General features: G+C 40.5%; 5 protein-coding genes and 1 pseudogene across 12 annotated transcripts; 2 read left to right on the top strand and 4 right to left on the bottom strand.

The window, feature by feature from the left end:
- Positions 1 to 48055: 48055 nt before the first annotated feature.
- Positions 48056 to 48627, bottom strand: LOC309798689 (oxaloacetate tautomerase FAHD1, mitochondrial-like; annotated as a pseudogene). Its single transcript has one exon. The product of its transcript is annotated as an oxaloacetate tautomerase FAHD1, mitochondrial-like (transcript).
- A 58871-nt stretch (positions 48628 to 107498) lies between these two features.
- On the bottom strand, positions 107499 to 109514 carry ADRA2A (adrenoceptor alpha 2A). Its single transcript, XM_082605373.1, has one exon. The coding sequence runs from the start codon at positions 109393 to 109395 to the stop codon at positions 108001 to 108003; it is 1395 nt and encodes a 464-aa protein (XP_082461499.1). The 5' UTR covers positions 109396 to 109514; the 3' UTR covers positions 107499 to 108000.
- A 26347-nt stretch (positions 109515 to 135861) lies between these two features.
- On the bottom strand, positions 135862 to 238372 carry SHOC2 (SHOC2 leucine rich repeat scaffold protein). 7 transcript variants are annotated; one of them, XM_082631784.1, is made up of 10 exons: positions 238288 to 238348; positions 203611 to 203682; positions 181454 to 182384; positions 166226 to 166363; positions 152470 to 152600; positions 147799 to 147987; positions 142266 to 142388; positions 140166 to 140303; positions 139727 to 139844; positions 135862 to 137960 (listed from the first exon to the last, which is right to left on the bottom strand). In XM_082631784.1, the coding sequence occupies exons 3-10, from the start codon at positions 182154 to 182156 to the stop codon at positions 137752 to 137754; spliced, it is 1749 nt and encodes a 582-aa protein (XP_082487910.1). In that variant the 5' UTR covers positions 182157 to 182384; positions 203611 to 203682; positions 238288 to 238348; the 3' UTR covers positions 135862 to 137751. The 7 variants fall into 7 exon arrangements, with proteins under 7 accessions (XP_082487910.1, XP_082487911.1, XP_082487908.1 ...); XM_082631785.1 differs by lacking the exon at positions 203611 to 203682 and adding an exon at positions 215415 to 215547 and having other exon boundaries at positions 238288 to 238311; XM_082631782.1 differs by lacking the exon at positions 203611 to 203682 and having other exon boundaries at positions 238288 to 238372.
- Positions 238373 to 239787: 1415 nt separating this feature from the next.
- On the top strand, positions 239788 to 257991 carry BBIP1 (BBSome interacting protein 1). The gene is made up of 3 exons (XM_082641582.1): positions 239788 to 239885; positions 251927 to 251997; positions 256400 to 257991. Exons 1-3 carry the CDS (start codon positions 239845 to 239847, stop codon positions 256564 to 256566), a joined length of 279 nt encoding a protein of 92 aa, XP_082497708.1. The 5' UTR covers positions 239788 to 239844; the 3' UTR covers positions 256567 to 257991.
- LOC309815079 (protein FAM50A-like) lies at positions 239798 to 249219 on the top strand. Its single transcript, XM_082641565.1, has 2 exons — positions 239798 to 239885; positions 245233 to 249219. Exon 2 carries the CDS (start codon positions 245369 to 245371, stop codon positions 246386 to 246388), a length of 1020 nt encoding a protein of 339 aa, XP_082497691.1. The 5' UTR covers positions 239798 to 239885; positions 245233 to 245368; the 3' UTR covers positions 246389 to 249219.
- A 75-nt stretch (positions 257992 to 258066) lies between the features above and the next one.
- Positions 258067 to 286926, bottom strand: PDCD4 (programmed cell death 4). Its single transcript, XM_082641551.1, has 12 exons — positions 286836 to 286926; positions 281517 to 281623; positions 276623 to 276925; positions 274939 to 275033; positions 273745 to 273858; positions 271384 to 271605; positions 269740 to 269837; positions 268688 to 268802; positions 266016 to 266123; positions 264499 to 264609; positions 263665 to 263804; positions 258067 to 258806 (listed from the first exon to the last, which is right to left on the bottom strand). The coding sequence occupies exons 2-12, from the start codon at positions 281557 to 281559 to the stop codon at positions 258746 to 258748; spliced, it is 1410 nt and encodes a 469-aa protein (XP_082497677.1). The 5' UTR covers positions 281560 to 281623; positions 286836 to 286926; the 3' UTR covers positions 258067 to 258745.
- Positions 286927 to 288358: the final 1432 nt, after the last annotated feature.

Raw genomic sequence — 288358 nt, 5'->3', positions numbered from 1 at the left:
AAGCCCAGGTCCATGACCTTGAACAAGTCACTTAAGCTATGTGAGCCCCAGCTTCTCCATCTGCAGATGGTGGAGTACACACCACACGGGCTGGTTTACAGGGAATAATGCAGGAAAGTGCCTGGCACAAGCTCACCCCTAACATTTTGTGCAAAGCACCAGCAGAGGCCCCCTGGCCTGTAGCTCACTGCCCTCCACTTCCCAGCCAGGTTCTATGCTACAGCCCTAGGATCTTGCACTAGGATCAAGGCAGACAACTCAGGACCTATTTGAAGCTTCATCCACACGCACTGAAAACACTGCCCCACACCCCCAGACCCTCTGGGCCTAGGGTTGTGCAAACTAGCAGCATGGTCTGACCTCGGGAATATGGATTCAGGGAAGACACCTGCCCAAGTGGGCAGGAAATTCTAGGGTTCCCAGTACTCGAGGAGATGAAGGCTTCAACAGGCATGTTCCATTGGGTCTGTTCCACAGACGCCTCCCCTCTTGGGGAAGGCATGGCGGAAGGACAGCCAGAGCAGGGCCCTCCGAAGTCAGGGCCCAGGGAAGGGGCCCTGGTGGCCAAGGTCCAAAGACAGGGGATCGAGTGCACAGCATTAACAATACTACGTTATACCCTTGAAAGCTGCTGAGAGAGTAGATCTGGAATGTTCTCACCACAAAAAAGAAATGGTACTTACTTATGTGACATGATGGAGGTGTTAGCTAAGCTACGGTGTTAATCATATTATAGTATATCTGTATCAAATCAACACATTGTGCACTTTAAACTTATACAATATTGTATGTCAATCATATCTCAATACATCTGGGGCAGGGGGGACAATCCTACTTGGCAAAGGGTTAGCACATTCCAAGTGCCCCAAAGACACATTGCTATTGCCAGCCCTGGCAGTGGCTTTGGCCTTGGTGCCACCATTGTCAAGCTCATGCTTCTTTATGCCCCAAGTTGGACACCACAGGCAGAGGCCCATGACATCCCTCACAGTCACAGTGTTGGTCATGTGGGTCCAGAGATGTTGAAGCCTTTTTTCCAAAGCAGCTGCAGAAAAAAAAACATATAGAAGCCACCTGGCTCCAAGGTGACTCTTAGAATACTTCAAGGCATTTTCTCATGTGCACTTTTAACATCTCAACAGCCCTGCAGGGAGCACGGCAGGGAGACGATCTCCAGTTTATTGATGAGAAACTGAGAAATGAGAGCATTCTCACTATTATGACACTTATCACTTTTTACCTTTTAAGGTTTGGAGTTGGATGGATCTGAGTTCAAATCCTGACTCTGGCACTAGGACCTGGGGCAGCTGTTCACTTCCTCTAGCCTCAGCTTCCTCATCTGTGAGATGGGGAAATGTATGCTCCAAGTGTTATAGAAATTGAAGGCAATAATATATGAAAGTCAGTTTACACAGAGTCTAGCAAATACTGAGAACTCAGTAAGTGTCACCTGTTATTATTTACCCTGTATTATTTACCTTAATGGGGAACATGGCTAATCCATCTGACTGCAAAGCCCTGGATAGGGGCCAAGAACCATATTCCATTTCAGATCCCCCTTTCCTCTAGGGCTGAGCACAACGTTTGGGGCACAGCAAGCAACTGATAAATGCTGGAAGAATAAATAAAATAATTTAAAATGACTAAGAAGGGGAGAAGAGAGAATGATCTACAAAAACCACAATATCCTGACCCAAGTAACCTCCAATCAGCCAAAAAGCCAGGTGAAAGGGTGGCACCAGCAAACCCTTAACCCAGAGCCCTAACTGCTTCCAGGACAGACCTATTGTACGCCAGGCCCGACTCCAGCTCCAGCGAGGCTGGAGAGGTGGTGGGAGAAGGTTTGAGAAGGATCTGGGAACACAGCTAACATTAAATGACTCATTTTCAAAAGTCACCAAGCTAAACTGGAACCATATAGTGGACCACATAGATAATATAAAATTTTAATGTGCATATGTCTATATTTATTTAGTTTCCTTGGACAGTTTGACAATCCCCTTGGGACCCACTTTATGACAGGAAAACTATTTTCAGATGGACATGTTAAGAAACCGAATCTCTGCTTAGGACCTTGGCGTGCAGCCCTGGGGCTCAGTGGATAGGGTAGGTCCTCCCATTGGCTCCCCCAAAGTGACCTGGGTACGGCCTCCCTTTGCCTCCTGCAGGGCAAGGCTAGGATTCTAAGCCAGAAAAAAGTTCCCAGAAAAGAGATGGGTCATGAAGGACGAGGGCCAGAAAACTAGAGGAAAGATCAAGTGTTTGAAGGAATCTGGAGAATGAAGTGCTTTTGTTTTCACAATAAATTAATTTAGGCAGCACACACATTCATTCTCTTTCAAGCATACTTTAGAAAAATATCCATATTAGCCCTGGAAAAGAAGAGTCAGGGTAATGCTCAAGTGACTCAAATGCTATCCACGTTTCCAGTGCATTTTCTGGATTTGAAGCAAGGTTGAGCAAAGGTGAGAAGTCAGTCAGAACCGAAGGCTTCTAAAAGGAAAAGCCCCACCCAATCAGAAAGGGCCTTGTCCCATCCTAACCCCCGCAAGTGCCCAACTGGTCACCTTAAATGTGAGCCTGCTGGGTCTCACTATGGACTCCACACCTCCCCAACCCACCCCTAGAGCCCTCCCTACTCTGAGCATCTACTGCAGTCACCAACAGTAAAAGTCATCTGAAGTACCTGACCGAGACTCATGTCAGGTATGTAATATCTCCCAGGAGGCTCCTGTTTCTCTTTCAAGAAGTGGGGTACACGGCCAGGCCTTCTGCCTTTGGTAGGCTGCAGGCCTCCAGATCCAGCACTAACTCTTCCCATCCTGGACACCCCTGTCTGCCAGCCTTTCCCATGCACAGAACACCCCCACCCCCAGCCAGCCCCACCCATGAGCTCTGTCTGTGCTCCTCCTCCAATCGAGTTTTTGGACCCTTCCCAAAAAACATACCAAGGTGCAGTGTGGGAAAGCAGTAGAACCTGAGGCAGGATGGAAGAAGAGAAAGGAGGAAGGAATTCAGAGAGCAAGGAGGGAAGAAGGAACAAAATATTTCTTGAGCATCCTCCAAACTGCTCCATGAAGGGGTTCATTTTATGCCCCATTGTACAGACAAGGAAGCTAAAGCCCAGAGAGCTTAAGTAACTTTCAAGATCACAAGCTGATCAGTGCAAGAGCTAAGAGTTTAATTCATAACTTCCTGGCTCCAAAGTTCACATCCTATATATTTTCCTGAAGAGTGAAAATGAATTCATTTCTGGAACTGTTAAAAATTAGTAAATTTCCTGGGAATACAAAAATCATCAAACCATGCAGAGTGATCACAAACACCCCCTGCTTACTGTCACATTTGCACCCAGCTGGACCCAAACTGAGGACCAGTGTTGCAGCAACTATGCCTCCACACTGGGAGTGACAAAGAAGTCCCGAGCTGCTTGTCACACCACCCTGAACCTCCAGTACATCTGGAAAAGACCAAACCTTCCCAGAAAGATTCATTTCCCCCTCCTTATTCAGTAATTCCAAGGAAAAGGAGGCCGCAAGTAGTCTTGGTACATACCTCAGGGTCTGGGTTTCATAAAAGTAGCCAAGGTCCCAACCTCCTTAGGATCTAATGAAAACTCTGAGGCCCTACATATATCTAGACAAAACTCTAATTCTAAAATATACATGTACCCCTATGTTCATAGCAGCGCTATTCACAATAGCCAAGACATGAAAACAACCTAAATGTCCATCGACAGATGAATGGATAGAGAAGATGTGGTGCATATATATATACAATGGAATACTACGCAGTCATAAAAAAGAACGAAATAATGCTGTTTGACGCAACACAGATGGACTTAGAGATTATCATACTAAGTGAAGTAAGTCAGAAGGAGAAAGACAAATACCATATGATATCACTTACATGTGGAATCTAAAATAGGACACAAATGAACCTATCTACAAAACAGAAATAAACTCACAGACATAGAGAACAGACTTGTGGTTGCCAAGGAGAAGGAAGGCAAGGGAGGAGTGGATTGGGAGTTTGGGGTTATTAGATGCAAACTATTATATATAGAATGGATAAATAACAAGGTTCTACTGTAGAGCACAGGGAGCTATATTCAATATGGAATGAATGAATGGAAAAAGAATATAAAAATATAAAAGAATATAAAAAAAGAATGTATACACATGTATAACTGAATCACTTTGTTATACAGAAGAAACTAACACAACATGGTAAATCAACTACATGTCAATAAAAAACACCTCTGAAGCCCTCATTGTCGCCCCTGCATGTCACTCTATTATGTAAATGTGTGTGGATGTAAATATTCATGTACATCGTTTTATTTTAAATCTATATCACACGTGCACATTTTGTTTTGTTTTAAAATCTATCTGTATCATATATATGTTTGTGGATATGGCTGTGAAACAAAATACACATGAAGTCCTCATTCAGATGCCTCTGTCTGGCTGACACCTTAAGTGTGTATTTATCTGCCTATGGACTAAGTCAACACCACACTACCTAAAACCTTCTTCGCAGGAAAATAATATAACAAGAGGGTCTGGAAGATGGATGAAAGAAAGCTACTTCATTGCACAGAAGAATGTGCCTTCTGGAAAAGCCTCTTTATCCCTCCTTTTCCTTCTGGGTGCTCAGGAAGTTCTATCAATATTTAAATCAAGGCAAGGTACTCCTGGGTTCTCTCTCAGAAATCCTTTTATCTTGGCTTGCTTTCTGAGCACAAATTGCCCAGAGCCTGGGAGAGAAAAGGCTAAGAGGTACCATCATGGACAAGAGACATGGGGTCTCGGCTGGTGTCACTGCCCCTCCCACAGGGGAGTCGGAACTCATAAACTCAGGCATAGCACCTCTGACTGTGACTCCAACTTGTTTTCATAATTGAAAAAATATGCATTTGTGATGTTCCAGGCCCCTTAGAGGCACACACATACAAATGTGGTTTCCCTACAATAAGACTCCTACGTTATGACTTTGGCACGAACTGAAGAGCAATCATTAAGACAGGTAGAGCAAGGTAACTTTATAAACCACTAATGAGCTTAGGATTTCTCTCCATAGGGTGTTCATTTTTAATTCAGAGTGTATTACTTGAGTATATCACTTTCTCTGTAATAAGAACCTCCCTCCCCATCACTCACTTTTCTAGTGTGGATTCAAAGCCAATAAATTCACCTCCTTGGAGGCTCCCCTCCCCTCATCTCTACATCCTCTTTCACATCCACAACCACCCAGTACCTTAGAGAAATATACATGTGGAAGTAGGATTTTAAGGAGCCAATGTGAAAAAGCAGGTGTGTGACAGGTGTATCTAATACCAAAGGGATGGAACACTTTACATTATCCTGATAAAGAGGAATCTGAGAAGTGACAGAGGTAGAAAGCTGACCCTCACCCCAGACTGCTGATGGGCAGGGGTAAAAGACTTGAAAAATCAACAGGAGTTGAGGTGAAAAGAGGAGAATTGAAGAAAAGCTGGTTGATCTAAGGCTGGCCAGATTTAAGAGGATGCAGGTTGAAGCCTTTGCCCTAAGCCTCTGTGGCTCTCCAGGTGAGCCCATGGGGCAGCAGAGAGCTGACCTGGGAGACCGAATGAGTGGACGTATTGATACATTAAATAATGTGGGACTGAACTCAGTGTCTTCAAATTTAAATATTGCCCACCTGAAACATTCTCAACTTAGAACCAAGTTGAGTTGTACAGCAAATGGACAGTCTCAGTACTGACACTGTTTGTTCAATGCCTGGGGTCCAAGACACCCTCTGAGGGAGCATAGAGAAAGGCTCTAGGCTCAGAGTATAGCCTAGCCCACCATGACCTCCTGCCAAACATCCGACTTCTGTAAACTTAGCAACTTTCCTGTCCTACCTGGATATAGCTGCAGAATTCTCCCTCAAAACTGGACTTCTTGGCCTAATTTGAAACCATATGTTTGTGTGTGTATGTTTGTTTCCTCTAATCTAGACTCTAGTGAAACAGTGAGACTGCTCAGAGAGTGAGTTCCTGAGAGGAGAAGGCAGGAAAAAGGAACAGACAGATCTTGCAGTGGGAGCAGCCGTGGGAGCTGACACTATGGGAAAAGAGCTCTTCTCCCTATTTTTTCCTCTTCTCCCTGTTTTTTATCCTCAAGCAACAGCATGTGCACGAGAAATCAGGTCTCTTAGGCAGGGGACACTAGGACCCGCTTCTCTCTCCAGCCTGAGAACTTCTAAGCAGCTCAGGAAGGACCCCTCCCAGAGAATGTACACTTCCAGCTGAGCCAAATAAGGAGAGAGCTGCAAAGCAGACATCCCACCATCAACAGCAGGCTGATTTTCTTCTTGAGGGCCTCCAAGCAGAGACAACTGACATGAAAATGAGCCTTGCAATTTTGCAGAACCACTGAAATGGATGACAGGTGTGAGTAATGAGCCATTAGGATGAGTAGGAAAGGCCAGGACGGTTCACTCAACAGAGGAAGAGACAAAATGAAGGTGCCTCTTTCAAAGGGACATGAGCGAGGCATATCTTCCGGTTCCCGTGAGAATCAGAGTTGGAGGGTGACATCTTTTTCCGGTCCCTACTGTGACTCCCAAAGGCATGCTTGGATATATAGCAAGAACCATGTCAAGGTTCATATCCTTTACCCAGAAATACCATTCCAAGGATTTTTCTAAAGGACATCTGTAAACTAAAACAAAAAAGGATATGTTATGGAAAAAAGACATTAACTATTGTAGTATTATCTAGAATGGCCTCAAACTGGAAATAACCTGTCAAACCAAATGAAAGTGAGTTAGTCATAGTGGTTTGTATTTGCATCATAGACTATTATCCAGCCATAAGAATGACAGTTATAAAGATTGCATAAAATATGAAGTCATGTTTCTGATGTAATTGAAGGTTGAAAAACGGTTTCTATATATTGAGCACTTACTAGGAGCTCCCTCTGTTACACAGTTTGCACGCATTATCTCTTTGCATCCTCACGGAACCCTATGGGTAGGGAGGGGGCTATTACTGTCCTCATTGTAGAGATGAAAAAATTAAGACAAAGTTGCTTAGTAGTTCTCCCAAGTTCACAGCAAAGCTAGGATTCAAACATAAGCTAACTGATACCAAAGCTATTTCTCCTCATTCAACATGCCCTAAAAGCCCTAGACCTCAGAGGACAATAAGCAAAGGTTATTATATATATGAAACAATTTAGGACTGAAACATATATTTATATAGCTTATATTTATGAAAATATGAGAAATAACAGATGTGACAAATAGAAAACAAATAGCAAGACAGTAGCCTTAAATCCAATCATATGAATAATAACATTAAATGTAAATAGTAATGTACTATTATAAATTAAATGTAAATAATCTAAACAGTCCAATGATAAGACAGAGATTGTCAAATCGGATAAAAATAAGTAAGATCTAACTACACACTGAGAAACTCATTTTAAAAGCAAAGGCCTACATAAGCTAAAAGAGTAAGGATGGCCAAAAAAAATGTATTTCTATATATTAACAACAAACAGTTGGAAATTGAAATGTTTAAATGCCATTACAATAGCATTAAACAAAAAAGAATTTAGGAATAAATATAACAAAACACTTGTAATATCTGTACACTGAGAACTACAAGCTTTACTAAGATAAAGAGACTGAAATACATGGATTAGAAGATTGATATTGTTTAGATGTCATTTCTCAACAAATTAACCTGTAAATGAAATGTTATGCCAGCCAAAATCCCAATGGGATTTTGTTTAGAAATTGGCAAGCTGATTCCAAATTTATATGGAAATGCAAGGACTTAGAATAGCCAAAACAATTTTGAAAAGAGTAACAAAGGTGGAGCATACACATTAACATATTTCAAGACTCACTGTGGAGCCACAGAAGTCAGAAGTGTGGTAATGGTATAAGAATAAACATATAGATGAATAAAGCAAAGAGAGTCCAACTGATTCTCAACAAAGATTCCATGAGAAAGGAAGTCAGTGGAGAAAGGAGAGTCTTGTCAACAAATGGTGCTTGAACAGTTGGCTATTAATAGGCAGACAGACAGAAAGAATAAAAGAAATATTCCTAACCCTATCTCACTCCATATACACAGACAATTACAAGAGCTAAAACAATTACATTTCTTGAAGAAAGCAAGACAAAATTTTATGACTTTGGATTACTCAAGACTTCCTCGATAGGACAAAAAAAATATATGAACCATAAAAGAAAAATATAATAAACTAGACTTCACCAAAATTAAAAACTTCTGTTCTTCAAAAGACTTATGAAAATTAAAACAATAGCATCATATTGGGTGAAAATGTTTGAAAAACACATATCTGACCCCAAAAATGAATACAGAATATATATTTTAAAAACTCAATAAGAAATAAAGAAGTAAAAATGGGCAAATAATTTAAACAGTTTACAAAAAAAAAGTTTACAAATAGTAAGCACATGAAAAGATGCTCACATCACTCACTTGTAGCCAAAATTAGAAGGACTGACCATACCAAGTGTTAACGAGTGTGGAGCAACTGGAATTCTCTTACGTTGCTAGTGGAAATGCAAAATGATACAGCCACTTTAGAAAAGAATATGGCAATTTCTTACAATGTTCAACATATACTTACCATACAACCCAGAAATCCCATTACTAGTTATTTACCCAAGAAAAATAAAAATCTATGTTCATTCAGAAACCTGTATGTGAATGCTCATAGCAGTTTATTTATAATAGCTGAAAACTGCAACCCACTGTCCTTCATCTAGAAAATGGATTAACAAATTTTAGTATATCACTACAGTGGACTACAACTCAGCCATTAAAAAGAGAACTACTGATGCATGCAACAACAGGGATGAATCTCAAAAGCGTTATGTTAAATGACAGAAGCCAGACACGAGGATTTCCATACTATATGATCCCACATACATCACATTCCACAAAAGATAAAAACAATAGGGACAGAAACAAATCCGTGGTTACTGGGCTCGGAATGTGGAGAGGGGACTGATTGCAAAGGACCACAGGAACTTTGTCAAAGTAATAAAAATGTTATGTATCTTTATTGTTTTGGGGGCTGCACGATCATATTCATTTGTCAAAACTCATCAAATTGTAAACTTTACAAGAGTGAATTTTGCTGTATGTAAGAATTATGCCTTGATAAACCTACATATAAAAGAAGTGATGGGGCTTCCCTGGTGGTGCAGTGGTTGAGAGTCTGCCTGCCGATGCAGGGGACACGGGTTCGTGCCACGGTCCGGGAAGATCCCACATGCCGCGGAGCGGCTAGGCCCGTGAGCCATGGCCGCTGAGCCTGAGCGTCCGGAGCCTGTGTTCTGCAACGGGAGAGGCCACAACAGTGAGAGGCCCGTGTACCACAAAAAAAAAAAAAAAAAAAAAAAAAAAAAAGAAGTGATGGAGTTTGTCAGGCATATTAAATATAAATATCACTTTACTTAACAGAAAATAAAATAAAGATGAGAAGAAGGCTTTTTGTGTGTGTGTGTGTGTGTGTGTGTGTGTGCCTAGCTTGGAACTCCCTTGAACCTCCTGAATTATTAGCCTCTGGGCCAACAGTCACCATTGGGCAAAGTAGTTTGCTGCCTGCAGAAACCTCTCTGCTCTACCTCCCTTAAAGAGGCTCAAAAGGCCCATATTTTTTAAAACGGCACGTCCTAGTTACTGAGCAATGTGTTCACAGTAAATAAATCACAAACACGTAGACTGAAATGGTTCTCGAAACAGAGACTAACATTGAAAAGGAAGAAAAGGAAATGAAAAGTTTAAAACAGCATATGTGACAATCAACCACGAAATGATGATACCAGAGAAAAATTATACTGTTCCACAGACGCCCCTCACCCTGCCTCTCTCAACTCACCCTGGATGAGAGGGGACCCATCATCAACATTTCTTCTTGGGGATGATGATGGGGGTGGTAACAGCAGCAGTGGCACAGTGCCAGGTATACCCTAAGCACTCAGTACATCTTCACTGACTGTCATATATTCTCATTCAGACCACAAGCCTATGAGCAGACACTTTAATTATCCCACTTTGCAGAGCAGGAAAATGAAGCAAAAAGATGCTAGGTAGCTTGCTCAAGTTCACACAGCTCTTAAGTAAAAGAGCTGCTGTGGTGGTTAATTTTCTGTATCAACTTGACTGGACCACAGTCAAGCCCTGAGAGTTGGCCAAACATTATCTGGGTGTGTGTGTGTGGGAGGGAGTTTCTGGATGTGAGAGTAACATCTGAATTAGTAGACTGAGTAAAGCAGGTTGTCCTCCCTAATGTGGGTGGCCTCAGCCTATCAACTGAAGACCTGGATAGAAGAAAAAGGCTAAGAGAAAACTCCTCCTTCCTGACAGATGGACCTGGAACATTTGGTCTTTTCCAGCCTTTAGACTCAGACTGAAACACTGGCTCTTCTTGGGTCTCAATCCTATTGGCTTTCAGACCAGAATATATCAATACATCATTGGCTCTCCTAGCTCTCCAGCTTGCTGACTACAGATCTTGAGACTTCTCAGTCTCCAAAATTATGGGAGTCAACTCCTAATAAATCTCCATATTAGAAGGAGTTGATACATGAGATGTCCCAAGACTGATAGAGATGTGAGAGAGGTGTGTGTGTGTGTGTGTGTGTGTGTGTGAGAGAGAGAGAGAGAGAGAGAGAGAGAGAGAGAAAGAGAGAGAAAGAAAGAGAGAGAGAGAAAAAGAAGGAGAGAGAAAGAGAGAGAAAGAGAAAGAGAGAGAGAGAGAGCGAGCAAGCCTACTGGATTATTGGATCTGTTTCTCTGGAGAACTCTGACTATTGCAGCTGGGCCTTCAATCCATGTATGTCAGACTCCAAAGCAAGAACTCTTGACAACGTTGCAATTCTTCAGATACAATATGTCAATGAAAAATCAACTTGTTTTCCTAAAAGTTGAATATCTTCTCCAAGTTCTAGGATGTCCAGAGTTTTGTTGTTGTTATTTTACATCTATCCTTTACTTTCCACAGCTTCTAAAACTCAAAAACATAAAACACTTTGATCATATGTGGCTGTCCTGTGTTGGGACCCACAGTTTCTCATCCACTTGTAATAACTTCAAAGTTCTCCCTAAGTCCCAAGTCCTGATAAAATGAGGACCTCCAGTTTAATTTGAACTTTTTGTCCAAAGCAATCACATAATAGGGAACCAAACACTGAAACAGGAGGCAAGGTGGCTAAGGGGTAAGATTAAGATCTAGGACAACATAGAATTATGGGAGAACTAGAAAAACAGTTCCCATTCAGTCACCTCTAAGCTCTGTGACATATAATCATACCCACCAATCTCCATCTTCACCATCAACATCTACATGGAGGCATGAGAAGAATATGGATTAGAAAAATGCCCAGGAAATGAACCAGGAAGAAAACCCATTTTACCACCTGGATCTCTGATACAATGAGAGAAAACAACATGAAACATTTTCATCTCAGCCAGATCCTCCCAGAGTGGCTCCTCCAGCCTTCAACGGTGGGGATCTATTATCCATGAATACATCTAATCTTCTAAGATGGCCTGTTTCTGGACTCTCCCACTCCTTAGGTCAGATGCTTACGCTCTGCTAGATAAAGCGGTACCTTCTTTAAAACACCTCAAAAGAGTAATTGAACTTGTAGAGTGCTCAACATTTCTCATTTCTGTATGATCTCATTGTCTCTGTTCTATGGCCCACGTGACTAGCTCTGGCCAAAGAGTTGTGAGCAGAGATGATGCGTCATTTGCAGGCCAGGGCATTTTTTGCTGAGTGGGATGTTCCCTTTGCTGGAAAACTGCAGTGTTGGGGAGAGGTTACTCCATCAGCCTGAGTCTCAAAAAAGAAGAGACAAGTTCTAAGTTCCCCAAAGATGTGCAGTGGACATGTGCTGTGAGTTGTTACAGCCGCTAAGATTTGGGGGTTATTATTGCAGTGAAACAGAGACTATCTTAGATGGTACAAGTTGTTAAAACTACCTCTTTTATGCCTCAAAATGTATATTCATGAATTAGATAAGCTAGTCCTTGGTGACCCTTCTGAACCATTCATGAGGTTTAGGCCTTGATCAAATCCCTCGTCGGATTTGGTATTTCTAGTCTGAAATACCCTAGCACTTAAAGTCCACCCTGATTAATCTCCTCCACCATTATCATCGCCGAGCCCGCTCATGCATGCACTCTCACACACACGTGTACACCTGAGCACTCACATGCACTCATACACGCTCCCACATTTACACATCCTTCTCCATTTAATGGTGCCAGGTTGTCAAGGACCTGGCAACCTGATACCTTCCTTGTTACATTGGTTGAAAGTGACTTCACAGAGCTACAGAAAGGATTTAACATAAAAGGAGTGTCCAGAGAGAGTGGCCTCTGGCCTCTTCCATTTTACAGCTATGTGACTGAAGATGGGAAAACACAGCAGAAGGGGTTTGTACTGCTGAGTCAGATAAAGCAAGACAAATTACAGGAAGAATGAGATGAGCCCTGGAGTCAGGGACAAAGAAGGGAATAAAACTGCAGAGCCTTGAACAAATTCCTAATCAGGAAAATCATCAGATATTCCCAAACCAGGCTGCCCATCAGAATCCCCAGCTAACACTTGGTAAAATGCAGTTGCCTGAGCCTCATCCTGGATGCCCTGAATCCGAATCTCTAGGGATAGGAACAGGGAGTATCACATTTGTACAATCTTGCGGGGGACTCTGATGATGAACCAGCTTGGTGACCCACTGGATTAGGAGAGGTATAAAGCCCCTTCTAATTGTGAAACCTCATGGTCTCTAATTAAGGCTAGGGATATAAGAAATCAGTGTCCCCAGATGTGAAAACAGGTGCTAGTCTGTACTCAGGTGAACCTTGGTTCATTGGGTGAACTAATGAAAGGCTTTGATAAATGTGAACAGTAAAATGTTTGCAGAAAGGATAAAAAAATTAAAAATGGCCTTGTTGAGGCCAAGGTTAGACATGAGGGAGAACTTCCTGGAGTTCTATCTTCCTGGAATATGAAGATAACCCACCAGAAACTAAGCTAGGCTGCATGTGGTCAGTAACCTGCATTCCTTCAACTGGCCACATTCTCTAGTCCAGGAGGGGCAGGCTTCCTGTGTATGTGACCTGTGCACTCACAGAGGGACTCGCTCCCAGAAGGGACCCCGTACTTCGTTTATGCTCTACGGTTGCTGTCTTGAAATTCTTAATAATTTTATCACTGAATGTGCGTTTTGTAAGTGAAGTCTGATGTGACAATGGAGGATACATACGGGCAGAGAGGATGTACACCAGGCAGCAATACAGGCCAGGGGCATCCAGGATGTCATGGGACCCTGTGGGGGAAGCCAGGGCTGGGACCTGAGCCCAGGTGGGGACGGCAAGGGCAGTTACAGCAGCAAGAGTGGCTGCAACAGCCCAGGAAGTAAGAGCCCTGCTCACCTGTCAGTCCTCAGAGCCCAGCCCTGTGACATCTGCATAAATATGAACTCCCTGTCCTGGGTGCCAGGGCAGGAACTGCTGGTGCTTAGGCAATAAACTTTGTCAGTAAATTGTCACAAAATAAAAATGTACACATGGACATTGCAATAAGGCCTATCCATGAGTTATTAGGATTCTTCACAGAATCCAGTTTTGAAAACTTCAACATCGCAAAGCAAATATCCACAGGCTTAGAAATAGAAATTGAATTTAAAGGTGGTCACATTCCACGGAAAAGAACATTTTCATATGAAACTTTAAAATAACCAATTTTAAAAGAAGGACAGTTTTTAAATTAATTCATCCTTGGATGAAGAAAGACAATAGATGACCTAAACAAGCATTTTGAAATATATATGAATTGTGAAGCCACTTTCAGTTGCTTATGGAATCTTTACAAGTTACAGGAAATGTCAGAGAAAACATTAAAATGACACTCTGAAAATTTACATTTAAAATTAAATCCGAATTTACACAGAACTAATTTGTATGAAGAGTTAAATCTTTTTAGAAAACCTGTTAGGCCAGAATCATCAGCTCTAGATATACCGGTCTATATTTCAAAATAATTTTTTAGAAATTTATCCTAATGCTATTATAGCCAATAAGATACGCTTAACTCCTAGTAACAGTTACATCAGCAGAAAGATCCATCTTAAAATTTAATATTATCAAAACTTATTTGTGATCTTGCACTTGCAAAGAGCAACTCATGCTGCTTTCAATTATATCAATTGAAAATGAAATTGCTAAAAGTATACATTTTCATAAATCTGACAAATGGATTTCCAGAAAAGAGAGCCAGAAAAATCTTATGGTCAATCAAGATATCACATTGATAAGGTATTATTTTTTATTGTAGTATATAAAATTATGGCAACAAACCTATTTTTTACTATTTATAATTGTTGTTACTGATATATCACAATTACACCATTATGTTTTATAAGTAATAACATATTTTTAAAGGAAAAGGTTGATGTTTTAACCCCTTTAACTGTATTTTTTTTTAACAAAGGACCCCACATTTTCATTTTGCATTTGGCCAGTTATGTCACTACCCTGCTTGAAGGGTAACTATTCTGAGGCTTTGCAGTAAACTTCAGGATGGGCCTGAGATCCCCATCTTGCCAAAGGTTTTTATACTGATTTCATCAAGTACAAGAGAGTACAGTGTATCCTGTAACCTGGAAACCAGGAACTTTATAGCAGCTATGTTCTCAGTGTCTACACTCTTAGGCACTCTAAGGCATCCTTGACTTTGGGTTCCTCCTTTTGCACTAAAGCCCTCATCTTCTGAAACAGAAGGAGCTGTATTTCAAGCTTTCACCCAGTGATTCATGAGTCCAGCATCTTTAAATAAAAACAGGGCAGGGAGGGGAGAAAGCATCAGACGTCTTTGAATTTGGGCCAGTATTTCCAAACGCAAAATACTCAACAGCCAATTTCCCCTGGCTTTGTAGATAAACAACAAGATGACCTTTTATGTCAGAAAGGAACAGTGAAATTTCCATTTCCTTGTGGAACATTGGGTTTGAAACGAAATTTTTCTTTGTTTCTTCAAGATAACAACCCACAAAATGCCCCAACAAACGCAAATTATGGAGTTCCTATAGCCAATCTAGATATTCAAACAAATGATTTTGCCTCTTTTCTAAACAAAATATTACAATTACATCCTTAGGAATGTTTCTCTGCAGGAGTAGCAATCCCCCCTTTCCCTATAATGTTGCATCCTGGGGCTCCTGAGAAATGATCCCTTGTCCAGTGACTGGGTATTGTGAAAGCAAGCCATGCCCCACTCTCCTTCCAGCCGTTTCAGAATGAACTGAGGCCATTTCCCTGAATCCTTTCTGGGAAGGGAGGGTCAGGGAGTCAATTTTTCCCATGGGAGAAAAATGAAGCCATTGTCCATTCTCTGAATAACTTTTGATCCATTCTCTCTCCTTTACTGATTCCCCAAGTTCCCTACAAATAAAATCATGATTCTCATGCCACACACCAGTCTGGGGCTAAACCAAGATGGCTGTAAGAGTCATGTTCCCACCTTCCTTCAAAGAAAACACCTGCTGCCTCCACGAGCTCTAAATTTCAGGGTGTCCTGGTTATTCTTTTTACAGGATTTCTTTAAATAACAACTGTTCAGGGTGGACTTAAAATAGAACTTGAGTTACAAAATTTTGGTTTACATGCAATCTTCCAGGACTAGGTCAAATACATACAATGAGGGGCTTCCCTGGTGGCGCAGTGGTTGAGAGTCCGCCTGCCAATGCAGGGAACACGGGTTCGTGCCCCGGTCTGGGAGGATCCCACATGCCGCGGAGTGGATGGGCCTGTGAGCCATGGCTGCTGAGCCTGTGCGTCTGGAGCCTGTGCTCCGCAACGGGAGGCCACAACAGTGAGACGTCTGCATACAGCAAAAAAAAAAAAAAAAAAAAAAAACCAATGAGGTCCATACATGATTATTTTGCTTTTAATCTCTCACGAAACTTTTAGTTCCATAATAAAATGTTGAGAAAAAATACTTTTAAAAACTTTGCTGGGGGCTACCCTGGTGGCACAGTGGTTGAGAGTCCGCCTGCCAATGCAGGGGATGCGGGTTCGTGCCCCGGTCCAGGAAGATCCCACATGCCACGGGGCGGCTGGGCCCGTGAGCCATGGCCGCTGAGCCTGCGCGTCCGGAGCCTGTGCTCCACAACGGGAGAGGCCACAGCAGTGAGAGGCCCGCGTACCGCAAAAAAAAAAAAAAATAAACTTTGTTAGGTTCTGTTTAATTTGCTTTTTTAAAAAGCCCTGATATAAAAGCTCTTTGTCAGAGTTCAAAATGCCAGGGAGTTCTCTGCCAAACCATCCAATATGGTTTGAGAGAAAGAGAGGAGCAGGGGGAGAGAGAGAGACGTTGACCTTGAGGATATGAGAGGAATGAATAAAAGTGCACTAAGTGACCTTAATGTCTTTCTCTGATCTTTGACATCCATCCCATCTCCACCTGCCTTATCAATATCAACATTCATTGCAAGCCCACTGGACCTAAAAGCCTCTGTGTTCCCACCAGCGCTAGCACATGAGCAATGAATCAGGCACTGCTGGAGGTACAGTGTCCATCTATGAAATTGCCAGAGGTAAGTGGACCCTAGATTGATAAGAAGCACTGCCATGACCACGGGAATCCACACAGCCAGACACGGGAGCAGTGCTTGACCCAGAGCAGCCATAGATATCTATTTTTGGCTAAATGAGTAAGGGGCCTTTACCATCTAAAGATATCACAAACATGGAAAAATTCCACCCAAAATTTGGATTGGAAGAGCAACAGACCAGTGGGCCAGACAAAAGCTATGTCAACTCAAAGGAAAGAGAGAGCTCGGAAGATGTTTTAGGAGGAGGGCGAGGCTAAGAACTTCACCCAAAGGTAATTCCAGACAGACCTTCTTTTGTTCCCTTGTCACACTGAGACTGGGGATGAAGATGATACCTAGAGGATTGCGGTGAGGCACTTTATAGATACCAAAAAAACGGCTCTGCTGGTGGGAGTTACCCTCAGCATTATACATCTCTGTTCACTTTCGGTGCCGAAGTGTGGAACTGCCTACACCTCCCAAGGTTTAGAAACCACAACAAAATCGTGATGAAACTGCTTCCTTTGTAAAGAGCTGGGAAACGTACACAGCATAGGAAACTGTCTTCAGAACCAGCATTCCTGCTGACTCACTAATGGTAAAAAGAGGAGGACTAAAGAAAAGAGTCTTCACTCCCATCCACAGCCAAGCAAAGTAGGCTGCAAATGAAGTCCATGCAGCACCAATGAGCTGGGCGGGTGATGGTGGCTCGGGAAGACCCTTGAATGGCTGGAGGATGAACCTTCTGCACTCGCTTTGTTGAGGACTGGCTCCTTGTTCAAGCCAGAAAATTACTCTGTTTGTGAATAATACGTAATTGATCTCTTTTCTTTTCCCTTTTTTGCTTTAGTAGCTAATATATCATTTTGAATGAATAGTTTAAAAAGCATGTGAGGCTGTCACGTGACATACTAGTTGGGTACCCAAGCAAACAATCCATTCACCAAAAACATCTCCAGTACGAGCCACATTGCCAATGTGATCCCTGCCCTCTTAAGTGTACTCACCATGCCCAACCTGGACCTTTACATGGAGACTTGTAAAAAAATTCACTTGTCAACCCCTCCTGCACACACACACATGCACACACACACACACTCTCTGCATGATTCATTTATGCCTCATTTGTTTGTTTACAATAACCAAGATGATACTGGGAAACTGAAGAAAATTTGGAACTGGACCATCCTTACTTGTTCTTATCATAACACAGACCACACGAACGAAATTCAAAAGGAGTTACTTCCCTTAAGAGAAGAAATGTGGGCTTGCTCTTTTAAATAGAGATTTATGAAACAGCTACTTTATAGTAGCTGTTTTTTCTTTTTTCCTAGTCATCTGACTTCTAATCTCTACTTCCTTTGCGCCCAAATTTGCCACCTTTGCATAACAGGGGAAGGAGGGTAGAGATTGATAAGCCTTACATTTCAGGGAAAAAAACCCTTCAGTCTCTTCCAGTGAAATTTTACCTGCCTGACTAACTGCTGGCTGCCATTTATATGTACTTCGTGCTGTGTTTTCTCCACCTTCATGAAAATATATGAAAGTTCAGCCTCTGTAGAGACATAAAACCATAGGATTTTTAAAATGAGAAGAACCTAAGGGATCCTCTAAGGATGATTACTCACCCTATTAAAAGAATTAGCCATGGGGTCCCTTAAAAGGACAAGGTCCTTGTGTGCCTTTAGAATGGAATTACAAAAATTCACATAGATAGACTCACTTTTCCTGGAATATGCCCACTGTATATAGTGAAGTGGACCTACAACATTATTTGGTTTATTTTGTGAGAGCTATAATGCAAAAGGATAAAATACAAAACGAAAGTTCGGTGCTCATCTTACCATTGAGAAAAATATGATGATTAACTGCTCTCAAGCCTGGTCCCACCCCAGGGCCTTCTCATTCCTCCTCCTTCTACCTAGAACACTGTTTTCCCCAGAATATGAATGCTTGACTCCTCACTTCCTCCAGGTCTCTATTCAAATGTCCTCAAAGAAAGTTTCCCTGGTCATTCCAGCTAAAGTAGTTCCTCCCATCCCCCTCTCCCTCATGAAGCCTTATTCCTCTTCATTGGACTTATTGCCACCTGGCTTATTAGAGCTCTTCTTTCATTATCATTTGCCCCTGACTAAAGTATAAGCTCCATGAAGACAGGGATTTTTTTCTGTTTTGTTCACCAGTGATATTTCCAGCATCTAGAACTGTGCCTGGCACACATATACATTAATAAATATTGAATGAGTGGATGAAGGAACAAGCAAGCAAAGGAGTACTTGGATAGGCCTCAAGCAGATTCTGGAGAACCTTCAGAATCTTCTCACGCTGCCACACGTCTGTGACCATCTCAAATGTGACTTTCCTATAATGTGAAGGAACTCTCTTCTTTGACAATTCCCTCCTAGATGGTGGTGGGTATGAAACAAGTTGTGTCATCCCTCTGATCTCTATACATTTCATTTATCAGATTAACTGATTAACCATCTTCCCTCCCTATTTCCTCAGCTATTCAAAAACATGCCTGCTAAGTGCCAGAAAATATATATGAACAAACAGGGAATGACTAAGTAGTATAGTAAAAGCCAGGATAAGAGCAAGTGTCAAGGAGGGAAATGTGAGCCAATCGGGGGTCATGTTCTGAAGGATGAATCAGGGTAGCCAGACAAGGATGGAGACATGGGCATTCCAGGAGGAAGAAACAAAAGACGCACACGTATTAGAGCAGCAGAAATGATGAAAGAAAAGAAACTAGCTAAAAGGTAAGGCAAAGAAGAAGAAGAACAATAGATGAAGTTTGAGTTTCTTGTTTTGGGTGAATGAAAAGTCTTTTGTGAAGTTCTAGCCCCTAATTGCCTATGACCCAAACGCAGACTGTTCTGTAATGATCCCTATTGTTCTCATATGTGTAGCAGCCACCACAGCCCGTCCTGGGCATAGCTGCTGGCAGCCACTATGAAAGGCAGGACAACTGGCATCCCAGGCTGTGTGAGGGACTGAAACTGCTGCCTGGGCAGCCAGTTCTGAAAACTGTCAGATAAAGATAAGCCTCACCTGGCTAGACTCTCGCAGCCATGAATTTGATGATAACCTCGGTAGAGATCATCTGCCTGGTTTTATTTTCTGGTCCGTGAACAAAGAGAGGCAAGAAATGATACAGAGAGTCGTTCAGGTCCTCAGGTCCCCTGCAGCTCACCTTAGGCCTGAACACACCCAGCTCATAGCTTTACATCTGATTTTATAAAGAAACCCTATAGGCAACTAGAGAAAACCTATCCTGTATCAGACATGATACCCAGTGCTCTTGAGGATATTATCTCAATTAGACCTGATAATAGCCCAGTGAGGTCATTATCCTCATTCCCTGTCTTACAGGTGAGCAAACAGAGGCTCTGCAGATGTACCACTGCTTTCCCAAGAGCACTTAATTATTGAGTAAAGAAGCTGAGAGCCTCAAGGCTAAATATGTCTGACATCTAAAGGCCATGCTTTTCTGGTTTACATCCAGCTGCCTGGACAGCAAGATACTTATCTAAAACCAGAGGTATTTATTTGGTAAGATGAAAAGTCAGGATATGACTTGAGAGAATGGATAAAAGTGCAGCTGTAAGGGAGGACACGACGTTTGTCCTCATGGAGCCCCAGGGCCCCAGTGTCCTACCTGCCACAGCCCAGTGGCCCCTCTCCCCATGTGCCAATGCTTCATCAGGACTGAGGCCAAGTCCCTGGCCTTGTTCTTCAGTCCAAACATACAACATCCAATTAACGCAGTATCCTAAGGAGTTTTTAATGATGAGGGAAATGGTGTTGAGACAAAATAACTGAAACAAAGATATACAAAATCTAGACACAATAGGGGTTTTTTCTTTTTTAAAAAAAAAATCTGTTTCTTTCATAGGTCTTAAATATGTGGGAATAAATAAATATGCCTTGATAGAGTAACTGGGAATACATATCTCCTTTTACTGTAAGCAACTAGGTAGTTGGGAAAATATACAAACAATGGTTTCCAAATATTGAATGACAGTCATTGCAGGGCTATGATCTCTGAAAAAAGGAAAATAAGATCAGCCCTGTTTTTGCCTTAGCTCTTGACCAGAGGAACTTTATAGACCACAGAAAGGGAGGAGAGTCCCAAGCAGGTGGACAATCTTGATGGACTGAGGATACAGACATCTGAATTTGAGTGGGCTGGGACAGCTGGACTTTGTAGAGGCAAAATTCTAGAGAGGAGAGAGCTAGGCAGAGAGAGCTTCAGAAAACTCCTCCGAGCCCCCTTCACTTTGCTGCCCAGTATTAAGGTGTGCATTAATAGGGTGAAACTCCAGAGCCAGGAATATAATGGCCAGGGATTTGTAAGCTGAACACTTTGACAGCTGAAAGGACTGAAAGAAACTTACGTTCTGACCAGCCAGGGTAGTGACTCATCATTGATCACCACTCAGTAGAGAGTCCAGGAGGACCATGCCCTAGCAGTGGGGCTAACCAGATCTAGAGTAAAGGCTTCTATGGAATTGCCCTAACAAAACTGAAAACAAGCCCTGAAAGAATTAGGCTGTTCCCCAAGCAACATAACTCCCTGCCAGAACAAAGCCTCATTAAATGACACTCATTAAGGGAAAACAAAATGAAACAACAACAATGTTATGGACTGAATTGTATCCCCCCCAAAATTCATATGCTGAAGCCTTAGGCCCTCTCAATGTGACTGTATTTGGAGATAGAGCCTTTTAAGAGGTAATTAAGCTTAAATGAGGTCATAAGCCCTAATCCAATATGACTAGGGTCTTCATAAGAAAAGGAAGAGACATCAGGGGAGCATGCACAAAAGGAAAAGCCATGTGACTCAACTGGAGAAAAATCAATCAAATGAAACAGATCCAGAAGTGATGGAAATAGCAGGTAAGATTTTTTTAAACATCTGTTAGAAACATGCTCAAGAATAAAGAATAGCATGAGCATAATAAGTGCAGATATTAAAAACATAAAAAAGAGAACCAGGGCTTCCCTGGTGGCGCAGTGGTTGAGAGTCTGCCTGCTGATGAGGGGGACACGGGTTCATGCCCCCCGGTCCGGGAAGATCCCACATGTCGCAGAGTGGCTGGGCCCGTAAGCCATGGCCACTGAGCCTGAGCTTCCGGAGCCTGTGCTCCGCAACGGGAGAGGCCACAACAGTGAGAGGCCCGTGTACTGCAAAAAAAAAGAGAGAACCAAAGGGAACCTCTAGACATGAAAAATATATCAAAAGGGAAACATTTACTGGATGTAATTGTATCAGAGTTCTACAGAGAAACAGAACCAATTTGAGATCGATAGGGATTGATTTTAAGGAACTGCCTTGAATAATTATGGAGGCTGGAAAGTCCAAGATCTGCAAGATTCGCTGGCAGCCTAGAGACCCAAGGAAGAGTCAATGTTGCAGTTCAAGTTTAAGGCCATCTCCTGTTGAGAATTCCTTCTCACAGGGGAGAAGGAGGTCAGTCTTTGTTCTATTAAGACTTTCAATTGATTGGGTAAGGTTCACCCACATTATGAAGGGCAATCTGCTTTCCTCAAATTCAAGAATTATGTTTTTAATCAAGAAGACATAATCCTAAATGCCTACATACTAAATAAGAAACCTTCAAATTACACAAAGCTTCAAATAATTTAACAAACCAAAAGGAAAAACAGACAAATCTAAAATTATAGAGATATTAATAGTCCTCTTATTAATTAAAGTAGCAAAAAAATCAGTAAAGTATATAAAAGATTTGAACACTTTGCAACAACTTAACCTAACTGACTATAGACACTACACCCAAGAGCAATAAAATACACTTTGTTCCCAAGTGCTCATGGAAATTTCACTGAGATAAGTAATCTTCTGGGCCATAAAATAAATTTCAATAAGTTTAAAAGGACTGAAACATGCAGAGTAGGTTTTCTGACCACATTGAAGTTAAGTTAGTAATAAACAAGAGAAAATATGGAAAATCTTCAATTATTTAGAAATTAAGTAAATGGACTTGTAAATAACCCCTGGGCCAAAGAAGAAATTACCAAGGAAACTAGAAAATATTTTGAACAGGATGAAAAGAAAAACCAATGTATCAAAATCTGTGCAATACAGCAAAGCAGTCCTTAGAGGGAAATTTAAAGATGTATCCAAGAAAAGAAAAACAATCTAAAATAAAAGGTCTAAATTTCCATATTAAAAGCTAGAAAAAACAACAAAAGTTAAGTCCAAAATAAGTAGAAGAAATGAGATAAAGAACAAAAATTAATGAAACAGAGCTGACAAAAAAAGAGAAAAATCTATGAAACCAAAAGCCAGTTCTTTGAAACAATAAAAATAAATGAGGAAAAATAAAAACAGAAAAGAATACCCAAAAATGTTAACATTTCTTTTTCTTGGACATTTAGATTATAGTTGTTTAATTTTATTCTTTATATTTTATATTTTCTAAATATTTTTAATGAGCACAAGATATAGTCAGAATCAGAAAATCAAAACCTTATTTTTAAAATTACCACTTCTGTGTTTATTTCAGAAGAATTTCAGTGCCTTGCTCTCCAAGGAAAGACAGAACTGTCTTCCCTAAAGTTTGTTGAAACTTTAGGGTAAAGTAACTCAGAGAGGGAACACCTCCTACCCAGGTTTGCCACTTAAGGAAAGAGATCCCCACTCTACTCCAGATGGCTCCAGTCCTGGAATGAATACACCTGCTTCTGCTCACTACACTACACCCTTTCACCTCCTGGAGAGCCTGATATACAATTAGTCCTTGTAACTCACCAGCACTTCAAAGTAGAACTGACCTCCTTCTCTGTGTATCCCTCTCCTTCTATTCTCTTACTCTCTAAGTAAAGTCTGAATTCTTCCTCACCTAGACAGGCTTCTTCACACCTTCCACTCATCCTATCCCACTGCAAGTCAGATCCACTGTTCTCTACCTCTGCCTCAGAACAGCTGTGACTTCCCCTTGAGAGGAAGCTGTCCCACTGTATTCTGCAATGCATCTTCATCAGTATTGAATGTGATACTAGACCCATTCTTGGCAACTTGTGTCTATTTCCAGCTGGTCAGAATTTTGAGAAAAGGAGAGGCCTTGCCTAACCTCCTTTCCAATATATTATTGGATTCATAATCTGTTCCACCAAGATCACGTAAGTTTTTCCTGATTAAACTTTACATGTGTGACAAATGAAGCTAATTTATGACACAACCTCTAGAAAAACAGGGTTTTATCTAGATACTGTAATGCTAAAGACATAAAGGCAGAGTATTATAGTTGGTAAATTTGTTTCTCACAGGGGCATAGGTTAACAAGTCTAAAACTACTTATACACTAGGATTGAACAATAAATAAACACATTGAACATAATGAGAACCATGTTTTTCACTATGAGAGAAAGAAGATAAACCACAAGCCGGGGGGTGGGGGGTGTCTAAAATGAGCCCTGCTGGATTTGAGTCAGAGATATCAGTAGAAACTCATGATTTATTCAAACACATATACAAATGAACACAGAAGTAAATGTAGATATGGAAGAGTAAGTGTGTGTCTGTGTGTATGTGTATGCTGTATATATCATTTCCTAGCTCTGTCCACTCAGAAAGCCTAGAATCAATGACATCCCAGTGGCAATGAGCACAGCTAATACCCAGATCTTGTTTTCTAAATACCATTTCCCAATAAAGTGCCTGAAGCATCTCACAGTTCTATAAAGTAAGAAACTGCTTTTTTTTTAAAAAAAGAGACATAAACCAGTTACAGAAAGACAAATACTGCACAATTCCACTTACATGAGGTATGTAAAATAGTCAAATTTCATAGAATCAAAAAGTGGGGCCTCCCTGGTGGCGCAGTGGTTGAGAGTCCGCCTGCCGATGCAGGGGATACGGGTTCGTGCCCCAGTCTGGGAGGATCCCATATGCCGCGGAGCGGCTGGGCCCGTGAGCCATGGCCGCTGGGCCTGCGCATCCGGAGCCTGTGCTCCGCAACGGGAGAGGCCACAACAGTGAGAGGCCCGCATACCGCAAAAAGAAAAAAAAAAAAAAAAAAGTGAAATGGTAGTTGCCAGGAGCTGGGGGAGGAGGAAACGGGGAGGTACTAGTCATTGGGCAAAATGTTTCAGTCAAGCAAGATGAATCAGTTCTAGAGAACTGCTGGACAACATTGTACCTATAGTTAACAATCATGTACTACAGAAAAATTCCAATGTAAAAAAACATAAGGAATGAGAGAAATAGAAAAACACTATTAGAACACTACAGTCATAGTTGCTGCAGACAATATCCTTTAATGAGTGTTAAAATTAATGGGTGAAATTTTAAGGAGAAACAGCATATTTGCATAGCCTCAAAGTATGTCTCCTAAAATATTTGTTAACTACTGTGGAAATCTTAATACGTCCACAAATTCTTTGACACTTCTCCCTTTAGAAGGTGGAGTTTACTTTCCCTCACCTTGAGTGACAGCTGGACTTAGTGGCTCACTTCTAACAGACAAAGTATGGAAAGGGAAAAATAGCAATTTTACAGTGTAGAAACCTGGCAGACACTACCTTCACGAAGTGATCAAAGTTAATAACACCAGCGTCTTGTCATACTGACATCATGTAACCCACAATCTGATGTAATGAGTTATCATTTCTGAGGTATCCTTCCCCAATATCTATAACCTTAGTCTAATTATGAGAAAATAGCAGACAAAACCAAATTGAGAAACACTCTACAAAATACGTCACCAGCATTCATCCAAAGTATCAAGGTCACGAGAGACAAGGAAAACCCAAAAAAAACTGTCAAAGGCTGGAGGAGACTAGAAAGACATGACAGATAAATGTAAGGTGGTATCTTGGATTGGATCCAGGAACGGGGGGGAAAAGGGGATACTTGTGGAAAAACTTGGGGGATATGAAAAAATGTCTACAATATCGTTAACAGTATCGTGCCAACAATAATTTTTTAGTTGTAAAAAATGTACCATGGTTATATAACATGTTAACATTAGAGGAAACTGAGGGGAAAATATGTGAGATCTCTCTGTACTATCTTCACAATTCTTCTTGTAAATCTAGAATTACTGCAAAAGGAAAAAGGGGGGAAAAATATGGCTTCAATCAGCAAATCCAAAAGTTCAACTTTGAAAGATTAATAAAACAGATAAACTCCTAGGACAACTGACCAATAAAAGAGAAAATACAATGAAAAATGAAACAAATGAAAAGAAGATCTACATTGAACACTACAACACATTACGAAATAGGTAAAGAAAACTCAAATAAATGGAGGGCTATATCATGTTGGTGAACTGGAAGAGCCAATGTCGAAAAGATGTCAAGTTCCAAATTGATCTACCAGTTGTGAGTAATCTCAATCAAAATTCCGCAGGTTTTCCTTTGGAAATTGCCAAGTGATTCTAAATCTATGTGGAAATGTGCAAAGAAAAAATCTTGAAGAATAACAACGAAGGACTTTTATTACCTGAAGTCAAACCTTCGGTAATTAAGACAGTGTGGTGGTATTGGCATAAGAACAGACAAACTGACCAAAGACACAGAAGACAGTCTAGGGACATAAACACACAAAGATGCAGTCATCTGGGCTATAACAAAAGTGAATATGCAGCACAGTAGGAAAGGCCACTCTTTTAAATTACGGGTTCTAATTCAATTGGATATCCATATGGGGAAACATGACCCCTACCACACACCTCTCACAAACATCAGTTTCAGATGAACAGTTGGCCTAAATGCTGAAGGGAAAAACATAAGATTTTTATAAGAAAACACAGAGAATATTTTTATTACATCAGACTAGACAAAGATGTCTTAACCAGTATCACAAAAAGCACTAGCCAGGGGACTTCCCTGGTGGTCCAGTGGTTAAGAATCTGTCTTGCAATGCAGGGGACGTTGGTTTGATCCCTGGTCAGGGAACTAAGATCCCACATGCCGTGGGGCAACTAGGCCCACGTGCCACAACAAATGAGCCTGTGGGCCACGACTAGATAGAAGCCTGTGCACTGCAACGAAGAGCCCACATGCCACAACAAAAGATCCTTCATGCCACAACTAAGCCCAGATGCAGCCAAAAAATAAATAAATAAATATTTTTAAATATATTTTTTAAAAAAGGCACTAGCCATAAAGGAAAAGATTGATAAATTATACTACATTGCAATTGAGAACTTTTCATCAAAAGACATCATTAAGGTTTTTTTTCTTAAGCCACAGATATATGTATTTGCAATACACTTATTTAACAAAAGACTCATCCAAAATATATAAAGAAATCCTGTAATCATTAAGTAAAAGACAGCCCAATAAAATAGGCCAAAGACTTGAACAGGTGCTTCACAAAAGAGAATATCCAAATTAGCTAACATAGATGAAAAGGTGATTGGTTTCAGTTAGTCATCAGGGAAAAGCAAGTTTAAAAAGCTACAGATGGGCTTCCCGGTGGTGCAGTGGTTGAGAATCCACCTGCCAATGCAGGGGATGAGGGTTCATGCCCCGGTCCGGGAGGATACCGCATGCCGCGGAGCGGCTGGGCCCATGAGCCTTGGCCACTGAACCTGCGCGTCCAGAGCCTGTGCTCCGCAATGGGAGAGGCCACAACAGTGAGAGGCCCGCATACCGCAAAAAAAAAAAAAAAAAAAAAAAAAAGAAAGCTACAGATACCGCCATGCCCCCACCAGAATGGTTACAATGAAAAAGGCAAATCACGCCAAGTGTGGGAAAGGATGTAAATCAACTGAGACTCTTATACACTGCTGCTGGTAAGAGCACAAATTAGTACAACTATGTTGAACCATTTAGCAGTAGCTGCTAAAATTGAACATATGCATTCCTACAACCCAGCAACTTTACTCCCAAGAACATACCCAGCAGATATGGGTACATATGTTCACCTAAACACATGGTACAAGAATGTTCATCGTACCATAATAATACCCAAAAATTCAAATAACCAGGACGTCCATCAAGAGTAAGATGAGTATTCATAAAAATACAATTGCATGATGTTGAACCAAATAAATCAGAAACACAGACTTCCGGGTAAGATGGCGGAAGAGTAAGACGCGGAGATCACCTTCCTCCCCACGGATATACCAGAAATACAGCTACACGTGGAACAACTCCTACAGAACACCTACTGAACGCTGGCAGAAGACCCCAGACCTCCCAAAAGGCAAGAAACCCCCCACATACCTGGGTAGGGCAAAGCGGAGAGATCCCCACACAGAGGATCAGTGCCGAGCGGCACTCACCAGCCCGAGAGGCTTGTCTGCTCGCCCACCGGGGTGCGCAGCGCTGGAAGCTGAGGCTCGGGCTTCGGTCAGAGCGCAGGGAGAGGACTGGGGCTGGCGGCGAGAACTCAGCGTGAAGGGGGCTAATGTGCCACAGCTAGCCGGCAGGGAGTCCGGGAAAACTCTGGAGCTGCCGAAGAGGCAAGAGACTTTTTCTTCCCTCTTGGTTTCCTGGTGCGTGAGGAGAGGGGATAAAGAGCGCTGCTTAAAAGGGCTCCACAAACGGGCGCGCCACAGACGGGCGCGAGTCGCGACTGAAAGCGCGGAGCCCAGAGACGGGCGTGGGACGCTGGGGCTGCTGCTGCCGCCGCCAAGAAGCCTGTGTGCGAGCACAGGTCACTGCCCACACCGCCCTTCCGGGAGCCTGTGCAGCCCGCCACTGCCGGGGTCCCGGGATCCAGGGGCGGCTTCCCTGGGAGAACGCACGGCGCGCCTCGGGCTGGTGCAACGTCACGCCGACCTTTGCCGCTGCAGGCTCGCCCCGCACTCCGTGCCCCTCCCTCCCGCCCGGCCTGAGTGAGCCAGAGTCCCCGAAGAGGCTGCTCCTTTAACCCTGTCCTGCCTGAGCGAAGAACAGACGCCCTCCGGCGACCTACACGCAGAGGCGGGGCCAAATCCAAAGCTGAGACCCAGGAGCTGTGAGAACAAAGAAGAGAAAGGGAAACCTCTCCCAGCAGCCTCAGAAGCAGCGGATTAAAGCTCCACAATCAACTTGATGTACCCTGCATCTGTGGAATACATGAATAGACAACACATCATCCCAAATTGAGGAGCCAGGAGTCAGTGCTGTGCCTCTGAGGTGGGAGAGCCAACTTCAGGACACTGGTCCACAAGAGACCTCCCAGCTCCACATAATATCAAACGGCAAAAATCTTCCAGAGATCTCCATCTCAACACCAGCACCCAGCTTCACTCAACGACCAGCAAGCTACAGTGCTGGACACCCTAAGCCAAACAACTAGCAAGACAGGAACACAACGCCACCCATTAGCAGAGAGGTGGCCTAAACTCATAAAAAGTCTGCAGACACCCCAAAACACACCACCAGACGTGGACCTGCCCACCAGAAAGACAAGATCCAGCCTCATCCAGAACACAGGCACTAGTCCCCTCCACCAGGAAGCCTACACAACCCACTAAACCAACCTTAGCCACTGGGGACAGACACCAAAAACAACGGGAACTACGAACTGGCAGCCTGCAAAAAGGAGACCCCAAACACAGTAACATAAGCAAAATGAGAAGACAGAAAAACACACAGCAGGAGAAGGAGCAAGATAAAAACCCACCAGATCTAACAAATGAAGAGGTAATAGGCAGTCTACCTGAAAAAGAATTCAGAATAATGATGGTAAAGATGATCCAAGATTCTATTTCCCAGATCCAAAATCTTGGAAATAGAATAGACAAAATGCAAGAAACAGTTAACAAGGACCTAGAAGAACTAAAGATGAATCAAGCATCGATTAAAAACACAATACATGAAATAAAAAATACTCTAGATGGGATCAATAGCAGAATAACTGAGGCAGAAGAACGGATCAGTGAGGTGGAAGATAAAATAGTGGAAATAACTGCTGCAGAGCAAAATAAAGAAAAAAGAATGAAAAGAACAGAGGACAGTCTCAGAGACCTCTGGGACAACATTAAACGCACCAACATTCGAATTATAGGGGTTCCAGAAGAAGAAGAGAAAAAGAAAGGGACTGAGAAAATATTTGAAGAGATTATAGTTGAAAACTTCCCTAATATGGGAAAGGAAATAGTTAATCAAGTCCAGGAGGCACAGAGAGTCCCATACAGAATAAATCCAAGGAGAAATACACCAAGACACATATTAATCAAACTGTCAAAAATTAAACACAAAGAAATCATATTAAAAGCAGCAAGGGAAAAACAACAAATAACACACAAGGGAATCCCCATCAGGTTAACAGCTGATCTCTCAGCAGAAACTCTACAAGCCAGAAGGGAGTGGCAGGACATAATTAAGGTGATGAAGGAGAAAAACCTGCAACCAAGATTACTCTACCCAGCAAGGATCTCATTCAGATTTGATGGAGAAATTAAAACGTTTACAGACAAGCAAAAGCTGAGAGAGTTCAGCACCACCAAACCAGCTTTACAACAAATGCTAAAGGAACTTCTCTAGGCAAGAAAAACAACAGAAGTAAAAGACCTACAATAACAAACCCAAAACAATTAAGAAAATGGGAACAGGAACATACATATCAATAATTACCTTAAATGTAAATGGACTAAATGCTCCCACCAAAAGACACAGATTGGCTGAATGGATACAAAAACAAGACCCATATATATGCTGTCTACAAGAGACCCACTTCAGACCTAGAGACACATACAGACTGAAAGTTAGGGGATGGAAAAAGATATTCCATGCAAATGGAAACCAAAAGAAAGCTGGAGTAGCAATTCTCATATCAGACAAAATAGACTTTAAAATAAAGACTACTAGAAGAGACAAAGAAGGACACTACATAATGATCAAGGGATCGATCCAAGAAGAAGATATAACAATTGTAAATATTTATGCACCCAACATAGGAGCACCTCAATACATAAGGCAAATACTAACAGCCATAAAAGGAGAAATTGACAGTAACACACTCATAGTAGGGGACTTTAACACCCCACTTTCACCAATGGACAGATCATCCAAAATGAAAATAAATAAGGAAACACAAGCTTTAAATGATACATTAAACAAGATGGACTTAATTGATATTTATAGGACATTCCATCCAAAAACAACAGAATACACATTTTTCTCAAGTGCTCATGGAACATTCTCCAGGATAGATCATATCTTGGGTCACAAATCAAGCCTTGGTAAATTTAAGAAAATTGAAATTGTATCAAGTATCTTTTCTGACCACAATGCTATGAGACTAGATATCAATTACAGGAAAAGATCTGTAAAAAATACAAACACATGGAGGCTAAACAATACACTACTTAATAACGAAGTGATCACTGAAGAAATCAAAGAGGAAATTAAAAAATACCTAGAAACAAATGACAATGGAGACACGACAACCCAAAACCTATGGGATGCAGCAAAAGCAGTTCTAAGACGGAAGTTTATAGCAATACAATCCCACCTTAAGAAACAGGAAACATCTCGAATAAACAACCTAAACTTGCACCTAAAGCAATTAGAGAAAGAAGAACAAAAACATCCCAAAGTTAGCAGAAGGAAAGAAATCATAAAAATCAGATCAGAAATAAATGAAAAAGAAAGGAAGGAAACGATAGCAAAGATCAATAAAACTAAAAGCTGGTTCTTTGAGAAGATAAACAAAATTGATAAACCATTAGCCAGACTCATCAAGAAAAAAAGGGAGAAGACTCAAATCAATAGAATTAGAAATGAAAAAGGAGAAGTAACAACTGACACTGCAGAAATACAAAAGATCATGAGAGATTACTATAAGCAACTCTATGCCAATAAAATGGACAACCTGGAAGAAATGGACAAATTCTTAGAAAGGCACAACCTGCCAAGACTGAATCAGGAAGAAATAGAAAATATGAACAGACCAATCACAAGCACTGAAATTGAAACTGTGATTAAAAATCTTCCAACAAACAAAAGCCCAGGACCAGATGGCTTCACAGGCGAATTCTATCAAGCATTTAGAGAAGAGCTAACACCTATCCTTCTGAAACTCTTCCAAAATATAGCAGAGGGAGGAACACTCCCAAACTCATTCTACGAGGCCACCATCACCTTGATACCAAAACCAGACAAGGATGTCACAAAGAAAGAAAACTACAGGCCAATATCACTGATGAACATAGATGCAAAAATCCTCAACAAAATACTAGCAAACAGAATCCAACAGCACATTAAAAGGATCATACACCATGATCAAGTGGGGTTTATTCCAGGAATGCAAGGATTCTTCAATATACGCAAATCAATCAACGTGATACACCATATTAACAAATTGAAGGAGAAAAACCATATGATCATCTCAGTCGATGCAGAGAAAGCTTTCGACAAAATTCAACACCCATTTATGATAAAAACCCTGCAGAAAGTAGGCATAGAGGGAACTTTCCTCAACACAATAAAGGCCATATATGACAAACCCACAGCCAGCATCGTCCTCAATGGTGAAAAACTGAAACCATTTCCACTAAGATCAGGAACAAGACAAGGTTGCCCACTCTCACCACTCTTATTCAACATAGTTTTGGAAGTTTTAGCCACAGCAATCAGAGAAGAAAAGGAAATAAAAGGAATCCAAATGGGAAAAGAAGAAGTAAAGCTGTCACTGTTTGCAGATGACATGATACTATACATAGAGAATCCTAAAGATGCTACCAGAAAACTACTAGAGCTAATCAATGAATTTGGTAAAGTTGCAGGATACAAAATTAATGCACAGAAATCTCTGGCATTCCTATATACTAATGATGAAAAATCTGAAAGTGAAATCAAGGAAACACTCCCATTTACTATTGCAACAAAAAGAATAAAATATCTAGGAATAAACCTACCTAAGGAGACAAAAGACCTGTATGCAGAAAATTATAAGACACTGATGAAAGAAATTAAAGATGATACAAATAGATGGAGAGATGTACCATGTTCTTGGATTGGAAGAATCAACATTGTGAAAATGACTCTACTACCCAAAGCAATCTACAGATTCAATGCAATCCCTATCAAACTACCACTGGCATTTTTCACAGAACTAGAACAAAAAATTTCACAATTTGTATGGAAACACAAAAGACCCCGAATAGCCAAAACAATCTTGAGAACGAAAAATGGAGCTGGAGGAATGAGGCTCCCTGACTTCAGACTATACTACAAAGCTACAGTAATCAAGACAGTATGGTACTGGCACAAAAACAGAAAGATAGATCAATGGAACAGGATAGAAAGCCCAGAGTTAAACCCACGGACATATGGTCACCTTATCTTTGATAAAGGAGGCAGGAATGTACAGTGGAGAAAGGACAGTCTCTTCAATAAGTGGTGCTGGGAAAACTGGATAGGGACATGTAAAAGTATGAGATTAGATCACTCCCTAACACCATACACAAAAATAAGCTCAAAATGGATTAAAGACCTAAATGTAAGGCCAGACACTATCAAACTCTTAGAGGAAAACATAGGCAGAACACTCTATGACATAAATCACAGCAAGATCCTTTTTGGCCCACCTCCTAGAGAAATGGAAATAAAGACAAAAATAAACACATGGGACCTAATGAAACTTAAAAGCTTTTGCACAGCAAAGGAAACCATAAACAAGACCAAAAGACAACCCTCAGAATGGGAGAAAATATTTGCCAATGAAGCAACTGACAAAGGATTAATCTCCAAAATTTATAAGCAGCTCATGCAGCTCAATAACAAAAAAACAAACAACCCAATCCAAAAATGGGCAGAAGACCTAAATAGACATTTCTCCACAGAAGATATACAGACTGCCAACAAACACATGAAAGGATGCTCAACATCTTTACTCATTAGAGAAATGCAAATCAAAACTACAATGAGATATCATCTCACACCAGTCAGAATGGCCATCATCAAAAAATCTAGAAACAATAAATGCTGGAGAGGGTGTGGAAAAAAGGGAACCCTCTTGCACTGCTGGTGGGAATGTGAATTGGTACAGCCGCTATGGAGAACGGTATGGAGGTTCCTTAAAAAACTACAAATAGAACTACCATATGACCCAGCAATCCCACTACTGGGCATATACCCCGAGAAAACCATAATTCAAAAAGAGACATGTACCAAAATGTTCATAGCAGCCCTATTTACAATAGCCCGGAGATGGAAACAACCTAAGTGTCCATCATCGGATGAATGGATAAAGAAGATGTGGCACATATATACAATGGAATATTACTCAGCCATAAAAAGAAATGAAATTGAGCTATTTGTAATGAGGTGGATAGACCTAGAGTCTGTCATACAGAGTGAAGTAAGTCAGAAAGAGAAAGACAAATACTGTATGCTAACACATATATATGGAATTTAAGAAAAAAAAATGTCATGAAGAACATAGGGGTAAGACAGGAATAAAGACACAGACCTACTAGAGAATGGACTTGAGGATATGGGGAGGGGGAAGGGTAAGCTGTGACAAAGTGAAAGAGCGGCATGGACATATATACACTACTAAACGTAAGGTAGATAGCTAGTGGGAAGCAGCCGCATAGCACAGGGAGATCAGCTTGGTGCTTTGCGACCGCCTGGAGGGGTGGGATAGGGAGGGTGGGAGGGAGATGCAAAAGGGAGGGGATATGGAAACATATGTATATGTATATGTATAACTGATTAAATTTGTTATAAGGCAAAAAATTAAAAAATAAATAAATAAATTAATTAATTAAAAAAAAATCAGAAACACACAAAAGTATAATTTGAAGTTCAAAAACAGGTAAAACTGATCTAAGGCATTATAAGTCAGGGTTGTGGGTAATCTGTGTCAGGAGGGCAGGTGGCATCCAAGGTGCTGATAATATTCTGTGTTTTGATCTGGAGCTGATTCGACAGGTATGTTCAGTTTGTGAATATTCATCACGTGATACATTTATGATTTGTGTACCTTTCTAAATGTATGTTATACGCATGAATACGTTTACTGGGGGACAAAAAGTTATATACATGCCTCTAAAAGGCATGTATATAGGTTACCAAGAGAGATATGAGCACCGTCCAACACACACTTTACTGATCAAATGGCATCCAAGAGGCTGTGTATGGGGTCAGCCAGTGGAAACAAAACTGGGAGGAAATAAAGATCCCCAATCAGCCGGGATGTAAGCCTCTGGTTAGTACAGCTCCTTTTGGCGAGCAGTCCTTGACTCAGTCATCCCACCTTTCCCATTTCTCTCTCTCCTTTTCCATCTCTAGTTTTTCTGCACTAGAATAGGGTTGGAGAGAGACACCTCACACTGGACTCACTCCATCCTGAACCGTGTTTCCTAACCACCTCCCAAGTCAGGATGCCAAAGTCTAACAAGCAGCTTTCTGGGGGGAATGCAGTGCCAGGAAGACCAACTCTAAAGACCAGAGAAAACAGAGGCAGGTCACCAATGTGCCCGCCAAAGCCCTTCATGGAATAAACACCTGTGAAGCCATTGGGAAAACATGTTCTTTCTGTCAGTAAGAAACTTGAGGCCCTGTCCTTCACCCTGCTATCAATCAAAGTATCTTGGGGATTTCATCTCAGAATAAATATAAGCTCTGATGACACTTGGGTCTTGCCTCTGGACTCTAAAGTCAAGATTTAAGAACAATGTGATGCAGGAAGCTTGGGGATTAATTAGGATTATCTAAATTTATCCTTAGATCACCAACTAAGCTCTGATTTAATGCCAAGTTCTTTCAAGGAGGAATGCTCAGAACCATGTGACTGGCCTGTAGTAAACTGGAGTTGACCCTCTGTGACTCCCTTAGAACATGTGTCTCTAAAGTGTCCCCTCCATTGCCTGGCCTCCTGTGGCATTTCATGAGTCAGAATGTCCCAGGAACGGAGATACTTCCTGAGCTACCAATATGCTGGTGACCATTTTGAATCCTCACTTGGCACTTGTTGATGTAGCTTCCTGGTCATGGTCACTCTGGGTATTTTTCCAGAACATGCTCAGGATCAACTTCCCTGCAATGCCCTTCCAATCACCCTTTCCCCCACCCTGTCCCTCCCCATGGCACCTGTGCCCCCTAGACACAGTTCTATCACTGCAGGGCTCACATGATGGCATAATTCCTTCAGTGGCTTTCTCCCCTACTGGGCTTTGACCATTACAAGGGTGGGGACAATAACTTATACATCATGTTATCCACAGCTCCCTGCACAGTACTTGGTATCTTTATTGCTCCTTCTGATAACACATGTAATACAAGGCAATATGAAATTCACATCTCAGAGAAATACAAAGTGTAGGCAATGAAACTTCCCCCAGAATCTTTCTGTCACAAGATAAACCACTGTCAGTTTGGTGCGTATTTTGTCAACAATTTGTGTATCAAAAAATATAAATTATTAATAATTATAGTTTTTCCTTAAGATGAAACCATTGCCTACATGCTGTTTTGCAAATTGCTTTTACTACTAAGTAGCGTAAGACAGGAGCACACTTCCCTCATGGAGTACATGGCTCTGCCTTATTCATTTAAACAGTTGCACAGTACTCCATCTTTGGGAGGTCCTATAGTTTACTTACCTACTCCTCTATGGAAGGACTTCTGCATTATATCCATTTTCCTTGTTATACAAACAATACCACTGTAAACTTTTTTGTGTGTATCTCTTTGTGCCCACAAGGGAGTATTTTTCTGGTTTACATTCTAGAAGTTGAAAGGCTGGGTCCTTACAGCTCTCCTTTCCCTCTGCAGAGAACTGGTGCAGTGTCCATAGCAAACAGTGCCCCAGAAATGATTGTTAACTGACCAAACAATGGGAGTCAATAAAAGAAATGGTCTTAAGAATACAATTTCCGTACCACTGCAAAAGCAGCTTCTGGAAACTGGCCCCTTGTGTTGTATGTGGTCCCTTAATATACAAGGATACACATGACAAACTCCTCCCCGCTAGGCTAAAGGCAAGGTCTTATTTGAATTTGTTCCATTCAGCAAATATTTTGAGCCTACCCTAATCTAGAAGCAGGGGATACAATTACCAGCTGTAATTTCTGGTAAAAATTTGATGACTCCTGCTGAAATACTAAGCATCGTTTACCAACTAATTTCCCTTTATGCCTCGTTTGCTAGGAAGTGCAACACTCAGTGCTGATAAGAACTCGCTTTGGCCTCAGATTTCTGCAATATGCAGTCACCCTCCTTAGTTTTCATTGCATTGTTTTCTTACATTTTTTTAACCCATATCTCTACAGTTCTATTGTATATGCAACGGAATTCAAATTCATATCAAGGGTAATAACAATAACTAATTACTTTATAAAGAATTTACATGTGTCATTTCATTTAATCCTTAATTTTTAAAAGTTGTCATAAGGGTAGGACAAGGATTATCACTGTCATCTCAGATTTTCAGTAAACCGAGGATCAGGAAGATTAAGTGACTCACCCAAGACAACGTGGCCAAGAAAACACAGCTTTGAGAATCTAACCGGGGTCTCATAATTTTGTAACTGAAAAAAAAAAAGAAAAATGAACTTATGCACCGAGTCAATACGAACACGCTTTACGATGAAGTACACTCACCTTCTCTCACCCGGGCACCCACCTTCTCTAAATAAACAAATAAGAAGTTCTTGGGGGAGAGGCAGGGGAAGCAGAAGGCTGCCTCAGTATGTACCGAGACAAACAGTGCCCTCCACCTTCACACACGTCGCGGTCTTTAACCGTGATTTCTCACTTTGCACCATAACACAGCTATTTCTCTGTCTCTTATGACTCCACCTAATTATTCCAGAATCTTCTGGAAATGTTAACTCACATGGCAGAAGGAGTGAAGAGGGAGGTTGGGGGAGGGGGTTACGTAGGGAGAAGGATCAGGGGTGGGGAGGGGAGAGAGAGAGTAAAAGGATAGTCAGCCAGTGAAAGATCCTTTCCAATGTCCAGACAAAACCTTTCCTTTTCTCCTTCGTTTTGCTATTTTGATGGCTGGGAGGAGTATGCTTTTTACACTGTGGCAATACAAGTAGAACTAGGAGCTTCATTTCACAATTTATGTAGCAGTTTCAGATCATTTTGAAAATCTATTAGAGTTGCAACAGTTAAAATGTTTTCCTCCCGGGAGAGTTTTTAGGAGGCATGGACCTGCCACCCTCCCAGCATCATGTATTTATGACCTGTATCCTGGGCATTTCACAGGCTGGTTTCTATTCATTTCCCCTACCAGCCTCTCTGAATACTTGACTCAGGGCTTTTCCCTGCTCACCTCTGGTATCATTCTTCTCTTTCCTTGGAGCTCGCTTACCTGACTCTCCATTGACTTTTGAAACCTGTGGATCACTCTCTAGATGAGACTTCAGATGGTCTGTCTTCATCCGCTCCCTAGCTGATGACAAGCCCTGGTACCACGGTGCCTTGTGACCACTGCCTGCTGCCCCAGCTCTGTAGACTCTAGTATCCGATGGTGATGGTTAATTGTATGTGCCAGGGTCTCTTTCACCCTCTCTCTCTCTCTCTCTCTCATCCACTTTGAAGGGGTTTCAGACACCTGTCATTCAAAGTCCAAGCTGGTGGAACAAGTGTCTGGCACGTTTGTGGATCCCGCATTGCAGCTGAAGTGGTAAGGTTCTTTAGGCAAGGGACATTCAGAGTCAAGAAAAACTCGCTCTAGCAAATGGTGAAATTTCCAAAATGTGTCTTTCTGGGACAGATCTGTGCTCCACGCACCGTCTCACACATCACCTGCCTTCTCAACAGCTCCTCCTGGGTGACAAAGCAGCTTCGGCGCCACAAGTGCAGAACCAAACTGGCCTCCTCCCCCACCTCCAACCATCTCCAGGTTCCCCATTTCAGAAAACGGCATTTCTGTACGTTCAAAGAAGAAATGCTGGAGCCATTCTGACACCTCCTTCTCCCTCAATCATGAATTTTACCTGCTGGATATTTCTCCAATATATTCTTTACTCTCCAACCTCACTACCCTTTCAAACCGCCACGATCTCATGACTCAGCTCTAATGGCCTCCTGGCCGGTCTTCCCACTCCTCACTCTCGACTCTCTTCAATTAGCTTCAACATTAGAACGCGCTTTTAAAAACACAAACCATTGCATAAACACCCCCATGGCTTCCTACTGCTTTTAGAATTAAGTACACAGATTTGGCTTTGGCTTACAGAGACTTGCATAGGTCTGACCCCTGCAAATCTCTCCCATAACATATTGGCCTTCTTTTCTTTGCTCAAATGCACTGTGTTTCCTGCCCCAGAGCCTTTGCACATGCTGCTTGTTGATATCTGCATGGAATGCTCGGACCCTATTCAACGTCACTCAGCCAACTCCTCATCATCCCTCAGGTCTCAGCTTAAATGGCACCTTCTCAAGGAAGCTTTCCTGACCCTCTGTAAAGAGCTCTCACAGCATCTTGTATTTTTTCAGAGTATTTATGAAAACGTAATCATTTTTAAAATAATTAAATGCCTATCTCCCCCTCCCTCACCCCAATTCCCAAACTGTAAGCTCAGTGAGGGCAGAGGCTATACCAGATGATATCCTACTTTCTATGTACGCAACTGTGAACAAGATAGACGCAAAGAAAAATACTCAGTAAAGGTCCTTGGGAGGACAGATGGGAAATAAAGAGGGAGAATCAGTGGGAAGGACAGTTGGTTCTTTTTTGAACAAATTTCTCCTTTATGCTTGGAATACAGGAAAAATAGTTTCCTAGAAGACTTGAAGGAAAGTTGTTTTTGAAGAAGTATGTGCATTTGTTGTTTTTGAAGTATGTGCATTTGTGTATGTATAAATATCAATATATTTTCTTTCTTCCTCATTACTTTAATAAGGAAATCCAAAAAATCCAAGCTTAGGCTTACACATAAAACTTGACAAAAATGGAACCATTTGAAGGAAAGGCATCAATTAAAAATCAAGACCGTGTTCAGAAAACTCAACTCACTATGGCAAACCACCAGTTTCCTGGATTCCAAATAACAGGAATAAGCAAAGAACTGAAGAAATCCCTGGTGTCTATTTCACTTTTTGTGTGATAATCTTCTTTTAATAACTTTTTCCCTCTTCCAAAAACTGCACAGGTCCTTTGGGGACACTAAAAGTTTTCCAAATCTTTGGTGGCATCAGTGTAGTTCTAGAATTCACTGTTGTGGGACAGCATCGAATCTGTCAACTGAAAATGAGAAATGTCCAAACAGCTGCCAGATTGGAAAGTCTGTGCAGCAGGGTTCACACCAGTCCAATGTTACCTGGGCTCAGGGCTGCTGAGGGTAATGAGACCACATGACAAACATCCAAACACATCCATCCCACAACCAGCAACCCCGCCACAGCTGTCACCCTGAGAGATCAAACACTCCTAATATACAGCTGCTATCCAAACTACCTCTGCAACTATCTTTACGTACATACCCTAAAAGTAGTACATGGCTACTTTTACCTGTTGAGGTTCAAAGAATGAGCCCTTGGGGAAATGTCTAAAAAACATTTGGGGTCAAGCCTGGTGCCTAACTGGAAGGTCAAGCAGAGTAACATAATGTTTTGGTTTTCACAATACCTCCTACATATTATCAAGGACATAGAGAGTCCCTTATTTCACTTGGCTTTTCTACAGGCACTGCCCAAAGAGGATTCCTTTTCTGCACGCATTTCTCAAAAAATTGTCTTGAGCTGTAGCAGCATGTAAGAAAACTGCCCTTACGTTTTCCATGGAAGTATGGACCACCTGCATTAGAATCATGGGGTCGAGGGAGCTTGTGAAAATGCAGATTTCACAGCCCCATTCTGAATCTGAGGATATTAAAATGAATCCACTGATGGAGAATAACAAAGGAGCCCAACAAGGCTTCTGACAGGACCTAAAGAATAAGAGGCACTGACGTGGGAGAAGGAGGATACAGAGTGCTTGAGGCAGGGGAAACCAACGCAGGAAGACTCTACATGGGGGCGGGCGTGCTTCAGAGACTGGAAGGGGGGTGTAATGGGAGGTGGGTGAGAAGGAAACCAGATCGGACGGTGCAGAAGGGGCGGGCTGGGAATGGCGAGTCATTGAAGAATCTTAAGCAGTCGAGTACCGCGGGTGGTTTGTGTTTTGTAAAGACCGCTCTGATGCTGAGTGGAGAAGACATTTGGAGGTGCGAGAGACAAACTCAGAAGACCATGCAGATCTGGAGGAGGCTAGTAAAAGTGGAAACAGAGAAATGTACAAGTCCCAGGGATGAGGTGGAATTGACACACACTCACAGACTGAAGGTCAGGGTAAGGGGGAGGAAATTTGGGACAACAGCCAATTTTGCAGCTTCTACAAAGGGAGAGAAGTGCCTTTTGCTCAGATGGGCAAGGCTGGGCATCAAGACATCCCCTTGGACCTGTTCAGTGCGTTAGGTCTTACCTGTAAGGTGGAGATAATTCCACCAGCCTGATGGCTTTTGTAATGAATGGAGATAATACATGCAAAGCTCTTTAAGAAACAGTAGGAGCTCAATTAATAAAAAATATTTTATTTTTTTTAAATTAAGCATCAGAATATTTGTTGGTACACTGGACACGTTTAGGCTATAGTTCTTCCTTTTTTCTTCCTAAAAACACCATTGTCTTGAAGCTAAACTGAATAATGCCCGCCACACAAATCCAACCTCAGAGATCTCGCACAGAGATTTTCTCTGCCTTCACCTAACTCCAATATCCAATACCTGACACCACACACTTGATTCACTTTGTTCTACTTTGTTGTCAGGAAACATCAGAACCATAAGAATTATGTTCCCAAGGACATGTGTGTGGATGCAGCTCGTCAACTGTCAATCTCACATGCCAATGGCTTCTCCCCCCTCTTTGGTCTCACCTCTATACTTCAAGCCCACAAGTCTTCTCAAGGTTTCCCAGTACAGAGCCAACCATCACAATTTCACCACCCCTGAGACTTAAAGATGTTGCAGAGAAAATTAATCTCACCCTTCAATGGGGAGCCAAGGAGACCCTTGCCCCTGGCAATGAGACAAAGTAGGTGCTCACGGGGAAATCCCTGAAGTCCATTTTAAATGCCTTAATGTGATCAAGAATACAGCCCTGTTCACACCAGAATTCAGATGGGCTCTGAGCAATTAAGCAATTCCAAAATTGTTTGCTGGAAGAACAGGAAGAGTCACTGGGGGAGCAAGCGACACCTGATCCCTGACACTGGGGGACAGTTCAGCTTCTGTGCCTTTCATCAGATTTCGGAAAAGTAGGCTTGACATCAAAAGCCTTTGGCTGCCAGAAGAGGAGGAAAGTGAAGATTGTAGCTGAAGGGACAAGTAAAGCCAGAAAAAGAAACCATTCAATAACTCCTAGAAAATGACATGATTGGGGACAGAGGCTGAGAGTTCATCACATCAGCCTCAGCAAGGACCAATCAAGCCTGTCTGTTCCAGGACCACAAGCACGGGGGAGTGAGGGGCAGAGTAAAGCCTTTGGAATTCTCAAGAGCCAGAGAGCTCAACCCAAAGGAGGGAGCAGTCCTCACCAAGGGACCAGGCCATTACCATTCAGCCATAACAACTAGATGCAGGTGGAGGGGTGGCAGAGGGCAAGAGCAGGCTGGCAGAGGTGCTGCTAAAGAGGCTGCCAGCCCCTCCCCATCCACCCTGATGGAGTGGACTTCCCAGCTCTCCAGGTAGATTGCCTGCATGCTGGCCTCTCTAATCAGGGAGAAGGCAATGGTCAGGCTCAACAAACATGCAGCATCACTGGGACTGGTACAAATGTCATTCTACAGCTGTAGTCACTGGTCAAAGGAATGTGAGACAATCCCATTGTCTTCTCCCCAAAACTTCTGCCATAGGGCATTTAACCCAGGCCCTGGTCACAGTGTCATATCACCAGCATCATGCTAAACAGAAGGGTGTCAATCCCATTTATAAATCATCTTCCAGCCCGAAGCCATTCAAACATTCGATAACCTTGATGATCCCCTGTCAGGACTGCACCTGTGGAAGGAAGTCAACACCCAGCAGAGTAACAGTAGAAATAAGCCTTTCCAGCCTTTCCTTTGGTATGGCTATTACCAAAGGAGCATGACTCATGTCTTGTCAAATGAAGTTTGACAAGGCAGGGGTTGAGGAGTTTTTATTTTTCATTTGAATTTTTGAGACACAGCAGGATGTAATCAGCTTATGCATTAGAGACACCTGTCTGGTTCTACTTGAGACCTCCGTTTGCTGTACTTAGCCCAGAGTCCTTTTTAATAATACAATAGGATAAAGATTCAGAAATACGCATAAACACCAAAAGATGGAGAGTGGAGCCACCCCCTTTCCATTGCCCTCCCCCTACTTCCCCTCAATCACTGATTCCCTGCCTCCCAAGAGTAGAGGCCCTGCTCTCTCTCCAACAGGTGAGAACTGACAGCCTGTCTACAGCCAAACTACATCTAAAGGTCATGGCACCTGGAGGGGAAAGAGGAGGAGCTTCCAGAAAAAGGAGGGGAAAAGTCCTTCAAGATTGGGGTCTTCCCTGCACTGCCCTGGTTATGGATTCCAAATACTGCTGCCGCTACTGGACACCAAGGGCCTGGAAAAAGCATTCAATTGGTCATTCAACGGGTATTTATTGAGCACCTACTTTGTGCCAGGCCCTTTGCTAGACGCTCAGGAGATAAAACACGATAGATACGCAAGTGACATGCAAGTGGGGATAGAGAACAAAAACAAACCAGCTCTATTTTTAGTTTAAGGAACCTCCATACTGTTCTCCATAGTGGTTGTATCAATTTACATTCCCACCAACAGTGCAGGAGGGTTCCTTTTTCAAAGAGAAAAACAAATACCGTATACTAACACATATATATTGAAAAAAAAAAAAAAAGGTACTGATGGACCTAGTGGCAGGGCAGGAATAAAGACACAGACCTAGAGAATGGACTTGAGAACAAGACGGGGGAGGTGGAAATTGGGGCGAAGTGAGAGTAGCATCGACATATATACACTACCGAATATAAAATAGTTAGCTACTGGGAAACAGCAGCATAGCACAGGGAGATCAGCTTGGGGCTTTGCAATGACCTAGAGATGTGAGATAGGGAGGGTGGGAGGGAGGCTCGAGAGGGAGGGGATATGGGGATATATGTATGCATATGGCTGATGCACTCTGTTGTACAACAGAAACTAACACAGTATTGTGAAGCAATTATACTCCAATGAAGATCTATTAAAAAACACACACACACACAAATGAGCAAGGTTAGATGGAGAAAAGGTTAAGGACTATGGGGGAGACAGTGATGGAAGAGAGGGTCACTGGGGGCTGGGGGCTTGCTACAATAGCCAGGGAGGGCCACTCTGAGCACATGACACCTGGGGCAAAACCTGGAGGCTATGAAGACGGCAGGTTTCAGCAAAGGGAGCAGAAAATGTATCACTGGCATCAGTAGGCACAGCAATGGAGCCATTCCCAGCCATGCAAGGTGAAAAGAGACAACAGACAGATGTAAGGAATTATGCACAAGGCAGTTCTGCCTCATCCACATGCATGGCACTGTGCGCACATGTACATGCATATTTGCATATAAGACGTCCCATGTTCCTTCCACGGCTGGAGCGCCCATCTGGCTTTATTTAGCAAGCCCAAGGCAGATCCAGAGCATGTAAATCAATGGCCAGTTCACAGGCCACGGAAAACCATCCTGCACTAACAACAGGGCTTCCTGCTCTTCTTCACTCTGAGGGTAGAATCACCGGATCCTCTTCCTGTTGTATTGGGAAAACCTATTGGGCACGCACGGAGAGCAAGGCACCTTTCCCTCCAAACGGTCTGGAGCAGAGACAGAGAGCTCCCTCACATTTTACAGTCAGCTTGGGGCTGGATTTATGCTGGGTCATTGTGCCCCATTAAGGTTTCCATGGTTACACCAAGCCCGTGTTACCTGGACTTTTGATGTGCTGGTCGCAGGGGCAACAGCTGCTTTGCTTCTTCTGTAATTTGTCAGGAAAGTGGCAGAGAGGTGAGGTAGAAATGCTGGCTAGGACCCCAGGGTTTAGAGAGACTGCAGGTGGACAGGGCACACCCCCTTCCAATGAAAAAGCAAGGCTCTTCCCTAAATCCACTAGCCTGTGAACGCCAGCAGGGCAGGGACCCAGACTGATAAATCTTAGTCTCTCCCAGCACCTAAAACAAGACCTGGCGCATAACAAACTCTCAATAAGCGTGACTGATTCATTTTGTGGCAAGGGAAATATTCGTAAAAGAATTCAAATGAAGAATCCACCTCGTGCACTACCTTCTTTAGAAGTCAAGGGGGTAATGAAAAGGTTACAAGGAAAACTATGCGGCTCTCACTGCAAACTGGAGATCACAGCGAGTGAAATTTCTCCAGATAAGGGAAAGGCTCTGAATATGTGGGAAGGGAGGCAAGTCAGTGTCAGCCTTCCGAGAAGCAGACAACAAGACAGCGTTAGATGAGCAGAGGTTTATTTAGGGAAAATGCCTGTAAAGGATAAAAGGGGAGGAAGCAGGAGGGGAGAGAAGAGCCTTCAGACCATGATGCAGGCCGAACCCCCAGGAGAGGAGGCGGGGGGGTGGGGGGAGGGAAAATTAGACTTCAGGGCAGCTCCGGGAAAGCCTTGGCCAGGCTGATGGAAAGGCTCCGAGAAAAGGCTGTCTATTAGAAGAGTCCCACGCTGAGGAGGAATGGCCAACTCTAGTGACCCTGCTGCACTCAGTCAGGGGCTGGGTGGGCCCAGGGGAAATGTGGTCTCACCATGAATATGGTGGGGAATCCAAAGGCAGGCAGCTGAAGCTGTGCAGCAGCTGTGCTCCCCGTGCCCCAGCAAGGAGATCTGAGCAGGGCACCTCCATGACCACCCCCGCAGAGTGGGGGAATATTTGGGGTGGGAAGGGGAGTCTGGAACCAACATGGCTGGAGGTGTGGGGAATGTCTTCAGGCCACAAAGGCAAGATGAGGAGGCGGCTGGGAGGCTGTGCCTATCCTGGCTGGTCGCCTACCCGTGTGTGCTCTGCCTTTCCTGCTGAAACCCAGAAACACCCTAGACTCCCTTGCAGCCGGAAGTGGCCATGTGACCCAATTCTGGCTGGAGAGATGGAAGCATGGAAGCAGAAACCTGCTGGATGTTGATAAAAAGGGACCGGCTCAACTGGCAACGTGACTGATGCTCTCCTGCCTTCTCCTCCTTCCTCTGGAATATGGACCTGAGGCCTGCAGGGGAAGCAGTCCTCTCGCTACCATGAGATGATAAGCCTGAGCGTGAAAGCCATGTGCCAGAGACGGCAGAGCACAAAGACAGAGGAAGCCAGGAAAACCTCCACCAAGGTGGAGCTGCTGCCCGTGGGAAGCCCACCTCCCGAATCCTTGTTATAAGAGAAAAATAAGCTCCCATGGGATTAAGCCCTGCGAGTCAAGCCAGCACTCCATGCAGCCAAGCCCAAGTCCTAAAATAATCCAGAGGAGATTCAGACGGAGAGTGAGCAATGGAACTCCTTGTCTTTGGACAAGACATTCAGTAAAATCCCCTCCCCGATGTCTTTGGATAGCCTTGGCAGGGTCAGAGAGGGGCTTCTGGAGGGAGGTGGGCATGATGGAGTTGCTCCGTGTTTAAAGCATGCATAGGGCAAGAGGCTGTCTAAAAGAAGCAGTCACCTGCACTATAAATGAACAACTCCCAAACCCTGCCCTCAAGTAGTTTACAATCTAAGTGAGGGGGAAAAAAGCACAGAAATTCTACCTTAATCTAAATATTAATCTTTACATTCTGTGGCTTCGTCCCCAGGCCACTCTTACCCCCATGCCCACCACCCATGACAGACATCAGTAACAGTCTCAGGACTTTCCCCTTTGGGCCTAGGGAAGGCCTGGCATCCTCCCTGCCCTCAGGCAGCCCCTACCACTCAGGTGAGGTTGGCCCTTGAAATGAGACCTATTTACCTGGCTGGATGTTATATGCAAACTTGAAGATTTTAGGCCACGGAAAAGAAAGTTGCAATATGCTTTTCCCTCTTATCTCAACAGACTTAAGTAGGACAATTTTCCCCTAGGGATCCCCAGAATATGATTTGCCTTTCAGATACCAGTGAACATGAAACAGGCACTCAAACCCACCCATCTCTTTGTGGCTAATGTTAGAAAGTGATCCAAGTGATCCAGTCCTTCCTCTGGTCACCAGAGGGGGAACTCCTGCTTCTAAAGCTCTGGGAAGAGGACTAGACCAGGGCAATTACCGTGACAAACACTGTACATTCGCAGTGATGGAAAGGAGATTTCCAGGCCACACTTCACTTGTCACAATATCAATCTCAGAATGTTAGCAAAGACGTTCACTTACCATCACTGCTCCGTGGGGTCAAGCACTGGAAATCTGATCAGTTCTGTGTTCTATGAAGGCATGGCTCATGGTCCAGAAAGTTAATTAAGGCCTCCAAAGGAAAGAGAAAATTCTGGTCTTTAAAAAATGAAACCAACTGCCCTCCCCTCCCCTCGCATCCCCAGGAAACTCACCTGGAATCAATCTTCTCATCTAAGTGCAAGTTCCACATACTTTTCCAATTGCCACAACAAGAAGTTCCCCATGGACTTTTTCAGTTGTTTCTTCAATCTGGAGGAAAAAAAATTGATTAATAATCATGTAATTACATTTCCAATTCAATGACCATTATCACTGGATGGGGCTACCTTGGAGCTTCAAAGATGAAGTCCATCTGACAGTGAAGAGTTTAGTAAAGGGTGTCACTGGTGATGAGGGGAGGCCTTACGAGAATCACAGTCACCATCTGGTTATATGATTGGAGTCCTACCCTTTTGCAGACTTTCTCATTTTTTCTTTTTTTGCGGGGAGGGCAGAGTAAACAAAAGACAGAGTATTTATCTGGGAAACAATAGTTTAAAAATTATCCCGAAACCAGAATCTATGGGCCAGAATACACCCCCTAAGCAAATGAGTGAGGTCTTCATTAATTGCTCACTTATTAAATAAAACTTTTAATTAACTGACTGTGTAGTGTTTTCCCACATTTCCATGATAAGAATCACTTGGAGTGCTAGAGATTAATTCCATTAACTAATACATGGGGCCTGGGATGGGCCAGTAATTTGGAAATTTTAATTTTACAAATACTTCCAGATGATTTTAATGATCAAGGAAAGTTGGGAAACACTGACGAAACGTGCTTTTCTGCTTTCTTTGCAGATTTTAAGTCTTGAACACCTGGTCCCAGAATGACCCAGTGAAAAGTCTTATCCAGTCCAGCTCTAGGAAAGGAAAGTAAGTCTTCTGAACATTTGGTTTGTTGATTCCTAGAAGACACTGTTTCTCGTTTCCATTTCCGGCCCAGCTCTTCTAGATCAGGTTTTTCCTTGAGTTGAGGCATAGCAATCCAGTCATTTTTAAAGACTGGTTTCTTATTAAAGGATTATCACATTTAATTAAATAACCTTTTCTTGCTTTTGTCTTGTTCCCTTTTCCCCTGAAACTTCTGTTAAGAAGTTAGGGTGCTTTGAAATATAGACTCAATATTCTGGCCTTTCCACCTTAAATCTCATACTGACGACCCTCTGTATACCAGCCTGGATCTCATTGTTTTCTTTAACAGGTCCCACTCCCTTTGGCATCCCGGTCAAGATAATATCTCCTTCTTCCAAGTTCATTATTTTCGAAACGTAGCTGATGGTGTAGGGGGATGGAAAAAAATCATGAAGGATATTTCACCCGCCTGCCTGAGTTAGCCATTGACCTTGAGCCAGAGCTTCAGGCTTTGAGGGTCAGGAATCTTCTCTTTGGGCACCAACACTCTGACGGGGCAGGAGGCCGTGGAGCTCTTGGCCTGAGTTCCAGGCAGCCCCTTCTTCTTGCACTCTTCCTGCGTGTCCCTGGCGTTCACGTCCAAGCACAGAGCGTAGCCGGCCACTCAGTCCATGGCCGCGGCCTCCTGGCCGGCGCAGAAGCGCTTGAGCATCACCACCCCCAGCTGGAGCTCGCGGTGCAGGCTGTACACGTAGGTGGGCACGAGGACCGGCGAGCGCGGGCAGTGGAGGCTCCGGGGAAGAGCTCCGGCTGGCTCTCGCTGCAGGGCGCTCTGCATCTCCCCGACAGGGGCCGCGCGGCTCCTGCCCGCGCACACGATGCTCATCCCCCACCCTCAGGAGCGGGACGGCGGCCTGGCGGCAGCCACAATCCTGCCCGTGGCCCCCGGAGTCACGTGGACTCTGCCCGGCCGGCCATCGGACGCCTACAGCTGCCCAGAGAGGACCGACTACCTCGGAGTGCTGTCCCCCTGACTCTGCCCTCGGTGCCTGGGAGTCGCGGTGCGAGTCCCCTTGGGAGCTGCTGTCTGGTGGCTCCCTCGGCGCTGCCCGGCCTGGGGACGCAGCCTGGTCCCCGGAGAGAGGCGGAGGCTCCGGCACAGCTCTCCAGCGGACGCTGCCTCTCAGGTGGCCCTCAGCAGCCCCACACCGGGCCTGCAGACTTTTTCTGAGAAAAAACCCACGTGAGAGAGTGGCATGGACATACATACACTACCAAGTGTCAAATAGATAGCTAGTGGGAAGCAGCCGCATAGCTCAGGGAGATCAGCTTGGTGCTGTGTGACCACCTAGAGGGGTGGGATAGGGAGGGTGGGAGGGAGACACAAGAGGGAGGACATGTATGCACATGGCTGATTCACTTTGTTAGAAAGCAGAAACTAACACACCATTGTAAAGCAATTATACTCCAGTAAAGATGTTAAAAAAAATAAAAGACCAAACTTACCTCTCTTAAGCTGCACAGACGAAATTAGGAAAAGAGAGGCAAACAGAAGCTGGTCCCATAGAAAATGTGCCTAAGAGAAGGTGGTCCAAAAGGCAGGCTGCTGTGCTCCGCTCTCCCTGCGCCACTTCCCAAGGCTCCTGCCAACACCCACATGGCTAAAATACCATCTCCAAGCTCAGAAAGTCTCACTTCCGGCTTGAATGCCCAGCTCCCTCATCAGGAATTAAATATCTTAGCCATTTGCCCCACCTGCTTAGTTCAGGTAGTAACTGCCCATCACTGACTTACCTCCTTCACAACCTCCACTAGGCTGTGTCACCTGTGCCGCTCTCTAGTGGGAACTCCTGTGTGTTAACCTGGCAAAGCAACAGCCCCAGTTACTCAATCAAACACTAATCTAGGTAAAAGCATCTATAGATATGATTAAAGTCTGTAATCAGTTGACTTTAAGTAAGGGAGAGTATCCCAGATGATCTGGATGGATCGATTCAATTAGTTCAGACATCTTGAGAGCTGAGGTTTCCCAGAAGCAGAAGGAATTCCCCCTGTGGAAGCAGGTTCAGCCCAGCCTGCCCGCCCTGACCACCCACCTATGGATTTCAAACTCACCTAGCCAGACCCACACCTATGTGAGCCCCTTGCAATAAATCTCCATACATATCTCCTACTGCCTCTGTTTATTTGGTTGAACCCTGACTGATACATATGACACATCTAATTAAGAATGTTTTCTTTCAACCCACTCACCTTCTTTTGCTAAAAGAAATGTATTTTGTGCACAAAATGTATGTGCCTATCATAAGTAGAAAACCAGTGTCACCTGCCATAATGGAAAGAAACCATAAAGATAAATACAGTAAAAACAAAAGCAATGCCATGGAATTCCAGCTGCATGCTATTGCCTGCCAAAGGCTCTGAGCGTGAGGCCCATCCTGCTAGTGTTAGAAAGAAAATGAGAGAGTGGTGATTTGTTGCTGGGATGTGCCTATATCAAGGACAAAGTCTTGGGGAGATGCTGATCAGAAGGACTGATAGAGAACAGGGGACGGAATACACTTCTCACCATGTGCTCTCTGGAATTTAATGCTCAAGCTGTGTATATCCCATCTGAATCCTCTCCTGTGCAACCAGAAGTTCCCATCCAACACTTGCAGAATCAACACTGCAGGTTGTGGAAGGGTGGTCTGGGAGCCCACAGATCTCCTTTCTGGTAATCGCTCAGTGTCCGGAGCAAGTGGTCCTGGTTCAACTGCAGGGAGTTGCCAACCCCAACCGCGAGGACAGCAGAATCAGCCCACCTGCCTCATGTTTCCTATGCACCTGAGAACAGAGCCCAGCAGAAGGCTCCCTAGTGACATATTAGGGTGGCAATTTCATGCACCTTCCCTGCTTCCCAAGGAACTCGCTCTGTGCCTGTCCACTCTGCCAAGGTTCTTTGGGGGCAGATTCATCATGTACAGTAATCAGATTCACAGCACACAGCAGAGCTTTTTTCTAATCTTCCACCTGTGTAACTGGATTACCTCTTGTTTGACAACTGGCTCTAATTGCTCACCACTAACCTGTAGGAAGCCAAGCCCGCGGAAAGACACAAGAGGTGCTCCTGAGTCAAGGACTGTAGTATATTTGGTCAGGCCCAAAATAGGCCAAATAATGGAAGGAAGATGGACTGAGGGTTCAAATTCCAGTTCCAGCACTTCCCAGTGGGGAGATCTTAAATTACACAAATTCGCTGACCCTCAGTCTCTTCATCTATGAAATGGACCCAATAATAGAACTGTGGTGGATGCCTGATATTTTGTCTTCTTTGGATTAAAGGGCCCCAGTCTGGGAATACCATCCCTTCCCAGTCTCACTCCATATGCTATGGATGGGGTGGACCTTACTCCTCCCCTCAAAGGACCCGGTATAAGCACGTGACCCAGCTCTGGCCACTCAATCTAGTCTACCTCTCTGGTTCAGGTTTGAAGACTACCTTTGGAGCGTGCAACCAAATATAGTACACTCAGAGTGACTGCTGGAGCCACTGAGCAAAAGCACTTTCTTTCTACTTGGGTCTCTACACTGGGAGGATATAAGCCAGAGCCACTGGTGGCCATCTACCTCACAGAGAGTTTCTGCTGAGAACAAAGTCAATATAAAGGAAGGCAAAGCAGTATGAGGAGAGAGAGCTCTGATCATATCATTTGAGCACCTGGATACAGCCAGGCCTAAAGCTATCCAGATTTATCCCAAAGACTTTTTTTTTTTTTCAGTTTCATCGTCCAATAAAACTAGCTTGGAAATTGAAGAGAGCTGAGTCAAGTTACTCTCACTTGCATCCTCACTAGGTAATTACACTTCCTAGGAAGATATGAAGGTCAAATGAGATGGTATAAAATCACTGAGCACAACTTGATGCACAGTAAGCACTTGATAAATACTAGCTGTGGTTTTGGAGGGTCTCAGTGGAAATAAGGCACCTAAAGTACTTCTCCACTTGCTCACACAGGGTGAGCTTATTCAATAATGGCGGTAGTAACTTCTCCATAGTAACCCCCTTAAGCACCGTTTCATTCATCCAGCAGCCCAACCAGCCAGTAGGCTCACATGAGCATATTGCTGAAGCTCCATATTTCAGGCTCCAGACATAAAAAGTTAATAAACCAAAAAACTATTTTTTGTAAGTGGCAAAGCTCACTGTAGTCACCACCCAGCTCTGTGTGGTTTGGTGGACCTCGGCAGAGCTGTTCAAAATGGGTAAGTCATTTTGCTACCGATTAAATCAAGACAAGCTCTGAAAAGTAACCATGAGGTTCCTGCAGAAGCTGAACTTTTTTAAAAGGAAAAAAAAGGGCGAAGGAAAAAATTCATCTTGTTTCTAAAATCCAGATTTAGACACTGCCAAGAGGTATGCATGACACACAACCCCACTACATCTTGATGACAAGAAAGATTTAATAATTACTTTTTTTTTTGAAGGTTGATGTACTTAACCATTCTTCCAAAAATACCAACGAAGGGGGGAGAGGAAGGAGCAGATGGAAAGTGACAAAATGTGTCAATTGCCCACATCATTTCACAACACCAGCAGTCAGAAGAAGTCAGTTTCCAAGTGATGGAACTGCCATCTTTGGATCCAGCTACCATTGGCAGATTTCACCTGTACCTGCTTCAGATGAGCCCCCTGCTTTAAAAGACAAAAAAAAAAAAAAAAATCTGTTAAGGGAAAACATTACGGAATGAGTGTTGCTAGATAAACTCTTTTAAAAATAATCTTTTGAAGGCTTCTGAATTCTTCCAAGGTCTATGTCATGGGCAGGCAACTTATGACCTTGGCTTTATCTTGTTAGGGTAAGGACAGGAGGGAGGTAAGAAATGAATATCTATTGAGTAGCTACCATATAAGTTCTCTCCTTTAATCCTCACCCCCACCCCATAAGATAGGTAGATAGTAACCCCCTTGTAAAGATCTTGAGTTCTAAATAGCTAAGCAATTAAGGTCACACTAGAGATGACAAGGACAGTCTTTGTCAGACTCCAAAACTTGTATGCCCAACACCACTGCCCACCCTATGAATCTCTTTTCTCTCCCATTCTCCCAATTATGTTCTTTCCTTTTATTCCTTCTCTATAAGAACTGGAGCTCAGTGAGAACATGAAACAAGTCTGTTCTGTCCAGAAAATATTTAAGGAAGGACACAGGAAAGCAAGAAGGAAAATTGGTCTAGCCAAGCCATTGGTCTTCAAAAGTAGCCCCAAACCTGGGTAGATGTGATGATCAGCACTATTTGAATGGCTTTCCTCTGTTTTCGTCTTTCAACCCTTTGAAGTCCATGAGGAGCCTATGTCGATTAGAACTTGCCAATCAAGCAAAATCTAAAACACAGGAGAATGAGCCTGAAGTTAAAATAACAGTTGTTGTCTTTTGACCTAGGTGCTTACCATCTACCTAGCACTTTTTTTAACCATTTCATTTATATTAACTCAGAGAATCTCCATAGCAATATTGTGATGTAGGTACTACTATCTCCACTTTACAGATGAGTAACAAGGTCCAAAGAGGTGAAGCCATGTGACTGGGATCACCCAGCTAATAAATGGTACAAACCAAAGCAGCTGGCTTTGGAGCCCATTTGGAAATCCATCATGTGAGTCCTCAGTGGGTAAGCATGTCCAATAAACTATGTTCATCCTAGACTTCAGGCACATCAGGGCAAGAAGACTTTGCCTGAAGAAACAAGGAGTCCAGGAAAGGAGAAGAGCTGCAGAGCTGCCCACATCCTCTCCAAACAGAATAAACCAGTGTCAAGATGGAAAGGGGCTTCCCGTACAGCCGCCCATCAAATCATCCCCCTGCCCAATCCCCAAAGATTCACGTGAATCTTGGCCACGGAAGGTAAACTTACAGAGCCATTAAAATGAAAACTGCTGGAACCCTGGGCAGACTCAGGTGCTACCGAAGGCAGCCCCTGAGTGCAGACATCATCCTCTGCCTCCTGGTGTTGGTCAGCTGGGCACAGACGGCTCAGCAGGGGCAGCCAGAAGACAGGAGGCAGAGCCGCCACTCTTGGCACCCCTGAGATGGGAAAACCAGAGTGGCAGAGATGGCAGGTGCCTTGGGTTACCAGGAGGCGAGCAGACGTGTTCATGAGTCCTTTAAGGGATGCTGGCGTCTCCATAGAACACATGAGGTAGAGACAGAAATTCTTATTTGTCACTATCATCAAGACCCTACTTTTAACCTGGGCTGGTATAATCTAGAATGTACAGTACCTTTATTGAGAAAAAATATAACAATAAATCAAGCATCAGACAGGTACATATGCACATGTACACACACACGGGTTTTGTATGCAGGTGTGTGTATAGACATTATGTGTACTCATGTTTCACTTATCATTTTAAAAAGTATGTACATTTTCTTCTCCCCCAAGTCACTGAGTTGTTTGAAAAAGTAGAAAAGAAATTCTTACCTCTTGTGATTTCTTCAGTTTTCTGAACAGAGAGCTTCTTAGAAGAGTCATTCAGGAGAGAACCACTTGGAGCAAACCTCTGGACACAAATCATAAAATGCATCTTGGCTGTTTTCAAGACCCTGCAGCAGCATCCCCCACACCCCTTCTTTCCTACAGCCCTCTTCCTTGATGGTGCACGTGCTTTTCCTTCAGTCCTCACGGGTACCTGCTTCACCTGCCCAATCTGCTTGTAAATCCCTTTGCCTAAGGACTGGCTCCCCTACTTATTTCACTCCCATCTTAGTGACCAACAAACAGAGATGAACCCTCAAATCTTTACTCAACATGTGGAGGTTGAAATTTGAAAAGGAGACCCCCTGGAATTAGCTCTCTCCGTGTCATCCCGTCCTCTTGTCTGCTTCACCCCTGAGAGGCACAATCTCCAATTCTGGAAGGATCTGTGGAGATGGTGTGAGCTAGAAACCAAACCAAGTCAGAGAAGCAGCGTTGAAAGGCGCCACGAAGGTCTCTCGTACCTTCGTTCTTTCAGCAAATGTTAATTGAGCACTTAGAGAATGCCAGGCAATTCTTAAAACCCGGTAGAAGGTCAAGCTATGACATTAGCTTATTTCCGCAGTTGTCAATCTCTTCTCTTTTTGTCCGCTTTTAAATCATTAGAAATTTCACTCACATAGTGAATCAAAATCTTCCTCCTGATAATTTAAATCCTTTGATTTGGATATTAACTTAAACTGCATTGTAATTAAATTATGAGGATTTAAGTGTAAAAACAAAACCTAAAAGGTATTGGGAAAAATATATAGGTGAACATATAATCTTAGGATAGGAGAGATTTTTCTAGATATGACATAAAAGGAAAAATTGAATAAAATTTTTGATGGATTAAAAAATAAAAATTTTATGGATTTGACAATATAAAAATTTGAAATATGCATACACTAACTCAAAGGCAAGAAGCAAACTGAAAAGAAATATTTGCAACCTGGATGGCACATAGAGAGCTAATAGCCTTAACGTTAAAAATGTTTAAAGTCAGTAAACAAAAGATAATACCAACAGAAAAAAAATGGGCAAAAGACACAAATAGGCATTTGTGAACATAGACTAAATATGCCAAATATGAAAGAAAAAATAGTTAACCTCACTAATAATCCAAAACAAACAAATTAAAATAAGATACCACATTTCACTTATCAATCTGGCAAGTTATTTTAAACTCATAATACCCAGTACTAGGGAGAATGTGGGGAAACACAGGTACATTAGTGGCACAGCTAGGGAACAGTTTGGTCATACGCATCAAAAACAACAAAATAAAACCCTTTAAAATGTTCATAATCCTTTAAATCCTAGAACTTCCACTTCTAGGACTTTATTTTAAAGAAATACTCAAGAGTGTGCACAAAAATTTATGTCCAAGGCTGTTCATTCCAACATTCAATGTGTTAGAGAAAAATTGAGAGGAAAAATGTACAAAATAAAATTTTGTAAATAAATTTTGGTAAATCCTTAGAATGCTTGCAATACCTGAAAATGGTGTTGCAACTATTATAGATAGGATGGATAAACGACAAGGTCCTACTGTATAGCACAGGGGACTATATTCAATATCCTCTGATAAACCATAATGGAAAAGAATATGAAAAAGAATGTATACATATGTATAACTGAATCACTTTGCTGTACAGCAGAAATTAACACAACATTGTAAATCAACTACACTTTAAAATAAATTTTTAAAATGAAAATGGTGTTGCAGAAAAATATATAACTGTGAAAGTTGTTTATAATAGTGAGCTATTAAGCCAGTTTTCTAAACTATATTCTTTCAAAAACTATATATTTATATATACACATGTGTTTGTGTGTATTTGTCTAGGGGAAAAAAATAGGTTATAACCCAATGGGTTAACAAATAATTGTGAGAGCTAGAATTAAGGGTAATTATGCACCACTACCATCTCTCTCTCTGTCCTCTGTAATTTTCTAATTTTGGGGGGGAACGAATACAAGTTTCTTTTTTAATCGTAAAATTTTGTATTTAACCTAAGTGTTTTAAGAAGCTCTACCACACAATTAGTCCATGTTAAGTCTTTCACAAAAAATAAAGCCCAGGGAATTTTTCCCTGATCTTATATAGTTGACTTTTGGGAACTAAATGCCATCTTTTGCATTTATCCCAGCAAAATTTCATTCATTTCTGACTTCCAGCCTGTTAGGGTCCTTTCGACCCCATGCTGCCATGGACACCTTAGCTTTCTGGCTCTGTACCTTTGGGAAATTTGATAAGCATGCTTTCTCTTCCCTCCTCCCCTCCCCACGGACACAGAATTGAGGACGGCCCACTGTGGGGTCATTTCCCCTCTCTAATCCTGCCTGGGCAGTGGGTCTAGAAGGATGAGAGACACAGCAATTTACCATGTCAACCCTCAAGACTGACAGGGAGCAGAATGGCAGAGGAGGAGAGATGGAATCAAAACAGAGGGATTATATGGAGGAGCCACAGAAAAACATTCTGCCTCAAATCTGATTACAAAGCCAAAGAAATAAAACCTCTGAGACCAGCTCTCCTGGCTGCCTGCTTCCTCCACAGACCCAGGCACTGTGGGCGACCCATTCTGCATCAGTCACTTAAATGGCAACGACATCTGACAGACAGAACACCAAGCCGTGGCCGCGTGTGTCCCTAACGTGGTTAGAGTTGGAGAAATTATTCATCAGAGAATATACTAAAGCACTTAGGATCCCCTGGATGCATTAGGGGCAGGTTCTGTCAGCCTCCGTGAAGCACCTCTGTGTGTTTATCCTGAAAACCCCTGAGCTGGCTCCACACTGATGCCCTCATTACTCATCTCCATGACTCAGCCATGTGGCCTCATCACAGCCCCTTGTCTCTCTTCATTGCCCTCCAGGACTCTTCGGGGCCACCTGCTTCCCTCTCCCGAGGTGCCACAGTCTCCAGTGAAGATGCAAAGGGCACCCACTTGCTGTCCTCCCCCGATCCTCCCACGCCCCCTGCCTGCCCAACCGGTCTCTGCTCCCCAGCATCTCCACCTGTCCTTCCTGTCCTTCCTGTCCTTCCGGGTCTGGCTAAAGCCCCTCCTCTTGATGTCTCCCCAGCTTTCGTTAGTGGAAAATATGCCCACTCTCAAGTGCTTACCCAGCATTTTCTTTTTCTTTTATTGAATTATAGTTGATGTACAATATTACACAAGTTACAGTTGTACAACAGAGTGATTCACCATTCTTAAAGGTTATAGTTTTTATAAAATATTGACTATATTTCCTGTGTTGTACAATATATCCTTGTAGCTTATTTTATACCTAATAGTTTGTACCTCTCACTCCCCCACCTCTATGTTGTCCCTCCCCCCTCCCTCCCTCCCCACCAGAGCACCGATAACCACTGATCTGTTCTCTATATCTGTTAGTCTGCATCTTTTTTATTATATTTACTAGTTTGTTGTATTTTTTAGATCCCACATATAAGTGATAACATACAGTATTTGTCTTTCTCTGTGTGACTTATTTCACCTAGCATAAGACCCTCCAAGTCCATCCATGTTGCTGCAAATGGCAAGATATTATTCTTTGTTATGGCTGATAGTAATCCATTGTATACATATATCGCATCTTCTTTAGCCATTCATCTGTTGATGGACACTTAGGCTGCTCCCATATCTTGGCAATTGTAAATAATGCTGCTATGAATTTTGGGGTGCATGTATATTTTCAAATTAGTGTTTTGGTGTTTTTCAGTTATATGCCCAGGACTGGAATTGCTGGGTCACATGGTAGTTCTATTTTTAGTTTTCTGAGAAATCTCCATACTGTTTTGCACTGTGGCTGAACCAGTCTACATTCCCACCACAGAGCACTTTCTTTTCTTTCTCTCCCACACTTCTGAAACAAACATGTAAGGGTAGTAGAGGGGTGGGTGGGGGGACAACTGTTGTGAGGGAGATTATCAGCTCATACAGAGAGGAAAGACCACCACCTCCTGCTCCTTTATGCTTTGCATACAGCATAAAACCAAGTACATGGCCTTGGTGTGCCTTGGCCTGGGTTTCCTGTGCTCTGATTCCCTGTGAAATAGAATGGTTTAACCAACATTTCCAACAACCATTATTAAACACTTACCTACCTAATATTCTGAAGTCTGAGGTTAGGAAAAGATCTCTATGAAAGAAACTCATTATAACTCATTATAATTGCATTATTGTCATCATTAGTAGTAGTAATCGCCTTCATGTACTATGCATCTTCTAAGAACCAGGTCCATTCTGTGTATTCTATGTATACTGTCTCTAATAATTACAATAATACCTCAAGGTAAGTCCTGACTTCATGTTAGAAATGGAAAAATTAAGGCAAAGAGAAGTATAGTGACTTGCCTAAAGTCTAATTACTCAAAATTTTTGACGTCAGGATTTAAACCTGTGATCTAACTCCATATTCCTTTTCTCTCCACTATTCAGTGTTTTCTGGTAAACTTTAAGACTCTTCCTGCAGATTGTGAATTACTGAGCTGTACTTAGGGATTTTTACTGGGGGAAGAACGGTGTCACGGTTAAGAACAGGATCCTGCAGTCTGGCATACTGAGTTTAAATCCTGGCTCCAGATGACAAGCTGTGAGACCTTGTTCAGGGCATTCATCATCCTCATGGCTGAGTTTCCTCATCTGTGAAATTGCAAGTTAGCTCAATGAAATCCCAGCTATCGCAGTCCTGTGTGCCAAGCACATTATGGCAATGAGCTCATTAATCCCTAAAAACAGCCTGACGAGAAAGGCATAATCCACTTGGCAGGGAGACTTTTGAGGTGAAGGGCTGGAAAGAGTTTTGAAATGACCAAACTTGAAAGATCCCTCAGAAATTTTTTTTAAAAATCCAAAAGTAGCTTGTAGGTAATTTGGAAATCATTTTGTGGTTTATAGAATGCTTACGATGCACACATGTTCAGAGACATTGGGTTTACCAGTTGTCCTGGCAAACTGGGAAAGATTTGTTAGAGCATGAGAGGTGGAAGGGAGCCCTGTGCTTTTAGTAGCTCATTTAAAATCCTTCCTTCAATAAGTCCTTAATGCCAATAGGTAAAAGTCCAATGCCTGAGCGTGCCCTACATGAATCCTATCAAGTTGCCTCAGGCCAAATTACCAGTCTTATCACCTCACACACTAACCCTCCATTCCTGCATATCGCAAGCTTCTACTCATACCCAACTCTAATGTCCCCTGCTTAGTAGAGCCTTCAATGATTTCTGTGGAGAGAGGTCATTGTTACTGCAGCCCTGTAACCACGGTCCTTTTGAATACCTCTCTACTGCAGCACTTCTTACATCGTGTGTTAATTAAAGGTTTATTTGTCTGTCTCCACTGTTAGTCATGGATAGTGAACTGCTCAAGGTTGGGGTCATGTCCTGGTCATCTTCCATCTTTGTATCCCTAGTACCTGCCCATGTCAAGTACCGAGGAAATAAATCAGTAAATAACTTTCAATGTTAGTGAAAAATATTACTCCATCAAACCAGAATTTTGTTTGGTCTTAATAAATAGTAGCTCCCTCATCCTTGTCGTCATCGTCCTCAAGCTCATTAAGATCCCAGCAACACAGCCTGCGTAACTGAGAAAACTTAGGACCCTCGATGGAGGATTTTCTTGCATTGTTCTCATAAATAACCAGTGTCAATCAAAAGGCTTTCTTAGAGGTCTCAGATATAACTACCTTCCTCATACAGCCAATCTGCTATGAGATGGCAAAAGCACAAGGACCATTCAAAGGTTGATTTATTGCTCTTGCAGGCACATGGAAGCCTGTGTTCACAGGGGCAGCATATGCAGTAGGCACCCTGGTAAATACTTGCATTATGATGAGTATTTATGGAGTAAAGCAGCTCGCCCATAGTGCCAGCTTGGAAGTTAACTGTCCACACACCTCTGGTTCAACCACCTCAGTTATGAAGGAAGAGGTGGTGTTGCAAGGAAGAAAAGCATTCAGTCAGAAGACCCAGGTTTAAGTTTTAGCTCTGCCACTTAGCAGTTGGGTGACTTTGGACAAATCACTTGCCTCTCTGGGAAACAGTGTTCTCATCTGTAAAATAGGGATGATTTCCCTTGCCTTGTGTGGGGATGCCACAAAATCAATACATCAGAAGGTATCTAGCATAGGCCTGATGGGGTGGTCCATGGACATCTGTAGGGTATGAACTTGGCTCTGTGGCTTTGCTCAACTTCTTTCATGACCCTCAACTTCAGGACCCAGAATTGTATCCCTATCCATCTACCAGCATCCAATACAAGAGGATGAAGGAAGAGTAGAAAACAGAACGGAAAGACTGAGTCCTTGGAAGAAAAGGTACTTTATCCAATTGGACTAGAGGTGGGACTAAGAGAAAGCATCAGGGAAAACCATCACATACACACACACTCCAGACACTGAGTGTGATACTGGGGACAAATTCAGAGAAACACCCAGTTTATTCTGGCTCTATAAAATCTGACAAAGTACTCCCCTTATGGAAAGCACTTATCATTTGTGCCCACTTTTATGTCGTGCACATTATTAAATTATATGTTGGCTTCACTTGGCTATATGTCAGTATGCATGCTGCATCTCATAGTGTGTTGCTTATTTGTTGGAGTCAAACAGTTACTATTTTTAAAAATCAAAGGGTATGTTGGCTCTTCTTCATATTTGTGACCAAAGCAAGAACAACTTAAAAAATATTTGGATGCACCCATTCATATGGCAATTAATCAACAAAAAATTGTAAAATAACAAGTGTTGGTGAGTATATGGAAAAATTGGAATCCTTGTACATTGCTAGTGGGACTTTAGAATGGTACAGCCACTGTGGAAAACACCATGACAGTTCCTCCAAAAGTTAAACATAGAAGTACCGTATAATCCAGCAACTCCACTTCTGGATGCAATACACCCAAAAGGATTAAAACCAGGAACTTAGATACTTATACACCAATGTTCATAGCAGCATCATTCACAGTAACCAAAAGGTGGATACAACCCAAATGTCCAACAAAAGATGAATGGTTGGGCTTCCCTGGTGGCGCAGTGGTTGAGAATCTGCCTGCTAATGCAGGGGACACAGGTTCGAGCCCTGGTCTGGGAGGATCCCACATGCCGTGGAGCAACTAGGCCCATGAGCCACAACTACTGAGCCTGCGCATCTGGAGCCTGTGCTACTCAACAAGAGAGGCTGCGATAGTGAGAGGCCCGCACACCGCGATGAAGAGTGGCCCCCACTTGCCACAACTGGAGATAGCCCTCGCACAGAAACGAAGACCCAACACAGCAAAAATAAATTAATTAATTAATAAACTCCTACCCCCAACATCTTAAAAAAAAAAAAGATGAATGGTTAAACAATATGTGGTATATGCATACAATGGAATATTACTCAGCCTTAAAAAGGAAGGAAATTCTGATACAGTGCTACAACATGGATGAACCTTGAAGACGTTATGCTAAGTGAAATAAGCCAGACATAAAAGGACAAATTCTGTATGGTTCTACTTATATGAGGCAACTAGAATAGCCAAATTCATACAGACAGAAAGTAGAATGGTGGCTACGAGGGGTAAGGAGGAAGAGGCAATGGGGGATTTTTGTTTAATGGGTACAGAATTTCTGATTGGGATGATGAAAAGTTCTGGAGCTAGACAGTGATGATGGCTGTACAACCTTGTGAATGTACTTGGTACCACTGAATTCTACACTTAAATGTGGTTAAAACAGTAAATTTTATGCTGTGTCTATTTTATCACACTTTTTAAAAACTTTAAAATATATATGGAATACACTTCTGTGACGCAGTGATTGGGATGGTTCTCAATTTCTCCTTAATTGTTTCAGTACAATAGCTGGCAAACTGGCAACGAGGGAAACGTCCCAACGTCAGTGCCTTTCTGGAGACCTGCATTTGGAAGGATCCTGAAGGGACAGTCTTTTCAATTCCTCCTCATGAATGTCCAAAACCCTGCCAACGGGGTTGGCAAAATGTTGAAGGAGCCCATTCCTTCTGGAGCCTGACACTCCCTGGGAGGTCCTTAACCGAAAACAAACCCACCCTATCATCCTATTCTGAGCTTCTATATCCGGTCACCAAATGGCCAGCTGGGGCCCCTCAGAATCCAGTTAGGTAGCCAGAACTAATTCAACAAACTGGTGATATAGACTTAATAGCTTAACAAGCTACCTTTCCCAGAAATCCTATTTACATTTTCATTGGGTTTTCTGGAGACAATAGTTTAAATTGAAAGAGCAAATAAAAATCTGCTCTCTCAACAAATATTTGTTGCTATGGGACACACAGTAACACAGCAACAGAACACTTTTCCTTTCAAGGCTGCGCAGGTCACATGCTACAGGTAGCTGCAGTTAAGGCATGAGTTCACTGGCCCCAAAGGAAAGAACAGAACGCTGGACATTGCAGAGAACCAAGGGCACCTTTCTGTTTTGTGCCACTCTCAGCCTATGATAGTGATGCTAGAGATGCCAGGAGGCACTCTCCTGGGCCCAGGTTCCCCTTTCAGAACCCATGTTGTGGCTGGACCACCACTGTGGTGCTTATTATGACTGCAAGACGCTCTCAGCAATAACCATCAGAAACTTTGAAAGAGATGGTTCATTACTCACAAGTCCTAGAAGGTACGCAGCACACCAGGGGCCACACAGCCAGGTCTCGTGGATGGTGAGGTCAGGGAGCCTGGGGTTCTGCTTTTACTGGGGTTGAGGGTGGGGTTCACTCTTTATTGGTGAATTTAAAACATAAGAGTTGGGGGCTTCCCTGGTGGTGCAGTGGTTGAGAGTCTGCCTGCTGATGCAGGGGACACAGGTTCGTGCCCCGGTTCGGGAAGATCCCACATGCCACGGAGCGGCTGGGCCCGTGAGCCATGGCCGCTGAGCCTGCGCGTCCGGAGCCTGTGCTCCGCAACGGGAGAGGCCACAACAGTGAGAGGCCCGCGAACCGCAAAAAAAAAACAAACAAAAAAACACACATAAGAGTGGGAATTAAAGCTCAGAAAGAAAAGAAAAAAAGAAGTGGGCAACTGGTCAGTTATCTAAACCAACCAAAGATCTCTGAAACAAAGGAATGTGTCAGAGGTGGGGGAATGTGGCCTGGGTCTAGTCCTGTGGCTGGCAGTGTGTTTATTCAACATGTTTATTCAAGAAGTGAATCTTTGCCATCTTTGGAGTGGATGCCTGAACAATCCAAGCTTAAATCAGGCACTCAACTTACAGAAAGAAAAACCAACTGGGAAGGCTTAACACTACCCTCTCTAAGCCTCTAAGCATGGGTCCCCTCACTTGTAAAGGAGACTCTTGGACTGCTTTCTCTCTGGGGCCTTTTCAGACCTAAATTGCACTGATTATGCTCTGCTATGATATTCGACAGCTAAGCTCCAGCCATACAAGCCTCTCAAGTTTCTCACCTGAGCTACATGCCAAACAGAGGGCTTGGTGAGTAAATAACACTGTCTTCCCACCCAGTTAATTCCATAGGTTTCCTGAACAAGCACAAGGCCAGTGCAGCTTTCATCCTCCGTGTTTGTGGTTATTGGATTACCCCCCCAGGTTCCAGCTAAATTCCATTAACTGAAAGCTCGACTTTTGAAACAGACTGAAATTTATTCCCAAATGAGCTGGGGCAGAGCCTTAGAGGCACCTTGTTTTTGCTGGCCAAAAGCAGGCAGGATGAGCATCCCAGAATGGCTTTGGTCCAAGAGGGTAAGGGGTTAATCCTTGAAGGAGGCAGGAAAGAATGGGGGGCGGAGATGGGGGTGCATGGATTCCACAAGGAGGAGGAGCCATGGTGAGCTGTCCCCCCTCTCCCAGCCCTCCTGGGCAGCTCAGGCCACGCCCTCCCAGACAAGCAATTCTAGTACAAACGGGTAAAGATTCTCAGGCAGAAGAACAGAAGAAAGGACTGAAGGGAAATCTTGGGCTCAGGGCAAGTTGCCCACCACCCACTCAGCTGACTGAATAACCCCGTCTAAGAGCATCAGAGCAGCTGCCTGCCCTCAGGCACTTGCAGCAGGTCCAGCATGTGCTGTACACTGGGCAGACATTATCTCATTTAATTTTCAAGCGAAATAGGAACTATTATCTCTTCTTTGTAAGTGATGGGACTGAGACACAAAGATGTAGGCTGACCATGCAAGAAGGCAAATTTGTAGCTCCTCTCAGCTACCCTCATAAATGACATTTTTTAAAGGCTCAATTCATGGCGTGCCTTTCACCCACCATCCACGAAGCCTTCCTCATTTTCCTAATTAGAGGTGGGTGCCTCTCTAAGGTCCCCCGACCTAGGACAGAACTTTCCCCTGCCTCCATCCTTAGAAGAGATGGGCATACATTTGAGGCCCCTCTGGACTGCACTTGGGTGCCAGGCTCATGTGTCTTGTCCATCTTGGATCCCAAGTGAGCTGAGCCCAGGGATGGAGCCCACAAGGCCACGTGGGTAACACAGGAGGAAACCATCAGAATACAGGATGTTTTGCCAGGGGTTCCTTCCCAGGGCTGCAGACACTGAAAGGACCACCAGACACCCTGGGGGAGAGCAGGGCTGACTCTTGCCTACTGCCTGTAACAAACACCAAGGCCAGACCTTGTAGTGTATGAGCCCTGGGTATTTTCTCGGTCTTATGGAGTCAGTTGCCTTGAAAATATCCAACAGCTGTGCATTCCACAGTCAACTGTACATTAATCATGCATCACAGGATCTGCTTGATTCTCTCATCACACTTTCTTTTCTTTCCCACAATCCTATCAGGTCCTCCTGCTATTGCTATTACCTGGTCAGGATCCCAAAGTCCGGAAATAAAAATGACTCACCAGAGAGGCCAGGCCAGCTCAGGACAGAGCGGGGGGGGGGGGGGGGGGGGTGTGGTGGGCAGGACGGGGCGGAGGGGCTAGGGCTGTCAGAGTGGGAGGAGCCTGTGAGGAAGCTTATGCAGAAGGAAACCATTGTGAAACGTTTAATTGTCGCACTTGGGGGTAATTTATTATCAGGAAAATTAAGTGATTCCATTAGCCTCCTGTCGCTTTCCAAAATAAATCTGTCAGAGTGGGATGAGGGGGGGAAAAGGAGATGAGAGCTGCTCTGTTTTAATTTGTTTTTCTGCTGATTGCCATATGGAGGTCCAGGCTCCATTTATCTATGGGAAGGGAGTTGGCGATGGTCCTGCGTGCGCCTCTCTGCTACATTCAGCCCCCTGCAGCCACATTTCCATAACAGAACAAAAACGAGCCCAGCTTGGGAAAATGGGACAAGTGCCCAGTCAATGCGGAAAGAGACCAGAGGCCTGAGAGGTGGAGGCAACTCTGCCACCAACTGGCTCTGGGGCCCTGGGCGACTCATTCCCGGCTCATACATGAGATTCTCAAATGGTCATTGCCCTCCCTGCCAACATCCCCTAAGCACCGACTGATTCAAACTTCCAATAATCCTTGTGCCTAAGTCCAGCACTTGGCTTATAAGAAGAGCTCAATCAATGGCAATGGTCTCCTTCCCTCCCCACCGCCAGGTATATTGCTCTCTGCGTCTAACAGATGTGGTCCTGAGGGAGCCCATGGTGGAGCCAGAACAGGGACCCACATCTAAGTCCTCAGCCAGCACTCTAAGCCCCTGCCCTGCACTGTCATCTCCTACCATGTGGGCCCAGGGAATGCTCTACAGGCTCCTCAGTCATCTACATCACAGCAAAGTGAAGTCCTGTCTCCGCCCTTTTGCTTTCTTCTTTATATCTGAACTAGTCCAGAGCCTAACCAAATGCAAAAGTGCTTTTTTGTATTCCCAGTGCTTGACACTCAACAGGTAACCCAATGTATATTTGTTGAATTAATTGATCTCTCTGTAATATGTATGTGTATATGTAATTCTCACTTAGCTGAATGGATAACCAGATCATAACCGAGGGACAGGGAACTGTGCCTTTTTCACGGAAAATCTAAATATCTGGAGGAGAACTGATGACGATCTCATAATTCCAGTAAAGAGAAGCCAAAGTATGCTCCTCTACCCAAGAGCTCTGATCTCCTCAGCAACTCCATCGTGGCTCCAAAGAGATGAATGCCACCAACTGATAAGGGTGCCAGAGGCCATGGGCCACAGAAATCTGCCTTTCCCAGATGCCCAGCCCTGGCCACGGACCCAGGGAGCAGCAATCTTTCTCCTGGCACAGTTCCCTGGTCGCTTCCTCATCTATAATGTGATAACAGAGCAGCAAGGCTCAGCCCCTGTAGGCAGAGCCCGGACCCAGGCACTGTGTGAGATCTTCTGGAGGGTTCAGTGCCAGGCAGTCAGGGCACTCCATGGTCCAGACAGGCACCAAGCTCAAAGCCAAGGAGGCCCAACTCGGCCACATGCAGAGGCCCAAGACACGTGGCTGCCTTTATCGAGGAGTTATCCTGGGTCTCCAGTCACATTCCATGTGCTGGGAGTGAGACTTCCCCACCATGGACAATGTGTCTGACCCCACTCCCAGCCCACCATCCGCGTTCACTCAGTAATCCACATCTGGAAGGAACATACGCCCTAGACACAGTCTGGGTGGTTCTGTAAATCAATAAATAGCTCTGTTTAGCATAAACCGCTCAAACTATTTGAAGATGTGCCTGCCAGGGAGCTAATGAACACCATCTGGGAGCGAGATCCAGGTGCCTGACCCAAGTTTTTCACATCCTGGTCCCCACTCTCCTAACGTGGGTGTGGAGGGTAGAGCCATCCCCATCTCTTGAACGATGGCTGCCTGGATCCCTTATCTATATCTGCCATGAGCTAGCTAGACAATGTCAAGCAAGTCCCCCAAATCAGTGTGTCTCAAATTTTAATGTGCACACAAATCACCTAGTGAGCTATTGTTAAAACATAGATTTTGATATTTTGATATAGGACTGGGGAGGGACCTGAAATTCTGCATTTCTAACAAGCTCTACTACTGGTTAGAAATGTAGATGCTACTGGTCTGCAGACCATTTGAGTAGCAATGCCCTAAACTCTCTGAGCCTCAGTTTCATCTATAAAATGGGGCTCACACTAGCTACCTCACAAGGTTGTTGGAGATTAAACACCATGACACATGAGAAGCACTCAGCAAAGTGTCTGGCACATAATGGGGCATGTAATAAACATGAGTTTCCCTGCCCTTCCACACCTTTCTAGCTGACCCCCGAGCCAGTGATTCTTGACCTTGTTTGGCTAAGAGACCCCTCAGAGAACCCAATGAAAACTAAAGGCTCTTTAGCAGTCAGGATGGGCAAGGCTGTGCTGTGGTAACAACCAAGTCCAGAATCTTCGTGGCTTAACACAACCAAAGTTTACTTCCTGTTCCTGCTACACGTCCAGCATGGGTCAGCAGGGCTTTTCTTATTATGGTCATTCAGAGACTCAGTCTGATGGAGGCTCCATCTCAACATACAAGTAAAAGACCATGACCATCCTGGTGGAGGAAAGGCACACAGTGACTCACATGTTGTCACTTACAGCGTCTGCTCAGAAGTGACCTATGTCACTTCCATTCACATTTCAAAGGACAAAACAAGTCCCAGGGCAATGCCTCATTTCAAAGAAGCCAAAGAAGTGCAGTCCTACCCTGTACCCAGAAGAGAGAGAGTCAGAAGTATTTGGTAAAGAACACTAAGGATCACCACAAACCTACTTCCCAGAAAAAAGAATGCAATATAGAAGCTTGCCCATAATTCCAGGAGGTCCATAGCTCCCCACCCCCCTCCAAAGCCTGGTCCACCCTTTACACTTTCTTACCATGGTCAAAGCAGATTGGGGAGAAGTAGTGCTCATTCATCAATTCGATAAATGTCAATTGAGTATCTACTATGTCAGTCATATTCTGGGTGGGAGGTCTATGCCCTCACAGATCTTATAGAGGGGATAAACAGACAATAACTGAGGAAATTACAGCAGGTAGTAAGTCCTGTCAAGGTAGCGAACAACAGTGTGATGTCACAGAGTAACTGGGAGGTGGAGAGAGACCTACTTTAGACAGAGTGCTCAGGGAAGGCCACTCTGAGAGGAGACACCTGAAATCAGAAGTGAAGGGTCACCAGACCTGCGCCAAACTAAAAGAAGAACATTCCAGGCAGAGGGAACAGCATGTGCAAAGGCCATGTGGCAGGAAGAGATCCGTGTACTGGACGGATGGACAGAAGGCCAGTGTGGTGAAGGCTTACTGAGTCAAGTGGGCAGTGGCAGGAGGTGTGATGGGAAGTGGATTCAGAGAGGTCAGCATGGGCCTGATTGTGCAGGCTCTGGGTGTGTGTTCATGCTACCTGACCCAGATCCTGGGTGTCCTTCCCCACTGCAAGGGGAGCCAGAGATATCCTGAAGACCGTGGTAAGGAATCAACTGTAATCTTAGGACAACACAGCCCGTAGCAGAAGCCAAGACTGTGAGGGCAGATGACACTAGTGCTGAGCCCAGTAGCCTTGGGAAGAAGATCCTCCATTAACATCTGCTTTCCCAATCTCCTCTCTCCCCTCTACAGGACCCACTTGAGGACTTCCTTCTATAACTCAACACATCTCTCTTTTCTCTTGTATGAAGACCCATAGTGCCTTCCTCTTCTCCCCTTGGCTGCACCAGACTGGCCTCTGTGTCTCCAGAACAAGTTTTCTGCTTTCTTACCACCAAGGTTATGATGTTCCTCCTTAAAATTCTGTTCCATGTCCTCCCTAACTGAACATGGACTATTCTTCCTGCAGAAAACAGCTTAAATCCCACCTCCTTTCTGACAACTCTAGGGATCCGCCCCCTCCCAACCGCAGCTGGAGCCAGCTGACCTCTTCTTGAAATTTTCCATCTTCCCCAGCAGCACTGACTTGGCCTAATGGCATTGGTTATTGTTTCACACACACTTCTTATCTCTGTGAGGAGGCGGTAAGCTCCTGGAGGGCAGGAGTGATGAAGATGAGCAGGTGCCCCTTGGGTACCCACCAGAGTGCCTAGCACAGAGTTGGTGCTCAGAAAATGGTTTGACTTGTTAAGACAGAGGCAGCAAACTGGGAAATGTATCAACATTGCCATCTGTGCCCAGGCCCCCTGGACAACAGGGTTGGGCTCATCTCTGTAATCCCAGTCCCCTAACACAGGGCCTGGAGCTGGCCAGGGCTCCATGAATGTTTGTGAAATAAACCTCCAGACTCATCTTAGGTTGGTGATGTGGGATAAGTGACTTGACATCTCTGAGCCTCAGTTTCCTTATCTCTAAACCAGAGATGATGAGTTCCTCTCACATAAGGTTATTCTGAAGACCATATAGAACATGAAAGGATTTTGGTAACTGTGGAGTTCTCACATACTATGAATGGCTGAATGGATCGCTTGTCATTTCCCAGTGGACACCACACCCAGCTGAGTAGGATGTGAACCAGAGAGTCGACTGGAGTACATCCTGCTTCCTACCAGAACAGGTCAGACCAAAAGCAAAGAATAACAGTGTTGTGCTTCAGAGAAGAGTGTCTGTGCTTTGAAGGATGAGTGCCTTCTCACCCACCATGTCTGCTATCAACACTGCTTGCCCTCTGATTCTTTTTCTTGCCCTTGTGGGGAGAGAGGAGGGAAGCTTGGGCAGTCAGGTCTCATGCTGTTCTCAGTCCCCAGCCTCCTTCCATCTTGTTTACATTTCAGGGGGCTTATTTGAGTTGGGTTGCTCTGCAGAGATCTGCTCTGGCTTCCCGCACATTCTGTACATCAGATGGGAGCCTGAGTGGCAGTGATAAAGGTCAACGAGTCCATCATATGTGCAGACAAGAGGTTTAGATCCTACAGGGCAGTGAATGATGCAGAACTGGAAGCCAGCACCTTTCAGCACCTACACGCCCAGGTGACATTCCCCCGGCAGACAGGGCTGAGGGACATTCTGGCTGTGCCGCGTAGGAACTGTGTGATCTTGGGCAAGTCCCTTAGTCCTGTAAAGCTTCAGTTTCCTCCTGGACCTACTTCCTAAGGTTGAATAAGGTACAAATGCATCCAGAGAATGCCTGGAGAGCACTTAGCATAGTGTCTGGCACGTGGAAGAGCTCAATCAATTTTAGCTATTTTCATTATTATACCATCAAGGCACAGGTTTAAGGTTTGAAAAGTATCCATTTGGAGGGCTGGAAGCTAGGACCCCGATGCCCACTCACACCTCCCCAAAGGAAAAGAGCCACAATCCCACAATGCATGTCCCTAAGACACTCCCCCATGCCCACTCCACACACTCTCAGAGACAAAGGTGTCCGAGCCCTGTGAGCTTCTGCTGTACAACATATACAGAACAAACTGGAAAGTCTCTACACTGGCAGGTTCCCAGTCCCTGGTTGCTCACGTAATGGCCACATGGCAGAACACCCCTTTTGAATAGGAAGCGAGGGAGGTGGCACGGACAAAAGGCAGAGCTCTCAGACGTTCCTATCCCAAAGCCAAGCCAGCCCAGGCACAATTCAGGACCACCATGGAAGTCTCACCTCATCAGCTGATGAACCAAGACATGTTGCCTTCCCCCCTACCCCGTGCAGCACCCATGTGCTGGTCACCCATCCGCCTCACTCATCAGACTCAGAAACCCTCAAAGGCAGAGACAAGTCTGCTCATCTTTAGGGACCCAACACCTGATGGACAATAGGCACACAACAAATGTTTGCTTAATTCAACTGAGTTGAGAGAATCCTATTTCTCTCCCCAAAGTGCAGAGAACAACAAGCTCTACCTAGTGGGGCACCTCCCAGAGAACTCCACCAGCTTTCCTGGGGCAGATGCATACCCAGACCAGTGACCAATCTTCTCTGCTCCATACTGGCATTTCGGTCTTGAGCTGTTAGTTACCTGTTCACATCTGCCCCCTATCTGGATGGATGAACTTCTGAAGAGTAGAGACACTCCATCTTCTGGAGTGGAGGGGGCAGGATGAGGCTCACCCATCTTATTGAGGCCAATCTGCTTTACTCAGAGTCTGTTGATTTAAATGGTAATCTCATCTAAAAAAAAAAAAAACCATAGAAACATCTAGAATAATGTTAGATCAAATATCTGGGTCCCAAGGCCTAGCAAATTTGTCACATAAAATTAACCGTCGTATCTTCTTTCTAACAAATTGTGCTTCCTGAGGGAAGGGCCTAAGCAGGACAAAGGTGAGCCTGAGGGCAAGGTCAACTAGGGTAGAGGGGCTGTGACGACCGACTCCAATGTGGTCTCAGGCAGCATCAGTAGAAGTCAAGGGACCTGTTTGCTTTCAGGGAGGCTAGACCAGAGCTGTCCTGATTCGAATGTGCATGTGAATTACCGGGGATCCCGGGTGGGGGCCTGAGATTCAGCATTTCTCACAGGGCCCCAGGGACTGCCTGCTGCCGGTCTGAAGGCCACACTTTGAGGAACAGGGTGGAGTGGTTAAGAGCACAGGCCCTGGGATTAGGTTCCCAGGTCCAGGCCCAGCTCTACCCCCTTACTTGCTATATAACTCTGAGTAAGAGTGGTACTTACCCTGCATGAATCTCAGTATCCTCCTCTATAAAGTGGAGGCTAATGATAGTACCGACTTTAAAAGGTCATTGTGAAATTAAAGAGGAAATGAACACGAAGTACAGTGGCACAGAGTTCAAGCCCAGTAAAAGCTGTTGGCTACGACCATTAATATACTATGTGTACCAGATTTTTAAAGAGTCCATGTCAAGTAAGATATAAATAAATCCCATATCCATTGATGAGCATGGCAAAGGGACCTAGACATAAAACCACAGGAAGAACAATTAATAAAACTGAGAACATTCTCCCTGGAGAAAAATAGACGTAAGAAGGAGGCAGAGGGGGAGTGAAGGCAGAAAAGGAAATGATCGAGGGCTCCCTGAACACACTTGAAATAGAGTGTTCGTGGAAATGAAGTGAGAATTATCCGGCAAGGCTCCAGAAGGTTAAACAAAGACCAAGAGATGGAGCTTCCTGGGAAGTCAAGATGGGATCAATAAGAAGACTTGAGAGTAATCGAAGCTGTCCAAAAGGGAAGCATGCTGCGTGGACTGAGAGATCCATCCGCCCCCAGAGCCGGGCCAGCAAACTGCACCACCACCCCTTAGTCCCAGGCCACGAGGCTGGCGTCACAAATCCACGGGACAATTCGTCAAACCCTCCAAGCACTTCTCGAACTTGGAGCAGCTGACATCAGTGGCTGTCCCTGAGAATGGTCTCCAACGCACAATCCTAGCACTCCAGCCCTGCTATGCACGGGCCTCTCCCGGGGGACACTTGGCACATTGCAAGCTTAGTCATGACGCCTCAGACAATTCATTCAGATTTCTTCAATTCCATTACCAGGCCCTTTGGGAGGAAAATAGGAAAAAGAATCAGTACATGTGCCGGCCGGAAAAGCCACGTGTCCAAATAGCCCATCCCCCGCCCCCCATGAAACCACGGGCCTGTTCTCCCGCAGCCTCCCAGACCAGGGCTGCCATGTTGCCAGGATGCTCCGGCAGCCACACTGCTTAGTCAGATGTTGGAACGCCTTGTCTATACCAGTCAAGACAGTTCCCTCAGTACCCTCTGCCCCAGCGCCTACCCTAGGACCCCCGGACGCCCACAGTCTAGCAACCAAAGGGTTAATGTCTGGCACACTGGGGGTCTGTTCTGCCCAATAGCCAGTGACCAGCTGTGGAATATTTTGCTCGTCATTCTGTACTTTCTGGATGTGCCCCCAGGACTCACCGGCCACGTGCTGCTCGTCTCTTGCACGTGGCTGATAATTCCCTCCATGCTGAGCAAAGCCTCCTGAGAGAGAAACCACTGCTTCCCCAAACACATGTGGCTCCATGCAGCCTTATATCCTCATCTCCTGCGCCCCCCCGCCACCCTCCCAGTACAAGAGAAGAAAGCCTGGGAGAGAAATAGGATGAAAAGGGCAGAACCACAGCAGGGAGGGGTGGATACCTGGGCCCAGCTGCAGGGTTGGGTGTTGGACCATCTGGGGAGACTCTTTGCCCCAACATGGGAAGGAACAGCCTTCCCTGTCCTCCTACCCCTCGGGGATGGGGGCTCATTTATTCTTCCTGCGGGAACAGTGAGTCACTCAAGGCCAAGGACAGATCTGGGGGTCAGGCAGATAGTCCTAACTTCAAATCCTGGCCCTACTGCTCACTACCTGTATACTTGTGAGGTAACTAAACCTCTCAGAACCTCAGTTTCTTCATCTGTAAAATGGGAATGAGAATAAGAATAATACCTGCCTCCCAGGGATGTCATGAGATTAAAAAAAGATTAAAGCACATAAAACACTTAGCCCAACCCTTGGCATTCCATACTGAATCAATGTGGGAGTCACACCTCATTGGAGATACCCTGGCCCCCAAGCCTGGCACAGAGCGGCCTCTGACTAAATGCCCATCAAACTGAATCAAGCTAGGTTCTGTCAGGAATACTCACCAGCTCCCAGGTCTGTCCTAAAGTGGATTCCAGGGGTGGAGGCAGCTGTGTCCTGGCACCCCCTCTCCTGTGTCAGAAGGAGCCAAGGCCAGGGAGATGGGGACCTCCCCATCCGAGCTCTCACGGGGAAGACAAGAGCTCTGCCGAGTTCAGGGAGCCCACGGCTCATGCAGCTGAAGCTGCTTCAAAGTCACAGCTCCTTCAGCCCAGGGGCCGGGGAGGGAGACCTCCCAGTAGGCCTCGCTCCTATGTCTATCAGGCCCAAGCAGCTTTAGCCTGAATATTCCAACGTCTCTCTGCCTGATGCCCTCCCTGTCCTCAATTAAAGGGCCTCCTCTGCAGGGGCTTCTTGCAGTGAGTCCAGAAGGGAGTTGGACCCACACCTGTCACAGTTGGCCCCATCAGGCTCCACTGACTACTTGACCGACCCATTGAGAAAGGCCTACAGGCGACTGTGGCCCTGGGCACTAACCCCCAGCTGGCCCGGGCTCCTGGCACTGGGCCTATTCAGACAACTCTGTTAACAGTCAGGCACCTGTTGTATGCCAGGCTCTGTGCCCCTTACCGGGGAGAACAGGGCACTCAGTCTGCAGAGGGAGGGCGGGAGCAGGATGACTGCACCAATGCCCATCATCTGAGGCTGCGGTGGAAAGGGCCACAGGGACCTCTCACAGATGCAACAACGATCTGCAGGGTTCCCGGGGATGCTCCAGAGGGGACACAGAACTAGCACCCCATCCGTCAGAGAGGTGCTTACAGGCCCGTGGAGAAGTGCTCCCAGGGGATAGGATAGAGACGACAAGAGAATATGGGTCATTCCTGGTGAGGTGGGGGTCACAGGAAAGGCAGGGATGAGCATCTGAAGCACAGGGACACTAAGTCCATGCACCTGGGATCCAGGGGTGCTCAGAGAAACACTGACTTGGAGAGAAAGACACCCACATGCAGGGATCAGGGGAAGTGGCCAGAGGAGGGAGCCCTGGAAGCTGCTCTCACACATGCTGTCCCCCTCCCATGGAGCAGGGCGTGACCTCAGACCCTGGAGAACCCTAAGTACTAGTGCAGGTACCCACCCTCTCCTCTGTGAGAGGCTCCTGAAGAGACCACGCCCTAAGAGGTGAGTCTGATTGCTTTCAGCCAGTCATGGTGGTCCTTTGGGCTTGGACATGTGATTCTGGCCAATGAGATGTAAGCCTGCTGGAGGGCCACTGGGCAAGGTCTCCTCCTTGCAGGTGGGTGATGGCCATCAGATGGCAACAACGTGGATATGTCACCTGGAGATACTGCATCCATCCAGTGACCCTGAGGGGCACCATCCTGGAGGCAGAGCTGAGAGAAGCTCAGAGCAGGTGCAGCTGGAGCTCAGGGGGCAGGGGGGATACCTCCCTGCCTCTGGACTCCTTATTATGAGCAGGAATAAATGTCTGTATGCCCAAGTCCATCCACTTAGAGTTTTGTTACCGGCAGCTGCAGGCCTTCTAAGAGATTTAGGGATCCCATCTCCCCTCCTGTCCCCACATCCAGCTTGAGAAACATCCAGAGCCTATCCAAGCTAGGGTTAGCAAATAAAAATACATGACGCCCAGTTAAATTTAGACTTTGGGTAAACAAGGAATAATTTTTCTAGGATAAGTATGTCCTGTACTATATTGGGGACATATTTATCCTAAAAAATTATTCATTTGTTTATCGGAAATTCAAATGTAACGGGGCGTCTTATATTTTCCCTGCAAGTCTACTCCAAATCCTTCATCTTCTCTTACCTAGTAGTGGACTGTGCTCCAAAATGGCTCCACTGCCCTGGGGGGCTTCTGGGGGGACAGCCTAGGATGTGCTCACAGAGCCCCACAGACCACCTTATGCCCCCCCCCAGTGCTATGGGGTTAGGGCTGGAGGGGGCCCAATACATGGTCCCTCTTCCCTACCAGAGCCTAACAAATGACCAAGAGACAGGAGTGGGCAGGAGAGGAGACCAAAATATCACCTTGATGGCTGAGAAAGCCGATTTGGGGGAATCATGGCTGAGAGCTGCAAGCACCTGGGCCTCCTAATACTGAACCCCAGAATTAGACAAATCACCTACCCAGCCCCAGGCAGCCCTGGACCCTCCAGCCCTACTGTGGGCGGAGTGGGGGAGGGGAACTGCCATCTCCCTAACCCTTAGCAGGACCAAGAACAATGGAGACTTTCTCCCTCTGACTTGCTTCACTTAGTATGATAATCACCAGTTGCTGTAAATGGCATAGAATGGATAAACAACAAGGTCCTACTGTATAGCCCAGAGAGCTATATTCAATATCCTATGATAAGCCATAATGGAAAAGAATTTTTAAAAAAAGAATGCATATATATGTATAACTGAATCACTTTACTGTACAGCAGTACTTAACACAACCTTGTAAATCAACTATTCTTCAATTTAAAAAAATCCTTCTTTAAAACAAAAACAACAACGATGACAACAATGGAGACTGAGGCAAGAGGAAATGATGAAGGTCCTCATGACCTGTTTCTTCTCCCAAGCTCACTCATCAGCTAAATCCTGTCTGCTTTCCTCCCACCCACTCCCTTGGGAGAAGAGAGGTCTGGAGTATTGTTCTAACAGGTGGGCGTCCACATGGAGGGATCACCCGTGGGGCTTGATCCCACCCCCTTCAGCAGCTCCAGGGAGCCCCGCTGCCCCCACCAGCAGCAGGCCACTCACACGAGTGCCCTTGGATGCCGAGGCCTGGCCCATGGACTTCCTAGTCAAAATGAGCCCTGGCCAACAAACAGAGCTCACGGCCAACCTGTCTTGACTCAATTTTCTCATCTGTGAAATGGGGAGAAGAAGAGCCCTTACCTCAGAGGGCTTGTTCACATGTAAGCCCACAGCCCATCAACCAACACAGAGAGCATTCGGCATGGGCTGTGGCTGCTTCCATCCCTGGCCCCATCCCACCAGGGGGGGAAGTGGGGGTGACTAGGCAAGGATGAGGCTCTTGAGGGAGGAGAGAAAAGAGGAAGAAAGGGGGGGCTAAGCTGACTTAGTGTGAGATCTGAACCTGGAAACCAGCACGGGGTTGGGCGGTTTTGAGGAGGAGGAGGGATGAACTGATGAATGGGGGCTGGTCTGGCCTCCAGGGTGAGCTCAGGGCGGAAACAATGCCCTGCAGGCAGCATGAGATGGAGGTCCCTCTGTCCCCCATCACACCCTCAGAACCACATGGTCTCAGAGTTCTGACAACCTTGGCGTCTCAGAATTCTGACAAGCATAGTGCAGGCTATGACTCAGGGCGTGGCTCCAGGCCCAGCCTGGGAGGTTCATGGGACCCGAACAGAAGCCACAGGAAACCAACAGCAGAGACAATGAAAGAAGTAAAGGGCAGCTGGATAGACCCGTGGATACCTGAGTTCATGCCAGATTCCAGATCAGGCATTCATTCCCTTGCTTCTTTACATATATGTTCATTCATTCATTCCACAAAATTAATTATCTCATCTGCCCTGGGCCCTGTGCTAAGCACTGGGGATATAAGGGTGAACATGACAACTATGACCCCTGCCTCCATGGAAGAGCTTTCTTATACTGGGAGAGTTGGACCCAAACAAATGCATGAAATAACTGCACATCATGGACAGTTCTGTGAGGGAAACATGAGAGCTGAGATAAAGAATTATAGAGTCCAGCTTTAAAAAGGTGATCAAGGAAGTCCTCGTCAAAGTGGTAACATATTCACAAGGATCTAACGGATGTGAAAGAGCCAGCTCTGGGAAGAGATTTTCAGGTAGATGGTGCAGCAAGTGCAAAGGCCCTGAGGTGGAAAAAGGCAAGAGGATTTAGGGCTGCAAGATCAATGTCCAGCCCTGTTCTCCATGTGGAGGCCACAGTGCTACCCTCCACACTCCACCCTGGTTAGGAATGACTCAGCCCATGACTGGGATGACACCTGCCGGGTGAAGGACCAGGAGTGCAGTCAGGGGACACGCTCAGGGTGAGGGCTCCTGCACACCCTCTCGTTTAGTGGGGAGTCAGTCACCACAAGGCAGTTAGAAAGCACGCATATTCCTGGATGCCCATTTGTGAGGCCACAGTGTAGGGAGGCTCCCATCTGTGATGGCTGGAAGCCTCTGGAAGGTTTCCTGGAGAAACCCACAGAGGGCCCATTTGGACAGGCTGGGGGTGTCCAAAATGAGAACAACACAGGACAGGAGTGAGTCCTGGCCATCTGTGGGGCAGAGAAGAAATTCTGGTGCCCAGGTCCACCACAGGGCAGCAATGATGTCATGGGGGGTGGGCAGTTTTCTTTATACTTGCTGGGGTGGAGGAAAAGGGAAAAAAGAAAACCATTAAGAGTGCTTGTTGGCTGCCCACTCATCTCCCAGCCCTCTTTTCCTCTTCCCAACCAAACCCAGATTGACACTGGGATGGCCACCCTTTACACACACACACCACGTGCTTTGCAGGAATTGAAACCTACAGCTCAAGGGGTAGGCCCCAAATGGGCTAAGCCAATCAGTACATTCTATCTCCTGGTCAGAGTCATTGGTCTGAGGGAGCATGTGTGACCAAAGCCCATCCAGTCAGAAGGATCCCCGAGACTCTGTCCTGGCCTATAAGCCCAGCTATGAAGCCTGAGGCAGCCGGCAGTCACTGAGCATCAGACAGAGAGGTGGAAAGAAGCTGAGCCCCTGGTGACATCATGGAAGCCCTGGATCAACCAATCCTGCAACTTACCCACCTCCAGGCTTTCTGGTTACATGAACCAAACATCACCTTTCACGATTAAACCAGTTCAAGCTGGGAGTTCTATTCCTTACAATGAATGCAAAAGTTGTTCCACATCTAGTAAGTACTGGGCCCTGAATTAAGCTCTTCATACACACTGTGTGATGTTGGAATTATCGCTCACACTGCACAGAAGGGAAACCTGAGGCTCAGGGAAATGCAGTAATCTGCCCAAGATCCCACAGCTGGAAGTAGCAGAGCTGATTCCAGGGCCTGGGCCCTGGCCCCTTCCCACCAGTTCCTTTAGGCCCTGGAACCGAGGGTCTAAAGCCACCCTAAGCCAGAGCCCTCACCCAGACTCTATGGAGGCCATTCCAGATGGAGGATCCCAAGGGCTCTGAGTCTTGTTCAGGAAACCTGGATAGGGCAGAGGACTAGACTTTGGGCTGGTGGAGCCCTGGGTTCTAATCCTGGCACCCCAGTCAGTGGCTATGTGACCTTGGGCAAGTTGCTTCTACTTCCTGAGGCTTAGTTTCCCCATGTGTGAAGTCAGGGTTAAAATAAGTCCCTATTATGTCACCTATTACTTACTTTAAAATACTTATGTATAAACAATGTGAAGTAAATGTATATGCAAGTTTACTTTCATCTTCACTCTGAGGCAATTAGTCAATAATTGCTGTTCCCTGTCAGGAATCCACACTCTAAGAAGGTGCTACCGGGCTTCCCTGGTGGCGCAGTGATTGAGAGTCCGCCTGCCGATGCAGGGGACACAGGTTCGTGCCCCGGTCCGGGAAGATCCCACATGCCGTGCAGTGGCTGGGCCCTTGAGCCATGGCCGCTGGGCCTGCGCGTCTGGAGCCTGCGCTCCGCAACGGGAGAGGCCACAACAGTGAGAGACCCGTGTACCGCAAAAAAAAAAAAAAAAAAAAAAAAAAAAAGGTGCTACCGAGGGCTTCAAATATCCTTTTCTAAATTTGAACCATAGGGTCTGTAGCCTGACCTAAAGGAGATCAGATATACTTGCCATGGGTGAAATGATAGGGATTCAAGGAACGGCACTGCTGGATAGACTGTCTTTGCATAAACAGGATTCAAGAATTCAGAAACCCAGCCACCTAGCAGAGGACTAGTGTTCCCTCTGGTCTTGTATGCCCCACTCCCTACCTAATGGAGGGGTCTGTTACCTAATTTGCCTAGAAGCGTGGCAGGTCCTGCCATCCAAACACTGTTTTGTCCACCTGGAGTGGTTTCATGCATGGAGCTGTCCCAGCACCAAGGACAGAGCAAGGAGCTCTCCGAGCTCATAGGAACAGGAGTGATGCTTTCATACACTTGCCTGCAGCTCTTCACGTGGCAGAATCTGGTCATCTCCAAGTAGCAAGAAAAAGATGCAGAACTCTGGCCCAACAGTAATTGTTGGAAGATGCATTTTTTTTTTTTTTTTTTTTTTTGCAGTACGTGGGCCTCTCACTGTTGCGGCCTCTCCCCTTGCGGAGCACAGGCTCCGGACGCGCAGGCCCAGCGGCCATGGCTCACGGGCCCTGCCACTCCACGGCATGTGGGATCTTCCCGGACCGGGGCACGAACCCGTGTCCCCTGTATCGGCAGGCGGACTCTCAACCACTGCGCCACCAGGGAAGCCCTGGAAGATGCATATTGATGGAAAAAAAAAAAAACCCTGACAAATATGGAATGGCCAAGAGGATTTAGGTGCCTTCCCAGCTTCTGCTTCCAGGTTGTTGGGGGGATTCATGGTAAGAGACGTCTGGCAAACATTGTAATTATCATCGTTCTTGTTATTATTCAGGCCACTCTCTCTGCACTGGAGGGAGGAGCTGAGAAAGGGGGGGAGGAGCAAAGAGGGGAGTTGTTTGCTAACTCTTAATGTCCAGCCAACAACACTCCCAGCCCCCAGAAACTGCAATACATTAAATATCAGGGCACAGGAGTTTTGAAGAACCCCTGGTAAGAGCCTACCCAAGGCCCTCCACCCTCATCACCCCAATCTCACAGCCACACAGGAGCTGCTAGAGCCCGCTTTCTCTGTCACCCACAAGCGGCACATGACATTGAGATATGGCTACTTTGATGTGGACACACTTTGTCATGGAGCTATTTTGATGATGATTATAAGAATAACATCAGAAACAATCATTGTATCATCCCTGGTACACAGTAAATGAAATGCGTTAGCTGTGTTCTTTACGTGAAGGTTCTCATGATATGATACAGTTTCTTATGAAATATACAATGGGGAAAGTGAGGCTTTAAAAAATTAAGAAATGTGCCCAAACTCACAGAGTAAGTGGCAACAGGGATTTGAACACGGGCAGTCTCACTCCAGAACCTGTACGCCTAACCACTGGTTTATAAAACACCAACAGAATTTGTGGAGGAAGCTGCAGAAGTAGACAATGAGACGCTAACGTTCAAGGAGAAAAATAAACAAACCAAAATATCCACAGAAAGTCGGAAAAAGAAGAGCTATGAGAAAAGAACATGCCATATATTCCCCATAATTAAATCAGTGTGTCACAGCATATACCCAGACAAATATCCCAATAGAACAGAATAAAAATGTGAGAAATAGACCCAGCTATGTATGGAATTGAGTATGTGATAAATGTGACAGATCAGTGAGAGAAATATGGATGAATCAATAAAACAGTATGGGGCCAACTGGGTGGCCATCTGGAGAAAAATCCATACCCCACACCATACGCTTGGAGAAACTCCAAATGGATCAAAGATTGAAAACTAAAAATATATGAAACCATAAAATGATTGGAAGAAAACAGCAGAATTTCTATACAGCCATGGGTAGACATTTCTAACCAAGACTCAAATTCCAGAAGTCATATAAGAAAAGACTAATCAATTAGACTAAAAAAAAGTTAAAACTTCTGCAGGGGAAAATGATAAGCAATGAAAATTTGGGAGGAAATATTTATAACCCATATCACAGATGGAAGGCTAATCTCTCTAAAATGTATAAACTCTTACAGACTGCTAATAAAAGGACAATAAGACAATGGATGTGAGTAGACAGTTCACAGAAAAGGAAACACAAATGACCCTTAATTATAAGAAACGATGCTCGACTTCATTCATAATAAGGAAAATACAAATGGAAAGTACCCTGAGATAATATTGTTTAATCTAGGAAGTTGGCCAAAAGCCAAAATTTAACTATCTGCTCTGTTGGAGAAAGAAGCTGTCTCATACATTACTACTTGCAGGAGAACCCCCATGGAGGGCAATTTGGCAATATCTATCAAAATTACAAATGCATGTACCCCTTAACCCAGTAACCCCACGTCTAGGAACTCATCCTACACACAGACTTGCAAACATGTGAAGTGACATATTTATAAGATTATTCACTGCCGCATAATTTAATATAGCAGAAGAAGATGGGGAACAGCCAAATGTTCATCACTAGGGACTCACTAAGTAAACTATGGCATTCTGTACGTCCACCCAATGAAGTATAGTGCAGCTGTTCGGAAAAAAAAGAAGAATGAGGAAGCTTTTTATGTACTGACACAGAAAGAACTCCAAGCTATATAATGATAAGGAGAAAAATGAAGAAGAGTGTTTATAATATGCTACCTTGGGTGTAAAAAACTGGGGAGAGGGTTTTTTTTTCAGTTTACTTGAATTTTCAACAGAAACTAAAACTTACAAGGGGAACATGTAAAAGTGGTTGCCTATTAAGAGGGGGCATGAACTGCACAGAACAGGGACTGAGGTGGGAGGGAGAGTTTTCACTGTCAGCCTTTACTTTTAACCACGTGACTACCTTACCTATGCAAAAAATCCAATTAAAAAATTCTCTGAGTCTAGAAGGCATGGTCTGCCTTGAAAAGAACTGTGAGTGTGGCTTTTGACACATGGAGTTGATTGGAATCCAATACCCGGAAAACTCACAAAGTTTTTGAGAGAAATGTATTGGCAAAAGCCCTGCCAGCCTCTAATAAAACAGACTGAGGCTGCTGTGGATGCAGAATGACCTCTAGATCCCCAACTTTCTCCAGACAAGAAACAACAGAAAAATCTAGGGTCAACTTTGGAGTGCCCTCTTCACAAATGACAAGGAAAAGAATTGCGTGCTATAGTGGGAAAGCCCAGCAAATGGCGAAATGCCCCACGGAAGGCCCTGCGCCCCACTGTCGGCCTTTCTCCTTAGAGTGGCAAAGGGGTCAGGAGAACTGGCTTCTGAGCTGAGGCCAGCACTCACCACTGTGCCCTTGGACAGGCTGCCCAGACTCTCTGGGCCTCACTTTCCTCACCTGTCAATAAGGAAAAATTCCTATAGCTCAGGCTTTTTGTAGCACAGCATGTAGCTGCTCAACAGAAGTCATCCGGAACTAGAGAACCAGATCCCAGGACCAAACCGGCTAACAGAGTGGTGCCGGGACGTGGGAGGTTCGGGCTCTCCTTCAGGAAGCATCCCGGTGCCCCTGGCATCTTTGCTCCAGTGGCTTGTTGCCCATGGAGGTGTTGGGAGTCCTATAGAGCCAGAGGGCAGGGACCAGGAGACAAGGGTTAGCAGGAGCCACTACCAAGGTAGACACAGGAGCCAAGTTTAAGGGAAGCTGCTTCAAAAGCCAAACCCAAAGGGCGTGAGGCAGTGGTCCACACAGACACGTGGAAGAGCAGTGGGACCAGAGGTGAGGTGCTCAGAGTACAGGGCCCACAGGGAACAGGGGACACCTGGAGTGGACCCCATGGCTGGTGTCTACCACGTCACCCCCTCTTTCCTGTCCAGGGTCTGAGTCTCTTTCAGGCTCAGCACCCCGAGCACACCTTAGATAGACCAATAATAATCCAATGAATGACTTTTAGGCTCAGCACCCCAAGCACACCTTAGATAGACCAATAATAATCCAATGAATGACTTTTAGGCTCAGCACCCCGAGCACACCTTAGATAGACCAATAATAATCCAATGAATGACTTTCAGGCTCAGCACCCCGAGCACACCTTAGATAGACCCATAATAATCCAATGAATGACTTTCAGGCTCAGCACCCCAAGCACACCTTAGATAGACCAATAATAATCCAATGAATGAACAGGTACTGAAAGCTTTCTGAGCCCAGGGCTGTTCTAAGGCCTTTGTGTGTATTATCTCCAGGTACTGTGATCATCTTCATTTGTCAGATGAGGAAACTGAGACACAGAGGCTAAATGACTTGCTTAAGCCTTTGAGACTCTGCCATCCAATACGAAAGCCGCTAATGACACACAGCTACTGAGCACCGGAATGCGACCAGTTTGAATCAGGATGCGCCGTGAGTGCAAAATACACTGCGAAGTATGAGAAAAAGGATGTAAAATATCTCATTAACAATTTTTGTATTGATTACATATTAAAATGATAATATTTTGGATATGTTGAATTAAAAGAAACATATTATTAAAATTAATTTCACCTGTTTCTGTTTACTTTTTAGTGTGGCTACTAGAAAAATTTAAATTACATACGTGGCTCACACTGTATTTCTATTGGACAGCGCCGCTTTGAGGCATAAGTTGGGGGAACAGGGCATGGCAAACATTTGACTCAGGCCAAGCACAATTTATGACTGAAACTCATTTTGTATAACTTCCTGAGGGTGTATCTGCTTCCCAGACCGTCGGATCGTTTCCAAACTGTGCATTAGTTGACTCTCCCTGTTGGTGCCATCTCTTACTTGAGCCCTGAGCACTCGGAGGGCAGGCCCTCGGGGTAAAAGCCAGAGCGTGGTGCCAGGTGCCCAGCATGGCTTCCGTCGGGGTCAGTGGAGGATGATGACAATGACATAAATGCAATAGTCACTGTGCCTCCTCGGGGGAGGGGCCATGAGGGCCAGACCAGGACCTGTGAGGCGTCAGCCAGCCCTGTCATATGCGGGCAGATGAAGGAAAGGTCCCAGAAACACTCACAGTGCCTGAGCTGTTTCTCTTCTCTACTCGGGCTCAGCTCCAAGATGCCGGTGGACCCCCTACCCTCCCTGGCTGCAGCCCTCCAAGTCTGCCTGCCGTGTTCTAAGGTGGGATAGGAGATGGGCTAGGACTGCGGCTTTGGGACGAGTCACCCTCCCTCCCCGCCCTTCTAGTAAGTCAGAGAAGCCAGGTGTGAGGATGACATGGGGCCACAGCCCACTCACCTACAAAAGATGCCACATGCTGCACAGACACACACACATTAAGTCAAAAGGCCCCCCAAGAAAGGAAAAACAGTGCATCAATGAACATTCCACGCTGCTTCCTCCACAGTGGCCAAGACCTGTGCTGAGCACAGGATGGGGCTCTGCCTTGCAGAGCTGGGATCTGGCTGAGGAGGGATGCAGCGGAGCGCGGAGCCCGCGGTACGGCGGCCTTTGGCGCATTCGGCCCCAGCCCCTGCACACGCAGTTCCTCACCTGGAAGGGCATCCCCACCTGACAAACCTGCCCCCTCTTCCCGCAGGCCTCAGTCGGGCCGCCCCTCCTCTGTGCTGCCAGCCCTGCCACCCCCCGCCCCACAGCGGCATCGGCCCCTCCCACCTCTGTCCCACGGCCGCAACTGCTACTGCCCTCCATCACAGCACCCGGCTCGGTGCCACCTTCCCAGGCCCGGGCTCCCCAGGAGAGGACTAGAGGCACAGCCCCGCCCGGCAGGCCAGCTCAGCTGAGACGTGAGCACCGGAAACAAGCACTTTTATCTCAGCCTTCCCTCTTAATTCCAAACACGAAATAGAGAAGTCTTATCAAGCACATTCAATCACCGCTCTTGTCCTCTTCTCTCATGACGTCGAAGGTGATTTAAGCCACGTCCTTGGTAGGCTGGAACAAATGGCACTAGAAATTCAAATCACTTTACAGCACAGCCTGGAGTGCCTTCATCCTCACGTCAGAATTCACTCCGTAAACCTTTACCCAGACCTTTCCGTGAGCCAGGGACAGGGCCACATGGCAACGTCTCAGAACAGTCCCCACCCTGTGGAGCCTGATGGGCTAATAAGGTAACAGCTTGTGTGTCCTGAGTGGTCTGCTTATATGTGTGCTTCTGCAATAGGGAACTGAACACAAGGTTGTGGGCAAACAGATGATGGAGGGGCTGAATCTGTCTGGAGGAATCAGAGGAAGTGACACGTTAGCTGGCTCTCAAAGGCTGAGAAGAAAGGGGGACATGTTCCAGGCAGAGGGAACAGCATGTGCAACGCAAGGACGTATGACAGGGCGCGTGCTGAGGAGACTAGGGAGCCAGGTTGGGTCCAGAATTGGAAGGGCCACTGGTCAGCTTTCCTGTGGCCTTTGACAAGCAAATGGGATGAGCTTGATCCTCCCTTCTCTGCCCTTGGTCCTTGCCCAGGGTCTGCCTCTCCTTCTCACGTCTCCTCAGCCCCACCCCAAGAAGCAGAAGGAAAGTGATACTGGCCCCTGGAGTCCCAAACCCCTGAATCCGCAGCTTTAGAACAGCCTGCAAAGTGCTGTAAGAAGGCGTCTCGCCCCACCCCGCTGGGCATGCACTCTCTTGCCTTGCTGGGCACCCAAATAACCAGCTATTGGCTTCCCCATCACCTCGATGTACAAAGCCTGGGCTGGTCCCTATCAGGCTGAGAACCCGTCACCTGGCTGGGCTTAGGAACCTAGCCCTCCACACCTAAAAGCAGCCAGCATCTCTGAGTCCTGCATTCCCTGGCCCACGGAGGAATGAACCACTGCAAACCCCACCAGGACCCACAGGCGGGGCTGGGCTGCAGAATAGAAACCTCATTTGTTGTAGCCATTAGAGCTGCAGGATGCCTATGGGCAGCTCCTTCCAGACCAGGGCAGAGTCCCTGGCCAACTCGGGGCTGCATCCTTAACCTGGGCCTCAGTTTCCTCCTCTGTAAAATGGGGGCTCTAACACTGACTTTGCAGGCTGGTGGGGAGGATTAAAGAATATAGACAATAGGAGCCACCTAATAGGGTACATGGCACACAGCGGGGTCTCAGCACACACTAGCTGTTGCCCGGGCCTCAGCTCACCATCTCCAGGGAGTGCCAGGTGAGAGGAGTTGACATCCAGCTGGATCGCTCTCCTAGCCCGTGGGGAGAGCAAGACGCTTGGAGCCATCACTCGCTCTTACCGGGTGGCAGGGAGCTTTCACCATGAAGTAAAGTATGATGCTTTGTCACGTGGAGGAGCAGTGCTGGGCCAACACTTCAGCCCATGGTCACCCCACAGGCCCATGAAATGATGAGCAGATCCTGTAGCACTGGGACTGGGCAGAACTGGGTCAGTCTCCCTCCAGCCTTGGCCCCTGGGTCAGTGACCTTCATGACACACGCTCACTGCCGAGCACCCCACCTCCTGGGCCACCTGAATTCCTAAAGGGGTCTCTCTCCTCTCAGTGGGACTGGATCAGACCCAGCAGTTGGGCACCCGGTTGGAAAGTTCCCGCAACATCTGCCTAATACTGACATCTGCCTGATACAGGCTGGGGTCGGACACGCTCCTGAATGACACGAAAGCAGGAGAATTGCATGCCTGATACCTCCCACTTTCTTCTCTTTCCAGCTTTCCTGCTTCTTCCCAGACCCATGACAGAGAGACCCCTGTACTCCATGGAAAGGGGGTTCCTAGGTTTCCATGGAGGGCCCTCCATGGTGCCCACAACAGCTGTTGTGTCCCTTGAAGCCCAAGGCCTGTGCTGCCCTGGCAGTTGCCAAGCAGAGCTGACCAAAGGATGTTGCTGCCCCAGGCTGGCAAATTATGAGGTACCACTTAAAAACTAATTCCTCCTGAATTCGGAGGCGATCAGAGAAAACCTGAGATGGTGGTCCTCAGCCTCTCCTCCAATGCCCCAAACCATTCAGTTCTGGCCCCAGACATACTCAGCAAACTGAAAGCTCATCAGAGAGGTGTCTCCACCCTATGCAGGGACCATCTTGTGTTCTCAGCACACAGCAGTGAGAGGCCATCCGTTATCCCAAACAACTTATCCAAAAATCTTCCAATATCATAGGACTTGCCCTGAAAGCAACTCCATTCAATGTTCTTCAACACATTAAATTTCCAGTGGGATTTTTATGTCCCCTACAGATGGGGGGTTCAGGCAGTTTCCTGGCTGGTCACAGATTAATACTGCTCAGGTCCCAAGAGGATTCCCTTAGAAACCACATATCCACAAATGACAACAATTATCTAGATGACACCAGGTCAGACCCCGGACCATTGCAGCTGCCTTTCCTCATTCCGCTTCACTGCTGAAAGGACAAAAGATGTCTCTTGGCCCATCTAGAACAAACCAGAGACATCTAAAGCAGGTCTATGTCTGTCTGTGCCATGACTAAAGGATTAGTAGTTCCCACCCAGCTTCCTTGGCAGCCTGTTGAAAGATAGAAAAGATAGGGACCCTGTGGTGAGAGGAGGGGGAGAAAATTGGGCAAGACATATAGAGATGGTATATTAGCCGTGAGAAATAATAGTATTATTCATATTACTAATAGTTACCATTTACTGAGCACTTAATACCCACCTGGCTCTGAACTCACACATAACATTTCTGAATCTCTTTCCAGCCAACCTGTGAAGGGATATAACAATCCCCATATTACAGCTGAGGAAACTGAGGCTCAGGGAAGATAAGTGACAGAGCAGACATTCAAAGGATAAATGGAAAAACCTGGACACATACCTATGTTTGTCTGAACCTCAAGCTCGCCACATCTGTCACTACTCCCTCTGGTTGTAGACCCTAGTCCTGTTGCTTCTTAACTTGTCAGGGTCCTGGGCCCACATTTCCATCCCTATCTGTTTCCTCAATTGTAGGATGAGGATGATGCTGTGGTTGATTAGCAATGCCTGCCATGGACAGGGACATGGAAGAGACGAGAGGTGGCCCTTGTGCGATCCCCTATTTGGGGGATTAAGTTAAATCTCCCCACCCTGGCCTGTCCAGTCTGTAGCCATATGACCTTTAAAATAAAAGGTCAGTCGTCTCACACTGGGGTCCAACATGCTGTGCCCAGCACAGCCCCCTACACACTTCAGAATGGTCTAGCCTCTACTCAGCTTCCAGAGTGAGCGTCCTACAAAATAGACACTGACAGCTCCCCGCTGCCTCCAGCAAAACCTGTGGCCCTTCCAATTCTGGACCCAACCTGACTCCGTAGTCTCCTCAGCACGCACCCTTTCATACCTCCTTGCATTGCACATGCTGTTCCCTCTGCCTGGAACATGTCCCCTTTCTTCTCAGCCTTTGAGAGCCAGCTAACATGTCACTTCCTCTGTGAAGTCTTCCCTGAACCCTCCAGACAGACTCAGCCTCTCCATCATCTGTTTGCCCACAGCCTTGTGTTCAGTTCCCTATTGCAGAAGCACACGTATAAGCAGGCAACTCAAGAAAAGCATTTTGTGAACTGCAGAGGACTGACGGCTGAGCGTCCCCTGGTTCCTGATGAATTAAAGTGAACCCCTCCAGTGGAGAAAATCACCCCTCTTTGTCCCTCACAGCCTAGAAGGCACTGGTTCCTCCTCTTCGCCTTGGAAATGCTTTCTGAAATAAACAAGCTCTGTGTCAAGCCCTAGTTGTACCAACTGCAGGCACCTTGAACCCTAAATCCTGATGTTCCTTCATTCATGTCTGCCCCCCATGTGATTCAAAACAATCACATGCCTACTTGAGAAAGCAGGTTACATGGGGCCCCGGTGTGGGGAAATGGTTGGATTTTTCCCATGTGAACGAGTGACACAAGATATGAAAATAGAAATGGACAGAGGAACTCCACCCCACGGCTGATTTTTCTCCCTGAGCTAAAAAGGAGAACGAGGTTTTAAGATCCAGGCATGATCAACAATGAATTGGCTTGTGGGGAGGAAAAGAGATGGCATTTTCTTGAGCTAAAAGGATTAAAAATAGTGTGAGGTTTTCCAAGAGGCTGTAGTGGTACTTCAGGATGTGGCTATGAAGCCTTTATTTCAACAGCTAGTGGCGAGCTCAAAGCCAAGGCCACTCACCGTGATGGCTGTGGCGACGGAGACAGACTGGTCACCCAGCTCCCGTGGGCCAGCAGAGCTGCACCGTGCTCCCATCTCCACGTCTTTCTCATGCTGAGCTCTCCCCAGAATGGCCTCCCCTCTCCCCCACACTGAGTCACGCCGCCCCAAGCCCTGAGTTCCAGCCATTCCTCTGAGTAGCGCTTCTCAAATTTTTTCCACCAAAGCACCCCGAAGGGCAGAGGAGAAATTGCAGTGGAAGGCTGGAGCAGGGAGGAGAGCGATATCTGAGAATTGCCTGTCAAGGGCTCTGCAAGTATGAAGTCCCCTCCAAATCTCAGCTTTATCCTAAGAATTCACAACAATATCTCACTCTATTTCAAAAACATAGTCCAAGTTTGTCTTAGTGTTTAAAAATCAGTTTGTTCTCTAATCTCACAGTTATAGTGTCACCCCAGACAGGAGAGCTGTGTTTATCCTGTGACATCAAGAGCCCAGTGATTCAACGTTGTGTGAGGTGCTCCACGGGGACCAAACAAAAGCTTTCACTGAGGACCTCAGCCTCAGAGCTCCTTCAGCCATTGAAGTAAATCATCTATCCATCCATCCATCCATCCATCCATCCATCCATCCATCCATCCAACAGGTATTTACTAAGCTCTTTTTAAATGCCTAGAACTAGTGATGAAGCAAGGAGGATCCCAGCCCTCCAGGAACTGTCTCATGGAAGAAACAGATGAGACTAGGCGTTTCATGGCTCTGTGACCAGTGTCCCAACAGGGAAGAACCAGAGGGCTTTGGGAGCAGGGAAGTGGGGATTGGGAAAGCCTTCCTTCCAGGAAAAGCACAAGCCAGGCTGCACACCAGCCTAACAGTTAAGATCCATGTGTCCTTGGGCAAGCCAGTTAACCGGTCAGTTTCCTCACCTGTGAACTGGGTATAATAGCTTCATACCATATTCATTGGGATTAAGTGAGTTATTCAGTGCAAAGTGCTTCATACTAAGTGTTCAATAAATATGATATATTGAGCTGAGGCCAGAAGAATGGATGGAATTGGGCTGCAGGGGTGGGGCAGAGATAAAGGAGGAGGGAGAGGAAGAGCGTGTTCCAGACAGAGGGAACAACAGGTTTAAGAACAAATATTCAATAAATATTTGTTGAACTAATAAGTTCTTTAAGGGAAGTGAGAGTAATACAATCTCCATAAGCCGCATCTTTTATCTATTGATGCCTGGTATGTGTGTGCGTGCACGTGTGTGTGTGTGTGTGTGTGTGTGTGTGGTAGGGTGGGAGGCACAGAGTGGCACCTCAGCCAGGCAGCCACAGGCCAGCCTGCTGCATTCTTCTGACCAGAGTGTCAGATTCTTAAGAGCAGAGATTAAGTTCTCCCCTTCTTTAAGTCTCATAGCCCTGAGCCTTCAATTCCCCCCCTACGCCCTCTTTCTGCTCTATCACCACCACTTCCATCCCTTAACTTACAAGCACAGGGCCTGGATTCAACTCCTTGCTCTCCCGGTTGGCAGCCCTGTGACCTTGGGTGGGTCGCCTGGGACTCCAGTGAGCATGCTGGACCCCCACAATGAGCTGGTTTAGGGGTGCGGGGGGTAATGCAGTAGGGTGACCAACGATCCTGGCTTTCACGGGACTGAGAGATTTCCTGGGATTCAGGACTTTCAGTGCCAAGACCAGGAAAGTCTCAGGCAAAGAGGAATGAGCTGATCACTCACAGTCTTGGTCCTCCCTCTCATGTTCTGCCAACTCCTCTTCCCAGACCTGAGTCACAAGTCAGCACAGAGCAGCATCTGAGCCCTTTGGCTTCGCGGCTGACCCATGGGACCGCATCTATGTAGAAGGAGGGAGACAGAGGATGAGCAAGGCTTTGGTGTTGCTGCCATGTTTCCACACTGAAGGTTGGCATCAACCCATTGTTTGAGATGGGAGGGTTGGGCCAGAGTCTCTCAGAGGTCGATGGAGGGCCAAGACCAGGCTAGCCAGAGGTCCACAGGGCTGGGGCAGGGCAGGCTGGTCCACGCCGCTCTCCAAAGGGTTGGAGGGATGGAATTTATGATGGCCCTGGTGGCACGGGCACACTGATCCTCCCCACAAGAGCTAATTGGGCCAGTCAACCTGATGCTGAGCTGTCTGCCAAAGAGGGGGCAAGAGGCTGCAGGGTGGTCTCAGCTGGGTCCTCACCCCACCACACTGGGAAATCCAGGAGAGCCCCCGGGGGCCACTGCTCAGACCCCCCCAGTGTGCCCTGTTGTGGACATCACAGCAGGCTCCCTGCCACCCCATCGGAGAGACATCTTGTGCTTTCAATTACCAGTCCCCATTTCTGTCCTGGTTTGGGCTCGAATGCCAGGCTGTATTAGGTCATGCCGAGCCAGCCCTGCTGTGCTTTCTCATTAGCCATTATCACATCGTATTTTTAGGGGCAGCCAAGACTGAGACAATGCCAGAGGGCTGCTTTTCTTCCTGAGTCCCCAAACACAACCTCCATTAAAAGATTACACTTGAAGGTCCAAGGGCCCCTGTGGTTGCTGCTGCAGTCGGCAAAAGCATCAGCTCCGAGAACAGGGGCAAATGACCGGATAAATTGGAGGCAAGGAGGGAAGTGGTCCCTCTGCCTGTTTTTCCGTCCACTTCAGCCACCTACACTCACCACCCCAAAACCACACTGAGCTCCTGGTTTCTCGTGCCCCAGCGCAAAATGACAAAGATCCGAGACGCTTGTGGGGACCAAACTGCCTTCCTCGGAGCAGCCTCTCCTGTCCCTCCTGTCCCTCTGCAGACCCACAGCACAGCAATGCGGGGCTCCTGTGCTCTGGCGTCTGCCCTGCCCATCATCACTACAGCAGGAACATTACAGTTTGCAAAGCACTGCCTCATCCATGGTCTCATTTGACTTACCTATGGAGGTGGTGGTAGGATACCTATTTTACAGATGGGGAAGTCAAGGCAGTGTAAAGGAAGATGATGTATCCAAGCCACAGAGACAGTAAGTGGGAGGATCGGCCTTCACATGGCCCCAGGGCCTTGGCTCAGAAGCCAGGCCCAGAAGCCCATTCTTGTCCACACACTGGGTAACCAAGGAGAGGCCGCTGTTCATGTGTTTCCTCTCCCTGAAGCACACTGCCCACTGCGGGAAGTGAGGGGTCCTGCAAGTGCCTGGGCCTCAAGCCATGAATCCATTCTGACTCTATTGAGGCTCAGTGCAGCTATGAAGCACCTGAACACAGATTGGACAACAGAGCAGGCATTTAGCCTCCACCTTTCACTGGCCACTTCCTCCCTCTTCTGTCTACTCCACCTGTACCTCCCCTCCTCTACCCAACTTCTGCCCTCAGACTCTTCCCTCACACTCACTGACCACTACCCACACCCCTGACAGCAAAGGCCTGGGGGCAAAAGGCCATGCCAAACACCCTCTATATGCAGGGCCCTGCGATAGATGCTGGGGATTGAGGGAGAAGGAGAGGTGGATTTGTGGAGAAGTAAAGCACAGTCTTGACCTACCCAGCAGTTTCAGGCTAGCTTGAGAGAAAGGAAAGGCTCACATTGACCAACCCCCGCCACACTCCAAAAAAAAAAAACATCAAATCATATGGCAAGACAAATATCCAGAATTCATCCCTATACATGGTGGAAGCAACAAAGAAAGATCCTAAGTGAGAAAAAAACCTGAAGGATTTGGAGAGTTGGTGACACCCCAGCTTATCTTGGAAAGATGAGAGAAATGTGGTCCCCAGACATTCCTCTTTTTCTGGATCACATAGCTTGTAAGGAACACAAGTCTGCAGACCCAGTGTACACATTCTTGACCACAGTGCTCCCTCATTTTTCACTGGACCCACATTCACACAGAATTGATTTGCAGATATTAATGGCACTTATAAGATTCGTGCCCAATCACCGTTGCACAGTTTTGAAGGCTGAACATCTATAAAAATGTGAAAAGAGGCAGAATGTAAATGCACAAAGCTGGAAGCCCAAATGGTGCATGCTCTCAGCTCATTTGGTTTCATTTTGCCAACTAGATCAAAGAAGAATATCCCCAAAACTCAACACAAAAAAACATACATGCATTCCAACAACCTCTAAATCCATTTCCTGGAAGGCTTAGCCATGAAATAAATCACCGGGTGGCAATAGCTCCTATTCAGGGACAGTCAGGATTTGGGTCATGAGCTCGGTTGCCTTTGGTGCTGATGGCCATGTTGTAGTATTTGCTCAGCCAGGAAACTGTTGTGAGAACAACTGCTCTGTCCTCTTTAGAAACACATGAAGGATAAGTTGGATCCTGGGAGTGGAAACCCAGATGACCAGGAATCTTTCACCTCCTATCCACAGCAGAAAAGAATTCCAGTTGCAAGTTCCTCTCCACTCATCCAAGGAGTTGCACCAACTAATCCTATACATTCAACATGTTGGCTCCCATAGTACAAGTGAGTTATGGGTTTCCAACTTTCAGACAAGTTCAGACAAGTTCAAAGAACAGTCTGAGGCTGTTGAAAACCAAAAGCAGTGTCATTAGACAGCTAATCATAACACAAGGACCAAGTGACACCTAACTAAAGAAGTGAAACAACTAAACTCACTTCAAAATCATGCAGCCTTTGAGAATATTGACGAGATGACTTTGACCCAAAGGTCACAGGGCTGTATCCATTAGGATTCTCTTGGTTGCAAATGACAGAAAACCCAATTGAGATTGGCTTAAATAAAAGCAAGGGAATTTATTTGCTCATGAAAAACTTTTTTTAGGTCTAGAGGCAGAGCTTACTTCACATACATCTGGACTGAGGGCTAAATTGATGTCACCAACACTCCATCCCTTCAGACTCTGCCGTCTACCATGGTGAACCCAGGCAATAGATAAACTCAGCAGGTCCAGTGGGAAAGTACACCTGCCTCTCTCTCAACAAAGCCAACAAAAGTCTTCTGGCTCTGATGGATTCAGGGATGGGACCATGACTGCTGTGGTCTGAATGTTTACGTTCACTCAAAATTTGTACGTTTAAATCCTAACCCCCAATATCATGGTATTAGGGGGTGGGGCATTTGGGAGGTGCTTAGGGCATGAGGGCTGAGCCTTCATGAATGAGATTAGTGTTCTTTTTTTTTTTTTTTTTTCTTTTTGCGGTATGCGGGCCTCTCACTGTTGTGGCCTCTCCCGTTGCGGAGCACAGGCTCCGGATGCGCAGGCCCAGAGGCCATGGCTCACGGGCCCAGCCGCTCCGCGGCATATGGGATCCTCCCAGACCGGGGCACGAACCCGTATCCCCTGCATCGGCAGGCGGACTCTCAACCACTGCGCCACCAGGGAGGCCCGAGATTAGTGTTCTTATAAAAAGGACCCTGAAGAGTTCTCTTGCCCCTTCTGCCACGTGAGGATACAACTCTTCAACCCAGAAGAGGGTCCTCACGCAACCATGCTGGCACCCTGATCTTGGACTTTCCAGCCTCCAGAACTGTGAGCAACAAATTCCTGTTGTTTATAAACCACTCCGTCTGTGATACATAGTCTGTGTTACAGCAGACTGAAGAGACTAGGACGATGACCCAATCACTGCGGTCAGGGAGGGAGTTACACTGGCGGGTTACTGGCCTGGGTTTAGCTCAGATGGTCACCTTGGGGCCCACCCCAGCTACATGGACTGAGAGGAAAGCATCCAAAGGCAGATTGGAAGGGTGGTTAGGCCTCTCCAACTGGAGAGGGAATGGAGGCTGGGGGAGGTGGGCGGGGGCAAAGCACAATGCTCACCACAGGACCTACAGCAACTGGATCAACTTTCACTCGTGGATTCCATCATACATGTGACCTTGATGAGCTACAGGCAGAAACCATCACCTCTGTTCCCTCTGCCTGGTGCAGGGGAGAGTCCTGGGGGTGCAGGGGAGAGTTCTAGGGGTGCTGCCGTGAAGCTGGTATATGCAGAAGGTCAAATAAAGTGTCTGACCCCATGAAGATCTTGGAGGTGGAGCCTAGAAAAAGCACCCTACATCTACTGCCCCCCTCCACTTTGCCCCCATGGTCCACCCCCGCCCCCCACCAGGGGAACTGTCTAGCCTCATCTGCAAAGGTGAGCGCAGCAGAGTATAAGTCATCCCTGTCACCCTCCTGGTAAGGCCCCAGGGACTGGGTCAGGGAGGCATGCCCAAGACATTCTCCTTGTGTTGCTGGGACAGAGAGCAGACATCACTATTACTGAGCGAGTATCATCATCACCATCATCATCATCATCATCATTATCACCTAGAGGAACCAAGACCCAGAAGACAAGAGCACGTGCCAAAACCAAAACCCAACAAACCACGAGAGTCAGTGACCACGTTGGCCACTAGGACAGCCAGGAGTCAGACACGATGGCGTAGGCAAGTGAGTTGCAATGAGTGGTTCAGGACCAATACTATGAACAGTGAGTACAGCCAGAGCTGCCTGAAGGTTGAGCAAGCATGAGGATAAGGAGGCCCAGATCCCGCCAGGTCCAGGCCACACGACACAGAACCCAGAGAGGCTACTAATGCAGTCCCAGCGTGACCTTGACTTTGAGGCTCTCCTCTCGCAGTCTCCAAGGAGAGTGGCAGGGAGCAGTTGAGTCACCCAGGGAGCAAAATAAAGGCTGGTGTCTTTGCTGCACCCACAGAGGATAATTAGGACTGTGAAGCACTGAGTCACATGAGGTGATTAGTTCTGAGCCCCTTCTGGTCCTTCCCTGCTGAGTCAGGGCCAGTCTTAATGAGCTGAGACTACCTTTTGTGTTTGGGTTAAAAGCTGGGACAGGAAAACCTGCCCCAGCCAACTCCAATGTCCTGGGTACAGACAAACTCCTAGATCAGGGCTCTGTTTTAAACCTATCTATGACAGTTAATTTTATACATTTGTATATACATATTTGTATTTGAAGAATGAAATGGCTAGGCCACAGTACCCAGATATTCGATTAAACGTTATTCAAGATGTTTCTGAGAAGGTGGTTTTTATTTAGATGAGATTAACTTTTAAATAGGTAGACTTTAAGAAGGCAGATTGACCTCCATAATGTGTGTGCACCTCATCCTTTCTGCTGGGGGCCTTACTTGAAAAAGACTGACACCACCCCCCAAGCAAGAGGGGATTCTGCCAGCAGACCACCTTTGGACTCAAACTGCAGCTCTTCACTGGCCCTCCAGCCTGCCAGCCTACCTTATAGAGGTTGAACTTGCCAGCATCCACAAATGTGTGAGTCAATTCTCTAAAATTAATTTACATAGATAGGTAGGTAGGTAGATAATAGATAGATAGGTAGGTTGATAGATAGATAGATACACACACATACTCCTGTATACCCTCAAGGCCCTGCACAGAAGTATTCTCTCTGGGGATCCCTCCATGACCCTCCAGCCTGTGCTCATTTCAGGCCCCTTGGGACCTCTACAGCCTTTAAGTCTATCCACATACCCTGGAACACCTGCCTTCATTCTCTAGTCATTTCAGGCACCAAAGCACAGCAGAACCGCAGTTCTTGGAGGTCAGAAGACCTGCGAATTCAGTTGATTCAACCCGAGCCCAGAGAAGAAACATTTGACGAAATCAACCCCTACTTAAATACCTTTAGGACACGGAACTTCATCTACCTGGAGACAGGTTCTTCTCTGCTGGACAGCACACCCCCTGTTCTGTCCTACCCAGGGGGCAGGTACATGTGGGGAGCATCACATAGTATATGCACCCGCTTTAGGCTTTCCTTTTCCCAGTTGACACCATGCCTTCACTTTTGCACTCACCATTCTGTGTTTTAACCTGGTTCTCAGTGGTCATGTCTACGGCCCTGGGTGTACTCCATCACACTAAGCATCATTCACTCATTACCTAACAAATGTTTACTGGGTACCTACTATGGGTTGTAGATGCCTGAGATTCAGCAGGTAACAAAGTCCCTCCCCTTGTGGAACTTAAACTCTCATGGATAAAACATGATGAACATGTGGATATGACATGATAACCATGCAGCCATGACACCGTGGAAAAAGGTAATACTTTACCTATTTTTCAGAGAAGGACTTTGAGGTTCTGGAAAATGAAACAACTTGTCCAAGGTCATATAGACACAGCCAGAGACGGAGCCACGGTGTGACCCTACTTCTAACACCAAACTCCAAGCTCCTCTTACCCAGGTGCTGGAGAGCTTGGGAGAACTTGTAGGCTAAGGGTAGCTGAAAGTGGAGAGAACTTTTCAAAAGCAAAATATCCACATTTCTCATGTTTTCCTCTTGGTTTATGTCTGAAACTCTTCTGACAAAAGTTCCCCCATGGGGCTTCCCTGGTGGCGCAGTGGTCGAGAATCTGCCTGCTAATGCAGGGGACGTGGGTTCAAGCCCTGATCTGGGAAGATCTCACATGCCGCAGAGCAACTAGGCTCATGAGCCACAACTACTGAGCCTGCGCGTCTGGAGCCTGTGCTCCGCAACAAGAGAGGCCACGATAGTGAGAGGCCCGCGCACCGCGATGAAGAGTGGCCCCCACTTGCCACAACTAGAGAAAGCCCTCACACAGAAACGAAGACCCAACACAGCAAAAATAAATAAGTAAATTAATAAACTCCTATCCCCAACATCTTCTAAAAAAAAAAAAGTTCCCCCATGAAGTGGGTACAGTAGAGTTGGTGAAGACAGCAGTCCTCAGCCTCAAGCCATTTGAGCAAGAAGAAGGAGTGGTGGGCTTCCCTGGTGGTGCAGTGGTTGAGAGTCTGCCTGCCGATGCAAGGGACATGGGTTCATGCCCCAGTCTGGGAAGATCCCACATGCCGCAGAGCAGCTGGGCCCGTGAGCCATGGCCGCTGAGCCTGTGCGTCCGGAGCCTGTGCTCCACAACGGGAGAGGCCACAACAGTGAGAGGCCCGTGTACCGCAAAAAAAAAAAAAAAAAAAGAAGAAGGAGTGGTGAAAAGACGTTCCCTCAGAGCCTTGGAGGATGGGCTTGGGCAGGGGGCAAGCCCAGGAGCAGCCCCTCTGAGTAGAAGCGTCATACCCCTCCCCACGCACCCCCATTTGCCACCTTCAGGGACAGGGAGGGAAGGTGACAGGGAGTCAGACCCAAGGTTTAAGTCCTGGAATAATTGATGCTAGATCCCAGGTTCTTCCCACTATTAACATTCAAGAGTGTTGTGATGCAGCTTGGCTTTAAAGTTCGGGTATGATTTTTCTAGGCAGCCGGGGAAGAGTGGTGTGGCATTCCCCGTGTAGGAGAAGCAGAGTTATGGAAGAACAAGAGTGTTATCATCAGGACACAGTAAAAACAGCCTGGGGTGCAGCAAGGCAGGGAAGGGCACCAACCTGGCCACCAGGAGGCCTCTGATTCAAGGTTGCTTCAAGAGAAACCATCGTGGTCACCATGGGTCTGGTCTGGGTCTTGGAGTTCATCCAGTCCCACCCTCCGGCTCTAATAAAGAACACAAGGTCTTCCTTTCATCCGGCTGGAAAGAGAGAAAGCTAACAGCCTAACAGTTCAAATTGCCATCACAAATCTCCCGAAAACAGCGGTTCTAAGGGCATGATGCTGGCACCACCCAAACTGGCCAGCCCAGCCTGACTCAGCCCAGAGCAGCTTCCTGAGCAAAAAGAAGCCCCCAGCTTCCAAACTGAAGCAGAAAAGATTAACAGTACTGGTCTTTGCCCTATACGAGCACCGCCCTGGGCAACTCACTGAAACGCTAGGAACCATTACCTCCAAGTTACCGGTGGGGAAAATGAGGCTTGGTCATCTGTTCAAGGTTAAAATCAAAGCGATGTGATAGAACCAGGATTGCAATCAGGTCTTCTGACTCCCAAGTCTTAACTTTAAAATGTCCTTCTCAGAAGTGCAAGCCATTCCTTCCAAGACCGGGACACGTTCTCTGGGAACTCCTGGGAGAGAGCTCGCTGGCAAATAAGCACTTGTTGAAAGCCTAGGGATTGGGTTTTAAGCAAACAAGCAGGTGTAGAGAGTCAGAGGAAGAGGCGCGCAGGAGCCACGGGTCTGCAGCTGAGCGCGCTTGGCAGCAGGCAGAACAGACAGGTGTGCCACGTTACGGGTTTCCTGAACTCCTTGCAAACGGGGGCCTTTTCTCCTGGAGGGTCCTGGTTAAGCTGGGTGCAGGAGTAAGCGAGGCGAGTCCCCGATTTGTGGGTTATCAGATTTTCTGATCCCAAGCGGAATCCATGGGCTGCTGAGGGCCTCCAACTCTCATGCTCTTGCATTGCCAACGAGGCTATGGGGGGCTCAGTAGAGCACACAGCCTGTTGTTCTCACGGTCTCCTCTAATCTTCCCTGACCGTCGTAAAGACAAGGCAGCTGAGGTTCAAAATGGGCAGTGAGTCAGACCAGGTCGCATGACAAGTTAGGTCCACAGACCACCAAGACGACGGAGTTAACGCTTCAAGATGTTTTCATGTCAACGGGAACAGGAAGCTCTGAGCCCGGAACCACCCTCTAGAGATGGGAATTCACAGAGGGTAGGGGCGGTCGTGTACAGTACTTTGCAAGCAAGGGCACCTCTGAAATCCCAATATCTCGGTCTGCACGGAGACTGGCCCTGCCTTTGAGCGACCTTGGGGGAGGCAGGGGCCCTAGACTTTCCAGGCCCCTGTCATCTCCAGGTTCTTGCTCCAACACAGCCCCACCCATCAGTCTCCACCCAGCAGCCAGAATATTGTTCAAAACAAAAAAAAATTGGATCATGTCCATCCTCTGCTTAAACTCCCTCCAGGGGCTCCCCATCGCCCTCAAGATAAACCTTTCCAGGTGGCTGCATGATCTGGCCCCAACCTCCTCCAGCCTCCCCGCCCTCCTTTCGGCCTCTCACGACATATGCTCCAACCAAAGTGGACTTTGTTTAGTTGCTTGAACATCTGTTTCTCCCCCTCTCATCCACAGTCCCTTCGCCAGACCTATTCCTGCCCAGCCTTCAGTTCTCATCCGGCAGTCACTTCTCCAGGCGCCTCCCCTGACACCTTAGCCCAGGCCAGTTACCCGCACAGTGAGTCCCTGTCATCCACTGTCTCATCCTCGTCAACATGCTTACCACTTCTCGGTGCCCACTTAATGTCTGACTGCCCCACAGAAGAAGAAGCTCCGCAGGGTAAAGATCCTAATTACCGTGTTCACCGCTCTACCTCCCTCACCAAACACGAATAGAGCGCTGTCAGTGATATGAGTTTGGGGACAGCTCCAAAACATAGTTGTTGAGGGAATGAATGAATGAATGAATGAAGAAAGGAATCTATCCTGCATTAAAACTCTCAGTGCCTCCACTGGGGCCAACGCATGAAAAAGAATCCTAAAGGTGCGTATATGCTGGGAAGGAAGGCTAAGGGGTGTCCACGGGGGCCGAGTAAGGAGCAGCTGAATCCCTAGTGTACCCAGGGGACAGATGGGGTCACTGAGCTGGGCCAGTCCCACCACTCCTCACCCAGGCCCAGCGTGCTGGGTCATCATTTCCGGGCAGCTCAGCATCTGCTTCTTGGCCCCCGAAGCTGGGCCTGAGCCACAGACGTGAAGACAGTCTAGAGAACTTTGGCCAAGAGCCAGCCACAGGGTGTCTGGGGCTCTCTCTCGCCTGACGCGCCAGCTGGCACGTGTGTGCGTCTGTGTCTGTGTGTCTGTGCATGTCTGTATATCTGTGTGTGTGCACAGTCTGGCCATGTTCATAACGGCCCCAATACACGCCCTCCCATCCACGAAGTCCAGGAGGAAGGAGGGCCTGAGTTTTTCTTCGACACCTGCCCAGTGGCCCGCACAGCTGGCCATGGACAAACTGAAGGAACTAGGCAGTGACCTCCCTCCAGCCCATCCTGAAAAGCAGCGACATCGCTCAGCCTTTCTCAGGTGGTGGGTCCTGCGCTGGGTAGTGCCCCCCTGCCCCTGCCGTTGCCTACCTGCTCCAAGCCCTGGAAGGCGGCCCCCAGGAGCTGCTGCCTTCCTCTTTGTCTCTGCCATGCTCTCGGGTCCTGGCTGCGGGCACACACCAGCAGGTGCAGACTCAGGGGTGACGTGGCCGCGGAGGAGGTGTTGACCCCCGGGGCTCTCTCCCTGCCCGTGGGCTACAATGACCCTCGACCAACAGCACCTTCCAGCCATCCTCCCTCCAAACTGCAGTTCTAACGGTTTGAGTTACAGCTCCCTCCCTCCCCTCCCCTCACCCCTGACAGCTCCCACCAGGGCTCTTCACCTCCCCTTGTCGGATTTAACCCAGCTGCACCTTGTAAATAGTTCCTTTTTTTTTATAACATCTTTACTGGAGTATAATTGCTTTACAATGGTGTGTTAGTTTCTGCTTTATAACAAAGTGAATCAGTTATACATATACATCTGTTCCCATATCTCTTCCCTCTTGTGTCTCCTTCCCTCCCACCCTCCCTATCCCACCCCTCTAGGTGGTCACAAAGCACCTAGCTGATCTCCCTGTGCTATGCGGCTGCTTCCCACTAGCTATCTATTTTACATTTGGTAGTGTATATATGTCCATGCCACTCTCTCACTTCGTCCCAGCTTACCCTTCCCCCTCCCCATATCCTCAAGTCCATTCTCTGGTAGGTCTGTGTCTTTATTCCCGTCTTACCCCTAGGTTCTTCATGACATTTTTTTTCTTAGATTCCATCTATATGTGTTAGCATACGGTATTTGTCTTTCTCTTTCTGACTTACTTCACTCTGTATGCCAGGCTCTAGGTCCATCCACCTCACTACAAATAACTCAATTTCATTCCTTTTTATGGCTGAGTAATATTCCATTGTATATATGTGCCACATCTCCTTTATCCACCCCTTCTCAGTGCACCATCTTATTTTTCTCAGATGCAGATTCCAAAGAGGCCCCAAGTTCCTGCCCTTGAGCAGACTGGAAAGAGCCTTAAAGGCCACCCCCACCTGGGCTTCCACACCCTCCTGAGCTCCCTGGGGTCAGACTCCCCCCTCCACGGAGAACAGGACAGCCCGGCTGCTAAGTAAACTGCTACAGAACCCATGTCGGCTTCTCCAAAATGGCCGACCCCGTCCTCCCAGCCTCCTCCTTCTGACTCAGCTCCACTGCCTGACAGGGGAGTGGGATTGCAGTGCGGGGGGTGGGGGGGGAGCACCTCACAAGCTGGAGGGGCTTTTATAAGTAGGATTGACGGCACAACCCTGCTCTGCCCTCCATACCCCTTGTGACCTCTTCATCCGGTACACACACATCTACCCTCAACTCCCCCGCTGCTTCCTCCCCAGATCCTGGTGAGCAAAATATCCATTTAACACAGGTTGTACCTGTTCACACACACACATCCATTCACAGACACAGACACATTCACATCCACTTTTCACACATGTACACACACACACACTTATTCACATGTTTACACACACACACACACGCAAAGGCACAGCCCACATTTGAAAAACACACCAAACTCGCTTTTACCCCGAGCATCAGTAAAGCCAATGACTCTTAGAGCTGGCTGTCCCCAAGAAGCACATTCCTTCCCGAGCCAGTGGGCCTCACCTAAAGCAGGGACAGGAGAGAGCAGAGCCGGCAGTTCATAGAAGCTCAAAACCCATCAACAGAAAAGCCTGGTGAGATCCCTTGGCCCAGCAAGATCCAGCAAGTGTTCCAGCAAACACAATTCACTGAGATGCTCTGTGAAAAATGAAATTCTGCAGTCCAGGGAGTTTGGGAACCATAGCACACCATATCATCCCCTTCTGAGAATCACAATCCACCCTGGCATAGCCAAGGTTCTGAGAGGTCCCAAAGAAAAGATACTTGTTAAAGGTCACTTAACACAGCATTTCATCAGCTAAATGAAGTAGATGGATAGACAGACAGACAGATAGAGAGGCAGATGATAGATGGGAGAGAGAAAGAGAGAGACTGAGATTGATTTTATAGTTACATAAATTCAACAGAACAGACTTTTAAATAACATGGATCCAGACCAACGATTTTCATTTTATAATGAAGATATGGGGGCTCAGAAAGGGCTTTGCCCAAGGTCACACCGCTGGTAAAAGGCAAAGCTGGCACTAGAGCCCAGGCCTCTTAATGCTCTTTCCAATAGGCCCTGTTTCCTTTTCTGTTTAACTCTAACCCCCAGGACTTCTGGTGATGAAAGAGATGGATGCTATTTCCAAAACAGACCCTGGTGCTTGTGACTGCACTCAGTGAATTCACAGGGCTTCCCCCTCAAGTGTGCTCTCTGCTGGGGAAGGCGCTCCTTCCTGCATCCCAGACTCTAGGCCCACCATGGCGGGGTGGCAGGGCCCAGGGCAGAGGCCTGCAGGTGAGGGTGATGTTGAGCCCTGGCTCTGGGTACCTGGATCCTGCTACTCTGCTGGCGCTGGGGAGGCGGGCTTCCTGATGTGTGTCCCCAAATGGGAACAGACACTTGCCAGGCTGTCCCCAGGGATGGGGTTGGAGAAAGGAAATCTGGGGCCTGACCTAGGCCTTGGGGCACCGCCTAGGCCTGGCACTGCTTCATGGGGCTCAGCTGTTAAAACCAGATCTGCCTTCCTGCCCCCGCTCCCTGGGTATCTCTGAGCTCCTGCAGCCACAGCGACCTCTACCCCACCGCATGCTCACGGTCCAGAAAGAGGCATGTTACCCTCAGTGGACACTCAATGTCCACTACTGCCCCCAACTATCGCTGTTACACGGCGGCTACTTAATGCCTCACACAGACACATCCTGTCTCTCTACAGCGCCTCAGGATTGCTGGGTGCAATCCTAATCTCTGTTAGCTTCCCAGGGACGAGGGCTGGGCTCTGCAGGGCACACACATGGATGGAAGAGTGCCTGGCAGGGTGTTTGCGGTTTGTAGCAACTCACCATGTCCAACAGCAAGATGAATTCCCGTTGGATATCTGTGGCATCAGGCAGAGAGTCATGGGGAGGGGCAGGCTCGAGGGACCCCAGGAAGCCACAGAACCAGCCTGCTTTTCAGGGTCTCAGTCCCCCCCACCACACAACATGGGAGTTGAGGATGTAGGTGTACACTTTTAGCTCTAAAACTCTGATGCAATTCTATTATATAATCATAGAGAGGGGAAAGCCTAAGCCACTTTGTTGTCATTCTCTTCTCCAGCCCTTTAGCACAGAAGGAATTGAACAAAGACTTGCAGGGAGGATGTAGCACTGGTGCCCAGCTGCCCCTCCCCCAACTCCAGGCACCCTGTGGGAGTGTATCTGGCAAGACACACTTCAGTCCCCAAAACCAGTGGTTTTTGATGCCCCAACCAAAGTCACATAAAATAGAAGACTCTACCGCAGTGACAGGCCCAGATAATCAGGATCAGGTATGGACAGGAAGCTGTAGGGTGACCGTCTCATCTCCTGGTTTTTAGGCTGAGAGCCCGAGTGAGCCATTTACCTTCCTCAAATCCCCTCCCCACCCGAGACCTTTTAGACTGTGGCTTGAGCTCTCTGCAGTGAACAAACAGGGATGCCTCCAGCATCCTAGCCTGGGCTCCAGCCCTCTCTCCCCCACTTTCCCCAGGCCCCATCCATCTCTGAGGCTTCTCTGCAGCTGGAATGGAGGAAGTGGGGGGGGGGCGGTATATGACACCAGAGGCCTGCCCCCTGCGGCACCAATGCCCACACTTCCCCCTTTCCCAGGGAGCAGGGCCACTTTCCTGAAGACAGAGCAGAACACAGAGTTAGTAGCAAGCAGTGTTTGTATCTGCCCCGTGTCTGGGACACACAGCCCAGTTCCTGGGGACCTGCCAGGGTGGCCTACTATCTGGCACTGTTTGCCTTTGGGGAAATGGTTGCCTTGAGCGGGGAGGGACAAGGAGGCTGCAGTGGAGGTGGGGAGCAGGGCACAGCCCGAGACCAGGCAGTCTTGGTGCCAAAGGCCACGGCTTCTGAAGCTCCAGGCAAGGGTCGCTGGAGCCAAGGGCCTGCCCACCGTCCTCTCTTCAGGATCAGAGGACCCTGATGACGGTGGAAACTCCTTCCCACCTCTAACACAACCCCTCAGAACCATGGTCTTTCTTCCCCCAGGCCCCTCAGAGCCCAGATAACTTCTCAGGGTTCTGCACCCTCCCACCCCTGCACACCCACCCTCCTTAATAAGATAAGGAGATGCTGCCCAGAGGGAACACCTGGAGGAGAGCTGAAGCCCTGCTTCCGGGGGCGTCCAGAGCTGGGCTGCACCTGTGTTGTAGGCGGCTGGCCTTACAAACCCATCTTCCCCCAAACCGTGACCTGTCACTTCTGACTGCCCCTCAAACCCAGCTCCTGGGGCAGCGTCTCTCCTTCACCAGCACAGTGTCTGATTATACACATCCAAGAACTATTCCACTCTTGGGCAGCTGCTTCTAACTGAATGACACCCAGAGCTGTGGGACCCTAAGCAGTCACTTCCTCTGGGAAGATGAGGGGCTGGATTCCTGGATCTCTAAGGACACTTCCAGCTTCAAAGTGCCATACCCATAACCACAGGGCAGGGGTCTTAAGCCCTCCTGGACATCAGGACAGAACTTGATATTACAGGAATGCAATAGGAAGGACCCCAACCTTCTGCCAGAGACAATTCAAGCCACCAACTAATTCGTGGTTCCCTTTAGGTGTTTATACCACACTTGGTGCATATATCATACTATGGGCTATATACCACATGTTGTATATCATCACACTGTAAGGTGTGGTACACATTTTGGAGTATATGGCACACTTTGTTCATGTACCATACTTGGGGGATATATACACTTTGAGGTATAACACACTTTAGGGCATAAAGGCACTTTATAGCACGTACACACTTTGTGTATATCTCCACACTTGGGATATATACCATGCTCTGTGGATACAGCACACCTTGTGTAGAGACCTCACTTCTGGGGGCATTCTGCAAAGTGTTAGTGATGTAACTCCGGCAAGGCCCCAGGGTGAAGAGTACAGACCCTAGAACCTGATCATGCTGCATGCAGTGCACTCCCACCACTGTGGTTAACCTTGAGCAAATCACTTGTCCTCTGAGACTCAGTTTCCTCACCTGTTAAATGGGGATCATAATAGTACCTACCTCATGGGGTTTGGGGGACGATTAAATGAAACGGAGCTTATAACAGACTTACCATCGTGTCTAGCACAGGAGAAACACATGGTAAATGGCAGCTTTGTTATTGCTTGTACTTTTAAAGGTGTTTTATAATGCATAAGTATCTTTGAATTTCAAATATACATAAATTCAGACATTCCCAGAGTCTTAATGCTTTTGAAAACTCAGATAACAGACAGACCATTTAATTCATATTTATTTCACATTTGATCTGTAAACTTTTTATTTAAAAAAAATTCCACTGTCATTAGCAACATGTGCTGACATTAGTTTTTCTTTAGTGAAATAAGAGCACAGGCCTTAAAGAGTCTCTGTCTAAAACATGGGGAAACTTGGATGTAAACAAGGTCTCCACCCTCCTCCCTTGACTTTGGGAGTTCATTAATGACTTGATCTCAACCAGAAAAAACAGGGAGGAAAAAATGGACAACACTTTGATACCTAGGAGCTCTTGGGGCAGGAACTGTACAGTTTGGCAGGCCCATTTGTCTCTTCAAACTGTTTACCTTGGGCAAATTGTATCAGGTTTGCTTCTTCCACATAATTTCCACTTCTCCGTGTCTAAAATCAGCAGATAAAAGATTCCCCACAGTCAGCACTTTGGGGGAGGGAGGGGTGCACATACATACAAGACGGAAACATACATATTTTTCAAGCAGTGGCCCCTGAGGAAAGGAGGGAGGGGACACTGGAAAGAGAAGGTTTTAAAGTGAGGTACTGGGGCGAAGAAGGATGCATCAAAGGATAATGGCTTTGTACACAGGGCTGCTGCAAGGCAGAAAGGTTCATTTACTTCTGTCTGGGTCCATCATTGTAATATTTACATACGAAAAGGCAATTATGCTGTTAGGCGCAGGGGAAAAAATGGACAGAAATCTTTTCCCCCCCAGGAAATCTCAAAGCAGGTCCAGTCCCAAGGGACGGTCACCAGTTGCTGATGAAAAGGACACAGAGGGAGGTAATCACAACAGAAAAGGGCTCACATTGCAAAGAGGCTTGCCCTGAGCTAGCCACAATGTGTCTGCCTGGAGACAATCTCCAACAGCCAGGATGCCAACATCAAAAGTCAAGCGGCATTGCGGACAATGAGTACTATCAAAAATAGTGTATATTTACAAGGCGGGGATGGGAGGGCCTGCAGGGCTGCCCTGAGCTTTTGTTTAAAAATAGAGTGGGGGAAGAGGAGAGCCAGGGCTGGGTACCCCCATCTATTAACCCTTTGTGAGCCATCCCCTCTGGGCTCTCGTGCTTGCTCTGAACCACGGTGAGAGCTGGATCCAGGGGAGGTGAAAATATTTTTAGGAAACAATACTCATTTGGGGGCCCGCCCAAGAACCCAGGAAGATGGCTCCGAGTGAGGACTGGCCCTAAGAACAATTGGGGGGGGCGTGTGCCCTCACGGTCCCGCACCCACCCCCAGCCAGTACTTTTCTCTGGTAGGAGAGTGCAGATGCCGGCAGGGCGCCGCAGAGCAACCCTCAGGCCAAGAAACTCGGAATAGGCAGGACGCGGGGTTCGGAGTGCTGGGACTGCGTAGACGCGCCCCTGGATCCCAGCGGCCGCTGTCGGCGCGAGTCTGTTCGCTGGGCGCGGACTCCGCGCTCACACGATCCGCTTCCTGTCCCCCCGGCAAAGGATCTTCTTGAAGGCGCGGCGGAAGTCGTGATTGAAGATGGTGTAGATGACCGGGTTCAGCGAGCTGTTGCAGTAGCCGAACCAGAAAAAGAACTTGAAGAGCGTGCGCGGCACCGAGCAGCCGACGGCCGTGAGCGTGTAGGTGAAGAAGAAGGGAAACCAGCACGCCACGAACACGCCGATGACCACCGCCAGCACGAAGGTGAAGCGCTTCTCGCGGTTCTGCCGCCCGCGCCAGCGCGACGCCTTGGCGCCTCCGCCGCGCTCCTCCCCGTGCCCGGCCGCGGGTGCCCCCGGCCCCGTCGCCGCTGGCCCGCGTCGCGGCAGGCTGTCCCCGGGCTTCACCTGGCTCGCCCGGGCCTTACCCTTGGCCCGGGGGCCGCTCTCGGACCTGCGGGTCCCCGGGGGCCGCTCGGCGTGCTCGGACGAGGAGCTCTCCTCGAGGTCCAGCGCGTCGGCGTCCCGCGGCCCTGCCGGCGTGGGCTCCCCCGGGGCACCGTTGAGCTGGGCCGGCAGCGACTCCGCCTCTGCGCCCACGGGGCCCACGCCGCGCTCTGGGCCCAAGCCGTTGGGTCTGCGCTTGGCGCCCCCCGGCAGCGTGGCGGCGGCATCAGGACCCCTGCGACTGGGCGGCACGCGGGTGCGGCGCTTGGCGATCTGGTAAATGCGCACGTAGACCAGGATCATGATGAGGCAGGGCGCGAAGAAGGAGCCGATGCACGACGAGATGACGTACCACTTCTGGTCGTTGATCTCGCAGCGCGGTTCGGCCGGCTGCTGGCCACCACTGCCTCCTTTCTTCTCGATGGAGATGAGCGGCGGGAAGGAGATGACGGCCGAGATGACCCACACGGTGACGATGATGGCCTTGATGCGGCGTGGCGTGCGCTTCAGGTTGTACTCTATGGCCTGGGTGATGGACCAGTAACGATCCAGGCTGATGGCGCACAGGTGCACGATGGACGACGTGCAGAAGAGCACGTCGAGCGCCAGGTAGGTCTCACACCACGCCTTGCCAAAGTACCAGTAGCCCATGACCTCGTTGGCCAGCGAGAATGGGATGACAAGTGTGGCCACCAGGATGTCGGCCGAGGCCAGAGACACCAGGAAGAGGTTCTGGGGCGCCTTGAGCGCGCGGCTTGTGAACACGGCAATGATGACAAGCACGTTACCGAACACCGTGAACAGCATGAGCAGGCCGGCCAGGCACACCAGCGTCAGCGTCACCTGCAGGGAGTAGGGGGCCCGGGAGCCACCCCCTGGGGCCTCGGTCCCGTTCCAGCTAGCGTTGTTCGCGTCCGACTGCAGGGAGCCCATGGGCGCGAAGCTGCCTTCGGCCAGCGCCTGCTCCTGGCGGAACATGAACGCGGGTGCCCGCTCGCCTGGGCCTGCTGCCAGCTGCCTTCCGGCCGGCGCTCGTTGGTCCTCCTCTTCCTCCTGCGCCCCGCTCGCCCCGCCGCGCCTCACATGGAGAAGCGGCCTCTGGGAGGCCGAGCCCGAGCTGGGGGACCGCTAACGGCCCATGGGCCCGGCTCCCGGGAACCGCGCCCGGCCCGCGCTTCGAGCGCTCGGGGTCGGCGCCTTCTCGCTCCCAGCTCCTAAGCACAGCCAAGTTTTATTTCTAAGCGGCGGGAGAGAGTAGGTCGAGCCGATGAGGAAAGAGAGATTTATTCTTCAAGAAGAGAGAACAAAAATCATCGGTGGCCTGATGACTTGGAAGGATAACAGGAAATTAAATATATCTCTATCTATATCTTTGACTCTGGAGCCTGAGCGAAAGCAAGAGGTCTTACCGTGTGCGGGGCCCGCCCCCACCCCGAGAGGCAGCCGAGGGGTGCTGATGCTGGCTTGGGGTCCTATGTCTGTCTCCTTACATCCCCGAAGCGATTACCGACTCTCTCGCTTCCCCCAGATGCTGCGGGGCCGGCGAGGCCCGGGCTGGGGCCAGGGCGCGGACTCTGCCGCCTCTCGGAGCGCCGCGGGACTTCCAAAGTTGCGTGCCCTGCAGGGGCTGGGGCGCAGCGCGCGGAGCTCGGAGGCGGCGGCGGGGTGAGGGGTGTGCGGGCCGCATGAAGGCGCCCCCGTCCTCAGGCGGGCCCGGGCGGGTGGGCGATCGGCCCTCCAGGAGCCGCGGCCGAGGCAGGGGGTCTCCTGGGCGTCGGCCCGGCGAGCTTCGGGCGCTGAGCGCGACGGGACAGCTGGGGTCCGAGGCGTGAGTTGGGGCAGGAGCGCAGGGCTTGGGGGAGAAGGTGCTGGGGGTGGCCGGGCGGCGGCGCGCCGGCTGCTGGGCGTCTGCACGGAAGCTGGGGCCGGTGCTTCTCCGTGGCGCTCACGGTGGACTCGTTTTATAGCCCCAGGATCAAGCCAGCGTTGCCGAGCAGCCGGCGTCACCCCCACGTGGGAAGCCGACCCTCCCCCGCCCCTTGCGCCTCCCCTCCGCGGGTCTAGAGCCCGCGCCGGGCGCCGGACCCACTGGAGCCCTGGCTCCCTGGCAAAACTGGCCCTTTGGGGAGGCAGGTACCTTAAGCGAGGGATTTAAAGAGCGTCCCCGGGCAGTGGGGAGCGGTCCCTGCTGGGAATTGGCCAAGCATCTCTGGGACCGCCGAGCAGAACGCGTCGGGCACCCGGGAGTGCCCACATCGAGCTGAGTGGGACTCGGGCGGAAAGGGTGGAGGACCCCCGGCCAAATCGGGAGAAGCAACCACCGGTACGGGTCGCATCCGGAGCAGCCCCGCCCTGGGCCGGGCCACACTTTTCCGCAAGTGCTCCTGGCGGCGGGGCAGTGGGGCTGGTGAGAGAGGAAGATGCATGTCCGGATCCAACCCCTGGGGCGAAATGGGAAGCATCCCCCGGGGAGCGGGCCCCGCCAGAGTTCAGAGCTCCGCTCTGGGGAGAAAAGGCCACTTGTAGTCCCAGCTGCAGAGCTGTCTGAGAGACACTAGCAGGCCGGATCTGAACCGCGCCCCCTAGACCGCGGTGAGGAGGGGTCCTGGAGCGGAGGCCGCGCGCGGCGGCAGAGCGAGGGCGCACTGACACCTGCCGGCCGCTTGCCGTCACCGCTGCGAAGCTACAGGCCAGCGCCTGTAGCCTACTCCCGCCCCTGCAGTCCTTTGCCTACAGAGCCTTCTCCCATCTCAGGACAAATTTGTGTCCGAGCTCAGGAAAAGAGAATCCAGATTTCTAATTGCATTGTGTCATGTTGCAGAAATCTTCCTAAGGATACACTCTTGTGTGTGTACCCTCTCCCCCAGCGAGAGTGAGGATTGGTCTGATAAAGTCACATCAGGAAGGGCTCTGCAGACAACAGAGCCCAGGACTGGCATTCCCCCCTGGACCGGCACAGGGCAGCCCACCCTTCCCGCAGATCCGAGAGGCCTGGATTCTGCCTGGCTGGTTGCTCTGCTCTGGCCTTCTCTGAACCATTGTGTCTTTGTTGAGGCCGGAAAGCTAGACTCCACCCCCCCCACACACACCTCCATTTCAGATGCACACACGCTGCGTCTTTCAGTAAGGGGAGGATGCCGGCCAAGAGAAGAGAGAATATTTTCTATGTCCTCTCTGATAGGAATAGCATGGAGTGGGGGTGAGTGCAGTTTTCTTCTGCCTGCTAGATGTCCTGAGATAGATTTTAACGGTTGCTAGAGTACCAGCTTGCATGTGCTATCTGCACTTTTCAAATAAACAGCAGGCAGTTTAAGGGTGAGGCCCAGGAGGATAGAAACTGTCAGCAGGAGAGAGATTAGACCTAAAGAAAAATTGTCTTATTTAAGGACCTACTAAACCAAAATACCTTATGTAGTCAACTATGCTGGAAGTTCCAAGTATTGAGCAGATTGCCTCTCTGGCCAGCAGGGTTCAGGCTCAGGGGCCAAGGACTAGATTAAGGACCTTGAGCATCACCCTCAACACCAGCTGATGTCTACAGCCCCCACCAGCGATACAGGCCAGTGATACAGTGATTAATGCTGTTGCTCTTGATGTAGATAGTCCTGAAGTCTGTACTTTTCAAAATACTTCACAGGTGTCTCATGTGACTTGAGTACGTTTATCTCCTGATTTTTGCTCCAGTGGGATGACCTCCCTTTCCAGTCTTAATTCTGAAGAGCCCTACTAATCCCCTTTTCTGGAGCATCTAAAGAAAGTTAAGGCAGAATTTCCTCCCTCTGTTGAGTCCATTCTTTTCCATCTTCTAACCAATTCTCAGCTCTGTATATTCTGTCAGGAGGCAGAGACATTGCACTAGGCTCAGTTGGAAATGTGGTTACACTCACCTTTGCACAGGAACTAGGAGCCCCAAACCTCAAGTGTGAATGCTAAGAGAGCCAAAAACCAAAGCCCATGGCAATCTGGACTTCACTGTGTTGTTCCCAGACCTTAGGGACTGAGTTTTGAGAGGCCATCAACTCCCCCATCTCCACACCAGCTGCCGACACACATCTCTCCTTCCTATCTCATTTCAGAAGCAAAAAGGGAAATGAAAACAGAGGCCACAGTGCTTTCCTTTCTTGGAATCTCTGCTGCTAGCCTGTGTATGACACCTCTTGTCACATTTTCTAAATGCTTCCCAAACAGCCAGTCATTTTCTTAATTCCTGGGTTTGGAAACTTTTTTCCTAAAATGGAAACAGGCTTTTCAAAGAGCTAGGGTCTCGGAGGCCAATACACCACAATTATTAATAATAACAATAGCTGCCTCCTTTTGTTAAGTTCCTAGTACGCAACACGTCCAGGGCTATATACAAAGCCCTCTTACATGCAGAGTTCTTCTTCTTGATACGCGTATCTTATCACCAAAGGCTCTGCCTCCCTAGTTTGACACTCATGGCCAGTATCTCTGAGCTTTAAAAAGCTGTGTGGATGCCATTATTTATTTATTTATTTATTGCTAGAAGATTTAGTGTTGTGCTTGCCAAGTTAGACAGCATTGAGCAGAGAGATATCCACAAAGACAATAATTCTTAACCAGGCCTGTATATCAGCATTGCCTGGGAAGGTGAAATACACTTACTGGTGCTCCACCAGGGTAATTATGATTCATCAGGTCTGCGATGGGATGCAGAGTGTGTATTTTAACAAAGCTCTGTGGGAGATGCTAATATGCATGCTCAGTTAAGACTCACTGCTCTAAGTAATAAATCTCAGTGGGGACAGGAGTGATGAGCAATTGCCTTGGTGGGGGCAAGAAGGGGGTGTCCAAATGACCTGGGAACTTTTATCAAGCCAGCCTGAGCTACCAAGAATGGGCTCCAAATTGAGAATAACTGTCCTGATTCTTCTGGGACAGCCAGGAGGGCGTCACAACCATCCAGGCACATGAGGCATAACAAACAGTTGAGAGCCACTGTAAATATGGAGGATGGCATTCCTGGCCTGAGGAGAAGTCACTCCTGGGCACACAAATGGGGGTCCACTATTATTTCTACTATTAGTAGATACTACAGAGGATCTGAATAGACATTTTCCCAAAGAAGACATACAAACGGCCAACAGGCACATGAAAAGATGCTCAACATCGCTAATCATCAGAGAAATGCAAATCAAAACCACAATGAGATATCACCTCACACCTGTCAGAATGGCTATCATCAAAAAAAGATCACAAATAACAAGTGTTAGTGAGGATGCAGAGAAACGGGAACGCTTGTGCACTGTTGGTGGGAATGTAAATTGGTGCAGCCATGGTGGAAAACAGTATGGAGATTCCTGAAAACTTAAAAACAGACTAACATATGATCCAGCAATTCCACTCCTGAGTATATAACTAAAGAAAATGAAAACATTAATTAGAAAAGATATATGCAAAAAAATATGTGTTCATGACAAAAGACCCCAATTAGCCAATCCTGAGAAAGAAAAACAGAGCTGTAAGAATTCAGACTCCCTGTCTTCAGACTATACTACAAAGCTACAGTAATCAAAACAGTATGGTACTGGCACAAAAACAGACATAGATCAATGGAATAGGATAGAAAGCCCAGAAATAAACCCACATACCTGTGGCCAATTAATCTATGACAAAGGAGGCAAGAATATACAATGGAGAAAAGACAGTCTCTTAAATAAGTGGTGCTGAGAAAACTGGACAGCCATATGTAAAAGAATGAAATGAGAATATTCTCTAACACCATACACAAAAATAAATTCCAAATGGATCAAAGACTTAGATCTATATAAGGCCAGGCACTATAAAACTCTTAGAAGAAAACATAGGCAGAACACTCTTTGACATAAATCGCAGCAATACCTTTTTTGATCCACCTCCTAGAGTAATGAAAATAAAGACAAAAATAAACAAATGGGACCTAACTAAACTTATGGGGTTTTTCACAGCAAAGGAAACCATAAACAAAACGAGAAGACAACCCTCAGAATGGGAGAAAATATTTGCACACGAAGTGACCAACAAGGGATTAATCTCCAAAATATACAAACAGCTCATGAAGCTCTATGTCAAAAAAAACCAACCCAATCAAAAAATGAGCAGAAGATCTAAATAGACATTTCTCCAAAGAAGACATACTGATGGCCAAAAGGCACAAGAAAAATGCTCAACATCACTAATTATCAGAGAAATGCAAATCAAAACTGTAGTGAGGTATCACCTCACACCAGTCAGAATGACCATCATCAAAAAGTCTATGGGCTTCCCCAGTGGTCCAATGGTTAAGACTCTGCGCTTCCACTGCAGAGGGCTCAGGTTTGATCCCTGGTTGGGGAATTAAGATCCCACATGCTGTGTGGTATGGCCAAAAAAGAAAAAGGAAAAAGAAAACGTCTACAATCAACAAATGCTGGAGAGGGTGTGGAGAAAAGGGAACACTCCTACACTGTTGGTGTGAATGTAAATTGGTACAATTACATTACCACTATGGAGAACAATATGAAGTTTCCTTAAAAAACTAAAAATAGGACTACCATATGATCCAGCAATCCCACTCCTGGGCATATATCCAGAGAAAACCATAAATCGAAAAGATACATGCACCCCAATGTTCATTGCAGCACTATTTACAATAGCCAAGACATGGAAGCAACCTAAATGTCCATTGACAGAGGAATGGGTAAAGAAGATGTGATACATATATACAATGGAATGTTACTCAGCCAATAAAAAAACAAACAAAATAATGCCATTTGCAGCAACATGGATAGACCTAGAGATTATCATACCAAGTGAAGTAAGTCAGACAGAGGAAGACAAATATATGCCATCACTCATATGTGGAATCTAATTTTTAAATAATTATATAAATGAACTTATTTACAAAACAGAAACAGACAAAGATTTCAAAAACAAACTCATGGTTACCAAAGGGGAAACTTGGTGGGGAAGGGATAAATTAGGAGCTTGGGATTAACATACACACACTACTATATGTAAAATAGATAACCAACAAGGACCTACTGTATAGCACAGGGAACTCCACTCAATATTCTGTAATAACCTATATGGGAAAAGAATCTGAAAAAGGAATGAATATAGGTATATTTATAACTGAATCACTATGCTGTACACCTGAAATTAATACCACATTGTAAATCAACTATACTCCAATAAAATTTAAATATATACATGTATGTATATATATATATATATATATATATATATATGTTCACGGCAGCATTATTTACAGTAGTCAAGATATGGAAGCAACCTAAGTATCCATCAATAGATGAATGAATAAAGAAGATGTGGTATATATATACAATGGAATATTACTCAGCCATAGAAAAGAATGAAAGCTTGCCATGTGTGACAACATGGATGGACCCTGAGGGTATTGTGCTAAGTGAAATAAGTCAGACAGAGAAAAACAAATACTGTATGATTTTGCTTATAAGTGGAATCTAAAAAACAAATGTATAAACAAAACAAAATAGAAACAGAGTTATAGATACAGAGAACAAACAGGTGTTTGTCAGAGGGGAGGGGGTGGGGGAGAAGAAAAATAGGTGAAGGAGATTAAGAGGCACAAACTTTCAGCTCTAAAATAAATGAGTCCCCTGTATGAAATGTACAGTGTGGGGAATTTAGTCAATAATAATGTAACATCAGGGCTTCCCTGGTGATGCAGTGGTTGAGAGTCTGCCTGCTGATGCAGGGGACACGGGTTCATGCCCCGGTCCGGGAAGATCCCATATGCCGCGGAGTGGCTGGGCCCGTGAGCCATGGCCACTGAGCCTGCATGTCTGGAGCCTGTGCTCCACAACAGGAGAGGACACAACAGTGAGAGGCCTGTGTACTGAAAAAAAAAAAAAAAAAAGTAATATCCTTGTATGGTGACATATGGTAACTAGATTTATCATGATGATCATTTTGAAATGTATAGAAATACCCAATCAGTATGTTGTGTAACAGGAACTAACATGGCGTTGTAGGTCAATTATACTTCAAAAACAAACAAACTCATAGAAAAACAGATCAGAGCTGTGGTTACCAGAGGCGGGGGGGATAGAGGGAAGGGGAATTGGATGAAGGTGGTCAAAAGGTACAAACTTCCAGTTATAAGATAAGTAAGTACTAGGGATGTAATGTGCAACATGATAAATATAATGAACAATGCTGTATGTTACATATGAAAAGTTGTTGAGAGTAAATCCTAAGAGTTCTCATCATAAGGAAAATCTTTTTTCTATTTCTTTAATTTTGTACCTGTATGAGGTGATGGATGTTCATCAAACTTATTGTGCTATTCTTTTCATGATATATGTAAGTCAAATTATTATGCTGTACATCTTAAACTTTTACAGTACTGTATGTCAATTATATCTCAATAAAACTGGATAAATAAGTAAATGCTATTCATTAGTACTGACCCCATATCAGGCACAATGTTGAGCAGTTTTTATACTCTATATTATTTTATATAATTCCCAAGACAACCCTCTACTGTAGATGTTATTATCTGCCTTTACAGATGGGGAAAACAAGGCTCGGAGAGGCTAAGAAGACAGCCTAGCTAATAAGGTGCATGGTCAGAGCTGGACCTTCTGTTTCCTGATTATAAGCCTGACGAGCTTTCTACATCACTTTCTATGGACCTCACCCCCTACCACACTGACAAAGGAGAACCTGCAAGAGGTTCATCAGAAGTGAGAGTGCTGATGAGCTGACCCATCGTCCCTATTTCCCTGTCCTCCCGGTCCATCCATGGCTACTAGAGCAGGACAGAACAGGGCAAGACGTGTTCCTTTATCCCAACTCTGATGCCTGCTCTTTTGGAGGAAGTGTCAGGCACACTGCACAAAACTGAACATTTCCCAGTGACCCACCTGAGGGAGAGCCAGCCAGGAGAGCTACCTGGCTGTGCAGCCCTGGAATGACTAGCCTCCCCTTGGTAGAATCAACTACTCCTTCTCATGGGGCCATACATATTTCCTCCAGAGCTTGGGTGAACCTTTATTGCCCTAACTTACCTGTTCATTTGTACAGTGGTCTAGTAAGGGGAAAGGACTGTCCTATACACCTTTGCATTCCCACAGCATACCTAAAAGATGCTTTTTAATAATCAAATTTATGGAACCTACCCCTTGGAGATTCAACAGGACTTGGGAAGGACCTAGGCATTTACTTTTATTTTTAACAAATACCTGAGTAATCCAGTAAATACTAAATGTAAGACACATTGGCATAGATATTTGATAAGTGTTTGTGTGATGAATGAAGGAAAGAACTAGTGAATGAATGGATACCACTTACGATTGTTACCCAAAACGTAAGAGGCCGAGAAGAAGGTGGCTAAATTCCAAAATTAGGATTTAGTTAACTAGTTCTGGGATAGGTATAGATTCTCTCATTCTCTCTCTATCTCTAGTTCGACCTCTATCTATCTATCTATCTCTCTATCTATCTATATTTTTTTCCTAAAAGGAGCACGTAAGTAGTGGGAGATGTTCTATTTCTAACTATCAGCCAGGCAATTTACCAATAAATTTAAGCAGCTTATGCTAAATTATGTTTGTCCTAGAATTACATCTGTAAGTAAAGTGTCAGGTAACACTAAAATGCTCCTTGACTTCATTTAAAAAGAGTCAAAGGGGCCTCCCTGGTGGCGCAGTGGTTGAGAGTCCGCCTGCCGATGCAGGGGATACGGGTTCGTGCCCCGGTCTGGGGGGATCCCATATGCCGCGGAGCGGCTGGGCCCGTGGGCCATGGCCGCTGGGCCTGCGCGTCCAGAGCCTGTGCTCCGCAGCGGGAGAGGCCACAACAGTGAGAGGCCCGCATACCGCAAAAAAAAAAAAAAAGAGTCAAAGAACTGGATTGGAGGTGATATTAATAGCTTATTACTATTTTTTGAAGACTTGACTGTCTAAGAAAAAACTACATGCCCCATTAGCTTGGACTCCTGGTTTGTGATTTAACTCTCACAAATAGAAGTTCAGACACACACACACACACACAAACACAGGCCACACACCCATGCATATGGACCGTAGTTAAAAACACACGGTCATCTGTCTGAACGTGATGAGCAGGTGGGGAACACAATGTTCCCACTGCCGCCCATGCCCCACACACAGCTGGAACCAAATGCTGCAGCAAACTACAAACATCTGTCAAGTCACTGCATTGCTGACACAGGGGCAGGGGCAGGGAGGGGGTGGCAGTCACCAGAAAAATATCTATTGCTTCCTCTCAGCTATAATTTAATTCCTCCACTTTCTTGCTACCAGTGCTGGAGCTCTTTGCAAGCACATTGTTCCTGAACGTGAATGTAAGCCAAAAGAAAAGCATCACCTCCAAGAGTGTTGTTGCAAGGAGCTGCCTTACTTACCACCTTCCGTGATTCTCGGCACTGACTGGCAGATCCATCCTGCTTTTCCCATGAAAACAAGTGTGAAGTCCTACCGCCACCTTCATCTTTTTTCCAAGGTGCTAGCCCATCCTGCCCCCACCTGGAAGATGAAGCCAAGTGTTTTCTGCCCCTGCAAGGGCCTCCGGCCAAGACCCAAAAGACAGCAGTCTGTGCAGGATCAACTCTACCTTAAGGATGCCAAGAAAGGTTGGGCTCCCATCTGGCTCTTTGCTGCTGCCAACCTTGCAGGACATATGTGTGTTTCCCCTAAAATGTGACTGCTGAGAGCTGTCCGCACACATGAAACTTACCATTACCTCCTGAGTTTTCCAGGTTAGTTCTCACAAATAAGGGCCCTTTCCCACCACATCCAGGTGAATTGCCTTGCCTGCTTTGTCCAGAGCATAAGAAAAAGCACACCTTGAATCAGTTATGGCGAGTGATGGCTATTTGTGGCACACAGGTGAGCTAGAGCCACTGGCCCTTGGGTGTAAAGGAGATATCTGTCACCAACATTAATAACTTTTAAACTATCATTCATTAACCAAATTAGGTAAGGTGAATCACCCTTCACATTTACGTAAAGAAACCATGGAGACCCCATGCCTGAAACACACACACACACACACAGAGTATAAAAGGTAATCTGGTCATTCTGCTCCCTGGAAATGATTTCTTTTTTCCATTCTCCCTAGTTAATGACACCAGCAAAGCACAAGCTTCTCCCTTCTAAAGGGAGGGGTGCCTGCCAGCTCCTGGGAGGTATTAGAGTGGAGTCATTAGGAATTTGAGCTTTGGAATAAGATAAACCTGGGCTCTGGTCCTGCTTCTGTCACTTAGTAACAGTATTAACTTACTTAACCTTCTGGAACTTGGTTTTCTCATATGGAAATGGGGAAAATAGTAGTAAGCACCTCATGCAGGCTCTTAAGTGACTGTTAAATAAACAAATACATGGAAAATACATGACACAGTGTTCAGTATTTAATAAATGCTTGACATGCATTAAGTACATTTGTTTATTTGGCAAAACTTTCTTCTTTATTAATCTGATTCTTCCTCAGACAGATGCAAAGAGATCCTAAGATCTGCCCACTTAAAGTTTGATAGTTAGTTAATAAATTGGCATGAGAGGGACTTCCCTGGTGGCGCAGTGGTTAAGAATCCACCTGCCAATTCAGGGGGACACGGGTTCACTCCCTGGTCCGGGAAGATTCCCACATGCCGCAGAGCAACTAAGCCCATGTGCCACAACTACTAAGCCCATGTGCCACAACTACTGAAGCCTGTGCACCTAGAGCCCGTGCTCCACAACAAAAGAAGCCACTGCAGTGAGAAGCCCGTGCACCGCAATGAAGAGCAGCCCCCGCTCACCGCAACTAGAGAAAGCCTGCGTGCAGCAATGAGGACCCAATGCAGCCAAAACTAAATAAATAAATTTTTTAAAATTGGCATGAGAAATAAGAATTGAAAACAAAATAAAACTGGAGAAACATGACTTTAATGAGTTTTAACAAGTATTTATTCCTTTTTGTGTGTGCGAACGACAAGGCGGGGGTGGAAGTCCCTTGCCTTGAGACTACATAAAACTAAAAAGCTTCTGCACAGCAAAGTAAAACCATCAACAAAATGAAAAGGCAACCTACAGAATGGGAGAATATATTTGCAAATCATGTATCTGATAAGGGGTTAATATCCAAAATATATAAAGAATCCACACAACTCAATCACAAAAATACAAATAAATAATCTAATTTTTTTAATGGGCAGAGGATATGAATAGACATTTTTTCCAAAGAAGACATACAGATGGCCAGCAGGTACAAGAAAAGGTGCTCAAAATCACTAATGATCAGGGAAATGCAAATCAAAACCACAATGAGACACCACCTCACACCTGTTAGAATGGCTATTATCAAAAAGACAAGAAAGGGAACCCTTGTGCACTATTGATGGGAACATAAATTAGTGCAGCCACTATGGAAAACAGTATGGAGGTTCCTCAAAAAATGAAAAATAGAACTACCATATGATTCAGCAATGCCACCTCTGGGTAAAACACTAACTCAAAAAGATACATGCACCCTCACGTTCATTACAGCTTTATTTACAATAGCCAAGATATGGAAGCATTATTTACAATAGCCAAGGTATGGAAACAACCTGTGTCCATTAGTAGATCAATGGATATTCCATCTATATATATATATATAGATGGAATACTACTCAGCCATAAAAAAGAAAGAAATCTTGCCATTTGTGACAGCATAGATGGACCCTTAGAGCATTAGGCTAAGTGAAATATGTCAGACAGAGAAAGACAAATACCATATGATCTCACTTGTACATGTGGAATCTAAAGAAAATTCAACCAAACAAACAAAAAGAAAACCAAAAACCAAGTTCATAGATACAGAGAACAGATTGGTGGTTGCCAGAGGTGGGGAATAAGGGGTGAGCAAAATGGGTGAAGGGCAAAGGGTACAAACTTCCAGTTATAAAATAAATAAGTCATGGGGATGTAGTGTACAGCATGATGACTATAGTTAATAATACCGTATTGCATATTTGAAAGTCACTAAGAGACTAAATCTTAAAAGTTCTCACAAGAAAAAATAATTTGTAACTATATATGGTGATGGATGTTAACTAGATGTATTGTAGTGATCATTTTGCAATATATACAAATATTGAATCATTATGTTGTATACCTGGGGCTAATAAAATGTTATATGTTAACTTATACCTCAATACTAAGTGAATGAATGAATGAAATAAATTAAACCCAAAACAAACAAGGAAGGAAAAATGAAGGGCAGAAATCAATTAAAAACAGGACAACTATGGAGAAAATATCTATAAAACCAAAAGCTGGTTATTTGAACAGATACATAAAATTGATCAACCTCTAACCAAAATGACCAATGATATGACACAAGAGAATGATACCTGTTGGCTGCGAAGAGACAGGGCACGTTCATTTTCTCTTAATGGTCACTCTTCACTTCTTGGTCTATTGATGTTGAAAGCCAGATTTTGAACTGAGGGTGAATAAAGTGTGAAGACAGAGTAATTATAGCACAATATTTCTAAGCTAATGGACATTCTTAAAACTCTCTGGCAAAAGAAACATCACCCCAACGTGATATTAGGTTAAAGGAAGCAGAGGTAAGGATTTCCTGGCTGTGCCTTAAAGAGATGTTTGTCAAGTATTAAAAGGCTTTTATCGTCCCAGACTTTGAATATTTTGGTTTCTAATAAGAAATAAATGAAAATTATTTATTTTTTGATCTAGCTAAACTAGTTTTTTATGTATATGTCAGGCAATCACCAAATATTTTTTTACAAAAACTGTTTAAAATAATTTCAAACTTACAAAAAATATTCTAAGAATAGTGTAAAGAAGATTCATATGCCCTTTACCCAGGTTCACCTATTTTATCCCAATTGCTTTATCAAATAGTTTCTATGTGTGTATGTATGTGTCTCAAACACACACACACACACAATTACACAATATTACTTTTCAGAACTACCTGAGGGTAAGTTGCAAATATCATGGAACTTCACCTCTAGATACTTCAATGTTTATTTCCTAAGAATAGAAATGTTCTTTTACATAATCACAGGACAGCTATCAACTTCCATTGGTACATTATTTTATCAATCTCCCTTTGTATTTCGATTTTGTCAATTGACCCAACAGCATTTTTTCTCCGATACAGAAGTCAGTCTAGGATGCATTTACGGTAGGTCCCCTACATACGAACCTTCAAGTTGCGAATTTTTAAAGATGGGAACATGTGTTCCATCAACGTCAGGTGTGAGTGAAATTGCATCTTGCCCTCCATCTCCTGTTGCTGGTGATCCTTCAGCTCTACCATCTCCCACTTCTTCTCCTTCCTCCAGTCAGTAACTCTTCTTGCCTGTTCCCTTGATGGCAGCCCCTGTATGCCAGCCATTGTACTGTACTGTAAGATTAAAAATGTTTGTGTTTGTTATGTATTTGTGTGAAAAGTATTATAAACCTATTACAGTACAGTACTATATAGCCGATTGTGTTAATTGGGTGCCTAGGCTAACTTTGTTGGACTTACCAACAAATTGGACTTACGAACGGGCTCTCAGAATGGAACTCGTTAGTATGTAGGGGACTTATTGTACTTGTCATGTCTTTATAGTAGCCACCAACAGATTACTTCTACAGCCTTTGTCTCTTATAACATTGACATTTTTGAAGAACAGAGTTTTATTTTGTTTTTTAATAGAAGATTCCTCATTTTGGGTCTGTCTGATGTCCTCCTGATTAGGTTCCAGTTATACATTCCCAGCAGGAATACAAATATGTGTGACATTGTATCCTTCTTAGTGTATCACATCCAGAGTAACTTCATATCCATCTGCCCCTCATTGGTGATGTTAATTTTAATCACCTAGCTGTTTACTGGATTTAAAAAAAAATAACTATGATTTTCCCCCTTGCAACTAATGAGCAATCTGTGGGGACCCACTTTTTGGTCATGCAAATGTCCTGCTCCTCATCAAAATTTCTCCCCTAGATTGAACATCCATTGATGGGACTTCCCTGGCAGTCCAGTGGTTAAGACTCCGTGCTTCCACTGCAGGGGGTGCAGGTTGATCCCTGGTCGGGGAACTAAGATCCCACATGCAGCGAGGCCAAAATATAAAATATAAAACAAAAAATTATCATCACTGATATTTGCTTGAATCATTTTTTACTGTGATGGTTGCAAAATTATTTTCTCAGCACTGCCTCTTCATTTACCACATTGCACAGAACCCTCACTTCTTCCCTGTTTATGTGTCTATCACTAATGTAGATTCATGGCTTCCTATTTGTTTCATGATTTATAATTAAATACTGCTCTTATTTTGGTGTCCAAATAATTCCAGATTTGGCCAGTCCTTCAAGCTGTCTTCTCTGTCATTGTGACATGCTCCCATAAATTTGGGGAGCACTTTCTTGCTCTTACTTAACAAGATGGTTCAAGGATTCTGCAGCCTTGGAATCAGCCATTTCTCTGAGGAGCCCTGGATTCTGTTAGTGGGGTAATAGAAAAAAAAGATCTGGATACGAGGAGTACTCTTTGCTCCTGGGGTGTCTGCTTCTAGGTCCTTCCAGTGAGCTAAGAAATATACAAATGTATATACACATACACACACCTAGATACACACACACCACATACATGTGCACATGTACATATTTTGGAAATCATGAGCTTACATTGTTATTTCCAGTGTCAGTCCATCCCCACAGGGTTCTTTCTTGCTTTCCCCATTCCAAATGTGTATGACCCTTCTTTCATAGTGAGAATCCTGGCTCCCATCCATTTGCTCAATTTTATAATAGATATAATTTCAGGATCACCTCACCTACACCACTACAAAAAAAAATCAAGTTCCTCAAAAGATTTCAGAGATAACAGTAGGCTAAATGAAAGAAGCCAGACACAAAATTCACATATTATATGATTCCATTTATATGCAATATCCAGAATTGGTAAATTCACTGTGGCAGATAGAAGATTTCTGGTCGCCAGAGTCTGGGAGAAGGGAGAAATAGGGAATGACTGCTTTGGGGTATAAGGTTTTCTTTGGGGATGATAAAAATTGTTGGAACCAGATGGAGGTAGTGGTTACACATAATGAATGTACTAAAGACCACTTTGAAATATTCACTTTAAAATGGTTAATTTTATGTTATGTGAATTTCACCTAATTTTTTTTAAAGAATTCAGAAATTATAAACAGTTCTCTCCTATCCGGCAACCCCAAAGACTGAGGGAATACAGTCAAATACAATTGAGTTTGTACATTTGCTTACAGTTTTCAGGTTTTTCAATTTCCCATTCCAATCCTTGCATATTTTATATTGTGAATGTGTTGACTATGCTTCCAAAAGTCAAATCTATACCAAAAAGTTATACTCAGAGAAGTGTCACTCCCACCTTTATCCCTTCCTGTCTGTAATATACCACCACTTGAATAAACTTAATCATCTTCCTTCTATAAACATATATTTATTTTTCCTCTTTCCCCTTATTTCTAAACAAAAGGTAGTATATATGCAATATCCACTTCCATTTTTAAAAAATTTATTTTATTTATTTTTGCTGTGTTGGGTCTTCGTTTCTGTGTGAGGGCTTTCTCTAGTTGTGGCAAGTGGGGGCCACTCTTCATTGTGGTGCACAGGTCTCTCACTATTGCGGCCTCTCTTGGAGCACAGGCTCCAGACGTGCAGGCTCAGTAGTTGTGGCTCACGGGCCTAGTTGCTCCACGGCATGTGGGATCTTCCCAGACCAGGGCTCGAACCCGTGTCCCCTGCATTAGCAGGCAGATTCTCAACCACTGCACCACCAGGGAAGCCCTCCACTTCCATTTTTTAACTGAACAAGCTACCTCCTGCAAGTGACTCCATATCTCTTCATATAGTGTTGCGTAAAATAGTCTATAGATTTCAATTAGATCAGTTGATTGGTGGTGCTATTGAGTTTAACTATGTCCTTATTGATTTTCTAACTGCTGGATCTATCCCTCAGAGACAGAAGGGTATTGAGGTTTCCAACAGTAACAGTGGATTGATCTATTTCTCCTTACAGTCAGTTCTATCAGTGTTTGTCTCACATATTTTGATGCTCTGTTGTTAGGCATCCACACATTAAGAATTATGTCTTCTTAGAGAATTGATCTTTTAATCATTTTGTAATGCCTCTTCACCTCTGATAATTTTCTTTGCTCTTAAGTTTGTTTTGTCTGAAATTAATATAGCTACTCCAACTTTGATTAGTGTTAGCATGGTATAACTTTCTCCATTCTTTTGCTTTTAATATATATGTATCTTTATATTTAAAGTGTGCTTCTTGGAGGCAACATATATTTGGTCTTGTTTTTTTATCTACTGTGTCAATCTCTTTTCATTGGTGCTTGACGTGATCATTGATAGAGTTGAATTAATATCTAACTTCATTACCCTTGTTCTCTTTTTCTGTCTTCCATAATCTTTCTGCCTTCTGTGCTTTGAATGGAGCATTTTATGATTCCATTTTCTCTCCTCTTAACATATTAAGTATATTTTAACTTTTTTTAGTGGTTGACCTAGAGTTTGCAATATACATTTATGACTAATCCAAGTTCACTTTCAAATAATACTTACATCACTTAATGGGCAGGGCAAGCACTTTATAGTAGAGTGTTTCCAATTCCTCTCTGTCACCCCTTATATATAACATTGCTGCCATTTCACTTATCCATAATCTATAGTCACCAAATATATTATTATTATTTTGAACAGTTATGTTAAATCAGTTAAGAAAAATGGAAGATTTTGTTTTACCTTCATTTATTCCTTAATGCTCTTCCTTTATGTAGATTAAGTTTCTCACCTATATCACTTTCCTTCTTTCTTAAGAATTTCTTTTAGCAATTCTTGCAAGCCAAGTCCATTGGTGATGAAATCCCTAAATTTTAGCTGTGTAAGGAAGTATTTCTGAAGGATAATTTCACAGGGTACAGAACTCTAGGTTGGTTTTATTTTCTTCCTCTCAACATGCAAAATATTTTACTCCACCCTCTTCTTGCATGGTTTTGAAAACAAGTCTGATGAAATTCTTCTCCTTGCTCCTCCATGTGTAAGGTGTTTTTTCCCTCTGGCTTCTTTCAAATTTCTTTTCTTTACTTTTGATTTTTCTGTCATTTGAATGTGCTATGCCTAGGTATAGATTTGAGGGTATTTATCCTGTTTGGTATTCTCTCAGCTCCCTGGATCTGTACTTTGGCATCTGACATTAAATTTTGGAAATTCTCAGTCATTATTGCTCAAACATTGTTCCTCTCTTTCTTCTCCTTCTGGTATTCCCATTACATGTACATCAAACTTTTTGTAGATGTCCCATAGTTCTTTTTTAAAAGATTTATTTATTATTTATTTGATTTATTTTTGGCTGCGTTGGGCCTTAGTTATGGCACGGGATCTTCGTTGAGGCATGTGGGATCTTACATTGCGGTGCATGGGCTCTTCATTGTGGCACGAGGGCTTCTCTCTAGTTGTGGCTTGCAGGCTTTCTCTCTCTAGCTGTGGTGCGCAGGCTCCAGGGCACATGGGCTCTGTAGTTGTGGCGCATGGGTTCCAGAGTGTGTGGGCTCTGTAGTTTGTGGCACACAAGTGCTAGTTGAGGTGCATAATCTCAGTAGTTGTGGCATGAGGGCCTAGTTGCCCCATGGCATGTGGGATCCTAGTTCCCCAACCAGGGATCGAACCTGCATCCCCTGCATTGTAAGGTGGATTCTTCACCACTGGACCACCAGGGATGTCCCTGTCCCATAGTTCTTGGTTTTTTTTTTTTTTTTTTTTTTTGTCTGATCTTATTTCTCTTTGCTTTTCATTTGAAATATTTCTACTGATGTATCTTCAAGCTGATTGCTTCCTCAGCAGTGTCATCTACTGAACCCATCAAAGGCAGTCTTCATTTCTGTTATGGTTTTCCATTTCTAGCATTTTAAAATTCTTAAAATTTCCATCTATGCTTATATTACCCCTTCTTTCTGGCACATTGTGTACTTTTCCCATTAGAGTCTTTAGCATATTAGTCATTATTTTAAATTCCTGGTCTGATGATTCCAGCATCCCTGTGATATCTGAATCTGGTTCTGATGATTACTCTGTCTCTTCAAGTATCTCTTTTAGTATGCCTTATAACGTTTTGTTGAAAGCTAGACATGACATATTGGTTAAAAGGAACTGATGTAGATACAGCTTCAGTGATGTGGTACTAAGAGGTTGGGGGGAAGGGAAGTGCTCCATAGCCTTATGCATAGGCACATCTTTGTGCTTCTGCTCCTAGGCTGTGACCAAGAAATAAATACTTAGTTCTACTCCCCCCTGCCCCACGACCTTCAGTGGGACAGGAAGGCTAGAGTTAGATATTTCCATTCCCACACGTGGAGAGCTGTAGGGACCTATAGTTGGATATTTCTCTTCCCCAAGAACAGTCAGGCCCTGATAATACCCCAGAGGTTAGGCTCTGGTAAAATAGTTTCTCTTGAGGGCAGGGCTTTTTAAGAACAGAAATGCTGTCCGTATATTTCAAAATGGCTACTTTTTACCTCCCCATGCTAGAAGTATGAAGAGATTCTTCTCCAATCTTCACTGTGAGAACCTGTTAGAGCTTCTGGAGGTAGAAACTCAAAATAAGTGTGGGAACTCCTTTAGACTGGGCCACAGCAAGTTTTTAATTCTCAAGACTTGTCCATGCTGAACCATCAGCAATTATTAATTACAGTTTAGGTTTCCTACCCCAGCACTGGTTTCCATGGAAACTTATGCTCATCGGTTTCTGTTCTGGTAATTGTGATTATCTGTATCCACTCACCTCTCCAATCTGGGGGGCAGCAATTTTCCCTGTGACCTCAATTCTCTGACAAATCTAATAAGAGTTGTTTTCAGTTTGTTTAGCTTTCCATTTGTTGTTAGGACATAGTGACAACTCCCAAGCTCCTTACATGCAGGACTAGAAACTAGAATTTTGTTCTTGTTGTTTTTTATAGCATTTATCAGCCTCTAATAGACTGGAGGTTTTATTATGTTCATCACTTGCCTTACTCCACTAGAATGTAAGTTTCATTTACTGTGGTGTTTTGTTCACTAATATATCCTGCACCTAGCTCAGTGCCTGGTGTGTCAGAGAGTGCTCAAATATTTGCTGAATGAATGCCCACCATTTCTTCATATCCAAGTCTAGGGTATATAAAAACAAATGAACTTCAATGCAGAATCCTCTATCAGCCATACCACAAAAGATAACTGTGATAACTTTAATTTGGATTTATACCTTGCAGGCCACCTGGACTCAATGGTCTTGGAAGCAAATGAAATCTAGTTGCAACACCTGTCACTCCATTGTTCCCTTGGGTTCATTTAAACTGATCAGGATGGCTAGCCAGGAAGCCACCTTTCTTAATTACTACTCACACAGCTCCAAACATCTCTCTTCCAAAGCTGAATCTTTAGTAAGGAGAATGTGTTCACAGCTAAGCATACAACATCACAAAGTCAACATGATAGTCAAAAGAACAATGCACTAGTAGAGGTAGTCCCCAGGTCCACTGCACTACTTACTAGTTGACTTAACAACCTCTTTGGTTTGGTTTATCTTTAAAATAGGTAATGTCTTATCTACCTGAAAGGGAACGGTCCACGTGATGTCTTTGAATCTCCAATTCTAAAATCATTGATGCTTTGTCCAAAACAAATATTTCATTAGTAATATTTCACCTATAATCAAGATGAAAGATTACCCACACAAAAACAGTAGCAGTTAAGTATATAAATTACACATTATAGACTTAAGTCAGACACTCTGTATCTTGCATTTGGTTTAAAAGGATGAGAAGGAAAGAAGTGGGAAACTCAATCTAAATTGTTCAAAATTATGGCTGTTACACTGTATGATTTTTCAAATTAGCAGATTCTTAATGGAGGAAAATTTGATTTGGCTTTCACCTGGTTAACCTGTTTAAATCAGGCCTCACTTTATCAGCTTTCACTTGAGTAACCTATTTCAATTGGGGCCGGGCAGATGACGTGGTTTATTGGGAGTGGAGCAGGAAGAATACCGACTAAGGAGTCAGAAAACGCAGGCTCTAATTTCAATGTTGACATGATACTCACCAATGTGTAGCTCATTTAATTACCCTGGATATTCTCTCATCTTGAAAATAAAGATAATGGAGTCAGATTTACATAAAGACCAAAAGAACAGCAAGGGAATAATGAAACTAGCTTAGTTACTTAGAGTAATACATAGTTGATCCTTAAAGCTAAACATAACCAAAACCAAGAAAGTAGGAAAAATGATTATCAATGTTGTTTTTTAAGATATAGAAGTAAACCGAATCCTTAATAAAATTGAATCCTCACTAAAATTCATAGCCCATGGAATTGTAGTAATTCAAATTATTTTAAAATTCACTGTTGGAGAAATAATAGTATAGAGTGGAAAAAAGTTATAAAATAACTGCCAAGGCAATTTGGTATAAGCAAACCCTTTTTTGACCTTAGAACTTGTTTTAAAGACTTCCCTTTAAAGAATTATTTGTATATTTTAGATTTTTTTTTTTTTTTTTTTTTTTGCGGTACGCGGGCCTCTCACTGTTGTGGCCTCTCCCGTTGCGGAGCACAGGCTCCGGACGCGCAGGCCCAGCGGCCATGGCTCACGGGCCCAGCCACTCCACGGCATGTGGGATTCTCCCGGACCGGGGCATGAACCCGTGTCCCCTGCATTGGCAGGCGGGCTCCCAACCACTGCGCCACCAGGGAAGCCCTAGAATATTTTTAAAAGCTGGTATTTACTACATGGTATTCAAGCTGGAGAAGTGTAATCTCGACAAAGAGTGAGTGGTGTGAATGAAAAAAGTAAATCCTAATACTCAGATTATGTCATCTGTGATAGCATCTAATGAATGTGGTAAGACTAATTGTCTTGGGAAAAGTAACAGAATGTTATTACTGTACAAAAGTATAAAACTAGAAAAATTTTGCTTCTGCAATCTCCATTAGGAGTTACTTAGAAGAATTCTTGACTGTACAGGGTTCTTTTGAAGGTGACATCAAAGGTCAAAATGTGTAGATCACTTGCATCTATGCTGATGTTCAAGGAAGGAAAAAGAAATCACCAAACATTTGGGGGGAAAATGGTTATCACTCCAAACCCAGGTTCCTTCATAACTTGTTAGTATTTTATTCTCTCTAAACCAGTCTATCAGTACTTTTAATAACACAATTCGTGTTCTCAATTGCCTTGGGATGGCTTTTATTAAACAGTAACAGGAGTTGCTCTGGAGGTTAGAAAACTTGAACTCTCAATGAAGTCAGCTATTCTTAATTTTTTTTAAAGCAGATTACTCAAATAGGTGTGAAATTCATTAGACTGTCATCTCCTCAAAGGCAAAGTTTTGTGTCTGTAGTGTGTTTGACAAGACATATGATACACATTGCTTTGCACCAACAGGGCTAGTTAAAAGGAATGGAACCTATAACAAAACTGAGCAACACATAACCACCCTCCAAATCGAGAAAACCCAGAGAACTTCTTCACAAATCGGTCACCTGCCTGAGTTAAAACACAGAAAGTTCACTTCACTTATGTCTTCACCACTGTGCTTTTTCATATTCATATACATGTACCCACATACACGTGACTAATGTGACTGAGAAATTAGATTTTTAATTTTAAGTAATCTAACTAGCCACAGGTGGCTAGTCAGTGGCAACTATTTCAGACAGTGCAGAGTCCTAGAAAAATGGGCATAGAAAGTACAATGATATTGAAGCAGAATACGTTGAGAGATTAGAAAAACTAAACTCTGAATGAAATTGACTCTTCTATTTCCAAAATACCATATTCCTTGTTTCCTTCAGTTTTATTACAGCTACTTCTCAATTTCTGAGATTCTTCCTTTTCTCTGCAAAAGCTAAATGTTGGATTTCATCGGTATTCCGCCCTCTTCCCATTCTACATATTCTCCCTAGGAAATTCTTGCTTCAATTACCATCTATTTGCTGGATCATCAGTTTCCAGGCCTAACTTCTAAGCACCAGATTTAAGCATCTAATTGCTTACTTGACATCTCCACTTAATGTCTCACAGGTACTAGAACACATCTTCCCCTCACACCCAAACAACTAAAAGAACCTGGTCCTCCTGCAAAGTACCACAGTTTAGCAAATACATGCAGATGCTTAAGCCATAATCCTGGAAGTAACCTTTGATTCTCTAACTCACTTTTTCCAACCAGTCATCAAGTCTTACTAAACTTTCTTCCTAAGACTCCCTTAAATGTTTATAGCTTTCCATCCCCAGTGCTACAATCCCAATCAAAGCCACTGTCATTTCTCACCTGGATCACACCAACAGCCTCCCATGTGGCCACTTGGCTCCTAGTTTTGATTCCCTCCAATCCATTCTTCTCAAGATTGCCAGAGTGAAGTTTTAAAAATATTCAACACATATCATAGAATGTTAAGAGGAAAGATGACAGTTAATCACATTGTGAACAGGACTAATATTTGTTACCTGCCCTGCTAAGTTTTCTTCAGCCAATTAAATAGTTCCCACTGGGTAAGGTCTCTTTTACCCTTATAGTTTTTGTTCTCATTAATATTTGAAAACACAACTTAATGGTCTTTATTAGCCAATATTAAAACTTTCTTTTTCTAGGAATCCTGCATTCAATTTCCACCTTCAGTTGCCAAGACATCTTAAACAGCAGACTTTCTTGTGAAAGGTTACAAACAAAACAAAAAGCATTTTCTTCAATGAAGGCTCAGAGAATGGGGAATTACCTCTAATAATTCAATGTCTCCATTATAGGACTGTCTTCATTACAGGATATATTCATTATATACTCTAATTGCTTTTTAAAAATCCTCCCAAATCCTATAAGTTTGGAATTTTATAAACAGTAAATATGAACAATACAATAATTATGCTGAAGGTCACTATTCACCACACAAAATACTTTGTTGCATTTTTTTGTGCATGTTTTTGTATACATTATGCATGACATTTGCTTTTTTAAAGTTTTCCAGAAGATTAAATGGTAGTGAAGAGTCATTTCTCTTAGTTCCACATTCTTGTAGTTCAATGACATTGCAAAGACTGATTTCATGTCCAACTTCAGTTACACATAGGATTGGAGCTTTCTTAAAAGACTCAATGGCAAAACATTAAAAAATACATTATTTATACTGAATACCTTACTACTAATGACTGACTAAAAAAGGTAATTTTTATGTAGTCAAAATAATCAACAGTATAAATCAGGTTAAAAGTACATTTTCTGAAGGCTGTTTATACCTTTTAGCCTTGAATCATAACTCAGAATAGCACAAACCATGTTAAACATCAGTGGAAGGCTGATTTTTACTAGGAGAAAAGTCAAAACTGTTAAATATTGTTCTCAGGTATCCTTTTTGTAGTGTTCTGTCTATTCCTTGTAAACTGTGTACTATGCAAATTATCATGTATCTAATTAAAAACAAGTTCTGGTGTGCAGATTAAAATATAATCAAAAGACACCATCATCATATAAAATACTTTGTTTCATTGTTAATTACAAGATAACTTTCTTAATTACAAGATAATTAACAATGAGTTTTGAGGTGAGAAATGAGGAAAAAATATACATCAGTATAATTTTCTATTAAAGACTAATATTAAAATAAATGTTTTGAGCCATATATGAAACATTCTCTTTGGTAGTGGAATGAGGTTTTATGTGCTAGCTAGCTAGCTAGACTTATTGGAAAATAATTTCTACAAAATCATGAAACAAGTGGTATAGATGACTAATGCAAATGTTATTTGTATATTAAGCCTCATCAGACCAGTGGAAGGTTAAATTCACCATATAAATAATACCAGTAATGATAAAAGGTAAATTAGATAACATGAAATCTAAATAATAATGGTCACTGATAAAGCACCTATAGGCTCTAATTAGACTTTTAGAGTAAGATCCTTTTTAGTAGTCAAATAAACTGATTTTAATGTCATTTAAATATTATTTGTTATTAGGATTGTTAGGATGGAGCTCTAATAATTTGCATGAAGATCAAATTCTCTCCACTATCCCACCTAGTGCCATTTGTGCAAATGAGGAGGGAAAATGCTCCTTCCTCAAGACTCTTTACTTCCATGTATCAGAAATTTGACATAATATCATGATTTTGTTAGAACAAGGTACTTTACTGCCATCTGCTGAAAAACTGTCATAATAAATATGCAAATCTATGATGTGACTAAATCCCCCCAACATGTAGTGTTGTTGTATGCTGCACAACCTGCAAAACCCGTATGTGATAGCCCTGCCCATACTACTTTCAATAGTGGACACTATTCCTCCTACCAACTTTAAAAAGTCCCCAGTCTGAAACACTATAAAACTACTATCCAGCTGAAGTCTTAATCACTAACAGGTATTTACATTCAAAACAGTTTACATTTAGAATGTATGCTATCAACAGGATAATAAGTGTGTAAAGAGAAAGTTTTTCAAAAGGTACTGAGGACCAACTTCAGTTTTAAAAGTTAAAAAAAAAATTCAAACCTTATTTATATTTTAACTTAAATTTCAAAGTTAAAAATTAAACCCACAAATGTTTCCTTAGAATTAGTGTTGTCAGGTTTAAGAAGGCATTCTATTCCATAATAAAGTACTGATATGTTTTATAAAACATTCTCATAATATTTTTGTAATATAACAGCATTCAAGATACTCCCTTAGATACCAAATCAGTATTACAACTCTTGCATATTTAAATTCTGAGATTTGATAATTAACCAAAGATTGTCATGTGTATTCCAGTTCCCCAAATTGGCTCTTAAAGGCTAAACCAACCAAAAGAATAAGGCAAGAGAAAAGTTCTAGCTAAAGATATGTGGTATACCATCTTCTTCTGGTATAGGCAGAAGGAAATCTTTCTTCACAAGTTATTTATTTTAGTTAAATTTGAAAATTTCAGGAATGTATTCTTTTGCTTATTTGGGGTTGTGTCATTTGCTTTCATCTAATTTTTAATCATGCAAGAATAACCATATATCCTGGTTTTCCAGACAGTTCTGATGTATGGCTACTGGCCCAACACAACAATTTATAGCCCCCTTTCCATTTCAAAGTGTACCACTTTATACACTTTAACCATGACCCTTTCTTACTGATGAACAATTACAAATTCTGCAAGCTGAAATTTGGACTATTTATACATGGCTTAGCAATAACTGAGATGAAAAGCAAAAGTTATAACAAAAGTTATCAGAGAAAGACTAGATAAATTGTGATGTATAACAGTTTATCTATTTTAAATGATTCAGGCTTTACAGTGAGATAAATTAGAAATACGCAATTACATTTATAGAGCTCATTTCAATTGCATTATCCACCTTTTACTAAAAGTACAAATAAATATTTTATGTGTATTTTCTCCTGCAAGAGTTTCTATCTTCTATTGTTTTCATTTGTATCCGTCAAATCCATAAATTACTTAGCATCTCCCGATTCTTTCTGTATGAAATAATCATTTGGGATTTTAAAAGTATTAAACTACCACAAAAGGATTGTTTGACATTGTCAGTTTGCTACTATATATATTAACAAAAAGCAAAGTTTAGAGCAATGTTTTTACAGTGTAACATTCTATGACATTTTCTATTTACTGAGCCTCACAGAGAAACCAAACCTAATTTCTTAAAAAAAAAAAAGGACAATTGATGGACATGGCAATTAGTCCCACTGCAGTTTTAGGAAAATATTAGTTCATATGTAGTCATTCAACAATATCCCTTACTGTATTCAAACTACTTAAATATTAAATATCATGATCACACAGGATAATTGGGAAATTAGAGTCCATTTTAGTTTTGTGTTAGAAGTAATGAAATTCATGAGTTCCTGCAAGGCGGCAGCCATACATGTGACACGTTTTATGCATCTTAAAAATATATATATAGGGCTTCCCTGGTGGCGCAGTGGTTGAGAGTCCGCCTGCTGATGCAGGGGACACGGGTTCATGCCCTGGTCTGGGAAGATCCCACATGCCACGGAGCGGCTAGGCCCGTGAGCCATGGCCGATGAGCCTGCGCATCCGGAGCCTGTGCTCTGCAACGGGAGAGGCCACAACAGTGAGAGGCCCGCGTACCCCAAAAAAAAAAAAAAAAAAAAAAAAAATATATATATATATATAATTCCTCAGATATAGATGGTTTGCCTTTTATATCACTTCTACATGTAGGACTGTGATCACTTTGCATTTCTGCTGCAAACTAACATAAATGAAGGTAGGGGGACCCAAATGTTTTAAAAACCATTTTTCATTTTTAAGAAACAATACCCATATTTTTTTCAAAAAAAAAAAGACATTAGGTTACTGCCTTTAAAGTTCAAGTTCCATTATCTTAAGATATAAACACACCTGGATATGAGATTTTTAAAAACCACACATACACACAAGCTCTAGGTAGAGCTGTAATAAACAAATTCCTTTTATAAACACAACTTTAACTGAAAAGCCACAGTAGATGGAAAAAAAGAAGAAAGGATATTACTTGGTAAAATCCAGTGACATCTACAATAGTTTTACAGCACATTTAAGCATTCTACGGTTTTATATCTTTACCTGCCTTCCATTTCTTAGTTGCTCCTTTAAAAATTGCCAATTACAACTACAGGTTGAACCTCAAACTTAGTCCTGATTTTGAGTGCCAGGAAAAGCAAAACAACACTCCAAATTTCTATCTTAATGTTATAACCTTACTTCAAAAATGGTTTTATTTAAAATACAATGCCCATCTAAATGGAAGAAAAAAAAGAAAAGAAAACCAAGCAGCAATATGTAATTATACATAATAGTTATTCATTATATGGGAAGTGTTTTTTAGGATGATATCTAGAATGCACTTGCTCTGTGAGTCTCTTCAATAATTAAATCAACTAGACTGACACTATCAAAAGTAAGCATACTGTAATAAGGGGCACACACTTACAATACTGCTAGCCTTAAAAGCAGTAAAGCAAAAGAAAATATACCAAATAGCACATGCATATCTTACAGAACTTCCACTGAACTATCAATGGCTTCTATGCAATGTGCTCTTTTCCATAACTGTATTAACTACCAACAAAGGAAAGATGAGATTGAAATCAATGGTACTGAACTGAATTGTCTGAAGCCAGTACTCCACATGTGGGGAAAAGTGCATTTAGTTCAGCAGCAATACAGCACAGTGTGAAGATATTGTGCTTAGACGCAGATATTCCAGAACTGAAAGATGTACAAGGCAAGTCAAGATATAAAACCATAGTACACTGTTAAATAACCTTGAAACATACATATATTGCAGTGTTCAAAGAAAAACATTCATTTCATTGTACAAGGCTAGGGAGAAATCCTTAAAGTTACCTATCGTAGTTTATGATATAATAAATACATATCTATATAGCATTGTATATACATATATAGAATGTGTGTTTATGTGTATCTTTGTCTTTTTTTTGCCAAATTATTCTGTTAATTTTTGTGGATCTGCAACTTTCAGGAATGAAAACTCCTTTACACTACAAGTTTCTGTTCCCCCAAACTTAAGAAAAGATATTTATACTAGAAAAGGTCTCAATAACCTCCCCCCCAACCCAAAGACTCACTTCAGATATTTTGCTTCACAATTGATCAGAGAAACATAATTAAAGGAATTCTAGAATTTCTGACTGTATCTTTTCACTTTGCCAGTTGTTTCAACAAGCAAATATCTTTTAATATTTAAATCAGCTGATGCAAATTCTTTAGCAGAGGATATAACCTCTAGATTTCACTGATCAAAACAGAGCAAATCAAAACCAAAAAAAAAAAAATCCAGTGATTTACTCTGACTGTAAACAATATATAAAATTCAAATCTCAAATTTCAAAATAAGTTAAAGAAAAATTATACCTTCAGGGCCTATAATACTATAAAGATCTGACAATTGGTAAGGGGAAAATATATATGAAAAGTTGCAACAAAATTGTTTGCCCAGTATTTTTGCTAAGAGAAAGTATATCTAACTATACTACCTCTGGCCCTTAAATTTAATAACTTCATAATTTGTTGGCAAATGTTTTAAGCAAACTGGCATATCATATTACACAACAGAAAACATCCATCAAGTTCAGCAAAGAAAACTTATATAAGCCTTTTGTACAGAATTTAAAAAAATCTAAATGGCTATGATTCCTCTATTAGCAGAAACACATAACGCAGTCTTTATAAATCTGCCAAATATATCAATATCTACATAAATAGATACAGATATAGATATGAAACATTAATGGCAGTCTATTTTCGAACAGTGTGTGGGACCAGCAGATTTGTATCAGACCATGGCACGATATGGACCCTGCATCTTTAGGAACTGAATGATGAAAGAAGGACCCCCAGCAACAATCTGAGGTGGAAGATGGCTGAGTGGACAGTTCTCAATACTCATGATTGAAAGCTTGCTGCAAAGAGCCAGCTCAAAGGGAAGGCTATGCAGGTTGGGGTTGTCATTCAAATACAGCTCTTCTAGATTCTCCAGTGTACCTGTTTTAAAAAACAAAATTATTTTTTAAGAAAATTAATTACTATTTAAAAAGTTCAACTGGGCATGATCCTTATCCTGGGTATTATGCATACTGAACACACATTTCCTTTTACTCTCTTCTCTTAGTTTTAAAACTCTCTACAACTGTGGATCTCAAACGTTCCCACATATTCACATAAACTGGGAAGATTAAAAAAAACATGAGATCCAGGTCACGCTCTATACCAATTAAATCAGAATCTCTTCCTTTATGGTTGGTTTTCAAGCTTGGAGTTTTTTTTGAAAAAACATATACTACAACTCCAGAGACTCTGTTTGGGATAGCCTGGCATTTATGTGTATTATTTCAAAATTCCAGAGGTAAGTTTATTATACAGTCAGTGCCTATAATCACTTTCCTCTTGGAGAAAATGTGATAATCTCTCTTAGTAATAAATTTCTCATGTGAAAGGTTTTTGTTACTTTGTATAAATCTTTCACTAAGAGAGTTATTACATATTTGACAGTAAGCCAAAAATCAATTTATGTAATCTTTTAAAATTTTTTCTTAGACTGTCTTAGGATACTCATACTTTCTAGGCAAATGTTTCTAGCAATTGCATGAGGCCAGATGGATAAACATACTAGAAATAAAAGTGTATAGTTGCCTTATTGTTTCCAATTTTTAAACTTCAAAATTTATAATTATTTGGGGGCTTCCCTGGTGGCGCAGTGGTTGAGGGTCTGCCTGCCGATGCAGGGGACACGGACTTGTGCCCTGGTCCGGGAGGGCCCCACGTGCCGCGGAGTGGCTGGGCCCGTGAGCCATGGATGCTGAGCCTGTGCGTCCGGAGCCTGTGCTCCGCAACGGGAGAGGCCACGGCAGTGAGAGGCCCACATACCGCAAAAAAAAAAAAAAAAAAAAAAAAAAAAAAATTATAATTATTTGATGGTATGTGGTATGTAGAAAACTAATAAAAAACAACAGTTACTAGGTAATGGATTTGTTCACACTTAAGATTTTATTTATTATTCAGAGCAACTCTATGAGAAGTTACTACTATCCTTATTTTACAGGTAGGAAACTTGAAGCTTAGGGAGCTTCTGTACCTTATCCAAGCCACAAAACCAATAAGCAGCAGGGTCAGATTTTGAATTGTCTATTTTACTCCAAAATCATTCTTAACCACTAATCTATAGTGCCTCTGAAACAGCATGGTATAGATGGGAGAATATAATACATGGGATTACTAATTTTAGAATTACTATGTGACCTTAATCAATTAACTCTCTTTGTAAAATGAGGCAATTTACACTGCCTAAAATTTAAGGTGTTTACATTGATAGTATGAAATAATGGATATGAAAACACTTAGAAAATTCTAAAGTACTCTCAAATATTAATATTAATCAAATATTAATATCAATCCTAAAACCTCACAAGGGAAGGTTCTTTTGGCATAGACACTACTAATTTAATTCAAGCTTGTGTAATTTTTAAATTTGGAAGAAAAGTAATTCTTCTAAATTGAGGTTAAATCTACTGAAATATAAGTATGCTAAAACATTGTCAAATATAATATTAACCCTAAAACCCCATGAGGAAACCTAATCAAAACCAACCAACCAACCAACCACTACTGGTGCTCTATAAAAAAAATCTTGAGCCTGATGTAACCTGATTAAGATGAAAAAAATAGTAGATTTGTTATATTTATCTGAAATACTGCTTGAACACACAAAAGCAAATTATTACTACAAAGTCAAGTATCCAAAGGGTTCATACCAATTTCCTCAGGAAGATGAGTAAGTAGGTTCTCTCCAAGGCCTAGATGTGTAAGATTGGTAAGGTGACCAATGCCTCTTGGAAGAGTGGTTAATTGGTTGTTTGTCAAGACTAATTTCTAAAAGAATAACAAAATAAAAGACGGTTACATATATATTTCCTATAACTGATGTAAAATTTTAAAAACTACATCTAAACTACTAAACCAATAAAATAAACACGGAAATTAGATTGGATAATATAAGAATCACTAAATAAGCTTTTCTTTCAAAAAATATCATTTGTTAGGAAGACAAAAGCAGATAGGTTACATGAACATAAAATTCAGCCCTAATGCTATAACAGGAAAATCTATCTGGTCCAAGAATAACATGCAATTTGGAATGCATTCCAAAAACTTTAATTATATACCTATAAAATAATCAGGATAATGTTTTACCTGTAAATCCTTAAGATAAGCAATTTCATTTGGCAAGGATTCTAATTTGTTCTCCTCTAAATCCAACTCTCTTAACTTCCTAAGGTTTCCAAGACCATGGGGAAGCTTCTTTAGAAGATTGTTTGATAATATCAGAACCTAAAGAGAAATTTTTGATAATGTTTGACAGCTCACAAAACAGAATTATATATTATTGCGTGGCTTAAAATTTATTAAGCAATACTAATTTTCTAAACAGTGAACATTAAGGGTAATGTTTAATTATATAACAAGACATTAAACTTACTATTCTAAAAAAAACCCACCATAGTTATTGGAAACAAAATAGTTTGATTAAGACAAAACTAATAAAAGCAAAAGGAAAGAATTTAATTTTAACTAAATTACAAACAATATAAAATTATTAACTACTTGCACTAAGATTCATACAGTTAATGGTATTTTGATACTGAATAGTTACAAATATGTATCTAATAGGAAACCAATTATTTATTCAAAACTCCTTACAAACCATCATTTAAGGGAGACAATTGACTTCTAAACTGCCCACATCAATCCACTACAGTTATTATTTGTAGGAAATTTATTACATTGCAAGGCATCCTGCAATATCCTGAAGAAGGAAAAAAAAAAGTTTGAAGAAGATAATAGTCCTTATTCTCAGAGAAGTTACAATGGGGGAGGGTTAGGTGGGGAAACAATACTGGGTACAGGGATAGTGAAAAGAGCACTAAATGGAAAGATCTATATAAAGTTCTAGCTAATTTTTTGTGCCCACTTATTTCTCCCAAAGTTATACTACAAATAATGAAGTAAACATATTCAGTAAGACCAAGAAATGATATCATTTATTGAGCTATCATTTATTGAGTTTACTGCTATTTGCATTGCACTACACTAAGTGAGAAATGTGCATTATTGCATTTAATCCTAACTAAAACTTTATGAGGAGAATACTATCATCCCCATTTCACAGCTGAGGAAAGGAGCTTGGGCATGTTAAATCCATAAATAGAGAGAGTTAAAGTGGAACTGTACCCAGATCTGTTTGGCTTCAAAGCTCCTGCTGTTAACCACTACACCATACTATTTCACCTTACTAAAATAGAATAATAAAAGAATAGAGAAATTAGATTTTTTAAAAACATGAATACAGAGGACATTTTTAGAAATACTTATTTACTATTAGTAAACTTTTTCATCAAAGGGTGAAAATGTTAGTAACTCAGAGGCAGGAGAAATCATCCTTGACTGAGGAGGTAACAGGAAGATGGATCTTTAATTATGAGAAATAATTTTAGAAGAAAAATTTAAGGGGATGAGAAGAGAGCATACTAGATACTGGGAACAATAAGACTAAAGGTACAGAGCTAGAAATATGCACACACTGCCAACCAAGAAAATAATCAATTTAGTTAGTAAATAAAAGAGGAGGTGGGTATTCAGGATGGAAAAGTAGGTCAGAATTACACAAAGGTTCTGAATTCCCATCTGAGGAACGCATAATTATTTTAGAGGACAATGGTGCAACATTCTTAAACAGAGCTAAGAAAAAAATATGTCCTAAAAGATGCTAAGTTTTAGAGACCCTTTCTTTCAAAGATACTTTACAGCATTCAAACCTACCAACTTTTAGTGGGCAAGAGTAATTCAAAAGCATTGAGCCCAGATTAAGTCAACACTTCATCATCCTAATAGGGCTGCATGTTTAAGAGAGCACTAACATTTCTTTTTTTTTTCTTTTCTTTTTCTTAACTGATTAAATCTGGACTTTATCTATTTATTTATGGCCATGCTGCATGGCATGTGGGATCTTAGTTCCCAGACCAGGGATGGAACCCATGCCCCCTGCATTGGAAGCATAAGGTTTTAACCACTGGACTGCCAGGGAAGTCCCGAGAGCACTAACATTTCTATTGGGTTGGCCAAAAGGTTCGTTTGGGTTTTTCCGTACCATCTTACAGAAAAACCCGAACGAACTTTTTGGCCAAACCCAGTAATTATGATCTTCACCCACTTAGAAATTGTTTAATTGGAAACTTCACGAGTGAGAAAACTGTGGAAGAGTCTAAGGAGTTCTAGATGCTCTTTTATACTCACCTCAAGAGAAACAAGACCAGACACATCCTCAGGGATCTTTGTGAGCTGATTTGTAGCTAAATTCAATTCTACCATACTGGTCCAAGTTCCAAAATCCAAGGGAAGTGATGTCAACTGATTGTCCTGACAAAGACAAAAAGAAGCAATCAAGGTAAAACCACAAAAACAAAGCTCCATATGTACCTCCCTATAGAAAGAGAATTCTTAAACAGAAAAAGTCATTCCCTTTTTTGATGTCGAAATATATTGGATGGGCCAAAAAGCGTCTTTGGTTTTCTAAGTAAAAATAAAAGACACATTTTTTCATTTTCACCAAGAACTTTATTGAACAACGTATTCACCCTTTTGTTCCACTATGTTCTGCCATTTTTCAGGCAACTTCATACCAGCCAAGCTGTAACAGCTTTTGCCTGGTCATCAAAGAAACACGCAGTCCTGCGTTATCCTGATGGAAGATTATTCATTTTCTGTTGACTAATTCTAGAGGCTTTTCGTCAGGTGCCACTTTCAGTGGGTCTAACTGGGAGCAGTACTTGTTGGTATTTATCATTTGGTTTTCCAGAAGGAGCTCATAATAGAGGACTCCCTTCCAATCCCACATATGCACAACATCATCTTCTTTGGATGAAGACCAGCCTTTGGTGTGGTTGGTGGTGGTTCACATTTGTCCCATGTCTCTTCCATTCCACATTACTGTACACTATCCACTTTTCATCGCCCATCACAATTTGTTTTAAAAAGGGAACATTTTCATTACGTTTCAGTAGAGAATCGCATGTGGAAATATGGTCAAGAAGGTTTTATCGCCTAACTTATGTGGAACCCAAACATCAAAGCGATTAACATAACCAAGCTGGTGCAAATTATTTTCAATGCTTGATTTGGATATTCTGAGTATGTCGGCTATCTCCCGCATAATATAACGTTCATTGTTCTCAATTATTGTTTCGATTTGATCGTTATCAACTTCAACTGGTCTACCTGACGGTGGAGCATCGTCCACCGAGAAATTTCCAGCAAACCACTTTTGACACGTTCGATCAGTCACAGCACCTTCTCCATACACTGAACAAATCTTCTTTTTGTATTTCAGTTGCATTTTTAACTTTCTTGAAATAATAAGGCAAAATATGCCAAAAATGTTGCTTTTTTCTTCTATCTTCAATATTAAAATGGCTACACAAAAATTCACCAATTTTTGGTACGTATTTTTTTAAATGCACACTGATATGACAGCTGTCACATATAATCTAACAAAATTGTTTTGAATGAAGTTAAAAACAACTAAGTGCTACTAGAGCCATCTTATGGAAAAAACCGAACGAACCTTTTGGCCCACCCAATAGAAAGAAAAGAAAAGGAACAAAAACTCTAAGCCTCCAAAGTTTTTCAAACAGTAATTAAGCTTTTATTTTTAAGTCTAAACTAGAAGTTTGTTCCCTATGCGATTATCTGTGTTGGATATGGAAAAATACACTATACAGATGAACACTTGAGATTTCAAAGGTCCCAGTGATAAATATAATGTTTTCCTCACTTCACAGTAATGTATAGAAATCACTGAATAAAATCTGAATGTTCATGAGCACAATGGAAGAAGAAATATCTAACTATAGCCCACAAGGAATCCAGATAAGCTCAGCAATTCTAGAGATGCTGAACAATAAAATAGGAGAGGAAAAAAGTTGTAATAAGACAGCAAATTAAATCATTAAAACACTAAGTATCCATGATTTTACTTTAAAAATCCATAAGAAAAGATGGTAAAAACATACTTACCATTAAATAATAAAAACAAATGATGAAACACTGTGATTCTAATTTTATTTAAAACTTAGATATAGCTATACACAGCAAAAATAGTGAAATACATGCCAGTGATTCACTAGTTTTTTTCCCCGCTTCCTCATATTCACTTATAAAACAACACTTACCACACTGTGTGTGCTCAGGGTATTTTGGTACTGAGATGGGACCATCAGTATTCCCTGTCCCAGTTGGGTATCAACGATATATGCCAATTTATTAACAGCAGTGGAATTTTTTTTTTTTTTTTTTTGCAGTACGCGGGCCTCTCACTGTTGTGGCCTCTCCCGTTGCGGAGCACAGGCTCCGGACACGCAGGCTCAGCGGCCATGGCTCACGGGCCCAGCCGCTCCGTGGCATGTGGGATCTTCCCAGACCGGGGCACGAACCCGCATCCCCTGCATCGGCAAGCGGACTCTCAACCACTGTGCCACCAGGGAAGCCCAACAGCAAAGGAATTTTTAAATTTTATGTCCTTTTTTGTTCATCTGTATTTAAAATTTTTTCTGCAATGTACATTAATTACTGATCTCATTTTACACAAAATCATCCGTAAGAGAAATCCCAAGTAGCAAACATCTATTTGAAAGCCAAGTTTTTCTTTTATTATAATATTTAAACTTATTACCTATTTAAACTTATCTACCTATGCCCAAACTACTGATAGTTATTAGCACGATAAAGCATTTTCATTAAAAAAATTTACTACTGATGCTTATGTGAGGAGGAGAATGTCAGGCATCATTTTGACTTCTTTCAAGAAAAAGTTTTGTTAACCATTTGTCTCGATTTTGAAGAAAAATTAATTTCAAAGCTCTATGCGAAGTTTTTATCATTTCACTGAAAACAGCAAGTTTTTCCAAGCTAACATATTACAATAACATAATATCCATAAAAATGTTTAACCAAATGGGACTTCCCTGGTGGCACAGTGGTTAAGAATCCACCTGCCAATGCAGTGGACAAGGGTTCGAGCCCTGGTCCGGGAAGATCCCACATGCCGCGGAGCAACTAAGCCCATGTGCCACAACTACTAAGCCTGTGCTCTAGAGCCTGTGAACCACAACTACTGAGCTCACGTGCTGCAAATACTGAAGCCTGTGCACCTAGAGCCCGTGCTCTGCAATAAGAGAAGCCACTGCAATGAAAAGCCCGTGCACCACATCGAAGAGTAGCCCCCGCTCGCCACAACTAGAGAAAGCCCGTGTGCAGCAACGAAGACCCAATGCAGCCAAAAATAAAAATGAGTAAATTTATTTTAAAGAAAATGTTTAACCAAATGAATACCTGGACTGCTGTCTAAGCCTCGTATTACAAATTGAACATTCAGAACTAATGCCATTACCACTGGTAAACCTCATATAACCAGACTAGTTAACAGTACATTTTACTTGTTTAAGATTATAAGACTATTTTGAACTTCCACTGGTTCACTTATTATATACTTCCAAACAATTATAAAAGATACATATACTTATGAAGATGTATACATAGAATTAAAAATTATACAATTAGACTGTAGTTTAAAGAACCACAATTATTTTGAAATGGTTCACCAAAGACAAAAGGATGTAGTATGATACAATATAAAGAACACTATACCTGAAAGCAGGAAATCTATGCTTCCTGGATTCCTACCTCAGCCATGAATTAGTTATGTAGCCAATTATTATTACCTGTGGGCCTAAAGTTTGTTCATTACAAATTAAATCACTGGACAAATCATTTTTCATTTCTTTCCTCCTTTTGCAATAAAATTCCTTTTTCTTATTACAAATGTGAAACTCATTCACTATAGAGAATACAGACAAGTAAAAAGAAACTAAAAATTACCCGTTAGGAAAAAATATTTGCAAATCATCTATCTGACAAGGGATTAACATCCAAAATATATAAAGAACTCATACAACTCAACAGCAAAAAAACAACCCCAAACAATCCAATTAAAAAATGAGCAAAGGATCTGAATAGATATTTTTCCAAAGAAGACATACAGATGGCCAACAGGTACATGAAAATGTACTCAATATCACTAATTATCAGGGAAATGCAAATCAAAACCATAATGAGATATCACTTCACTGCTGTCAGAATGGCTATTATCAAAAAGACAAGAAATAACAAGTGTTGGTGAGAATGTGGAGAAAAAGGAATCCTTCTGCACTGTTGGTGGGAATATAAATTGGTGCAGTCCCTATGGAAAACAGTATGGAGGTTCCTCAAAAAATTAAAAAGAGAATTACCATATGATCCGGCATTTCTACTCCAATGTATTTACCCAAAGAAAACAAAAACGCTAACTCAAAAAGAAATATGCACCTTTATGTTCATTGAAACATTATTTACAACCGCCAAGATATGGAAACAACCTAAGTGTCCACCAATGAATCAATGGGTAAAGAAGATGTGGTATATATATTCAGTGGAATACTATCCAGTCATAAAAAAGTATAAAAATCTTGCCATTTGTGAGGACATGGATGGACTTTGAAGGCATTATGCTAAATGAAATAAGTCGGACAAAGAAAGAAAAATACCATATGATCTCACTTATATGTGGAATCCAAAAAAACAAACAACAGCAGTAACAAAAACCAAGCTCAGAGAGAAAAAGAACATATTGGTGGTTGCCAGAGGCAGGGGATAGAGGGTAGATGAAATGGATGAAGAGAGTCAAAAGTACAGCATGGTGATTACAGTTAATAATATTGTATTGCATATTTGAAAGTTGATGAGAGTAAATCTTAAAAGTTCTCATCACAAGAAAAAAAATTCTGTAACTATGTATGGTGATGGATTTTAACTAGACCTACTGGGGTGATCATTTAACAATATATACAAATACTGAATCATTATGTTGTATATCTGAAACTAATATAATGTTGGAGGTCAATTATACCTCAATAAAAAGAAAAAGATTAAAAAAAGAGATCACCCATAAATAATTCTGATATTCAAAGATAAACATTATATTTTAGTAAACACTGGCTATATGTATGCATATAAATCTATAGATATTTAATATATAATTGAACACATTAAAAACAGCTTTTAAAAACAATGTGTGCGGGCCTCCCTGGTGGCGCAGTGGTTGAGAGTCCGCCTGCCGATGCAGGGGATACGGGTTCGTGCCCCGGTCTGGGAGGATCCCATATGCTGCGGAGCGGCTGGGCCCGTGAGCCATGGCCGCTGGGCCTGCGCATCCGGAGCCTGTGCTCCGCAACGGGAGAGGCCACAACAGTGAGAGGCCCGCATACCGCAAAAAGAAGAAAAAAAAAAAAAAAAAAAAACAATGTGTGCAAAGAGAATCTTTACACGCTTAACTTTTTCCTACTTAATAAATTGAGAATATTTCAACTGGTATTTAATATTCTTCTAAACTAGAGTATTATTTGTAATTGCTTCATATTATTTTACTGAAGATATAGTACTTTTAAGAAATGAAATCCCTATTAATTTCAATAAGTTGGTACAGGTTAAATGGAAAGCTCTGCAATAAATATCCCTACAACTATGCTTTTATGGATATTCATGATTATTCAAATTGCTAAGGATATTGCATGGTTCTAAGCTATTTGTTGTCTAACACAAATTGTCCTGAAGTATCCTTATTATCAGTTTAGATTCCCATCATCAAGAAACAAGTACCCATTCTGATAGATAAACCATAAATATTAGAAGTACTAGTCATAGTAGTTATTTTCCCCTAATACAAATAGAGGCTTACCTTCATATTCAGCTTACTTAATACTTTTGCTCTGGAGAAAATTCCGAATGGGATTTTGTTGATTCGATTGTGTTCCATGTTGAGGGAATAGATGGTGGAAAACTGAGATGGACCACCTACTGGATATAACTGGAAGCAGTTTCTAGCTAAGGTCAAACTATTCAGTTTCACAAGACTTGATAAAAGACTCTGTAAAAAAAAATGAAATAAACGTAAGAATTAGAACTGTAACAAGACTTATTCTGTAGAGTACAGAGCAGCAGTCCCAAACAAATGCCTCAAAGGGCCTTGCAGGTAACAAATGACAGAGACCGGTTGGACCGGTTCTGTGATGCCTCATCTAGAGGAAAGTCACTCACTACTCAGCTCTAGCTAACTGTTGCCTTGCAGGAATGTGGAGCCAATGTAGTCAGATTTCCAGACTTTACAAAGAAACAGGAAATTCATTTACTTATATTAAATCTCCTGATTTTTATTCTTTGGCTTTAATTTATTTAAAACACCCTACAGGGTAAAGAAAAATGTCTGTGGGTAAGAGGTGTTTCATGAGTGGCTAGTTTTAGACCTCTATAAAAGCAGAAACGTTGGTATCAGACGGTCCTGGGTCTGAGTCCTGACTCTGCCACCTGCTATGTGATCAGTCCTATCCAGGTCTTAGTTAAGTACCTATCTCTAAATTATTAAGGTTAATATAATGCTTGGCACAGAGTAAGGTGTCATTCAGTAATTTAAATGTTCCTTTTAGGAATATTAAATTCAGAAGATAATATACTTCCTCATATTATATAATATATTGCTTTTCCATACAGTAAATTTCTGAGGGAATATACATCTACCAAACAAGTATTTACTTAGCATATAACCCCATATTCCCTCTTACTTCAGTCTCCCACCATGTAACCACAGTGCTAGGCGTTATAAAAGAATCTCTGCCATTAAGAAGACTAAATCCCACTTAGAGAAATAAAGCACACAGATAGGAAAAAGAAAAAAATACATAACTGTATATAATCAGTAATAAAGTATACAGAATAGGCTCTTGCTATTCAAAGTCTGGCTCAAGGAAGAGCAGCATCAGAATCCCCTGAGAGCATGCTAGAAATGAGGACTCTTAGGCCCCACTTCTACAGAATCATAGTATGAGTCTTAAGATTCCCAGGTGATCTGTATGCTCATTAATGTTTGAGAAACACTGGTAAAGGCTATAAAGTAGTTTTATATCCTGGCCCTATCTTTTAGTAGCTTGTGACTTTGGGCAAGTTATTTCTCTGAACACTAGTTTTATTCATTTGTAAAATGATGATGCCTTATTTTATAGGCTATAATAGAGTTTTTTTAAAGAAATAAAAATATATAAATAGCTTTACAATACCTCGCATTATAATAAGTGCTCAAATTTTAAGTCACTTCTTTATTTAAATTCAAACAAAAGAAGAAACACTGGAATAACTAGAAAAGCAGGAAGAAGGCTGAGAGTGTGCCAGATCTTAAAGGATGAAAAAAATTTTTAAATACTCAGAGAAGCAGAAGAAAATATTCTGGATTGATGTAAAGGCGCAAGCAAGGAGAAAACAAACATTGTGAGGTGTGTGTTTTAAATAATGTTCTAATTTTGGCTATCCACCATGAGGAAACTGAAGACTTAGTACCTGAAGTGTCAGCTGTGATTTTCAAGGCCCACTGAAGGAAAAAAATAACTATATAATTGAAGTTATAATTAGTGAAGTGAACTGAAACTTGTCCTTTATGATGAACATGAATAAGCTACTCAACATCTGTCAATTGCTATACACAGAAAAAAGAAAGAATATAGAAAGAGAAAACTTTCATGGCAGTCAATTCGGGGAAAATGTCTACATCCTACTTCACTGTAAATAAAGGAGTTCTATTGAGTCTCATGGCAAAAATGTTATTTTTATTATTCTTAGAGCTGACTTACATTATTGAATTGATATTCTTTTATGAAAAAATGGTAACACCTGAGGATATTTGAAAAGGGGCAACAAGAATGCAGCTCTCCAACCTTTCAATTCTTAGGTCATACTATGAAGCTTTGGGGTTGCTTATCATTGCTTTAGAGTCAGACACATCTGGGTTCCCATCTCACATCTTCTACTTACCAGCCTTGTGATCTTTGGTGAATTAATTAGATAATATATCTCTCACCATATTTCCAGAAAAAATATTTAAGTGTGACAAATTTGGCCAAAAACATGACTTCTCTTAAGTCTTATTTCCCTATTTGATGAGACTACCCCAGTAACTAGTAGGATTATAGTGAAGATTTAAATGGAATAATACATGTAGAGCTCCTAGCCTTATGCCTTGAGTATATGTGCTTAAATTCATTAAGTTCTTTCTCCTTTTGTGTTTATGTCTACATTAAAACTAGTCCATTTTCAGACAGTCTTCAAATGGAAAAGTATATAGTCATTTTGCCAGCTCTGATTTCAGCAATATAATGTGCCCCCAGTGAAAACCACTTTCCTGATTTTTCTTGCCAGCTTGAACGTCTAAGTGCTGTTTAATGGATTTTATTATTTTTCTTATTGTGATTATAAATGCAGATAATTACACATTTGCATTAAGAATACACTACTTCCAAAGCACATAGACTACTTTTAAATAAAACTTAATGTTTTCCAATATCTGAACAAGGCCAATCAAGGATTTCCCCCATAGCTTCTCTATCTGAAAATGGGCCTGTTTAAATACACATACACTCTTTCTTCCACAGCCAGACTGAAGAGAGCTGTCTTCTTTATAATTCTCTTATCAAAAATAAATCCTTGGGTTTCCCTGGTGGCGCAGTGGTTGAGAGTCCGCCTGCCGATGCAGGGGACACAGGTTTGCGCCCCGGTCCGGGAGGATCCCATATGCCGCGGAGCGGCTGGGCCAGTGAGCCATGGCCGCTGAGCCTGCGCGTCCGGAGCCTGTGCTCCGCGGCAGGAGAGGCCGCAGCAGTGAGAGGCCCGCGTAACGCAAAAAAATAAATAAATAAAATAAAAAAATAAATCCTGACTTATTTCAGTAAAAAAATATTATATACTTAGCACATGTCTTTATCCTAAGAGGTTTCCAATAATTATGTTTCCCTTCAGTGACAATAAGACTGGATATATAAATAAATATTAAAATTTCTCACTTGGTGAAACTTGATATACAGCCAGTCTTTATATTTAGGCATATTGACATTGTAAAAGCAGTCAGTCTTACTTAAGCTCACAAATCACATCCTAAAAAAATCCCAACAAGGTCTAATTAATATGCTAGTTATTTCCCTTATTATGGATATGAATCACTGTTAGAAAGAGGATGACATTAAACAGTAGAACCTCACCCATTCTGATCACTGTAAATTACCACCATCACAGAAATTAAAAAATCCAAACAGTCTAGCTGTCAGGGCGATATCTACAATCTGTGGATTCTAATCCTTATCCCACTTAAACTACTACTAACAATAGTACTCTTTTGCCACAGGTGATATACTGTCATAGTAAAAACTACTGTGTGAACTGGTCCAGACTTGAAACTACAATCCTGGGAAACTCATTTTTGTACTCTGACCAAGTTTTTTCTGAAAACGCAAGCATCTAGATTAACAGGAACCAAATTAATAGGTGCTACTTTATTTTTGTATGCCTAAGAAACAAATCAATTACATAAATTTATTTGATAAACTAATTACTACAAACCTAGAGCCTCACCTACTCAAATTGTTCATTATAAATCAAAGCATATATCTGAAAAACATTCATCTAAAGCACCTTTATTCTTAATTCAAATACACATACACACACATACAGTTGGGAAAATTAGTAATAATCTAAACATAATAGGGCTACTTATATAGTTTTAATTATTAGAAAAAAATACTTTGCAAAGTTCAATCAATCCATAACTCCACAATTCCATTCTTTTGCTTGTTAGAATACTACAGTAAGATATTATGCTTGAGTAACTACAAGCAAACTTACTAGTTGTTGGGTATACTAAAACAGCAGGTAGCAAAAGAAGAAATGGCAAGAGTAAAAAATAATAAAGTTGAGAAAGACAATTTAAAAAATATTGCATCTTGCCCAATTAATCTCTATGCAAAAGTGAAAATATTTTTCTAACAGAACCAACAAAACCCAAATTAAAAATAATGTGTTAAAAAAATAGCAGATTCTGGTGACTGGTATATGCTAAACAGGCTTTAATGTTATTGTATAAGCAGGGTAATAATTTGGGTCACAGGCATGTTGCAGCTCATATTAATCTGGATAATAAGTAGTGTATTCTATATAGTCATTCTTTTATCATCTTTCTACAATATCTTTTTTATTTTATAACTGAACTGGGTGGGGTAGCTGAGTTTTAAAACCAGCCATACAACCTCTCCTTAATGGCTTTTATTGTCAAGTCCCAAATGACATGAGAAAGATTTACATGGTGCTAAAGCGGAAAGTAGCACACTGATTTTCCACCTTCTTTCTGTTCCTATAATCATATCTACTCTTTCTTTTTTAGAATTTTTATCTTAGTGGTGGGCTATATGTCCATAGCATAGCCATTATTTAAGCAATTTCAATCATCATATTATTTACCCAGCTGTAAAGATTGACTAGTTTTCCCTTCATTATCTTGCAGGCTTGTTTCAAGAGTTTACTGTAATGCACTTCTTACCTCTGGTAAAGTAGAAATGTTATTGTTCTCTAAATTTAATTCTTCAAGTGCACTGCATTTTGCCAATGATCTGGGTATTGCTGACAGTCTGTTATATCTCAGACCAAGACGACTTAAACTGGACAGGTTTCCTGTGAACACACAAAAAAAGGGAATTTTTTTTAATCCAATCAGCCTGTCACTGTCCCAGGCTATCAACCAGTATTTATGAATTACTTTGAAGCACTATTTCAACAAGATCCTTAACTTTTTGTACCAAGAAACTGCACACTACACTCTATCAATTAGGATGAAACTGAAACCACTTTTGTGCCCTCTTAGAGAAATAATGAAATACACAGCTATAAGTCAATTTTAAAAATCAATTATTGGAAAGTACTGTCACACTTTAATAAAAAATTAACCTTTAGATAAGGCCTAATTGAATAACATCAAAGTAGTAAATATTTTAAATTTATAATAGTTAATCCCATTTGTATCTGTGTGATGGTGATCCAATATAGAACAAGTGGCTATATATAAAAATGTACATGTAATTTTGAAGAAAAAAATTTCAAATTTCTAAAATGGTATTATTTAAAATATAAGATGCACAATTATTTTGTGAGATCAGAAAGGTTCAATAATTTCCGTGAATTTAAATATAAACATTCCAAAATTTCTCTAAGAAGTTGACCTGATGGTAAAAAAAAATTCTCAAAATAATTTTTTACAAACAAAAGTGAAAGTTACAGTCTCTCTTATTATCTAAACATATCCAGCTTGAGCATATTAGCCACTATTGAATACCTAAAATAAGCAAAGCAGAAAATTAGACATTTTCTACTTTTATTGCCAAGACACATGGCAAGAGCTACATGTAAGCTACATGGATGAATATGATGATATCTGCTATCATAGAAGGTTTAAATCAAATTTAATTTCCCAAACAATATACATCATAAAATAAGTTCATTTTGATAGCAAAAAAGATAAGAGTAATGAGAATTTAGTTCAATGTATTTCTTTGCCATGACTGGTTAATTTCTTTTCTGATTCCACATTGCAATTGTTGCTATACCATTTTTAGTTGGGCTAGGTTAAAATGTTAAATGTAGCCTCTAGTTCTAAATTAAACAGTATTACCAGTATTAGAAATTACAGGCATACTTCATTTTACTGTACTTTGCTTTATTGTGCTTCACAGATACTGCAACTTTACGTATTGAAGGTTTATGGCAACCATGCATTGAACAAGTCTATTGGTGCCATTTTCCAACATCATTTGCTCACTTAATGTCTCTGTGCCACATTTTAGTAATTCTTGCTATATTTCAAACTTTTCCATTATTATTATACTTGTTATGGTGATCTATGATCAGTGATCTTTGATGTCACTAGTATAATTGTTTTGGGGTGCCACGAACTGAACCCATTTAAGACGGTGAACTTAAACTGATAAATGCTGTGTGTATTCTGTCTGCTCCACTGACCAGCTGCTTCCCTGTCTCTCTCCCTCTCCCCTGAGATACAACAATATTGAAATTAGGCCAATAATAACCCTACAGTGACCTCTAACCAAGTGAAAGTTAGAGTCGCATGTCTTTCACTTTAAATAAAAAGCTAGAAATGATTAAGCTTAGTGAGAAAGGCATGTGGACAGCTAGGTTGAAAGCTAGGCCTCTTGCGCCCGTCAGCCGAGTTGTGAATGCAAAGGAAAATTTCTTGAAGGAAATTAAAAGAGCTACTGTAGTGAACACATGAATGATAGAAAAGGAAAACAGCCTTATTGCTGAAGTAAAGAATGTTTTAGTGGTCCAGATAGAAGATTAAACCAGCCACTACATTCCCTTAAGCCAAAGCCTAATTCAGAGCAAGGCCCTAACTCTGTTCAATTCTATGAAGGCTGAGAAAGGTGAGAAAGCTGCAGAAGAAAAGTTAGAAGCTAACTGAGGTTGGTTCATGGGGTTTAAGAAAAGAGATGGCTCTCCATACATAAAAGTACAAGGTGAAGCAGCAAGTGCTAATGTAGAAGCTGTAGCAAGTCATCCAGAAGATGCAACTAAGATAATTAATGAAGGCGGCTACACTAAACAAGGTTTTCAGTGTAGACAAAACAGCCTTATACTGAAGATGTCATTTAGAACTTTCACAGCTATAGAGGAGAAGTCAGTGCTTGGCTTCAAAGCTTCAGACAGGCTGACTCTCTAGACTTCTAGAATTAGAAGTGGAGCCTGAAGATGTGACTGAATTGCTGCAATCTTATGATAAAACTTTTAACAGATGAGGCACTGCTTCTTACAGATGAACAAAGAAAGTGGTTTCTGGAGGTGGAACCTACTCTTGGTAAAGATGCTGTGAAGACTGTTGAAATGACAACAAAGGATTTAGAATATTAAATAAGCTTTCATTGATAAAGCAGCAGCAGGGGTTTGAGAGAACTGACTCCAATTTTGAAAGAAGCTCTACTGTGGGTAAAATGGTATTACATAGCATTACATGCTGCATGAAAGGAAAAGTCAGTCAATGCAGCAAACTTTATGTGGTTTGATTTAAGAAACTGCCACATCCACCCAACTTTCAGCAGCCACCACCCTGATCAGTCAGCAGCCATGAGGACCAAGGCAAGACCCTTAAGGCTCAGATGATGGTTAGTACTTTTTATCAATAAACTATTTTTAATTAAGGTTTGTACATTTTTTAGACAATGCTATTGCACACTTTAGACTACAGTACTGTATGAACATAACTTTTATATGCACTGGGAAACAAAATATTTGTGTGATGCTTTATTGTGATATTCGCTTTGTTGTGCTGGTCTGGGATGAAATCTGTAATGTCTCCAAGGTATGCCTGTATAGAAGTGGATGCCTGTGTCACACTTAACTTTTTGGAGATAAATATTTTGATGCCTTTCAACTTCCAGCAACTTTCTGATGTTTGTCCATTTCTTTCTTTTTGCTTTGACCGTTTTTCAAAAAGTTGTTGTACGAATAATTTTCTTTCTTAGATATGTCTAACATTACTCCAATATTTACAGAAAATATATATTAGCCTATAGAATAACTTAAGCCTTAAAACCTAGGAGGGCAGTCACCATGCCTCATATTCCTTATCCTGTTATACTCATTTGCATCCTTCCCTTTTGCTGAAGAAAACAGTGATCAAGGTTCTAAGAAATGACTAAATGGAGCTAATTTTTACACTTTACATTTTCAAGAATTAGTATTGCTATCAAAAATACTCTGGGGGGCTTCCCTGGTGGCGCAGTAGTTGAGAGTCCGCCTGCCGATGCAGGGGACACGGGTTCGTGCCCTGGTCTGGGAAGATCCCACGTGCCGCAGAGCGGCTGGACCCGTGAGCCATGGCCGCTGAGCCTGCGCGTCCGGAGCCTGTGCTCCGCAACGGGAGAGGTCACAACAGTGAGAGGACCGCGTACCGCAAAAAAAAAAAAAAAAAAATACTCTGGGGACTTCCCTGGTGGTCCAGTGGTTAACTCTGTGCTCCCAGTGCAGGGGGTCCATGTTCAATCCCTGGTCAGGGAACTAGATCCTACATGCCACAACTGAAGATCCCACATGCCGCAACTAAAGATCCCACGTGCCGCAACGAAGACCGAGTGCAGCCAAATAAATAAATATTTTTAAAAAATACTATGATAATTCTATACCATAAGTCTAACCAACTATAATGTGAAAAAAACCTTAGCAACCATTTCAATTCCTGCAATTAGAACTATTACAGAGGTATGCTATGCTCATTTATATTACTTTCTTATAACAGTGCTTGGAAACTGGGCCGAGAGTTGGCTAGTTATGATTAATTAAGATTCCAACAGGCAGAAAACTGAATTAAAAAGCAACAATAAAAACTACCACTTAGCAAAGACAAGTTAATTTTGCCTTTAAATTGTTTCCTAAATTAACTAAGGATGCTTCACTAGTATCTTTCTGATGACACTCCAGTGAGATGTGTCAATTTTGGAAGGGGAGAAAAAACAAACAAGCAGAGGGCTGGGTCACTTTCCAAAGCTCCAGAGAATTTAGAGATCAGAAATAAGGGCAAGAATAATATTTACTATTGTTGTCACTGCACTGTGACATTGAATATGATACAAATGTTACTTAGAAGTTGGGATGGCAAAAAATAATCTGCTTTATGATGAAGTATGTTAATTATAGTCATATTTCTAATAGCAAAAAATGGGGACAACCTATATGTTCAAGAATAGATGAATAATTATTTAAATTGAAGGAACCACAGTGTAATAGAAAAAACAAAGGATATTATATTATCTATGTGACCCTGGGCAAGTTATTTAACATAGTCTATCTCCTCACTCATAAAGTGGGGATAATGCCACCTGTCTGACAGGGTCACTCTAAGGATTAAATACAGTGTGTGTAAGATACTTGGCACAATGACTGATACCTAACAGATCTTCAAAACATGACTTTATTCTATGGTATTTCTATATTCTGTTACATTCTGTACCTATGAAAATTATGTTACACAAATCTTTAAGATGTGAAAGACTAAGTTATGATATTAAATGAAAAAAGCCAGATAACAAAATCATGTGTCTTGTATTACCTCAACATTGTAAAAAACACATGCATGCAAAAAGAGTGGGGAAAAACACATCAAAACTAACAGTTAGGGCTTCCCTGGTGGCGCAGTGGTTGAGAGTCCGCCTGCCGATGCAGGGGACACGGGTTCGCGCCCCGGTCCGGGAAGATCCCACATGCCGCGGAGTGGCTGGACCCGTGAGCCATGGCCGCTGAGCCAGCACGTCCGGAGCCTGTGCTCCACAACGGGAGAGGCCACAGCAGTGAGAGGCCCATGTACCGGGAAAAAACAAAACAAACAAACAAAAAAAAACCCACTAACAGTTATCTCTGCATGATAGAATTATGGAAGATTAAATTTTTTTCTGTCAACTTGTCTATAATTTCCCTAATTTTCTATAATTTTGTAATTTTAAAACACCCTTTTGATAAAGAAAAAGTCTAATTCTAAAGTCATTTTACTTTTGAAAATTGTGGTATCTTTATACCAGCCTTTTATTGAATGAATATTTTACATTTTGGAGAAGTTTTATACTAATGTAGACCAAGATGTTTGGACACTTTACATTGTGAGGCTCGTTTTCTCCATACAGTGAGGATATGAGCTGAGCTAAGTTGTGGAAAAACAGAACACGGTAGTTTGAAGTTTTAGATAGCCATTCTGATAAAAAAGACGACAGATAAGAAAGATACCCAAGAAGCAGCAATAAGAGCCATCTGAGAGTACTCAGGACGGACTTTAGCATAAGATATACAAAGTGAATTAACGGCAGAGCTAGAATCAAACTCAGTTGGCTCCTTATCAAGTAATCATTTTTTGTGAATTTCATCGACTCTGCTCCAGTGAGCTTGTTTCCTCCTGACACAGAAGCATGATATGTTCATTCTTGCCTCCACGCTGTTTGACTGTCCTTGTTGTGCTCATGGATTGCATTTTTATTCCATACTGAGTCCAGCATATTTGTTCATGAAGCCTTCTCTGGCCATTCTATGAAGACCTTATTGATCTCCCTATAACTGGACTCTTGGCCACACATTGTTTTCATCATACGTTGGCATTTACTTATATTTGGTCTTATGTTGTTAGTTGTTTCATGGATTAGTTACCTCCCCCAAAAGACTGAAAATCCTTTAAGTAAAGGAGGTTGCTATGTACTTCTATCTCCACACAGAATTTGTTTCAGTGCTAAGCACACAGCAGGCATTCATTCATACTTTCTTAACAATTATAGAAGCTAAAATATTTCACTATTTGTCCTCCTTTCCATTAGGAACAAGATGCAAAAACTTAAAATTATATGAAAGGTTCATAAAAAGATTTTTTCTTTGACCCATTCTCATCTTATAAAATAGCCTGTCTATGAAACACAGATGTTAACTGGACATGGTTTTAAAATACATATCAGATTTGTCTGGTCTGAGTACAAATTAGTTCTTCTACAAATATGTGCAATAATTTTTTCTGAGACACCCAATGTCTACGCAGCCCATTTTTAGATATCAGAGAACGAACTAATCATTTCCAACTCTTTGCACTCCTCCCATCCTACCAAATAATTTTTAAATTACAAAATATATAAATGCAACTTACTCTCTTTCCCAGAGAACCATGGTTTGTGGTCTAATATGTACCTATTGAGATCTTTCTGTAAGCATTTACTTACACATATACAAATACAGGACTTTTTTTAATGTTTCCGTGTTTATTTTTACATAAATCGGATAAGTTGACGTACTTTTCCCCCTATATAACAGGTCACAGAAATATTTTCTGGTGAGTAAATTCAGATATACTTCATTTTATTTAACCATTGTATTCTACGATGCGCACCATTATCTAAACATTCCCCAACTGACAGCATTTGTTTCTAATTTTTAAAAAAGAATTCTATAATGAACATTCTAATACATATCTGTGCATACATGTGAAAATATTTCTGATGTATCAAAAGATATAGATATTTTAAATCTTGATAGACAGTGCCACTAGGCTATATCGATTTCATTCCCACCAAAATTGAAGGACAGCGGCCATTTACTCATATCCTTTCAAAATGGGGAGGGAGGGAAGGTATCAATATTTTATCCCTGTCTATCCCGTGCCCACGGCCACTATAGCTACAAGGCTGGTAAAGGTGGAAATTTTCCTGCAAGCAGTGATAATGTCTGACTACAAAGAATGTCAAAATCTTCTGATAAAATTTTAATTTGCTATACAAAGTTGAAGATAAAAGAGGCTCAATCTTAAAAAAGAACTGGAAGTAAAGAAGCTCATCCCTTTCTCTCCTTCATACCACTGCTTTCCCTATGAAAGAAAGTTGTTCCATTGTAATAAAATGGCAGAAGCATTTACCAAAGGGTCTATGAAACCTGCCAGAAAAGGAAAGGGCTTATTAATAGCGGAAAGTCCCCATAATTTTGCTCCACCAACTGACATGCCTCAATAATTGTTTACAGTAGAAAAGTAGGTGAATACAATATTTTAACCAATTTTTATTCTCAATGAAACCCAAAAACTTTCTCTGGTAACAAAGATTAGTATGGTAACCAAATTCTAAATGCTTATCAACTCACAAACCCAGTAAACAGAACCATTTCTGAAATTTCTCTTCCAAAAGCAAAATAAGCTTCTCAGTTTTAAAGTCAGAATAGGTTTCTAGAAGTTAAAAATTACAAAATGGGGAATTCCCTGGTGGTCCAGTGGTTAGGACTCGGTGCTTCCACTGCAGGGGGCACAGGTTTGATCCCTGGTCAGGGAACTAAGATCCCTCATGCCGTGCGGCACAGCCAAAAAAACTAAAAAAAAAAAAAAAAAAAAAAATTTAATTTAAAAATAAAAATTACAAAATGAAAACAAAGTAGTGAAAATGCCACATGAAATTATCTAGTACCAAAACTAGTGGTTATTTAAACAAAAATGATACCTCCAACTTTCCTAAACATTTTTTTTTCTTTTCTCCTTTTTTTGGGGGGGTGGGGTGGGGTAGAAGAGGATGAACTTTAAAAATTGTAACCTATGAGAATGTGCTATTCTGATGAAGAAACTAACATTTGCAAAGCACTTGTCACTTTCTTGAGAGCATGGCATGTTCAAAGAGTCATCCACATTTTGTCAAAGTCCACTACTCTCAGCAAAACAAAAGAGGTGAAAAAAAGTAAGGATAAAATATCAACGCTTTCTTATGCCAGAAGAAAACTTGACATCAGAAGTCTGGCATTTACTGTGATTCACCCCCTGCAGTGGTTTCAACTCTAACCTCTTTCAATAAGTGGTTTTAACCACAAACTAAACAGCAACCTAGAAATCAAGCCATAACTTGCTTTAATATTGAGCCATTGTGACTAAGAAATAAAATCAACGTTGCCGAGCTTCTGTGTATAAATGTAGGCTGATCACTGCCAATCACTGGCATTCAGTTTTCTAAGTGCTTAACTTTGACTGTAAGTTGCTCTGTGTTCTGCTCTGACAGCTTGCTTTCTTATGCTGTCAGGTTTTTAAAATATGGAAACATCAAATGGCTATGAGTTAAAATTAGATGCTTTCAATTTCAGCAAATATAATCAGCATTTTTAGGTTAATTTAGTCTAACTTTTGAGTAAGACTCTACCTCAAATAGTCTTTATCTTATTTTAACAAAGTAGCAAAAAATCAGTAGAAAAGGCACACAGTTCTAACGATGAAATAATGTCAAAGGTACAGTTTTTTCCAGAAACATTAAACTGAGAAACTGAAAATAAACTGAAAAGTTATACAAAAATTCTTAAAAGTCAAAAACTCAAAAGAATGCCACCATTAAAAAAAAAAAAAAACTAGTAAAGTTGTTATATGTAAGCAGCACTGTAATTACCTAAAATTGAATCACTAAAACTCTGCTTGTTGATATAACTGTAATTACTGTAACATTTCTTCAGAGACCACTCCAACAAAAAGACCTCTGTGAATTGTTCTGTGCTCCAGCCTTGAAGGCAAGGACTTGTTGCTTATTTCTCTCATTCTGAAAAGAAATAGAAAATAAAATATTTTTTCCTACTTCAGACCCTCCTCTCCCTGATTTCATAAAACCACCTGAGACCTCAGAAGGCTTCAAGATATCAGGTTCATAGCTTGAAACAAAACGACTTCTATAATGAATCTTAACATTGTCTTTAGTTTATAGCTGATTCTTGAATTGGAAAATATTTACATGAAGAGAACATACTTTATACTCTTCAACAGGGCAGATTGATGGTTAAATTAGAGAAACTCTAAGTATGTTTTCAAGCGCTCTTTCACTTAACGGCAACCAGCTGCCCCTCTCCCCATTTCCTTCTGCCTCTTCTTCACATCCTGAGTTGTCAGCGATCCTGGCACTGCTCAGCCTGGAAGTAAATGGCGGTGCGTGCTGCCAAAGAGTGATAACTACTCTAGGAGTATTCGTGTTAAATAAAGAGAGGGTTTTAAATATCTGGGTCTGCTTACAAGAAAAAGAAAAGGCAAAGAATTAAAGTGATTTTTGGAAAAGTGATTGTCAGGAGATAGAAGATTTGATTTTTCAATTGTGAGTTTAGGGCTAGTTTCTTTAGGCCAGGGAAAAGAGCAGGGCAACTTCTGTGGGACTAGCATCAACTCTCCAGGATAGGTGTTATTTTGTTGTTGTTGTTTTTCATTTTAAGTTATACTTTTCAAGAAGTAGACCAGAAAAGAGAAGAAAAGTATCAGGTGAACTATATTCTAAAAGTTTGCCACTGACGGTTTGGGGTGAATTGCTCTTCTCCAATAGATGAGAGGGAGAATCTCAAAGGTCAATTATGACTGCTGAGATTTGTAAGAGACCAAGACCCAAATGTTCTGATTTCTCACCAAATCTCAACCTTCTGCTATACAATCAAAATATGGGGGATGAGAGGGATGGAGAAAGGCAAAAGAATTATTTTAATAAACATGGTATATGATAAATGACTGCAATATTATAAAAACTTTCAATAAACAATACTTATCCACTTTGCTATTACTTGGAATAACAACTGTATTAGTTTGCTGACAACTATCAAAGCATATAAAAATAAATGAGATATTTAAATTTTTATTACTGTTAATGTTTCAGTTCTCATTCATTTCCAATACATATTTGTAATCTGACCATGTAGAATGTGCTAGAAGTGAGGCACCTATGTTATTCTGAGATAACATGTCAACTAGTAGAGATTAATAATGAAGTCAAATGTTTTCATATTAATAAACACACTTGAAATACAGAAGAATTACTTCTGATAGAAGAGAGAAAAGAAATGTAAAATTAAGAAAGCCAGGAGAAAGAAGGATACATGGAGAAGTTACCTTTTGTCAAGTGAATCCATAGGACCCTAGTCTTACTAACTGGATGATTTTACCATCCTCCACTACCTATGCTATCTCTGTTTGCCAAGACTATTCATTTTAGTACTTTAATTACATCCCTCTTTGATTGTTATTTAACAAGACAGGGAAACAGACACATGCATAAAATATTAAATAACAAAATATTGTTAGATTATTTGAGAGTAAGAACAGGGCTGATTGATGACCATGCCCTTTATAGAACTCTATATATCCATATGATCAGTTGAAAGAGTAGAGGAAATTATGTGTATATTTAGGAGAAAAGAGTTCTAAGCAGAGAAACTGAAAAGTACAAAGACCCTGAGGCTAGAACTTGGCTGATATGCTCAAGGAACAATAAAGTATATGCATCTATAATATCCTAAGAAATATACAATAATTATCCCTCAATGAGAGTGATAAGGACATAACTTTATACCATTTCAAGCATCTTTAATTTCAGTTCCCCTGTCTGATTTGCTAGAGTAAACAACCTTTACTTTTCTAAGACTGAGCAAGCCTTTAATTTTATAAAAGAAGTTTCTTTTATAAAGTGCTTTCATGTTTCATTCCACCGAAAAGTGATCATGTTAAAATGCATTACTCTCTCTTTCCTCCTTTACTATTAAAATTAGTTGGTTGTTCAAAATAAGCAAATTTAGACATATTTCAATGTAAGAACATACAACACAAAGTAAATATGTCAATATGTAATTTAAGAAAACTATACTGAAATAAAGATTAAACCTATATGTTGAACTGGCTCAGAGTATCCCAGGGAAATGGGCCCTGGGATATAATACAGTTCTTAAACTTTAGAAATAAAGAACACTTTGGGTGGCCAGGCACAAAGATTAAGTCACTTATAATGGAAAAAAAATTAGACTGGCCTCATACTTTATATTCAATTCCAGAAGACAACAGAGCTACCTCCTAGTTCTCCTAAAATGCTCAAGGAAAAGTAGTTGAACCCAGTGATTTTTATATCCATCGAACTGTTCTTTAAGTATAAAGGTTACAAACATACAAGAACTAGGGAACTACTGTTCATGAACCATTTCTGAGAAAACTACTACAAGACTGACTTCAGCCAACCAAGAAATGATTTGGGCAATTATGGCAACAGCATTGTTGATGAACATTATGACTAAAATAAAAATACAGACTGGCATAACAAGACATAACATAAATGTTGCATGTCCTAACAATAAAGCTAATAAAAATTGGGAGGAAAAGAGACCAAAAAGGGCAAGTAGTAGAATAAATTCCCTGATTGCCTCATCTACATTACTCAACAAAAATAGAATACACATTCAATTGCACATGGAATACTTATCAAGATAGACCATACACTGAGCCATAAAATAAGTCTCAATACATTTAAATGATTCAAGTCACACAAAGTATGTTCTTGACCACAATGGAATTAAATTAGAAATCAGTAACAGAAAAACCCTTGGAAAACTGTCAGATGTTGGGAACTAAATAACATACTTTTAAATAACACACAGATCACAGAAAACAAAAGGGTAAATTAGAAAGTATTTTGAACAAAACAAAAAAGAAAACACAAGATGTCAGAATTTGTGGGATGTTGTTAAAGCAGTATGTAAGGCAAAATTTATAGCACTAAATGCCTGTATGAGAAGAAAGGTCTCAAATCAATAATCTCAATCTTCTGCCATAGAAACTAGAAAAAGAACAAATAAAACTCAAAGTAAGCAGATGAAAGGGAAGAAGAAAGGTCAAAGTGGAAATCAATGAAACAAAAACCAAGGAAAGAATAGAGAAAAATCAATATTTTGAGACAATCAATAAAACTGATAAAATTGATAAACCTCTAACCAGACTGACTAGGGAAAAAAAAGAGAGAGAAGATATAAATTACCAATATCAGGAATGAGAGAAATGGCATTACCACAGATTCTACAGATATTGAAATAATAAGGGAATATTATGAACAATTTTATGCCCATTAAATGCGACAACTTAAACAAAATGGACACATTCTTTGAAAGACACAAATGTCCAAGTTTTCTCAAGAAGAAGAAAGTGATAACCTAAATAGCCCTATGTCTATCAAAGAAATTGTAATTGTTTTCAAAAACATTCCAACAAAGAAAAATCCTGACCCAGGTGGCTTTACCAATTAATTTTATCAAATATTAAAGGAAGAAATATGTCAATTTTATACAAACTGTTGCAAAAATTGAAGAGAAGGGAGTACTTCCCAACTTCTTATATATGGCCAGGATTACCCTAAAACTGAAACTAGACAAACACAGGTTTTATAACATTATGTATGAATATACTGTTTGTTAAAAATAATTAAGTAAATCTAATTTTTAAAACTTCTACCAGAATGTATGTTTTTTCATTATTTCTTCTTGGTAAGCAATTTCAATCTTATTATCTGGGTTTTTGTCAAGTTCAGGGAAATATTATTAAATTATATTTTATAGCTTCTTCACTGTCTTACTCTATTCTCTTTCTAGAACTTCTAGTCCTGACTCCCATGACTTTTTTTTTTCATTTATTTTGTATTTATTTGGTATTTTTCTGTCTGTTCTAGACTCTAGGGGACAAGAATCAGAAAGATATAGGTTCTAATGGCTAGCTATTATATCCTGAAGAAGTCTCAGATTACTCTTCTGTGAACAGGTGTCATCTAACCAAAGACAGTCTATTGTAACTTATTAAAAAATTCCACAACAATTGCCTCTGTTTCAAGTAGTGGTAGACTAGATAATTCAAGCAACCCTCCCATTGAAGAAAACTAAAAACACTTCTAAAACAAAAATCAGAAAGCTAACAAGATAATGACTAGTAACCAGGCTGGAAAACAGCTGGGAACCCAGAAACAAGCAAAACACTGGAGAAGATTTTGTCCTGAGAGCGCTTTCCTAACTAGAAGATGCAGCTGAAAGGCTAAGGCATGTTTCCACCAAGAGTCAAAATCTAGAGCCTGCCAAGGGTGGGGAGTCTAGTAATAAATATCAACTGGGACCCTACAGGGCTGCACCCTAGTACAAAGGGTAAACCGGAATTAAAACAACCCTCCAATTAGTCTGCAGCTTGCCTCTGAATCACTTGCGGGGACCAGAAAAATCACAAACCTTAGAACACAGATGGAATAAAGTGGTCACCCTAGGTACCTGAGAGAAGCAAACAAAAATCCTTCTGGAGAAAGATAACATTATTATAGGCCTCAAATGATTTAGTAAGAGAACCTTGTAAATATTCATAACCAAAATTATATAAACTTAGTACAGAGTAATTTTTTTAATGTAAAAATTCCCTCTACTGTTTGTATAAATTTGGGGTCATTTAGAAAAAGAAACAAGAATATATAAATATGGAACACATCAGAGTAAGTGCAATCCAACTTTCTGTTCTTTGGCTATGCACTTTCAAAACACATTTTGCACTCTGAGACATCTTTTAGTCCCTCAATATTAAGATGAACAAACTTTAAAATACATTGGCCATGTTTTAAAAACTAAACAGCAATGATTTTATTTTTCAGTGTGGTCTATTTTAGCAAAGAAGGGACTGCACCCTATACAAGAGCATGCAACATTCTGAAATAAGCAAAAACAGAAAATGCACCCATTCTGCAATTTAAGCAGAGTTATAGAACATATACATATTACTCAATATTCTATCTTCTTTACAATTTAATTGAGATCATTTCCTAAAATTTAGTTATTTTCTTTGCCTGAAAATGGAAATAAAAAATGATTTTAAAATGCTGTCTTTTAGAAGTTTTACCACTTTGACAATGTTGAATTTTAATTTTTTATTATCAAAATGGATTTTAATGTCTAAGTAGCTATACACGATGAACAATATCTTCTTTCTCCTCTCATACCTATAGTATCTGGGAGGTCTAGCAATTCATTGTGCTGCAAGTCAAGGTTGGTTATCTGTGTGCAGTTTCCAATCTCCTTTGGAAGGTGTTCAAGTTGATTGTGAGCTACATCCAGCGTAATGAGGTTACATAATTCACCTGTAAATTGACCAACATAAAAATTTAATAAGAATTTTTAAAGAATATATTAAATAATGAAAGAAAAACATTTTCTATATCATAACTATACTTTTTCTGAAAAAGTAAAAGTCAAACACAAAATCTGAAGCTGTTATTTGAAAATGACATTTTACAAATATTGAATTATGAAGCTAATAGAAGGTTATATGTCAATTATACCTAAAGAAAAAAGGAAAATGACACCTGATAATGTTAAAATGTTGGTTGTAAATCATTACCAACCAATATTATATATCTTTTTTAACTTAAGTAACCAATTTAACCACATTTACATTTGTATATTCCATACTTCAAAAAGAGCTTACTAATTTTTTAAACCAAATTCAACACAATAATATCAGATACATCTTGAGTTTAATGTGAGGGTCACCTTTACCTCAAAATATGTATGCTTTCAAATAAGCATATGTTCTGATGTTATATAAATATGTAAATTGAGATTTATAAATCAAAAACTGCTTCTCAATTTAACAGTACTCCAAAAGGATAGAAAATAAGGTATTTTTCTCCTCATTCTGGTTGAAAGGACTGTATTTGGCAATTCAGATTATTCTTAGTGTTTTTCTGTCTTCAAAAACTTATTTATCCAAGTTATATTGGCTCTCTCATGATTTTCCTTTTTTTTTTTTTCTGGCAGAGGTTGGAAATACTGAAAAAGTAAGATAAGCAAATGAAGTACATAAAACTGAAAAATGGGTGTAGGGTATATTATTAAGCCACATATTACAAACATAAGCAACAAAAGAGAAAGTAAATTGGATTTCATCAAAATTTAAAACTTATGTGTATCAAAGGACACTATCAAGAGAATGAAAAGACAACCCACAGAATAGGAGGAAATATTTACAAATCACATATCTGCTAAGGGATTAATATCCAGAATGTATAAAGAACTCCCATAATTCAACAACAAAAAAACAAACCACCGAATTTAAAAGTGGACAAAGAACTGGAACAGACATTTCTCCAAAGATATGCAAATGGCCAATAAACACATGAAAAGATGCTCAACATCACTAATCATTAAAAAATGCAAATCAATACGATGAGATACCACTTCATACCCATGAAGATGGCTATAATCAAAACAAACAAACAAAAAAACAAACAAAACAAACAAAACAAATGTTGGCAAGGATGTGGAGAAATTGGAATCCTTGTGCTTTACCTCCAGGAGGCCCACCCCAGGTTCTCAGGGTGAAGATAAAAGTCCCCTCCTATTTTCACTTAGGCATATCATATTCAAAATCATATACAGATAATCAAAGACAAAGAGAAATTTCTGAAAGAAGATAGAGGGGGGAAAAAAACCACCTTACCTATATAGGAATAAGGATAAGAACACATTGGACTTCTCTTCAGTAACCATGCAAGCAAGAAGAAAACGGAATGAAATATTTAAAGTGTTAAGAGAAAAAAAAAAAATCACCAACCTAAAAGTCTATATCCAATGAAATTATCCTTCAAAGTAAAGGAGAAATAAAGACTTTCTCAGACAAACAGATATTGAGGGAATTTGTTGCCAGCAGACCTGTCTCGCAAGAAATAGTAAAATAAGTTCTTCAGGAAGAAGGAAAATGATATAGGTCAGAAACTTAGATCTACATAAAGAAAGGAAGAACTTTAGAGAAGTAATAAATAAAGACAAAATAATATCTTTTATTTTCTTATTCTTAATTGATCTAACAGATAACAGTTTGTTCAAAGTATTAACAGCAACAATATAGCAGGTGATTATAGATTAAGGATAAATGAAATGAATGACCGCAGTGTTACACGGGACAGGAGGGAGGAATTGGGAATATTCTGTTATAAGGTACCCACACTACCCCTGAGCGGTACAGTGTTATTTGAAGGTGGACTTATGTTAGCTGTAAATCCATACTGCAAACTCCAGGGCAATCACACACATACATACATACATACAAACAAAAAAAAAATTAAAACAAGTATAAATGATACATTAAGGAGAGAGAAAATGAAATAATACAAAACGCTCACTTAAACCCAGATAATGCAGAAAAATGGTGAAAGACAAAAAAAAAGAAGTTCAACTAATAGAAAACAGTTCCAAATACAGTTATTATAAAGCAACTATACTCCAATAAAAATTAATTTTAAAAAATCCAACTAAATCAATAAACACTTTAAATGTGAATGCACCAAATAAAAGACAGAGACTATCAGAGTGGATTAAAAAACGAGACCCAACTAAATAGTACTGTCTTCAAAAAACCTACTCTACAGACACAGGTGGATTAAAAATAAAGGGATGGAGAAAGAAATACAATGCTAATGTTAATCAACAGAAAGCTGAAGTAGCTACACAGATTTCAGACAAAGTCAACTTCAAAGCAAGGAAAGTTATCAGAGATATAGAAAGCATTACATAATGATAAACAGAACATATCTCCAAGACATAATAATCCTTAAAGTGTAAGCAGCTGCTCATCTCCTCCATATCTAGTATAGTGCTTAGTGGTTCTGAACACAGAACCATGTTCAACTGAAAGAATAAATGATGATAACTGGGGAAAATAAAACTTGGATTCTAATACTCTTCAGGCCAGAAGTAATAAATGTTTTTTGTAATTGCCACAACTTTTCTAATAATACTTGAAGTTATTTCAGTTCCCATGAAAGTAAATCCCACTACTTTAAAAGAATATGCACAAATTCAAAAGTGTATAGAGTCCCAGCAAGTAAATAAAGCAAGTTGGGAGGAGACTGTGGCTAACTTTAGCCTATTCAGAACAGATATGATTCAACTCAGGTCAATTACTGCTACACTACAGGACTTCTCAACCTCAATACTGAAATATTTTGGACCAGATAATTCTTTGCTGTAGGAGGCTGTCCTGTGCATAAGCAGCATCCCTGGCCTTTACCCATAAGATGCCAATAGCACCTCCCCACCAAGTCATGACAATCAAAACTATCTCTAGACATTGACAAATGTCCTTTTTTGTAACACTGCTAAAATTGCCCCTGGTTGAGAATCACTGCAATGTTGGGACGAGAAAGCTCAATATTGTCCAATTCTCATGCTTGTCAAAAGCAGCTGGAAATTTATATTTTCATATAAAATCTTCTAATGTTCAAATACTAACAACTAATTTTTAGGTTGAAACAGAACAAAACACTGTGTTATCGAACACATCTGTGGGCTTTTTTCATTGTTCAGGATGCCAGTTTGACACCTCTGAACACAGAAGCAGATGAATTACCAATATCTTAGGACAGGAACTTACATATGACTATCTAATATTAAACTAAAAAATAAATGTTTTAAAAAAGCAGAGATATAATTATCTAGACTCAAATTAAGTTAAATCCTAAATCCTTTTTTGATTTATATAAGTTACCATATAATAACTGAATTATTTTGAGTATATATTCTCTCCAGAAAATTATCCTCCAGCAATACAACACTCTACAAAGTCAGGAAATCATGTTAACACTGATACATTAAGGAGAGTGTCATCTAATAACACTAATACTTCTCACAATCTAGTAATGACGAAAAGTTTTGAAAATGCTTAAAACTCAGGAAATGTGATTTAATTTTTTAACAGCATCAGCACACAAAAGTAACATGATTGTTAAATTTTATTTTAGTCCATGAAATACAATAAACTCACAGGTTAATTATATATATTATTGAGTTAAATTTGAAACTTTAGGTTTTCCCCCAAATCCACGTATACATTTTAAAGGACTCATGCAAAACATTTTCTCTTAGGAACTTTGAATTTTCTTCCGTCCAAAGAAAAAGATCTGAAAAACTTCAGGGAAGTTTATAATTAATAAAAGATAGCTTCCAGGAAAATCTAAAATATTTTTGAAACTAATCCAAAATGTCTTATTAAATACAATTAACAAAACATTTTTAGTGTGGGGAGAAAAAAAAGGAGTTTAAGATCTCTCTTATTTAGAGCAACACTCCTAACTGCCCAAGCTTTTTTTTTTTTTTTTTTTTTTTGCGGTACGCGGGCCTCTCACTGTTGTGGCCTCTCCCGTTGTGGAGCACAGGCTCCGGACGCGCAGGCTCAGCGGCCATGGCTCACGGGCCCAGCCGCTCCACGGCATGTGGGATCCTCCCAGACCGGGGAACGAACCCGTGTCCCCTGCATCGGCAGGCGGACTCTCAACCATTGCGCCACCAGGGAAGCCCCCAAGCTTTTCTTGTTCATATTCAAATAATCAGAAACATTTGAAAATTCTGAATATATGATAAATTCTGCACTAGACAATACTGGGCCAGGATAAGAGCTTGTGTTACAAATCACAAAAGACAGAATATTAAACATTTAAGGAGTTCATAAACTACTTTCACACTATTTACTATTTCTATACTCTGTCCAGTTAGTCAGTACTTTAAACATTTATTTTACTATATGATCCAAATATTATTAACAAAATATAAGTTCATCTCAGATGGTTCTAAAGGACAATAATCAAGGTCTTAACAGTGACTTGTCTCTGGCTGGGTTTAAGAGTGGTTTTTATTTTCTACTTTATATATTTGTATTTTGTGATTTTTCCTTGTTTTTGTACATTTTTTAATCCAAAGAGAAAAAAAAAAAAGGGAGATTCATGAGGTAAATACTAGCAGTCTCTCCTACACTGTATACAGAAGAGCATTTTTTGACTCTTAAATAGAAGTTTCCTGTCTGTGGAGCAGATGTATCTTTTAGTGAAAATGAACGCATCATGTTATCATATTGATGACACGAGCCATTAATACAATGTATCTTATGACTCATATTCCATATTTAGTAAGCAATCTTTTAAGTTTGACTTCCTACATAGATTTGCCTACAGAGAGAACACGGACTTCATTCATTGATCCATTCTACAAATACTTATTAAGCACCTACCATGTACTAGGCACTATTCTAGGGACTGAAGATACAATAGGGAAAAAAGAGATAAAATTCCTGCCTTTGGGCTTCCCTGGTGGCGCCGTGGTTGAGAGTCCGCCTGCCGACGCAGGGGACACGGGTTCGTGCCCCGGTCCGGGAAGATCCCACATGCCACGGAGAGGCTGGGCCCGTGAGCCATGGCTGCTGAGCCTGTGTGTCCGGAGCCTGTGCTCCGCAACGGGAGAGGCCACAACAGTGAGAGGCCCGTGTAAAGCAAAACAAAACAAAACAAAACAAAACAAAAAACCTGCCTTCATGGAACTTATATTTTAATATGTAAAAAATAAATAATATATAACCAAGGTGAGGACGTATAGTAGCATTTGAGTATACACCTGAATAATGGGAGAAGAAAGAAACAATGGAAATATCTGGGGGAAGCTGAGTGAACAGCAAACACAAAGACTGTGAGGCAAGAGAGTAGTTCAAAACACAACAGAAGGCCAATGTGGCTGGAATAATGAGTAAGGAAGAAAGTGATAGGAGATGAAGTAGCCCAGAGTCAGGGTCTTGTGGGCTAAGGTAAGGACTTCAGCTTTGACTAAGGAGGTAGTGGTGAGGGTAGTAAGAGTAGTTTTTTTTGTTTGTTTTTAAAGCAGTTTCAGGTCTACAGAAAAACTGCACATAAAGTACAGAGTTCCCACATACCCCACCTCCCCACAGTTTCCACTATTATTAACATACTGCATTAGGTGGTGCATTTGTTACAGTTGATGAACCAACATTTATACATTATTATTATTAACTAGAAGTCCATATTTTACATCGCCATCCACTCTTTGTGTTGTCCAGTTCTACAGGTTTTGATAAGTGCATAATATCATGTATCCATCATCACAGTATCATACAGAAGTTTCACTGCTCTAAAATCCCCTGTGCTTCACTACTCATTGATCCATCTCTCTCCTGGGGCCCTTGGCAACCATCGATCTTTTACTTTTGCCTTTTCCAGAATGTTGTATAGTTGGGGTCATATAATATGTAGCTTTTCCAGATTGACTTCTTTCATTTAGAAATATGCATTTAAGGTTCCTCCATGTCTTTTTGTAGCTTGATAGTTCATTTCTTTTTTACCACTGAACAAATATTCCATTGTATGGGTGTACTAGTTTACTATTCACTCATTTATTGAAGGACATCTTGGTTACTTCCAATTTTTAACAATTATGAATAGAACAGCTAAAAACATTTTGTGTACAGTTTCTTGCATGGACATAAGTTCTCAACTCATTTGAGTAAACAGGAGCATGATTGATAGATTGTATGGTGAGACTATGTTTAGCTTTGTAAGAAACTGCCACTGTCTTCCAAAGTATCTGTACCACTTTGCATTCCCACAGTAATGAATGAGAGTTTGCACCAGCATTTGGTATTGTCCAACCAAAACCAACAGAATGAATAAATAAAATCATGGTATATTCATACTATGAAATATTATGCAGTAATGAGAAGGAACATTCTCAAACTACATACACCAATATGATGAATAATATCAAGTGGAAGGAGTCAAACACAAAAGCATACATATACAATAATTTCACTTATAAAAAACAAGAAAAACTAGTGTATGTTGGTGGAAGTCAAGATACTAAGTTACCCTTGATGGGAATAGTGATTGAAAGAAGAGTTTCTTGGGTGGTCTTAATGCTCTGTTTTTTAAATTTGATAAAAATAATACTGGATTGGAACCCACAGAATAAGTTAGTCCAGACTGATGTAAGTGAGTAAATAAATAAATGGGAGAGAAAGGACAGCTCTTCCTTATAGAAGAATTTCAATTAATAAATGCAAAAGGAACAAGGGAAATTCTTTAACAATCATCATTAGAATATAGTAATAATTGTTTTGGGGAAGAACCACCAAGGAACCCTCAGTATTTGTTTTACAACTTTTCTTTAACTCTAAAATTTGTCCAAAATGGAAAGCTTAAAAAAGATAAAGTTTAAAGTAAAAACAATGGCAATATATTATTATGGGATTTATAATATATGAATAACATAATATATATAACGTATATTATCATATATCGTATGACAATAATGGCACAAAAAAGAGGAGAAACAGAAGTGTTCTATTGTAAGGTTCTTAGGATATATGTAAAGTGGTATAATATTATATAAATGTAGACTGTATTAAGTTATGATATGTACTGTAAATATTAGAGCAGACACTTAAAAAAGGTATCAGAGATGTATAACTAATATGCAGCAGTTGAGATAAGTGGAATCTATAACAAAAATCCAAAAAAGGCATGAAATGAGGGGTAAAAGGAAAAGTAACAAATGGCACAAATAGAAAATAGCCAGCCAGCTGATAGATTTAAACCAATCATATTGATAACTATATTAAATGTAAATGGTCTAAACCCTCCAAACAAGGCAAAAACTGTCAGGATAAAACAAGAGACCTAACCATATGATGTCTACAAGAAACAATTTTAAATACATATAAAGACACAAAAAGTAAAAAGATGGAAAAAGATAAGGCTATATCAATATCAAATAAAATCAGAATTTAGAAAAAGAGATACTACCAGAAATATTACCATAAAGACAGATGCTTCATAATGATATAAATTGCCTCATCAGAAAACAAAAAATCCTAAGTATATATACAACTAATAACAAAGTTTGAAAATATAAGAAGCAAAAATAATAGCACTAGTGGGAGAAGGACAAATCTACTACTATAGTTGGGTATGTCAACACTCATTTCTTACTAATTGAAGAAAAAAGTAGACAGAAAACCGATAAGAGTATACAAGAAATTAATAACATCATCAACCAATTTGACCTTGCTCCAAAAATAACAGCAAAATGCACCTTCTTTTCAACTGCATACAGAACAGTTACCAAGACAGACTGTATTTTATAAATCAGTAACAAAAAATAGGGAATTCCCTGGCAGTCCCAGTGGTTAGGACTCCACACTTTCATTGCTGAGGGTGCAGGTTCGATCCCTGGTCAGGGAACTAGGATCCCACAAGCCGCATGGTGCAGCCGAAAAGTAAAAAAAGGAAAAAAAAAAAAATGAAAACATCTCTGAAATACTTGGAAATTGAACAATGCACTGTTAAATAATCCATGGATTAGAGAATAACAAGAGATATTCGGAAAATACTTTGAACTAAATAATAATGAAAATACAACATATCAAAATTTATGTGCTGCTGCTAAAATAGTACTTGGAGGGAGGTTTATAGCTATCAGTGCCCTTATATAATGCAAAGAAGAAAGATACAAAATCAATCTAACAACTTAAGACAGAAGACAAAGGACATATTAAACATAAAGTAATAAGGAACTAGATAATTAAGAGCAGAAAACAAAAAAAAGGAAGATAATTACAAAAATAATAAAACCAAAAGCAGTTTTTTTGAAAGGATCAATAAAGCTAATATCAGGAATGAATGAAAGAGGGATATGATAATATATATATTACAAACTTTAGAAGAATAAAGAACCATTATGAACTTTATGCCAAAAAATTCAACAGATCAAATAAAATAGACAAATGCTTTGACAGATTCAAACTATCAAAGTTCAACTGAGAAGAAACCGAAAACCCAAATAACTTCCTATTAATTAAATTACTCATTTAAAACCTTCCTACCAAGAAAACCCCAGTCCCAGATTACAAGACTGATAAATTCTTCTAAACATTTGAAGACATAATACTAATTCTTCACAAACTCTTCCAGAACATAAAAAAGGAACACTTTCCAACTCATTCCACAATATGAAGCCAGCATTGCCCTGATAGCAAACCATTACAAAAAGAGAGAGAAGAAAAAAAAAGAAATTACAGATCAACATCCATGATGAATATAAATGCAAAAAATCTTTAAATTTTAGTAAATTAAACCTCACAACATACAAAAAGGCCCTATTAAAACGTATCTATTAAGAGGCACTCAAATAGTGGTAAATAAATAATTGAGGTTTATTTCATAAGTTGTGGCCTTCCCTATATTATCATTTGACTCACATTAAGGACGCTTACATTTTTAAAATAACTCTTGTTCCTGAACTTATAGGGTTACTTTTCAAACATTCAGAGCTTAGATCTATAAAAAATCACATCAAATCTAACTAAAATACATTTGTAAAACTACATAATTAACAAGGGCTGGAAATACTTATTACACAAGCTTGAATAGATTTAGGGACTTAGGTCAGAATATACACTATTATATTTGCATAAATTTGTCTTGAAGGCTTAATTCTCCCTTTCACTGCAAAGAAAACTTTAGTAGTTCTTCTGAGCAAGTGCTTCTGTAACTAAGCAACATGGACAACAGTGTCTGTATTCTTTGAATGGATAGCATGCTATCATTAGAGCACAATGATTGCCCTCCTCCCTACACCTTAGGGAGTAGTGGGAAGTCAAATGTATCCTCTGGTTCTATCAGATCCTTCTAAGAAGGCTGCAGTGTTGTTTTTTTCTCTGTTCTCTTACCTCCTCCTTTAGCAATAAGAGTAACTTTTCCAGGTTTCTGTTGTTTAGTGAAACACCTGACAATTTGATAACAATCAACTAAGTTAACAGTTCATTTCTAGGTCTCTAAGGTTCTTACTGATTTCCAGTGAAAAGAAGTTATTTATTAACAACTATGAACTCCCTTTCCTGATTTCTTCTTCCTGCCAAACTAAGTTACTCATCAGCACTTGTACAAAACACTCAAATGAGATCATTAAATAATGTTACCTGGACCATGAAAGCAACTGCAGCACCTCTGGCAGTCCTAGGAGAACTTCAAGAATTTTAGGAACTAAGGGTTACAATTTGGGTTAATATTAAAAATTGGGTAATAGTATTTGGCTTCACCAAATTTACTTCAAGCCACATTTACTGAAAACTCACCATTTATTACCTGCAAAAATTCATGGAAAATTACATAACAGGGAATTAAATAAGATCTTTAAGGTCCTTCAACTCAAAAAAAAATTGCTGATTCTGTTCTTAGTATTTTTATATATATTGATTATACATACATACACATTATATATTATATATTACTTGACATAAAATGTAACTGCAGTACTATAGTATATATAGTAGAAAATTGATTGTTTTCAATAAATGTTAATGAGTCATATGGGTTTAAAAATTGCTGTTTCTAATTTCTCATATATCTGAATGCTGTGAGAGGTTTTTTTAAATGAGTAAAAATGATCTGGGTTCTCAAAAAGCATACATAATATAGCAGATCATTCTCCTAAGACAAATTTACACAAAACTGTATACAATATAGATGATGTAGCATTTTATTGAACATACAATATAGCACAAATAGATTTTTTTAAGATTCCCTCTAACTTAGCCCTTTTTATAAAGAATAATAAATAGGAGGAAACTTTAAAGAGAAGCAATCTTAAACCAGCCTTTAACTCAATGAAGGAAAAGTTGTAGGAATATTAGTAAGAGACAAAGATGGAGTTTATTTCTGGTTTCAAAGAGTAATCATTTTCTTTCTAGAAAAATAAAATCATTTAAAACTTCACTGATCAGAGTTTCCTGAAATAAAGTGATTAATTATTCAAACTGACAACCTGATGACCCTCACTCTAATCTGTTCAGGCCCACCCAAAAAAATTTACAAAAGCACATCTCTAACATGAAACTCAAAGGAACCGGGCCAGTTGCAGGGTGGGGGGGTGTGCAGGGAAGGATGGGGTAAGGGAGTGGTTATTTACTGTTTTCCCTCTGAAAACATGATTTCTTGAGTGCCTTGGTGTTCAGTGAAGAGTCTCTTTCAAGATTAAAAATGGTGAAAGGAGGTATGGACAGGAAGAATGAAACACTAATCTAAAAAAGCAATGACTAAGGTTTCCATCTATCTATTTAACACAAAAAGATAGGACATTTACTTTATTTGTCCATTACTTATCATACAAAAGGAAAAAAGTAAATCAATATTACCAAGTGAAGAGTTTTCTTGGCTGCTCTCTAATGTATTATGTCTGGCTCTTCGTATGTCTTTCAGTATCCTTTTACTGCTTTCTGCCAGTATTCACCCATGTGAATATGCATCATTAGTATCAAATCACATGGCATTAATAAAGATGCTATTAATGCTTAAACAGGTATTCAGATTTTAATATAATTTCCCTATAAAGGCAACAGAACAGCTGCTAAATTCCAAATACGTTATTTAAACTAAATACTAGGCTATGTTTCACAAACTTCTAATTTCTCACATTCCTCAAATATACTGCTGAACACAAACTGGATGGCAAGATTGAAAGTGGTATACTCATAAAAACAACAGAGAAGAATAAGCACTTAATATGCATAATATAAATCTAATATATATCTATAATAATGTGGATCTAATACGTATAAATGAAAGTTTAACAAAATGATAATTAGCATATATTTTGAATTGTAAATTCTCTTGTTATGAGTTTCAGCAGTAAGTCAAATTGCATTAAAGATGTATAACTTTTAAAAATGTCAAATTCCATTTTATTTGATCTGGGTGAATGAGTCTTATTTTGTAAGCATTCTCAAAGGAGCTCAGGATTTTGGGGGGTTTTTTGGAATTAAAAAAGCAGTAAAGCAAGATCTGCATCACAGAAAATAACTATTTCTGTCTTTCCTTTATAATAAAAGATAGCCTTCAAGAATTAAAAACAAATCAATAATAATCAGGAAACTGTAAATAAAAAACATAATGAGATACCACTTCACACTCATGGAATGGCTATAATAAAAAAAGACAGATAATCACAAGAATGTTGATGATATATAGGAATTGGAACCCTCATACACTGCTAATGGGAATGTAAAATGGTGTAGCCACTTAAGAAAATAGTTCAGTAGTTCCTCAAAAGATTAAACATAGAGTTACCATATGACTCAGTAAATCTACTTCTAGGTATACACCAAAAAGAAATGAAAACAAATGTCTACACAAAAACGTGTATACAAATGTTCATAGTAATTTTATTCATAATAGCCAGAAAGTGAAAACAACCCAAATGTTCAACAACTGATGAGTGGATAAATAAAATGTGGTATAATCATACAGTGGAATATCATTCAGCAACAAAAAGGAATGATGTACTGATAAATGCTATAACCTGGATGAATTTTGAAAACATTATGCTAAGTGAAAGAAGCTAGCCACCAAAAACTATATATTTTATGATTCCATTTATATGAAATGTCCAGAATAGGTAAATTTATAGAAAAAGAAAGTAGATTAGTGTTTGCCTAGGGTTAAGGAGTTGGGAGAAAACATGGGTGGGGTGGGGTGACTGCCAAACAGAGCAGAGTTTCTTTCTGGGGTCATGAAAATCTCCCATAATTGTTTGTGATAGTGAACAGCTCTGTGAACATGCTAAAACCCACTGAATTGTATACTTCGAATGCATTAATCATATGGTATGTGAATTATCTCTCAATTAAGCTGTTAACATTGTCCCCTCTCAAAAAAAAAATCTACTGCAACAGCTTTCAACTGCAGCTACACTTGGAATAACCCAACTTACTCGTTAAAAGTACAGATCCCCTGGACCTGCCAGACCAGTAAATCATAATCTATGGGATAAGACCCACTCTTCTAGACTAGTGGGAGCAGTAGAGTGAGACCTAGATTCAAACTCTGCCATCTTCTTAACTGTATGATCTTTAGTAAATTATCTAGTCTCACTAAATTTTCAGTTCTTTTTCAGTAGAATGAGGTGAGAAGTACCTATTTCATTGGATTACTGTAAGAATTTAATGAGATACTAGATGTAAATTTACGTGTACAAAATAGTGTATGTTATATGACATATTGTGCTCAAACAACAGCTACTCTTATTATTACAATTATGTTATTTTTACTAGATCTTTATTTTCTTTTTCCCTATAAGGAAACAGATAATGCAGACTTCTGCAATGTTTGTCCCAAATCCATGCATATAAGTTAAACCTTATAAATTTTAACTCCTTATAAGAAATATTGTTTTATTTTTTAAAGCAGTTTAGTTTCTATCTGATGCCCTGCTTGGAATAAAATAAATGACATTTATGAAGTTACTATTTATATAGAAATATAGAAATTACAAGAACACAAAACTTCAATGTCACTAATGGTGGGAGGGTGCTCATTAAAAAACAAATCAGTGGTTGTTTTATAAATTACAAATTTAGGAATAAAGTTGCAAAAATTAGGCAGCCACAAAAATCAACCATTTAATTAACTAAAATTTGCCAATTTTTAAAAATAAATTCACTTTTTAGTAAAAATGCTGTAACCATCTGCTCAAGAACAAAGTGAAGTAAATTTAAAGTCCTATGAAATAATTCTCTGCTTAAGAAATGCATGTTCTGGCCTTCCCTGGTGGCGCAGTGGTTGAGAGTCCGCCTGCCGATACAGGGGACACGGGTTCGTGCCCTGGTCCAGGAAGATCCCACATGCCGCGGAGCGGCTGGGCCCGTGAGCCATGGCCGCTGAGCCTGCTCATCCAGAGCCTGTGCTCCGCAGCGGGAGAGGCCACAACAGTGAGAGGCCTGCGTACCGCAAAAAAAAAAAAAAAAAAAAGCATGTTTTTAATTCCCAGGTAATTTGACAACATCTTCTAAAGAAAAAAAAATCCTTAAAGAAAGACTTTCATATGAATGAAAGCTAACGTTTTAGAATGGAGTGTAACACATGCACAAAACAACAATAAGTACAAAGACCGGAAATAACATTTTATATTTCTACATAAAAATTCAGCATTTCTTTCCCCAACAGCTTATAATTCTATTCTACAATGAGTCATACAAACAGGTCAAATTTTGACTGAATCTGGTACAAAAATCAAATGTCATTCAACAACCACATTGTTATCTGAAGACATGTAAATGAACATATCCATTCGAATTCCTAGGGATATTTTAGTATCTCATAAGTGTGTCACACTTTATAAATACAAGTACATTGCTTGAGAAAATCGACTGTGGATTTTCTAAATACATTTAATTAAACCAAAATTATATTAAGTGTCTGGTTAGAGCTAAATATAATATAACCATACCTAAAATTTAAACTGCATCTTTCTCAAAGCTAAATAAAAATTTTAAAACACCCAGAGAATACTATATCTCTACATAGCTGCACAGCCTAAAAACAAAGTTTCCTTCATCACCCACTATAAGACCAATCCTCAAACAATATATTTAACCTGTTATATTCAGAATAAATTTCTTTCACACAAAAAAGGGAAACTTCCCTTTAAAAGCTGTATCATCAATTTTTATGTCAATTTTTTGAACTCTCATAAAAAGGGCCCACAAAGATAATACCTTTTTTCAATTTCTCAAAATTGGTAAGTCAACGGTTGACTACATTCCAAAAGTTGCTGAAATTTTTTTTAATTAAAAATATCAAAACAACTAACTTCTTTTTACTGACTTGTTTACACATGTGTATTTCCTGTTTTTTATTCTACTATCTATTCTTTTAAAAACAGTCCCCTTTTTTCAGTACAATTTAGCTTTACATATAAAAACAAGAATGAAATCTACCAAAATACTAACAGTGTTGGCATTAACTATCACTGACTTTTCTACTTTTCTGTATCCTTAGATTGTTTTTAATGAACATGTAAGTACTTTCAAAATGAATTTTTTTTTCAACTTTCTTACAACCCTGCTTCTTCACAAGGCTCTGATATGCCAATCTTTGGTGGTAAATTAGGTAGAAAAGTAATATGAATTTAAACAAACATTTTTTAGGTAAAAAAGAAAATGTCAGAGAATGGGAAAATGCAGCCTTAAAGCATCTTATATAATCATATCTTGTAAATACTTTAAAAACAGGTGGTAACAATTAAACAATTAGGCAAAAAATTTTTTTCTGCTTCGAATTTACTTTTTTCCAATGAAAATGAAAGCAGATTAGATTTGTGTGAAAAAGGCCCAATTACATCTACATTCTAACTAATTATCTAGGTCTATAAAATAATCTCAAACCGTGTACTATTAATATCGCTAAAACTGATTAAAGTAAACCATAAAGAAGACAGAACTTAGAAACCAGCTGTTTTTTAGGCAAGTATCAGATATTTTCTGATATGGAAAAGCACTGGACAAAATTATTGAGCATAACAAATACTACAAACAATAATAGTAACCCAAGGCCTCTTACCAATTTCAGCAGGTAGTTGTTTGATTTTGTTCTCTCGAATGCTAAGCATGCTGAGTTTTGACAGGTTTTTGATGTCTTTTTCCACAGTAGTTATTCGATTAAAGCGAAGGTAAAGAGTGGTAAGAGAATCCAGCCTATACACCACTGAAGGAATTTCTCTCAGTTTATTATGCCGTAAATCAAGCATCCGCAGCTTCTTCAAGTTATCAAGAGAGTCAGGCAAACTGGTAAGTGAATTTTCACTTAGAGCAAGTGTCATGAGATTTACTAGACAGCCCACTTCTGCTGGGAGGGACTGTAATTTGTTGCTATATAAATAAAGTTCTGTTAATTGAGTCAACTCTTTGATTGATGATGGCAATATATGTATAGACTTCTTGGATAAGTCCAAACGCATTGAGTTCTCTTCCCGGCATTTGTTGAACTCTTTAATCACCTCTGCATTGCTAGATTTCTTTCTAGTCCCAGGTGCTGGATTTGGCCGTTTGATCGTATTATCAACTGAAAAAGCCACCCCTGGTTGGGCAGCACTGGAGTCCTTCTTTCCATCTTTGGCATCTTTCCCTTTGGTCTTAGGTTCTTTTTCTTTGCTCTCTTTCCCAAAACCTCCAGAGGCTTTTGCCTCCTTTTCTCTTTCCTTGGCTGATGGTGCTTTGGGATCTTTCTCTTTAGAGTCTTTTTCTTTTCCTAAACTACTACTCATGGTGACTCAAGCTTGGGCAAAAACTACATGAACTCCTTTTATTTGCCAACAACAGAAACTGGAATTCAAAGATGAAGAGACAAAAATCCTACACAATCAAAAAAGGTGTTGGCTTGAAGAAGTAATCGCCATCTGTTACATGTTGGATCTAAAAGCACTATGCCCATTTCTGATAACTCATTCCAACTGGTAAAATGGTGCTGGTCAACCAATGATTCATTAGAATTCCTGAAATATAATACAGAGAGAGTATTATATTACTTTAGGTTATAAATTTATATTAAGTAAATGGGCTCTGAAAAACAACCTTACTGAAAATTTTGCTATTTTCCTATGATTTGATACAGTAAATATTTATTGAACACCTTCTACTTTGCAAAATCCATTGAAAAATTATAAAAATTAACAAGGCGGGCTCTATCTTTAAGGAATTTACAATCTAACAGGAAGAGGTAAGATAGGTATACAAGTCACCAATGTGCAAATGTTTTTAAGAGCTGAAAAGTGGGAGAAATCACAACAGCAGCTAATGTCTGAACGCTTTCTATGTACAAGCACTATTGTATGGAATTTACAAACATTATAACCGCTCTATGAAATAAATTCTTATCCCTATTTTACACATAGGGACAACTGAGGCACAGAAATATTTTTAGTAACTAGCTTTGTGGTCCTAGAAAAGTAGCAGAGCTAAGGTTCCAATGTAGGTGGTACACTGTCTATATTCTTAACCACTACGGTAAAACTGCTCTATCTGCAGCTAATTACCAGATTCTAGGAACTGCAAAGGTAGCTTTTTTAGTTGACAGTGAGGAGGATTAAGGGTTCTTAGAAGTAGAAAAGGTTCACTGGTAACATGACTGACCAAAATGATCCACAAAGATTGCAAAGATGAGGGCAGATGGAAGTGAGACAGCACTAGCCTAATAAGATCTAGTCTTGGTATAAGACTATAATGATGATCATCACATTTAATAATTATTTACTTTAAAAAACACATCAGTAGACCATATATACTAAATATATTCCTTAGTCTTACCTTAAATGCCGATGTGAAAGTTTACAATATTGAACCTTGAATTACAATAAACAAGACTTCTGATTCCATACAAGATGGAATAAGCCCACTCTACCTTGTTCCTCACATTAATCACAACTTAAAACCCTGACAAAATGCATGAAGCAACTAGCAGAATATTCTGAAAGGTAGAGAAAAGAAGGCAGACTGGTTAGGAACCTTGGATTGCAGATGACCTGGTGGTTAGTACTCTAGGGGTTTTTTGTTTTGCTTTGTTTTTATTTCCTATGTATCCTGGCCTGGGCAGTAGAGAAGCCCATAACCCAGAAACACCAATAAGCATGGACTAAAACAAGGTCCAAGAAAAGTCTGCTGTCTCTAGTCAAAGGACTATGAAGAGAATAGCACTGCAGGATGGAACCCTTTTGACTATACCCTCCTTATTCCACTTGAACACCACATAATAAGTCATGTCCCACCCCTCCCAACTGGCACTGAGGCCACAAAGACTGTAGAGTAAAACTCTGCCAACCACCCAGCTCTGCACTAACTTGAAGAGAAGCAGTACACATCCCCCTTGGCATCAGCACTGCAGCCATGGAAATTATGGAGGAGAGCCCTGTTGACCATCCCCACCCTGTTCTTAGTAAATGTCAGCCAAGAAGTGGTAGCTCTCTCCCTCCCCACTGGTGCAAAAGCTGTACTATGAGGAAGAATCCTGTGGATCATCCCCTGCTGTGCACTAAGCAAATGTTAGCAAAGAGACAGCACACCACTCCTTCACAACTAGAGGGGGAAGGAGAAAATTATGGAGAGGAGGGAGCTGGAGAAAGGGATTCTTTCAACCTGTGTATTCCCAAGCACACTCCTTAGAAGCTCAGCATGAAACCAACCAGAATCAAAACAACAAATGCTTTGAGAACTGAACTGTAGTGTGGAATATCACCTATTTTTCAGATTGGCCTTGGTGTGGCATACAAACAGGGCAGACCAGAATACCCCTAAAAAGACTTTGAAAACTATATTGGAACCAAAACCCACAAAAATGGGTTAGGGCATGTATTCTGAAACAAAACAGGTTGACTGCTAAATAGGAGGCTTAAAAAGAAATAAAAATTTTATAAGTCTCAAAATGTCCAGGATATAATCCAAAATTACTCATCATACCAAGAACTAGGAAAATATCAACTTGAACGGGAAAAGACAATCAACAGACACCAACAATGAGATGACAGATGTTGGAATTATCTGACAAGGATTCTAAAGCAGCTCTCAAAAAAACAAAACCAAAAAAAAAAAAAATGCTCCAACAACTACATATACTCTGGAAACATACAAATAAAACTATATCAGAATTTATGAGATGTAGCTTAAGTGGTGCTTAAAGGGAAATACATATTACTGAATGATTATATTAGATTACATTAGAAAAGAAGAAAAACTGCAGATCAATAATCTAAGTTCCCACATCAAGAAACTTGAAAAGGAAGGACAAAAGGAACACGAAGCAAGAAGAAGGAAAATACAATATAGAACAGAAATCCATGGAATTGAAAACTGAAAAGCAATGAAGAAAAATCAGTAAAACCAAAAGCTGGTTCTTTAAAAAGATCAACAGAATTGATAAACATCTGGCAACTCTGACAGAGAAAAAAGAAGAGAGAACACAAATTACCAATATCAGGAATGAAACAGAGAATATAGTTAAATACTCCACAGACATTAAAAGAATAACAAGAGAACACTAAAAATAACTCTTTGGATTTAAATTCAACAAGTTAGATAAAGTGGACCAAATTCTTGATAACCGCAAATTACCAAAACTCACCCAAGATTAAACAGATCATCAAAATAGTCCTATCTATAATTGCTAAAGAAATTGAATAGTTTAAAACTTTCCAAAAAGGAAACTGCTAGGCACAAATGATTTCACTGGAGAATTCTAACAAAGATTTAAAAAAGAAATAACACCAATTCTACACAGTCTCTTCCAGGAAGTACTCATTTTATGAAGTCAGCATTATCCTGATACCAAAACCAGATAAAGACAATACAACAACAATAAGGAAAAAAAAAGCAAGCAAGCAAGCTACAGGCCAACAGCCCTCAGAAACAGAGATGCAAAAATCTTCAATGACATATAAACAAATCAATACAGCTTTTACTACTCCTACTGAACACAGTACTTAAAATCTTAACCAGTGCAATAAGGCAAGAAAAAGAAACATCATACAGATTGCAAAGGAAGACATAAAACTGTCCCTGTTTCGAGATGAAATGATTATCTATGTAGAACACTGCAGGGATTCTCAAAAAACTCATAGAACTAATAAGAGAGTTTAGCGTGGTCAAAGGAAATAAGGTCAACACACAAAAATCAATCATATTTCTCTTTGTTAGAAACAAACAAGTGGAAACCAAAATTAATACCATTTGCAATCACTCCAAAAAATTAAATACTTAGGTATATATATAATATGGAATATGTATGCTTAAAACTATAAAACACTGATGAAAGAAATAAAAAATGACCTTCATTTAAGTTTCCTCCATTTCTTTTTGGGTCTGGATAGCTTTTTACTGCTACACAATATTCCATTGTCTGGATGTCCCATAATTTATTTATCTGTTCACCTACTGAAGATCATCTTGGTTGCTTCCAAATTTTGGCAATTATTAATAAAGCTGTTATAAACATTCTTGTGCAGGTTTCTGTTCAGACAAACTTTCAACTCATTTGGGTAAATACCAAGGAGAGTGATTGCTGGGTTGTAATGAGAAGAGTACGTTTAGTCTTGTAAGAAACTACCAAACTGCCTTCCAAAGTAGCTATATCATTTTGCATTCCCACCAGCATTGTTGCTCCACATCTTCACCAGCATTTGGCAACATCCAGCTGATTTTTGACAAACATGCAAAAGCAACTCAGTGGAGGAGAAAAGCCTCTCAACAAATGCTGTTGGAATAACTGGACCTCTATAAGCAAGAAAAACACCTTTGACCTAAATCTCATACCTTTTCAAAACGTTAACTCAAAACGGATCAAAGATCTATGTGAAAAAAAAAACTATAAAACTTTTGGAGGAAAACATAGGAGAAACTCTTTATAACCTATGGTTAGGCAGGGAATTAATTAGATAAGACAGCAAAAGCAAAACATTAAAGGGAAAAAATTGCTAAACTGGACTTCAACAAAATTAAAAACTTTTGCACTGTGTATCACTCAGTTAAGAGGATGAAAAGACAGGCTACAGCCTGGGAGAAAAGGTACCAAGAATACATAAAGGACACCTTTAATCAGTAAGAAAACAATCAACCCAATTAGAAAATGGGCAAAAGACTTGTAAAGACACTCCACCAAAGATAAAAATGACAAATAAGCACATGTAAAGATGTTGGAGATCATTAGCCATTAGAAAAATGCAAATGTAACTACACACCTATTAGAGGGCTAAGTTTAAAAATACAGATGTTACCTAGTGCTGATGAAAATGTGGAGAAACTGATGAGAATGTAAAACGGTAGAGTCACTATGCAAAACAATTTGGCAGTTTCTCATAGTTAAGCATACACTTGTAGCACACAACCCAACAACTGCACCCCTAGATATTCGTCCTATAGGGAAATAAAAACTTATGGTCACACAAAAATCTGTATACAAATGTTCACAGCAGCTTTATTTGTAATACCTCCAAACTGAAAACAACCCAAACGCCTTTTACTGGGTGAACTGATAAACTGTGGTACATCCATACAATGGAATACTATTCAACAATAAAAAGGAACGAACTATCCCTGCACACAAAATCTTGGGTGAATCTCGGGGGCAATAGGGGTTAGTGACAAAGTATCAAAAGGTTACATACTACATGGTTCTGTTCACATAATATTCTTAAGTGACAAAACTACAGTGATGGGAACAAATCGTTATCATGGCTTAGGACTAGGGTGAGAGTGTGACTATAAAGGAGTAGCATGTGGGAGCTTCTTTGAAGTGATGAAATAGTTCTGTACTTTGTGGTGGTGGTTATTGGTGGTTATAAGAATCTACACATGTGATCAAATTTCATAGGACTATGAACCCCCACCCCCCAAAAAAAACTGCACGGAAAAACTGGTGAAATCTCAAACAAGGACTGTAGTTTCATTAACAGCATTGTGCCAACGTCAATTTCCTGGTTTTGATAATTGTACTACAGTTATGTAAGATGTTATCATTGGTGAAAAATAAGTAAAGGGTACAGGAGAACTCTCTGTACTAATTATTTTATAAATTTTATGACTCTAGAATTATTTCAAAAGAAAAATATAAAAAATAAAATACAATGGATGATATAAATCTACCATATGTAGATTACAAACAATTATACTGGTGTTTCTTAAATAAGTGAAAGTTTAAAAAGCACATTTGAAAAAAGCATATTTTGAAAATCAAAATTTTTTAAAATAAGTGAATAAGCAATTCAAATTGGCTGGGAAAAGATTCTCTCAATCTTGTTCAGTATAAGATAAAAAAATATATCCATTCATAGATATTACTTTATTTGGGAAAGTACATATTTCAACTGACTGGACTATAAGCAAAAAGAAAAAATTTAAGTGGGAGTGCAGTGAGGGAAACTTTAGGACAAGGAGCCCTTGATGAAACACAAAGATATAAAACTAGCAAAAGTACCACAGACCACAAGTTGCAAGCAGTTGTATCTGAAGAAGCAGGGTGTTTTTGTTTTTTTTTTTTAAGTCAATTCCATATTTAATTCGTATTTGTATTTAAGAAGACTACAGTGATGCCTGGCATACAACAAATATTTTTTGAGTGAACAAATCAAACAATTCATCTCTTTTATATAAACTGCACAAAATTATAAAGCTAACAATCTGATTATTGTTAGTGACTATATTTTGCAACACATTTTATACTAAGTGATTGTTCATATCAAGTTCTTGTCATCTTTTATTCAATCATGCTACATGTTGGAAAAGCAGGTCAGAAAATCTTTATATATAAATTTTTATGAATATCATTAATAGTAAAACCACAAAGAGTCAATAATAGAACAAAAATGAAAATAATCTGTCAGATCCCTCAAAATTTGGAGTATTGTGCCATTAGGAAAATTTTTGAAGATAATTCAGTAGTGGTAATGACTATCATGTTGGGGTGAGGTTAAAAAAGAAAAAAATGCAGAATATATTATCATAAGTAGTCAAGGAGAAATTACTGCAAAATGTTTTATGTATATGGAAAAGCATTAGAAAAGAAAATTGGAAAATAATGGACTGTTTTATTGTGGAGGTAATGGGACTATATGTAATTTAAAAAAATTTTTTATTGGGGTATAGTTGATTTACAATGTTGTATTGTTTTATTTTTATTAATCCTAGCTTAATAGTACTTATACCAAAAAAAAATTTAAGCATATTCAAGGACATTGGCTAAAAAACAAAAAAACAAACAAACAAAAAAAACTGTAGCATGATAGACAATTTCATAGTCTGAGTTCACAGAAAATAAGGCCCGATGGGCTTCCCTGGTGGCGCAGTGGTTGAGAGTCCGCCTGCCGATGCAGGGGACACGGGTTCGTGCCCCGGTCCGGGAGGATCCCACATGCCGCGGAGCGGCTAGGCCCTTGAGCCGTGGCCGCTAAGCCTGCGCGTCCAGAGCCCGTGCTCCGCAACGGGAGAGGCCACAGCAATGAGAGGTCCCCATACCGCAAAAAAAAAAAAAAAAAGAAAGAAAGAAAAGAAGGCCCGAGGCAAAACTTAGGTGCTAGAACCTGTTTCTCCATGCCTTCAACCTGAGCTGGCCTTTTTAACTTTCATTAGCCTATAGAATGTAACAAAAACAATTTTGTACCAATTTAGACTGCAAGAGGCCTTGCATGCTTTTGCTCTCTCTCCAGACCCTTGCCTCTGTATGTGAACAGACCAGGGCTAGCCTGGTGTAGTAGGGTGGTCTTTAAAGTCATGGACTGTAAAAACCTGAGGAGCCCACAGAAGCCACTTCAGGCAATTAGGCACATGTGGACAGTAGATGAAACTACACAGGTGACTCTACAAAGCCCTCAATTTAGGAATTTTTATCTAAGCTTCATGCTACCCACATACTTAATAAGCCTATTTCCACTATTTATAACTTTTGTCATATCCTACGATTATTATGACAATGACCTCTAAATTATATGAAAGTATTTTACTCGTTGTTTCTTATATGTCTTTATACTCTTCCCTCTCCCCAACTGGCATGTAAAGTTCAATGAGAGCAGAACTTTTTCAATGCTGAACGAATCTTCTCTTAAGTACTGGTTGAAACAAAAAACTACAGAAGACAGAGCAATGAGATTACCTCAGATAATGTGTTTCTTGGTTAAAAAATTCTATTTTTCCCCGAGGTCCCCTGAAAGAAGTCTTACTCCATAAGACTTCCATAAGATAAAGAGTCCTTGTCTGTCTTCTTCACAGATATACTGTTAGCATCTGTATCAGTCTGGAATATAGTAGATGCTGAATAAATATGAGCTAAATGACTAAGTCAAATGGAGAGAGTATCCCTGATAGTATGGATAAATTCAAAACTTATTTTATAGTTTACAAACTAAGACTACATAACTTATATTAAAAGAATGAAATCAGATATTTAAACTTAATTTCAAAGAGAAAAGTGTTTTAAGAAATCATTGCACAGAAAATGACTTTACTATCCTTTTAATACCAACATAAACATTTTCTTGTCACCTAACTAGCTGCTGACAGATGATTCTAGATAGCCAAGTCTTTGATTCCTTATTCAACACAGAGTCAATCAGTGGCAGAGGCAGGAATGAACCAAAGTTTTACTTTCTAGGAATCTTTCTGCTACTGCATTCTACTATACCATACATACATATCTAATGGATAAGTTATTTCCACTTATAACATACCCAGCTACTTGAGTAAATTATTATAAATTCTTTCCTATATAAATACATAAGAATTTAACTTATTAAAATCATTCACAAGAATCACACTTATTTGTATCTTCCCACAAAGTTAGGTACCATGTTAAGTGTTATATTAACTGAATTGAGGAAACAGAGTTTTTGTTCCCTGGGAGCTCACAACTTAAGAAAAGTTATACTGATTTGGACACAATGTCAACGCTGTATGTTATTAGCTAGATCATATTTTAGGTTATAGCAGCCTTTTTTTTCTCATGTAGGCTCAGAACCAGAAAGTCACAAATTTTATTTGTTTTGAACCAACTTACTACTAAGGACTCCTGCCCCAAATAATTCTAGTTCTAAACATGAGTATATTCCTTTTCCTCTTCACATAAAAGCAGACAATATTTTTCAGAGTTTATATTTTGACATATTAATAAAAAACTTTCAGCATTTCCACATTGATAAGTCTAACAGTCAGTTCCTCATCCTTGTCTTACTCAAAACTATCGACAGCATTTAACAAGACTGATCATCCTTCTCTCCTTGAGACACTCTACAATTGGCTTCCAGGATACCACTCTCCCTTGGTATCTCACTGGCACTCCTCAGTATCCTGTGCTGGTTCCTTCTCATCTTCACAATCTCCAAACATTAGAAAATCCCAGGACTCACATCTCTTCTCTGTCTGTACTCACTTTCAAGTAGGGACTAGATGATTTCACCCAGTCCCATTATTTTAATGCTACCTACACGCTCTCAATGCTCAAATACCATCTCCAACCTGGATGTTTTTCCTTAACGCCAGAGATCTGTATATCCAGTTGCCTATTTGGCATCTCTACTTGGATATGTAACAAGCATCTCAAATTAAAATGACTTAAACTGAACTCCTGAATGTGTTCCAACTCCTCAATCTTCTTCTCCATCTCAGTAAATGGCAAGTGCATCCTTTCAAATGCTCAGGCCAAAAACCGTGGAGGCTTCCTTGACTTTTCTTTCACTCAAACTGACATCCAATCCATCAGAAAACACCATTGCTCTATCTATCAAGAATCCAACCACTTCTTACTACCTCCGCATTTAAAAGCCCCCATCACCTCTTGCCTGGATTGTAGCCTTCTGGCCTCCTAGGTTCCATCTTTGCCCCCTTAACAGACTGTTCTCTTAGCAATCACTGTGATCCATTTAACTGTTAACCCTGATTATGTCACTCTCTTACTTTAAAAAATCTGATGGTTTCCCAGGCTCTTACTCTGACCTTCAAGAGCCTTTCATGCTCTAGTCCTTTCTCTCTATATATAGTCCTTTCTCCCAAATATCCACATTGCTTGCTCCCTACTTAAATATCTCATTCTTGGCTACAACATATAAAATAGAAATATCTCTTTCCTATTCTTCTTCCTCTGCTTTATTTTTCGTTGCAGCACTCACTACCTGGCAAAAAATATACTTAATGATTGATTTTGTTTATTGTCTCCCTCTCTCCCAAGAATGTGAGCTCTCTGAAAGCAAGGACTTCTGAGTGTTTTGTTTACAGCTGTATATTCAGAGCCTAGAACCTGGCCAATACTAGATGCCCATTAAGTATTTACCACATAAATGAAAGAACAAATGAAAAAACCCAGATAATAATTTTTTAGAATTCTTTCCTCTTTAGTAAATATAAATGATCAGTTTCAAAATACCTTTTATACCTCAATAAAACAAAAACTAAAATGAAAAATATAGAAGGCACAATATAGAATTGTGTCATTTCCCACACCTATCAAGACTTACCACTACAATAACCATATACAAAGGATTTCATTGAGTGATATTATGACATACTATTCAACTTAAGAGACTTTTGTTTATCTTAAGATTGCTTCTGTCACAGCCGTTTGTCAACTTGTTTGGGGAACACTGAAAAACAGAAACAGAGGAAACAGAAAGGCAGGGAATTTTAATAATTTTTTTTTCATATAATTGAAAACAATTATCCTAAAGTATCTTTTATACCCTGCAAATACTGACTTGAAAAGATTACTTTTTGTCTCACATTTCTAATCCATTTATTACTATTCCCTAGAATTGAGAAAACATTCTAATTACGAATTCAAAAACTTCTGTCCAAACTTTGGACCTGAAAGAAATACTACCAAGAAAACCCCAAGAGAGATGTGAGGAAAGAGAAAACAGTGAGTGTTTTTTACATAAAAAGGACACTATCATCATCTAAATAAACTTTTATCTAGTTCTCACTGGGCACCTGAATTAATGATGCCATGCATAAAAGATAAAATTAAACTAGCAACATGTACTAATAAGTAAGCAAAGCAGACTAATGCAAAAGGAGGAAAAGAACAATGCTGAATTACAATGAACTGATATGCTCAATTTTTTAAAAATGAAAACATTCCAATTCATATATTCCTTAATTTTCTTCATCCTATAACAGCAAGTAGAAATCTCTGGGAAACCTAACAAAATAGTGAGCAACCTTAGCTGAAACCTGCTTGACACACAAAGGGAGCAACATACTGAAATCCATAGCTTGCTGTTTCCTTTATGTAAGGGAAACGAAGTCTCATAAATGGAACACTCTTAGTCTTTTGGTGCTAACTAGCCCCTAATCATAAGTCACTGGCTTCATGTTGGTTTATACTCTCAGTTTTTAACCTTCCACTGATTATATCAAATCTCTACTGTCCATATTATACATGAGGCCTAAGGTCTAAATAAACTTAGCCTTTTCTCATGCCATTCTCAAGTCACTAAAGTTCCAAACACTTCTCCCCTCTACCCACTGGAGTTCTGTATTGCATTCTCCTTTGTGTTCACTGTCTTCAGGCTCAGTCATCTTCCCATGTGTCCTCACTGTAAGACTCTTACACTCCAGAGCTGCCAATCAATCAATTCTTAACATCTTAACAACTTGGGTCACAAGTCCCACTTTTGGATCTGAGCTTGCTGATAATTACTCCTTTGACCATCCCAGCATTTCTTAAACCAATTACCTCTTCACAGTTTTAATTTTAAATCCTAAACAATAATCCAATCTCTACACCAAGTTTTAGCATTTCCTATTTCTTCTCCCTCTGCCTTCCTCGAATGATCAATTCCCAAGCATCTCAAACTCCGTGTTAGTTCTTATGTGCCCAGTCCCCACAACTCTTACCATATTCTTAACTTTCACTAGGCTATTACATAAGATTCCAAATTCATCTCCCTGAATCTAAATTCTAAACAGCAACCCTTTCTCCATCCCAACCAGTGATGCCAGACTAAGCATCTTCAGGCTAAATCACTGATTTGAAGTCACTCCCCTACTCAACACACACACAAATAAGTACACATACATATACCTATACATATGTATAAACACACATTAGGTTTCTCCATAATCAGGCTCCAATCTATCTTTTCCATGTTTACCTTTTGTACCCTTAATACACTCTCCATTCCAGTCTTACCATACTATTGACACAGTAGGCTTAAAATGCTTTCATATAACCATATCTTTGCTCGGACTGCTCCTTCTGTGGGGATGATCTTTTCCTCCTCTCCACATTTACTCCCTAGTCTCCCTGGCCATACCCTGTATACACTATCCTCATCAGTATTCTGTTTCCTGAACAGAAGGTACTGCTTCCTGTGTCCATACCTATACTCTTGCTGTTTCCTCCTCTGCTTGTATGTCTTCCCTGTTCACACCTGTTCCTTTTCCAGGTACCACCTTTCCAGATGAACCCATAAACATCTCTTGAGACTTCTAGGAATCACTTTTGCCAGAAAGTCTTTCCTATATTCTTCTGATTAGGCTAGGTATCTAGCCTCCTCCTCCTGGGAGGAGCTCTTATGAATGTCTGTCACTGTATAACACGATTTTTTAAAAAATTACTGGTTTTATTTTAAGTTCCTAAGTAAATCTTTACACCTCAAATTCTTGTTAACTTTCACAACAGCAGTATACTTGTCTTTTATATATTCTCTTTGTTCCTTTTAGGATCTGTGTTTTTCTTATTTCTTTAGTAAAACTGTAATAACATTGTTGAGTGTCAAAAACTTAAGCACATCTATTCTGCATCCTGAACAACTCAATACTAAAGCAACTGAATGTTGCAGAGCAAGTTAGGCATCCACCCGAGTGATCGTGGGAGGTGACAAATCAAAATGTCCCACAGCAGAAAGAGTCAGAGCCCAAGCAGATTAAAAAGGGTATAAGTATAGAAGACCCACTGCATCTTGGATTGCAGAGAAAGACAATCCCACAAGGGGCAGCTCAGTATAGGGTATCAGAGCCTGAGCAGGACAGGGTGGATATCAACATGTACTGGTAACCCACAAGAGGTATCAGAGTTCAAGTGAGGTGGGGATGGGTATCCTCATAGGGAGATGGCTCAGCATGGAGAATCAGAGTCTTGTTGGGACAAGAAGAGCATCCACAGGTGGTGACAAACCAGTGTGTGATACTGGAATCTAAGAATGGTGAGGAACATGTCTACATGGAGGGGTGGGTGGTTAAGGGGTAGGTGGCATGGCATGGAAAGTTACGAGTCCAAGCAAGGTGAAGAGGTCATCCATGCAGAGTTGTCTGGCAGCGGGAGTCAAAGTCTGGGTGAGGTGGGGTGGAGGTTTGGGAGGACTTCCAAACACGGAGGCCTGTCAGCACAGGATGTCAAAGCCAAGTGGAGGTGACATCAGAGAAAACAGTACGGTAAGTAACTCTGAAAATTCTCTCCTCCATAAAAACAGCAAGAAAACTGGCAAAAACAGTTGGAATAAACTCTATCAGAACTCTCAAAATTAGCCAAGAGCTTGCACCCAGGATGCATTTACAGAAAGAAAGAGAAAAGAAAGAAAGCATCTCAGTAAGAACAACAAGCTTTGTGACATTTTAACTTGCCCTAGTCCCTTCCCCTGCTCTCCAAATCCATGACAGCCTTGAAAAATTACAGTCCACATTCCCAGCTCAGCTTAGCAGACACCAGACGGAACAGAACAAAGCTGGAGCTCATTCAAAGCTTCTTTCACCAACAACCCCTCCAAATTATCACTATTTGACCTGTCTGGTGGCTCCTGGTAAGACCCCATTTGTAACACTATCTGTATTTGACTTAACTCACAATTTACTCAGTGCAAAAGACCTTTTCCTCAAGAGGACGTTTGTTGAAAACAATTACAGGCGAGTATTTTATCCTCACAGCTGCTTAAGGCAGTGAACAACAGTTGGGGCAAACAGACTAATCAAAAAGATTGAAAGGAAAATCTGAGAATGAGATATCATAGGAACTTTGAAAAGCTCCCACGTTCCTGAGAATCTAGAAGCTTATGTACACACTTAATGCTATGTGCATGGGTAGAGCTGTGTGTACACTCAGCAAAGACCTGAGAAGGCCCCAAGGTATCACTTTTGACAAACTAACTTTGGGGCTGTGTACAAGCAGGAAGCAACAGCTAAGGCAGTTAACTGCCTGGATGAGTGCTGAAGGTATGCCCTAATACACACAGAGGTCTTTGGCAAAGGCTGGGAGATTTACTGGTTGCAGGCATTTAAAGAAATCTCTGCCCAATCATTAGCCAACCACTAAGCTAACCAAATATTGACTTCAGTGGCCACACGAAACAGAATTAGTTCAAAAAGTTACTAAACCAACAGCAACCACAATAAGCAGGAACAATAAACACCCCCAGAAAGGGGGCAAAATCTAATATCCATAATTGCCACATTTTGTTATTTAAAGTGTCTGTTATTTGGACATTTTTATGCTATCTAAGATGCTCACGTTATTTAAATGTACATTTAGTATTTTAAATGTCCAAACATAGTTTTTCAATAATAACTTGCAAGATAGGCAAAGAAATAAGAAAGAATGGCCCAAACACAGGAAGAAAAGCAAACAACAGAAACTGTCCCTAAGGAAATTCAGATGTTGGACTTACTAGACAATGACTTTAAGCCAGCTATTTTAAATATGAGCTAAAAGAAAACATGTTTATAGAACTAAAGTAAGGCAAGAGAAAAATGTCTCACCAAACAAAGAATGTGAAGAGAAAAAAAGTTACTAAAAAAATAAAATTCTAGAGTTCAAAGTACAATAACTTTGAACTCTAGAAATGAAAAATTCTCTAGAAAGGTTCAACAGCTGATATAAGCAAGCAGAAGAAACAATGAACTCAAAATAGGTCAACTGATATTATCCATTGAGGAATAGAAAGAAAAAAGATAGAAGGAATAGAAAGAAAAAAGAATGAAGAAAAATACACAGAGCATCAGAGATCTGTGCACTCCATCAAGTGAACATTTTAAATAACAATACACACAAATAGAGTCCTGGAAGGAGACAATGAGAGAAGGTGGCAGAAATACTGGAAGAAATAAGGGCCAAAAACTTCCTTCCAAGTTTTGAAGAAAAACATTAATCTACACCTCCAAGAAGCTAAACAAACTCCAAGCAGAATAAACTTAAAGAGATCTACACATAGGCACATCCTTACCAACTGCTAAATGACAAAGACAAAAAAAAAAAAATCTTGAAAGCAGCAAGAGAAGCGACTCATCATGTATGAGACATAAGAAGATTAACAGTCACTTCCACAAGTCATTTCTTTTCAGAAAATATGGAGGCCAAAGGCAGTAGGAAGACATATTCAAAGTTCTGAAAGGAAAACCAACCAAACAAAAAAAAACTGTCAAGAATTCTATATGCAGCAAAACTACCCTTCAATAAAGGTAAAATTAAAACATTCCCAGATAAGCAAAAACTTAAAGAATTTGTTGCAGACCTGCCCTACAAGAAGTGCTAATGTGAGTCCTTCAGGCTGAAATGGAAGGGCACTAGACAATAACTCAAATACAAATAAAGAAAGAGCACTGGCAAAAGTAACTACAAAAATAAATATAAAAGACACTTTAAATGTATTTCTTGCCCATAGCTTTTTTCTCCTATCCAATTTAAGAGAACTGCACAAAGCAAAAATTATAAATGTGTTGATGGGCACACAATGTACGAAGATGTAATTTTGTATGACAATAACAGCAAAAGGTGGCAGGGGGGAGTGGAGCTAGCTATATAGGCACAATGTTTAAATAGGCTGTTGAAATTAACTTGGTTTAATCCAAACTAGATTCTTATGACTTAATATGTTAATTGTAGGATAGCCACTAAAAAATGACAAAAGAATTTTAAAAGTACTCTAAAAAATATCTAACACAGAAGAAGACAGTGATGGAGGAAAAGAGAAACAAAAAAACATGTGACACACAGAAAACAAATAAAGTAGCAGGGTGCAAATTCTACCTTATCAATAACTAAATGTAAATAGATAAAATTAAACCCTCAAATTAAAAGCCATTAGTTCGTAGAATGGATTTAAAAAAAAAGTGATCCAACTGTATGCTGTCTACAAGAGATACAGTTTAGATTAAAACACATGAATAGATTGAAAGTAAAATGATGAAAAAAGGTATACCACACCAATACTAACCAGATAAAACAACAGACTTTAAGACAAAAATTATTACTAAAGACAAGGGACATCTTATAACAACAGAAGGGTAAATCCATCAAGCAGATAAAACAATTACAAATACATATGCACCTAACAGAGCATCAAAATATATTAAGTGAAAACTCACAGAATTGAAGGGAAAAAACAGATGATTCAACAATAATAATGACTTCAATACCCTACTTTCAATACTGGGTAGAACAACTAGACAGAAGATCAACAAGGAAACAGAAGACCTGAACAACACTATAAGCCAACTAGGCCTAAGAGACATTTATCAATACTCCACCAAACAACAGCAGAATATTCACACTCTTCTCAAGTGAACAGAAAACATTCTCTAGGACAAAACATATTTTGGAACATAAAACTTTAAGTTTCTGTAAGTAAAATGGAAAATACATTCTCTAACCACAAAGTAATAAAATTAAAAATCAACAAAAGAAAGAAATCTGAAAAATTCACAAATATGTAGAAATTAAAAACCACATTCCTAAAAAAATCTATGAAGAAACCACAAAGGGAATTAGAATCCCAAGCAGATAAGAGTGTCCACACAAGAGGGTGTCCAATTCCCTAGCAAAGGAAGTCAGAGCCCCAGTAAGCCAAGGAAGGTGTTACTAGAAGTGGCCTGATGTGGACTATCAAACCTGAGCCAGGTAAGGAGAATACATAGCTCTACAGACCCAGGTATTCGGCGGACATTTTCTTAAAAATGAAGCAAGTGAGCCCATCACTTCACATAAAACAACTGAGAATATTTGTTGCCAATGACAAAATTAGAGTTAAAACAAAAATCAGAACTTTAGAAAACACGTATCCTCTATCATGAGCTTGAAAAGCTACTCAATATTTAAAGACTTTTCTGATGAGATCAGTGGCATTATTAACAAATGTGGATTTTTTAATTATTGTACTATAAAGTGTGACAACATTTAGGAAATCTACATAACTCAATAAACCAGTATTTTCCAGTTGACTGATTTATGATGATTCGAAAATCACAAATGGGTAAAAGCCACTCAAATTACAAGACAAATGAATGAGCCATATTTTAATGGAATGAAAAGTCCACAGGTTGGAACTGGAAAAGCTGAACATCCATAGGCCAAAAGGAAAAGAAAAGAGGAGAGGAGAGGAGAGGAGGGAGAGGACAGGAGAGGAGGAGGAGGAGGGAGGGAGGGAGGGAGGAAGGAAGGAGAAAAATTTAAAAAGAACCTCAACCTAAATCTCACACTGTACAAAAATTAATTCAATTAATTTAAAATTAATTAAAAGCTAACTCAAAATTATGATATTTTTAGATATAAAATGTAAACCTATAAAACTTGGAGAAGTAAAGAAATGAGAAAATCTTTAGGACCTAGAGCCAGGTGAAGATCTCACAGGCATGACACCAAAAGTACAACCCATAAAAGAAAAAGATTGATAAACCGAACTTCATTAAAAATTTAAAATTTTGCACTGCAAAAGACCCTGTTAAGAGGATGGAAAGACAAGCTATGGGAGAAAATATTTGAAAACCTCATATTCAACAAAGGTCTTACATCTAAACACATAAAGAACTCTCAAAACTCAACATTAAAAAAAAACCCAACTGGAAAATGGGCAGAAGAGAGATGTAAACATTTCACCAAAGAGCAGATACATATGGCAAATAGCACAAGTAAGATGTTCAACATCATTAGGTATTAGGGAAATGAAAATTAAAACAACAATGAAATATTACTACACTCTGTCCAGAGCACCTTAAACAAATAAAAAATAGTGATAACATCAAATGCGGACAAGAATGCAGAGAAGCCAAATATCTTATATACTGCTGGTGGGAAGGTAAAACAGAGGTGAATAAAAAATTCTGAAAAAATAGTTTAGTGATTACTTATAACTAACCATATACCTACCATATGATCCAGCATTTCACTCTGGCATTTACCTCAGAAAAATGAAAACTTGTGCTCACACAAAAAACCTGTACACTGGGACTTCCCTGGCGGTCCAGTGATTAAGACTCTGCACTCCCCAGTGGTTAAGAATCTGCCTGCCAATGCAGGGGACATGGGTTTGAGCCCTGGTCTGGAAAGATCCCACATGCCGCAGAAGCAACTAAGCCCATGCGCCACAACTACTGAGCCCGCGCGCCTAGAGCCCATGCTCAACAAGAAAAGCCACTGCAATGAGAAGCCCACGCAGCTCAATGAAGAGTAGCCCCGGCTCACTGCAACTAGAGAAAGCCCGTGTGCAGCAACAAAGACCAAATGCAACCAAAAATATAAATAAATAAGTGCTCCCAATGCAGGGGGCCTGGGTTCAATCCTTGGTCAGGAAACAAGATCCCACATGCCACAACTAAACATCTCACGTGCTGCAGCTAAAGATCCCACATGCCGCAACTAAAGATCTTGCATGCCGCAACTAAAGATCCTGCATGCCGCAACTAAAGATCCTGCACACAGCAGTGAAGATCCTGCACAGAGCAACAAAGAACCGGCGTGCCACAACTAAGACCCTGCACAGCCAAATAAATAAATAATACTTAAAAAAAAAAAAAAACCTGTACACCAATGTTCATACCATTTATTTGTAATCCCCACCACCACCCAAAAAAGGAATCAATCCAAATGTCCTTTGGTGAGTGAATGGTTAAACTCTGGTACATTCACACAAGGTAACACTACTCAGCAAAAAAAGGAATGAGCTACTGATATGTGCAACAACCTGGCTGGATCTCAAGGCTATTAAGCTTAATGAAAAGGTCACTCTGAAAAGTTTACATACTTTATAATTCCATTTATGCAACATTTTTTGAACTGATGAAACTATACAGATGGAGAATGGAACAGGAATTTTCAGGGGATAAGGACAAGGTAGAGAGGGAGAGTTCCTCTGAGGTGATGAAACCATTCCATATCTTAACTGTGAACCTATACATGGGATAAAAACATGCAGAATCATAGACACACACAAAAACACCTAAAAAAAAGGCAAAAAAACGAATATGGTCTTATAGTCCAGTAGAGTATCAATGTCAATCTCCTGGTTTTGATATTGTACTCCAATTATATAAGATGTTAACATTAAGGGATGCTGAGTGAAGTGTTATTTTTGCAACTTCCTATGAGTCTATCATTATTTCTAAATAAAAAGTTAGGGGGAAAAAGTTCATTAATATAGGTTTAAATTCTACACTGCAGTTAATTTTCAAGAAATTATTTATCACTGCCATTTTAAACCAGTTATCATTGAATATCTTCAATTACCTGAAAAGGCTATTAAAATATTCCAACTACATATATGTTTGAGGACTGATTTTCTTCATATTCTTCAGCCAAAATAACATATTGCAACAGATTGAAACAATTATGAGAATTCAGCCATTATCTGTTAAGGAAGACATTAAGGAAATTTGCAAAAAATGTGAAACAAATCCACTTGTTTTGAAAAGCAGTTATTTTTCATAAAAATTTTTATTTATGTTACATGTAATATGTCTTTTAAAAAATTAATTTTTAAATTCCTTAGTTTTAATTTCTAATATAGTAAATATGAGTAAATATAACCCTTATATAAATAAGTTCTGAAGTTCCAAATAATTTTTTAAGACTGTAAAGTTGTTCTAAGGCCAAAAGGACAGAGAACTGCTGCTAAAATACTCAGGGATGATGGAGCATCAGATGAACAACTTACTCTCAATTAATTTGGGGAAAAACAGGTTATTTTACTGAACTCCAAACTTCTAAGTTTGTGATCATTTAACAACTTTTATTTATTTATTTATTTATTTATTTATTTTGCGGTACGCGGGCCTCTCACTGTTGTGGCCTCTCCCATTGCAGAGCACAGGCTCCGGACGCGCAGGCTCAGCGGCCATGGCTCATGGGCCCAGCCGCTCCACAGCATGTGGGATCTTCCCGGACCGGGGCACGAACCCGTGTCCCCTGCATCGGCAGGCAGACTCTCGACCACTGCGCCACCAGGGAAGCCCTCATTTAACAACTTTTAAAAGGTTAATTAGAATAGAAACAAAAGAACATGCTACAGACTAGGAACAGATCTTTGTAACTCATTTCTAAAAAAGGATTTGAGTCTAGAAAATATAAAAAACTTAGCAGATTTCTAAGAAAAGGCAAATACTGCACTAAGAAGTGGGCAGGCAATTCACAGAAGATATTTAAAAGGCCATTAAATACTCAATACCACTAGTAATTAGAGAAATATGAAAAGCTATAACTGCCATCAGGTTAGCAGGTGAAAAAGTCTGCTAAAACCAACATGGGAGAAAGTGGACCTGTGAGAACTCACACTCTGCTGGTAAAAGTATCAACTGTCAAAACGACTTTGGAGAGTAACTTGGCAAAAATTTGATGAACTAGAAAATGTCCAGGTAAACCCATTTGATCCATCAATTCTACTTCTAGCTATTTACAGTATGAAAACTTCTATATTTGCACAAGGAGCCACTGCGGCAAGGTTATACTACCCAATGGAAAAATAAATCACTACACCTAAAGGAAGCAACAGAAACAGATCTCAGAAGAGATGGTAAACAATAAAAACAAAAAGACAAAAAACAGAAAATTCCTTCCAGAATTAGCTTAAGTTAGCAGAGTAGAAGGATGTGCACTCACCCCTTTTTATGACAACACCAGAATCACAACTAACTGTTGAACAACCATCCACAAAAAAAAATGCTAGAACCTACCAAAAAAGATACCCTACATCCAAAGACAAAGAATAAGCCACAACAAGACAGCAGGAGGGGTGCAATCACGATAAAATCAAATCCCATACCCATGGGTGGGCAACCCACAAACTGGAAAACAATTATACCACAGAAGTTCTCCCACTGGAGTGAAAGATCTGAGCCCCAGGTCAGGCTTCCCAGTTGCCTGGGGGTCTGGCAACGGGAGGAGTCCCCGCCAGAGAATCTGGCTTTGAAGACCAGCAGGATTTGATCACAGGACTTCCACAGGACTGGGGAAAACAAACCCCACTCCTGGAGGGCACACACAAAGTCTCGTGTGAACCAGGACCCAGAGAAAAAAGCAGTGACCTCTTAAGAGACTGGGCCAGACCTCACTTGCTAGTATTGGAGGATCTCCTGCAGAGGCAGAGGGTGGTTGTGGCTCACTGTGGGGACAAAGACACTGGCAGCAGCAGTTCTGGGAAGTACTCATTGGCTTGAGACCCTCACCTCCTGGAGGCCACCATAAGCCCCACCAAACAGCCTGTAGGCACCAGTGCTGGGTCGCCTCAGGCCAAACAACCAACAGGGAGGGAACACAGCCACACCCATCAGCAGTCAAGTGGGTTAAAGTTTTACCGAGCACAGTCCTACCCACCAAAAGGATAAGACCAAGCTCCATCCACCACCCATTCCTCCCAGTCAGGAAGCTTGCACAAACCTCTTAGATAGCTTCATCCACCAGAGGGCACACAGCAGAAGCAAGAAGAACTACAATCCTGCAGCCTGGGGAACAAAATCCACAATCATAGAAAGTCAGACAAAATGAAACAGCAGAGGAATATCTCCCACATGAAGGAACAAGATAAAACCCCAGAAAAACAACTAAGTGAAGTGGAGATAGGCAACCTTCCAGAAAAAGAATTCAGAATAATGATAGTGAAGATGATCCAGGATCTTGGGAAAAAAATGGAGGCAAGGATCAAGAAGATGCAAGAAATGTTTAACAAAAACCTAAAAGAACAAAAGAACAGATGAACAATACAGTAACTGAAGTGAAAAATACACTAGAAGGTATCAATAGCAGAATAACTGAGGCAGAAAAAATGGATAAGTGACCTGGAAGACACAATGGTAGAAATCACTGCTGAACAGAACAAAGAAAAAAGAATGAAAAGAAATGAAGAAAATCTAAGAGACCTCTGGGACAACATTAAAACACACCAACATTCACATTATAGGGGTCCCAGAAGGAGAAGAGTGAGAGAAAGGACCTGAAAATATATTTGAAGAGGTAACAGCTGAAAACATCTCTAACATGGGAAAGGAAACAGTCACCTAAGTCCAGGAAGCACAGACAGTACCAGGCAGGATAAACCCAAGGAGGAACATGCCAAGACACATAGTAATCTAAGTGACAAAAATTAAAGACAAAAAATATTAAAAGCAACAGGGTAAAACAACAAAATAACACACAAGGGAACTCCCATAAGGTTATCAGCTGATTTCTCAGCATAAACTCTGCAGGGCCAAAGGGAGTGGCACAATATATTTAAAGTGATGAAAGGGAAGAACCTACAACCAAGAATACTCTATGTAGCAAGGCTCTCATTCAGATTTGACAGAGAAATCAAAAGCTTTACAGACAAGCAAAAACTAAGAAAATTCAGCATTACCAGACCAACTTTGCAATAAATGCTAGAGGAACTTCTCTAGGCAGGAAGAGACCAGCGACTTTAACAAACCTTGTACATCTACAGACTGCTATATCAAAACCTCATGGAAACAGCAAACCCCAAAATTACAACAGATACACACACAAAAGAAGAAAAAGCAACCCAAACACAACACTAAAGATGGTCATCAAACCACAAGAGAAGAAAACAAGAGGAAAGGAAGGGGCTTCCCTGGTGGCGCAGTGGTTGAAAGTCCGCCTGCCGATGCAGGGGACATGGGTTCACGCCCCGGTCCGGGAGGATCCCACGTGCCGCGGAGCAGCTGGGCCTGTAGGCCGTGGCCGCTGGGCCTGTGCATCCAGAGCCTGTGCTCCGCAGCAGGAGGGGCCACAACAGTGAGGGGCCCACGTACCGCAAAAAAAAAAAAAAAAAAAAAAAAGAGGAAAGGAAGAAAAAAGACCTACAAAAACAAACCCAAAACAATTAAGAAAATGGCAATAGGAGCATACATATCAATAAGTACCTTAAATGTAAACGAATTAAGTGCTCCAATCAAAAGACAAAGAATAGATACAAAAACAAGACCTGTATATATACTGTCTACAAGAGACCCACTTCAGACCTAGGGACACATACAGACTGAAAGTGAGGGGATGGAAGAAGGTACTATATGCAAATGGAAATCAAAAGAAAGTTGGAATAGCAATACTCACTTCAGACAAAATAGACTTTAAAATAAAGACTGTTAAAGAGACAGAGAAGGGGGCCTCCCTGGTGGCGCAGTGGTTGAGAGTCCGCCTGCCGATGCAGGGGATACGGGTTCGTGCCCCGGTCTGGGAGGATCCCATATGCCGCGGAGTGGCTGGGCCCGTGAGCCATGGCCGCTGGGCCTGCGCATCCGGAGCCTGTGCTCCGCAACGGGAGAGGCCACAACAGTGAGAGGCCCGCATACTGCAAAAAAAAAAAAAAAAAAAAAAAAAAAGAGACAGAGAAGGATACTACATAATGATCAAGAGATCCGCCCAACAACAAGATATAACAATTGTAAATATATATGCACCCAACATAGGAGCACCTCAATAAATAAGGCAAATACTAACAGCCAAAAAGGGAGAAACCAACAGTAACACAACAATAGTGGGGGACTTTAACACCCCACTTTCATCAATGGACAGATCATGCAAACAGAAAATCAATAAGGAAACACAGGCCTTAAATGACACATCAGACCAGATGGACTTAATTGATATTTATAGAAGAGCATTCTATCCAAATGCCACAGAATACACATTCTTCTCCTGTGCACATGGAACATTCTCCAGGACTGACCACATGCTGGGCCACAAAAAACAAGCCTCAGTAAATTTAAGAAAATTAAAATCATATCAAGCACCTTTTCCAACCACAATGCTATGAGATTAGAAATAAACTATAAGGAAAAAATGTAAAAAGCACAAACATGTGGTGGCTAAACAACATGCAACTAAACAACCTATGGATCACTGAAGAAATCAAAAAGGAAATAAAAAAAATACCTAGAGACAAATGAAAACAAAAGCACAACGATCCAAAACCTATGGGATGCAGCAAAAGCAGTTCTACAAGGGAAGTCTATAGCAATACAATCTTACCTCAGGAAACATGAAAAATCTCAAATAAACAACGTAAACGTATACCTAAAGCAACTAGAGAAAGAACATCAAAACCTGAAGTTACTAGAAGAAATCATAAAGATCAGAGCAAAAATAAATGAAATACAGACAAAGAGAACAATAGTAAAGATCAATGAAACTAAAAGCTGGTTCTTTGAAAAGAAAAACAAAATTGATAAACCTTTAGCCAGACTCATCAAGAATAAAAAAGGAAGAGGGCTCAAATCAATAAAGTTGAAAATGAGTAAGAAGTTACAACTGACATCACAGAAATGCAAAGGATGAGAGACTACTACAAGCAACTGTATGCCAATAAAATGGACAACCTGGAAGAAATAGACAAATTCTTAGCAAGGTACAATCTCCCAAGACTGAACCAGGAAGAAATAAAAAATATGAACAGGGCCTCCCTGGTGGCGCAGTGGTTGAGAGTCCGCCTGCCGATGCAGGGGATACAGGTTCGTGCCCCGGTCCAGGAGGATCCCATATGCCGCGGAGCGGCTGGGCCCGTGAGCCATGGCCGCTGAGCCTGCGCATCCGGAGCCTGTGCTCCGCAATGGGAGAGGCCACAACAGTGAGAGGCCCGCATACCGCAAAAAAAAAAAAAAAAAAAAAAAAAAGAACAGACCAATCATAAGCATTGAAATTGAAACTGTGATTTAAAAACTTCCAACAAGCAAAAGTCCATGACCTGATAGCTTCACAGGTGAATTCTATCAAACATTTAGAGGAGAGCTAACATCTATCCTTCTGAAACTGTTCCAAAAAACTGCAGAGGAACAAAAACTCCCAAATTCATTCTATGACGCCACCATCACTCTGATACCAAAACCAGACAAAGATACCACATGAACAGAAAATTGTAGGCCAATAACACTGATGAACACAGATGCAAATATCCTCAACAAAATACTATCAATCCAAATCCAACAATATATTAAAAGGATCATACAACAAGATGAAATGGGATTTATTCCAGGGATGCAGGGATTTTTCAACATCTGCAAATCAATCAGTGTGATACACCACATGAACAAATTGAAGAATAAAAACCATATGATCATCTCAACAGATGCAGGAAAAAGCTTTTGACAAACTTTAGCACCCATTTGTGATAAAAACTCTCCAGAAAGTGGGAAAAGAGAGAACATACCTCAACATAATAAAGGCCATATATGACAAACCTACAGCTAACATCATACTCAACAGTGAAAAGCTAAAAGCATTTCCTCCAAGATCAAGAATAAGACAAGGATGTCCACTCTCACCACTTCTATTCAACACCATTTTGGAAATCTTAGCTACAGCAATCAGAGAAGAAAAAGGTATCCAAATTGGAAAAGCAGTTAAAACTCTCACTGTTTGCAGATGACATGATACTACTACACATCGAAAATCCTAAAGATGCTACCAGAAAGCTACTGGAGCTCATCAATGAATTTGGTAAAGTTGCAGGTTACAAAACTAATATACAGAAATCTGTTGCATTGCTATACACTAACAATGAAAGATCAGACAGAGTAATTCAAGAAACAATCCCATTTACCATCACATCAAAAAGAATAAAAAACCTAGGAATAAACTACCTAAGGAGACCAAAGACCCGTACTCCAAAAACTATAAGATGCTGGTGTAAGAAATCAAAGACGACACAAACAGATGGAAAGATATACCATGTTCTTGGATTGGAAGAGTCAGTATTGTCAAAATGACTATACTACCCAAGGCAATCTTCAGATTCAATGAAATCCCTGTCAAATGCCATTGGCATTTTTCATAGGACTAGAACAAAAAAATCTTAAAATTTGTATGGAGACACAAAAGACCCAAAACAGCCAAAGCAATCTTGAGAACGAAAAATGGAGCTGGAGGAATCAGGCTCCCTGACTTCAGACTATACTACAAAGCTATAGTCATCAAAACAGTATGGTACTGGCACAAAAACAGAAATAAAGATCACTGGAACAGGATAGAAAGCCCACAGATAAACCCACGCACCTATGGTCAATTAATCTATGACAAAGGAGACAAGACCATACAATGTGCAAAGACAATCTCTTCAATAAATGTGCTGGGAAAACTGGACAGCTATGTGTAAAAAAATGAAATTAGAAAAATTTTTAACACCATACACAAAAATAAGCTCAAAATGGATTAAAGACCTAAATGTGAGACTGGACACCATAAAACTCTTAGAGGAAAACATAGGCAGAACGCTCTCTGCATAAATCGCAGCAATATCTTTTTCAATCCATCTCCCAGAGTAATGGAAATAAAAACAAAAATAAACAAATGGGACCTAATTAAACTCAAAAGCTTTTACACAGCAAAGGAAACCATAAATAAAATGAAAAGACAACCCACAGAACGTGAGAAAATATTTGCAAATGATGCGACAGACGATGGATTAGTCTCCAATATTTACAAACAGCTCATGTGGCTTAATATCATCAAAACAAGGAATCCAATCAAAAAGTGGGTAGAAGACCTAAATAGACATTTCTCCAAAGAAGATATACAGATGGCCAAGGGGCACAAGAAAAGATGTTCAACATCGTTAATTATTAGAGAAATGCAAGTCAAAACTACGTTGAGATATCACCTCACACCAGTCAGAATGGCTATTATCAAAAAATCCACAAACAGTAAATGCTGGAGAGGGTGTGGAGAGAAGGAAACCCTCCTACACTGTTGGTGGGAATGTAAATTGGTACAGCCACTATGGAGAACAGTATGGAGGTTCCTTAAAAACTAAAAACAGAGCTACCATGTATGATCCTGCAATCCCACTCCTGGGCATATATCCAGAGAAAAACATGGTCCAAAAAGATACATGCACCCTGATGTTCATTACAGCATTGTTTACAACAGCCAAGATATGGAAGCAACCTAAATGTTCATTGACAGAGGAATGGATAAAGAAAATATGGTACATATATACAATAGAATATTACTCAGCCATAAAAAAGAATGAAATAATGTCATTTGCAACAATCTGGATGGACCTAGAGATATCATACTGAGTGAAGTCAGAAAGACAAAGTGAAATATTGTATGATATTGCTTATATGTGGAATCTAAAAAACAGATGCAAATGAACTTATTTACAGAAGAGAAACAGACTCACAGACTTAGAGAACTAATCGTTACTGGGGGGGGAAGGGTGGGGAGAAGGGATAGTTAGGGAGTTGGGGACTGACATGTACACAGTGTTATATTTTAAATGGATAACCAACAAGGACCTACTATATACAGGGAACTCTGCTCAATATGTAACAACCTAAATGGGAAAAGAATTTGAAAAAGAATATATATGTTTATATGCATAACTGAATCACTTCACTGTACATGTGAAACTAACACAACATTGTTAATCAACTATACTCCAGTATAAAATAAAAAGTTTTTTTAAAAAAGTCAAAAAAACATAAGTTGCAGAATGATAAAGAATGGTTACATGTGTATAAAGTTTCAAAACATACAAATTAATGTATATGGTCTGTGAATACATACATACATACATTTATACACAAAGGATTGAGAAACACCAAATTTGGGATGCTGGTTTCTAAGCTGTAGTTCAGGGTAAAGACAAGGTAAGATAGTATGCTAACCCAATGTTTGACAAGTGGATTTCATAGAGTCCAAAGTTATGTTTTCATTTTGAAGCAAATGCTCAAATGAACCTTGAGTTCCTCTCCTGGCTGTCTGAAAGATCTAGAAAGACGTCTTCACTAGTTATTAGAAGAATATTTAACAAATACAATGAGAAATAATGTTATATCTATCAAATTGATTAAAAAATAAAAAAGAACCATGCTGGTGAGGACACAGAGAAACTTACACCCTCACATACTGATGGGCATACAGTCCAGTAAAGACTTTCTGAAAATGTGGCTTCTTCATAATAGACTGACTTGGCACTTTTTGTTTGTTTGAAGAAAAATATAAATATATGTGAGAGTTACACATCTGTGTAGGAACACAGAAAAAAATAAAAGAATATACTCTCAAACTGTTCATTTAAGTGCTTACCCTCTCTCTGGAAAAGACACTGGAGTTGGAGGTTATGAGAGAGAAATAAGAAGAGGAAATGCCAGGGAATGAGGTAAAGAAATGAAAGTTGAGAGGAAATCAAAGGGCCATGGATACTGAGCTAAAAGAGTTTGGACTCTGTCACAAATTCTTCATCTAGGATCTTACAAGCACCACATGGAGGACAGTGATGAAACAGATATGCATTCTAAGCCTGACTTATCTGGAAAGGAAGTTATGTGTCTGCATGTGCCGCAGTCAAGCAGTACTGAAGGAAGACAGACAGATCTGTCATCAAGACTTCAGCTAAACCCCTTCCCAAAAAGCAAATCTCCACTCCCTCTGCTTTTACCTGCCCAGTCCTAATGGTGTTAAGACGTGTTACCTCAGCTTAGATAGGTGGAGAAGCTTATCAACTACTATCACATGATTACCTCTGATTTCCAAAGTAACCCTCTGTGAAGGAGGCACCCCAGGAGTGTTACTCTCATTAACGGAAGAGTTAACCAAGGTCTATGGACGTTAAATCATTTGCCCAATAGCATGGTGGGAGTCTGACAATAACACCACTAGAGGTAGCAGCAGTGCTAAATGCTGTTTAGCTCACATCTCATTAAGTCCTCGCAACAAATCTGGAGCAGATTCAAGTCCATTTACAGATAAGGAGACTAAGGCTCAAGAGCAATCAAACAACTTGTCAAAGACCACAGAGACCACAATTGGCTAAGTCAAAGACTAACATAGTTCTGACTCCAAAACTCTTGTCTTAAGCAATATGCTATTTCAGAATACAGTAAGTGGTTATACATAATCATGTAAATAAGCAGGATTAGACACATGAACCAAGGAAAACTTCTGACAGAACAAGACTTGAAAAGGTAGGACTGCTTTCTATAGTCTGAAGAAATGCTGAACAAAAAAGGCCAAAACAGAAAATCTAAATATCTTTAAAAAATTATCACCTCCTCATATAGATCACACTAGTAGTTTACTTAGCAATCTGGCATTTAAAAGGTAAACTTCTTGCAATAATATATTATTATATGTCTATATGCATAATTCATATAACTTCAAGTTCAACGAGTTCAACTATTTTCTACTGGGCTTCCCTGGTGGTGCAGTGGTTAAGAATCCACCTGCCAATGCAGGGGACACAGGTTCAAGCCCTGGTCCAGGAAGATCCCACATGCCGCGGAGCAACTAAGCCCATGTGCCACAACTACTGAGCCTGCGCTCTAGAGCCCGCAAGCCACAACTACTGAGTCCATGTGCTGCAACTACTGAAGCCCGTGCGCCTAGAGCCTGTGGTCTGCAACAAGAGAAGCCACCGCAACGAGAAGCCCGCGCACCGCAACAAAGAGTAGCCCCCGCTCGCCACAACCAGAGAAAGCCCACGCGCAGCAACAAAGACCCAACGCAGCCAAAATAAATAAATAAATAAATAAATTTTTTTAAAGTATTTTCTACTGAGTGGTATCTTTCGGAAAAGTATGATAAAAACAATGTGTTTTATAAATTAATTTGAATTCAGCACCTTAGAGTTTAACTCTACAACCATTTAGGCCCACTTTTCCATTAATAGAATATATAAATAAATGTTTCAATAATTGACCACTAGGGGGGGCTTCCCTGGTGGCGCAGTGGTTGAGAATCTGCCTGCCAATGCAGAGGACACGGGTTCGAGCCCTGGTCTGGGAAGAGCCCACATGCCGCGGAGCAATTAGCCCCGTGAGCCACAATTACTGAGCCTGCGCGTCTGGAGCCTGTGCTCCGCAACAAGAGAGCCCACGATAGTGAGAGGCCTGCGCACCGCGATGAAGAGTGGCCCCCACTTGCCACAACTAGAGAAAGCCCTCGCGCAGAAACGAAGACCCAACACAGCCATAAATAATAAAATAAAATAAAAAAAAAAAAATAATTGACCACTAGGAAGTGATGATGCATCTCAATTTAGAAAAGAACCTGACTCAGGCATCCTTGGCCCATGCACTAATTATTAAAAACTAGCACTGACTATTCCCTTACAGTAATATTGTCATATAATCTAGCAATCCCACTCCTGGGCATATATACAGAGAAAACCATAGTTCAAAAAATACATGTACCCCAATGTTCACTGCAGCACTATTTACAATAGCCAGGACATGGAAGCAACCTAAATGTCCATCAACAGAAGAATGGATAAAGAAAATGTGATATATATATATATATACACACACACACACACAATGGAATATTACTCAGCCATAAAAAAGAACAAAATAATGCCATTTCCAGTGACGTGGATGGACCCAGAGATTGTCATACTGAGTAAGTCAAAGGCAAATACCATGATATTCCTTATATGTGGAATCTAAAAAAATGGTACAAATGAACCTATTTACAAAACAGAAATAGAGTCACAGACGCAGAAAACAAACTTATTGTTACTAAGGGGGAAGGGGGGAGGGATAAATTGGAAGATTGGGATTTGACATATACACACTACTATATATAAAATAGATACCTAATAAGAACCTACTGTACAGCACAGGGAACTCTACTCAACACTCTGTAATGATCTATACGGGAAAAGAATCTAAAAAAGAGTGGATGTATGTATATGTATAACTGATTCACTTTGCTGTACAGCAGAAACTAACACAACATTGTAAATCAACTATACTCCAATAAATTTTTTTAGCACAGTACATGCTTATTTTTTAACTACTTTTCTCTTGTCTAGGATAAAGAGAATTATTCAGATAAGTGAGGGGGAAACTGCATGTCCAGGGACTTTAGGAGTTCTAGCTATATTAAATTTGACCCACCTTATAATCTAACTCAGTCTCTACCCTGTAGTCTCATGTTAAATGTAGGTATCACCTAGCTAGCTTCTGTCTCTAAAGGATTTTGGTTAAAAGTACTACAGAAAAACAAATGCAATTTAAAAAAAATAAAAGCATAAGATCTGGAGCTGTGAGTTTGGGCTCCAAATCCCTTGATTAATTACAATGTGATTTCTACTTCCCTTATATTTCTAGGCCTCAGTTTATCTGAAAAATGAGTTTGGGGAGTTACATGATCTCATAGGTACCTTAAAGCTCTAAAACTCCTACTGCTAAGTCTTCACAGAAAGTAGTTCCAAAGACCAATTTTGGGTGTTCAACACATAGTAGGATATTTAAGAATTACCTTCAGACTGGAAAATTCACTCTAACAAAATGTCCAGGTCAAAAACCAAACCCTTAGAATTACAGAAAAGATACTTCAAAAATTAAGTGTGGGGCCTCCCTGGTGGCGCAGTGGTTGAGAGTCCGCCTGCCGATGCAGGGGATACGGGTTCGTGCCCCGGTCTGGGAGGATCCCATATGCCGCGGAGCGGCTGGGCCCGTGAGCCATGGCCGCTGGGCCTGCGCATCCGGAGCCTGTGCTCCGCAACGGGAGAGGCCACAACAGTGAGAGGCCCGCATACCGCAAAAAGAAAAAAAAAAAAAAAAAAAAAAAAAAAAAATTAAGTGTGTTCTGATTATATTTACATTCTGGGACAGTAGTTACCATCTATATATATTAAAAAGCTTACTTGGTCCACATGGCTATAGGTAATCATAGCTGCAAATGTTTGGAAATACCCTTACAATGTATTAATCACAATATGTCCTATAATACAGTCTCAGCATTTCCCAAAATGTATTTCTACAACATCTAGTTCCATGGTCAAATAGGTTTAGAATAAAATGTGTTTCTGCTGTCTGACAGCAGAAATTATTAGTACTTTTAATATAATAATGTACTCTTTTTTTTTTTTGGCTGAGTTGTGTCTTCGTTGCTGTGCGTGGGCTTTCTCTAGTTGCAGCAAGCAGGGGCTACTCTTCGTTGTGGTGCACAGGCTTCTCATCAGGGTGGCTTCTCTTTTTGTGAAGCTTGGACTCTAGGCACGTGGGCTTCAGCAGTTGCAGCACACGGGCTCAGGAGTTGTGGCATGCAGGCCCTAGAGTATGTGGGCTTCAGTAGTTGTGGCACATGTGCTCAGCAGTTGCAGCTCGTAGGCTCTAGAGCACAGGCTCAGTAGTTGTGACTCACAGGCTTAGCTGCTCCGCAGCATGTGGGATCTTCCCAGACCAGCAATCAAACACATATCTCCTGCATTGGCAAGCGGATTCTTAACCTCTGCGCCACTAGGGAAGTACCTAGTATAATAATGTACTCTTGATGAAGAATATAATATACATGATTTCCCAATTTATTTGCATCAGAAAACCTTTTCTGAGGAATATCTGTATCTCATAGTTTCAAGTGAAAAGCACAAATATTTAACAGTAAATAAGGGTCACTGTTAGACAAATTAGAACACTGATAGAACTTTACAGAATTATTTTAAAATTTGATATTTAAAAAACACTGGATCAATAATTGGAGTAACAAACACTTAAAACTGAAATCTCCAATAATCTACCAGGCATTATAATTCTCTGTAAGGATATTAGAATGAGCTTTTGTATCTGGGGCTAACAAAGTAATATATTCAGTCATATAGGAATGGGGTGGAAAAAATATCTACCTTCTCTGAGCTGTCACCCTGCTCCTGCTAGTAGACAAAGGGTAGGTAAAACAGAACTGGGTCAAATGAATATATGTTCAAATCAGAGGACAGAAGAAAGCTTGCCCACTAGTATCAAGATTTTTCAAACATATTTCTTTTAATAGAGTCATTAAGTGAGGAAAATAATTGACATTTCCCTTGAAAACCAAGATGCCATTCAGAATACCAGATTATTCCAGAACTAACATGCATTATGTCAAGACTTAAAATAAAAAATTCTAGTGGTAGCAACTAAAGTACAAAAGTTCAATTTTCAGATTCAACTGAAAAAGGAATCAACATCTAAATAAACTAAAGAGCACTCTAATTCCTAACTAGAGGCATTAGTTTCTAGTCTCATTTTTAATGCTTTGTAATGTACAAGGCTTCAGAAATATAAATTAAGTAATACAATCAAACTCAAATGTTTGTGGTTTTTTTAACTAAAAATAATTTGATCTAAAAGAAACTCTGTAAATGAATTGTTTTCAACTTTCAGAAAACTACATCGCACATATTTTATTCCTTGTACTTTTTCTTTTCAACTGACAAAATAACTTTAATGACCTCTAAGGTTAACATTTAACTCTAAAGTCTATGTTTTTTTTTTTTTTTTTTTTTGCGGTATGCGGGCCTCTCACTGTTGTGGCCTCTCCCGTTGTGGAGCACAGGCTCCAGACGCGCAGGCTCAGCGGCCATGGCTCACGGGCCCAGCCGCTCCACGGCATGTGGCATCTTCCCGGACTGGGGCACAAACCCGTGTCCCCTGCATCAGCAGGCGGACTCTCAACCACTGCGCCACCAGGGAAGCCCTAAAGTCTATGATTTAACCACATAATGAAGGCTACTAACACTATATATATATATCTCCCTTGACATTCAAAAAAAACCTGCCATGTTAACTTTGGAATTCCTATCTACAAATACCATGGTAAATATAATTCCCGAAGATCATAAAGTACCACAAAACCAAAACAAAAGAAAGTAGATGTATACTTGAATCTCAATGAGAATACTGTATATGCAATGGAGTAACATATGAGCTAATGAATCAAAAGCTCATTCAGTGTGAGCGTGGGGTGGAGGTTTAAATTCAAACTCATACCTCTTGTAGTACCTAAGACTCAAACTCTTGCCCTAGCAAAACTTGACAAATTACTACATTACACTTTTTAAAGGACTGTATGAAAATCACCCATAATTTTTTAAGATACTGACCATTAAATCCACAAATGCCAAGGATTTTCTATACAGACATGCAGATTTCTTCAAGTTTGCTTGAATAATTCCTGTATCCACACTTTTATTTTAAATCTGTGGTCCATTTGCCCCAGGTCTTCCCTGCCTCACCCTAAAAGTACAAAATACAGCTAAGTTACCATCCTGCTATTTCCTGAATTCCACCTTAATTTTCTCCAAATATTATTAAGCCTATTTTTTTTTGGAGTATAGTTGCTTTACAATGTTGTGTTAGTTTCTGCTGTACAGCAAAGTGAATTAGCTATATATATATACTTATAACCCCTCTTTTTTGGATTTCCTTCCCATTTAGGTCACCAGCGAGCACTGAGTAGAGAGAGTTCCTTGTGCTATACAGTAGGTTCTCATTAGTTATCTATTTTATACATAGTAGGGTATATATGGAAATCCCAACCTCCCAATTCATCCCACCCACTCCCATTCCTTGTACTTTAAAAATTATCTTAATTCTGACAAAATTGGACCTACAGCCCTTATGATTTTTGGTTTAAAAATGGCAGGGTAAAAAATGATGTGACCTCTTGAAAAAATCTCAAAACTAAGAAAACAATGAGAAACAGAAATACAAACTACACTTTCATCCTTAAGCACACTAGGAGACATCCCTAACCACATATGTGAGAATGCAATGGGTTAAAGAGGGATGCTGGACGACGGTCTCAAGCAAGGGAGAAGGCTTGCAGCTTCAAATCTCAACATTATCATACCTCAGTTCTCTAAAGTACTTGGCATGGCCAGAAGGGCAAGGCCAACAATCCCTTGTTTGGCATATCGGAAGCTTTCACAGATTTCATTTTGCATCACTGAGACACAGGAGAATCAGAACTGAACAAGAAATCATAGAGTTTAAAAGGGTACATGTTTTCCCGGGGGTGGGGAAAAGACTATTGTACTTCAAGGATTCAAAGAGAATTCTTTGAGAATCTACACAAACTCACTGATACCTAAAAATGAACAGGAGAAGGAAGTCAATGGCAAAAACAGAAGATCAATATGTATACAGTCTTCAAGGTCAAAAAATCTGACCAAGAATTAATACTGAGTCTAACAATATAGTTCAGTATAAAAACAACAGTTAAATATTATTAAATATGTAAGAACTCAAGGAATATTGTTCCTGTGGACTGCTCTTGAAGAAAACACTAGTTTATAAAGTTCAATCATCCAGAAGACAAATAGAAAAACTATGACCTCCTGGGCCTCAGCACCACCCACCAGTGGCGTAACACCAAGTTTGGTACCCCGAGGTCCCACAGCCAGAGACCCCAGGACACAGCTCCATGTACCAGTAGGCCAGCACTGGCACCAGGACTCAGCCCCACTCACCAGTGGGCCAACATCAGTCCCAGAACTATTGTGGCCCCACAGCCAGAGACCCCAGGACACAGCTCCATGTACCAGTAGGCCAGCACTGGCACCAGGACTCAGCCCCACTCACCAGTGGGCCAACATCAGTCCCAGAACTATTGTGGCCCCACAGCCAGCCATGCAAAGACCCAGCCCACCCACCAACAGGCCAGGACCACCCCAGGACTCCTCTGGCCATGTAGCCAAATGTGCCAGGACCCAACCCCACCCACCAGCAGCCAGCAGCCTCCACAAAAGGCGGGGCCTGGCAACCAACTAGACTGGGGGCCAGCCATACCTGAGTGTGCCCATAGTAGGCAGCCCACCACAACATAAGCGCCGACAGAGCCCACAAAGAGGACACTCCTAGGACTTACAGCTCTGGTGACCAGAGGGGAGTGTGCTATTGGGATCCATAAGACATTTCCTATATAAAGCCACTATTCCAAGATCAGGAAATATAACCAATCTACTTAATACACAGAAATAAAAGTAGCAAATTAAGCAAAATGAGGGGGACAGAGGAATATATCCCAAATGAAGGAACAAGTTAAAACCCCAGAAGAACTAAGTGGAAGTATGGAATCTACCCAATAAAGAGTACAAGGTAATGATCTTAAAGATGTTCAGAGGGCTTCCCTGGTGGCGCAGTGGTTGAGAGTCTGCCTGCTGATGCAGGGGACATGGGTTCGTGCCCCGGTCCGGCAAGATCCCATATGCCGCAGAGTGGCTGGGCCCATGAGCCATGGCCGCTGAGCCTGCGCGTCCGGAGCCTGTGCTCCGCAATGGGAGAGGCCACAACAGTGAGAGGCCTGCATACAGAAAAAAAAAAAAAAAGATTTTCAAAGAACTCCAGAGAAGAATCGATAAACACAGTGAGAAGTTTAACAAAGAGTTAGAAAATATAAAGAGCAACCACAGTTGAATACGATAACTGAAATAACAAATATATTAGAAGGAATCAACAGTAGATTAGATGATTCAGAGGAATGGAGCAGTGAACTAAAGTCAGAGTAGCAGAAATCACTGAAGCTGAAAAGAAAAAAGAATAAAAAGAAATGAGGACAGTTTAAGAAACATCTAGGACAACATAAAGCATACTAACACTCACATTATAGGGATCTCAGAAGGGGGTGGGGGTTGGGGGTGGTGCAGAGAACATATTTGAGTACATAATAGTTGGAAACTTCCCTAACCTGGGAAAAGAAACAGACATCCAGGTCCAGAAAGCACAGACAGCCCCAAACAGGATCAACCAAAAGAGGACCACACCAAGACACATTGTAATTAAAATGGCAAAAATTAAAGATAAAGGGAGAATATTAAAAGCAGCAAGGGAAAAGCAACAATTTATGTACGAGGGAACTCTCATAAGACTACCAGCTGTTTTTCAGCAGAAATTCCACAAGCCAAAAGGGGATGGCATGATATAGTTAAAGAGATGAAAGAGTAAAACCTACAATGAAGAATACTCTACCCAACAAGGCTTTCATTCAGATTTGGAAGAGAGATCAAAAGTTTTACAGACAAGCAAAAGCTAAAAGAGTTCAACACCACAAAACCAGCTTTACAAGAAAGGTTAAACCCACAACTAGAAATATGAAAATTACAAAAGGAAAAGTCTCATTGGTAAAGGGAAATATACAATAAAGGTAGTAGATCAATAAAGTTTGTAGGAAGGTTAATAGACAAAAGTAGTAAAATCATCTATATCCACAATAAGTTAAGGGATATGTAAAACACAAAGATACAAAATATCTTACACCAACCAAAACAGTAAATGAGAGAGGGGGAGTAAAAATGGAGGGTTGATAAAATGCATTCAAACTTGAGATCAGAAACTTAAAGTACTCACACACATAGGTATAGATTGCTGTAATATAAACCTCATAGTAACTGCGAACTAAAAATCTACAACAGATACACACACAAAAAAGAGGAAAGTATCCAAACATAACACTAAGGATAGTCACCAAACCACAAAGGAGCAAAAGGAGGAACAAAAAGCACTACAAAAATAACCCAAAAACAAACAAAATGGCAACAGATACATACCTATCAATAAATACTTTTAATGTAAATGGACTAAATGCTCCAAACAAAAGACATAGAGTAGCTGAATGGATACAAAAACAAGACCCATATATATGCTGCCTACAAGAGACTCATTTCAGGTCTAAAGACACACACAGACTGAAAGCTAGGGAATGGAAAAAGGTATACCATACAAATGGAAAGTCAGGGTAGCAATATTTATATCAGACAAAATAGACTTTAAAACAAAGACTGTGAAGAGAGACAAAGGACATTACATGACGATAAAAGGGTGAATCCAAGAAGAAGCTATAGCAGCTATAAATACATATATGCACCCAACAAAAGAACAGCTAAATACATAAGGCAAATATTAATAGATATAAAGAAAAAAACTGACAGTAACACAGTAATAGTAAGGGACTTGAACACCCCACTTACATCAATGGACAGATCATCCAGACAGAAAAATCAATAAGGAAACACTGGCCTTAAATGACACATTTGACCAAATGGATTTAATAGCTACATAGAGAACATTCCACACAAAAAGCAGCAGAATACACACTCTTTTCAAGTACATATGGAACATTCTCTAGGATACATCACAAGCTAGGCCACAAAACAAGTCACAGTAAATTTAAGAAGAATAAAATCATATCAAGTTTTCCAATCACAAGGCTATGAGACTAGAAATCAACAACAAGGGAAAAAAACTGCAAAAAACACAAACACATGGAGGCTACACAATATGCTACTAAACAGTCAATGGATCATTGAAGAAATAAGGTGAAATAAATACCCAGAGACAAATGAAAATGAAAATACAATGAACCAAAATCTATGGGACACAGCAAAAGCAGTTCTCAGAGGGAAGCTTACAATGATACAAGCATACCTCAGGAAACATTAAAAATCTCAAATAAACAAGCTAAACTTACACCTAAAGGAATTAGAAGAAGAAATAACAAAACCCAATGTTAGCAAAAAAAAGAAATCATAAAGATCAGAGCAAAAATAAATGAAATAGAGACTAAAAAACAATAGAAAAGATCAATGAAACTAAAAGCGAGTTCTTGAAAAGAAAAACAAAATTGATAAGCATTTAGCCAGACTCATCAAAGAGAGGGCCCAAATAAATAAAATCAGAAATGAAAAAGAAGTTACAACTGACACCACAAAAATACAAAGGATCACAAGAGATTACTATGAACAAACATATACCAATAAAATGAACAACACAGAAAAAAAGGACAAATTCCTAGAAATGTGCAATCTCCCAAGACTGAATCAGGGAGAAACAGAAAATATGAACAGACTAATTACCAGAAATGAAATCAAATCATTAATCAAAAAATCCCCAACAAACAAAAGTCCAGGACCAGAGAGCTTCACGGGTGAATATTACCAAACATTTAGAGAAGAGATAATACATATCCTTCTAAAACTACCCCAAAAAATGGCAGAGGAAGGAATGTTTCCAAACTCATTCTATGAGGCCAGCCATCATTGATACCAAAACCAGACAAAAACACTGGGGAAAAAAAAAAAAGATTACACCCAATATCACTGATAAACAGAAGCAGAAATCCACAATGAATGAAATATTAGCAGACCAAATTCAACAACATATTAAAAAGATCATACACCATGATCAAGCGGGATTTCTCTCAGGGGTACAATGATGGTTCATTATCCACAAATCAATCAGTGTGATACACCATATTCAGAAATTAGGAACTAAAAATCATATGACCATCTCAATAAGATGCAAAAAAGCTTCTGACAAAATCCAACATCCATTTATGATAAAAACTCTCAACAAAGTGGGTACAGAGGAAACATATCCTAACATAATAAAGGCCATTATGACAACCCTAACATTATACTCAATGGTGAAAGCTGAAATCAGTTTTTCTAAGACCAGGAACAAGACTTGCTGCTTTTACTCACGTATTATAGGAAGTCCTAGCCACAACAATCAGAAAAGAAAAAGAAATAAAAGGAATCCAAATTGGAAAGGAAGTGGTGAAACTGTCACTGTTTGTAGATAACATGATATTATTCATAGAAAATCCTAAAGACACCATCAAAAAAACTACTAGAACCCATTAATGAATTCCATAAACCTGCAAGATACCCTATTTACAGACAGAAGTCTGTTGCGTTTCTATATACTAACTAAACTATCAGAAAGAGAAATTAAGAAAACAATCCCATTTACAACAGCATCAAAAAGAATAAAATAACCTGGGAATAAATCTAATTAATGTGGTAAAAAAAAGACCTGTACCCAGAAAACTATACGACTCTGATGAAAGAAACTAAAGATGATACAAACAGATGGAAAGATACACCATGCTCATGGACTGGAAGAATTAATATTTTTCCATACTACCCAAGGCAGATTCAACACAATTCCTATCAAAATACCAATGGCACTCTTCATAGAATTAGAATAAATAATTCTAAAATTTGTATGAAAACATAAAAGACCCCAAAAAGCCAAAACAATCTTAAGAAAGAAGAACAAAGCTGAAGGTATCATGCTACCTGATTTCAAACTATACTACAAAGCTACAGTCATCAAAACTGTATGGTACTGGCACAAAAACAGACACATAGATCAACGGGAGAGCTCAGAAATTACGCCCATGGACTTATGGTCAATTAGTCTACAACAAAGGAGGCAAGAATACACAGAGGGGGAAAAGACATACTCTTCCATAAATGGTGTTGGGAAAACTGGACAGCTACAAGCAGAAGAATCAAACTGGACTTTCTCAGACCATATACAAAAATAAATTTAAAATGGATTACAGACTTAAATATAAGACCTGAAAGCATAAAACTTTTACAAGAAAACAAGCAGTACACTCTTTGACACCGGTCTTAGAAGTATTTTTTTGTATATGTCTCCTCAGGCAAGGGAAACAAAAGCAAAAACAAACAAATGGGACTACATCAAACTAAAAGCTTTTGCATAGTGAAGGAGACTATCAATAGAATGAAAAGGCCACCTACTGAATGAGATTAGACATTTGCAAATGATATATCTGATAACGAGTTAATATCCAAAATATATAAAGAACTCATACAACTCAATGCCAATAAAACAAACAACCTAATTAAAATATGGGCAGAGAACGTGAATAGATATTTTTCCAAAGAAGACACAGATGGCCAACAGGTACATGAAAAGATATTCAATATCTTCAATCATCAGGAAAATGAAAATCAAAACCACAATGAGATATCACCTCACACCTGTCAGAATGGCTGTCATCAAAAAGACAACAAATAACGAGTGTAAGTGTTGGAGAGGATGTGGAGAAAAAGGAATCCTTGTGCACTGTCGGAGGAAATGTATATTGGTACAGCCACTATGGAAAACAGTATGCAGGTTCCTCAAAAAATTAAAAGTAGAACTACCATGTGATCCAACAATTCCACTCCTGGGTATTTACCCAAAGAAAACTAATTTGAAAAGATATATGCATCCCTATGTTCACTGCAACATTATTTATAATAGCCAAGATATGTAAAAAACCTAGGTGCCCATCAAATAGGTGAATGAATGTGGTATATACAATGGAATATCACTCAGTCTTAAAAAGAATGAAATCTTACCATTTATGACAACATGGATGGACCTAGAGAATATTATGCTAAGTGAAATAAGTCAGACAGAAAAAGACAAATACCATATGATTTCACTTATATATGAATCTAAGAAACAAAACAAATGAACAAACATAACACAACAGAAACAGAGTCATAGATACAGAGGACAGGTGGTTGCTTACAGGGGTGGAGGAGAAGAGAAATAGGTGAGGGAGATTAAGAGGTACAAACTTTCAGTTACGAATTAAATGAGTCACGGGTCTGAAATGTACAGTATGTACATTATAATGTACAGTACAATTACATAATATCTTTGTATGGTGACAGACGGTAGCTACACTTATCATGATGATTATTCTGAAATGTACAGAAATAGCAAATCACTATGTTGTGTACCAGAACTAACACAGTCCTGTAGGTCAATTATACTTCAAAAACAAACCAAAAAAACCTGAAAGAAAAATAGATCAGATTTGTGGTTACCATAGGGGGAGGGGAGATTAGATGAAGGCAGTCAAAAGATACAAACTTCCAGTTATAAGATAAACAAGTACTAGAGATGTAATGCACAGCATGATAAACATAATTAACACTGCTATATGTTACATATGAAAGTTGTTAAGAGAGTAAATACTAAGAGTTCTCATCACAGGAAAAGAAAGTTTTTCTATTTCTTTAATTTGTACAAATCTTTAATTCATATCTATATCAGATGATGGACGTTCACTATATCTATTATGGTAATCATTTTATGATGTACATAAGTCAAATCATTATGCTGTACACCTTAAACTTACACAGGGCTGTATGTCAACTATACCTTAATAAAACTGGAAGAAAAAAAGAAAAACTACTGACAAAAGGACCAGTTTTGAGCACAGATTCCATTTCATTATTGGCCTTAGACTTTTAAAAAAAGAGAGATGTTTATGGCTACAGAATATAATGTATATATTACAATCCCAACAATGTTGTTATATAACCAACAAAAACTGGAGAGGAAATGGACTGAGGTATGCTTACACCTTTATACTGTACTGCTTTATACCTTTAAGTATACTTCAATTGTTACAGCTCGATCTATGTCTTAATCTCTTAGCTATAAAAGATGAGGAAATACACATAAAGCTATAATAAATATAGATGAACTAAATATACTCATTAAAGCAAAAAGTCTGATAGTAGATCACAAAACAAAATATAACTATGCATACTAGATTCACCCCACCCCGCCCAAATTTGAAAGGATGAAAATGAAATACAGGCAGATTCTATATGTTCAAAATGACATAGGTGTTATATAGACACAAGGATATTCACTGTAACACTATATGTAACAATATATTCAAATAACCTAAATATCCATCACCAAAGGCCTGGTTACATAAATTACTTTTTATTCAGTGAAATATTATGTAATTATTTAAAAGAATGGGGCAACAACCATGTACTGGTATTAAACAATTGAGATAGTAAAGCATACTGGCTAACAGTAAGGACTCTGCAGACAGACTGCTGGAGTTCAACTTCCAGCTCCACAACTTATTACCATTTTACTTAAAGTTTCTATGCCTCAGTCTCTTCCTCTGTAAGAAGGGGATAAATAATATTATCACAACTCTCAAGGTTGTGATGAAGATTAATAATGAATACCAAAATGCTTTTTACAACAGGGCCTAGAACATACAAAGCATTGCATAAGTATTAGATTAGTTATCGTTAAGTGAGAAAAAACCCAGCTGTAGAACAGCATAGGAGGCTATCATTTATGAAAAAAATTAATATATTAATATATGCTTATATATGTATAAATTATCTGCAGAGGTACACACAAAACTGATAGTGGTTTCCTAGGAAGGGAAACCAGGCAGAAGAGGTTTCAGAGTGGGAGAGAGTTTTGCTTCCTATGTCTGTATCTTTTGGACTTTGTATCATAAGCATATACTGATCAGATAAAAATCAGTACCCTTAAAAATGTTAAGGAATCTAGGATGACTGAACACATGACACTTTTCTGATTAGTTCTCTGACTACCATGCCTAAGGTACGTTTACTCAGATCAAAGGTCATAAATAGCAAACTCTCAGAGACAAATGTATTTCTTCAAAGTACCTATGAAAGTTCAGATATTTAATATGTTACTACATAATATACAAAGGGTATTTATCTTTGGAGACAACACTATAAATACAAATGTTAAAAAGTGTTCAAAGCAATGTGCATATAAATAGCAAAACATTAGAAATAACCTACATGTACATCAGTAGTCTCAATAAATTATGATGCCACACAATGGAGTATCATTTAGACATTTAAAATGACAGCATACACATGCAGTATAAATTTATGTATACAATTATAACTCTGCTCATAAATGATAAACAGTAAATTATGGACTCTTTCTATACAAGAATACAGATATACTTCATTCCTTTTCATTGCTATAATTTGTGGTATGACTACACCATAATTTACTTAATCATTCTTGTATCAACTGACATTTAGGTTGCTTCTATTAGCCTTTTTTTTTTGGCCAGTACAAATAATGCTTCAACGAACATGAATCTTCATACACAGGAACCAGTATTTCCATAAAGCAGATTCCTGAAAGCAGACTGGTCAAATCTAATGTGCATTTTAAATATTTATGGGTAGTTCCAAACTGTTTTCTTCCAAAGAGATGGCATCAATTTATACTCTCCCAATATTGCCAATTATTATTTGTTCTCGTTTTTGTCAATCTGATGTATGAAAAATGATATATTACCTAATCTATATTTCCTTGATTAGTGAGGGTGAACAAATCTTTCCATTCTTTCACTATTTGTGGTATTCAGACAAAAAACAGACCATAGCTACACTATGTTTAACACACATTGTGGTTTAAATTTTTCTTAAAGTGCCAATATTTAATAATTGGGAGCTTCACATACAAATTCAGACCTCTACTTTTCATTTTAAAAAATTCAAAAAAAGTGGGCACCACTGGGTTAACATTTCTCAATGACAAAAAGCAACTGGTGCTAAATAGAAGTTGTGCCCACCCAGTGCTCTCCAACTCAACAATCTCATATATTAACCTTACTGAGTTCACTTATGTTACCTGTCTGATCTCCTGTAGGAATTTAAGTTTAGCACCCCATTACTATTGAGTTATTTGTTTACATACTAGTTATCAGAATTCTTCCAATGAAGGAGATATATATGTGTGTGTGTGTGTGTATACACACACACACACATATAAATACATGTAATTATAGATAATATTTTCTCTCGATTTTTTAACTTAATCATATTGTTCATAAATATATATATAAAATCTTAAAGTCTAAAAAACACCCATCTAATGATAGCAATGTTTACCCCTGGTTATTAGGATGGCTTTCACTTTTATTTATCTCTGTATTTTTTTTTAATATATACAATAAGCATTCCCTCCTCTTATAATCAGGGAGGGGAAAAAAGCTATGTTCGTTTTAGTTTGGTTATGTTCACTTTTAACCTGACAAAGGATAATAAAATGTATTTATAAAGAAAACCTGAATATATAATACAAGAGGAGCTCAACATAATCAAAGTCCATTTAAATTAGTCTACAACAGCTCATGAGGAACTAAATATATCCAATACTTCAGATTTGAATTGTAATGTACATTGTTTTTACAAGAGATATACAAAAGTACCTGGAGTGATCTGATTCACATTGAAGTTATAAACCAAGTTTTTGAATATTGGCAGTTCAGAAACCAGTCTTTCCCTCCAATTATGAATATTTCAATTTTTATAAATATAAAAACTATATTTTCGGGCTTCCCTGGTGGTGCAGTGGTTGAGAGTCTGCCTGCCGATGCAGGGGACAGGGGTTCGTGCCCCGGTCCGGGAAGATCCCACATGTCGCGGAGCGGCTAGGGCCGTGAGCCATGGCCGCTGAGCCTGCGCGTCCGGAGCCTGTGCTCCGCAACGGGAGAGGCCACAACAGTGAGAGGCCCGCGTACCGCAAAAAAAAAAAAACACTATATTTTCATCCAGTCAACATTTTATTTAATATATACTAAATGCTATGCACTGTGCAAGATGCTAAGTATGCAACAATAACAAGGCAAAGTCCTTACCTGTAAGCTCACCAACAAGTGGAAAAGGCAAAAACATAGTGTGGTAAGAGCTGTTGAAGCACAAAGAGAAGGCACTTAAACCAGCCTTGGAGTTTGGGGGACTCAGGCTTCTTCTTAAGAGATAACATCTAAGGAGGAATCAACTAAAAAGAGTGGGAGGGAGTCAGGAATCCTGGAGTCATCCTGACTCCTCTCTCTCCTTCAACTTTCATATCCTAACAATCACTAAATCCTACCCATTCTTCCCATAAAACTTCTCCTGACTCTTCAACTTCTCTTCATTCTCATTGCCACTACCCTGTTCCAGGGTACACTGAATACTCTCCTCTAAAAGTTTTGTAACTGGTCTCACAACATGCACTCCCCATCCTGTTCCTAACCTAACCACTACACTGTAATTAGAGTGATCATTCAAATATTCAAATCTAATCAAGCAACTGTCCAATTTAGAACACTTGGAGGGGAGAGTGGGTGGCCCCACAAACATAGCCCTCAGGATAATATCCAAAATTCTTAGCAATAACTACCAAGCCTTTCAAGATCTGGCCCCTGACTTCTCCTGCCATAACTCCAACATTCCCCACCTTGTCCTCTGGTCACGTGAACTTCTCTCAGATCCCATAGCAAGTCCTGCTATCTCTTGTCCTCAGGACTTTGCATGAGCTATTTCATTCGACCAGAAACAGGTTTACAGTTCTTCATTGAGCTAACTCCATGTATCCTTCAGATCTCGGTTCAGAAGTCAGGAAGCCTTTCTTGACTACTCAAAAGCCTTTCTGAATACTGCCTCTCCCCCTCTCTGTGCTCCCATTTAAAACTTCCCCTATTAGAATATTTTTCACACTGTATCATACTTGTCAGGTTAGTTGTCTGTCTCTCTCATTTCAAGTAGTCGGAAAACAGGGAGCCTTCTTTTTCACAGTTGTATCCTAATAGTTATAAATAATATCTGGCAGTTATATTTACTGAAAGAATTATAAATATTTGTTAACTTGGCTTTATCTACCCCACTAAATAGCAGCCTCCTTACAATTTTTACTCTAAAGTACTTTACAACTTCAAAGATATTATGAACTTTTTATTAAGCACTCAATAAACATGTATTAAACACTTGCTGAAGACAGTTGAACAATAAGCAAAGACAAAAACCTTGTCTCATTGCATAGTTTCCCTATACTCTACTTAAAATTAACTCTAAATCACTCAGATTTTTTAATGAATACCTAAAAATGGCAAGATTTCAACTATTTTCCTTTGTTTTTAAAGATCTGAAATGCTCCTTACTCTTTTTTTTTTTTTTTTTTTTTGCTGTACGCGGGCCTCTCACTGTTGTGGCCTCTCCTGTTGCGGAGCACAGGCTCCGGACGCGCAGGCTCAGTGGCCATGGCTCACGGGCCCAGCCGCTCCGCGGCATGTGGGATCCTCCCGGACCAGGGCACGAACCCGTATCCCCTGCATCGGCAGGCAGACTCCCAACCACTGCGCCACCAGGGAAGCCCCCCTCCTTACTCTTTTACGTAGTTTAAAGGACAATAAACTGCTTTCCCCTCCAAATCACATAAAGCTATATATTTTTGTAGTTCAAAAGTCAAAAAAGGAATCTTCAAAACTGGAAGACCAAAGATCAAGAAAGCACCCAAAATTAACATGTTCAAGGGAATGTTATTTTCAGAGAGAAATGGAAAAACACATCCTTAAACAACATGAGTGAACATAAGGTGAGAGTACTTTTCATGGAGGCTAAAGAAATAGCTGTAAATAAAGAAATAAAATGCTCTGTATTAGTCCATGTTAATTAGAATCATGCCAAGAGTGTACAACTCATAGCACCTCTAAATTCATTCATTCAGCTTTTCCCCCCTGTGGTAAAGAGGCAAGATGAAATAGTTTGGACTGATGTGGAGAAGGACTAAATTTTATATAGTAGCAAATACGTGAGAGTTTTTCAAGAAATCTGGTGTTCTTTCTCATGGGAAAGAATAAGACTTATTACGTAATTTTGATTCTGAGCAAACAGAAGTTTTAAGCAAAGAATTGAAAATTTCTGTTTACTGAACCTAAAAGTCAATCCATAATTGAGACTACAGCTCTCTTGTATAACACTTCAACTCACTATATATATATAAATTGCAAGATTCTCCAGCAAAAGAAAAGGCAGGGAGGTGGGGTAGAAGGGATTTAAATGTCTCAATATGATTAAGATATAATAATAAACATCAAATATCTTGAGCAAACTTTATCTGAAAAACTCTTATGCCACACGATCTCAAAAAAAGATTTGCCTGGTATTCCCAACATACACTTTACTCTTCATTTAACATGGGCTAATTGGCAATAAATCAAAAAGTTGGTTACCTAATCATCAGTGTAAAGCACAAGAGATAAAATGTAATTGCTATCAGATATTAGGTTATACGCACTAAGGTGACTACAGTATTCAAAAAGTATTTTCAACTTAAACAAATGATTTTCAGTACTTTTAAGCTAAAAATTAATTACATTTAACTGTTTTGTTTTTGTATGTATAAACCCACACATTCTTTCACTAGGTCTTATCTGATTATACATCCTTTCCATTACTCATTCTATAAACTATTTTTCAGAAACTGTCAGAAAAAAATATAAACAAAAAAAATTTACTACACATAACAAGATTAGAAGTGTGGTCTCAAGGTAGGTATCTTACATTTAAGAATCAGTATTTAGTAAGTTGCCATTATTATAAAACAAATGCCTTTCTCACATTCACATAGTCCATTTTTGAGATTATTTAGATGAAGACCATATGTTCAACTAATTATTTATCTAGTCGTCCTAATAGCTGTTAAAATAGGATTTACACCATGCATTTTGGGCCTTAAAAATATAATCTTGTTATCTCTGTATTGCATTTTTTAAAATATCCCAAAGCAAAAAATCTTCCTCATACAAGATCAAAAGAAAAACGTTGAGCAGCCAGGCCCAATTTAACTTAGGGTTAATAAAGAATTTCTCCCACCAGAAGCTACTCTAAATATTGAAAGGCATCCCTTGCTTATAGCTTTGAATATACATTAAAAAAAAACCCACACATTTATTTTTGTAATTTAACACATTAAATCTAACCAGTTCCCAACTGGTATGTACTATCTACTATTGTGTGACTATAATTGCAAAATATGATTCCCACCTACTTTACAGAAGCTGTGATGTAAAAAATTCTTACACCACAAAGATGTAAATCCCATTTAGTAATCTGCAGGTTGCAAGTGATATAGTACTTAAATTATGCCAGAAAGAAAAAAACATTATTTGGCCTTACTTAATTTCAATTACTCTCAGAAGTAACTCAAATATTATCAAATTGTTAGTTATAAAAACTGGATAATGGTATGGTCAGAAAAAAGATGTGTCAATTAATAAATTATTTTTAGACATGAATCTACATTTGCAGATCATTCATCTTTAAAGAATTTGAATATAATAAAATATAGCAAAACTTCAATTATATGAAACAATTTCAACTTTCTTTGATAAAACAAAAATCTTCAAGATCTTGCCACAGGATCATTATTATTATATCAATTATCACAGTGTGTGTGTATGGAAATGTCAGGCATAAGTGAGCTCCTGTTGATAAAAGGTCAGATAAGTTTTTTATATTTCTGTATGCAGATAATTAGTTATGCATTAAAGCGCTATTGACAGAACTGACTCTATAAAAATTATATAGCTGACTTTTTAGGCAAATTTATTGTCATTCCTTTTTCATATCACAAAAATCTTTAAACTGAAACATTTCACTGTAATATCCATTTGCTTGATATTATAATTAGTGTACATCAACTCAGTCCCTTTTTTAATTAACAAAATAAGCTGGTAAAAGTATGTTTTATCAAATGCCTTCACAATATACTATCCTGAACAATGGATATAAACTAGTAGATTTCATTCTTTATATTTAGTTTCTAATCAGTTTCAGTATCTGGTTCTCACAGTCTGACACAATGCTGCAACGTTTGGGTTGCACAACATTCTAGGGGAAATGTTTAAAATTATTACCACTGAAATATTTAAGTCCTGTACACAAGCATCATGGAAATGTTTACATCAGTTGTCAAACTTTTTAAATAAAAATATTAAATTTTGATAGAATTTTTTAATGTTTCTGCTTCAAAAATAGTGACTCCATTTATAAAAAGTCATTTTTCTCAAGCCCAAAAACAATTCTTGCTTTTCATGCCTTATTTGCAACCTAAAACATTACTACCTGATTTACGTCACTCACTCACTCACTGACCATCATTATACTTGATCACCTTTAGGTCCTTACTGCCCAAAGCCCAACACAGTCTCACATGTTTTGGAGCTTCAATACACTTTGTCCTTGTCCTAAATACTCATGTTCTGTGCATACTACTATAAGCTATTATATAACAGGAGGTGGGAAAAATTAAAAAATATTGCAGCACTACAAGCCATTTAACATGCTGAGTTTCCACAGTTGCTTAGTGGGTGTTCTGAAACTAGGCCATATTTCTCGTATTAAGAATTTCAAATCCCTACTTCCAAAGTACAGAAATAACTATTTTCTAGATTAAATCATAAAACCTTACTATGTTAAGCTCCCTGGTATATAAGCATCCCATTTCTATGAGTTTAAAACTGTAATTAACACATGGTAGATAAACCAATATTTGTTTTAGCAACAAATAAGAAATAACTAGCTCTTTTACCTATCCTTATAATACTCAGAGAATTCAACAGGTTACAAAACTAAGACAAAATGCAATTTATATGAACCAGAATTAAAGCCCTTCAGTGAAATATCAAATTCTTCATCCCAGAACATATAAAAAACAAAGTTGAATTAAATATAATCTATTTCAGGTCACCCAAGCAAAGAAGTAATTATGACCTGCAATCTAATTTTTCCAGTCCAGGTTACCAAGAAATACCAAAAATAAATAAATAAATTAAACTTACTCTCTTTAACAGTTTAAAAGTTGTGGAAATATTTATGTCATTTTGTCATATTGTTGCAACAGGTATGTTTTCATTCAAAACTGATGAAAACATGCTGTTACTCAATTTTACATATTTCATACCTCAGTACATAAAGAAACACATGGTAGGTATAAAACCGACAAACTTCAAGGCAGTAATATTATACTGCACTGATTCAGTACTTTCAGACAATTATTTGCTTCAACTTAGTTTTACTCAGTAAATACTTACAATATCTATTACGTTTCATCTCATTAAGCGAATCTTCCCAATAACAAAAGGTTAACACATTAAAATTCTTAATTGTATCATTTTAGATGGAAATCTTTCTGAAATATAATCCATGCTCCTGTGTCATCTTTAACAAAATTTACTAACAGCAATTAATCTCGTCATGATCTTACATCATTTTTGCTATACTGTTCTCGATATAAAACAAATGACATCTTAAAAAGATTTCAAATGTTTATCCCATAAATTTGCCTTAACCTGCTATATTCTTTTAAATGTGTTATATCTGCTTTTTAAGTATTTTACCCTTGCTCTTATTTTCAACTTTCATGTGGCCTCAAGGAGTACCCCAGTCCTTTTTACATTTGGTTAACAAACTTTTTTAAATTGTACATTATAAGAGTTTAGAGAGCCCTCAATTAAGACCTAGGGAATTCTAAGAGCAGGAAATGCGTTTAAGAGCAAAAGCACTATGACAACCCTTTGTCCTTTTCAGTGGCCTGTTTGGGGACCCTAGACTATTAACTTAAACTAATTTTCTATTAAGAGCCTACAAAGTCAAGACATTGTATACTGGAGAAATGGTAGTAAAGGCGGCAGACATACTTGATGCTCATCATGAAACTTACAGTCTAGCAAAAAAGACAAACACATCATTACAAAAATAATTTAGTGTTATAAAAAGGAAATACAGGTGTGGTAAGGGACCTTAAAACAGGAGAACCTAACTAGAGACCAAAGGCCTCCCAAAGGATATGATATGGAGGCCTGAAGGGCAATTAAAAGAAGTTAGCCAGGTGCAGAGAGCACGGGGTTGTATCCAAAGAGATGATACCAGAAATGTTTTAGTTTCCTAAAAAATAACCTTGAGATAAGTGAGATGTTATAATATTTATGAGGTAATTGCTAAAACGTGAACATTTAAAAAGGATTTCTCAGATTTCTATAATGAAAATAACAGGATCAAAACCAAAAAAAAAAAAACAAAAGCAATACGAGAATGTTTTAAAATGGGAGAACTATAGCATTTTGGAGGGAATGAAGTTTGGAATGACAAATAAGGTCCCTCATTGTGCCCTCAAATAAGTATTAAATCATACTATATGAAAAATTACTTAATATTCAAGTTCAGAGACATTTTAAATCATATAAAGCCATATAAAGACTTCTACCAGGATATAACTGCTGATCATACAGTCTGACTTACCTAAAGCAAACAGTGACACTTTGAAATAAGTATGAGAAGAGGTTGTTTTTTTGTTGTTGTTGTTGTTTTGTGGGTTTTTTGTGTTTTGGGGTTTTTTTTTTTTTGCGGTACGCAGGCCTCTCACTGTTGTGGCCTCTCCCGTTGCGGAGCACAGGCTCCGGACGCGCAGGCTCAGCGGCCATGGCTCACGGGCCCAGCGACTCCGCGGCATGTGGGATCTTCTCGGACCGGGGCACGAATCCGCGTCCCCTGCACTGGCAGGCAGATTCCCAACCACTGTGCCACCAGGGAAGCCCGAAGAGGTTGTTTTCAATGTTCTCAGAAGACTGCATTTTAAATGTTTGTATAATAAAACCTTACTGGGAGTTCTAAGGAAGGAAATTCATAAATGTTACCTTAACATGATGCATACATGCTGAGAAAAATATATTTAAATATGATTTTGAAACATTTTATCATTATCCAAGTTCTAATTCTCAGAATTATTCCACATTAGGCTGATACGTTCTTGTATTTAATTAAAATATTAATGGAAAATATACACAGTTAAAAGTTTTAAATAATAATTTGAAGCAGCTCCCCAACATTAATGGAGATCCATAGTTCAAGGCCCAAATTAAATGAGGTACACAAGACAGAACAATCTCTAAAAATGATAACTTTAATGAAAGTCTACTGTATCACTTAAAAGATTAGGTCATACATGGACTCCAAACTGTTATTCCCTGCAGTTCTCCAAATGGACCTTAACATCTCTAACTTCTATGCTTTTTCTACCCTCTACCTATCTAACTTATTCCTCAAGAGTTAGTTCAGGTTGTATCCTTCAGTAAGCATTGCTGGTTATACATGCAGTCTGAATCTTAACTCATCTGAGTTCTTCAGTGTATACTGCTATCAAAGTGCTTGTCACATTGTAAAACAATTTACTGTTTGTCCCGTTCATGCAACAAACCATGAACTTACTGAAAGCAGGAAACATAGTATATTTATTCCTGTTCCCTCACAGTATTGGACACACATGGCACTCAGTAGAAGGTCTATGACATTAGTGAGTATGAAACTAGTTAATAAGAAATATTTATAGAACAAAATTTTAAAGTTTACTTAAAGACTATCTGCAAAATTGTGGAAGTCCTGAAAGCAGGAAGGACTGTTGTACAACACAAAAGTGGACACTGAGAAAGCCCAAATTTAACTGATGAAACTAACTCAAAATTCTAGACATTGTGTCAGAAAAAATCATTTCCACTTTACCTCAAAGACATCAGAAAAACTAAAAGAAAAAAGATTTATCTGTCAACTGTGAAATTACTTAATTAAATTTTCAGGATTTATAAATAGTGTTTGAGGGCAAATAAAATGCTTAAATTGTGTGTTCAGAGTGCTATGAACATTAGAAGATAGACATGCCAAAATACTTCATAAAAGTCTTTCAGGTTCATTTCACATAGGGACCAATTATACCCTCTTTTAAGGTCACCTGTAATGTTTTAGCTTCAAGCAATATGTTCATTCTTTCCAATAAAAGAACCTTTACCTTTTACAGCATGAGCTACTTTTTGCAATCAGTTCTGATCTCTAGAAAAGTTGGAATGAGACATATAGTGTGAAATAATCTAATTAGTTCTTTAAATCTTGATAATGGGAATATCATACTTTCTCAAAAAGCACATATGTTACCAACATCTCAAAAGCTGAAGAGCCCTCTGTAATTAGAATACTCTTTTCACATGTTAGAACTTTGATCTGCTGAGTTAAAGATGATGTGCTAAAAAACTGGGAATCAGGAGAAAATGCCAAAGACAGAAGGAACATTAGTTTACCTTAAAATAATGCAGTTACATATTTTAGAACATAACTCAGTTTCTTAGACTTATGCATGCTCTTTTTTACCTGTACTGGTTGACAATTAGATTTCAGAACACTCTATAATATATCAAGTTCAAGCACACCATAGGTCACCTTGTAACTCAGAAATTTTTCATATTTTAAAAGTCAGTGTAGATAGTTAGAAAAATACAAACTTTATTACATTAACAGAAAAAAATATTTCCAGAAAGACCTACGGCACACAACTCTGATACAATGTAAAATTCAGAAGACAGGAATAGCAAATTTTACATATATATTCTTTAGCAGGTTAAAGATTTAACCTTAAATTATTAATTATAATATGCCTAATGTATAACATGTAATGCATGAAATGTAAGTCCAACAATAAGCAAAAATAGCAACCAATTTAGTATCTGCAGTGCTCATTTCTCAAAACACATAAAAGTACTTTACCACTCTGCTGCTAAATTACAGCCAATTTCTAATTCATCTGTAACAAAGTATTTACTAATTCCCCACTAGTCTTATACAACTTTGACATTTCTGTATCTAAGTTTCCTCTCCTAATTGATATCTTATAAACTAGTTCAAGAACACTTCCACCCCCCCACCCCCAAAAAAAGAACACTTCCACCAAGCCCAAGCTATAGACCTCAGAACTCACTGAAGGACTTGGGGTCAACTTGTTTTTCTGGGTTTTTTAATTGTTTTGGGGGTGTTTTGGCCTTGTTTGGAGTTTTTATTACTATAAGCATAGATTCTATGCTTTTTCATTCATGAATGATAGATGAATGATATAGTGAACTGAATCCTATAAAGATATAGTCTTTCATTTAATCTTCAACCTCCAAAAAAGTTCATCCTTATATCTGTATGTCAGGGTTTGTGTATTTTTTAGTAAAAAAACAACAGATTTTGATTTTTTTCTCATAAGATATATAAAATCTAAAAACTATTTACACTGTTTAAAGAACACGTCTTACAGAAATATTAAATTATACAACAAATACTGATAATCCAGCATATGTTTAAGACAAATATGAATGCAAGTTAACTGTCTGGATAACAAAGAATTTCAATATTATTCACGCTTCCCCTCAAAATCCATATAGGTAAACCAAGGCAAAAAAAATGCCAGCAGCTATTCAGAAGCCATCTATGAGCATTCCACATAGAATTCCAGTTTATATCTCTCTTGAACGTGGGACAAGCCCTGTCCCAAGTCACTGAAGAAACAATAATATTTAAAAAGTATAATTCCAGCAAGCATAACAAAAGAATTTATAATTTTAGTGTTCCTTTTGAAAAGTGGAATGTTTCAAATTTCTGACTGGTTTCTAGTTCACAAGTTGTTGTATGAGTCTTACTTGCTACAATTATCAAAACACAGCTCTGATCAACTTTCTGAATACAGTAGTTTAAAAACTAAAAAAAAAAAATCCATCTGCAAGTTATTAATGTATTTCTTAATATCACTCTTTAATCCACAATTCATAACAAATAAGAGAAAATCTTAAACACTTGAAAATTGTATTAACAATCAGAAACCAGAAAACAAGTGCCAACCTGAGATAAATGTTTTCTTCAAAAACTGAACAAACACTTTGGGAAAAGGAGTAACCTTAGAGATAGGCCAAGTCCACATCTCCAAACTGGCATTTCAAGAATACAGTTTTATATGTCAGCTTTATGTTACATTTAAGCCATGTGAAAGTTACAAAACTTAAGACAAAGCCTTTATTTCTCTGCCGTCTATTCTTAAATGCATATTCATAATTAAATAAAACTTTTACAGTGCACCTGATTTCCAAATTAGTATTTAAAAGATTTATCACATTCAGTCTAAGATCCTTATGCTGGGAATGGTCAGTTACATACTTATTCCTAATAATTCTTGTCACTGTCACATAGAAAACATCAACACTTGACAAATTCAAACTATGAACTAAGCTTACTGAATGTTACAAATTGTACCCAATAGCTACGTCTCTTCTAATACATATTAACAAACAGTTACAAGGGCTATGGCATGTAAAGCTGAGGGTAGAGGTTAGCAACTAATAGACTGAGGTTTTTAAAATTAAGACAATCTTTCAGTGTTGATGCTACATTTAGATAAAAAATTCTTAGTTACACAAGTGTACCCTAAGATTCTGAAAAACATAACAAAAAATAGTTTTAGATACAATTATCCATTACTCTGAGCAGATACGAGAAATTGCTGACATTTATGAAGAAGTGTACAAAACTACACAGGTGTAAGCTTAGATGTAGACTGTTGGTACTTATCATGAGGGAGGCAAATACTATACAGTCAACATCTGCAACCCGATTTTGCTTCAGCATCCCCAAAGACTTAGAAAACATTTTTTTGGGTAGGTTGCAAAACACTGCTTCCTCTTTTATTCTCATCACCCCCATTATGATACAAAGCAACAGACAAGAAAATCAAATCACCAGCTGTAAGGGTTGAAGGCTTAAACACACACACACACACACACACACACACACACACACACACTCAAAAGCATCTTCTTTTCAACTACCGAAACGGTATTCATTTCACCTGTTTGTACATCCATATTAACACAATTACACAAACCCTCTGTTGATTTTTTTAAAAAAAGGAGCAATTAATGGCTTGGCGTCATTATTCTTCTACCTAGGAAAGGGGGGGAGGGGGATGGTACAAAACAATGGATACTGAGGGGCTGGGGAAAAATCGTTTTGTCCTGAAGCCTCTACCATGGGGCGGGGTGGGGGGGAAGAAGAGTACTTTTCCTCTGTCCCTAAAACCTACCGCGGAAAGAGGTTGCCATTAGGCATGTCCAACAGAGCAGTCTTGGATGCCTACAACTCGCTTCACCAAGCCACACACCCAAAGCCGACTCACCACTCTTCAAGGAACGGAGAGGAGACGGGGAGAGCGCGGTGGGCTTTGGGGAAGGGGCGAGGAAAGACTCCACCCCGTAGCACTACTGCCGCGCCAGGGCCCCCGCCAACGATTCACACGCCCACGGGGCGCCCGGCAGCTTGGGCGCGGTGACCCCGGGAGCCCAGTGGAGCAGCACCGTCCTCCGTGCGCCCCCGGCCCCGGTTCTCGAGCCGGTTCAGTCCTCGCCCGGGCGCTGTCCTGGTCGCCCGCCGCCACCGCAGGCCCGGCCCCGGACGCTGTCAGCCGGCCGGCTCGCTCTCGGCGCTCGGCTGTGGGCCCCGCACGAGAGCCGGCTACTAGGGCCCGGCCCTCCCGGCGACAGCACCCAGGAAAGCGGCGGCGGCGGCGCCTCCCAGGGCCCCGGCCCCTCGGGCCTCGCCCCGGCCCCGCCGGCTCGCGCCTGTCAGGACGCTCGGGGCCTCCCCCTATCGACAGCCCGCCCGACCGCCCGACGGGCAGGAAGGAAGGCAGGAAGAACCGGCCAACAGGCACCCTCCCGCCTCAGCGGCCCCTAGTTACCGTCAGGAGCCGCGACTCCGCCATCCTCTTCGCTCGCCCTCCTTCCTCCTCCTCCTTGGAGGCGACTCTGCCCAACCGCCGCCCCCCGCCCGCCCCTCCCCCACTCGCCCCGCCCCGCCCGCCCGCCCGCCCCTATACACACTCTCGCTCCTACCGCCCCGCCCCACCCCTCCGGTGCAGGCCCATCAATCGCTGGGGAAGAAAAACAGGCGGAGCCAGGGCAACGGACGCTGCCCAATCAGAGTGAAGCACTGTCGCCAGCGACGCTACCCAATCAGAGTGAGGTATGGGCTCCAGCTTCCCTCTCTCCGCCCTTTTCCTTTCCTCCGCTCCTCAACGCGCTCTCTCCCGCCCACAGGGCGCCGCTGGCTAGCTGGGCCACAGAGAGAGCCTCCAGCTGGGTAGAGAGACAACTCTCAATCCGAAGTTACTGTTGACGCTAAGGCAGCCATAACTGATAATGGCAACGGGAGTTTCCGGGCCTCCCGTCTCCTGTGTGACGTAGTTTTCCCTTCGCCCAATCTCATAGTTGCCCTGGGCAACAGTTGAGCCGTCTGGGAAGAGATGCATCTGTAAGTAGGCCCAAAAGAGAACCAAAGGTGACCAGACATCCCATGTTAAACAAGTTAATTCATATTCCGGACTAGCTGCCCGGGTTCGGGGATAGAGGAAGCAGGTTTCCTGGCCCTTATTCTGCTGGGACGTCTGGTCACTTACTTAGGTGGACAAGAGTTTAGGGCTCCGGAATCCCCTGTCTTGCCCGGAAGTTGCCTTTGACACTTCTGAATGGGGTCATGGCAGAAGGATGGGAATAGCTTGCGCCCCCCCTTGTCCCAGGGAGTACCCATTCTGACAGGAGTGGCGAAGTGAGGTGAGTGTCCCTTGGTCCCGAACCGTGGGTCAGGCCCGAGCAGGCCGAACGGCCCCTGGGAGACAAAGCGCAGATGAGGCTAGCCGGACTCAGAGCCGCTTCCGCTGGAAGAAGGTTTTCTTTCCGGGCTGGCCAGGCGGCGGCTCGCCCCCCACCCCCCTCCGCCCCTTTGAGGCTCCCTGTGGGGTGAGGCGGCTCAACCGGCTCCCGTCGCCGCGCTGCTGCAAGCTGGGACGGGAGGGGCCTGGGTGTGGCCCCCTAACTCCCGCGAAGTGGAGCTCCTGACCACGCCCCCGCAAAGTCTGTTACGTACTTTCACCCCCTGACCTTTAAGGAAGGAGAATTCTGGAGCTTGAGGAAATCATTTTCCATTCCCAACCACCGCGGCAACACCTCTAAGTCTTATTTCCGCACTTCCTGCCTTCAGATTCTGAATTTTCTCCCTTTTCTTTGTTTCTCCTCTGGTGGGGGTTTGTAAGCATTGACTGCAGTTTTGGATGAAGGTATACTGTCCTAATCCTGCATGTCTACGGTTTATTAAACAACATAATGTTTGTGAATATTCGTAAAACTATCGTATTAGTTTTATGTGGCTCTTTACCAGAATTGTCATACATTTTCTCATGTAGTTCCTTCTGTAGGTTTTGAGTCAACAGCTGTGAGTCATCTTGGTAGTATCGGGTTGGATGCCTAAAGCTGCGGGAAGAAGGATCAGGAGAACTTTCAGGTAAACTGAAAATTGTTTATATCCAGGCCAGTCAACAACCAGGGTGCACACCTACCTTCTTTGCTCAGTTTCTTTTTGTATCCTTAGTACTCATGCTCCAGCCAAAATGAACTATGTATTCTTTTCTCTAACAAGGTTTATCACTGAAGCACCAACGTTTTGTGATTCTGTATCTGTATCCATGTCCTAGTTATAATTGGAGATGTGTTTGCAGATTCTCCCCAGCAGGAAGTAATTTTCTCTGAGCTTACCTAGCACTTTTTGTACCTCTTTTATGACAACCACTATTTTGTATAACAGCTGCTTGTGTTCTTAGCTTCACTACCATATTTACTCCTAAATAGAATGGTTTGTATCAGATTTATCTGCCTGCTACTTTACCCTGCACATGATATTACTTTGATAAATACTGAAAGATGGAATATATTGGGTGCCTCCTGGATGCCCAAGATGTTGCCAGCAAAGTTTAAGGGAACTTCAGTTTATCAGAAATTCAGCATAGTCCCTGTTACTCAACCTTTTCTTAAGCTTCCACTCTGAAGTCTCTTCAAAATGATTTCTTCCCCTCATATTTTATTAAAGAAATATTCATACGTTAAAAAGTTTAAAGAATACAATAAACATTCATGTAGCTTTCACCTAGATCCAACAGTTGTTAACATCGTGCCATATTTATTTCACTCCTTCTCACACACTTTTTAATTGTCACTGAGACATTTGGAAATAGGTTGCAGACACCTATTGTTAAGCAGACATCTCTAAAATTCCCAACGTGTATTTCCTAAGAATTATAAAGTTCTCCTGCAAAACATCATTATCACAACTAAGGAAGTTAGTAATTCTGTAGTCTTTGAAATTCAGTCTGAATGTATGTACGTTTTCCCATTTGACCCAAGAATGTCTTTTATACCTTCTCCTCCTTGCAAAAAACAAACAAACAAACCAGGATCCAGTCATGGTTTATGTATTGTATTTGGGTATTGTAACTCTTTGGGCTTAATCTAGAACAGTTCCCCCATCTCTCTTTCCCTTGTGACATTGTCATTTTGAAGTGTTTAGGCCAGGGGTCTTTTTGAATATCTCCTTTTTTCTTATTTCTTGTAAATCAGAAGTTGGTCTGGAGGTGTGATTAGATTCAGTTTAACATTTTTTGCAAGAATACTCCACAGTATTCATACTTTTCCAATCATGATTAAGTCTTCTCAAATGAAGCTACTTTTACCATACCATGAGCTGCTTGTTAAATCCATCCCACTTCTCAACATACCACCCTTCTATGATATCCTACAAAGAAGAGTTTGGTATTTAATCCTCCTGTCTACGTAGAGTATGTTAGTGCCCTGCAATGGCAACATAGACTGTCTACCTTTTAATAAAGTGTTGCTGCTACTTTGCCTACACTTGGAGCTGGTGCAATGTAATCTTCCGCAAAGTGTACTGATGTCAGCATAGTTTCATGAGTTTCAACTCCTGGCACCACAGGGACGGTTGATGAAAGATGTGTGGGCCCTGCAATTCAAATACAGATGAATCTTGATGTTATCAAAGCAGAGACTGAGGCAACTGCTGGCCATCTGGCCACATCCAATTTCGGCAATGTTATTTTTCTCCCTGAAACTCTTGCAAGTCCTAATTAGTCCTGGTATTTCTGTGATAGGCTTTTGGTAGCATTCATCAGAGCTTATTAAAAATTGCAAAATCAAGATTATACTTAGCACTTAGTACATTAGGTACAGTCTGTGTCCAATGGATAGAGAAGTGTTTGCAGAATTTACTTCATAATCACAAGAGGAAAACTCCCCAGTTGGCCAAGCTTATGTATTCCTTCTACCCTAGACTTATATTTGATCATGAAAGATAAGCAGAAGGAAGAAAATGCACTTAAGGGGACAGAAGAAAATGCTCTGGTAGGGCAAAAATTCTTAGATTGATACAGAATGTTTTTAGCCTTCATATTGAAAGTTAAGTAATGCACTCCTTCAGTCACTTCTTTTGTGTAGAAGAAAGTTTGCTCATGGTGGGACTATGAAACAGTTTTAAGTTTACTCCAGATTCAAATAAGGCAAAATAATATACCAATTAAGACCACAGTTTCTAGAATCAGACCTGGGTTTCAGGAACAGGCACATTCATTAGCTGGTGACTTTGGACAGTTTACTCGTTCTGTTTATCATCTATTAAATGGAGCCGTAAAACCTCTTCGAATTGTTGAACAGAATGAGTCAAACACATAAAATGCTTTATTTTAGCATAGTGTATAGTACATGGTATATGGTCAGTGTATGGTAGTTATTATTAGTAGCTTCTAAAGCAGTCCAATCTGAGTACATTGTAGACATTAAATATTTATTTATTGAATGAGTGAATGACTTTAAGTTGGTTCTCCAACTTTAATGCGGGGAACTTAATTAAAAATTAAAGATTCTGGGCTTCCCTGGTGGCGCAGTGGTTGAGAGTCCGCCTGCCGATGCAGGGAACACGGGTTCGTGCCCTGGTCCGGGAAGATCCCACATGCCGCGGAGCAGCTAGGCCCGTGAGCCATGGCCGCTGAGCCTGCGTGTCTGGAGCCTGTGCTCCGCAGTGGGAGAGGCCACAACAGTGAGAGGCCCGTGTACCGCAAAAAAAAAAAAAAAAAAAAAAAAATTAGAGATTCTGATTCATGAGTCTGGGGAAGACTCCCGAAAAATCTGTATTTTTAATAATTGTCCAGGGGATTTTGATATAGGTGATCTGAGGTTCAGGCTTTCAGAAATAGTAAAGTATCAAACAATTCTTTATTTCCCTTTCCCTGCATACTATTAAGTAGGGTTTATATCTCTGATGCTGAGAATATAAAAAGTTCTTCAGATACTTTTTTTTTTAAAGGTTTAACCCTTTTTTAAAGGTTAGTAGCTAACAGTTTTAGAACTATTTTCTAGTACTGAATTTTGAAAAAACAAATTATTAGAAAAAGGTATTCTGCATGAGTAGGATATGTCATTTTCTACTAACTTAACAGTAGTGTCTGCTACTGGTATGTAACAGAACCAATGGCATCATCCAGGTTCACCCAAGAAGAGCAGTTCCTGTTCTTAGGCCTAGGCATGTTTCAGAAGCTAGACACTGCACATATTATTCACATGAGTCTGGATTAATTAGCCAAATTGAACATGTTTCAACATTTTTCTACCAGCAGATGCCAGATAGCAAAACAAAATAGAATCTACTATAGTTTCCAACTACATGACATATGATGTTATTTGGCATCTCTGGTTGAACATGATCAATCCAAATTAAGCAGTCTGCTCGCATGTGGTCAACCTCTTGAATGAGAGTGAGCATTACTAATTTGTATCTGCTGAAAAACACGTCTTTTGGGACTCCCTCTTTCACCTTTTTCTCATGTTAGTTTACGTTCAGAAATCTAATATGCGTTTGAAAGCTCATCTGTCAGTCAACCACACGTCTTGCATAAGACAAAATATAATTTTTTTCATTTTTGTTCCTACCATTCCTGCCACCCCCATCGACAACCTGCAGCAGGGAGATTGAATTTACTTAAAAGGAATTAATAAATAGTCACAAAAGAAAAATATCCTTTACTGTATTCTACATAAAGAAGGTTGCTTCCGGTGCCTCCCTCGGTTCCTAGAGATTGTATTTTTGCTTCCTAATGCCCATTAATGATAAAAGAGGATCGTTTGGCATGTAATATATTGGCGTGGCTCTGTTTTACTGAAGTTGTGAAGTCAGGTGCCTGTAGTTGCCGGGCAGGTAATGTTAAGGGAAACAATAGGCAGTGGTGGGGATTGGAGAACTCCTCATGCTCATCTAAATGGGGCATCACTTCCCAGCCCCAGCCAAATTTTGCCATCTGGGGATATGGACCTGGTGTTACCAGATTTGTCAAGAGGAACTAAAATGTGGACTTCATGTGAAATCTCCTGATTTTTAAACATTGGTTCGAATACTTTTTAAACATTAATCAAGCCAGCAAAACATTTAACTGGGTAGCACCAAGGGCTACGAGTTTATGACCTCTGCGTTTCTTGCATAAAAACGCAATTGGTACTTTGGTTGAAAATCTCAGAATGCTTTATAAGTGTTTTCTTTTTTGCCATATTTCAGGTGCATTTACTTCTCTAAGTAAGGTAACAAGTCACTTATCACCTCCATCAAAAATTAAAGATAGAGGGGCTTCCCTGGTAGCGCAGTGGTTGAGAGTCTGCCTGCCGATGCAGGGGACATGGGTTCATGCCCCGGTCCGGAAAGATCCCACATGCCGCGGAGTGGCTGGGCCTGTGAGCCATGGCCACTGAGCCTGTGCGTCTGGAGCCTGTGCTCCACAACGTGAGAGGCCACAACAGTGAGAGGCCCGCGTACCGCAAAAAAAAAAAAAAAAAATTAAAGATAGAATCTTATGTACACCAAGTGTCTATTTCCTTGATTGCAATTTAAAAGGTTTTTACTCTTTTCCACCAATTTAAAAACTTGTTCACATTTTCTCAACCTTGAATTATATTAGGAAATAAGTTTTCTTTATTATCATATCTTTAATATATTTAAGAAAAATGGGATTTCCCTGGTGGTGCAGTACTTAAGAATCTGCCTGCCAATGCAGGGGACATGGGTTCAAGCCCTGGTCCAGGAAGATCCCACATGCCGTGGAGCAACTAAGCCCATGCGCCACAACCACTGAGCCCGCGTGCCACAGTTACTGAAGTCTGCGCGCATCTAGAGCCCATGCTCCACAACAAGAGAAGCCACTGCAATGAGAAGCCTGCGCACCGCAACGAAGAGTAGCCTCCGCTCGTCGCAACTAGAGAAAAGCCGGCGCACAGCAACGAAGACCCAACACAGCCCAAAATTAATTAATTAATTAAATTTTAAAAAAAGAAAGAACAATCCGGTAGCACATGTTCTTTAAAAGTAAATAAGTAAGATTTTTAAAGGAAAACATCTTTAAATAGATCGTGCTGTTTTGTAGGTACCATGGTGTTGATGAGGATTCAGAGGGTTTTTAAGTGTGGGAAGGCACTTAACAGGAAGTCTACAACAAGTTTTTTATTATAGAGATATGAAAATTAGACATGGAATAATAAATGTCACACTGTATTTCTAAGCACTTTTACATTCACTTTTCATTTGAACCTTGCAACTCAAGACTGATGCTAAACATGTTTTTTATGAAAAAAATCAAACCTCCAATTGGTTAGGAAATGTTTTCAACGTCACAAAGCTAATTAGCCAGAGTACAGCCCATTTAAGGTATAAACATGGAATATACTGACCCGAAAAAACTGAAAACAAACAAAAATGCCAGTACAAGCTTTTGTTTTAAATCATACATTGGATTATACCGTTGCAGCTTGTTTAAAATACTTGGGATCCGGCAGCGAGTCGCCCGGTAGCCGACGTCACGGCGCTGGAGTCAGTTCACTGCACGGCCGCTTCCACAGCCGCCACAGCCCCTGAGACTCGGCCGGACCGCTGTCGCCGCCGCCATGGCTCAGTACAAGGGTGCCGCGAGCGAGGCGGGCCGCGCCATGCACCTGATGAAGAAGCGGGAGAAGCAGCGCGAGCAGATGGAGCAGATGAAGCAGAGGATCGCGGAGGAGAACATAATGAAATCCAACATCGACAAGAAGTTCTCTGCACACTACGATGCCGTGGAGGCGGAGCTCAAGTCCAGCACCGTGGGTCTTGTGACCCTGAACGACATGAAGGCTAAACAGGAGGCCCTGGTGAAGGAGCGTGAGAAGCAGCTGGCCAAGAAGGAGCAGTCGAAGGAGCTGCAGCTGAAGCTGGAGAAGCTGCGAGAGAAGGAGCGCAAGAAGGAGGCCAAGCGGAAGATCTCCAGCCTGTCCTTCATCCTGGAGGAAGAGGACGAGGCAGGCGACGAGGAGGAGGAGGCGACCATGGACGACGACGAGCTGGAGAGGGAAGAGATCACCACAAAGAAGAGGAAACTGGGGAAGAACCCAGATGTGGACACGAGCTTCTTGCCTGACCGAGACCGGGAGGAGGAGGAGAATCGCCTGCGGGAGGAGCTGCGTCAGGAGTGGGAAGCCAAGCAGGAGAAGATCAAGAGCGAGGAGATCGAGATCACCTTCAGTTACTGGGATGGCTCTGGGCACCGGCGTACAGTCAAGATGAGGAAGGGCAACACGATGCAGCAGTTCCTGCAGAAGGCCCTCGAGATCCTGCGCAAAGACTTCAGCGAGCTCAGGTCGGCAGGGGTGGAGCAGCTCATGTACATCAAGGAGGACCTAATCATACCCCACCACCACAGCTTCTACGACTTCATCGTCACCAAGGCGCGAGGGAAGAGCGGGCCCCTCTTCAATTTCGACGTTCACGATGATGTGCGGCTGCTCAGCGATGCCACCGTGGAGAAGGATGAGTCGCACGCGGGCAAGGTGGTGCTGCGGAGCTGGTACGAGAAGAACAAGCACATCTTCCCCGCCAGCCGCTGGGAGCCCTACGACCCTGAGAAGAAGTGGGACAAGTACACGATCCGGTGATGCGGCAGCAGCGCGGCCCCCGCCCCTTCGGCTCCCTGCGGCCCCAGGATTCCGGGCGCCCAGCTCCCCGCTCCCGAGACGTGACGGGGCCTGCTCAGCCCCTGCCCCTGGCGCTGTTGGTCACCGCCTTTTTCTTTTACGATAGAGATATACGCGTCAGAGCTGGAGCACCTGTTGTGTGTTTAATTTTTTGTTGTTGTTGTTGTTGGAGTGTGGTTGCTTGACAGTGGTGTGTTGGTTTCTGCTTTATGACAAGGTGAATCAGTTACACATATACACATGTTCCCATAAAAAAAATACTTGGGATCCTAGAATACTCTGAAGCATTCGATTTCAGAATTTAAAAATGGGGTTTTGTACAATTAGGATAAGCTGGTAAGTTAAGATAAATTAATGGAGGGAAAAAAATTATGATGAAAAGCTAATGGTGGACTAGAAGTGGTAGGCACACCACTTGACCCACAGAATGGCTCTTTGGGGGCTCCTATCAAAGATCAAATATTAGACTAAGGAGACTTTAGTATGACCTAGGAGGAGAGTTTTTAAAACATCCAAATCCTGGCCTGAGCATTTTTAGAAGCTAAGACTTGGCTTTGGCATCCACAGTATGTTTCCATTTTGATATTTCTGATCCATATGTATATGTTTTGAGTTACCAGGAATGGAATTTGGATTTGAGTAATCTATTCCTCTTCTCTGTCTGCCCCCATCTGACTGTAGTCTACATTTTCCAGCTGGCTAGATGAAAATAGAGTATAATTTAAAGCTAACAGTCCTGTTTAGCTATTTAACCCATGATCTTGGTCTCAACAGTATGTTCTCATATAAGCTAATCTATGAAAAATATACAAAACTTGTAAGCTTTTCAAGTGTTGCTTATTGCTGATTAAGCTTGAGATCTGACAGTTCCAGTGGCAGCATCTTTTAAGAATAAGACTAATGCTGTAAAACAAAACCCACAGACAAAACAGTATTTTTTCCTACTAAAAGAGATTTTTTTTAGGGTGGTATCAAACATAACAACTGGAATGCTGAATCCTCAAATTAAGGAGAGAGAGTGAGAGAAAGAAAAGCCACATGGAGGTTAGATAGATATATAGCCATTAACTTTATTCTTTATGCTCAGTAATTATATTATCGATGTGTAATTTATTTTTATTGATTTTCACTAATAATTGGAATAACTCAATCCAAAATATTTTAAGTTTTTCATTTAAATTTATAAACATTTTTGTGGCAGAGAAGTATGGTAGGATAATTACTAAAATATGTTCAAGCATGAAAACATACATTAAAATAAAATTAAGTGCAGTGGAAATAGAGATGTAGGGAGAAAAAAAGATATAAAATTTCTGACTTAAAAAAGAGTTCTTGGGACTTCCCTCGTGGCACAGTGGATAAGAATCCGCCTGCCAATGCAGGGGACACAGGTTCGAGCCGTGGCCTGGGAAGATTCCACGTGCCGCAGAGCAGCTAAGCCCGTGCGCCACAACTACTGAGCCTGCACTCTAGAGCCCACATGCTGCAACTACTGAAGCCTGCACACCTAGAGCCTGTGATCCACAACAAGAGAAGCCACTGCAATGAGAAGCCCACACACCACAATGAAGAGTAACCCCCGCTCACCACAACTAGAGAAAGCTTGTGCGCAGCAACAAAGACGCAACACAGCCAAAAAAATAAATCTTAAAAAAAATTTTGTTAAGTTCTTCATTTTTTTTATTAATGGATGATGGTAGCTATCAGATTGCTATGATATTTTGATTATATTATATATTTTTTAAAGGATTAATACGTTATTTTTAAATATGCTGGAAATTTTATCCTTTGTAACTATTTAAACTTATAACAAATTTATATGTCTATCTAGAAATGTGTAAAAGGGTACCTAATTTCTCTGCCTAGTTTTTTCAAAAGAGTTATGCAAGGATAAAATTTGAGGACTACTGAACACATTCTTAAGGTTCAGAAGGACACTCTAGTGCTCTTGTCCAGTCCCACACCCATAATTTAGTTTGGTTATCAAACTAAATCTCCCCAGAGATTTCTAACTTGTCCAAGTTGTATGACTAATTTATGTTATCAACATGTATATGATTGACTTAAAGTACTAATCCTGCCTAGACATAAATGCCTTTCGACTCTCACACCAACAACTTAGTAAAATTTTTCATGACAAAGATTTGGTTTCCCTCTAGGTTCTTTTGTGTTAATTTTAGACATTATCCGTCAAAACCATTATCTCTGGGAGAAATTACAAACTAAAGAAACGGGGGGAAGGGAAGCAGCAGATTATTTTCTAATTACCCAGACCAAAAGCTTCAAAAAGTGACTATTTGACACTAAGCATTAAAAGTTTGGGTTCTATTACTGTAGGAATTTTATTTTACTTTTTTTTTTTTTTTTTTTTAGCGGTACACGGGCCTCTCACTGTTGTGGCCTCTCCCGTTGCGCGCGCAGGCTCAGCGGTCATGGCTCACGGGCCCAGCCGCTCCGCGGCACATGGGATCCTCTCTGACCGGGGCACAAACCCGCATCCCCTGCATCGGCAGGCAGACCCTCAACCACTGCGCCACCAGGAAAGCCCTATTTTACTTTTGCAATTTAATGTTTTCTCTTAAAATATGGCTTGCCCATCTGTATCATTTTAAAATCTGACATAGTACTCCATGGTATGGTGGTTCCATAATTTATTTGACCTGTGACATGTGTCTGAGTGCAGTGCCCTAATGAACATTCTTATATCTTTACACACTCATGCTTTGTTTCTTTAGTGAGCATTACTAGTAGAAGGTTTGGGTCAAAGAAAATGTGCATATTTAGTTTTAGTAGATACTACAAAATATTAAAAGATACTATAAATTATCCCTCTAAAAAAGCTGTACCAACAAACCTGCCCACCAATAGAGAGTGCCCATTACCCTATACATTCCCTAACTATGAATACTAGGCTTCTGATTTTCTTGCAAACTCAAAAGATGCAACGCACACACCAAAATGAGACCACAATGATTTTCACTTTCTTAATGAAGCTATAATGATTTTCCTGTTCAAATTTTAACCACCACAACACCCAGCCCTCCTAAATCCCCTTAAAATATTTTATTTTCTATAACACTTACTACCATTATGTTGTTTCTCTCCCCATACTCTAGACTGTAAGCTCTGAAAGAGCAAAGGTTTTTTTCACTTTTGTTCACTAATGGAATGGTGCCTGGCACATGGTAGATACATATTTATTGAATTGAATGATGTGGCACTTGAATAATACACATGAATTTCATCCCTAGCTGATATATTTCTTCTTTGGCCTATCTGTCCCTGGTGGTACACACATCTTACCTTACCAATTAGAAAGTACCCTTAGGGGTAACCACAACTCCTTAGGGCGCATCACACCAGGCAAAACACCCATGCTTGGCTATTAGCAGGTCCCCTGGAGAAGGATATACGTGCTCCTTCCTATGCTGGGCTCCCTGGGCAGTTGACTATCAAGACAGTGTAGCCTTGGCAGTGCTGGGCATCCAACCACCACCTTGCTTATTTTAGCCCTCCCTTCCTGTTCCTCTCCTGCCAATGCCTAGGGGGGCCTAGGAACAAGAATCAACCCTAGCAAAGTAGACACTCCACCCAGGCAAGTGACAGCACTGATCTTCCCCACACCAGGCCCAACCCACTCCCTACAAGGCCTTTGGCTCCACACCCTTTCCAGTAACAATGGAAGCTTAGAGAACTAAGGTTTGGTAGAGCAGCAAGCTTCATTGTTTTCCGCAAGCCAGATTTTGGATGTGAAAGATGTATAAAGAAGAGATAGCAAAAGATATTGATTAAATTCTGAGTAACTAGAGTTGCTACTCTAAAACAGGTAAGATTTAAGTATTCATCATTTTATCATTTTGGTGATTAAAAATTTGGTGATATAAAAACCTTTAGATGCTATGCATTTCTCTCAGGTTCATCAACATTTATAATGTCTATCCTCCCTTTCAGTAGCATATCATGTCAGATTTGTACCAAATAAGGGCCTAATGAATATTTTCATTGTGCTATCTTTAATGGAGAGGCTAAGTGTTGTTTGTTATAGTTGTATTCAGGCTATTCAGAGATCTGAAATATTACTAACCTTCAACAACAACAAAAACAAACAAACAAAAAAAAGGAATGATCACTAGTTACCACTGGCAGGCCTAAGTAACAAGAAGGAAAGAATGTGTCAGAAGGAAAAGCTGTGCATTCTGAGTAAACTGTATATTGCATTTATCTCAGATTCTAGGTAGTGATGAGTTGCTTTATTCCTGGTCCATTCCCTACTTCATCTTCATTCCCAGAGAGAGCATTATAGGGGTAAATTTCAATGACAGTTGTGGAAAGCAGATAGAGCTTCCTCAGGAACTTTAGATCTTCCAGAATAGGAATTTGAACAAGAAGGGGAAGAGGCTTGGTGGATGGAGAGTATGAAGCTTTTTTTAGGAATGTCAAAGTAGAGGTAATGGGAATAACTAAGACCAGAAGCAGCTTCACTTGATTATAACTAATTTGCAGTGGGTGGTAAAGGCAGGCACCAAGCCAGCATCACCACATTATAAATAATCTTTCTTCTGTGGTGGTGATGTTGTGAAAGATATACAGTGAGTTGCATCAGTATGGCGAAATATCACAAAATGGATGGGACTGTCTAGAGAAGCATCTGTGTTTGGAAAGGGGTCATGCTACAAGTTACAGTCCAGAACACCTTGAATATATATAACATGGCATAAACTGGGATGTAACACTGGGAACGGTTGTCGTCAGCCAGAGGTGACATACATGCTGGGATATTCATAACAAAATACTCACGTGAGGGTATTCACTGGTGCTTCAACATACAGTGTCTCTGTATTAGAGGAAAATAATAAACTGAGAACACACCTCACTTCTAGTATTCAAGAGCCAATTTCACCTGTTTGTGTTGCTTCCTTACAAATTGCAGCTGTGTAGCCAGTAACTGATCCTTAAGATGTTTTTTGTCATTATAGCAAAGGAATTAAAGTAAAAACTGGCTGTTAGTTACTGAAAGAAGTGGGGATGTTAGGCAGCATTTACATACTACCTCCTCCTTTCCCTAACAGTCTGCCTTACCCCACCTCCCAAATGGTCATGTCTTTTACATCACCCACCATTCAGGGGAGATGCTATCAGCTTCACATAAATCCCTTTGGTTTTCCTCAGCTGGATAGATACCTATTGGATAATTTACCTTTGCCTGAAAAACTTAAGCCCAATTTTCACTAGGAGGGGAAAAATTTAGAACATGCAGCCTTCCAATTACCACCACCACTTATGAATGAAAGTTGACAAGATCTGCATGCTTATATGAACTATCTCAACCTTGTTTCAATGAAAAGACTCACAGGTAATTAACAGGAAAATTATGCAAGGATAGGATAGTTCATTTTCTATAGGAATTGTGATTTTCTTAAACTACAATGGAAATATGTCAAGCAATATGCTTTGGGAATTCATTCTTGAATAATACTAATAATTGTTTTCTCATTGAAGGAAGAAACTATCCAACAATTCAGATATGGCAGAAATGAAGTCAATGTTCCGGGAAGTTCTTCCGAAACAAGGTATCTAAGTCACAAATACTTAGGTCATAGAATATTGTAGGAACCTAAAAACTAATAGGCAGTGTCATGTAGCAGGCTCAATAGCTGAATATCTGAAACTATTTTGTGTTCTATACACCACACATACTCTCCACTTTTACTATGCTTTTGTCATGAGTAGGTTGTAAAGGAGTAATCCATTGCTTCCCCGTCCCAACCAGTAAAAGGATGTAAAATGACAGTTGGATTGTTTCTTAAATGTAGAAATTCTGTTACACTCAAGATTGCAGATTACAATAAGGAATTTCCAGTGGAAAAAAATAGCACCATAATTTACCATAATACTAAATAAGGTCTGAAAGTGGGGGAAAAGAAACCTAAATCAAACAATGTAACAAAAGCCGAAGGTTTAAGTTAAACATTCAGTAATTTGAGTATTCATGTTAATACCATACTTTACTATGTATTGGTTGTTGTTGTTGTATTTCCATTTTTTAAATTGAAGTATAGTTGATTTACAGTGTTGTGTTACAGGTGTATAGCAAAGTGATTCAGTTATACATACATATATATCTACTTTTTTTCAGATTCTTTTCCCTTATAGGTTATTACAAAATATTTAGTATAGTTCCCTGTGTTATACAGTAGGTCCTTGTTGTTTATTTTATATATAGTAGTGTGTATATGTTTATTCCAAACTCCTAAGTTATCCCTCCCACACCTTAACCCTTTGGTAACCATAAATTTGTTTTCTGTGTCTGTGGGTCTATTTCCATTTTGTATGTAAGTTTATTTGTATCATGTTTTTTAGATTCCACATATAAGCAATATCATATATTTGTCTTTCTCTGACTTACTTCACTTAGTATGAAAGTATCTAAGTCCATCCATATTGCTGCAAATGGCATTATTTCATTCTTTTTAATGGTTGAGTAATATTCCATTGTGTGTGCGTGTGTGTATATATATACATACATATATATATACACATACATATATACACACACATATATATATATATATACACATATATATACCACATCTTCTTTATCCATTCATCTGTCAGTGTACATTTAGTTTGCTTCCATGTTCTTGGCTATTGTAAATAGTGTTGCAGTGAACATTGGGGTGCATGTATCTTTTCAAATTATGGTTTTCTTCAGATATATGTCCAGGAGTGGGATTGCAGGATCATATTGTAGCTCTATTTTTGGTTTTTTAAGGAAACTCCATGCTGCTCTCCATAGTGGCTGTACCAATTTACATTCCCACCAACAGTGGGAGGGTTCCTTTTTTTTTGACACCCTCTCCAGCATTTATTATTTGTAGACTTTTTGATGATGGCCATTCTGAACAGTGTGAGGTGATACCTCATTATAGTTTTGATTTGCGTTTCTCTAATAATTAGAGAAGTTGAAGTTGATCATTTTTTCTTGTGTCTGTTGGCCATCCATATGTCTTTGGAGAAATGTCTACTTAGATCTTTTGCCCGTTTTTTGATTGGGTTGTTTGTTTTTTTGATATTGAGTTGTATTAGGTATTTGTATATTTTGACAATTAATCCCTTGTCAGTCTCATCATTTGCAAACATTTTCTCCCATTCTGTAGGTTGTCTTTCTGTTTAGTTTATGGTTCCCTTTGCTGTGCAAAAGCCTTTAATTAGGTCCCATTTGTTTATTTTTGTTTTTATTTACATTACTCTAGGAGACAGGTCCAAAAAGATATTGCTGCAATTTATGTCAAAGACTGTTCTGCCTATGTTTTCCTCTAGGAGTTTTATAGAATCAGGTCTTACATTTAGTTCTTTAATCCATTTTGAGTTTATTTTTATGTGTGGCGTTAGAGAATGTTCTAATTTCGTTCTTTTACATGTAGCTGTCTAGTTTTCCCAGCACCACTTACTGAAGAGAGTGTCTCTTCTCCGTTGTATATTCTTGACTCCTTTGTCGTAGATTGACCATAGGTGAGTGGGTTTATTTCTGGGCTTTCTATCCTGTTCCATTGATCTGTATGTCTGGTTTTGTGCCATACCATACTGTCTTGATTACTGTAGCTTTGTCATATAGTCCGATGTCAGGGAACCTGATTCCTCCAGCTCCGTTTTTCTTTCTCAAGATTGCTTTGACTATTCGGGGTCTTTTGTGTTTACATACAAATTTAAAAATGTTTTGTTCTAGTTCTGTGAAAAATGCCATTGCTAATTTGATAGGGATTGCATTGACTCTGTAGATTGACTTGCATAGTATAGTGATTTTGACAATAATGACTCTCCTAATCCAAGAACATGGTATATCTTTCCATCTGTTTGTGTCATCTTTGATTTCTTTCATTCCTGTTTTATAGTTTTCAGAGTTAGGTCTTTTGCCTCCCTAGATGGGTTTATTTTCCTAGGTATTTTATTGATGTGATGGTAAATTGGATTATTTATTTCCTCTTTCTGATCTTCCATTGTTAGTGTATAGAATGCAACAAATTTCTGTGTATTAATTTTGTATCCTGTGACTTTACTGAATTCATTGATGAGCTCTAGTATTTTTCTGGTAGTGTCTTTAGGATTTCCTATGTATAGTATCATGTCATCTGCAAACCGTGACAGCTTTGCTTCTGCTTTTCCAATTTGGATTCCTTTTCTTTCTTTTTCTTCCCTGACGGCTGTGACTAGACTTCCAAAACTATGTTGAATAAAAGTGGCAAGATTGGGCATCCTTGTCTTGTACCTGACCTTAGAGGAATGCTTTCAGCTTTTCACCGTTGAGTATGTTAGCCCAATTCCTGGAGACTTTTTTTTTTTAATCATAAATGGATGTTGAATTGTATCAGAAGCTTTTTCTGCATCTATTGAGATGATTGTGTGCCTTTTATTCTTCAATTTGTTGATGGTATATGACACTGATTTGCAGATTGAAAAATCCTTGCTTCCCTAGGATAAATCCCATTTGATCATGGTGTATGATCCTTTTAATATATTGTTGGATTCAGTTTGTTAGTATTTTGCTGAGGATTTTTCCATCTATGCTCATCAGTGATACTGGCTTGTAATTGTCCTTCTTTGTGGTATCTTTGTGATACCTGTGGTTTTGGTATCAGGGTGATGGTGGCCTCATAGAAGGAGTTTGGAATTGTTCCTTCCTCTGCAATTTTGTGGAATAGTTTCAAGAAGGATAGGTGCTAACTCTTCTCTGAACGTTTGGTAGAATTCACCTGTGAAGCCATCTGGTCCTGGACGTTTTTCAGGGGTATTTTAATCACAGATTCAATTTCAGTGCTTGTAATTGGTCTGTCCATATTTTCTATTTCTTCCTGGTTCAGTCTTGGGAGATTGTACTTTTCTAAGAATGTCCATTTCCTCTAGGTTGTCCATTTAATTGGCATATAGCTGCTTGTAACTTCTCCTTTTTCTAGTTTTATTGATTGGGGCCCTCTCCTTTTTCTTGATGAGTCTGGCTAAAGGTTTATCAATTTCATGTATCTTTTAAGAGAACCAGCTTTTAGTCTCATTGATCTTTTCTATTGTTTTTGTTAATGTCCCAAGCAAGATGTTAGCCTTCAGATGAGTACTCTTGTATATGTTTGCCACCAGCCTTTATGTCCTGAGACCCACAGTCACCTCCCACCTCCCCAGCAGACCCTCCAAGACCAGCAGGTACATCTTGCCCAGGCTCCTATCAAGTCACTGCACTTTTGCCCTGGGTCCCAGGGCACACAGTACCTTGTGTGTGTGCTCCAAGAGTGGAGTCTGTTTCCCCCAGTCCTGTGGAGCTCCTGCATTCAAGTGCCACTGACCTTCTAAGCCAAATGCTCTGAGGGCTCCCCTCCTGATGCCAGACCCCTGGGCTAGGGAGCCTGACATGGGGCTCAGAACTCTCAATCCTGTGGGAGAGCTTCTGCAATGTAACTGTTCTCTGGTTTGTGGGTTACCCACCCTGGGGGGTATGGGATATGATTATTTTGCATGTGTGCCCCTCCTGCCATCTCATTGGGTTTCTGCCTTATGTCTTTGGATGTATATCTTTTTTGATAGGCTTGTCTTTTTTATTGACGGTTGTTCAGCATTTAGTTGTGATTTTGGTGTGCTCATGAGAGGGGGTGAGCTCAAGGTCCTTTAACTGTGCCATCTTGTTCCTCCTCTTATTTTTATGTACATTGTATTTCCCCCCAATTTTTTTGAGATTAAACATTTGACACAAAAAGTTGTCTCATTGTAGCTTAGGATCTTAGAAAATTCAATACCTTATGAACTTCCTAGTATTAAATGTTGCTTTTATATTTTTATACTGAAGATACACTCTGGGGGGAGCTATGAGAACAAGAGATTTTTCAATGTCAATGGATTAAGTTTTTAGACCTTAATTCTAGCTGCAAATCCAAACCACCGAACAGCTGTGTTATCTCACTCCAATTCTTCTTTCTTTTTAAATTTTAGGGCAGTTGTCTGTAGAAGATATAGCCACAATGGTGCTGTGTAAACCCAAACTTTTACCCCTAAAATCTCTGACTCTGGAAAAACTAGAGAAAATGCAGCAAGCAGCACAGGATACAATTCGCCAACAGGAAATGGCAGAAAAAGAACAACCGCAAATAAGTCACTGAATGATAACTTAGCACTTCTGCAGAACACCCTACACCTTCCTTATTAACAATAGCTAGAAAATAACCTGCACCTGTATGCTTAAAGCAGTATGTATTAATAAAACAGATTTTATTCCCATAATATAAAAATAACCAAGATTAATAAATTTGGATTGTGAATTTAAACACTCCAGTTTGGGCCTTCCCTGGTGGCGCAGTGGTTAGGAATCCACCTGCCAGTGCAGGGGACATGGGTTCGTGCCCTGGTCCGAGAAGATCCCACATGCCGCAGAGCGGCTAGGCCCGTGAGCCACAACTACTGAGCCTGCGCGTCTGGAGCTTGTGCTCCACAACGGGAGAGGCCGTGACAGTGAGAGGCCCGTGCACCGCGATGAAGAGTGGCCCCTGCTCGCCGCAACTGGAGAAAGCCCTCGCACAGAAACGAAGACCCAACACAGCCAAAAATAAATATAATAAATTTTAAAAAAACAACAAAAACCACTCTGGTTTGTACTGAACAGAAGCAATTTGAAAACTGTGAACCCAAATTTTGGGGGTTTTTTAACCCAAGTTTTTAGAACTGCAAATTATTTTTCACCATTCCCGTTACTATCAATTTTCTAGATAACATTCTTAGGCACTAGTGAGTAAATGCACCTTTTATAGTCAGAATCCTGTAAATGTTTATTAAAAACTGAATTTGAAGAATTTTGTGTCTTGACACATCTAAGGCTATCTTGCCTGACCAACTGATCCTACTAGTAATGACAGAACTGTACTTCTTAAACAAATTTAATTTTTAAGAAACCCTCACCTATCCAGTAGTTACCTAAGCTTTTAATTATACTGATTTTAAGGACTTACCTGGCCACCTTTGTCTTCCAGGTATCAAACACAATTTTAAAACCCTAAAAATGGAAATTAATATGGACTTGAAAGAGCCCATGAAGTAAATATGAACATAAAATTGGAAGTTTTAGTTCTAAAAGACTGTAGCTAAACCTGTAATGGGTATGTTCTAAGAATACCTTTGTGAATTCTCAATATAATTCTTGGTTGGTTTGCTGCAGTCAGTATCAGACAATTTAAATAAGTATGGACCTTGAGGCCTTGCTGAGCATTTATGCTCTGCAAAGGAGGTCAGAAATGTGATCACTCTTTAAATAACTTATTTATTGGTAACTATTTTCTCAGACACTGGGTACATGTAAAACTATGAGTCTTTGAAGAATAATTTTTTGTAACACAAGCATTACTTGGTAATAGAACTTAAGAATTTTGAAAGGTATATATGTTTTAGAAATTTCATTAAGCTCTAGCTAAGATCAAAAACAGGTAAGTGTGCAAGTATTTCCCACCAAGTATAATATTAAAATAATTTATTTACTACTGTACTCTTGTTTTAAAAGTTTGCTAGGAGCAAAGTTTAAAATTCACTAGGTTCAAATATGCTCTTTTATATGATTTAAAATTTTTTGTGTGAAATGTTTTTTGAAAGCCCTAAAATAAATGTACTCCCAATAAAGAATCAACACTGCTTCACGTGTTTTATTTTGTCATACATTCTTCTAGAACTGGGTTCATTCGTCCAGTTTTGTAGAAAAATAGATGTTCCAGCCACCATTTACTTAACTGTCTAGTCCTTAAGACTGAGCAATATGTTCCCTGGAAAGATGAATAAGTCTTCATAACTAAGCCATTTTTAAAAAATTCTTTAAGACAAAGAAATAACTTTTTTTTTTTTTTTTACTCCCAAAGCACAGTATTTCAACAGCAGCAGCCAACATGGGGTTTTAGCAGCTTAACTTTACCCCCTAAATAAAGCTTTGTATAAACCAGTGATTTTACTACAAAAACACTGTCCTTAAAAGAAAGGAGTGGCAGTCAGACATCAATGCAAAACTTGGAATGATTATGTCATAAACATGGCACTTAAAAAAGGTAGCTTATGAGAATATCCCACTTGAGAAGTGGTTACTTTTCTGTCCCTCCTTTACACGCTCAAAAAAAAAAAAAAAAAAAGGAAAAGAAAAACACTTCATTTAAAAATTTCCCTTAAATGTAAGTTTACAAAATTTCAGAAATGCCTTGTACCCAAAACAAGTGCTAAAAAAAACCCCAAAAACCTGTGCTAACAACTCTTACAATTCAGATATATATATATTTTTTATAACATCTAAGACTGCAAGAGTTCTTATATTCAGTAGCTCTCTGGTTTAAGACAACCTCCATCTCCTTCACTTACAAAACGTTTTCTGCCCCTGCAACGAAAAGAACACAAACATGAAAACAGATACAAATTCTGACTACAGTCAACTAAAAGAATTTAAAAGTTCATCTTTTTTGGTTATTCATTAATTTCCAAAGCAATCTACAGATTCAATGCAATCCCTATCAAATTACCAATGGCATTTTTCACAGAACTAGAACAAAAAATTTCACAATTTATATGGAAACACAAAAGACCCCGAATAGCCAAAGCAGTCTTGAGAAAGAAAAACAGAGCTGGAGGAATCAGGCTCCCGGACTTCAAACTATACTACAAAGCTACAGTAATCAAGACAGTATGGTACTGGCACAAAAACAGAAATATAGATCAACGGAACAGGATAGAAAGCCCAGAGATAAACCCACACACATATGGTCACCTTATCTTTGATAAAGGAGACAAGAATATACAATGGAGAAAAGACAGCCTCTTCAGTAAGTGGTGCTGGGAAAACTGGACAGCTACATGTGAAAGAATGAAATTAGAACACTCCCTAACACCATCCACAAAAATAAACTCAAAATGGATTAAAGACCTAAATGTAAGGCCAGAAACCACCGGAAAACATAGGCAGAACACTATGACATAAATCACAGCAAGATCCTTTTTGACCCACCTCCTAGACAAATGGAAATAAAAACAAAAACAAATGAAACCTAATAAATCTTAAAAGCTTTTGCACAGCAAAGGAAACCATAAACAAGACCAAAAGACAACCCTCGGAATGCAAGAAAATATTTGCAAATGAAGCAACTGACAAAGGATTAATCTCCAAAATTTACAAGCCGCTCATGCAGCTCAATATCAAAAAAACAAACAACCCAATCCAAAAATGGGCAGAAGACCTAAATAGACATTTCTCCAAAGATGATATACAGATTGCCAACAAACAGATGAAAGGATGCTCAACATCATTAACCATTAGAGAAATGCAAATCAAAACTACAATGAGATACCATCTCACACTGGTCAGAATGGCCGTCAAAAAAATCTAGAAACAATAAATGCTGGAGAGGGTGTGGAGAAAAGGGAACCCTCTGCACTATTGGTGGGAATGTAAATTGATACAGCCACTATGGAGAACAGTATGGAGGTTCCTTAAAAAACTACAAATAGAACTACCATAGGACCCAGCAATCCCAGTACTGGGCATATACCCTGAGAAAACCATAATTCAAAAAGAGTCATGTACCACAATGTTCACTGCAGCTCTATTTACAATAGCCAAGTCATGGAAGCAACCCAAGTGTCCATCAACAGAGGAATGGATAAAGATGATGTGGCACATATATACAAGGGAGTATTACTCAGCCATAAAAAGAAACGAAATTGAGTTATTTGTAGTGAGGTGGATGAACCTAGAGTCTGTCATACAGAGTGAAGTAAGTCAGAAAGAAAAACAAATACCGTATGCTAACACATATATATGGAATCTTAAAAAAAAAGGTCATGAAGAACCTAGGGGCAAGACGGAAATAAAGACGCAGACCTACTAGAGAATGGACTTGAGGACACGGCGAGGGGGAAGGGTAAGCTGGGACAAAGTGAGAGAGTGAGAGAGTGGCATGGACAGATATACACTACCAAATGTAAAACTAACAGCTAGTGGGAAGCAGCCAAATAGCACAGGGAGATCAGCTCAGTGCTTTGTGACCACCTAGAGGGGTGGGATAGGGAGGGTGGGGGGGAGGAAGACGCAAGAGGGAAGAGATATGGGGATATAATAATATGTATCAGGGCTTCCCTGGTGGCGCAGTGGTTGAGAGTCCACCTGCCGATGCAGGGGACACAGGTTCGTGCCCCGGTCCGGGAAGTTCCCACATGCCGCGGAGAGGCTAGGCCTGTGAGCCATGGCCACTGAGCCTGCGTGTCCGGAGCCTGTGCTCCGCAACGGAAGAGGCCACAACAGTGAGAGGCCCGCGTGCCGCAAAAAAAAACAAAATAACAAAAACAAACAAATAATATGTATCACTGATTCACTTTGTTATAAAGCAGAAACTAACACACCATTGTAAAGCAATTATACGCCAATAAAGATGTAAAAAAAAAAAACACTAACATGAAAACAAATTCTGACTACAGTCAACTAAAACAATTTAAAACTTCATCTTTTTTGGTTATTCATTAATTTTTGAAGGGGTGTATTGGCATTTAAATTTTTAAAAGTCAGAATTCCTCTAAGTCTTTTGAAAAGACTTTCCCTGATACATATCCTAGAACATATCAAATGAACTGCTTAATCTGAGCAGTTTTTAAATAAAAGCTTGATGATTGAAATAAGTTCACTGTCCAAATGAAGTCATGTAAAAAAACAAGTTAAAATATAAATAAGGCAAACATTATTATGCTGTTTGGAAATTTAATACAAACACACCTCAAAATTATTGTGGGTTCAGTTCCAGATCACCACAATAAAGTGCTATCACATTAAAGCAATCACATGAGTTTTTTGGTTTCCTGAATATAAAATTATGTTTACACAATACTGTGGCCTATTAAGTGTGCAATAAGCATTATGTCTAAAAACCCAATGTACATATCAAAATTAAAAACTACTTTATTGCTGAAAAATGCTAATTATCATCCGAGCCTTTAACAGGTCATTAATCTTTTTGCTGGTGGAGGGTTAGAAATACTGAGAACTACCAAAATGCAACACAGACACAAAGTGAGCAAATGCTGGTTGGGAAAATGGCACCAATAGACTTGTCAACACTGGGTTGCCACGAACCTTCAATTTGTAAAAAACACAGCATCTGCAAAGCATAATGAAATGAGGTATGCCTGTATTTATTTCTACTATGTCATTAATATTATTTGAAAGCTAAACACTGAACCAAATAGGAAACACCAACATGATTGGGAATTATGCAAACTAGAGCTACAGAACCTATCAAAATATCTATGTTTAAAAATGTTTAATTTTTTCTCAGATATAGAAAAGCCATAACCCGAATGTGGAAAAATAGAGTCCAATTAATTCCAGTATATGCCCCTTTTTAAAAAATATTTATTTATTTATGTTCTTTATTTTTTTCTGGCTGTGTTGGGTCTTTGTTGCGGCATGTGGACTTCTCTCTCGTTGCAGTACACAGGCTTCTCCCTAATCGTGGCATGTGGGTTTACTCTCTCTAGTTATAACTCGTGGGCTCCAGGGCGCATTGGCTCTGTAGCTGTTGTGCGCGGGCTCCAGGGTGCATGGGCTCTGTAGTCACGGCGCGCGGGCTCCACAGCACGTGGGCTCTTGTTGAGGCACGTAAGTTCAGTAGTTGTGGTGTGCGGGCTTAGCTGCCCCGCAGCACGTGGGATCTTAGTTCCCCAACCACGGACTGAACCCATGTCCCCCGCATTGTAAGGAGGATTCTTTACCACTGGACCTCCAGGGAAGTCCCATATGCCCCATTTTGAGATTCCTGCTATTTCAAACTCAAGAGACCTTCCTCTATAATGTAACCACACACTAGCTACATGTAGTGACAGCAGCCCAAGAGGAATAGTTGAACGGCAGCCTAAAGCAGTAAGTGCTAAACAGAACCTGAGCAGGATTAGCCCTGATTATTCTCTGACCCTAGACCAATACACAGAGGCATTCAAGGTCACACACAAATGTGCACTCCGTCCAAATAAGCAAAAGGATAGAGATAAAAAGCGAAAGTTCTATGAAATACATAGAAAGTGTAGACATTTCTTCAAATGACCCTTGAAAGTAAAGCCACAATAGAAATAACTAGTTAGACTTTTGAATAGAGGCTGAAAAACTTTTTAAAAGAGCCAGTGCCAAAGTGTTAACCCCTTTTCGTACTAAGTCTAAATGTAAACCAGCTATATTTTCCTGAACAGAAAGGCTTCACACTATAATATTAGGAGATCAAGGCTGGAAATGAAGCAGCAAGTAGCAGAAAGCCTTGCCAAAGCTGACCGTTGTTACTGATGTATACCACTTGGCACGTCAGTACATCAAAGATGCCATCACCAAAGTAGAGATCTACATTTTCAAACATTTTTATCAAAGCCATTAAAATGTATATCCCACCATTATCTTTTTCTTCTCTCTTAATGGCTTCTAAACTTTGTAGAGCAAAGGACACTATCGGAAAGTATTTTTTGAGATTTAATTCTCACAGTGCACTTACATAAAAATACATAAAGACTGACTTCTTCAGATAAAAATTACAAAAACTTAAAATATAAAACAGACCCAGACAAGAAGGTTAACTGTTGCTAAACTTTTATATCTATTACAATACAAACTTCATTATAAGCTTTAACAATGACAAAAACAATTCATCAACGCCTAAAGAGTTTGAACCTAGCAGCACATATATAATACCTCCAAAAGAATCACACACACACACTTTCTAGAGAGGTAAAATCCAATCTGTCCCAATTCTCCATTCTATGAGGGAGCAAAAGGAACCCCCATGAAATACAGGAATGAACCTAGATCTTAAAAGCCATAAAAAGTCTGGATCTATCCTTGGCTTCTACCGTGACCTTAGAAAAGGTACATTACACTGCCTTAAGCCTCAATTTTTTCATCTTACTGGTGATATCTACTCTGAAATAATATTTAAACTACTTAGAACAGAGCCTGGTACCCAGAACTGCTCCACAAAATTATTTTCCTTCCAATGAACTGTGGCTTCATGAGGTAGTCCTATACAGATTTACAAGAGAACAAAATAAGCTTCACCCTTGTATCTCCATAAATTCTGATGATTTTCACTGATGAGTGACTTCAGGGAAGATACTATTATTTTTCAGACACAGCTGGAATGACAGAAAATTAGCTTAGCCCTCCCAAGCACCTCAGCCAGTATTTCATGTTGAGAAGGTAATAAACAAAGTACCTTGAGGGACAAAGATCTCTGAGTTGTCTGGAAATTATTCCAGCCTGAAAACATTCTTCTACAAATCGCTCAAGCACAGAGTATGAATGTGGGACATCCAGATTAATGTCTGGAATTTCACTGTAAATTCTCTCATAACCCTAAAACAATGGAATTACATACAGAGTTGTTAGCCCATATAAAATACATAATGCCATACAACCCATCACTATTATCAATCTATATTTAAGGCCAAATGTTCATATAATTAGACTGCAGTCAGATCCGAACCTTGAAAAGTACAAAGAGTAAGTCTATTTTTTACAGAATATTTTCTTTAAAACTGTTCTCTCAGAAGAGCTTCAGGCAGACATTAGACGTTGGACACATTTCTTCCCCATCTACTTCTCTATAATACATTTACTACATTTCTAAAAAATAAAAGGCAAGTAAGAACCTCACCAATATTTAATAACAATGCATACAATTTTAAATAGGAATAAATTAAGTACTTTATAAATTTGTTAGAAATTCATGTTTCTCTCTAGATATAAAAAAGAAATTATCACAATTTAGAACTCTTGAGGAAGAACACATACACATCACATTTTTCAAAATACAGGCTCAAAAGTACTGGAGTATTTATTACTTTCCAGGAAATGGCTATAAGAGGTTCAAACATAAACAGTACCATTAAAATATATACATATATATATACACACACATATATATATATAGGCATAATATTACTACACAACCCTAAAAGAAAATTTCATTGACAATTCGTAATCTGTATTCAATCATATATATTTAAGATGTAAGCCTAAAAATTGTTCAAAATAATGTTATACTTACTCTTTTCATTTGGTCTAGAGTAATGGTAGAAGATTTCCAAAGAGATTTTAATAAGTCCAAAACCATCTTAAATGTACTTTCTCCAGTTGACTCTAAAACCATTACAATGGCCTAAAAATTGAATAAATGATTGAATTATTGCTCATTTTCATATAAGAAACTGCTCCTAAAATCTATCAGATCTCATCTCTAATACGTATATATATGTATATATATGTATAGATGAGGATGATTATAATTATAATTTTTGTGACTTTCTGTTTGAATTTAAAAAAAATCCCACAAGGACTCAGAGGCAAAAAATACACAAATCAATTATCACTGCAAAGTAAAGGAGCTGTTGCAGTGGAGGATTACTGGACTGAATGTCAATATTATGACATAGTATGAATGTGTTTTGTGTTCGGTAATTGCAATCATTATTGCTTTTGTTGCGGTCATCCATTTACAATGCTTGGTGTCAGTTTATTTATCTCCTGTAAAAATAAAATACAGTGTGTGTGGAGGGGGGAAATAAATAAATAAACAAATAATAAAAGATGAGGGAACTAATACTTTAAAAGTTAAAATGAATCACTCAAAAGCACACAGATGAGAAGTGCAAGGCTAAGATTTAAATCTAGAAATGCTAAACATTATCTAAGTACTTTTCATTTAACTCAAACCTCCTGGCATTATCATTATCTGAGATAAAATGACAGATGCTATATAGAAATTAAAGCCAATGCATTTTGTTAACATATTGCCACATATCTAATACAATATGTTGAGGGGGCATATTCTGGAATGAAAACATTATTTTAATAAAGATATTATAAAATAAAGGAAAAATCTGGAAAGTATGTATCATGAATGCAAATGTTTTTATAAAGTTAAAAATACTCTTACTGTATGATCCGGAAATTCAACACCTAGGTATTTACCCAAGAAAAATGAAAAGATATGTCCACACAAAACCTGTGAGTGAACATTTATGACTGCTTTTTTAAAATAATCACTCAAACTGGAAACAATATGGTAGGTCTATTCAAAGGAATATCACCCAGCACTAAAAAGCGAATTTACTGTTACATAAAATGACATGGACATATCTTAAAAGCATTATGCTACCTGAAGAAGGTCAGACACACAGTATGAGTCCATTTATATGACTGATAGTCTGCGAAAGGCACAACTATAGGGACAAACATTACATCAGTGGTTACCAGGAGATGATAGTGGTAGGGGAGCAGGTTAGCCCCAAACTTTTGGAAGTGATGGAAGTGTTCTATATTCTGAGATAGTGGTTATGTGACTTGATACATTTGTCAAAAATTCATTGAACTGCACAGCTAAAGAGTATATTTTACTCTAAATTATACCTTGATAAAAAAAGAAAAAATTGTAAAACCCTCTCCCCCTTAATATTAAAATTTTTAAAAGAAAACAAAAATGTATGTTATTAAAGCAGCATTAAGTCACTGTAGTGCAAAAAGGAACACTTAATAATTCTTTTTGGAATGTCAAAGTAATCTTACTTCATATACAAGCTCATGGTGAAAATGAGGTACTTCCAGTTCCTTAAGGCAGTGTTCAGCTTCAGATATGTCTCCAGAGAGTAAATACTCTTTCAGCAGCATATCAATCTATTAGATTTAAAGATTGAGATGTGTTAGAATTCTTGATTTTTAAAAAATTCTGTTTTGCTTAAGGATTTATTTACCCTCATCTCAATAAAGTACATGATAAATAGGTCACAGACAGTTGTCTAAGAATAGTCTTGACATGACACTATCATAACAGAATTTTTTAATAATTAAAAAGCAAATCCCCAAATTTTAAATGGTTCATAGTCATGAAGGGAATGCAGTGTTTCGGTGTGTTTTAATAATCCACTGCGATCGACGAGTAGACTTCAGATGTGTTTGGCCTGAGTTGTGACCATAATGCTTCAATGCTCCCTGTAAAACAAGGGACCTTAAATACCACTAGAGGGCACTAACTGAAAGTCTCAAAATGAATTTTTAAAGTGGCACAAACCCATTTCCATCAGCATGACATTAAGTGGGAGCCAAAAAATGAGAGATAATAGGGCTTTACTAGACAGGGCAAAGATTTCCAAAGCAGTTTTCTCTTTTCTCTACAACTGAAGATTTGAGGACCATTATTTAAAATGCTCGTCAGGAATTCAGCTTCCAGTTATAGCTAAGGAGGCAAGTCTTGACTCTCCTGTTTAAAGTTGCACAAGAACATCTATGGCTCCAGAGAAAAAAAGTTTTCCAGCACAAGAACTTCAACGAGGAATGTCCTCCCCTATACATCGCCTGGTAAAATCGTCTTTGCACCTAGTAGACACTCAATGAATATTGGCTGATTGAAATCTCATTTAAGTATGTTCTACTTCCAACTTCTACAATGTATTTCCATTAAAAGTAGAGTAAAATTTGATCAACAGAATATATCTTGATGAATAATTCCTACTATCATGCTTTAGGAAAATAAATATTTGAAGCATGTTACTTGAATAAAGTATTCTCATTTTATAATTATAAGCTAACATATTTATTATTTAAATTACATCACTTAGCTTTTTAACTTTGTTATTAACTTAAAGTATTTAAATGTTTCCCATTGGGTTCCATGCATTGTTGAGAACGATAAATTATAAATACATGTATATATTTCTAAAAGTCCTCTCTGTCGAACTCATCCTTCCATGTAAAATAAATGAATATCCAAATAATGTCAACCTCATATATATCTGTATTTTTATTTCAGTTTTCATCGTGACCACTTTTTTTGGTTGTGATAATTCACATACCATAAAACAGTTTGGCAGTTTCTCAAATATTAATTTTGAGAAGCATTATCATCCTAACAATATTGAGTCTTTCGGTCCATAAACATGGGATATCTTTCTACTTATTTAGGCCTTATTTAATTTCTTTCAACAGTGTTTTGCAGTTTTTGGTGCACAAGACTTGCACTTCTTTTGTTAAATTTATTCCTTTGTATTTTAATCTTTTTTATGCTATTACAAATGCAATTGTTTCTTAATTTCATTTCAGACCATTCATTGCATTGCTAGTGTACAGAAGAGCTAGAATTAAATTCTGTACACTGATCTTGTATCCTGCAACTATGCTGAATTCGTTTATGATAGTTTGGTGTTTTTGTTTTTTTGAAAATTCACTTGGATTTTCTGTATACAAATCATGTCATCTGGGAACAGAGACAGTTTTACTTCTTCTTTTCCAACTTAGATGCCTTCTATTTCATTTTCTTGCTGAACTGCTATGGTATTTCCACTGTTTTTATACCTCAATTTTTGTAATAACTTTATAATTTTTTAAAAACAGATATTGCAATCATGACATTACAAACACCAACTCATCTACCTTAACATATATAAAAACAAAACTGGTCAAAGCTCTAACAATATTTTGAGCTCCTTAACACTCAAACTTGGTATACAGATCATTAAAATATTTATTAAATATCAAAACTATAGTCACATGAAAGATTATACTCAAAAATCAGAAGCACATGTACTATATAAGTCTTCTAATTTTCTTAAAAATCTTCAAATAGGATTAACTACTTTTTCTGGTTTCTTATTATAGAATATCACTTTGCTGCCAGAAAAAAAATCCATAGAGAATAAATATGGTATTAATGCAAAAACCAATTACTTTTTCTTTTAAACAATGCATACAGGTAGTGAACTTCCCTACAAAAATCTACCACTCTGATCTACTCTAGTGTTCATAATGCATAACATAATCTGAGACCATCCAGTTTCAAACTGCTCTTATAAAAATGGACATTTATTGAATAACTACAAAACAGAAACTCTTATTTCAACAGTCTGAAAATTTTTAAATTCCAAGAAAAAGACTTTAGGTATTCCTTTGAGGTTCCTACACAGCCTTCTTCGTGAAAACCCCTTTAACTTCATGAAAGCCGCTTTAACTTAACACAGTCTTATTTTTAAGTCAGAGAAACCATAAAAATTTAATAATGACTATATAATTTTGTATAATTTATAGCAAAAGGGCATAAAGCCAAATATATAAGGATTATTCCATTTTCCACTTGCAGCTATAAGACTGAAATTAATTTTTGTCCACAAAAATACCAGCTAGAGGGCAGAGTTTGTTTCCCTGAAGAATACATATAAATTAAGCTAAAGACAATGCCCAGTAGTTACCTCTTTAACAAGGTGGTTAAGAGACTGCTGCCCACCTCCAGAGCCCCAAACACTGTCCTTGCGCTTTCCACCTTTAGACATACTCAGAAGCACAGTAGCCTTGTCCAGAGCAGCTCTACAAAAAAAAAAAAAAAAGTTAATTTTGACATATGGACATGCTTGAGATTGACCAAATTATGGATGAAGTTGGGGGAAAAAAAACCCATATACACTAAAAGCTTTCATGTAACATAAAAGCAACCTAAAGTTCAGAAGTCTCTTAAAAAACTATTTTTCAAGATAAAAAGTTGGGAACAAAAAAAGTTGCTTCTCATATTAATATTCTCTCACTCATTTCCATTTCTCGGTCAACAAAAGTCTAATAACGTTATTTCAAAATTACTGATCTAGCCTGAGAAGGAATGTTTCACCTAAAACTAACTTTTACATAGATCCATGCCTTTCCACCAGGGCAACCATGCCACTCTGACCTGAAGTAGTCCTAGAAAATTAATTACTATACCTGTGAAAACCTAAGACATGGCTAAGTCCAAGTCTAAGTTTCCATGAAGTTATGAAAAGTCATAGAGCATAACTCCCAAATATCACATTTAGCTTATAATTATACCAAAGAACAAAAGTGAAAAACATTATTTCCTAAGATTTCTATAGCAAATAAATATAAAATTGAAAATAGGGCTCCTTTGTTAATACTGTCCATCTTATTAGAATATTAAATAATTACAGAATATTAAAACCTAAAGGGACCTTAAAAAACATTCCAAGTCCCATCCTTTCATTTTATAAATAAGGAAACTGAGGCTGAGAGAAAAGTGGCTTGACATAAAGGTAGCTAACAGTTTAGCTAAAACCCAGAACTTCTGCATTATAGTACTGTCTTCTTTCTGTTATATCATGTCAATAATCTCTCAATTTTGTTTTAACGGTAAAGAGTACACAAAAAAGACAAATAGGTGTCCACAAAGTCTGATTAATTCAAGTGTCATTTCAACAGAATCCTGTAGAACTTTCCCCTATTTTGAAAGTCTAAGTAGGAAAATTAATTTACTTACCTAGCCTGTACACAATCTACAGTTCCTTTGTAACTATCAATATAGGTATTACATAAAATTCCATCTCCAACAGCTCTAGCAATAAACTGGCCCACCAACTATAATAAGAAAAAAAAAAGAGCTATATAAAAAATCTAAAATAAAGCTTTATAGAACACAATTTGTAAAAACATAAATGATAAAGACTGGCTGAACTTCACAGTCAATACCTCAGACATGTTGGAGTATTCCAAAAACCTATTTAGCACCTACTGTTTATGCCTGGCATACACTCCCACATCTTAACCCTCAAGTTAAAAGCCAAGGGGGCATAAAATATTTGTTTTGCTCACTACTGAATCCCCAACACGTTGCACACTGTTTGAAACAAAGCATATAATCAAAAATACTTGCTAATAAGTCAATGACTTAATAGTCAAGAGAAACATCTCTTCTGGAAAGAAAAAAAATTGGACTATGGTCTCTCAAAACTGTTTGATTAAAGGAATTTATCTGAGGGGGAAAAGTGCAGAAATATTTATCTGGAAGTATGTTCACAGCATTATTTCTTAAAAAAACTGGAAACAACTTAGTGTCTAACAATAACTGTGTGGTTGAATGGTATATATGTAAGACGGTACACCGTGTGGCCAAATATGTTTACCACATTTTATGCTGTAAGAAAAATCAAGTTTACCAAGTAGCATATACAGTATGATTCCACTTTTTATTAGAACAAAAAACGTTAAGGATATGTAAAAAACATACACTGATATATACCCACAAAAAGTAGAATGGAAGATTTAAACAGCAAAATGTTAACAGTTAACAGTGGTTATTTTTGCTGGCCTTTCTTCTTTTTGGCTTTTATTTTTCAAAACTTCTATAATGACTATTAACTCATGTACAGTTTTTTTTTAAAGTATGGGTATTGTATAAAAAGAAAAAAATTTCATGTTTGAATCACAGCTCAATACTGACACAGACTACTTACTGTCACAGGAAGTATAACAGAAACAGCATTTATGTTAACCTACCTATAGACTATTCCTAAATTAATGTTTAAGTGCTCCTACCTTGCTTTAAAACTTTGCTCAGGTAAATAGCAACGATTTCACACATTTTCAATTTCAAACCAGAAAGTCGTATTATAGTGTCAGCATGTATGAAATCTAACAAAAGTAAAAGGCTTTGAACAGAGTCTAAACAAAAGCATACATAAGTCATGAATTTTCTAATTATTTCCCCACAAAGCTACAAAAGGGAACAATCTTATTTATCATTATTTTTATAATAAACATTAGTGAAGCAAACTCAATCCTCAATTATAACAATCTACATTTTTAAAAAATCCTAGCTCATGAAACAGCTTAACTACATGTAATAGAGAATATACAGAGAGCAAAAAAACATGACCTAAAAACTATACAGAGCATGGGGGGGGGAAGTAAGATATAAAATTATAGTGTGATGAAAACTATGTTGCGGGGGTGGAAACAGCTAGGGAAAAATACACTAAACATTAGAGGGCTATCTTTGTGTGACAGGGAATATGGGCCAGTTTTTCTTCTTTCATCTAATAAAATTTCCTAGGAGTATGTATTAGTTCTATACTTGCAAGTGAAGTAGACGGAGAGAATGAACAAGAGGAAGAATCATACAAACCTGTGGTGCTCTAGGAGTATCCAATGCTAATTCAGGTAGATCTTTCAACAATTTATCAAATGATTTTTCTACATCATTTGTGCTCATTACTGTCCCACAAAGGTCAGAAAGAAGCTTAGATGTCATTTCTCTATGACTAGCTTTTCCCTCCAACGCCAAAGACACTGCCAACACTGGTACTCCACTTTTCATTTCACCAAGATTTAAATCTCTTAGCATTTCCTATTCAAAAAAAAAAAAGTATGTCACTGCCTATAGTTCAATTTAATTTAATTTTATTTTTGAAAAAAATCAAGATATTACCCATATATCCTTCTCTCTCCTTGACTGGAAAAAATCAGAGAAGCACTCAAAATTTGGGGATAAGATAAATACATCTTTTTCTACATATAAATTAAATACTGATCCACTTTAAGCTTCAACTGTCTGAACATCACTAAAATCAAGAATGTGAATTACACCTAAAACAGTTTATTAAACTACATAGTATTGCTAAGTTTGGTGTTAGGAGTTAACTAATCCTCTGCCTTATACTCTATTACTTCTAGAAATAGTGTTTTATGAGCATTTGTAAGGAAATTCATTTTACATTATCATAAGCTGTTTATACTTTCTTCACCCAAATATTTATACTTTCATATAAAGTTTAAAATGAGATCTTAAACCACTGTTTTTAAGTGGAATTATTGTTTTATATGCCAGGATAAAGTAAAATTTTCTCTTAAAAAATATAATAGCAGCAGCTAATACTTACTGACCACTTACAGTGTATCAGGAATTATAACAGCCACCTTAGTTTATACTCTTTGAGGGAGGTATTATCATCATACTCACCACACCCAAAGTACAGAAAAATTAAGTATTTGCTGAAGGCACCCAGAGGAGTGCCCAGGTTGGAAGTGGAATATAGGCAATATGACCACAGAGACTAACTTGTAACTCAGTTACTTAGAGTAACAACTACTAACAAGGACACCAGTTAGGTAAGCTGAACAAATACTTGGTTTTATTCCTACAAAAACTCAAAACTATCAAACCTCATATTATCAGACAAACCAAGAAAACCCAGTCTAGAGGCTTCCCTGGTGGCGCAGTGGGTGAGAGTCCACCTGCCGATGCAGAGGACACGGGTTCATGCCCCGGTCCGGGAAGATCCCACATGCCGTGGAGCGGCTGGGGCCGTGAGCCATGGCCGCTGAGCCTGCACGTCCAGAGCCTACGTTCCGCAACGGGAGAGGCCACAACAGTGAGAGGCCCGCATACCGCAAAAAAAAAAAAAAAAAAAAAAGAAAAGAAAAGAAAGCCCAGTCTCAATTAAAAGAATCTAAATTATAAAAATCTTCTATGGAGATGCAATTTTATTACTTTAAGTCAGTAATACTAAACTACTGAACTAGACCAATAATTAAATTTTACCCTTTTAGATTTACTTTACAAACAATTCGTAACACAGTAAATGTTCCCATACAAATTATGCTTCAAAAACACATTTGTAGGGCTTCCCCGGTGGTGCAGTGGTTAAGAATCCACCTGCCAATGCAGGGGACATGGGTTCGAGCCCTGGTCCGGGAAGATCCCACATGCCGCGGAGCAACTAAGCCCATGCGCCACAACTACTGAGCCTGTGCTCTAGAGCCCGCGAGCCACAACTACTGAAGCCTGCGTGCCACAACTACTGAAGCCCACATGCCACAACTACTGAAGCCCACGTGCCCTGAGCCAGTGCTCCAAAAGAGAAGCCACCACAATGAGAAGCCCGCGCACCACAACGAAGAGTAGACCCCGCTTACCACAACTAGAGAAAGCCCGCACACAGCAACCAAGACCCAAAGCAGCCAAAAATTAAATAAATTAATTAATTTTAAAAAAACACATCTGTTCTCTTGATTTCTGTATGCATTCTTTTCCAAACTTTTGTATCTGTGTTCTTTTCTGGACAGAGTACAAAGATAAATTTTATTCTAGTCCTAAGCATTGAAATGAATGTCAAAAAAATGGAACTGAGGCCTTTTTAATGAGATCCCTAAGGACATTTTAGAAGGTCCATAAATGCCTTGAAATTGTTAATTATACTTTATAAACTATCAATTATAAAAATGCTATAATTATAAAAATTATTAAAATATTGTGTTGTGCCATTTTTCAGAGAAGAAAATGGCACAGAGCCCTCATCTGATCCCAAATAGGTAAGAAGTGATCTAAATAAAATTTTAGGCCATTTCTTAGTTAGAAATTCATTTATGCATAAGAAGATGCTTCAACTTTTTCAGGGATCCAAGATCATTCTGAATACGATGTTTTACTTTTAACAGTGTCTGCTCTCCTATGTTAAATAAATTATACTTCCAACTTTAAACCTACAGCAACTTCATTAGTATCTCCGTGCTCAAAATATTCCTGTATGATTGGTGTTAAAGTCTTCTCAAATGCCGTTTCATCCAAAGGCAAAACTACAGTTTCATAAACACAGTTTTCCTGGAAAGGGAAGGGGCAGAAAGTTATAAATTAAAGAACAAAATATTCAGATAAACTGAAATTGTTTCACAATTTTATACTCCAACTGGTTAGTAATACCCATTCAGGGCAAGAAAAAGAGATGCTACATGCTTTGATCACTTATATAATATAAAAACAGAATCTATGTTACTGTTCTTTTATAAAATCTGAATATAATAAACAAATATACAGATTAAAACCACTAACTACAGCAAATATATGACTTGCTTCTGATCCCCCATATCTTCTGTTAATTTTTTTCTCTCTCCCACAAAACCAATACTCCAGTGACCAAAAAGCTTTAAGCTTCCTATCACACCTAGTATTTTCATTAAAACTTCACTTAAAAAAAAAAAACAGCAGGAGCCAAAGCCTTCATGATTAGTATTATGATAATAAAAAAAGCCCTTATAACAAAAATCAATGTCGTAGTGACCAAAAAATCTCTAAGGAAAAAGCACTATTCAACTGAAATTTCAAAAAGAATAATATGTCCAATAATCTTCTATCCCCCTTCTCTGCAAAAAAAAAGCCCTGAAATGTTTATATGCAACTTGTGACTGGCTTTAGTCTAACAACATACTTTCAAGTCTTTCAAGACTATATATTAAAATTAGAACATTTAGCAAAGATTTTATAGTATTTGAATCCTACTGGCTTTAAAATATATTTTTCATGTTCCCTTAGAAATATTTCCATGTCTAATTATTAAATTCAGAAACCAAGTGAAAATTATGCATACATTACTATCAGTTAACTTGGTTTTCTAATCCAAAATTAACCTAACAGTCTGAAAGGACCGAATATATATATGATTTAGATATACATACTAATGTATGTAATATGTGTACACACATATATACACACTCTTATTATATACATATCAGATAATCACACAAATTATAATCACACATTATAAAATTATATATATATATGATTTGAATGGTATAGAGTATACATATAGAATACATGATTTGACAAATATATGAGTATACTACAAACATGAGGTCAAAAAGTTTGTATTTTAAATGTATATTACAGAAAGTAAAACACTTCTACCTGGTCATCATCGTAGTTAGGATCTTTCACATCCACCTCCTCCACATCATATACCTGTCCAGGTGTACCCCAGACACCTTTGCCTCCAGCACCACCTGAAGAAGTTTAGAATTGAGAAAGGAGAGAGCATAATGTCCATAGTTCATAAATTTTAATTGAAATCTGAAATAATTCTAGATATTCAGGTGTTAATTCAATAGCGGTTAAAAAACTGTATTTTAATGTCTATGCTAGTGATTTTGCCAGTTGAGAATTATGTGTTAAACCTCTTTTTATTCAGATCACTGATTTTTCAGTAATGATTAGATATTAGATAGTTTATAACCTATTTCCAAAAAAACAAGTTGAAATAGCCCACAAAGTTAAAACTAAAAAGGCAGATGCTTTAAAATAAAAGCAAAAACAAACAAACAAACCAAAAAAATCAGAAAAATAGCTGTAGCGGTGACCTCAAGGCAAGTGATACTGCAGTGGAGCTCTAAATTCTATCTGACATATCTTGGGAACAGCAACAACAAAAAAGAAATACGCTGAGCCAGTAAGATGTGGCATAGAAAACTCCACAAGGGAGAAATTATTCAACAAAGAAGTACACTGACCACCATCAAATGTTTTAAAGTCAAATACTCTTTAGATATAAAAAGAAACAAATACTTCACAGCTAGAAATATGTTAAAATAACGAATTGCTATTGAAGCATTAACAGAACTAATCATCATTTCTACTTCTCTACATACAAATTCACCAGCAGAAGTTTAACAATTCCAACTTTCAAAGTTGCTTTACTAAATAAACTTATTGAAATGTTTTTATAAGCTCAGTATATTGCATTATTTTTAAAGAACTTGTGCAGTATCACCAGTTTTTTTTTGGGGGGGGGGTTATTTTACACATAGAGTATAATTCTTGCCACCAGAGCAAAACAGAATCTGATAACTAGGTCTCATTTTGACCCAGCCAATGGTTGCAGAGCCATTCAACAAGAATAACAATTTCTGACAGGGCACAAAAACATTTTACAAGTATCCTAGGCCATAATCTGAAGCTCCCACCATTTAGAAGTTGGTGAAATCTCCAAATTGCATCAAAATTCTACTACAGAGAGAGGCTGACAGACCCCTCATTCAACAAATATTTAAGTACTCAAATTGCTAGTCACTACTCCAGGCACTGGAGATAGAGCAGTGAAACAAGACCATTCCACTCCAGTACCTAAAACAAACAGAGCTGAAAAGAACTCAGAACCAGATCTACAAAATTATTAAAATTCTGACCTGGATATTACCAGTCAAATTATATTTATCATATATTCTTAACAATGGACATAACTAATTAGATTCATTAGATAACAGACATGATGAATTTCTGACCCTACTTCTTTCAAGCAGAATTAGAGAATACATGCACAATTCTTAACTGTGAAGAACACTGGTGTGTATTTTGCTGGAAATATGAGATAAAGTACTGCTCAAGAAAACTAATCTACTCAAACAAGAAAAAAAGGTTCAACTTAGAAGAAAAAGTGGTATGGTCCTCAGGTTATTACTATGTAAAAACATATACAAGCCACAAAACCTTAACATTATCAGTTTACATTTCTCTCATTCCTAGAACAAGGAAACTGTAGTATAAGAATCAGATAATATTTTTTCCATTTGTGTCTTTGGACGTGGTATATACTAACCTTTCTTTGGTAGTCCCCTTCCTTTCCCAGATCTGGATCGCCTATCTAGCAACCTTCCCTTTGGACTGGTTGGTACAGTTACTCCACTTCTAAGGCCTTCACTTCCGTTATCACTGACAGAATCGCCTCTGCCCGAGTCCCGGGACGAGTTTTTCCGTAGCCGCCTTTTCACCTTGGCATTAATTCTAGCTTCATTAATGGAGGATGCTGAAATCCAATTTCCATTTATCTCATTCTTTATTTCCTCAGTCCCAGCATTTTCTTCATCACCAGAAAAGAGAGAGTCACTTAAATTATCAGGCTCTTAAAAAGAAAATGAAGGAAAAGAATTCTAAGTAAGTATTTTAACCATCTACTGCTACACCAGTTATAGTCATAAGTTATACTAAGGTGAATCACATGAAATTATCATTTTTGTAGGTGACAGTCACATATTGGCAATTTCATATGGCTCAGTCCAATACATGACAACAAACTAGTAGTAATTTTCACATTATCATGCCAAATGAACTACGGCACTGAATGTTAATGAAAAATTTTACTGAAAGCATGTTATTTTTTCATGTGTTTACATCATAAAACCTACGTTAATATAAACACCAAATAGAGTACAAAACCTTTGAGACTTTTATGAGCTAAGACAGTCAAGCAATTGGAGACAGTAAGAAAAGACTAAGGATCTTTAGGGAAGGTAGATAAACTAATATTTACAGAATGCCTATTTACCAGGCACTAGGCTGGGCACTTTGTCATTTATCCACAAGTTTGAGAGCTATTTACTACATTATTTATACAGATAAGGAAACTGAGGCTAAGACTGTTTAAATAACTTGCCAAATATCTCATAATTAATTGTGGACACTTAGAAAATAGTACTAATCCAAAGAGCATGAAAGGCATTTAGCAAATACGTTATCATATACGATTACTGGGCCAAACTGCTGATGCTTCACCGCTTTCAAAGAAAGCTATCATCTCAAAGTTCTAATTCATCTCTTCAAACCTGACTCACACTACTTACCATTCTCTGAAAATCTTCCAGACTGTGTAAGATTTGTACATTATCCCCTGAAAGACAGCAACATTTGGAGTTCCCAAAGGTCCTCCGTTTAGAATGTCATCCTCACTGCTCTTTTCAGTTACCAAAATCCTTTAGGATATACAGCTGGAGTCTTACTTCCTCCGTGAAAACTTTCCTAACAATTCTAGCCGCAATAACACTCATACACTGCTCATTTACCACATCACGGAAATCACTTTCTTTTTATATAAGTTATTGCTTTTCCAAATAAGTCATAAGCCTCAAAAGAGGAACCATGCCTATACTGTAGTTTTTGTGTCCTCAGCACCTAGCAGAGTATCCTTTATACCATCAACTCCAATGTCAATGGAGATCAAATGACATGGAGACACTCGGCATTACTGCAAAAACTTTTTAATTCAGAAAGCTACTGAATTAGTTATCCCTGGGTCCAAGTTTTGTTCATTATGGCTCACTCAACTCAGAGCTGAATCCCTCAAATGTTTTTAAATATTCCTAATAATTAGGATGTGTCAAGTCTATATGCATGGGCTTTAACATGTTTTTTTTTTAAGGTAGTATGTAGAAACTAAAAATTTTTTAAATCAACCTATAAAAAGAAACAGAGGTGTTAAAATCTTTACAATTCTTGACAAAAAGTATGAAAGTGAGTAACAAACCCTGTGGTAATCAAAAAACAAACAAAACATTAAGTAGAGCCAAATTACTTCGGCAGTCTCATAAGTAGTCTGCTGCCTTCAGTCTTCAAACCATTCTCCAAACTGCATGGAGACTGATTTCTCTCACTGAAAACCCTCTGAAGGTATTCCTATTGGGTCAAAATGAAGTGTAAACTCATTACATTGCAATGTTAGGTCCTTCATGATCTTGCCCCAATCACTAGAATAGCTGCTGACCACTCCCACGTTCAAATGGTCAGAGCTGAGATGTGATATCATAGGTAGATGACGGGGGAATTAGTTTGTCAGAGGAATACAGGATATATTAGAAAAAAAGAGAAATTATAAAATGAGAGACCAGCTAAGAAAACGTTGCAGTATTCAGTCACAAACGAACTGGAAAGGGCAAGGTTAATAATTTGGGGGTAAATAAGTGACACTTTCAAAGAAAAAATAAAGGGCTTTCAAAGAGAATAAAGAATAAAACAGTGTTTTAAAGGTTTTTAGACGAGGAAAGGAAGCCAGTGTTAGGAGGGTCGGTTTGAGACGTCGTCATAACGAAACTGCCATGACTCGTAGTAAGAGCAGCAGCAGGAGCCACAGTAGTCGCATTGCTTCTTCCGTCATTCCCATCAGTACTGCTACCTACTGTGTCCGGCTCCAAACACTGTACATACATGGTCTATAATCCTCAAAGCTCTGTAACGAAGCTGTTGATCCTCAGTTTTCAGAGAGAAGATGTTGCATAGAAAAGTGATATATCTAAAAAGGACTGTGGCCAGGATTCACACCCACATTTGAATCTTACATGACTCTAACTACAGAAAATACAAAGCTAGAGTACAGCAGAGTGGTGGCAGCTAAAGAAACAGGCAACAAGGGAATGAATACAAAGAGAGAAAAGAAGAGGAAAGGGAAGGAAAGACCAGAGATCAGACAAATCAGACGGCATTTCATGTAAAAGTGGATGATTGAAGAAAACATTAAACATCTACCTCTAATATATTGCTTTCACTATTCTACAATTAAGGTAAGCTGCCACAACTAATCCAGAAGATAAAGGCCTCTCTTAGAATGCTTTAAAATGTCCCTCAGAGTACTGAAGTATTGAAGTATTCAAGCAATCGTATTTCCTACACTTTAGTTTCTTCTCTTCAACTATTTTAATATCCTTTCAAATACACATTTATGTATCTAAAACAGTAGACACATCTAGGTATATTTTGTATATTAGGTCTTAAAATTTTTAACCCATGTTTGTATCAATTGCTCTTTTATATTTTGCTATTCATACTCACCTAAGTTTTGGGGTTCCATAACCACTACTGATCTGACTTTAAGAAGACCAAAATTAAAAAGATAAAAACCCTGAGTACAGAATCTGGTGACTTCAAAATTGTTTTCTACTGTGTACTAATTCCCTCTTTCTGAATTCTCTGACATCTCAATAACCAACCCAACTTATATTACACCACAGTACCAGACAATCACATTTTCAACTACTGGTCCACTGAGTTACATAATTATAATTAACAATATTAGCTCATTTTCATTTGTGACACACATAATATGTGCTATGGGCATGATACACATGCACGGTATCTCACTTAATCCTAACAATAAACCTATAAAGAGGGTATTTATAATCCCAGCTTTATACATGAAGAACTGAAGGTCAAAGCAAATAACCCACTTTCCCCAAGTAACAGAGATGGTAAAAGCAGAAGTTGGAATTAGTACACTAGTCTGTCTGACTTGGACTATTTGTTACAGGAAGCATTTATTGCAAAGAAGGTCTGTCTTAGGCTCATCCAAGTACTGAAGTACTTAAGGAAGTACTCAGCAGAGGCATCAAGAACAAGATTAGAACAAGGACTTGTTACAGTTAGAAAACAAAAAGTATAAAACTTAGAGCTGTGCGGTCTAATAGAAATATAATGCAAGCCAAATACGTAATTTTAAATTTCTCAGTATTCATATTAAAAACTAAAAAGAAACAAGTGAAATTTATTTTAATATATTTTATTTAATCTAATAGATCCATTATATCAATTCAACATGTAACCAATAGAAAAAATTACTGAGGATTTCATCGCTTTCTTTCATAAGAAGTCTCTTGAAATCTGGTATGTATTTTGTACCTACGATACATCCCAATTCAGGTAAGTCACATTTCAAGTGCTCAACAGCCATATGTGACTACTGGCTATACCAGACAGTGCAGAGAAGAAACAATTACCTATCCATGAAATATGTTCTTAAATTTTATTATTACCATTCTCACCTCAATGAAGCAGGGACATGATACCAATTTGTAATCCTAAAAAACAAGTACTCATACAGCTATTGTATATAAAGCAGCACCAAAATAATCATTAATTATTGTAGTAATCTTTTTCAACTATAATTTTCTAGTATACTTTAAATCAGGTTCGTAAATACAAAATAGCAAAGAAGTTTCAACTTCAAAGTGTGCATTCAGATCAAAGAAAACTATGTAACTGGACACAACAGTGAATTAAAGTCACTGAAAAAAATGAAGCTGTAGTATTAATAAATGAAATAGGTTAAACGTATTTAAATTACAGAGATTTTTTCAATATTAATCATCAAGCAAAGAATTATCTAAAGTGTACCAACATGAAAAGTTCTCACTATTGAGACTATTTCAAAATCCTAATTAACTCTCTACAAAGATTATTCTGAAAACTATATATACATTTTCAGTGATCTGAAGTTATTTAGCTTTTGGACATATATTCCACAAAACTGTTTTTATGATAATAGTGTACTACTGAAGCATTATGGAAAATCAGGGAAAATACACAGTTAATTTGTAATATATAGATTATTAGTTAGAAAAGGTATCAATGATACCAATAGTTTATATTATAGAGACTACTAACTAGCTCATGTGAGACCAGTAATGAGCAGGTTCGCTATTCTTCTCCCCTTCTACACCATAGAGTTTATTATGAATAGTGGAGAATAAACGTATGAAATGTGAAAAGACAGGCAGAAAAATACATGTGATGAATTTCATAAAAATAAGAATCACAAACTTGATTTTTAAAATATGACCTGTTTTCTTATAGCATGAGTAAGATGGTTTTTAAAGTAAAGAAGTTTTCATAAAATTTGGTATGGCCTGAAACTTGCTCACAATACAGTCAAGGTTCAAGATATTATTTACCTGCAGGGTTTACATTCAGTATCCTCTCGTTTTCTACATCCATCGTTCCTTAATTTCACTTGCACTGATTAAATTACCAAATGGAACTCTTCCTCTGGGATGTATTTCTTTAAAAAGAAAAAAAAAAGCTTCAACATCTTCCAAACCGATAATAATTAACGTAAATTCAATTTACTTACTCAGACTGTTAAAAAAAATCACCACATAATTCCATTTTTTTTTAAAGCGTTCACTTTACTTTCTAAGAGCTTCCCCTAATTAACATTTGGTTTCAATCTTCTTGATAAGTTTATGTGTCAAAAAAAAAAAGCCTATATTTCTGAATGTGCCAAAGCACCCCTTTAACTTGGAACTAGAGGATGTGTTTGCTACCATACGACCCAGCAATCCCACTACTGGGCATATACCCTGAGAAAACCATAATTCAAAAAGAGTCATATACCATAGTGTTCATTGCAGCTCTATTTACACTAGCCGGGACATGGAAGCAACCTAAGTGTTCATCAACAGATGAATGGATAAAGAAGATGTGGCACATATATACAATGAAATATTACTCAGCCATACAAAGAAACAAAATTGAGTTATCTGTAGTGAGGTGGATGGACCTAGAGTCTGTCATACAGAGAGAAGTACGTCAGAAAAATAAAAAAATACCGTATGCTAACACATATGAATGGACTCTAAAAAAAAAAAAATGGTTCTGACGAACCTAGGGGCTGGACAGGAATAAAGACGCAGATGTAGAGAATGGACTTGAGGACACGGGGAGGGGGAAGGGTAAGCTGGAACGAAGTGAGAGAGTGGCATGGACACGTATACAGTACTAAATGTAAAACAGATACCTAGTGGGAAGCAGCCGCATAACACAGGGAGATCAGCTCGGTGCGGTGCTTTGTGATCACCTAGAGGGGTGGGATAAGGAGGGTGGGAGGGAGATGCAAGAGGGAGGACATATGAGGATATATGTATAGCTGATTCACTTTGTTATAAAGCAAAAACTAACACACCATTGTAAAGCAATTATACTCCAATAAAGATGTTTAAAAAAATGTTTGCTATACATGCTTATTTCAAGTTAAAGGAATATATACACATTCCAATTTTTTTAGGAATACCAGGCCTCATAATTAATCTGCTATACATAGATATTGATTAGTTCGTTACCAATGAACTATAAGAACTAGTACTCTAAAATGCAAACAACACAGTTTTGGTTAAAAAAAAGACATGATTGACTTATTTTTCACACTAAAACATATCTGGAGGCAGATAAATCTGCCATTTCATCACGTAGGCATCTGTAATTACTGTTGTAAGACTTTGAGATCAGGAGAAAAGTTTTTTAACATCTTTATTGGAGTATAATTGCTTTACAATGGTTAGTTTCTGCTTCATAACAAAATCAATCAGCTATACATATACATATATCCCCATATGTCCTCCCTCTTGCATCTCCCTCCCACCCTCCTTATCCCACCCCTCTAGGTGGTCACAAAGCACCGAGCTGATCTCCCTGTGCTATGCGGCTGCTTCCCACTAGCTATCTATTTTACATTTAGTACTGTATACATGTCCATGCCACTCTCTCACTTTGTCCCAGCTTACCCTTCCCCCTCCCCGTGTCCTCAAGTCCATTCTCTACATCTGCGTCTTTATTCCTGTCCTGCCCCTAGGTTCTTCAGAACCTTTTTTTTTTTTTTTTTTAGATTCCATATATATGTGTTAGCATATGGTATTTTTCTCTTTCTGACTTACTTCACTCTGTATGACAGATTCTAGGTTCATCCACCTCACTACAAATAACTCAATTTTGTTTCTTTTTATGGCTGAGTATTATTCCACTGTATATATATGCCACATCTTCTTTATCCATTCATCTGTCGATGGACACTTAGGTTGCTTCCATGTCCTGGTTATTGTAAATAGACCTGCAATGAACATTGTGGTACACGACTCTTTTTGAATTATGGTTTTCTCAGGGTATATGCCCAGTAGTGGGATTGCTGGGTCATATGGTAGCTCTATTTTTAGTTTTTTAAGGAACCAACATACTGTTCTCCATAATGGCTGTATCAATTTACATTCCCACCAACAGTGCAAGAGAGTTACCTTTGGGAGAAATTTTTTAAATCAGCATTTTCTATAATGAGAGACTTTTATAATCTGAAAAACCCATTCTTTTTTTTTTTAATCTTACCTATTTAAGAAAGGAGTAAGTACAATGACATTAGCATCTCTATATTTTAGACCTTGGTTTCAAAATGGCTTAAAAATTATTAATGCTGGAAGGTTCTGGTTGATGAAATCAGTTACCTTTTATTTAGACAATTAGTGATAAAAATCAACTGTTATTTGTAAAAAACAAACAAACAAACAAAAACCATCAAAATATATTTTCCTAAAAACTATCACCAGAAGATGTAACCAAATGCGATTTCAGAATCTCTATGGAAATATTTTTTAAATAGTGGTTTAGAGTACTTAAGTATTTATCTGTTTAAGAATTTATCTGTTTAAGTAACATAGGTTAGATATGTCCTTCCAGCCATTTATAATCATTTCCCCAGCAGTGTGACCTTTTTTTAAGATATAAAGTTCACAAATTAATAAGAATGACTAGTTAATTACAAAAAAGCATTTAGTTTTTATATAACATAACCTACTGTTAGTTGTCATTTTAGAAAGATGATATGATGCCTCCTGGAACTCAAAGGGAAAACTGACTTTTAAATTCCTCAATATATACCATTCTAACATCTTACAAGTTTTATAGCCCTTTTCTCCAGAAAATTTCTCCTTTCTCCTACCAACTTCAGATTTAGGGGAAAAAAATGAACCTCAGAAATAAGTACATAGAGATAAATAAAGATATATAAACAAAAATAGTTTGCAAACATAAACATTTAGCATCCTCCAGGGCTGAAAATGCCTTATCTGTTTCATTTCAGTATATGAATTACATGTTATAGGAAAGTGAAAATGTCACATGATATGTGTGTGAGATTTTTTAACTGGAGTTACATTTAAAAAATCATTTTCATTCTTGATACAAATATAATCTTCAAGAGAATACTTTCTGCAGAACCTAGCTAATAAAGGAAATGATTATAACTGTTTTAGAAGCCCTTTATAATTCAAAAAGAATTTTACATGCATTATTTCATGTACCTCAGAACAATCTTGAGGTAGGAACTCCACTTTGCATACAACTAAACAGATTCAAAGAAGATAGGTGATCTCTCCAAAAAGAGATAGCTGCTCACTGGAAGAACCAGGATTAGAACCCAGACCTTCTAAATCCACTACTGTTTGCACAAGTTCAACGCAAGACTTTAATATCCCACAGGAAGACTCTTTTCTAGGGTTAACAGAGAGAAGCTTACTAAAACACAGACCCCTACTGTTATAACCAATTTTTAAATACTGCTTTTCAAACACTAAAAACTAAACTATTACACAAACGACAGGCAAAGAAAATTATCAGTTAATTGACTACAAATAACTTACCAAGTTTGTTTTTATTAAATAATTATCAAACAAGAAAAACTCCTGTCTGGGTCTTTTGGCAATGATAACACATTCAAGAACTCAGGCACACTTGATAGCAACACAGGTGTTTTAAAAGAGTTTACAGAAAGATAAAGCTTTGTTCCATGTTTTTACTCTCTTCAAAGTAATGAGGGTTTCCGCTTACTTAACAATCCTTAAAATTTTTGCCCCAAACTTAAATGTAAAGCTAAAAATCTAAACTCCACATCCTTCATACTAAACCATAAAATTAATTTTCAGTAAGAAAACAAAACTGTAAGTTAGACAAAAGGCTGAAATTAAACATTGTTTTCATTTCTCCAATGTGTTTCACGGAAACATACAATCAGAAGTATTCAATTGCCAAGACATTTACTACAAGACAGAGTCTGGCTTTCCCACCCCACCTCCCCCCCAAAATCTATTTCCTGAAATACACCTCATAAACCACTTGGACATTTTTTTGGAGTCAAGTTTAGGCCATGCATTAACTAGTACTTGTATTCATTCCAGGGCTACCATCATAGCTAACTAGCCATTTAAAACAAAATCAGCTAAAAGCATTCGACCACAATGATGCAAAAATAAGCAGGAAAGAAAAACATCAAAATATCATTTATTTTTGCACTCCTAGCAACCATGTTTCCTTTCTCATTACTACAATAGAAAAACCAATCAAAATATAACTCAAAGACGCCTGCTGAGATATTAAGTAGTTTAATAAACCTGGACTAAAGGAAAGTTAAGGGCACAAATACCGATAATTTACAACACATCTGCAGTGGTCCTTTTTTAAAAAAAAGTGAATGGTGGTTCCTAAAAAGCCTTACATTAGCAAGAATGCCAAAATTCTAAAATTTAAGAGTGAAAATGCAACAAAAACACAGGCGGTGACTTTTTTTTCCCCCAGAGGAAGGTGTATTTTTAATCATTTTAATCATCTGTAGATATCACACAGTTGCTAGCTACGCGGTCAGTTCTCACTAGGGCGCAGGGAGACAGGCGATTTTGACGTCTGCAGACAGTTTTGAAGCTCTTGGAAAAACAAACACCCTCCCCTTGAACACTGCAGCACCAAACTGACAAATGCAGCCTATACAGCAAGCGTTTCACAGAAGGGGGCTCCCTTCCTGCCTTTGTTTTCTCCCGGAGATTTCATTTAAACTAAACAAGCGACCCTTTACCCGACCGGGGGGGCCGCGAAGTACGTGCAGGGCCCGGGCGGTGGGCACGTGTCCGCCTCCCAGAAGCCACTCCCGCCGCGGCCCGGCCCGCTTCCCCGCCGCGCAGGCCGGGACTCTCGCAGCCCCCATTCCAACCCCCGGGGGATGCTGGACCGGGGCGGCCGGAGGGCCGGGTCTGGGAAGACGGGCCGGGGGCCGCATCTTCAGGGGAGCCCCCAAGGAGGCCAGGGGGCGGGAAGGGCGCAAACCTTCCTCACAGGATTTCAGTCAGGCCAGAAACTCGCCTCCAGACGCCCACCCCCAAAGGAAAATGAAAACTCGGCCTTCTGGGGGACGAGGAGCCCCTCGCCGGCGAGCGCCCCGCGCCGCCACGCTCTGGGCCCAGGCCTCCGCAGCCCGAGGCGTTGGGGCGGGCGCGGCTCGGCCTGCCGAGCTCCAAGGAGGCGGCGGACCCCCTCCCCGCCGGCCCGGACCTGACCCGGCCGCGGCCTCCACGCCCCCTCCCGCCCCCCCTCCCAAAGAGCGGCTGCCTCCGAGGAGAGGCAGGGGCTGCGAGAGAGGGCGCAGTCCTCCCAAGCGCGTGAGCCGCGCCGCCGCTACTGACCCCTCGGCCGTCGCCGCCGCCGCTCGTCCAAGTCCCTGGTCCGCCGGCACCGATGCAGCACCTCAGCCCCTACAACCGCCTCGAAGCGTCTCGGACCAGTTTCGCTCTGTTTTTGTTTTGTTCCACCCAGTAACACGGAGGCGACAGGTCGGCGTTTATTGGCCGAGGCGAACAGGTCTTCTGGCCAATCGTGGCGGTAGAGCGGGAGTTGCGGAGGGAATGGGAGGGAAGTGAAACGTGGAAAACTGGGCAAGGGCGTGGGAGGGCGCATGCGCGTCGGGCTCCAGGGCCTGGCTGGAGCGGGAGCAAGAGCGGGAGCAAGAGCGGGGAGGGAGGCTGGGAGGTGCGGCAGGATGGAAGTGTAGGAGGATCAGGCTGCAGACTAGGCTGAGGCCGCTCACCCATTCTCCTCACAGGCCGGTCAGAAACTCCGCGGAAGCAAAGGCTTTGGGCTTCCTGAGGGGCCCTGCCTCAATTTCCCGACACTCCTCAAGGGGATACTCTTAACCTCTACATTTCCTTCTCCCTCTGGGCCCTGCTCACTCCTTAGCTCCTAACTGTGCGCAAACCCCATGCTAAGAAGATTTGTGAATGTGCTCAGCCCTTTGAGGTTGAAATCACTCCCATTTCATAGATGAGGAAACAGACTCAAAAACTCTTTGAAATCCCGTTGCTATGGCTAGTCAGGTCCCTGGGGTTCAAACTCACACACGTATATGGAATCTAAAAAAAAAAAAAAAGGTTCTGAAGAACCTAAGGGCAGGACAGGAATAAAGACACAGATGTAGAGAATGGACTTGAGGACACGGGGAGGGGGAAGGGTAAGCTGGGACAAAGTGAGAGAGTGGCATGAGCATATATACACTACCAAGTGTAAAATAGCTAGCTAGTGGGAAGCAGCCACATAGCACAGGGAGATCAGCTCGGTGCTTTGTGACCACCTACTGGGGTGGGATAGGGAGGGTGGGAGGGAGACGCAAGAGGGAGGAGATATGGGCATATATGTATGCATATGGCTGATTCGCTTTGTTGCGCAGGTGAAACTAGCACAACATTGTTAAGCAATTATACTCCAATAAAGGTGTTAAAAAAAAAAAAAAAACCTCACACATTCCCGGCTCCAAGGTTGAAGTTTTCAACCATGGCTATAATTTCTTCATTGAACCTTTGGCCTCCCCTGGCTGTTCTCTGCATCTTTTCCTCCTGGCTGCGTTCTCTTTGGCTAGTCTTTTCCTCACATTCTCCCTAGTTTCCCTATTCCCTGAGATAACAACCAGAACCTTCTGCTATCTCTGTCCTCTCAGGAGAGGACTTAGCCAGTATCTCTGGCCGGATTTTCTGATTGTCTGATGTGCAACACCTGAATGGTCAATTAGTCTATTTCTGGAACCAAAGTGAACTCCTTCCCCTGGCTTACCCCTTTCTGCCAGCCATCCTGCCTGGGAATCATCTCTAATGCTATTATTTCCCTACACACACGCACACACATACACACACACAACAAAAATCTGTTGCTAGCTTCC

Source organism: Mesoplodon mirus, assembly GCF_964341445.2.
Source record: "Mesoplodon mirus genome assembly, chromosome: 2".
NCBI classification, from domain to species: Eukaryota; Metazoa; Chordata; class Mammalia; order Artiodactyla; family Ziphiidae; genus Mesoplodon; species Mesoplodon mirus.
The sequence above is the reverse complement of the archived record's forward strand: the minus strand, read 5'-3'. Positions and strand labels throughout refer to the sequence as shown.

Coding starts and splice junctions, on each gene's coding strand:
- LOC309815079 (XM_082641565.1), top strand. CDS start 245,369: ATGGCTCAGTACAAGGGTGCCGCGAGCGAGGCGGGCCGCGCCATGCAC.
- PDCD4 (XM_082641551.1), bottom strand. CDS start 281,559: ATGGATGTAGAAAACGAGAGGATACTGAATGTAAACCCTGCAG. Junction 273,859..274,938: donor CTAACTACGATGATGACCAG/GTAGAAGTGTTT, acceptor TTCCCTTTCCAG/GAAAACTGTGTTTATGAAAC. Junction 263,805..264,498: donor CTCTAGACCAAATGAAAAGA/GTAAGTATAACA, acceptor CCATTGTTTTAG/GGTTATGAGAGAATTTACAG.
- SHOC2 (XM_082631782.1), bottom strand. CDS start 182,156: ATGAGTAGTAGTTTAGGAAAAGAAAAAGACTCTAAAGAGAAAGATCCC. Junction 152,601..166,225: donor AGACCTCCCAGATACTATAG/GTATGAGAGGAG, acceptor GTGTGTTCACAG/GAAACCTGTCCAGTTTAAGT. Junction 147,988..152,469: donor ACATTTCTACTTTACCAGAG/GTAAGAAGTGCA, acceptor TTTTTTTTACAG/AGTCTTTTATCAAGTCTTGT.
- ADRA2A (XM_082605373.1), bottom strand. CDS start 109,395: ATGTTCCGCCAGGAGCAGGCGCTGGCCGAAGGCAGCTTCGCGCCCATG.
- BBIP1 (XM_082641582.1), top strand. CDS start 239,845: ATGCCTAAAGCTGCGGGAAGAAGGATCAGGAGAACTTTCAG. Junction 239,886..251,926: donor AGGATCAGGAGAACTTTCAG/GTAAACTGAAAA, acceptor TTCTCATTGAAG/GAAGAAACTATCCAACAATT. Junction 251,998..256,399: donor GGAAGTTCTTCCGAAACAAG/GTATCTAAGTCA, acceptor TTTAAATTTTAG/GGCAGTTGTCTGTAGAAGAT.